At 48.7% G+C, this 260,283-nt stretch overlaps 16 protein-coding genes, 2 long non-coding RNA genes and 2 pseudogenes across 31 annotated transcripts; 9 read left to right on the top strand and 11 right to left on the bottom strand.

Moving 5' to 3' along the window:
* The first annotated feature begins 41,979 nt into the window (after positions 1 to 41,979).
* LOC109460832 (pre-mRNA-splicing regulator WTAP-like) lies at positions 41,980 to 42,718 on the top strand (annotated as a pseudogene).
* A 3,274-nt stretch (positions 42,719 to 45,992) lies between these two features.
* LYPD3 (LY6/PLAUR domain containing 3) lies at positions 45,993 to 51,907 on the bottom strand. Its single transcript, XM_019756604.3, has 5 exons — positions 49,977 to 51,907; positions 49,218 to 49,349; positions 48,366 to 48,536; positions 47,881 to 48,042; positions 45,993 to 47,038 (listed from the first exon to the last, which is right to left on the bottom strand). Exons 1-5 carry the CDS (start codon positions 50,065 to 50,067, stop codon positions 46,521 to 46,523), a joined length of 1,074 nt encoding a protein of 357 aa, XP_019612163.3. The 5' UTR covers positions 50,068 to 51,907; the 3' UTR covers positions 45,993 to 46,520.
* A 2,807-nt stretch (positions 51,908 to 54,714) lies between these two features.
* On the bottom strand, positions 54,715 to 74,432 carry PHLDB3 (pleckstrin homology like domain family B member 3). Of its 2 annotated transcripts, XM_019756602.3 has the most exons (16): positions 74,274 to 74,432; positions 73,410 to 73,777; positions 72,369 to 72,551; positions 72,006 to 72,143; positions 69,682 to 69,810; positions 69,332 to 69,493; positions 68,238 to 68,348; positions 68,004 to 68,087; positions 67,282 to 67,392; positions 61,149 to 61,248; positions 60,924 to 61,014; positions 60,751 to 60,838; positions 60,042 to 60,098; positions 56,894 to 57,119; positions 56,071 to 56,156; positions 54,715 to 55,087 (listed from the first exon to the last, which is right to left on the bottom strand). In XM_019756602.3, exons 2-16 carry the CDS (start codon positions 73,638 to 73,640, stop codon positions 54,953 to 54,955), a joined length of 1,932 nt encoding a protein of 643 aa, XP_019612161.3. In that variant the 5' UTR covers positions 73,641 to 73,777; positions 74,274 to 74,432; the 3' UTR covers positions 54,715 to 54,952. The 2 variants fall into 2 exon arrangements, with proteins under 2 accessions (XP_019612161.3, XP_074170326.2); XM_074314225.2 differs by lacking the exons at positions 54,715 to 55,087; positions 56,071 to 56,156; positions 56,894 to 57,119 and adding an exon at positions 57,126 to 57,939.
* Positions 74,433 to 75,519: 1,087 nt separating this feature from the next.
* On the bottom strand, positions 75,520 to 90,338 carry ETHE1 (ETHE1 persulfide dioxygenase). Its single transcript, XM_019756597.3, has 7 exons — positions 90,179 to 90,338; positions 89,672 to 89,816; positions 89,417 to 89,565; positions 78,227 to 78,356; positions 76,397 to 76,486; positions 75,891 to 76,007; positions 75,520 to 75,720 (listed from the first exon to the last, which is right to left on the bottom strand). Exons 1-7 carry the CDS (start codon positions 90,257 to 90,259, stop codon positions 75,668 to 75,670), a joined length of 765 nt encoding a protein of 254 aa, XP_019612156.3. The 5' UTR covers positions 90,260 to 90,338; the 3' UTR covers positions 75,520 to 75,667.
* A 3,870-nt stretch (positions 90,339 to 94,208) lies between these two features.
* On the top strand, positions 94,209 to 96,528 carry ZNF575 (zinc finger protein 575). Of its 4 annotated transcripts, none has more exons than XM_019756614.3 (4): positions 94,209 to 94,378; positions 94,646 to 94,755; positions 95,250 to 95,348; positions 95,800 to 96,528. In XM_019756614.3, the coding sequence occupies exons 3-4, from the start codon at positions 95,267 to 95,269 to the stop codon at positions 96,456 to 96,458; spliced, it is 741 nt and encodes a 246-aa protein (XP_019612173.3). In that variant the 5' UTR covers positions 94,209 to 94,378; positions 94,646 to 94,755; positions 95,250 to 95,266; the 3' UTR covers positions 96,459 to 96,528. The 4 variants fall into 4 exon arrangements, with proteins under 4 accessions (XP_019612173.3, XP_019612172.3, XP_074170324.2 ...); XM_019756613.3 differs by having other exon boundaries at positions 95,235 to 95,348; XM_074314223.2 differs by lacking the exon at positions 94,209 to 94,378 and adding an exon at positions 94,391 to 94,525.
* A 4,355-nt stretch (positions 96,529 to 100,883) lies between these two features.
* XRCC1 (X-ray repair cross complementing 1) lies at positions 100,884 to 127,524 on the bottom strand. Of its 3 annotated transcripts, none has more exons than XM_019756605.3 (17): positions 127,373 to 127,524; positions 126,834 to 126,926; positions 119,127 to 119,237; positions 109,059 to 109,217; positions 108,205 to 108,279; positions 108,004 to 108,109; positions 107,585 to 107,694; positions 107,398 to 107,509; positions 107,005 to 107,263; positions 106,570 to 106,686; positions 104,050 to 104,143; positions 103,757 to 103,889; positions 103,095 to 103,149; positions 102,870 to 103,009; positions 101,656 to 101,746; positions 101,164 to 101,239; positions 100,884 to 101,072 (listed from the first exon to the last, which is right to left on the bottom strand). In XM_019756605.3, exons 1-17 carry the CDS (start codon positions 127,421 to 127,423, stop codon positions 100,959 to 100,961), a joined length of 1,896 nt encoding a protein of 631 aa, XP_019612164.2. In that variant the 5' UTR covers positions 127,424 to 127,524; the 3' UTR covers positions 100,884 to 100,958. The 3 variants fall into 3 exon arrangements, with proteins under 3 accessions (XP_019612164.2, XP_074170323.2, XP_074170322.2); XM_074314222.2 differs by lacking the exon at positions 127,373 to 127,524 and adding an exon at positions 127,106 to 127,287; XM_074314221.2 differs by lacking the exons at positions 126,834 to 126,926; positions 127,373 to 127,524 and adding an exon at positions 120,264 to 120,593.
* A 943-nt stretch (positions 127,525 to 128,467) lies between these two features.
* Positions 128,468 to 132,519, top strand: PINLYP (phospholipase A2 inhibitor and LY6/PLAUR domain containing). Its single transcript, XM_019756577.3, has 5 exons — positions 128,468 to 128,831; positions 129,824 to 129,940; positions 131,550 to 131,702; positions 131,952 to 132,095; positions 132,267 to 132,519. The coding sequence occupies exons 1-5, from the start codon at positions 128,762 to 128,764 to the stop codon at positions 132,419 to 132,421; spliced, it is 639 nt and encodes a 212-aa protein (XP_019612136.2). The 5' UTR covers positions 128,468 to 128,761; the 3' UTR covers positions 132,422 to 132,519.
* A 2,235-nt stretch (positions 132,520 to 134,754) lies between these two features.
* On the bottom strand, positions 134,755 to 151,913 carry IRGQ (immunity related GTPase Q). Its single transcript, XM_019756582.3, has 4 exons — positions 151,786 to 151,913; positions 149,698 to 149,829; positions 140,728 to 141,259; positions 134,755 to 139,456 (listed from the first exon to the last, which is right to left on the bottom strand). The coding sequence occupies exons 3-4, from the start codon at positions 141,255 to 141,257 to the stop codon at positions 138,121 to 138,123; spliced, it is 1,866 nt and encodes a 621-aa protein (XP_019612141.1). The 5' UTR covers positions 141,258 to 141,259; positions 149,698 to 149,829; positions 151,786 to 151,913; the 3' UTR covers positions 134,755 to 138,120.
* Positions 141,837 to 146,361, top strand: ZNF576 (zinc finger protein 576). 3 transcript variants are annotated; one of them, XM_019756588.3, is made up of 3 exons: positions 141,837 to 142,067; positions 142,677 to 142,774; positions 144,407 to 146,361. In XM_019756588.3, exons 2-3 carry the CDS (start codon positions 142,693 to 142,695, stop codon positions 144,832 to 144,834), a joined length of 510 nt encoding a protein of 169 aa, XP_019612147.3. In that variant the 5' UTR covers positions 141,837 to 142,067; positions 142,677 to 142,692; the 3' UTR covers positions 144,835 to 146,361. The 3 variants fall into 3 exon arrangements, with proteins under 3 accessions (XP_019612147.3, XP_019612145.3, XP_019612146.3); XM_019756586.3 differs by lacking the exon at positions 141,837 to 142,067 and adding an exon at positions 142,074 to 142,314; XM_019756587.3 differs by lacking the exon at positions 141,837 to 142,067 and adding an exon at positions 142,074 to 142,340.
* ZNF428 (zinc finger protein 428) lies at positions 151,243 to 157,736 on the bottom strand. The gene is made up of 2 exons (XM_088800136.1): positions 157,604 to 157,736; positions 151,243 to 151,907 (listed from the first exon to the last, which is right to left on the bottom strand). The coding sequence occupies exons 1-2, from the start codon at positions 157,677 to 157,679 to the stop codon at positions 151,408 to 151,410; spliced, it is 576 nt and encodes a 191-aa protein (XP_088656262.1). The 5' UTR covers positions 157,680 to 157,736; the 3' UTR covers positions 151,243 to 151,407.
* LOC109460825 (small ribosomal subunit protein uS14 pseudogene) lies at positions 151,932 to 154,868 on the bottom strand (annotated as a pseudogene).
* Positions 155,151 to 157,644, top strand: SRRM5 (serine/arginine repetitive matrix 5). The gene has a single exon (XM_088800135.1). The coding sequence runs from the start codon at positions 155,503 to 155,505 to the stop codon at positions 157,642 to 157,644; it is 2,142 nt and encodes a 713-aa protein (XP_088656261.1). The 5' UTR covers positions 155,151 to 155,502.
* Positions 157,737 to 162,540: 4,804 nt separating the features above from the next.
* CADM4 (cell adhesion molecule 4) lies at positions 162,541 to 176,216 on the bottom strand. Its single transcript, XM_074314216.2, has 9 exons — positions 176,057 to 176,216; positions 167,238 to 167,384; positions 166,720 to 166,872; positions 166,312 to 166,446; positions 165,747 to 165,911; positions 165,527 to 165,617; positions 165,206 to 165,378; positions 164,087 to 164,215; positions 162,541 to 163,580 (listed from the first exon to the last, which is right to left on the bottom strand). Exons 1-9 carry the CDS (start codon positions 176,118 to 176,120, stop codon positions 163,471 to 163,473), a joined length of 1,167 nt encoding a protein of 388 aa, XP_074170317.1. The 5' UTR covers positions 176,121 to 176,216; the 3' UTR covers positions 162,541 to 163,470.
* Positions 166,343 to 168,532, top strand: LOC148757554 (uncharacterized). The gene is made up of 2 exons (XR_016021999.1): positions 166,343 to 166,466; positions 167,952 to 168,532. It is a non-coding gene; the product is annotated as an uncharacterized LOC148757554 (long non-coding RNA).
* Positions 176,217 to 182,185: 5,969 nt separating the features above from the next.
* PLAUR (plasminogen activator, urokinase receptor) lies at positions 182,186 to 200,492 on the bottom strand. Of its 3 annotated transcripts, none has more exons than XM_019756622.3 (10): positions 200,350 to 200,492; positions 200,074 to 200,282; positions 198,683 to 198,772; positions 195,992 to 196,381; positions 194,326 to 194,436; positions 192,549 to 192,692; positions 186,992 to 187,144; positions 186,283 to 186,417; positions 184,648 to 184,794; positions 182,186 to 183,798 (listed from the first exon to the last, which is right to left on the bottom strand). In XM_019756622.3, the coding sequence occupies exons 4-10, from the start codon at positions 196,041 to 196,043 to the stop codon at positions 183,542 to 183,544; spliced, it is 999 nt and encodes a 332-aa protein (XP_019612181.3). In that variant the 5' UTR covers positions 196,044 to 196,381; positions 198,683 to 198,772; positions 200,074 to 200,282; positions 200,350 to 200,492; the 3' UTR covers positions 182,186 to 183,541. The 3 variants fall into 3 exon arrangements, with proteins under 3 accessions (XP_019612181.3, XP_019612177.3, XP_074170316.2); XM_019756618.3 differs by having other exon boundaries at positions 195,992 to 196,127; positions 196,269 to 196,381; positions 200,074 to 200,466; XM_074314215.2 differs by lacking the exon at positions 198,683 to 198,772 and having other exon boundaries at positions 195,992 to 196,127; positions 196,269 to 196,381; positions 200,074 to 200,466.
* Positions 200,493 to 218,968: 18,476 nt separating this feature from the next.
* On the bottom strand, positions 218,969 to 222,972 carry LOC109460817 (uncharacterized). The gene is made up of 3 exons (XR_002139572.3): positions 222,455 to 222,972; positions 221,977 to 222,159; positions 218,969 to 220,685 (listed from the first exon to the last, which is right to left on the bottom strand). It is a non-coding gene; the product is annotated as an uncharacterized LOC109460817 (long non-coding RNA).
* A 5,658-nt stretch (positions 222,973 to 228,630) lies between these two features.
* LOC109460819 (interferon-inducible GTPase 5) lies at positions 228,631 to 230,439 on the top strand. Its single transcript, XM_019756578.3, has one exon. It carries the CDS (start codon positions 228,818 to 228,820, stop codon positions 230,195 to 230,197), a length of 1,380 nt encoding a protein of 459 aa, XP_019612137.1. The 5' UTR covers positions 228,631 to 228,817; the 3' UTR covers positions 230,198 to 230,439.
* Positions 230,440 to 233,384: 2,945 nt separating this feature from the next.
* Positions 233,385 to 234,292, top strand: LOC148757553 (interferon-inducible GTPase 5-like). The gene has a single exon (XM_088800708.1). It carries the CDS (start codon positions 233,440 to 233,442, stop codon positions 234,109 to 234,111), a length of 672 nt encoding a protein of 223 aa, XP_088656834.1. The 5' UTR covers positions 233,385 to 233,439; the 3' UTR covers positions 234,112 to 234,292.
* A 735-nt stretch (positions 234,293 to 235,027) lies between these two features.
* On the top strand, positions 235,028 to 235,777 carry LOC109460804 (interferon-inducible GTPase 5-like). Its single transcript, XM_088800742.1, has 2 exons — positions 235,028 to 235,034; positions 235,134 to 235,777. The coding sequence occupies exons 1-2, from the start codon at positions 235,028 to 235,030 to the stop codon at positions 235,775 to 235,777; spliced, it is 651 nt and encodes a 216-aa protein (XP_088656868.1).
* Positions 235,778 to 237,287: 1,510 nt separating this feature from the next.
* On the bottom strand, positions 237,288 to 256,842 carry SMG9 (SMG9 nonsense mediated mRNA decay factor). 4 transcript variants are annotated; one of them, XM_019756595.3, is made up of 14 exons: positions 256,794 to 256,842; positions 253,758 to 253,913; positions 251,303 to 251,377; positions 250,951 to 251,215; positions 250,763 to 250,860; positions 248,475 to 248,587; positions 246,003 to 246,114; positions 244,019 to 244,114; positions 243,534 to 243,619; positions 241,071 to 241,177; positions 240,269 to 240,376; positions 239,969 to 240,097; positions 239,523 to 239,667; positions 237,288 to 237,806 (listed from the first exon to the last, which is right to left on the bottom strand). In XM_019756595.3, the coding sequence occupies exons 2-14, from the start codon at positions 253,905 to 253,907 to the stop codon at positions 237,728 to 237,730; spliced, it is 1,563 nt and encodes a 520-aa protein (XP_019612154.2). In that variant the 5' UTR covers positions 253,908 to 253,913; positions 256,794 to 256,842; the 3' UTR covers positions 237,288 to 237,727. The 4 variants fall into 4 exon arrangements, with proteins under 4 accessions (XP_019612154.2, XP_019612153.2, XP_019612152.2 ...); XM_019756594.3 differs by lacking the exon at positions 256,794 to 256,842 and adding an exon at positions 256,650 to 256,787; XM_019756593.3 differs by lacking the exon at positions 256,794 to 256,842 and adding an exon at positions 256,540 to 256,750.
* Positions 256,843 to 260,283: the final 3,441 nt, after the last annotated feature.

The following is a 260,283-nucleotide window of genomic DNA, read 5'->3' as shown; positions in this document are numbered from 1 at the left end:
TATCCAGACTTTAAATCCATCCCCCAATTCATACAAAACTCCACCAGCATGTGGAAGAAGATATACGGATTCAAGATATGTAAACACAACCTCTGACCAATCATTGGCTCACCACTAAGTGCTGCTGAAACACAGTGACTCCTGAGAAGCCAGGTTTAAAAACAAACACACAAGAACTTAAAAAGAACAACTAAGCGGGGATACCAGCAATCTCTGCAGGGTAAGCAGACTCCACAGAATTAGTCGAGGCAAGTGACTAGATAAGCCAACAGCAACATAAATGACCCTGGGTTGGGGAGGGGGTCAAAATCCAGAGTTGTGACAATCTAGTATCTAAAATGTCCAATTTTTGACAGAAACTTACGAGATATCTAAAGAAACAGAAAGGTACTCTAAACAGGAAAAAAGCAATTAACAGAAACTGTCTCTGAGGGGTGCTGATGGTGGACTTACCAGACAAAGACTCCAAAGCTTATATTATGAATATGTTCAAAGAACTTTAAAAAAGCCATGTTACAGAATTTTTAAAAAGTATCATAATACTGATCCATCAAATAGAGAGTTGGAAATTATTTTTAGGTCAACAAACAATTGTAAATTGGTGCAGCCACTATGGAAAACAGTATGGAGATTCCTCAAAAAATTAAAAACAGAACTACCACGTGACCCAGGGATTCCACTTTTGGGTATTTATCTGAAGAAAATGAAAACACTAATTCAAAAAGATATATGAACTCCTATGTTTATTGCAGCATTATTTACAATAGTCAAGATATGGAAACAACCTGTGTGCACATCAACAGACAAAAGGATAAAGATGTGGTACATATATACAATGGAATATTACTCAACCATAAAAAAGAATGAAATCTCACCACTTGCAACAACATGGATGGACCTAGAAGATATTATGCTAAGTGAAATAAGTCAGACAGAAAAAATACAAATACCATATCATTTCACTTATATGTGGAATGTAAAAAAAAAACAAAAAAAACACACACACAAGAAAACAAAACAAAAATAGAACAAACTGATGATTGCCAGAGGGGAGGTGTGGGGAAATAGGTGAAAAAGAATTAAAAATTTATTTTTTTTGACAAAACACCAGTTGGAAATTCTAGAGTTTAAAAGTATAATAATGAGTGTGGCCGGTTAGCTCAGCTGGTTAGAGCGTGGTACCAGCAGGTTCAATCTCCACATGGGCCACTGTGAGCTGCGCCCTCCTTTAAAAAAAAAAAAAAAAAGTATATTAATGAAAATCAAAAATGTACTAGAGGGGCTCAAAAGCAGATGAACTAGCAAAAAAAAAACACAGCAAACTTGATGATAGATGAACAATTATCCAATCTGAGGAAAAAGAATGAGAAAAATAAACAGAACCTCAAAGACCTGTGCGATACCATCAGATAGGGCAACATACACATAATAGGAGTACCGGAAGGAGAAGAGAGGAAAGGGCAGAAATAATAACATCAGTTTGGGGAGTGCTGCCATCTTAACAATATTAAGTCTCCCCATATGAACACAGGATGTCTTCCCATTCATTTCAGTCTTCTTCGATTTCGTTCTGCAATGTTTTGTGTACATCAAACACGTGAAACTTATGGTACTCAAATGATACTTCAATAAAGCTCTTTTTAAAAACAGGAGTAAGGGGAAGTGTCTTGGATGCTTACACTGGCTCCCATGACCTGGATCATTATTCAATCAGCGGAAGAGATGAACACTGAGTTTTTCTCTTCCAGGGATTGAATGTTCTTGATACGAATCAGAAAGTCCTAGACATCTCTCCAGGGACTAATCTATACACATATGCACCCCCTGCATCAACCTCATGAATTCTCATCATTAGATTTTCCATCGAACTAAGAGAACCAGGGGACACCTCCTTCTCTTGTTACTTTAAGCCTGCCTCCTGCATCCCCTGCTTACTTGCTCTGCTCCTGAGTGTAACCCCTGGGTGGACCTGCGTGGGGTGCAATGTCCTCCTCCCCCTGTGAATATATGTGATTAGATACTGCGGTCAATCAATGTCATCTGTGCAGTGTTGGGTGCTGTGTTGGTCATTGCATAAGGTGGGGTATCCCTCCTTCACCAATGGGGTGAACAGGAGGTGTTTAGAACAACATGGCTATTTCCCTCCTAATCCTACCAGGACTACTGAAGGAGTGGGATCAATAGCCCATTTCTTTGCAGCCTGCAGATCTCCACCCTCCTCCTGGTATTGGGAGTCTGCTAAGATTCTCACCATGTCTGCTCCCATACCCTACACTGAAAAAGGAAAAAGGAAAAAAACTGCCTTCTCTCTCCTTTCTCTCTCTCCTCCCTCCTGCCTCCATCTCTATCTCTATACATATCCATTTCTATCTCTCAGACCTGACATACATTTCTCAGTGATTCCAGGCTTTCACAAAATACAAGAGGTTATTTTTAACACTCAACGATGCCAGGTAAAGATTCAGTGAGAATTTTGGCTTAATGGAGTTTCTACTTATTTATTTATTTTTTTTTTGGTTTGTAAAAACACAACCAATTTCTGAATATTCTATTTGATTTTTTTAGGAGGGGAATATAGTAAAAAATTTCTAGTGTGACATCCAAATATTATGGGCTGATGGAAGTTTAAAAACTGAATTATCAAAGTTTACTGTGTTTATTGTGCGCTTTCCACATTACTCTTAATATAAGAGTAAAAACCCACTCCTATAAGAGAAAGTGATAAAGACAAAATATGCAAAACTGGAAACCTAATTCTATAGTATTAACCCGTTTCCTTTTTGCCAGTTTCCCTTGGCAAATACACATGATCCTGAAACATTCCTATCTTCAAGGAAAAGCCTTGTTTGTTTGTTTGTTTGTTACTTATTATCCCATCCTTTCACAAGAAATGAGATGTTGGGGCAGCCGTTTGGCTCAGTGGTTAGAGCGCAGTGCTCATAACACCAAGGTCACCGGTTCGAGTCCCACATGGGCCAGTGAGCTGCGCCCCCCGCAACTAGATTGAAAACAACAACTTAACACGGAGCTGATGGGTCCTGGAAAGGCACACTGTTCCCCAATATTCCCCAATTTAAAAAAAGACAAGAAATGAGATGTCTCTGTTGCTTGCGTAACTTGAGTCAATCACATCACTGATACTTTCGGTGGATGTCCTGTCTGGTCCAGCTGATCATTATCTCTTCTTTGCACCACCATTCCTCCTTTCTACTCAACACCACCACACTTAATCCTCCCAGGGATGCACCTCTTAGTTATTTCTATTTGAGGAAGGTAGCAACTTCATAAAATAAAAGAAGTGAAAAGGGGAGGGGGTAGTTCAGAGGAATGGGAGAAAAAGAGGCGGTGATGGGGAGGACCTTGGGAAGGAGGGAGAAGAGAGGAGATGGAAGGGGAAGGAGGGTGACAGTGAGCAAGGCAGGGAGATGGAGGAAAGCGGAAAGAGGAGAGGTGGGTGGTCAACAGGAAGGGAACGGGAGAGAGTGAGCTGTAATATTAACACAGTGCCCGACATGTGATAAGAACTTGACCTCATAGAGTCTCACCACATTCCTAGTGGAAGCGCTAACAATATCATCATTTTATACATAAGATAGCAAGAGCTCAGAAAAAGTTAAGTAAATTGCCCAGGATGGAGGAGCTAATAAAAGGTGGGGATGAAAATCAGACATGGGTGTATCAGTACCTGGCACACAGAAGCCACTCAATAAATACTGCTGAGCGAAAAAACGAAAAAACATATATGGCATACACAGTCATCTCAATGGTTATTAAAATATATTGATACATTTTAAATCACTCCCCTTTATTAACAACTATCCTCAAAACAGAAACAAAATAGTTCTTTAACTTGCAAAGAAACATCTTTTCCAAATCAATGACCAACATCGTAATTAATGGTGAAACACAAGAGATGTCATTATTAAAGCAAAATCAACGGAAAATCAAGCTCCTAAAACAGAGGCACCACCTTTAGGAAATTTCACATCATTCACTAGGACAGAAGACAGAAGCGTGATACATAAACATTTAAAAGGAAGATAAAATATCAAGAATATGTTTTGTTAGTTGAGTTTTTAACTTTTAACACTATGTTAATATTATTTTAACTTTAATACAATGTTCTGTTCAGAGCGGAGTGATTTCATCATCCTGACATCTTTTTCCTTCTAACTTCTAATTTTAATCTACATTAAGTATATCTTTAATATACTTACCTGTCTAGTGTTTTGCTAGTTGGCTATGGGCTCCTGAAAAGCAAAGCATGCTGGTTGCTTGCTTTGTGGGCATTGCTATGTATACTCAGTAGTAGGGAAATTTATGCCTAATAAACAAATGAATGAGTGCTTTATTTTGGGGTGCTGGGGAGACAATAAACACCATAGGGGACCATTCTCATAGATGATAACTTTAAGTTCTCAAGGTTTTCCTTTCCTATTACTAAACAATGGGTGAAGGGCTGTTCTCACTCCAACCCCCACCCGGAGGCCTGGGGCATGTCAGTCACCATTACATACAATCAGAGGGTGTATGGTTTTCACACGTGCTCATCTCAGAAATGGAGATTGGTCAATCCAGTCAAAACTCTGCTCACCCTCTGAGAGTCCATCAAGTCCTCAAGGGTTCTAAACAGTTTGCTGTTTTTTCCCCTAAATTTTTTTAACAGACTTTATTTTTCTTAGAGAAGTGTTAGGCTCACAGCAAAATTGAGAGAAGGGACGGAGATTTCCCAGACGCCCTCTGCCCCCACATATGCACAACCTCCCCCAAGAACATCCTGCTCCGGGAGGGAACAATTGTTCCAACTGATGAACCTACATTAACACCATTATCACCCAGAGTCCATAGTTCACATCAGCGTTCACTCTTGGTGTTGTGCATTCTAGGGTTTGGACAAACGTAAATGGCATGTATCCATCCCTTTACATTTTAATGGCATTTTTCCTTTCTATTCTCCATCTCCAAAATTTGTATTAAAAATTTTTTATACACATAGAAAAATTTAATGACCAAAACAACACACCCCCACATAGTCTCTGCTCAAACCCAACAATTTTAATTTTTTGCCATATTTGCTTCCTCTCTCTCCCTACCCACCCCCACTCAGTTGTTGTTGAACCTTTTGAAACTAAGTGTCAGACATCATGACTTTTCGCCCCTGAGCATTTCAACATGCATCTTCCAAGAATAAGGGCAATCTTCTATACAGCTGCAATACTATTATCATATATAAGAAAATTAAGTCTCTGGAAATCCAAGTCACTATACATGTTTCATTAAAATGAGTGTCTCACTTTCATTATTTTAGGAACAATATGGTTGGTATTTGTGTGAAAATTACTAAAAAGAACACGCATTTAAAAAGGAGTGTGTGTGTGGGGGGGGCCTCATGCACTGCTGCTCCAGTCCAATTATAAACCCCAACAGGAACAATTAGCAATTACTGACCTGAACAGGAAGAAACACAAGTTGATACTATTTTACAGCTCCAGCAGGAGGAAGGAAGACTTTCTTCCTTGCCCAGCAACTCAGCCAATGAGAAACCATCACCAGCCTGCACTCTCGCTTTCCTCCACTGGATTTTCATTTAAAACAACCCCTCCCACTGTCCACCTTTTTCTCTATAAAGTAGCTTTCCTTTCTTTTGCTTGCTGGACTTGCTTATGGTTTTTGCTATAGCTTGTTTGTCCCAAGTTGCAATTCCTCTGCTATTCCTGAATAAACCCATTTTGCTGGTAAAATAAGTGACTGTTTTATTTTTTAGGTTGACACTTGACAATTAGTTTTCCACTCTTGGTAACAAAAGCCATTTTCAATAAGCATTGCAAAAAATAAAATGACAAGAGAAGGCAAAATTATCATAATCATCAAATTAAAATAACAAAAAGTTAATAATAGTTCCATAATATCATTGAATATCTATTTGTATTCAAGTATCCTCAATTGTTCCACCAATATCTTTTGAAGCTTTTTTTTCTTTCTTTCTTTTTTTTTTTTACTAAAAGGCAAGCTAGGTCCACATGGACCTAGAGACCTAACATCTGGTTATGTCTCTTTAGCTTCTTTAATTTACAATAGCACTCAATTTTCTTGGGCAAGACTTAGGCAGGAGGGCACATTTTAGCATCCCACACATCTCACACACACAGTTAATTAAGATCCCATGAGGGTGTCTATCACTCACGACTTGCCACTCAACACTGGTACAGTATGTGAACGGAGGTTGCCGAGGCGATCATTTATGTCATTTATGTCAAGAGAACAAAAATGAGCCCAGCGGCCATGAAGAAGTTTGTCTTACACATGTTTCACTCCGCCTATTTATCCACAAACTTTTGAACCTCTCAGCCATGCCTGGACCTTACTTTCTTTCCTATCATGGCAGCCAGACCATCTGCTTTCTTTACTTTGAAAGAAGCCAACCCATCTTGCCAACCAGCCTCCTTTGCTTGCATGTTGGACTCAACCAATCCTCCCTAATTTAGCTAGAATCTTCCATTTACATAAAGCTGGTTGGATTGAGGACAACACACGCAGCCTGAGCCTTTATAAACCCTGCCTTTCTTTGTTCCTTTTGGACCACTATTTGGGTTTCTACGTGAACCAGTGCTTCCTGAATAGCCATTCTTCTGGATCTCAAATAAACACTTGGTGCCTCTCACCATGGCCTTTTATTTTTAGGTTAACAAGTATACTTCCTAACCATAAACATCCACTCTTGGGTCTAACACCAATCAGGCCTCAGAGGAATGCTTCTCCACAGGCCTTGCCCTATGTCCTTGAGACAAACACCATAAAGCCTTGTGAGCTGGACCATGATCAAAGTCCGAGATGAACACTTGGTCAAGCTGTGTAGGGTGGGAGGGGTGTGCATGGCAGACGCACGTAGGTAAGAGAAAAAAGACATTTTCCTCTCAGGTGAAAGAACACCAAAGGATGTTGCATAATGAAATCTCATTTCCCTGCAGTGAAAAGCACTTTCTTTTTTTCAATAGTCCAAATTGGGGTTCTGGAAGGATTCATACATGAGTCCAATATTTGCAACAGTTGCTCAAGGTAGCTGTCGTGGTGTGTATAGTGTCCCCCCCCCCAAATTCATGTCCACACTGAACCTCAAAAGATGATCTTATTTGGAAATATGGTCTTTGAATACATAATCAGTTAGGATAAGGTCATTGGCTAGATTAGGCTGGGCCCTAAATCCAATGACTGGTGTTCTTATAAGGAAAGGAGAGGACACACAGAAACACTCAGAGAAAAGCCACGTGAAGATGGAAGCAGAGATTGGAGGGATGTAGCTACAAGCCAAGGAATGCCAGGAGCATTCTTCTTTTCAGCAGTGTTTTGTAGTTTTCATGGTACAAGTCTTTCCTAAATATTTTATTCTTTCAATGCTATTGTAAATAAGGGTTTTTTTAAATTTCCTTTTCAGATTGTTCATGTATAGAAATGCAACTGATCTTTGACTTTATATCCTGCTACTTTGCTGAATTCAATTAATAGTTCTAAAAGATTTTTTGGTGGAATCTTTAGGGTTTTCAACATCAGATTCTCCCCCTTTCCCAGGGTTTGCTTTTTCGGTTTTTTGTGTGTTTTTTTAAATTTTTTATTGGGTAACAGTGTGTTTTCTCCAGGACCCATCAGCTCCAAGTCAAGTCGTTGTCCTCCAACCTAGCTGTGGAGGGCGCAGCTCAGCTCCAAGTCCTGCTGCCTTTTCAATCTAGTTGTGGGGTGAGGGGGGACCCCCTTCAGACCCCTGCAGCCTACACAACCTTGTTGTTAAGAGCCCCACACTCTAACCAACTGAGCTAACAGGCTGCCCCCCTCCCCTTTTTTTTAAATTGTTGTGTACTATCTTTGCTGAGGACCAACCTGAAGTGTAAACTTCAAGTCTTCTCGTTTTTCCTGAGCCTTTTCCTTGGTCATGTGCGGTCACTTACTAATTTTCCGCATATATATAATAGCTTTTTTTTAATGTTCTTGTCTTTAATATCTGGCTCCCAATAGGGGAAGAAGCAAAAATGAAGGGGAAAGAAAAGGCAGCAGCCCTTTAAATCCTCTGGAGTCACTTCCGCTGGAGGGGGAGGGGCTCCCAACAACGTGGGGAGAAGAAACAATAACGTGTCTGTGTCTGTACCTCTGTGGTCCCATGCAGCAATCAGAACACAGACTCCTGATATTTGGGGGACAGGGTCCTTATTGCCCACCTTGATTCCCACAAGCTGCATGCAACATACATGCACACAGCTGCCTGCCACGTGACTGGCGGTGAGAGATGGGCAGCGGCATTATGGCTGTGCTAAGAGCTGCAACGGACCAAAATTAACAGCAATTTAGTGTCCAAGTCCCCCCTGGAAGTTGCACGCCTCCAATAGACTCCAGAGTTCCAATATAATCACATCAGACAGATTCTGCCAGTGCAATTGCTCTGTAGGTGGGAGACAGATTCTGGTGCTTTCTAGTCTGCCATCTTCCCACTCTCTGCTGGAAGTGTAAGCTGAGGTGCTTAGATCAGGAGTTCCAACTACCAAGTTAAAGGGAACTCATGGGGTAAAGGAGCATGTTAAATGACACCATGGGGATACAGTCAGCAAAATCCAGACTGTGGCTTTGTCAAAAATCATTTTTAGAGAAAAAAGAGGGGAATCTATCATTTAAGAGACTTAAACACACAAAATCAAGTGCAATGTGTGGACCTAACATGGATCCTGACTTGAAAATCCAGGAAAAATATTTGTATGAGACAGGTAAGGAAACCTATTACTTGAGTAGCTATTTAACCATATTAGATATTTTATTGTTATGAGACAGGTAAGGAATGGCTATTTAACCATTTTAAATTCTATTAGATATGAAAACCAAGACCATGTATTTCAACATGATTTAAGGATTTGTTTCAAAAAAGTCTTGCTTAGACGGCTACGTGTGTAAAACCAATAAAGAACTCATTATTTGTTCCAGGAAATTCCTGCAAACCGATTTATCTGGGCAAACAGCTCTCCTGTCAGGATAACAGACTGCTCACCCGGGCAAAAAGCTCACTTAACAGACAACGACAACAGTTTGCGTATCAAGACTTGTTTCAAGACCCCTATTTTGTCATGTTCACTAATCCTAAATTATTGTGTCATAATCCTTGCCCAGTCTTAGCCTGTTTCTTGCTTTGAAAAACCCATCTCAAACAGCCTTATTACATTTTCCCCTTTGTCTGCAGAGATTCTGGTGGTCTTTGTGGGAGCCAACCGTTAACAGGTATAATAACAGTTTTTGCGGCATGTTTATTAAAAGGGGGGCTTATCTTTTTGAAAAAAATATGATAAAGGATTTACATATTAGATGAAATAAAGTCTGAGATTTGCTTCAATAAAATATGGGAAGGAGAGTGGGTGGGGGTATAGAAGACATGAAATTGACCATGACGTGGTCATTGTTGGGGTTCATTGGTTTCCTACACTGTTTTTGTCTACTTATGTATCTGTTCAAAATTGTTCATAATCAAAGGGTTTTTTCAAGTGTGCTCCTCAGACCACAACAATGGAATCATACTGGATCTTCATTTCTTCCTTTCCTATCCTGTCTCCAATCCATTGGTATATCCTACCTTCAAACTTCCTCTGAATCTGACCGTTTCTCATTACCTCCTCTGCTACTTCCCTGGTCCAACTCCTCCATTTCCCATCTTGATTATTGCAAAAGCCAAATATCTCTATGCTTCAACCTTGGCCCTCCTTCAATCCCATTCTATTTTCAACACAACTGCCAGGGTGATACTTTTTAAAAATAAGTCTAGGGGCCGGCCCGGTGGCTCAAGTGGTTGGAGCTCCATGCTCCTAACTCCGAAGGCTGCCAGTTCGATTCCCACATGGGCCAGTGGGCTCTCAACCACAAGGTTGCCAGTTCGACTCCTTGAGTCCTGCAAGGGAGGGTGGGCTGCGCCCCCTGTATCTAGCAACGACAACTGGACCTGGAGCTGAGCTGCGCCCTCCACAACTAAGACTGAAAGGACAACTTGAAACTGAACGGCACCCTCCATAACTAAGATTGAAAGGACAACTTGACTTGGAAAAAAGTCCTGGAAGTACACACTGTTTCCCAATAAAGTCCTGTTCCCCTTCCCCAATAAAATCTTTTAAAAAAATAAATAAATAAAAGTAAGTCTAAACCTTCTTCTCAGAACCCTGCAATGGCTCTCCATCTCACTCAGAGTCAAACTTCTTACAGTGGCCTACAAGGTGCTATACTCTTTGTACCATCCCCTCCTTTCTCTGACCTCATCTCCTAAGACACATCCCTTGGGTCACGCTACTCCAGCCACACTGGCCTCCTTCCTGTTCCACCAATGCACCAGGCCCGCTCCCACCTCAGGACCTTTGCACTTGCTGTTCCCTCTGGGCCATGGTGCCACCTCCTTCAGGTCTTTACACAAATGTCCCCTTCTCTGACTACCCTCCTTAAAAGAGCAACCATCCTCCCCAACCCAGGCACTCCCTCTTCCCCACCTTTTTTCTTTCCTTTGTGCTTGTCACCCTCATGTATCCTACTTGTTTATAGTATTTCTTGTCTCCCTCTTCAGAAAATAAGCTCCACAAGAGTAGGGATTTCTGTCTGTTCTGTTCCCTGCTGTAGCCCCAGTGACTAGAACAGTGCCTAGGACAGAATGGGTGCTCAGTAGACAGTTAATCGGAAGTGACTTCAGTCACTATCATCTTCCTTATGGTCTCCTTGGCCACTGCATTATTTATTCCTCCAGCGCCCAAATTTAGGTTCTAGGTCCAGATAGGATAAGTAGGAAGGAAGGTCTAGATTCTTTTATTATTATTATTATTATCTCAAGGGAAAGAGAGGCAGGGACCTACGAAGTACAGCAGTCTCCAGTGGTCTATATAAATGATGGCCCGAGGAACAGAATTCTGTGAAGGGTGCATCTGGGGTGGTGCCCCCACTGGACTCGGGCCTTCAGACAATGGCATTATCCATAAATGATCTAGTGTGTTAGGAGATTGGAAAATATGTTCAATTTCCCACCCTAGGAACCCAGAAAATGCAAACTAAAAGAAACAAGTTACCTTGGCAGCTCTACAAACAAGGGAAGAATATAGCCAGAAATGAGCAAACTTTATTTAAGAGAAGCTTTCAATACAGTGTTTGATATCTGGGCGTGTCTCCAGACAAATGACTCAGATTTCTCACTCTTTTTACAATACAGAAATAATTATGTCATGGAATCAAAAATATCAGTACGCACTCTGAAAAAAATGTTTGGCAGTACCTACCTACTAAGACGAAACAGAAGTGTGCCCTATGACCTAGCAATTCCACATCCGGGTGTACTCCCCAGAGTAATGAACTGCTTATGTCCATGTAAAAGAATGCCATCGGCAGCTCTAGTCATAAGACCTGAAAACTGGAAACATCCCAAATACCCGACAACAGCAGACTTGGGTGAATAAATCAGTGTATTCATAAAATGAAATGCTTCATAGCCATTTCAAAACGAGAAAAACAATACCGCTACATGCAACAACATGGTTGAATCTCATGGCATAACACTGAGTGAAAGAAGCCAGAGACAAATAGTACATAATTATATGATTCCTTTTATATAAATATCAGAAATGGGCAAATCTAACTCATAGTGAAAGAAATCGGAAAGTGGTTAACCTTGGCGGTACTGACTAGAAGGGGACACAAGGAAACCTTCTGGAATGACTAGAATATTCTATATCCTGACATAGGTGGCGGTTACATGGATGTATACATATATAAATGCATCAAGCTGCACACGTCAGTTTTGCGCTCTAAGTTATACCCCAATTAAAAAGTTAAGCTTTTCATAACTTTAAATAAAATAGAATAAATGACTACTGTGTGAGTATTTTCAAGACACGAAATACCAGAATGCGAGACTGGCCGGGTAGAGTGTACACGTGGAGATCTGGGCCCAGGGTCTCAGGTTCCCTCTCCGCCACAAGGTGGCTCTCTCCCCTCCCTCAGGTCTCTGACCAAGTCCTCTGGGAAAACCAGCTGAAGATGGCAATGCCCACTCAGAAATGTCACTGGAGGAGGACGGTTGTGTGCTCTGGAAACAAACAGCACGGGCCTGAGGTGTGAGTGCTGTGCAATGACGCCGGCCTCAGAAGAGTGTAGCCCTGTTAAGGCAAAGGCTTGAATCCCAGCTCTGCCATTTCCTAGCTGTGTGACCTTGAGAATGTCCCTTAACTTCTCTGTGCCTCAGTGTCCTCACTGGTACAGGGGAAATAACAATAGTACATACCTTGTGGTGTAGTTGGTGGTGGTGGTGGTGCTGTTATTGTTAGTGTGAAATGAGTTAATCCTCACGAAGCTCTTAGACTTCACCCGGCGCACGAGAAGAGCTAAAAGTCATTACCTGAATAATAATAAGAGATGAAATCTCAGTAACCGATAGAGGAAGACTTCTTCAGGAGCCAGCGGGGTATGGGGAGCCTGGCTGAGCTGGAGATAAAAGATCCCACTGTGGCTTCTGTGTTCAGAACCCGATAACCCACTCACAGCCACCGCAGCCAGTCCTGGTCCAGATTTGTCACCCAGAGGCTTTCATGGGTCTCTCTGTAATGTACCTCAATGTGGGAGATAGAACAATGCCCCCCCAAAAAAAGATTTCCAAATCCTAGTCCCAGGACCTGTGAATATGTTATCTTACTGTGGCAACAGGAACCTCACAGATGTGATTAAATTAAGGATTTTGAGATGAAGAGATTATCCTGGATTATCTGGAAGGGTCCAATGTAATCACCTGGGTCCTTATAAGAGGGAAGCAGAAGGCTCAGTGTCAGAGAATATGTGACAACAGAAGCAGAAGTCAGAATGCTGCGGCTGGGAGCCAAGGAATGCAGGCAGCCTCTGGAAGCTGGAAAAGGCCAGGACCAGTTTCTTCCCTAGAGGCTCAACAAGGATGTTAGCCCTGTAAGACTTATTTAAATTTCTGACCTACAGGACTATAAAATAATAAAACTGTGTTGCTTTAAGCCACTAAGTTTCTAGTAATTTGTTTTTTTGGGGTTTTGTTTTTGTTTTTGTTTTTTAACATTTTTTGTTTAAGTGTATTTTTCCAGGACCCATCAGCTCCGAGTCAAGTAGTTGTTTCAATCTAGTTGTGGAGGGCGCAGCTCACAGTGGCCCACGTGGGGATCAAATCGGCCACGTTGTTAAGAGCACCACACTAACCAACAGAGCTAACCGGCTGTCTGTTTGTGGTAGTTTGTTATAACAGCAACTGGAAATTAATACACTCAACCTCAAGCAATGTCTGTGCAACTTGGTGGCGTTTATAGTAGTACATCTTAATTTTCTTTATTTATTTCAATAGGAAATACCATCTCATGGTTCAAAATTCAGTACGTATATACAACCACTTTGGGAAATTCAGTATTTATGAACACATACATACCCAGAGACCCTGCACTGCCGGTTCTTCCTACGCACTCAACAGAAATGCAAGGTGTCTGGTCCGCCAAAGGTTCTCTCCAAGAATGTTCCGAGCAGCACTATTTGTAACTGCCCCCAAACGGGAAGCAGTCCAAATGCCTGTCAACAGTAGAATGGATAAATAAATATACTCATCATCTCACATACAGCCCTCTAGGCCCCCCCTCCCAATCCTTTCCCTTCTGTGTTCACAGTGGGGAGGGCTGAGTATCCATAGTCCCAGGAAGAGTAGGACCCCTCCTCAATAATTACACTATCAATAGTCAGTATTTATGGAGCACTTACCAGTACAATAGGGTTACAGCTCTTTACTGTGTCAACTCACCTGCATCCTCAGAACACTATGATCTTAGTGCTTCTATTATCTCCACGTTACAGATGAGGAAACCGAGGCACAGAAAGTCTAAATAAGATGCCAAAGCATGCTTACTAGCACAGAACGAGCAGTCTGGCTCCGCTATGAGAATGGGAGACACGGAAAGCCAGGAGTGGAATGTAGCCTGGGATTGGCAAGCGTGCCCCCTTATAGCTGGGACGTGTAGACCCCTCAGGACCCAAGCTGCAGGCCAGTGGCCTCAATGTCTTGTTTGGAAGTCGTTGCTAATCCTTGCACTGTCCCTACACACGGGCAGCCTCCCCAGGAGGTGGGTGGGCACAGGCTGAGGCTGCCGGCACTGATTATGTCCTTGCCAGCACCAAGCTGGGGAATAGGACTTTGTTCCTGGTGCGATGGTCAGTGCTGGGGAAGCCCTTAGGGACGCAGCCATGGGCATAGGGGGAGCTGGGAGTAAATTCAATATTGCAAAAGCCCAACACTTGATCCGGCTTCTGGGACAGAATAATATCTCGGAGTGGCTGGGACATACTGGTGTCTCCCACTGCTCAGAGATGAAGGACCAGAAAAATTGAGTTCTGACTGCTAAACCACCAGGAAGTCGACCCTCCAAATCACCACGAGGAACGCTAAGTCTTCCAGATGAGGAAGATTGGGCTTGGGTTTGCCAGATTAGCTGCAAAAGCATCCCTGTTATTACAGACGTGAGCCTCTCTAAGCCTGTGAGCCCTGAGGATGGAGGGCCACGCCAGGAGACCAGGAACCAGGAAAAACCCACGCCCACAGTTACTGTAAGAATGACAGTTACAGATGAGACCGGTCCCTCCATCCTACATCTGTGGTTCTGGGGAGATGGGCGTGCGCCTGGATCCAGCCTCAGGCTCCTCTGCCAGGACAGAGATCTCTGCTCTGCTGGTGATGGCCCAGCCAGCATCACCATACCCAGGGAAGTTCTAAAATCATCCAGGTCTGCTTATTTTTACAAGCAGCAAAAGTCCTTGTGCAAACCACTAAATTGCTCTCATTTGTAAAATGGAGAAAATCGTATTTCTGGCTTTACGGAGCAGTTGTGATCATTGGCAGCTTCTGCATGGAGCCAGGATGAAAGGCAGGTGTGTGAGGCTGAAGCTTTCACAAGAACTACGAGAAAAGACTTGAACTCAAAAGACCTTGGGATGCATGGAACCCTCCTCTGCACTTTTACTTACAAACCAATGCTTAATTGAACTAAAGGCAAAAATTAAGAGAAACATAGATCAATGTATGATAGATAGATAGATAGATAGATAGATAGATAGATAGATAGATAGATAGATAATCATGTTTCCCCGAAAATAAGACCGGGTCTTATACTAAGGTTTGCTCCAAAAGACACATTAGGGCTTATGTTCAGGGGATGTCATCCTGAAAAATCATGCTAGGGTTTATTTTCCGGTTAGGTTTTATTTTCGGGGAAACACGGTAGATAGATAGAGATCTAAATTAGCCTATTTAGATTAAAAAGCCCAAAACAGACCTTTGAGCCTCTGAACCGTGTCGCTCCTAACACTTTGGAGTGTACTTTTTCTTCTAATAAACTGCTCTTTCACTAAAAAAAAAAAAAAAAAAAGCCCAAAACAGGTAATTCAGTGACTATGATGAAATAATGTCAGGGCATTCACCTCACGGGCCAGCAAATGTGGGTGCTGTCAAATGTGGGTGCTGTCAAACGTCAGAGCTTCCTGCTGCTTCCTGTAGACAACCACACCCAAGCGAGAAATGCAGACAGGACAACTTCTTTGCTGCACCACCCTCTCCTACTTTGTTCCCATCCCCCACACAAATCCTGTCAACCCTGCGCCTGTGAGTTTCCTTCAAAGAAGCCCTGCATGGAAGCTCCCTGCGTCCTCCTCCAAATGGCCTCTGACCTCTCCTGCCTGGGAGCAGAGCCCAGGAACTTTGAACTGGTGGGAACCGTGGTACATTGTACTGTTGGTTGCCACTCTTCACCCCTCCCTGTAGCCGTGTGCTTTACCACGTAACTTCGTAGTTATGTGACTCTGGCTTGACTGCGTGACTTACTTTCACCAACAGAATGAGGGGGAAGTGACAGAGTGGCAGTTTCAAGCCTTGGTCTCAATTGAGGGGCCTTGCACATTTCCACCTGTACTTTTGCACCTCCACAAGGACAAGCACGAGCTAGCCTACTGGAAAGTGACACACATGGAGCAAAACCAAGTGTCCCAGGCATCCCAGCCAAAAGCAAGCTAGACCAGCTAACACGTGACTAGACATATGAGCAAGCACAGCTGAGCCTAGGAAAGCCATCCAGCCAAGCCCACCCTAAACGGCCCACCTACAAACCCACTAGCTAAATACTTGCTTCTGAGCGTTGGTTGGGGTGGTTTGTTACACAGTGTTATTGTAGCAAAACCTAAATGATACTGACACCTGCAGGCCCCTGGTCAGATCTTTGAGCTGGACTGTGAGGATTTGAATCCCACCTCCACCATTTGTAAGCTGAGTGACTTTACCTCCCTGTGCCCTAGATTCCTCATCTGTAAAATGGGATGAGAGCAGCTCTAACCCAACAGGGCTGTTTCATCATTCAGGAGTCTAATGTTTACTGAGCTCCTACTGCTCTGTGTGAGGAGGAAACAACAGTGAGACAAAGTTCCTGGCCTCATGGAGCTGACGTTCAAGGGGGCAGCTGCAGAAGAAACAAATAGATCTACGGCAGAATGCCAGGTAGAGAAAATTGCTCTGAAGAGAAGTAAAGCAGAGGAAAGGGATAGAGGACTGGGGGTGCAGGAGACAAGATGCTGCTGCTTCTGATAAGGTGCCCAGGGAGCCCACTTAGAGGAGGTGACAATCCAGCAGACACAGGACTGAAAAGGGAGAGGAAGTCACACACAGATAGAGAGAGAGAGCTTTCCCAGCAGAGGTGAGGCCCGTGCAAAGGCCCGGGGGCAGACATGAAGTCATCCTGTATGAACAATGGAAAGAAGGCTGGAGTGAAGAAGACAGGGAGTAGAGTGACAGGCGGTGATGTCTGAGAGGCAAATGAGTAAGGAGTTTGCATTTTATTGTTGTGACACTGAAGTGAGTTAATATGTGGAAAGCCCTCTAGACAGTGCCTGGATCATGGTGAGTGTTCAGTAAGCGTCAGCTTTCAGTCTACTGTCGGCATTTTTACCCACAAAGTGCTGTGTCTCCCTGTTCCAGGGTCCCAGGAGGAAAATTCCCATGGGATGGCTGTCCCTCCAGAAACTAAGGAGAAAGAGATTCATGGGGGAATCTTGACAAGGGGAATTTTCACTTTTGACTCTACCTGAGTTTGTGTGATTTGAATTTCTACAGCAAGATTGAGTCCATGTGTGATTTATGTAATTTAAAAAAAGACACAAAACAACCCAAATGCCCATCACCAGATAAGTGGATAAATAAAATGTGGTATATCTATCCAATGAGGTATAGCCCTAAAACGGAATGAAGCACTGACACATGCTATAACGTACATAAACCTTGAAAACACTATGCTGAGTGAAAGAAGCCAGACACACAGGCCACATGTTATAAGATTCCATTTATATGAAACGCCCAGAACAGAAAAATCCACAGAGACAGAAAGCAGATTGGGGGTTTCTAGGGGCTGGGGGTGTGGGGTGGGGAGTGACTGCTTAATGGAAATGGACTTTCCTTTGGAGAGATGAAAATGTGTTGGAACTAGATAGAGGTGGTGACTCTAAAACATGGTGAATGCACTAAATGTACCCTTTCAAATGGTTAATTTTATGTTATGGGAATTTTATTTCAATTTTTTCAAAACACAAAAACAATTGGAAGTAAAGTCTTCTGGGGAAAATCACTCCTGCCTTTTATAAACTGACATGAAGTCTAAAACCCCACTTGGTCCCTAAAACACTCCCTTTAGGAAGCATGTTAATTCCTCCCAGAGACCATTTATGGAGAGAAAAAGAGCCAGGCGGACCCTACATCACCTCTCAGAGACTGGGTACTCCCCGGGCACCCACCACGTGTCCTGCCCCAGCCCGAGCACTTGCACGTGTTGTTCCATTACTGAAATGCCCTCCCTGCTCCATTTTCCCCTCAACAAGTGCAGCCACATCTCAGTGTTTAAAACCCAGTTCCGCTCGGGAGCCAGATGGCCCAATTTTGTATCAAAGCTCTGCTTCAACTGTGCATCCTCAGGAAAGAGACTTCACCTCTGAGAACCTCCATTTCCCCATCTGTCGAATAGGCTCGATAATAAGACCCTCCACTTGATAGAACAGATGTGAGGATTAAATTAGATGATCCGGGAGGTACTCAGAACTCAGGGACTCCATAAACTCCTTCCACAGATATTCACAGAGAACCTACTGTGTGCCAATACTGTTCTAGGCACTGGGAATACAAGTGACCAAGGCAGACAAAAATCTCCACCCTCAATAAACTTACATTTTAGTCAGGGGTGGGGATAAGATAAGAGACAAGGGAAAGCTCAACACATACAGGCAGGCCTCGGAGATGTCGCGGGCTTGGTACCAGACGACCGCAAAAAGTGAGGATCACAACAGAGCAAGTTTACACACACATTTTTTTATTTCCTAGTGCATAAAAGTTATGTTTACCCTATACTGTAGTCTATTAAATGTGCAATACTATTATGTCTTTAAAAAACGTACATACCTAAAATAAAAAGTACATACCTTAAGTAGAAAATAATTAATTGCTAAAAAATGCTAACCATCATCTAAGCCTATTAGAAAAATAGCGCCAACAGAATTGCATGATGCAGGGTTGCTACAAACCTTCAATTTGGGAGCGGGGGAGTAATATCTGCGAAGCATAATAAAATAAAGAGCAATAAAACGAGGTGTGCCTGTACTATGGTAGTTGTAGATCCGTGTTTAAAAAATTAAATGTGGAGGGAGAATAGTGTTCAAGGGGTATGTTGTGTGGGGGTGAGGGGTGTTTAAACAGGATGGCCTGGGAAGACCTCACGGAGAAAGTATCATTCGCACCATGACCTGAAACAGGAAGTGAAGAAGTGATTCATGAGGTTGTTTATAAAGTGCTTAGCGCTGTCTTTGGCACCGGGTAAGTGTTGGCACACTGCATAAGTGTTGGTGACATCACTGTGGATAACTGGGGGATGGGCATTCTGGACAGAGGGCACAGCAGGTGCAAAGGCTCTGTGGTAGGACCGGGCCGTTGTTGTTGGGGACCACCCGGAGGCCAGCACAGCCGGAGTGGCATAAATAATTGGCAGTGTACTTGAGGGAGGTCAGGCAGGCATCAAGGGCCAGACTTGTACGGCTCTGTGGGCCACAGCGAGGGTGCCGGCCTCCCCCTAATTGAGGAGGGAAGCCATTGGAGTGTTTCAGGAGTTGCCATCATTAGTAAGGCTCATTTCTCTCATGCCCCCCTTTGTAGAAAGCCTTCTCCCTCTCTTTCTTTCCACCGCTGGAGTCCTCCTGCCCCACTGGGCTGTGTCTTTCCCATTTTGCCTCCTCCCCCCATATCTTGCAATATTTCTTAAAGAACATTTGATCAGCTATTTTAGTATACTGCATGTGGCATTTACAGGAAATGGTAATTGCCAGATATGGGGAATTGCGTGACTGAGAGTTTACTTTGTTCTGGATTTTGATAACTGTTAGATTAAACTTGAGACTTTGATATGCATGTGCTATCAAACAAGTTACTCCAGTGCAAAAGAATTCCTAAAAAGTCAATGATGACGTCACAGGGGGAAAAAAAGAAAAGAAAGGGACGGCCCAGTGGCTCAGGCAGTTAGAACTTCGTGCTCCTAACTCCGAAGGCTGCCGGTTTGATTCCCACATGGGCCAGTGGGCTCTCAACCACAAGGCTGCCAGTTCGACTCCCACAAGGCAACTAACAATAGCAATTGGACCTGGAACTGAGCTGTGCCCTCCACAACCAAGATTGACAACAACTTGACTTGGAAAAAGTCCTGGAAGTACATACACTGTCCACCAATAAAGTCTTGTTTCCCTTCCCCAATGAAATCTTTAAAAAAGAAAAACAAGAAAAAGCATTGCCTTAGAAGAAACATGAAATTCTAGAAAAAGGTAATTTAAATAATAGAGAAAAATGGTTAAGAGCCTGGGCCAATCTGCCTGGATTCAACTCCTGACTTTACAATTCACCAGCTGAAGGGCCTTGAGCAAGTTACTTCCCCTCTCTCTTGTTCTGTTCCCTGGGAAGGAGGTCACCAAGGTCACCTGAGAAGGCACAAAAGCTTTGTATCCCAATACATACTCGTACAGAAACATTTGCATAATGTTTTTTCCAGAATTGGGTATTTCTGTTATATGATCCCCACCCAAAATCCCCAGAATATAGGAAATACCCATATTAAAGATGACGTTTTTAAAAATTAATAATAATAGAGTGAAAACTTCCAACTCTATTCCCTTCTATCTCCAAACTCATGTACAGCCCCACTCACCTCGACCTCATTACCAGCAGTTCATTCCTGCATTGACCTTGCCCTAGCAATTATCTTTAATTTCTCTCATTCCTTCTAGTAGGGGCTTTCCATGAGTCTGGACTTTGAGGGTACCACGGTGGACAAAACAGTCTCAGCCCCTGCCCCAGAACACTCCCCAACACACAATAGGTGCTCAAGAAAAGCTTTTAGAATGAATCAAAATGGTCTCTTCTTTTTTGTTTTTAAGTCCATACTGGCAGAATAAAAAGTTGACAACCCTACGTCTGACTCTCCAATTTTGTCTTTGAAATTTGCTGGTTCACAAGTTCCAAACTGGGTAACAGGACATAGTGCCAAGTCCAAGGTTCTTTCCCAAATGGGCCCCAACATATTTCCCCAGCCTCATCTCCCGACTTCCTCCCATACAAAACTGCACCCTCTTCCCAGAAGGAGGCGGGTTCTCTCAGGCCTTTGCCACTTGTCCTTTAAGGCTTTGCTCCAAGGTCACCTCCACCAAGGACATCCTGGAACCTAGGCAGAGTCCATTTGTCAGTGTCTCCAGAGCAGGATTTAGTTGAATGTTGTACCCACATAGCTAAATAGTAGAAGTATTCAGCCAAGTCGACGCTAATTTAGCTGACATTGCTCCTCCCAGCCACCAGAGGGCGCTTTCAAAACACCACCTGACTTGGCTTCAAACCCTGACAATAGCTGCCAGTTACTGTTATGATTAACAGTTAAAATGCCTACTGGGTTAAAATCCTGGATGGGCCACTTATTCAACCTGAAGCTCGGACCTAGTGACATCACCTCTCCAAACCTCTATTTCTACATAAGGTCATCAGGTGGATTAAGCAGATTGTTTCCTACAAAGCGCTTGGAACAGTGTCACTTGGGACATTCTTAATACATGTTTAGGGGCAGCAGCACTGAGAGTCTCAGCAGGAAACAGCAAATTCAGAGTGATAGGGGAGAGTTTAATGAAGAGATTAGTAACAAGGGTGGAGGCTGTAAGTAGGGAAACCACAAAGGGTGGTGCAGCATCCCTGGTCTGGAAATGATATGGGCCAACGAGAGTAGCCCCCCGCCCCCGGGAAAAACTTTTAAGTTTTCTTTCCTATAGAAATTTTAAGTTTCCTTCTCAAGTTTCCTTTCCCCCAGTTTTTTGGCTCCTACCCCTGCTTTCGATTAAAGCTTGTGATTCATACTTGTTGATTGTAATCATTGAAGCCTAATGTTCTCTCCTACCCGTTCTGGGCCCAGCTCCTGGACAATTAACGACACCTGAGTGACTGATTGACTGGCCACAGGCTCTACAGAGCTAACGGATTTATTAATTAAAATCTATTTTTCCTTATTTAGGGGCCTTGGGGACACAGAGGATGCCCCAGCAAGATTGCCAGTCGCAACCAAAGAAGCCAACAGCCTTCAGGCAGATCTCGGGACCCCTTCCTCTCATCTAAGATCAGATAGGATGAGAGTTCCTTGAATCCCCCAATAGGTAGGAACAGCTTTACGCCCTTGCCCAGCAGGAAGCAGATACAGAAGAACAGACCTCCTGTCCCTCAACTTCCCATAGAGATTTTATGGGGATCACGTCTCTCAAGGGGAAAATAAGGCAGGCAGTTAGAGCTAGGCATCAGGTCTCTGCATTTCTGCACAGAATGCGACCGCCCAAAAGACCTCCCCTCTCTGCCCAAAACTTCCCCTTTTCATTGTAATTATCTACCCCTATGAGGAACCAATGGGTACAAAATACCCAACTATATTAAACTGGCCACTCACACCTGCACAGTAAAGGCCACAATGAACTTCATTTCACCTGGGCGTCATTATACTCTCATTATAATATCATACATATGCCTGGAAGTTCATTGATATCATTATAACAGACTGAATTCTGGGCAGGAACATGCACAGTCTAAAAAGATGAGGTTATAGCCTCTTGTCAATCAAGTGGTCCCATGCCCAGAAAGGAAGAGCCTATTCTAGAGAAAAAAAGGATAAAAACTCCAAGTGCTCGCCAGTCTGGGCCCTTTGAGCCTCTTGAGCTTTGCCTTTGCTCAGGGCCCACTCCAAACCCTTTGGAGTGTAGTTTTTCCTCCTAATAATGCCACCTTGGGCCCTTGAGCCATTCACTGCTGCTCGTGTCCACTATTTCTTTGGAGTGTACTGTAGCTTCTAATAAACTACTCTTTCACCACTTTATTTGTGTGTCTTGTTTAATTGTTTGCTCGAGACGCCAAGAACCTGGACACCGCGCCGAGAAGAGTCCACTCTCCAGAAACAGAAAGATGGGAGCATTCATTACCCCCAGGCCTGAAAGGCAGCCATTACCCAGATGCGTGTGGAGAGGACCTCCTGATAGGAGCTGTGGCCTTGGGTGGAAAGGCAACCTCTACATCAGGGAGGGAGCTGGGAAAGAAATACTCCTCCTTCCAATCTCTTGCCGGTGTTCCCCACTGGCCAAACTGAACAGGAAGCTAGAGGTCAAGAAAGCCCATTATAGTCCATACAGATCAGCCTCCCAAGGTAGGACCATATTCCCAAGAGTATGACAGGGAAAGCTGGAGTGGACCTGAAGCAAACAAAAAATATCCAGTATACTATTATTATTATTGATCTTATTCTTAATAAGATAATAATATGATCAATAGTACTATTGATCATATTATTGATCAATATTATTACTACTATTGATCATATTATTAAATTCCTCATCACAGTTTAAGGGGTCCTTCCCACCCCCTTTCCACCCCATTACTCCTACCTCCCCTACTCTTGTCTGAAACCTAAAGACTGACTGGGAAGGGGTGGGAGAGAACCTTCTGGAGTGGTGGTATTGCTCTGATTCATGACAGGGATTTGGCTGGCGCAGGTCTACATATTGTTAGGTAGAAGTTAGAAAATGTAGGAGGAGGAGGAGGGGTGGGAGGGGATCCATAGTGCCTACAGAAAAAGCTCATAACTTTGATTAACTGCCTCCAGCCACATATCTGTTTTTATAGCAACAGATGACACGAGGTGGTCTGGAGCAAGATAAGGATCTGAGTCAACAGACCTCCACCCATCTTAGGAGGTCACACCCTCCCATGGAACAGCCTGCACCACCTTTTCCCACCAAATCCATATGTAACTCCCTCACCCCACCCAGAAAACTATAAGTCCTCGGGGATGGGAACAAGGGATTTCTCTTTCTCTGGCCCTCAGTGCTCTCTCTCCCAGCTCGGCGAGGCCCTGTTCTCTTCCCTGAGAACGTATCACTAATAAACCTGCCTGCATATTAATCAGCTTGTTGACCTTTGATTCTTCACTGTGTCGGCAAGAAGAACCGAGACTCCCATAACAATATCATAACTCTTTTAGCAGTGCACTTAAGATTTGTGTATCTCAGTGAATGTAAACTTTACCTGAAAAGGAAAAACTAAATAAATAAGAATGAACTGTAAGTAAATACTAAACTCTTGTTAATTTTACACATGTGATAGTTTTGAGAGGGAAATGTACTGGTGACAGCAACTTGCTTTGAAATGGATCAGAAAAATTAGAGGGAGTGATGGACAGGACAGTAAGATGGGTGGATGTCTGACAAAGCAAGTAGAGTCAAATGTTAATTGTAGAATCTAGGTGATGGGTACATGAGCGTGCACTATAAAATCATTTCAACTTTTCCGTATGTTTGAAATTTTTCATTTAAAATGTTTGGGAAAATGTAAAAATAAAAGTTGGTGAGGGTGTGGAGTCAGCAAATAAATTTGGATTGAATTGGTTAAAGGAGCCAAGAAAAAGAATTTCTCTGGGACTTTCCACAGAAACCACAGCCACTTCCCTGTAGCACTCAGGAACGAATGATGACAATTGTAAAGTCTCAGCACTGAAGGAAGCCTGTCAGAAAAGTGCAGAGAAGTGAGAGGCAGAGACAGTACCTCCACTTTTCAGAAATCCTGTGATGAAGAGATCTATTTAATATCTGAACTCATTTGTTATGCATTCAACAAACATTTTCTTGATACCCTCTTCTGTGCCTGGCCTTGAACTGAGCAGGGCTGAAAACATAGCCCCAGCCCTGACCTCAGGAGACTCAAAGTCCAGTGGCGGAGAGAGACTTGTTCCTCAGCTAGAGATGATCTACAGTAATCAGAACAATTATGGGGGGGAAGCCCAGGGATGGTGGGAGCCCCAAAGGAGGCACATTACTAAGACTGGAGGTCAGAGAGGTCTTCCTACTGGAGAGGATTATCTGAGCTGAGTCTTGAAGAAGGAGTAGGTGTCAGCCAGATAAAGAAGGCAGGACAAGGGAAAAGCCTTCTGTGCAGAAGGGAGGGCACATGGAAAGGCTGGGAAGTGAGCAGAAGAGTGTGATGCTTACAGTAAACTGTAATACAAATGTCAATCAAGGACAGGGAGAGGCTGAAGGTAAGCCGGAAGCAGTCAGCATGATCCGTAAGGGCAGGTATGGCCTAGAAAGCCACAGTAGTGCATTTGGACCTTATCCTGACAGTTCTGGGGAGTCAGGAAAGGGTTCTAGATGGTAGGAGGACTTGACCAGATTTGCAAAGGATGCCCTCAGTCGTGACCAGGCTAAGGTATGTTGTGGTGACAACTGCAGAATTCTGTGGCTCGAAAAAAACAAGGTTTTTTCCTTACTTATTGACATTTGTCACGGATCTCTTAGGACCTTCCTCCACATCGTCCTTACTCTATGACCCTGGCTAACAAAAGCTCTGCCATTTGCAAGGTTGGTTGTCACATCAACAGGGCAGAGAACACCTGAAAGCACCCCTTGTCACTTCTGCTCTTATTTCTTTGGCCACAACAAGTCACATGGCCATGTTGTCTTTCAGGCATGGGAAAGGATGATCCTCCCAGGTGTCTAGAAGTAGAAGAGGACTGGCTATTGGTGACCAGGAGCAATGGCCAACACGGGCCATAAGCGTGGAAGCAGCCAGAACCACAGGGAGCAAGCAAGACATGAGATAGCCTGGACTCAGGTGGTAGAAATGGAAGAAATGAATTTATTTGAGAAACATTCAGGAATCACACAGAATTCTGAATCTGTCCCAATTTCTTATTCTAATAAAAAAAAGAAAGAAAGAAAGGAAAAGAAAACAAAAACCAAAAATACAAAGTAAAATTCATGTGCGCAGCACTTTTCTAGACCAGCCCCATCCTATGGAAATGCACTTTGAGCCACATGTGTGACTTTTAATATTTTAGGAACCACATTAGAAAAAGCAAAAAGCAACAGGTAAGATTATTGTATTTTAACCCAACCTAACCAAAGTATTATCATTTTAGAATGTGATCCATATAAAAATGATCAATGAAGTATTTTACCTTCTTTTATTTTTTCCTCACTACGTCTTCAAAATGCAGGGTGTACCTTACATTCACAGCACTCCTCTGTTCATACCAGTCACATTTCACGGGCTCAACAGCCATGTGTGACCAGTGGCTACTGTACTGGACAGGACAGATATAGACATATTAGCTAATTAACATGTCTTCACAACAACCCTATGAAGTAGGTACTAGTATTGCTTCTATTTTCATAGATGAGGAAACTGAGGCACAGAAAGATGAGGGGACTTGCCCAAAGTTACAAATCGTAGGAGAAGCAGGGCTTTGGAACCAGGAAGTGCAGCTCCTTGCTCATAGAACTGAGATGGGCTCCTACAGAGGTCACATACTATGCTGGGTGAGTGAGAACCCATGGGGGCCACTCCTGCCCTCAGGGGAGGTCACGGCAGAAAGACAATGATGATGATTCTTGAGAATCCTGAAGGGGAAACCCGCAGTTGGACCCAAGCAAGAGTGTGTGGGTGAGATGAAGAGATATGGGAAAGGACTGAATTATGTTCCTTCTTACCCACCACAGATTGCCAAGGAGTTGGGAAAATCCCCGAGGGTATCTGGCTGCAGACTGGTGGCTGCAAATGCTGACTCTATGGTTAGATGAAACCCAAAGTTGGAGTGAGTTCCTGGTGAAGTCCCAAGAGAGGGAGGTAGGAATGACCCCTCTTTAATGGCCTCCCTGGTGTGCCAGCTCTGGACTGAAACTCCAGTCTCTCATTTAATGACCCTCCCTTTCCAAATGGGGAAACTGAGGCTCAGAGAAGACACGTGGCTTATCCAAGATCACACAGGAAGTGTGGAAAAATCCCCTTCCACCCCCATTCAGGGGCCATCCAATATCCTTTCCAGAGGCAAGAGCATTTACTGCCTTGTGGGAATTTCCGGAAATACGTTAGGCATCTACAAGCTCGCACACACAGATCAGCGTTTAACACAATGGTGGCGAACTGGCCTGCATCTTGCTTTTTTTTCACTTAATATTATCTTCAAGTTCTCTCCAGACGAATGAATACATACAGATGTGCCTCGTGTTTTTTTTTAATGCCCATAAAGCATCCAACTGTCTGAAGTACCAGAATTAACTTAACTAGCTCCCTCTTAATAAACACTTAGGTTATTCCTAGTTTATTGCCATTACCAACACAACTGCAATTAATAGTATTTGGGCAGACCTTGTGCCAGCCATGAGTCCATGCCTCCAAGATAAATTCCTCGGAGGAAAACTGCCAAGTCGGAAGTAATGCGCATTTGTCATTTTGAAACACATTTCCAAATTGTGTTCAAATTCCCCCCTCTGCCACTGGTTGACTGTCCATTTCTCAAAAGGGCTTTCTGCTCTCTCTCTGTGTTGTTTGAATGTTTTACAGCAGCAAGGTATTCATGTATTTCTTATGTCATTAAAATGAAATAAGCCCTTCATTAAAAACACTAACCCAGGAAGAAGAAAAACCAGCAAGGCCAGTTCAGGCAGAACCTCCCGCCCTGTCCCCTGTCACACCTGCCTTGTCCCCAGCAAGCCCTGCCTGATGTTGAAATCCATTTCTCAAGCACAAACATGGACCTCAAAGATCAAACTTAGGAAAAAATATGGGGACCAGATGAGGTCATTTCCCTCTCTGCTGCTTTTCATCTGACTAGATTCTCCTGCCCTTCATGCACGTCCTTCATCTCCTCCTTTCTCTTCCATTGGTGAGCGCCGTACTGACTATTTTAAAGCTCTGTCCAGTTCAATAAAAGAACATTTAATATATGCAGAATCTGGCATGTTTAACAAGAGAGAGAAAAGGAAAGGAAAACCCAGCTAGGAGCTTAGAAGTAGAAACTGAAAGCGCAAAATAGTACTCGATTTTAAACAAATTAAGCACTTCCTTTCTTGTCCTTTCCTTTCCCTTCCTGAACACAAGCAAGTAGGTGTGTGGAAGAGGGGTTGCAGTGGGGGGGGAGGGGGCTCAGGACTCAGAATAGGGTGACAAAGTGGGGTGAGCAGGGTGTCCACTCCAGGGGCCATAGCGCTGTGGTAGTCATAAGAGATTGGCTACTTTCAGAGGGAATCGAGCAAATAAATAAATATATTAAGGACATTGGGAGACAGAGTTCTCACTGATGAAGAAATGGGTACAATTATGCAAGGGAAAGAATTAGAATGAACGCTGTCATGTGGGGTAAAGATTGCAGATATCAGGGTAAACTCATGATTTTCAACATATACAGACATTGAAATAGATGTGTGTGTATGTGTGTGTGTGCGTGTGTACACATATTCCCTACCTCTGTCCACTAAGACAGCCTGGATGCAGTCAGAGCCCAAGAGCAATGACCATATGCAGCTTCCAAGTTTTGGTTTCTAAGTGTCATTCTCCAGTGAAATACACCAGGGCTTCCTGGTGTAAAGGCTAATTCTAGGACTGGGATAGGAAAGTACAAGCAGAGCCTGGCACGTCTTGTGCCGAGAAGCAAAGAAATGCTCAAAGAATGATGGAGACAAGTTGAAAGGACAGAGAAGCCAGCTCTAAAAGGCTCCCACAGGTCAAACTGGAGACATTTTGAACATTGGAATAAACAATGATTGCAATAGATTATAATTCATCAATGCTATGAGTCTACTCTGATATGACTAAATAAATAAACTAAAAGTTTGATGAGGAATGGGGTATTCGCATAGCCGCAAAATATTAATATATCCCCAGAAAACACATTAATTACAAAAGGGAAAAGAGTAACTTTACAGTGGAGAAGCCTGGAAGATGCCACCTCACCGAAGTGATCAAAGTAAACTTCCTGATGAGATGTAAGGAGAGCCTAACATCTCTTCTGTGACCCTCCTGCCAAAGACGCATCTGATCATGAGAAGATATCAGATGAATGCAAATTGATGGGAACCCTATCTAACAACTAGCCTATAATGTTCACAAGAGTCATGAAGGTCAAGGAAAGAATGAAGAAATTTTCCAGACTAAAGGAAGCTAAGGAGACAGGACAAGTAAATATAACGCTCGAGTCTAGACTGGAACCTTTGTTATTGTTAAAAAGAAACAACAGACCTAAAATGGAGTCACTGTGCTAACTCCCACCACAACTTAATACCTAACCTAACTGCAGTTTCACTCTCTCCCAGGAGGGGAATTAAACCAATCAGGCTGGAATTTGCTGATCAATCTAGTGAGGTGATCTGCCTGATAAGACCCGCTACCTTCCCCTAAAGGATCATGTCCTGGCCTAAAATAACCCATTGTTTTAACCTTCTTGTCCCCCTCTCCTTCTGCCTATAAAAACCTTCCATTTTGTGCAACTCCTCTCAGCTTCCTTCTATTTGACAGATGGGATGTTGCTCGATTTATGAATCATTCAATAAAGCTAATCAGATATTTAAATTTACTCAGTTGAGGTGGGTGTCCAGTTGGCTCAGTCGGTTAGAGTGCACTGCTCATAACACCAAGGTCGCCAGTGCGATTCCCACATGGGCCAGTGATCTGAGCCCTCCCCAACTAGATTGAAAATAATGACTTGACTTGGAGCTGATAGGTCCTGGAAAAACACACTGTTCCCCAATAAAAAAAAATTTGTTTTAATTTACTCGGTTGAATTTTTGTTCTTTAGTACTATGAAAGCCATTATTGGGACAACTGGTGAAACTTGAATGGAGTATGATGGTAGTAATTTATCAATGCTAGTAGTTTTTTACGTTTGAAGTTATACTTCGTTTTTGTAGAAGGTCCTTGTTCATATGAAACACACACTGAACATCGGTGGCTGATGGGGCATAACCCTGGCAACTTACTCTCGTGATTTCTTTGTACTGTACTCTCAAGTTTTCTGTAATTTTGAAATCTTTCCAATTAAAAGAGATTAAAGCAGTGCTTTTAAAACTTGTTTGAGCACCCTGGGAGTAAGAAATATATATTGACATCAAGAAGACTACAAAACATATTTGTAAAACTGGAACAAAGGCATCACAAAACAAAATATATCCTTGCTTAAAAAGATAATATCAAATGTGGTTTCATAACTCGTTAATAAAACTCAAGAAAGTAAATCCTGGAGAAACAGTAAAGAAACAAACCCGAAAAACACTGGTGGAGACTTACTAAATTGATTTCATAACTTAACGATCTTTGTCCAGTCTTTTTGCAAGGATAACAAGAGCAAACACATATATAGGTTGTGTTGTGCCCCAGGCACTGTTCTCAGTACTTTGCAGGTACTGCTTAATCCTCACAACTATTTTAGGAGGAAGGTAATGTTAATCCCCATCTTAAAGTTGCAAAACTGAGGCCCAGAAAGATTAAGTAACTTGCCCAAGGTCTCACAGGTAGAAAAAGGTGGGACTGGCTTAGAATTTTAGGCTGACTTCACAAGAGGGGTGTTATTATCCGTCATTTGACAGATTGGGTAACTAAGGCTCAGAGAAACTACATGGCCAGTCCATGGTCATGCTGACATTGGACAGCACAGACTAGCCCCCCAAACAGTCGTGCATAGGCAGGGAGATATGATCCCAAATCAGGAACCACTATGTGTTCATTGAACCCAATTATGAGAAGGTAGCACTCCAGTTTGGCCAACACTCCAGTTGTCCATCTAAAGTTTCGTTGTCCAACATGGTAGCCACAAGCCACATGCAGTTGTTTAAAATTAAGTTAATTCAAATTAAATGAAATTAAAACTTTGGTGTCTCACGCTCATCATTTGTGCCCACGTGCTCATGGCTCCCCCTGTAAAATAATTCTGTCATCACAGGAAGTTCTATTGGACAGGGCGGGATCTAGAGATAGCTTTGCAAGGGCTCAATCAATATTCTTTCTAAAGTGGGGGCTGGGATAGTTGGGATATTCTTTAATTAAATGACAAATGCAAGAGCACATTCTATCAGATTTTTTGTTAATGACCACACTTAACTGTGTTTTTATTGAAGTGACACTGTCAGATTTTCATATAAATTAACAAATCAGGAGGAAAAAAAGCCATGGTCATGACCCCTGATGGTACCTGTAAACTCTCCCCTGGAAACCCCAGATCTTTCTTCCGTATTTGGCATTCTCTGCCACACACTGTATGTATTGCCCTGAAGAACTGCAAGTGGAGAAAATGGAAAGCTAAGTGTCTTCAAATAAACAGCAGCTACCACTTACTAAATGCTTTACCCAGGTAGGGCTGATACAAACCTAATCTTCATTCCCACACTACCCCTAGGAAACACATGCAATTACACCCATTTTACAAATAAGACACAATGGTACACAGGTGAAATCATCTGCTCAAATCCACACAGGGAATAAATATAGAATATGAATGTGGACCTGTGCCACCCCCAAATTCCACGTGCAGCTCCTTCCCGTGAACGGATTTACCTAATCTAAAGCAAACCAAGGAGAGACGCAGGTCCCAGTGTAATAACAATTCTGACTCAGCCCACTGGAAAAGTTCATTACGACATTCACCAAAGCAGTCAGGCATACAGAAGCCTAACAACGGAATTTATGCTAGTGGTAGGTCAGAGGTTGGGTGAAGAGTAGGTAAGAATAACAGGCCTATGAGGACAGACGAAGGGTTTTTTTTTTTAGAAAAACAGGTTAAAGACAAGAGTGAGGGGAGGAAATGTCCAGTGGGCTAAACTTTCCCCAGTTCGTTGCTGACACTCTAACCAGGCCCCAGTGCTCACCTTCATCACCACTGCGCCCCGGATTAAAATCACAGGTCTTTTCTCTATTCCCCACTAGAGTCCCATGTTGTAATGATGGGCGTTTCTCAATCTGCAGCATCCAGACAGTGGCCACATGTGGCTATGTGAGCACTTGAAATGTGACTGAGGAACTGAATTTTAAATTGCATTTAATTTTAATGAATTTAAACTGAAATGTATGCAGCTAGGGCTAGTGCTTGCCATACTGAACAGCGCAGAACCACATGGTGAGCTGTACGTGAGGGCAGGCCCTTCCCATCTGTGTCCCCTAACACCTCACATGCAAACTAGCTGTTTGGGGGCACCCTCTAGAGTGACTCCCTAGGTCCCAATCCCAGCTGTGGGAAACTTTGAGGAGGTGACTTAATCTTGTTTGCACCTAAGTGGTTGCATCTATAAAACGAAGCATCATACGTGGGTCTTGCAAAATGTTAGTTTTGGATCTAAGTGGAAAATGAAGATCATTGCATGATGTTTCCAACTTGTCAGTCGGTGTGAGATTTTTCACGATCAACGTTAGAAAACAAAATGCTAATACTATTTTATAAGAAGGCTCTGAATATTGAATGGTGCATGGAAAGCGTTTAGCAAGCTGCCTGGCACAAGGGGTGCGCTTGGAAATTGAACAAGTGTTTACCTGGCAGACATCTATTCTCTGTAAGGTGCCAGAGATATAAAGATACAAGAAATAATAACACTTGTGAGTGAGTACTTGCTAGATGCCAAGTACTGTCCTGTTTTACACATATTAGCTCTTTTTTTTATTTTACAAAATATTATATTGAAGAGCAACAGACACACAACAAAGTACATGCATCGAGGGTGAAGTTATAGGAACTTCACATTATTTATATTTATAGTCACCTGAGTAATGACCTCATGAATCAAGATATGAAATATTTATAATGCAACAGATGACTCCCTCAGATGCTTTTGCAGTCAGTACTGTCCACCATGCAGTCCCCTGCCACAGGTAAGCTCTATTTGAAGCTAGTTTTGCTTCTTCCTGCAATTCACATAAGTGGAATCATACAGAGCGCAGTATGTGTCTTCTTCCCCTTAGTGTATCATCTTTCAGACCCACCCAAACACCATTATCTTGATATAATAAAGAATACTCTTTGTTAAGATACCATTGCTACTGGGATGATGAGCACAAAACTGATGACCAAGGTCAAAGCTCTGTTGCACTTGACATTTCCAACTAACATGTGCTGTCGGATTGTGCAATTCTTCCACCATTTTTGTCTAGTTTTGTGTTTAGATTATGACCATCGCAAAAGTACAAAAATAAATATTACATACTGTCCTGTTTTATATATATTAGCTCATTTTAATCCTCACAACTACTCTATCAGGTAGGTATGCTATTATTTACTTTGTTTTAGAATAGTATTGTTGTCTCTGTTACTTTCATTTGTTTTTAATAATTTCCTTTATTTTTCAATTACAATTGACATACAATATTATATTAGTTTCAGATGTACAACAGTGATTAGACATTTATATAACTTATGATCACCCCGACAAATCCAGTACCCATCTGACACCATACATAGTTATTACAGTACTATTGACTATATTCCCTATGCTATAATTTACATCCCCACTACTATTTTATAACTACCATTTGTAGTTCTTAATACCTCCCCCTTCTTCACCCAGACCCCCAAACTCCTTCCCATCTGGCAACCATCAGTTTGTTCTCTGCATCTATGAGTCTGTTTCCACTTTGTTTGTTCATATTTTGTTTTTTAGATTCCACATATAAGTGAAATCATACGGCATTTGTCTTTCTGTGACTTCACTCAGCACAATACCCTCTAGGCCCATGTTGTTGCAGATGGCAAAATTTCATTCTTTTCATGGCTGACTAACATTCCACTGTATATGTTACCACATCTTCTTTACCCAGTCATCTATTGATGGACATTTAGGTTGCTCCCACATCTTGGCTACTGTAAATAAGGCTGCAGTGAACATACGGATGCACATGTCTTTTCAAAGTAAGTGTTTTGGGTTTCATTACATAAATACCCAGAAGTGGGATAACTGGTCCTTCTTTGTCTCTTGTTATAGCCTTTGTTTTAAAGTCTATTTTGTATAAGTATTGTTACACCAGCTTTTTTTTCCCCATGAAGTATCTTTTCCCATTCCTTTTCTTTCAGTATATGTGTGTCTTTCAATTAGAAGGTGAGTCTTTTGTAGGCAGCATATGTAACAGTCTTGTTTTCTTTTCTTTTCTTTTTTTTTTAAGATTTTATTGGGGAAGGGGAACAGGACTTTATTGGGGAACAGTGTGTACTTCCAGGCCTTTTTTCCAAGTCAAGTTGTTGTCCTTTCAATCTTAGCTGTGGAGGATGCAGCTCAGCTCCAGGTCCAGTTGCCGTTTCTAGTTGCAGGGGCACAGCCCACCATCCTTGTGGGAGTCGAACCGGCAACCTTATGGTTGAGAGGACACACTCCAACCAACTGAGCCATCTGGGAGGCAGCTCAGCTCAAGATGCCGTGTTCAATTTTAGTTGCAGGGCGCGGAGCCCACCATCCTTTGCGGGACTCAAGGAGTTGAACCGGCAATCTTGTGGTTGAGAGCCCACTGGCCCATGTGGGAATCGAACTGGCAGCCTTCGGAGTTAGGAGCACGGAGCTCTAACCACCTGAGCCACCGGCCTGAGTCTTGTTTTCTTATCCATTCAGCCACCCCATGTCTTTTGATAGAAACATTTAATTCATTTACATTTAAAGTAACTGTTGATAGATATGTAGTTACTGCTATTTTATCATTTGTATTTTTTATCTTTTTTTTTTCCTTCATCTTAAAGAAGTCCCTTTAAAATTCTTTACAATACTGGTTTGGTGATGATGAACTCTTTTAGCTTTTTCTTGTCTGGAAAGCTCTTTATGTGTCATTCGATTCTAAATGATAGCCTCACTGGGTAAAGTAATCTTGGTTGTAGATCCTAGCTTTTCATCACTTTGAATATTTCCTGCCAATCCCTTCTGGCCTGCAAAATTTCTGTTGAGAAATCAGTTCAGTCTTATGGAAGCTCCCTTGTAGGTAACTAATTGTTTTTCTCTTGCTGCTTTTAAGACTCCTTCTTTGTCTTTAACCTGTGGCATTTTAATTATAATGTGTCTTAATGTGTGCCTCTGGGTTCATCTTGTTTGGGACTCTCTGGGCTTCCTGGGCTTGTACATCTATTTCCTTCCCCAGGTTAGGGAAGTTTTCCATCATTATTTCTTCAAATAAGTTTTCAATTCCTTGCTCTTTCTCTTCTTCTTCTGGTACCCCTAAGATGCAAATATTGGTATGCTTGATGTTGTCCCAGAGGCCCCTTAAACTCTCCTCATTTTTTTGGATTCTTTTTTCTATTTGCTGTTCTCATTGAGTGTTTTCTGCTGCCTTATCTTCCAAATCGATGATTCGGTCCTCTGCTACATCTAATCTACTGTTGATTCCCTCTAATGTAGTCTTCATTTCAGTTACTGTATTCTTTATTTCTGACTGGTTCTTTTTACATTTTCTATATTCATTTTTATGTTATGTTTCCTATCTTTTGTTGAAGTTCTCACAAGATCACTGACCATCCTTATAACCAGTGTTTTGAACTCTGCATCTGGTAGACTGCTTGTCTCCATTTTGTTTAGTTCTTTTCTGGAGTTTTGTTCTGTTCTTTCATTTGGGATATGTTTCTTTGTCTCCTCATTTTGACTGCCTCCCTGTGTTTGCTTCTATGTATTAGGTATTTTGGTCTTGATAGAGTGGCCTTATGTAGTAGGTGTCCTGTGGGGCACAGTGACACAGTCTTCCTGGTGACCTAAGCTGGGTGCTCCAGGTGTGTCCCTTGTGTGGGTTGTGTGTGCCCACCTGTTGCAGTTGAGCCTTGATTGATGTTGGCATGTCGATGAGAGGGATTGGCCCTCAAGCTGATTCATTGTGAGGACTGGCTGTGACTACAATGGAGGAGCTGTTGTGCAGGAACTGACCCTACAGAGCAGGATTCAGTTTGGTGGGACTCTGGTGCTTGCCCAGTCTGTCCTTTGGGTGTATCATTTGTGGAAGTGGTTGGGTGGGGCTCTGGTGTGGTCTGAAGCTGGCTACTGGGTGTGTTGATTCTGGGGCCTCTTGGGAGGGGCTTTGGTGCAGGCGAAGGTCAGGCACTGCCTGTTCCCTGCCTTGGGCCACTTGGTATGAGCTACAAAGTGATCTGCAGATGGTTGTCATGAACGTGCTGGGCTTGAAGGTGCCTGGGAGAGGCTAAGCTGGGAACTCAGTCTGGCTGCTGCTAGTGCCAGGCTTGTGGCTGCTTAGCAAGAGGTACGGGGCATGCTGAGGTCAGATTCTGTTTTTTTGGGGTTTTTGAACCTTTGAGAGATTTTAGGAAAATCCACAGCATGAGCCACAATAGGCCATTTATATGGAAGAGCCACTGGAAGAGGCTTGGGTAGGCCTGAAAGTTGGGTGGTGCAGGATCTCAGGGAATCACAAGGGTGGGGCAAATGGTGTTAGCCAGCTTGATGGAGACTCAGATATGGTGCTGGCCTGTGTCTGCACGCTGGGTGGAGGGTGGGATCAACAAAGAAACAATGGCCTTTGCCAGTACATTTGTCCAGGAGAAAGCCACCCCTCCAGTCCTCATTCTGAAGCCAGATAACTCAACTCCTCCCTGTATGTTCCTGGCACCCCCTGAGCCACCTCCACAGAGCTGGAGCTCAGAGCAAACGAATCCTTCAGCAAGTAAGTCCGTGTGTGGGCTCTTTAAGAGGAGTACGTGGGACTCCAACAGCCCTCCTCTCACTCAGCCACAATCTCCCCTGGTTTTCACAGCCAAAAGTTATGGGGACTTCTCTCCCCAGTACTGGAACCCGGGGCTAGAGAGCTTGGTGTGGGACTTGGACCTCTGGCTGGATCCTCAGGGGGACCTCCGCAGCCTAGATATCCTGATTTTTAACACCCACATATGGCTGTTGTACCAACCGTTCAATGTCTCTGCCCCTCCTACCAGTCTCCTCCTGGCTTCTTCTTTATGTCCTTAGTTATAGAACTTCTGTTCAGCTAGACTTCAGATGTTCCTCAATGAGGGTTGTTCTGTAGTTTAGTTGTAATTTTGATGTGGTTGTGGGAGGAGGTGAGCACAGCATTTACCTATCCCTCCATCTTGACCAGAAGCCTATTTTTCTATTTTAAATTGTTGACATATTCATAATTTCCAACTTATAAAAAATTTATAAAAATGACACAAAGAATTCCCATATACCCTTCAGCCGGATTCCCCCAAATTAATATTTTGTCACATTTATTTTATCATTTTCTCTATCTAAATATTTTTTCGTAAGCAGTTTGAGAGTAAGTGACAAATATATTACCGCTTCACCTCTAAATATACATTAGTGTGTATTTCCTAAAGACAAGGACATTCTCTCAGCTAATCATAGCACATTTATCTAAATAAGAAAATTAACATTGAATATGAATTATCTAATCTGCAACCTTTCTTGAGATTTTATCAATTGCATAAGTAACATCTCTTATAGCAAAAGAAAATCCTGGATCATTCACTGCATTTGGTTTTCAGGTCTCTTGATTCTCCCTTCCTCTGGAACAGGGTGGGCCTCCTTCATTCTTTGTGTTTCATGACATGGAAATTTTTGAAGAGTAGAGGTCAGTTATTTTGTAAAATATCTCTCAGTTTGGGCTAAGCTGATGTTTCCACATGATTAGATTCAGGTTCTGCACATTTTGCCCAACACATGGAAATGATGCTGTGCCCTTTCTCAGTGCATCACACAAGAGGCCCATGACATCTGTTTGTCCCATTACTAGTGGATTTCACTTTGATCAGTGTGTTAAAGTGGTGGCTGCCAGGTTTTTCCTATTTATGTCACTATTTCCCATGTGTAAATGATAAGTATTCTATGGGAAGATAATTTGTGACCATGTAAATATCCTGTTATTCCTCAAACATGAACCCATTAGTTCTAGCATCTAAGGGTATGTATGTTTTTTCCAACACCACCAAGCAATTAACTCAATTCTGACACTATCTTCCCTGAAACAGTGTCAAATCCCTCAGGTTAAGGGCTCAGTCCCACAAGACTGTCCCCCATCCCTTCAGATGTCCTGTCAAAGGTCCAGCAAGTCAAGGTTGTCATCTGTGCTTCTAACCGACAGGCAATAGATCAGGGGTTCCCATCACTCCCTCCCTGGGGTCGATTAACTTGTTAGAGTGGCTCACAGAACTCAGAGAAATAGTTTACTTACTAGATTACTAGCTTATTATAAAAAGACATAACTCAGGAACAGCCAGATGGAAGAGACGCATAGGGCAAGTTTTGGGGAAAGGACACTGAGCTTCCATGCCCTCTCCAGATGCACCATCTTCCCATATGTTCACCAATCCAGAAACTCTCCAAACACCGTCTTTTTTTTTTTAATGGACACTTCATTACAAAGGCATCATTAATTAAATCATTGGCAATTGGCAACTGATTCAACCTCCAGTCCCTCTCCCCTCCCCAGAGGTCAAGGCGGGTGGGACTGAAAGTTCCGACCCTCTAATCACAGGTTGATTCCCCAGGCAATAAGCCCCCAACCATAGGTGCTTTTTAAAAGTTATCTCATTAACATAAGCTCAGGTGTGGTTGACAGGGCAGTTGCTATAAATATCAAGACACCTTTATCACTCTTGCTACTTGCGAAAGTCTGAGGGTTTTAGGAGCTCTATGCCAGAAACAAGGATGAGAAACAAATATGTGTTTCTTATTATAAATCAGAACATCACCACATCCATTATTGATTCTTGCTTGAATCAGTTATTACAGAGGTTGCCAGATGGTGATTTTCTGACTCCACTATTCCTTCTACATTCATCAGTTGACTTTTGTTTTGTTTTTTGAATTTTTATGAGTTTATATGAACCAAATTAATGATATATTCATATGCCAGGGAAGAAAATCTCAAATGCTCCCCCATCAGTTCATTTTCTAGAAATAGCTTTTCCTTCTCCCCTTTTTATTTATTTTATATCAGTACATAGTCATGGGCTCTTATTTATTCAGTGGGTTATAATCCTAACTACCAAAATTTGATGCTCAACTTGTCTCACAGTTGGTCATAGGGAGCCTCTTTAAGATGTTTTCCTGTATCCTCTGACACACCACATCATTCTTTGAGTATTTCTTATTTTCTAGATCACTTCTGTTTTAAAGACAAAGAAACTGAGGCACAAAAAAGTTCAATATCTTACTCAAGTCAAGCTGATGGTAGATAGCTGCAAGACCAAAATTTGAATTCAGGTAGTGTGCTTCTAGAATCCAAACTCTTAACCACACGACAATACTGCCTCTTTTTTACGTTTATATACCTCACAAAAGTGATAACCCCAATAAGTCTATTAGTCACCTGACACTGTACATAGTTTTACAATATTATTGACTATATTCCTTAGCTTGTACTTAATATCCCTGTGACTATTTTTTTAATTATAGTTGACTTTCAATATTATCTTATACTAGTTTCAGATGTTTAGTATAATGGTTAGACATTTATATAATTTATGAAGTGATCCCCTCATAAGTCTAGCACCCACCTGACACTATACATAGTTTTCACAATATTATTGATTATATTCCCCATACTGTACTTTATATCCCCCATGACGGTTTACAAGGACAAGAACAATGGCTTCTTGTTCATATCCCCACCAGGCAACATGATGCTTGACCCATGGTACGTGTTAAATAAAAATGCATTGAATAAATGAATAAATTAATCACCCATCTGTCATATTCCTCAGGTCTTATCTTTCCTCCTTTTCAACCTTAAATTCCATTCAATGATTATAGTCACTCTTTTGCAAACACTCTCCAGTCCCTGGCTTTGTCCTAATAGCAAGGCAATCTGTCCATATTCAGCTTTCTACTCACTCAATGCCTGTACTCATATAAGTAAATGAAGCCAGAGAAAAACCACACAATCCTGCTGAGAAGTCTTACTTTAAATTCATGATTTATAACGTCCCGTGGGCCCTTAACTCTGCCTAGCACTCAGCCCAGACTTTCCCAGTCCACTTGCCTACTCACCGGTTTCATACTACCTTCTCAACCCTCCACGGAGCTCCTCTCGTTATCCCTTTGGATATCAAAACAGTGAAAACTACTCAACATGATTTCAGGGAAATGCATGTTAAAAACCGCAATTAGACACTACAACACACCTACAGAATGAATAAAATTTTAAAGACCTACTGACAACACCACAGCAATTCCACTCCTAACTATTTACACAAGAGAAATGAAAGTACAAGTTCATAAAAATAAGTGTACAAGAATATTCATAGCAGTGTTATCCATAATAGCCCTAAATGGGAAATAGCACAAGTGTCCATCAGCAGAATGAATAAACAAATTGTGATATACCACATTATGTTGAATGAAAGAAGCCTTCACAAAAGGGTACACATTGTATATTTCCATTTATACAAAATTCCAAAGCTTGAGCACTTGAAACATGGCTAGTTCAAATAGAAATGCAATATAAGTGTAAAATACACATGGAATTCAAAGACTTCATACAAAAAAACTAAATATTTCATTATTGTTTTTATGTTGATTGCATATTTAAATGATGTTTGCATATATGGGTAAATATATTATTAAAATTAATTGCACCTTTTCTTTTGTTTTTTTTTAATGTGGATCCTGAAAAGCGGTAAATTCCATATGTAACTTAAATGTGTCTTGCAATGTATTTCTGTAGAATGATGATGATCTAAAACTTAGAATTAAGACAAAAGGGGAACCATATATATTTCCAATATTTTACTGCAGCACCATCTAAGAGACCCACTCAGGGATGACCTGATTCTCAAAGGAACAGAGTTTTGTGTGTCCTACTATTTATTATTGATTAGGGCCCAGACTCTATAATGTTTAGATATTAACTTTGCAAATGATTTCTGACAATAAGAAGGTTGAAAAGTTGCAAATGATTGCTAAATTGCAAATGAGTTTTGTCTGATAAAGATGCAAATGATTTCTGATGGAAATGACTTCTACGCAGAAGACAATATAACCCCAGAGGTTAAGGTTTTATTGCCTTTTAGGACAAAAACTAGTTTTGAATCTCCCTTTGCAATCTTATTTCAGCAGCCTTTCTTTTACTGACAAAATATACGTGCATCATCTTGAATTAACTTCACCATCTTGCTGGTTCCCTATATGCTGAGCACTTACTATTAATATATGCCAGGTACTGTACTTAACTTATATTACCAAGTTTAAATCTCACAAAAGTCCTAAAGGCAGGAACTATTATTATCCCCATTTCATAGAAGAGAATACTGAGGCTTACAGAGAATTTACTAGCCCAATTACCTAGTAGTGAACTTGTAGTAGTAGTAGTACAGGGTACAGAGTAGTTAACAGCTGGGATTGAAACTTGGGTTGTCTGACACAAGTCTGGCCTCTGAACCTTCATTTGACACTGTGTCTTTATTAACTGTCCTCCCAAAAAAGATATGTTGAGGTCCTAACCCCTAATACCTGTGAATGTGACCTTATAGTCATGTGCCGCATAATAACATTTTAGTGAACAACCACTGCATATACGACGGTGGTATTTCACACAGCCTAGGTGTGTAGCAGGCTGTACCATCTAGGTGTGTGTAAGTGCCCTCTGCAATGGTCACACAACGACATCACCTAATGATGCATTTCTCAGAACATATCCCTGTGGGTAAGCAGGGCATGACTGGATTTGGGAAAAGGGTCTTTGCAGATGTAAGCAAGTTAAGATGAGGTCATTTATGTGGGCCTTTCTCTAATATGACTGATGTCCTTATGAACAGAGGGAAATTGGGACACAGACAGGGAGAACTCCATGTGAAAGAGGCAGAGATTGGAGTGATGTATCTACAAGAAAGGAACCTCTAGGGCTACCGGAAGCTGGAAGAGACCAGTAAGGACCCTCCCCTAGAAGCTTCAAAGAGAGCATGGCCCCGCCAACACCTTGACTTTGGACTTCTGGCCTCCAAAACTGTGAGACAATAAATATCTATTATTTTAAGCCACCCAGTTTGTAGGACTTTGTTATGGCAGCCCTGAAATGGACACACTGGGTGGTTGCATAGTTACGGAGGTGAGAGAGCTACCACCATCAATATACCTCACCTGGAGGGCATCTTCCCTCTGTCCCTCACCTTTACTTGCAAAATGCCCTACCCCAACTCTTCTGGCACCATGTCAGTATCGACTGTGTCTGGGCCTCCCCACCACACGGTGCTTCTAGAGGTAAAAGCTTTTGTGACGGGCAAAAAGAATTACCTGCTGTCTTGCCTAGCACACTCTTCTGGGTTATCTCCACCTTTCCTTGCCTGCCTTAAACTATGATAATAATGCTAAACTGATAGTAAACTAAGCGATGCAAAAGATTCCTGTCTGCCTGGTGGAATACAGTTGATTATTCATTTCCCTCTGGATATTGACTAGTTTGATGCCCACTTATAAATTTATTTCAGCAGGTCTCTCACGCCTCCATAGAGTCTGCTGCACACAGGGGCTGCCAGGCGTGGCCCTGGGGCCTAGCACCTTCCTTGGTGCTTGGAGGCCCCTGATTGTGTGCTCTCCTTTTGCCTTTCCTCCTGGTGGTGGGGTCCGGAGGCCGCCCAGTGGTTGTATCCCAGTCGGGAGGCCACTGGATTTAAGATGACCAGTGAGGAACCTCTTCCCAGAAAGGTTCCACTGAGTGAAACAGACTTCAAAGTTATGGCACAAGACAAATTAGTTCTAAGATGGAAACAGTATGTGAAGCATATGTGCAAGCTTTGGGGGGCAAGTACACAGATCTTAACTCTAATGATGTAACTGGCATAAGAGAGTCAGAAGAAAACCTAAAGCGACAACAGCAAGAGTCTGCATGCAGGGAAGACATCCTTGTAATGCGACTGGCAACCAAGAAGCAAGAGATGCAAGGATGTACTTCTTATGTCCAGTACCTCAAGCAAGTCCAGCAGCCTAGTGTCACCCAACTGAGATTAACAATGGTTGACCCAACGATCAACTAGTTTTTCCTAAAAATAAAAGGTGAACTGGAACCAACTCAAGACAAACTGGAACAAGCACAAAATGAACAGAGTGCCCGGAAGTTTACGCCTGACAGGTAAACAAATCATACTACCCAGTCAAGACTTCCCTGACAGTCCCACTCTGAGAAAGCTGTAGTGGGACAGACACATACTCGTTTCCACACCAAGACTCAGACTTTTTGAGCCCAAAAGAAAAAAAGCCACATCCTTACACTACCCAGCTTGCAATGGTTAATGTAAACTTACCAGATGAACCTTGTGTTTCGGCTTTTTTCTCTTCCCCTTCCCCTTGCTTCAGAGGCCTGATGGTATCGAACTATTCTGAAGAAGTAGCCACCTCCGAAAAATTCCCCTTCTAGACTACGTAGACACTTAAGAAATGTTTCTGTTTGAAGAAAATGGAGAAACAGAAGCCTTAAGTCTGTGGCACACTGTGTTTTCAGACAGTTTGGAGGAATGAAAACCTAGAGATTTAAAATCATGAATTAAACATGTAAAATTCCAGTAAAATGTAAAACTGGGATGTATAGCTCTTAACCTGGAGCATAGTGACTTAGAGACACTGTGTACAGTTGTGCCAATAAGACGGTGGACTTGTAATGGTTGTTGAACTTCTGGGTCAAAATTCAAATGAGGCGAATTTTGCCTTTCAAGGATTTATTTGCTAAGAAGCAACTTAATAGTTATGAGAGAATCAACTAATAGATGTCAGTACAAGTAGTTCATATATTTAACCATTTAGTTTGGGGCTCTATATTACTTGATTGAGCCGTAAATCAATGTGGTTTTAATCAATGGTTTATTCTTTGAATGGTTGCTAACACTGGAGATAATCTCATTGAGGACTGTACAAACGTGAAGGTGTGGTATCAAACTTCAGATCGCAACTGTTTCAAGCATTTATAAACATTCATTTCACAATTAGATTGTATAAGGTTATTGGCTGTGATGAGACTGCATTGTTTGTGGTTTTGTTTTTGTTTTTTTAGTAGTGAAATTTATTAAATCCCCGTTCCATTCAAGAGGCACATGTTGAAAGAGAACTGTCATTGGTGTTAATGGGGGAACGTGTTCCCTCATTGTATTTGGGTCTTTTGTATCACACTCTTGATATTAAATTAAATGTGCCTTGAAGAAAAAATTATTTCAGCATTTCTGAATTCTTTGAATTCTCCTTTGAAAAACAAGTTGCAACATTTTATCAGTTCCCTCATTAGTGAATGAGTTCAATAAAACCTTTGACATGTGGTCATTTTTCATCTGTGTGAGAGCCATGACTTTACCTTTTTAAACACACTATCCTTCAACACCTGTTTTAGCTCTGAGGCTGTGGCATCATCACCCACCGCGACCTCAGCAGGACACGGGGGTCAGGACATGCTGGGGAAAGGCGAGAGGAGCCTTTATGTCAGAGCCCTCGGCAGAATTACACAAGAGGGGGGATCCTAGAGTCTTTTCCCCACCTTGGAACCTCCTTCAAGGAACAGGAAGAGCCCTCATGGAGTAGAGCTGATGAGGGGGTGCCAGCCTCAACACCCTCAGGAACCTGGAAGTCCTCAGACTACACCACCAAAGTGCCAAAAACAGGCTCACAGTTACCAGGCTGTTCGTCTGAAACTGTGTAACATGCTGGTGAAGGAGAGGAAAAATAATTTTCCTTCTACCCTTTTAAGTTCTTCGGGATGCTCTAATAATCAAATCTACATGAGACAGATTAACAAGAAAAAATAACCAACTTGATCACATAGGTACATATGGGGGCTCCATAAGAATATGGGACCCAAGGACAAATTGGGCAGTTGAGGCTTATATGTCATCTTGAGCTAAGGAGAAAGGGGGGGTAGTGGTTTGGACTTCAAAGGGAAGGTAGGCAGCTTAAAATAATCAATATCCCAAAAAGGCAGATTTTGGGGTGGCAAACCACTGCTCCCCCTCACTGGTTAACAGCTAGTGCTTGTCAAAGCAGAAATTGCCCTGGACAACATGGAACACGCAAGGAAGACTTTAAAAAAAAAATTTTTTTTTTTTCAATTACAGTTGACACTCAATATTATGTTAGTTTCAGGTGAAGGAAGACTTTATTCAAGGGTATTACAATTGGGAGAGAGGCCAGAACTCAGTCTGAACTCAAATAAGCTGAAACTAAGGGTAGCTGGGTTTTTAAGAGCTGGAGTGACGGGGAGATTGTAGGTCGCCTGTGTTTGCTAACTGGCTTTACCCAAAGGAAAAGGAAACATTTTTGTATCTTCATGACAGAAGGTAGTTTTACAACTGGGAGAAAGGCACCCACTGAAGGTAGGCTCTCACTCTCCTAAAGAAACTGGGGTATAGAGGTGCTATCTCTTTTGAGGTTTACATTTCAAAGAGATGGTTCCCAGGTCCTTGAGAAAGCCATTTTCCTGGGCTGTAAAACTGGCAAGAGGCTTTTAAAGAAATTTACATACATCTCAGAGGATGACAAGTTCCCTAAAGTAAATGAAATGCTCCAAGAAAAAAAGGAGGTCTGGGGAGGTCAGAGAGAGAGAGGCAGGAAGAAGCCTGTCTAAATTTCTGTCAAGCTGAGGGAAAAGTTACAGCCCTCTCCGTCATGCTCCGTAAAGCTGTCTCCCTGGGTTCAAATCCGGGCTTTAGTGCTTATTGGGGCAAGTTTCTCAACCTCTCAGGACCTGATTTTCTCATCTTATAAAATGCAGATGATTAATACTTCATAGGATGGTTGTATAGATCAAATATGTAATCCAAGTACTACACATAAAACAGTACCTGGCACATAATAAATGTATTACTTGCTGTGGGTTAAATTACTTAACCCTTCTGTGCCTCGGTTTCTCCAATCATCCCATTTGAGAATTTATAGGGACAATTAAATGACATGATCAATGTAAAAACACCGTTAGCACAGATCTGGTATCTGATAAGACTTTTAAAAAATGACTAACATTCCTGTGACTACAGCTACCAATTGTACTTCACTCATGCTCTTATTAATTCTCTATTTGTTACTCTAATCATTATTTACTATTGTTTTGTTATTACCTCATACTACTCCCTCTTAATAGTGATATTGGCAATATTACTGCTATTCTCTTACTATTCCCTTTCATCAGGCAGTCCCAAAGCCTGCCAACCCCTCTCATTCCCAAGCCAGGCTTTTCCTCCTTGAGGCCTCTACGCCTTTATCTGATTGTAGGAGATGAGATGGGTTTTCAGGCCTCAAATCCCCAGTAGGAAGCAAAGACTGATGGCAGCACCTTCAAGCCCTTTGGACATTGCGACACAGTGGCTGAATTCACTTAATGATTCTTAAGAAACCAGATAGATGGCAAGGTTGGTGGTGCCCGGGGGCAGCATATAGCCCATTAAACAGGCTGCCTGCTGCTCCGTAGCATTGCTAAACACCCCATTCACCCTTCAGCACTGATTAATGGTTCTACCCTGTCTCCCCCTCCCCAGTGGGATCACCCACAAGCTAGCTAACTGCTAGGAGAAGAAAGGAATTCAAACCTGGCCCTCAGGGCTGTGGGAAGTTATAGTAGCTTCTCTGTCTGTTAAAGGTCTCGGCATTCCCAGCCTAGCTCAGTTTCAAGAGGGTACTCTAAGAAATGAGGTAGAAATGACTCCTTCGAAACACTGTACAAAGTAATTCAATTTTTATTGAAGCCTTTATGGCCAGAAACTGACCATGAAGAGGCATAAGGCACGGTCCCTGCCCTTGAGGAGCTCACAGTCTAGTAAGGAAGATGGACGCTGAAACAATTCCCACAAAGATGGAGGGGAAGGGCAAGCAGCCATCAGAGGAAGGAACCCTTATCCCACTCCGCCCCCCATATTCCAGGCTGGCTATGAGAAAGCGAACAGGAAGCTCCCACCGTCCCTGTGACAGCTTTTTCTTCTCTCTCTCCTGGCACCATGAGGAGACAAGTGACAGACAAAGATGAGGGAAATACATCTGCTGCCCTTAAAAAGCTAGAACACCCCAGGCAGGATATATACAACGATAACTTTATTTCCCAAAGCTGCAAACCAGTGCAGCAGAAGCTGGGGATACTGGGAGAGATTGGAAGAACAGGCACTGGGCCAGCCCAGTCCAGTGGTGGGAAAGGGAAGAGAGGGTACCCAGGACCAGGGAAGTAGGGAAAGAGGGAGGTTTCCAGGTGGAGCTCATAGTAGGGTGCCAGCAGCCACAGCCAACAGAAGAACCACCAACCCCGCCAAGGGAGCCGCAGAGCCTTTATTATGGGTCCCCCCTTTTGTGGGGTACTGCCCCATATTACTACGGTCCTGGTGGCCAGCAGCACCTTCAGCCAAGTGAGATTCCTCTTCCCGGGAGGTCTCGGGTTCTACTTCCTTTGGAAGAGTCTGGTTGGTTGGGGTGGGTTTGGTAATAGAGGTGGGTTTGGTGGTAGAGGTGGGTTTGGTGGTAGAGGCACGTGTGGTTGGGGCTGGTGTGGAAGTAGTGATGGGGGTGGTTGGTGCCAAAGTGGTGGGCTGGGGAGCGGGCAGCAGGACAAGGGGTGGGATTCCAGAGGAGAAGTAGGTCCTGTTGCGGAGGTCTGAGTTACAGCGGGACCCTTTGCAACAGGAGCCGCTGAGTGTGAATCCGGGACCTGTCACCGTATCCCGGGTGCAGAACTCGTCCTTGACACAACCCCGGACGGGCAAGGATACAGTCACATTAGCTGCAGGAGGAAGAAACAGGTAGGTTGGTGGTTGAAGGGAGTGGGGTAGGCACAGCTAGAATGAAACCTAGAGGCAAGAACCCCCAAAACAGGACAGAAGGGCTCTGCATCCATGAATCCAAAAGTCTCAACTCAGGCCCAACTTTGAGAAACACTGTCCCAGTCTTTAGCACCTGGTGGACCACATTTCCCGTAGTAGTTTGAAGAGGAAAACTGTACGCTGCACCACAAGACCCACAATGCCTTGGGAGAAAAGTTTGTACTTGGAGACACCTTTCACACGACCGAAGAACGTCCCCTACAAAGCTCCCGTCATTTCCCACATACTTCTCCCCCACACCACCAATATTTAACCTCAATCAGAACTACATCTTCCATAATACACCTGGCAGAGGATGGTGTTTGAAGAACTTCATCTCCCATCATTCTCTGAGACAGAGGTCAGGAGACTGAACTACATCTCTCCCAAATGGTTAGGTGGGCACCCTAAAACTCTTTGAGTTTTAAGGAGTCAGAACTGGGTTACCCATAATGCCCGAGCAGAAGCTTGAAGGTTTAAATACATTTCCTATTACACATCCCTCCATTCTGCACTTGGCAGGCCTCCATGGAAATCTATTTCCCAGAAAAACTCCAGGACAAAAGCATCCCTACCCTCATGCTATACTGGGGATAGGACTGAATTTTTCAGGACGCTCTAGGACAAAACTAGCACTTAGGTCTACCGCTCCCAGAATGCGTTGGAGAGGGGGAACCCTCTGAGTAAAGCGATACCTAGCTCCCAGGAGGCCTCAGAAAGGCTACGACAACTCCTGCAGCCCAGTGCTCCGGGGTTCGCTCACCTGCCATCAAGGTGACGTTGCCATCGAAACAGCCCTTGTAGAAGTGGTCGCTGGCATTGTAGCAGCTCACGACGGGTGGTGCCGTACCCTGGCACGCCTCGCGGCTCAGCCCCACGCAGCTGTAGCACTCCGCGCCGTTGGGCTGGTACGCACTCTCATTGCCTGCGAGGGTAGCGAGTTGGAAGGAAGGGGTCAGAAAAGTTCGGAAAGTACAGCTGTGCCTGAGTTCGCTCCAGCCTAAGTCTCCAACCCTCGACGGACGCTAGCTCAGCTCTAGCCCCACCCACCACGTGACCTCGCCCACTGAGCCGGCCCCTAGCTTCCAACCTCACAGGCGCCTACAGCAACGAAGTCCGGCGGGCTGAGTCTTGGCTCCGCCCCCAGCCCTTGCTACGTTCTCCGCGCCCAGCTTGGTTTGGATCACCCCTAGCCGCTCAGCCCTTGTGTGGCTCCGCCCCATGGCTTAGTGGTCCGCCCTCACCCACCTGCAGGGTTGAGAGCTTGTGTGGTGAGGTTGAGCTTGGCGTTGCAGCGGTCCTGGGCGCATTGCTGCAGCTGGATGAAGGCCAGGAGCCCGTAAAGGTCCAGTCCGCGATCATTCTTGCCCGGGAGTCCCGAGCCGCAGCCGCGCACTGCCACCGAGAATTGCCCGTGGACTACCGAAAGAAGAGGGGGCGGGATCAGAGCAGGCGGTGTCCTCAGAAAGAGCCGATCCAGAGGAAAGTACCGCAGATAGAGGAGAAGAACCTCAGAAAGCTGAGTCGGAGGCCTGCCAGGCTGACAGACACTGGACAGAATCCAAGGGGAGGGCCATAAAGGGGCGGGACCGCAGAAAGCAACGTCACAAGGAACTGAGAGACCGAAAAGGCGCGGGATCCGAGAGAGGTGGGACCTCCTGGGAGCGTGATTCCACAAAGGGTGGGTCAGGGTCGGAGCCTCAGCCTAGGGAACCTAGGATTCTACAGGAATCTCCATCACCAAGGGCCGCATTGGATAGGGGAGGCTGGGTTGGGGAGAAGATTCTGGCAGGAACAGAGGGAGTAGGGAGGTATCAGTGATGGAGTGGAAATGGATAAAGGTGTGCCCTTGAAGGGGACGGGGTCCCAGATCCCGGCTCTTCTAGTTCACCCCACCCAGTTCGCAACTCTCAGCCCCTCACCTCTCTAAGCCCTAACGGCGTGATTGTGTTGAAGGGCCCGGCCCGGCTGAAAGGGAGGGATGGGGCTGCTCGAGGGGTGTGGACAAGTTCAGAGAGAGAGGCGGGACTACAAGGAGGCGGTGCCTGGTTGGAGGAGCTTTAAGGGGTGGGTGAGCATGCTCCAGGGGGTCCCACTCACTGGTCTCCACCGCCCCCACGGCCTCTGTGCAGACTTCCACGCCCTGCGCGCACTTCACGGTCTTGGTCTTCTGCGGAGAGCAACCGTCATCTGCTTTCTGCACGCAGCTGTAGCACTCCAGGGCCTGCACTCCTGGGGGTGCAGGGCCGCGTACAATCAGTGACTCCTACTGAAGCCTTCCTCGCTCCCCCAAAAGAGAAATAGTCCTAACCACGCCCTCTGTTTCCGGAACGAGATAATTCTACTGCACACCCTTCTCCAAGGCAGGAATAAGGAAAACCTTCCCACAAATCTGGGGTCATGGGATACACTGTATCCCTTTCCTTCAAGCCCCCTATGCTTACAGTGCGAGTATTTTTCCAACAGCGCTTTATGCCCACTGCCGTGGAGCCCGGCGGGAACTCAGCCATGGATGGGGGTGGGGGACACGTTCCCCTATTTCTCTGCTCAGAATAAGAGAACTTTTCCCACATTTGGGTAGGTTCAGTGAGGGATCCCTTCCCACAAGCCCTCTCTGACCAGGGCAGGGGACTTTCCCACAGCCCCCCTCAGCTCAGGATGGAAGAAGTTTTACCACAGCCCCCCAGGGCAGGAATCCTTCCCACAGTCTCCTCTGCCCAGGGTGGGGGACCTATCCCACAGCCCTTCTGCTCAGGATGCGGAGATCTTTCCTACAGCTATCTCTGTAGAAGGTGAGGGGACCCTCCTCTCCAGAGCCCCTACTCGACGCCCTCCACCCCCTCCCGATAGCAGACCCACCTTCCCGAAGCAGCAGCGACGGCAGCAGCAGCAGCAGCCAGCCTGTAGTCCAGATCACGGCCGGGGCGCCTGCTTTCCTGGCCTGGTCCATGGTTAGATCCTACTCCCTCAGCGTCCCCCCTAGGTGTGCCGCCTCCCAACCCAGGCCCTCTTACCTGAGCCGGGGATGAGTAACTTACCCCCAGGCAACCCTGGCCTTGCCCAACCGGGCCAAATCAGCGTCCGCTGTGGGGTGGCATACCCGCCCCTGGGTGCGTCACCTCCTGCTGCCGAGGAGGAAAATGGCGGGAGTCCAGGTTCCCTGATAGTTCTCAGGGAAGTCTGTATGTTTGGGGGTCACAGGGGAGAGTACTGAGGTTCTCAGAAGGGTCTACTCAACACTGGGCACTCGCTAAATATTTAATGAGTACCTACAGTATGCCGCCTTTGGTCTGGGTGACCTGGAGATTAAGACAGAACCAGTGCCTGTCCACACAGAGCTCATAGTCTGATGGGGAGACAGATATTCATCAAACAATCATACAAATTGTTATTTATAATGAGGACAATGAAGGAAGAAGTGTAGGAAGCTACGAGGAAGTGTGGAATCTAGAAGTGAGGGCTGGTCAGTGAGGCTTCCTTGAGGATGTATTAATAATTCATTCAAGCTGTGATCTCAAAGATATGGAGGATTTAGCCAGTGAAACAAAGCAGGTCAGGGTGGGAGCAGAGTGCATTATAAAGCAGAGGGAGCAGCACATGCAGAGACCTAGAGATGCGAAGTAGCATGGACTATTCAAACTCAGAGAGGACAGCAGTGCAGGTAGAGCTCAGAGGGTGAGGGGAAAAGGGTGGAAACTGAGGCAGAAGTGCCAGGAAGGGGTCAGACCATTCAGCGCATTACAGGCCCTGAGAAGGGATTTGAATTAATTCTGAGAAAGGTGAAGAACCTTTGAGAGTCTCCGTCGGCTGGGAACATGACCAGATTTGCTTTCTAATATGATCAATCTGGGAAACAATGCAAACATTCATCAAGAAGCGAATGGAAAGAGTGGTGCCTGTGGAATATTACACAGCAATGAAAAAGAGCCAACTACTGGCCTCAACAACATGCATGAATCTCAAAAACTTCAAGTCAAGTTCAAGAAGCCTAAACAAATAAAACATACCATGTAACACCATGTATAAAGTTCTAGAAGAGACAAAACTAATCAATCAGTGGTGATAGAAATCACAGCAGGAGTTACCCTTGGCTGGGCATGGCCCCGAAGAAGTTACGGTGAGGAGCCCCCACTGTCTTCACCAGGGCGGCGGTTACATGTGTGTACAAATATCTAAATAATCAGTCAGCTGTATACTTACGCACTTCACTACAGGCACATTATTCTTTTAAAAGAAAGGGACAAATGTTACTGTGGCCTCTGTAAAAAGGAAAAGACTCTAGAAGGCTTGAAAGAGGTCAGTCCAGTAAGGGAGCTGAGCAGTCTTCCAGGTAAGAAAGGGAAAAGTAGCCCCTACAGCCAGCCAGGAGTTGGCCTGGCACTCACCGTGAGGCCGTGGTGTTCTGTAACACCAACACCAACATCAGACAGGACCACACGGTGACCAGGATGGAGCAAGACATAATCAGGACCCCTGCATCACCATGTCTGAACACAGAAACTAACAAGAGCACTGCGCAAACCACAAAATGACTAAGCATCCCCATATCGTGGCTAGTGACTATATTTATTAGTATTATATTGTATTATATAATGATGGCAAAGTTGCAGCTTTCATCTTGCTTTGTTCCTCCTGGCTCATAGATAAGATTTATCTATGGCAGGAAAAATAGCGGCTATGTTCGTGAAGATATTATCTGTTCCCCAGACCCTGTTGGTCACTCCCATTCACAATGACTAGCACCTCAGTCACATAGGTGGGACCACTTGGCATCATGCTGAGAGAGAAAGTGAATGACTGTTCGTGAGGTCATTCAGCTTTGGCTCCCCCCCCACCCCCCCCACCTTCCTGCCTCCTAGCTTTGGAATCCCAACACCACGTATGGTTTGCCATGTGTCCCTGCATTAAGTGTCACCTCTCCAAGCCTCTAAGGTGTGTGTTTTATAATAAAGGAAGGAGTGACTTTCATGGTGCAATGAGGCAGTGGGCAAAGTATCAAGTTTGGAATTTTAATCCCGCCTCTGCCATCCTCTTGCTGTGTGACCTCAAACAACTGTGTCTCCCTCTCTGAACTTCAGCTGCCTCCTTTGCCAAATGGGTCTGAAAACCCCTATTTCCTGAGGGACGGAGTGTGGCCGGGTAATAATACTATTATTACCGTGTGCTCAGAAGCTGGAGGCCCTGCAGGCCCCAGCCGCGTGGGAGAGTTTCAGGGAGGAACCCCAACTAGCTAGACCAGAAGAACTAGCGTCTTGGGAGGGAATGGGACCCAGGGTGGGGAGTCTCCTCTTGCTCAGGCCTGCCCGGATTCTGGGCGCTGACCCCCACCTGGCCTCAGACCAAACAGCAGAGGGAGGTTTGAATGTGGGGCCTCATTTGAATCAGGCTTACACCTGATCAGTATCTCTTCCCAGCTCCTCTCTGCAGGTCACTGCAAATAGATTTAGAATCTAGTTCCCCAGAGAGATGAGCAGAGGGGTCAGTGCAGAGGCGGTCCCCAGCCCTAAAGGTCACTCCAGGGCCTCAGACAAGCCTAGGGCCATATCCACTGTGGGTTTCCTGTCCCCTGGGCCAGGGCAGGCTCTTAGCCCCGTGATGTTCCCAGCCTATCTCAGATCCACACCTTCTGGGATATGCTGTCTAGGATGTGTCAGAGAAGGGGTGGGGTCAGGAGCCGTGCCAGCTACACAATTTGCAGGGCTCAGTGCAAAATGAAAATTATGGGAACCCAGTTCAAAATGCAGGAAAGAGTGCCGTTAAAGTACTAAAATAGAACTGCATGTTTTCTTCCGCCATCTCTCTCAACCCCACATGGTGTTTAATGCCACATTCCCTTGGGCAGAGGGATACTCATGGGGTGATCACAGACCCTCACAGGTGTCTAGAGACCTTGCCCCACAACTAAAGCAACCTGGTTTCTGGGTTCCCCTTCCACCAGCTGTCCACTGCCATGCCCTACCCAGAGATACCATGAGGTAGTAAGTGCCTGACCCTGAGCTTCCTGTGGGCACCCAGGGCCTGCCACAGCTAGAGGTTGGTAGTGGTCACAGGGCGGGTTGGGGAGGGGAAGCAGACAGAACCTGTCCCAGGGATGTGGGAACTTGCGTAAGGTACCCCCAGCTCATGTTCCACGTCCCTTCAGACTTTACTTACAAAACACAAATTCAAATACAAAACTAAGAATTTCCAGATGGTGACACAGAGCATTACATCCAGAGGGCTCTTCTGAGCACAGGGACCTGTCAACTACACTGGTCACATGCCACAAAGGTGGCCCCAGTAAGAGCTCAGTTTGCAGAGGGGCTGGGGAAATTGATCCAAAAAGGCAGATGTCTCACACCTGGAGGTAGAGGTCAGGGGACACCTGGGGTCCCTGAGGGCCTGGGGATTAGTGTCTGCAATCCCAGGACTCAGGAGCAGCACATCTGGATCTTCAAGGAATCCTGGGACAAGACAGACAGGACACCTAGGACTTGAGGAGATGGAAACCAGAGGAACTGAGTGTCCCGTTCCAGAGGTTTGAGGCGAGAAGAAAAGACATGTCTCCACAGTGACAGCCTAGAGTCAGGGCGGTAGTAGGGGAACCCAGGGCACTGCAGAATCCCCAAATAGGCACCTGACCCAGCCTACAGAGCAGGGAGAGCTTCTTGAAGGAGGGGACACCTTGGGTGAAAAGTTCTATGTCTGCCTTTGTCACCACTGTCCCGTCCTCAACATCTTTTCCTCCTCAATTTATTGAACCATCAGACTTCCCCTCAACACCCAGTTTGCACTAGGCCCTTTGCTGCGAGTCAAGGACTCAGTAGTGACAGAGACAGCCCCAGTTCCTATCTCCAAGACACTCATCAGCAGTGATGAGCAGTCAATCCCGGGATGGGATGGGAAGCCCAGACAAAGCATCAGACTGAGCCAGGAGAATCAGGGAAGGCTTCCTGGGGAAGGAAACACCTAAGACCTAAATGATGAGTAGGAGTTGGTGAAGTAGGGAAAGGTACCTATGCAAAGGGAACAGTATGTACAAAAACTGAGAGGTGAAAGGGAAGCCTTTTTTTTATTTTCCACTTTTATGGAATGAAGTGTCCTGTGGTGCTGGAGACAGCAGTGACCAGGACAGCCCTGGCTCTGCCCTCATGAAGCTTCCAGTCTATAAGGGCAGATCCATCACCAGTGATGACCCAGGGTGTGCAGGGATTGGACATGGGAGCTCAACGGTGGGTGCCTGACTCAGTCACGGGAGTCAGGAAGGGCTTCCCAACTAAAGAATGAGGGGCTAGCTGCTTAAGGGCAGGACAGAGGGAATAACATGTGCCAAGGCCTGGAAAGCAGGAGCCTAGGAACTCCTAGAAATTGCCAAGAGCCCAGTCAAATCAAAAAGGATGGAAGCAGGTGGGCCCACAAACTGAAAAAACAAAATTGCCAAAGGTTAAGGACACACGCCTCCCTCCACCCCTCCCAGCTGTGACCTTAGAGTCGAAGGCCTCCATTAAGAAGGGAAGAATCAGCTGGGGGAAGCTTGGCTCTCTGCGTTACCCATGACTCGGATGTCCTGCCTAAGAGCAAAGGGGCCCGGGCCTCCTGGGATGGCAACCACAGCAACCAGTTTTTCCTCCATGTTTAATTCGGTATCACAGGAGCACCAATAAATAGTTCCTTCCCGCCCCCGCAATCTTCCTCCTGAGTAGGGCGCCTGGGGCTGGCTTCCAGTCAGAGGGAGGCACCTGCAGCGCTGAACGCGGCTCAGACCAGCCGAGCCGCAGCTCCTGCAGAATTTCAAAGTTCCAAAGGGGCGGGCCCAGGCTTTCCGGCAGTGGGTGGGGCCATACGGGTGGGGCCACTCAGGAGGCGTGGTTTTCGTCAGCCGCGGTCACGATGACGACCATCCAAATTCTCATGGCTTCCGGGCTCGGTGCCACCATGTAGAAAAGGCGTTCATAGGTTTTGACGCAGAACGTCAGGCGAGGACTGGGGCTCTGGAATAAGTAAGTGGTGGAGTAAACGTGGTTACGGGAACATACGGGTTCGAATCCCAGCCTTGCTTCTGATACAGGCTGTGTGGCATTGGGCAAGTTACACTCTCTGAATGTCTCATCTGTCTACCTAAATTATGCTACCTACCTCATTGGGTTATGAGGGTTAAATGAATTAACACAAGGGTCTTAGGCTTTGGGAAGCAAGAGGAATTTTAAAGGAGGACCCCTGTTCCCTTCCCCCAGCCTACCTTCTCCTATATTAGAAATCTAAGCATTCCAATTTCCCCTTTGCAAAATGTAGCTCTCCCCAGTTTGTAACTGGAGAACATTAGAGTCTACAGCACATTTACTGAGTACTTACTTGCCAAGCCCAAATTCAGTAAATCCCTTACACCCATTATGTCTTTAACCTTCTGAACTCAGGAAATTGGTTGGAGTGCCAATTTTGCAGGTGAGAAAACTAAGGCTGGCGAAAGGAAGTCACTTTCCCGATGTCCCTACTGGTTGCTCTCCACAGCTCTTACTAAACACTGTACCAGTTGCCAACATTTAAATGTCTGGCACTGCACTGTTATAGAAAAGTTCCAATTCGAGTCCTCTAGGGAAAGCTAAGTATGAAGTGGCTTGGGGCCCACTCCCATTTGGTGACTACAGGCGGAAGCTGGAACCATCGTCTCCTCTAGATGCTCCCAGGATGGCACAGCCCTCATCCTGCCCTCTTCATTCGTTTATTCCCAGTTTGGTATCAGTTTGCCAAATTTTTGCTGTAAATCTTTTGCTGCAAAAGTAGTAACAGTGGCTGAGAGCCAGAGACTGAGCTCTTAATATTTTGGTCCATGCAGTTAAATGACCTGTTGGTCCCCTGTGCTGGATGGAGTGGCCTGACAACAGGGGCTGTGGGTGGCCTTTCCTGGGGAGAAGCTAAAGCTTCACTGTGGGGGCTCCAACCAGGATGACAGGGCAGCACCAAGCAGGGGCTTCACCTTGAAGGCACAGCGTAGGTGGTCGTAATAGACTTCCTCAATAGCCTGGAAGTAGATGACGCCTTTGAGCTTGGTCTCTTCTTTGTCTGATGGAGGGAGGTGAAGGAGAAACAGAGTCAGTGAGAGGTGTAGTCTCTCAGGGCAGGGCTGGGGGCACTGGACCCTAGTCCTGAGACTGCGGCTGGGGTGAGGAACACGGTGAGAGTCTGAAGGTCCCTAAAGTAGGTAATACGGTTGGGAGGTGAGTAGTGTTGATGCAACAAGGCTGGGGTTGGGGTTGGAATCCCAGGTTCCCACATGTCTTGGTCTTTGAGAAGGGAAGGGACTCAAGGAGAGGTCAGAATCATTGATTCCCCTAGAGAAAAAGCACGAGGGGCCTGGACTTGGGGATGGTAGAGGGCGCTGAGAATGCTGGTTCTGACTCCTGGTATTATAGGAAAAAGGTGTCTGGGGAATTGTACAAAACTGTTATCCACGTTACTGAGGCAGGCTGAGGGTTTAAGACTTTGGATTTCTAGAGAAGGAACAGGACAGGGATCTGGACTCCTGGGTCCTAGGGGAAGAAGGATTTGGGAGCCCAGAATGCTGGGTTGTGGGGGGGAAGGAAAGATCTAGGGGACCAAACTCCTGGACGCGGGGGGGGGGGGGGGGGGGGGGTAGTAGGGTCTAGACTCCTGAGTCCTGAGGGAGGAAGGGGCTGAGATCCAGACCCCTGGCCTAAGACAGAGAAAGAGGGGCGGGGACAACTAGGTGTTTGCAGGGAAGGCCTCTGCAGTACTCCTCCAGGCTCCCCGGGTGCCCACAGCAGCCAGGCTGGGCTTACCCGCATAGTAGGCCAGGCGGCGCGCCTGGCGGTCAAAGCAGAACCACCGCTTCCTCCAGGTCTTGATGCGGCCGCCCATCTTCACTAGGGGCCCGCGGCAGCAGACACCGGACACCTGGACGTGCGGGCAGTTTTCCGGGTTGTGGCCCCAGCGTTCCAGGTGCTGCCTGAGATCCAGGACCCGAGGGCCAGGAGGGCGGGGTGGGGGCACGGGTGTGGGCGGGGCCTGGGAGGGGAGAGGAGGGGGAAGCTGACTCCCTAGGGTTCAGAGGGTGTCCTGTAGCCTGGAGCCCCCAGGGGAGCAGGTAACAGCAGCTCACATTGGAAGGCCTGCCACAGCCTTTAAACACATGAGCAAACAGGTACGGAGAGAGGAAGTAACCTACCCGAGGTCACCCAGAGCTTCTAGGTGGCAGAACTGGGACTCCAACCCAGGGCTACCTGACCCTAGACCTCACCTCAGAGAAGTGAGGGACCCCTGGGTAAGGGTCCCCAAAGTGGGACCCTCAAATACTGCTTCTGTAAAACAGGGACCAAATAGTACCGTCTCCATTATTATTGTTGTGATGAAATCAGTGACTATTACCTGTTAGTCACTATTGTGGGTATAATCCCTCTGGCCCCTCAAACTCTCTTACGGGCATATCACCATTTTACAGATATGGAAGTCAAGGCTCAGAGTGGTTAAGTCACTAGGTCCAAGTCACACAGCCAGAGCTGATCAAGCCAGAAGCCAGGACTCACCAGGCAGAGTGGTCATCTCAGGTGGCCATAAAGGGGAGAAGAGCTAAGGCCATGAAAGTGTGTACTGTTAGGAGGCCCAGCCTGACCGTACCTATTCTTACCGTATGATTCTTGCTAAGAATGGTATGACCCGTGGTCAGAGGCTCAGAGCAGCACGCCTCAGATTTCAGAGTACACGAGGAGCCCCTGGGGATTCAGTCATTCTGGGTGGGGTTTGGGGTGTGGGTGACATGCTGCAGGTCTAACAAGCTCCCGAGCACACCACTTCTGTTGGTCCACGGACCACACTTTGAGAATGGAGGCTGAGAAGCGAGGCCAGAGCAGTAAGAGATGAGAAACAGAGATGTGATTCATTGGATGGAGACAGAAGAGCAAGGAGAAAGGGGTGGGGAGGATGAGGATGAGCAGGGGGAATGCACAGGAGGGCAGGGACAGTTTAAAGGACACCCACTGGGACCTGGAATCATGGGTCATCTCGCCAAATCCATACTGTAACACTACTGATCACCAACGGGTAAGGAAGGCACTGTGCCAAGTGATTACAGAGAGCACCTCGTTTCCTTTCCCAAACCACCCCATTTGACAGATGAGGAAACTGAGGCTTCTAGAGGAAGTGACTCACCAAGGTTACCCAGGTACAGTAGACCATGGTGGAGCTGGGCCCCGATCCAGGAGAGCAGGGGTGGGCTCAGGATTCTCGACTCCACCCCTGCCCACCTGTCACCCCCATGGAACCCTTGCCCCTCTTGGAACCTGTTTTCCTGCGCTAAACCTCGGGGTTATCACAGTACCCTCCTCACGGGGCTATTTCAAAGATGAGCTCACTGCTGTCAGGCTCTCCAACCTGGCCTCCAACCCAGCGATTCTATTTCTGGTGCAAACCCAGAGACACATTTGCTTGTGTGCACAAGAAGGCAGCTTGGGGTCTAAGCTGGGAGGGACACTGCACATGACAGGCACCGTTTAATAAATGATGATGCTACAAAGCAGGAGTGCTTCATTTTTAATGAGCTAGAGCTTATGCCTGACAACCCAAACCACCCATCCTGCTTTAGTTTACTCCCTGGCTCTTATCAGCACCTGACATGCACCTTATTTTACTTATTGATGCTGCTTTTTGCCTCTCTGCCCTGCTAAATGCCAGCTCCCCCGAGGGCAGGGAGGGTAGGGATTGTCGTTTTGGTCACTGCTGTAACCCAGGACCCATTGTAGGCACCTTGTAAATATAGGTTGAAATGAATACAGAAAGGACAAGTGGTTGGGAAAACAAAAAGTAGGTTGGGAATGGTGTGCTCATTTCCAGGAAAAATAAATGTACAAACTATGGTTTGATCAGTGTATGTCGAAAAGTATAAAAAGATTCGAAGGCTTCTTAACAACAAAAACACCTGCACCTCCGGAGGTGTGATGGGGAAAAGGGCTCAAGGGTGACCTTCACTTTCTCCACACTGTCGTGTTCTTTATAATAAAAGTGTGTCTTTTTTTAAATAATAATTCATGTTATTAGCGGGGGTAAAAATAACATTTAGATAAGAAGCTAAGTCCAGAAGGTGAGGAACTCTACAGGATAAATGACTTGATTTTTTTTCAGGAAAAAAATTGCATAAAAAAAGAAAGAAAAAGTGAAGAGGAAGGACTCTTCATCTCCAAAATTTAAGAGACATTTTAACCAAATACATTGTGAGCACTTTGTTTGGATCCAGATTCAAATAACCTACTATAGAGAGATATTAGGGGAATGTGAATATGCATCATGTATTAAGATGTTACAGAATTATTAATAGTCTGATAAGGTGTGACAGTGGGATTTTTATGTTAAAAAATACTTATCTATCAGAGATACATCATAGTGAGGTATGGATGAAATGATACAATATCTGGAATTTGCTTTAAAATATTCCACTTCAGCGTCACAAGTAGGTGTAGGATCAGTAAAACAAAGCTGACAATAACAAGATTCAATATTGATAATCACTGAAGCTGTGTGGTGGGTACTTCGGGGAGGGGGGTTATTAATCTATTCTCTACTGTTGCATATGCTTGAATATTTCTATGCTAAAAAGACTTTTTAAAAGAAACAAAAATAAAACAAATTTTTAAATGATTTTTAAAATCCCCAGGATGTAGTTGCTCTCATTTTGCGGTAACTGCTGACATTGTCACCACTTACAGAAGAGGAAACTGAGGCACAGAGATATGTGGCTTGTTGCCAGGGGACATGATGTGGGTATACACAATCACAGTGGGAATGGAAACTAAGTCTTTTTAGTTCCCCTTCCCTTGGCAAGCTCAGGACGCTTTTCTGTGACACTGGAGGAGAGGAAAGGATGAGACAAGAAGGGCAGAGGCCAGGGAGCAAAACAGAGCAGGAGAGAGGTGGGGTGAGGGCAGGGGCAGAACTGACCATGATGGCAGGAACAGTGGGGCCTGAGGAACCTTCTATGCTCCTTCTCGTCCCTTCCTGTGGGTTCAGGATGAAGGAGTCAGTGAGGATAGCAATGAATAAGATGTGGGGGAAAACTGTACTGGGTTCCTAGGTCTGAGGGAGGAGGGGTGGGGGCCTGGACTCCTGGGTCTGAGGGAGGAGGGGCTGGGGGCCTGGGCTCCTGGGTCTGAGGGAGGAGGGGCTGGGGGCCTGGGCTCCTGGGTCTGAGGGAGGAGGGGCTGGGGGCCTGGGCTCCTGGGTCTGAGGGAGGAGGGGCTGGGGGCCTGGGCTCCTGGGTCTGAGGGAGGAGGGGCTGGGGGCCTGGACTCCTGGGTCTGAGGGAGGAGGGGCTGGGGGCCTGGGCTCCTGGGTCTGAGGGAGGAGGGGCTGGGGGCCTGGACTCCTGGGTCTGAGGGAGGAGGGGCTGGGGGCCTGGGCTCCTGGGTCTGAGGGAGGAGGGGCTGGGGGCCTGGACTCCTGGGTCTGAGGGAGGAGGGGCTGGGGGCCTGGGCTCCTGGGTCTGAGGGAGGAGGGGCTGGGGGCCTGGGCTCCTGGGTCTGAGGGAGGAGGGGCTGGGGGCCTGGGCTCCTGGGTCTGAGGGAGGAGGGGCTGGAGGCCTGGACTCCTGGGTCTGAGGGAGGAGGGGGCTAGATCTTCTGACCCTAAGGAGGAGGGTCTGGGGTCTCACCCTGGCCTTGAGAAGCCTCTCCCGCTCCGCCATGGCTTGCTGCAGGAGCCGCTCCATGCGTGCGATATCTGGGTGGAGGACTCCACAGCTAGGAGGAGGGAACAGAGACCAGGGTGGGTTACAGTAGCCTGGCCTCCTCCCCCCATCTTCCCACCTTCTCCCTGATGTCTCACCTATTCCCAGAGCCACAGTTCAGCAGCTGATAGAGAGGGTGTCTCCCAGAGTCTCCAGCTGCTGGTGGCAGGGCAGAGGCCTCCAGGGGTCCTGGGAGAGAAGGGGTGAGGCAAGGGGGCGGGACTCTCCCTTGTTCAAGCCCCTCCACTTTTCCCCCACAGGTCTCCATGCTGTGCCACAGAAAGGGTGGCGAAGGGGGAGATGGGGGATGGGAGGGTCCTCACCAGTACAATGGAGGGACAGAGGTCGGGGAGATCCCCTCTGGCTCAATCTCTCTCCCCTTTTCCGGGACAGGCTTCCAGTCCTCTGGAGGCCGATGGAGCCCTGAAAACACACAAGATATTCAATCTCAACCGAAAGTCAGAGAACTGTCAAGTAAAACCACCATCTAATTGGTGCAAATCAAAAAGTTACTATCAATACGATGCTGAGTGAGAGCAGCCAGTCATAGAGGACCTCACCGTGTAATGTTCAGAACCAGCAAATCTGGACATGGGAATAGATTGGCAATTGCCAGGGGCTGGGGGAAGAGGGAGAATTGAGGGGTGATGGCTAAAGGAAACAGGGTGGGTTTTCTTTTGGGGGGGTAATGAATATGCTCTAAAATTGTGGTGATGGTTGCACAACTCTATGAATAACTAAAAGCCACTGAATTGCACACTTTAAATGGGTGAACTGGATGGTATATAAATTACAAACTTTTTTTTTTTTTTAAGCACAGTGTATGGTAGGGATGTGGGAAACCCAGACACTCTTTCATAAAACTGGGGGGTGGTTCTATTAGAACAACTTTCATAGAGGCCAATTTGGCTTTTTTTGTTTAATGACAAATGCAGAAACTTTTGAGCCCTGATTCCACCTGTAGGACTGTATCCTATAAATACACTCCTACCTGTGCAAAATGACCTGAGTTCAAGGTTATTCCTTGCAGAAGCCTGGAGACCATCTAAGTGCCCATCAGAAGGGAGCAGAGTAAATAAACCAGAGATCATCCACACCGTGGAAAGTTCTACAGCATATACAGTAGAAGAGGGAGGATGTGCTCTATAACCAGAGAGAAAATGATCTCTAAGATAAAAGCAAACACAGAGCAGTGTGAAGATGATATATCTATGCATAAAAAGAAGGGAGAGTATATACATGACAGAATGTTTAAATACAGAGTATGTCCAGAAAGACACAAGAAATTGGTCACCCCGGCCACTCCCAGCAGATGAACTGAATGGGTGGAAATAATGGTGGAAGAGTCTTTTCTATGAACATCCTCTCATGCCCTTTGAACTTTGAATGAGGGGAACGTTAGCTTTTTAAAAAATAAACATGACAATTAAATGCAACCTGTGTTCCTGAACCAGCAATTTTCTGTTTTTGTTTTTGCTAGAAAAAACATTAGTGGAACAACTGACAAAATATAAAGAAGATCTGTGGATTTTAACAGTATCGTCTCAATGTTAGTTTCCTGAATTTGATCACTGTACTGTGGTTATGTAAGAGAATGGCCTTGACCTTAGGTAATAAATGTAGAAGTGTTTAGGAGTAAAGGGGAATTATGCTTCAGAAAAGAATAATAAATTGTGTGTGTGTGTACAGAGACAGAGAGAGAAAGAATAAAGCAAAAGTCAAATGAGGTAAAATGTTAATATAGAATCTGATTGACAGCTATACAGGAATTCTTTCTACTATTTCTACATTTTTTCTGTAAGTCTTAAATTATTTCAAAATAAAAATTTGCCAAAAATAAAAATAAACTTATTTGAAAGTAATAGAGAAATAAAACTGAAGTCATTTTTAAAAGACAAACAGCAACAGCTCTGCATGGATCATGCAAAATAATTTTTACAATGTTGCATAATTTGAGCACCAATAAGGATTCTCACTGCCATATAACTCATCAAATATATTTAGTCCATGAGTTAATAATAACAGTACAGGAAAAATCGACTTGGTTACCTTGGGAGGATGCAATAGAACCAACTTGATTTTGAAGGCAGATAAACAAAGTGAAACCAACAAGCATTTTCCCTGCATTTCTTACAAAAACTATACCCCTGGGTAACAAAATAGTAAATGAAGGCAAGTCCCTCTTTATAGAAATATTTCAAACAGTAAATGAAGAAGGAATGACAGATTGGAATTCTACCACTTGCGACCTCTAATGCATCTACAGATCTAGGCACTGATGCCACTAAAAGAGACACAGACAGTGCCCCAGGAAGACATGCAAAATGTCAAACCTGCACATGCTCAGGCCCCCACATCCAGCATTACAGGAAATAAAGAGGCCAAGCAAGATGACAATGACCCCTATGATGCAATCAGCAAACCCTGCCTGGGAAACTACAGAACCACCATCTGCTTTCTTCGCCAAATAAATTGCAAGGGGGACAAAAAAAAGAAATGGAGGGGAAGTCTTTAGACTAACGGAGACTTAAAACATATAGCCACACACACAACTAAACTGTAGTGTTTATGGATAGATACTTAACTGACAGGCTAGGGGTTATTCTCGGGAGCTGGGGCAGATCGGGTGGTCACTGAGGGGGGCAGGTGGTGGGCTTCTGGAGTGGCTGCCCGTTCTATCTCCTAACACAGGTGGCAGTTACTAGAGTGTTCCCATGTAATCAGTAAGTTGTGCACATGTTTGATGTTATTTTCGATACTTGTGATTTTTAATGTAAGTTTTAAAAAATAATAACCAATATTTATTAAGAGCTCATCACGTGCCTAACAGTGTACCTGGCACTCTGCAGACCCATTTAAGCTTCTGACCATACTGGGAATCAGGAAAGATTTACTGCCCCTCACAGGGAGGAAACCAAGTCCTGAGTTCCTGTTCTTTCCTTCCTTCAGCCGATATTCCCAGCACTTCCTACTGAGAGACCTTAGATACTTGGCACTGAGGAAATAAGTGGGCAAGATGGACTCAAGCATGGTCTGCATGGTGCTTACATTGCAGGAACTGAATACGCCATCATACAAATAAATGTTACCAGAAATTGCTGGGAGCGAAGAGAATAGGGTGATATAAAAGAAGATCACCTTCCAACTGGAAGACCAGGGTTAGCCTTCTGGACACTGACCCTAAGGCCCAAGGGTAAGAGCTGGCCAGGGAAGATCGAGGTAAAGAATGCTCCAGGAAGAAGGACTGGCAAGTGCAAAAGCCCTGAGGAAGGAACAAGTGTGGGGTGTTGGTCGGTCCGTGCTCCTGTAGCTGAGCAGAGTGAATATGGGGGGAGTGCTGAGAAGTGGGCAGGGCCCAGACCGTGCAGGGGCTGGTGTCATGGGGGGAGGCCCAGGACCACTGAAGGCTTTTGGTGGGGACGACTGAAGTACGAGGGATCAACATCACTCTGGCTGTTGTGTGGGGAACAGATTGTTGGAAGACAAAAAATAAGACGGGGCAACAGAGAGGAAGCTGGTATAGGGTCACAGAAAGCAGAGATGTGGGTGGGAGTAGATGGAAAAAGGATAATTCTGATAATACTAATAATTGTAATTATAATCAGAGTACCAGCAGCCCACATTCACTGAGCACCTACTATGTGCCAGGTGCCACGTTAAGCACCTTAACTATTAACCAGTGGGTACTGTTATTATTCCCATTTTGCAGCTAAGTAAACTGAGGCACAGAGACACGTCCAAGTCCAACCAGCTGGGAAGTGGCAGGACAAGGATCTGAACCCAAGCAGAGTCAGTACTCAGGCATCACATGATCCTGGAAAGGAGTGGCATTTGAGGACTTAATAGGACTTGGAGGGAGAGAGACGAGGTAAGGAGGAGCAATTTGTTGATTCATGCATTCATTTATCCACTTGTATATGTTTATCTGGCTGAGTAAATAAATACTCCCCGGACTGACTCTCCTGTGCCCTGCAGTCCCCCGTCGCTCCCTCTGAACCAGTGCTAACCACAGTGCCCATGTGGATTCTGAAGGATTCCTAGAAACCCTCATCTCCTGAAAGGCACAGGCCGTGGAAACAGGCAGACTTCATTCAAACCTAGTTCTGCCACTTACTGGGTGTGTGACTTTGGCAGGTCATTTTCTCTTCTCAGGCTAGACTTCCCTTCTGAAAGTGGGCAACGGTCACCACCCTGCCGTGGATGATGCAAGGATTAAATGAGTGACCTCGTGCAAAGCACACAGAAGAGTGCCTGGCCCAGCCCCCAGGTGACACCAGGTGCAAGGTGGATGTGAGATCCACATCGGTGGGTACAGGGTCCACCTGGCCTTAGAAGCTCCGTGTCCACAGGAGCCAATAACTCAGGTAACAACTCCATAGGAATGGACCCGGCTTCCTAACAAATATTTATAGATATGCAACTTACTTATAAGAGTCATATTTACTGAAGGCCGGGTTGCCTGGCAACCCAGCTGACAGTGCACCTTTATCAGGCTTCCAGGGGAACAAGCTAGAAAGTTAATTTCCCAGACAGAAGATCTGCTCACCCTTTACCCAGATCATAATAAGACCTATTTTGGGGTGTTCTTCTGAGCAAAAAAATGAAATGCTGTATTTTCATTATATATTCATAAATTATACAATATATAATTTCATGAACATGTATACATGAATGTATATAAAATTTCATGAATTATATATATATTATATATTAGGCTGAACCATGTCAAGTTGCCAATATTTGACTCTTTCTCACTTCCAAGTAATAGCAATTCCATATGGTTCACAGTGATAAAAAGCTTCACGCAGACACTGGCCTACATGAAGCCCTCAAAAATGATGATTATTATTATTAATATTAATAAGAAAGACTAAAATACATTGCATATTATATTACATATTATGTGATATATATATTAGACAACATGATATTAATTAATATTAATTAATGTTATTATTGTGTGTACAAAGGCATAAACATGCACACACATGGATCTTCATAACAGCATTGCCTAAACTGCAAAAAACTCTAATCACCACTCTGAGAGGGTGGGCTGGCTCAAGGCCCCCATGCAGACCTGTGTCCACAAAGAAGCCCAGAGTGGTTGAGAGCGTAGGCTCTGAAGAGAGAGGGGTTCAAATCCCAGCTCCACCACATACAAGCTAGTTAAATAACTTTTCCTCTGTCTCAGTCTCTTCACCTATAAAATGGAGATAAGAATCTACTTCATAGAGTTGTTGCAAGACTAAATGAGTGAATTAAGCACAGCATTTAAAACAGTGCCTGAGCCCGGCCCGGTGGCCCAGGCGGTTGGAGCTCCGTGCTCCTAACGCCAAAGGCTGCCGGTTCGATTCCCACATGGGCAGTGGGCTCTCAACCACAAGGTTGCCAGGTTCGATTTCCCACAAGGGATGGTGGGCAGCACCCCCTGCAACTAATGATTGAACACAGCACCTTGAGCTGAGCTGCCGCTGAGCTCTCGGATGGCTCAGTTGGTTGGAGCGCGTCCTCTCAACCACAATTTTGCTGGTTCGACTCCCACAGGGAGGATGGTGGGCTGCGCCCCCTACAACTAGCAACAGCAACTGGACCTGGAGCTGAGCTGCGCCCTCCACAACTAAGACTGAAAGGACAACAACTTGGAAAAAATCCTGGAAAAATACACACTTCCCCAATAAAGTCCTGTTAAAAAAACAAAAACAAAAACAGTGCCTGGCACACTATAAAGACTCAGTAAATATTAGTTGTCATTAATATTACTGTTGTTGTTTATATTGTTATTATTACAGAGTTCTTGACAATGAGGCAGCTCCAAATGTATCAGTAGAAAATAATCTCCATGATAGATTGTTAGAAAATAAAAGCCAACTCAGAGCTAAGATGCACATTTTTGCAAAAAGCGTTTCCATGACCTAACAAGAGCTACCAATTTCTAAGCACTACCCCATATCCACACGACTGAAACAAAACTTTTTTCATCTAATATGAAATAGAGTAGACAATGGCAGAGTGCTTCATGCACAGTACTGTGCCACTGTCTACTCTATTTCATTAAAAAAATTAGTAGCAACCCATTCAATGAGATCTTTTAACCCATGAATCATTTGGGACCCCCCGGTTTTAAGATCTGGAAGGAAGGGTACCCAAGAAACAAGAAGTTGTGCTGTTTCTGGGGAGGTGGCTGTGGACCAGTGAGGTGGGGAGAGGAGGCCTTCTGATCAATATGCCCTGTTTGGCCGCTTTTAAAATTTACTCCTGGGTGCACACGATCCCATTTCTCAAGGGGAGCGGTAGGGTATCAGGCAGATGAAAGGAAAAAAATAATAAAGCTGGAGCCTGCTAAAAATAAAAATACCCCTTGATCAACATTCCCTCACCCCCACACCCCCCATGGCAGGGAAAGCCACAGTGGAAGTTCTGGAAACACAGTGATCAGTGAGACAGTGGGGGAGGCACCTGCAGGGAGCTGTGAACCGAGAAGAGGCAGGACGAGGTGGAGGCGGCAGTGTGGGCGGTGGGGTCCTGGAGCACCAGCAACTGGCGGTCTGTCTTCTGGGTGAACAGGAGCTGCGGGAGACGAGTGAAGGTTCATGGGAGCTGGAGGGATCGCACAGGACCCACCAGGTCCTTGATGCCCTGGCCCAGGTCTCTAGGGCTAGCCCATTTCTCAGATGGAAAAACAAAGGCTCCAGAGAGAGACCTAGAATGTGGTCTTGGTGTTCAGTCTCCCAACACGAGCGAAGACTGTGGACAGACTGCTGGTTCTCAGAAGAGGTGGAGCTAGGGGACTGAACTCCTGGGTCCCAAGGGTTAAAGGGATTAGAGGCTGAGAAACCTGGATCCCAAGTGAAAAGTGGTCTGGGGCCAGGACTCCTGGGTCTGAGGGAGGAGGGGCTGGGGGCCGGGACTCCTGGGTCTGAGGGAGGAGGGGCTGGGGGCCAGGACTCCTGGGTCTGAGGGAGGAGGGGCTGGGGGCTGGGACTCCTGGGTCTGAGGGAAGAGGGGCTGGGGGCCTAGACTCCTGGGTCTGAAGGAGGAAGGGCTGGGGGCCTGGGCTCCTGGGTCTGAGGGAGGAAGGGCTGGGGGCCAGGACTCCTGGGTCTGAGGGAGGAGGGGCTGGGGGCTGGGACTGCTGGTCGGAGAGAGGAGGGGCTGACAGGTGCATGAACTCCCCATACCTTAGTGAGGGCCTGGTTGGGCTCAGAGAAGTCTCCATCAGAGCTTCCCTCAAGGCAATTAAGCTCGAGCAGTCGGCTACGTTCCTAGGGGGAGGTAAGACATCACGGAGTGTCATACCTCAGCGGTGGAGTGGGCCATCATGGCAGCTTTCCCTGATTCCAGGAGACATCTGGGCAGTGGGGAGGCAATGGGATGCCCCAGGGAAAGGAAGACAGTAGGACACGGGAACTTACCTGCGTCAGGGCCTGAAGGGCCTCCTCCTTCTTCCGGCTCAGCCCCCGGCTCTCAGCTGCCATCTGTTCCCCCAGCGACTTAAGCTGTTCTTCCAAGACCTGGATCCGGCGCTGCAGGGCAACCCAGTGTCCTGGTTACTCAGCTGCCCCAGGAGCCCCAGCTGGCTCCCACAGAACCAGCTTGGTGTTTGCTCCACCCCATAACAGAGATCCTGGGACCTGGGTGCCTGGGGAGGGGTTTGGAGGACCCAGAATTAAGCTTCCTGGTACCTGCTTCCCTTCTGGGGGTCCAGAAGAAGCCTGGGGTGGGTTGAAGGGGATGGAGGGTTCGATATGTAGACAGAGACCAAGGGAGACAAGAGACCCAGAGAAAGTCACCGAGAACAGAGAAAGGGACAGACAGAAAGACAAACCAGAACAGATACAGGAAAGAAGGACCTAGACAAACTCCCAAGAGACAGAGATGCAGAGAAAGGGGACAAGGCAGAAAAAGAGCAGAGATGGACAGAAGCTGTGTGAGACAGAGGAAAGGAAAAGAGAGAGTGACAGGAAAAAGATCCAGAAATAGAGGTGGAGAAAGAAAACTCACATCAGAACTTTCCAATCCAAAACTTTGGAAAACTTTGTGTTACATACAAACAAACATGTCGCTCTTTCCAGCAGCCTTTGCCGGTCCCTTGAATGTGAAGCTCCCACAAAGGACTGATGGGAGTATCTTTTTGGACAAGAGTTTGAGAGGCATAGAGTGTACTGGCGAAGACCGAGTTGGTTCAAATCCCAGCTCTATCTTTTACAAACTAAGTGACCTTGGAAAAGATCACATGAGCTCCTTGACCTTCACTTTCTTCATTTACAAAATGGAAAAAAATAATAAGACTTGCCTCCTAGGATTGTTGAAAGGATTCAATGACTAAACACCCATGAAATGTTTAGGGCTGTGCCTGGCACATAGTAAATGCTCAATAATCGTCAGCTATTGATACTATTCTGAAGAACATGACACAGATAGGAAATAAGGACAGAGAGAGAGCCAGACATGGAGTGGAAAAGACAGAGGGCGATGCCAGGGAGGCATGCAGCCGGGTCCGACTCACCCTGTGCTGTGCCACACTGGCCTGAAGCTCTTGGACCTTGGCGTCCAGCGCCCGAGCCCCTCGGCTGTCCCGATCCTCCTCCTCCCGCCGGCTCTCTCGCTCCAGTTGCTGGAACTCCAGGTCCTCATAGGAACGCTGGGCCACATCCAGCTGTTCCTTCATCTACAGTGGAAATGCAAAAGGGCTTCAGGCCTGGACCCCTAGGGCTCAGGGGAGTAAGGAACTGGGCCCAGGACCCCTAGTCAACGAGAGAAGAGGTGCTGAGGACCTAGACTTGAGTCCTAGGCAGTTAGGGGACTAAAAGTCTGGACTAGGGTCCTCAGGGGGGAGAGTGTCCGCAGGGCCCTCACCTCTTGCACCCCCTGCAGAAGCCGCTCATGCTGGTCCTCTGGCTGTGAGTTGAGCTGTCCCTGGGCCTCCTGGAGTCTCTGGCGAAGACGCTCCACGCGATCCCGCTCCTGGCTCAGCCGCCTCTGCTCCTGAAAGAACAGCCAGGCTCTTAGCTTCCGCCTGAGCATAGGGACGGACACAGAGGCCAGCAAGAGCCAGGCTGGCTGCACCTCAGACTCCTCCCTGCCTGGGGTGTTGGCTCCAGAAGAACAGGGACCCCGTGTATCTTGTTCAGTCTTGTACTGGCCTGCCCAGAGTAGGTGTTCTGTAAACAGTTGTTCAAGAAATGAATGAATGCAAAACATATCCATGCTGGGTGATTGACGCTGGGGACTCAGAGAGGGTCAGACCTGCGCCCTAGGCTCCAGGTGGGGACACAGCCAGTTATAGCCTGGGACAATCAGGGCAGTGAAACAGAGACTATAGAAACCCAGAGACATTTCCTGGATGTCAGGATTTTAATGTGAGTCTCAAAAATCAGAGTGCATTTAGACCTAGGGAGAGAGAGGGGACTTGAGGGCATTTTGGGCAGAGGGAAAAACAGCATGTTACAAATGCAGCCTGAAGTTATTAAGTACAGGAAGTTTAGGGGGCAAACTCTGGTCAGGGAGGAAGAAGAGGTAGTGGAGGGAAGAGATGGGGAGCACAGCGAGAAATGGCAGTGGAAAGGCAGGCACAGCTTGTGTCGGGTTTGGTCAGTCAGGCTGAGGAGCCCTTATCCTACGGCAATAGGGAGCCATGGAAGGATTGACACGAGGGAGTAGGATCTCCCTCTGGGAGATGGATTTAAGGGGTTGAGACCAGCTCCTTCATGAGCCCTCCAAGCAATAAGAATGAGACCTAAACTAGGGCCTGGGCCGTGGGGATGCAAAGGAGATGGACCACAGACAGGATCAGGGAGCAGAAAGGACAAGACATGTTGACTGATAAGCAAGGGCGTGAGAAAAAGGGATGTGTACAGAGCAAGAGCCAGGGTTCTGGCCTGGTGACCAAAGGGAGGGTGAGATTGGGCCAATGTAGAAAAGGGAATTGCTGAGGTCAGCTTTGGTTATGGTAAATGAGAAGGGCCCAGATTCCTGGGTCTGAGGGAGGAGAGGGCTGAGGGCCTTTACATCTGGGTCTGAGGGAGGAGGGGCTGGGGGCCTGGACTCCTGGGTCTCAGGGAGGAGGGGCTGGGGGCCTGGACTCCTGGGTCCTGGGGGAGGAACCAGTGTCCTATGAAGCAGGACACAGAGGTCTAGATTACAGGAGAGAAATCTGGGCTGAGAGTAATATAGGCTCTTGAGGGTAAATGAGGACCCAGGACCCAGTCTGAGGAAATTCCAACATACACAATAAGGGCAAAGAGAAAAACGAACAGCATTACAAAGGTATCATTTTCTAACCAATAACGTTAACTGCTCCAAGCACTGATCACCAATGGATATTAAAGCCTTTAGGTAAACGACTATCATGAAGGGATCAGAGGTTCTCATTGGGGTCTGGACAACCAGACACAACGCCCCCCTAGCGTGGCACACAGGACGCACTAAGCACATCTGAGTCTGATCCGGCCTGTACATCTAACCCACCACCTGCTTGCAGGAAGAGGAACAAGACCACATCCTGACCATGGGACAGAAGACTTCGTTTCTCCAACAAATAGTATGGGAAAACAACAGTAGGCGGGGACTATTAGAAGTGAAAGAACACACACAAGGCATTTCAACCAATGAAAATATACTGGCCTTTGGGACCTGTTAGCCAACTGTTAACTGGCATTTTTGAGACAATCTTGGAAACATGAAAATTGGAAATAAGACAATATTAATAAGAACTTATTAATTCTTAAGGTGTGATAACGTTTTAAAAAAGGAGTAGTTATCTATGAGATAAAAACCAAAGTATTTAAAAGCAATATATCTGGGATGGGCTTTTAAAACAAGGGATAGGGAAGCAAATTGGGGGATATGAAACAGGAATTGATTAATCACTGCCGAAGCTAGGGAGCACACCACATAGCAGCCAACGGACTCTTCTATTTTTGTTGACATTTTTTACAATAACATTAAAAGAGCAGAGAGGGATCAAAGGAAGAGGCCCCAGTGAGGCAAGCCCCAAAATCACAGTCAGGAAGGAAGGAGGAAAATAAGGAGAGGCATCTGCCCATCACTGCCCCCATCCCAGCCCAAGCATCCCCATTTGGGGAATAGGGATAATAGGGTTCCAGGGGCCCAGGAACCCCACCAGGAATATCCCTTAGACAAGGAAGGAAACTGACGAAGACCTGTCAGGACAAACAGACCTGTTCCCGCTGCTCACGGCCCCCCTGCTCTGTGTCCACCTGCCGCTTCAGCAGCTCCCGAAGTTGTTCCTCCTCCCGCCGGGCGGCCACTCGCTCCCCAGCCAGTTCACCCCTCAGCAGGGCCACCTCCACCTCCATCTGCCGAGAGAATGCAAGAGCTGGGTCCCAGAGGCCGGGCTCTGGGGAAGGAGGGCTCAGACGCCTGGGTCTGAGGGAGGGGCCTGAGAGCCCGAATTCCTGCATCTGAGGGAGGAGGGGGCTGGAGGCCTAAAGTTGGATCCAGAAGAAGAAAGGACTGGGAGCCTGGCCTTGCGGGTTCCCCGTAAGTTGGGTCCAGACTTCCCAAGAGGTCTGCAGTCTCACCTCGATCCGCAGCTCCTTCCTCTGGCGCTGTAGCTCCTTCACTCGCTGCTCCATTAGGGCCACCCGAGTCAGTGCCTCCAGCTGCTGCCCTCGAAGCCGCTGCGCCGCTCCTCTCACCCCATCCCTAGACTGCGTGGGTGTGGGGGGCGTGGCTGGGATCTGTTCGGGAGGCGGGGCCTCCCCCTGAGATCGGAGAGGGCGTGGTCAAGTGGAGAGGCCTAGCCCCCAGCAGTCACTAAATATATCTTTTTCCTTCCCCATACCCCCTCAGGGATCTACATCTGCCTAACTCAACCACTACGCTTTTATTCATGTGCAGGGAGTGGCCTAACTCAACCACCAGGCTCTTTTATTCAAGTTCAGGGAGGGTGCAGGTCCCGTGACAACCCAGCCTTTAGAGGAGGAGGGACTCAGGAGAAGATCATTCCAAACGATAGTAACCGTGATAGTTAACACCGATAGGAGCTCTGCCAAGCATGCAGTATGCCAAGCACCTCACACATATGGACTCACTAGATCGTCACAACACCCCGTAAGGGGTACTGAACCAACTCGAGAAAGTTGTTTCTTTTTCTCTAACCAGGTCCCATTCTCTGGGCATCATGTCCTGTAGGCCCTGGATCTGTCTCCCTCTTTCTCCCCAGGTCTCTCTGAGTTTCCCTCCGTTTCTCTGGGATTCGTCTCTCCCACTCAGTATCTGTCTTCTGTCTCTGAACTGCTACTCCTCTTTCTCCCTCGGAGTAGCTCCCTCTCTCAAGGTTTCTCTGTCTTAATTTCTGTTTCTCTGAGCATCTCTGCCGTTTCTGGGTTTCTGTTTGTATCTCTAGCCATATCTCTCTGAGTCTCTCTGAGTCTCTGTCTGTCACTCCGTCAGTCTTTCTGGCTCGGTGTCAGGGTGTCTGTCTCTCAGGAGTCTCCGTATCTCTGAGGCTCTCTCCCTGCTCCGGGTCTCTGTCTAGCTGGTCTCTCCATACCTGTCTCTCGATGTCTCTGTCACCTGCTCTGGGTCCCCCCGTGGCTCCCGCCCTCCAGGTTCCTCACCGTGTCGCGGCTGCTCTCGGTGCTGCTGCCTTCTCCCACTTCTTCCTCTTCTTCCGCCTGCTGCTCAGCTCCTCCGCCGCTCGGAAGCTCTGCCGGGGCCTCGGGCGCCTTCTGCCCGCGGTCTTCGGTGTGCTCCCGGGGCTGGGCAGCCCCTTGGGGCTGAACCTCCGCGTCACACTCTGGGACTGGCGGCGGTGGGATCCCCTCGTCGGGGCAGCTAGGTGTCCCCATGTCGGCGACGCGCTCCTGCAGGGTGGGCGGGCCCTGGAGTTCCTGAGGCGTGGACTGACAGCGTGGGGGCGTGGCCCAGGAGGCCCGAGCGCTCCGTCGGAACGCTCAGCTGCGAGGACAGCTCCAGGAGGCGGGCCCTAAGAGTTCAAAGGCTGGCACTGAACATTCGGGGGCAGGGTGGCCTGGAGTTTGGAGTTTGTAGGGCGCCACGCCCCCGGAGGCGGGACCGAAATTTGAGTTCGGGGTCCTAGCACGCCCCCTACTGACTTCTCCCTCCTATCCAAGTGTGGAGCCTTGTACCCTCCCATCATCCCCCCCACAATCCGTGGACCACCTTAGAAACACCTCTTCGCCTTCTCCCTCAGGGTCTCACGAGTCCGGGCTCCCGCCCTCTGCTCTCCCGAGCCCCGTAGAATTGGCTCCAACCCCAATGTAGGGAGCAGCGCCCATGCCCCCTCACCCAGGGACCGAAGAGTCGGGGCTCCTAGTCTCTCGCTCTCTGGACAAACCAGGAGTCTGAGTCCTCTGCTCCTCCCCGGAGCTAGATTCCTGAACTCCAGCCTCCTCCTCCCCGCGGGACCCAAGAAGCCAAGTCTCCATCCCCCTCCACCTGCGCAGCCCGGGCCCCCTCACCCGCTCAGGCTGTGGCTCGCTTCCCTCTGAGCTCAGGGCGCTGTCGTTTCTGCCTCCGAGACAGGTGGCTGGAAAAAGGGAGGAGAGAGGCTGTTCTCTCCCCCTCCCCAGCAGCCCGGAAGTAGAGGGGGGGCACAACAGGTCCAACAGCTCCCAGGGGAGGAGGGAGCGACCAACTTGCCCCGCCCGCGGCATCTGGCCATCCCGGCCCCACCCTCGGAAAACCCAGCATCGCAACTACCCACTCTGGCCCCATTCCTGTCCCTTGAAGGGTCAGGTGTCTTGGTCACCTATATATAAGTGCCTCCCTAATGTCCAGGCCCTGGGAATCTGAAAGGAAGAGGGGAATGGAGATAGGGGCCTCTCCCCTCTAATGAGCCCTTTAGGCTCATTAGACCGGTTTGGGGAGCTGGGCAAGGGGAGGGGGTGCCCTGAGCTGAGTCAGAGACCCGCCCAGAAACGAGGGGAAGTGTGTCCCCTCCTCCCCACTTTCCCATGGGGTGGAGGGCAGAGGTTAAAGGTGTTAGCCAGACCCTTTCCTCTCTGGGCAAAAACAGGAAAATAACTAGTATGTGAGAAAGGATTATTGGATGTTAGGCGCTGTGCTAAACACTTTATACACATTAATTTAATTTCATCCTCAACAGTTTTGCAAAAAAGGGATTTCTATCTCCATTTTATAATTGGGGTAACAGGCTGAGAGGGACAAGTTTGTCTAAAGTCTACCCATGTTGTTAATATTAATGCCAGATTTGTTCTCTGTAACGTCCATGTTACAGAGGGTACCATTAGGCACACTTTCACTCCAAGCCAGCAAGTACTTGGAAGATCATTCCAAATGGTAGCAATGATAATAGTTAACACTGATAGAAGTCTGCCATGCATGCGGTGTGCCAATCACCTCACAAATATGGACTCACTAGATAGTCACATTACCTTATTATTATTATTATTATTATTATTATTATTATTTTCATTTTACAGATAAGGAAACTAGGACTGGAGAAGTGAATTACCTTATCCTGGGTCTCACAGGGGGAAGTGGCTCAAATTCAACATGGTGTTCTAATCCAAGGAGCCAAGAAGGCCCTGCCAGCTATCTGTTTGCTTCTGCTCTTGTGACTTAGAATATCTCCTATTTTGGGCTTCCTGGATCTCACCTGGCCTTTCCAGGGACCAGAACTAACCCCAGGCACCTCAGCTCAGAAGCCCAACTGGTTCCCCCAGAAAACAGACAGAAGTCAGATTCAGAACAAAAAAAAACAAAGATTTTTATTTAAGAAGCTCGAGGAGCTGGTGCGGGAAGGACAGAGGAGAGAGGCTCCAGGGATGGCACCTCTCCCCTCACCCCACCTAGTGCATTTTCAATGGATATGAGCACCTGACAGAGGATGTCAGGAAAGGGGAGTCTGGACCCCACAGCGCATGTTAGCTGGAACAGCAACGTCTAAAAGGAAGAAACCAAGGGTGAAACTAAGGGACCCTGGCAGACATTCCCCTCCCCCAGGCCCAAGTGGGGACCCAGAAATCCTAAGAGCCCTTCTTTGGGAAACTGAATTTCTGGCCTTAAGCCTCCTCCTCCCTCAGACCCAGGAGTCCAGGCTCCCATCAGCTCACCTATCTGCTTAGGCTTGGGCAAGTTCAGGTTGTCCATAACCTTGACAAATTCCTCACAGCTGAGGGTGAGCCGAGGGTTCAAAGTCCGCTCCTCCTCCACAGTGGACACTGTGAGCCCTGGTAGAGAGGGAGAGGAATGTCCACCGGTCCAGTCCTTGGGCCGCCCAGAACTACATTTCCCAGGATGCTTTGGAGTGCCTCTCTGGCCTGGGATTAACAGGCTTTTCCCAGGATGGTCCTGAGATTGCTTTCCCTCGTTGATGGGCACTGTGGGAAATGTAGTTTCACATAGCTCCCTATGCTCTATAAGGAAGGCCCAGGAAAACCCATGCTCTCTGGTATTCTAAGAGTCATAGTTTCTACATCTATACTCAGTACTTGATCTTTTTGGCCAGAGGAATTTCTGGGAATTGTAATCCCATGCACCATGAGGATTTTTTTTGTTTTTATAAATAGTATTAACAGTAAGTTTTCTAAGTGCCACACTTCCTCTAGGAAGCCCTCACCATGATAATCATGAGCAGGGTAGACCAGACAGTCTCCTGGAAGCGTGAAGATCTTTTCATGGACTGAGCGATATAAGGTCTTAGCACAGCCTGGGGAGAGAAAGGTCAGAGGTCAGTGGATCGAGAGGACAAGAGCCATCCCTTTAACCCCTTCCCTTAGGAAAAGGGTGGTAGGATAAAATCACTATAGGCAAACCCTCTCCTTCATGTCCTGCCAGTACCTCTTTATCTAGGTAGAGAAGGAGAGGGAAGGGCATCCTAGGCAGGTGGAACAGCATGTACAAAGAATTGGGGAATGGTTAAGAAATTCAGCATGGCTGTAAATTAGGTTGGGATGAGACGTTGAAGCACCAAGGAGTTGGTCCTCACTCTGGGGATGGGGAAAGGGTTCTGGGCAGGGAAGGTGGACTATAATAGAAGATAAGAAACTGAAGATGTGAGGCCAAGGAAGAGAATGGAGACATGGTTCCAACAAGAAGCCCCAAGTCCTCAATTGGTGCAGGGGCAAACCTCACTGCAATGTTTTTCCATCTTTCATTTCAGCCTAAATCCTTACATTTCGTGACTGTTGACTGTTGGGAGTGGAGAAAGGGGAGATTAGAAGCCTCAGAGAAAAAAAGACAGACCAAGATGGACAGATAAGGAGAGAGAGGGAAGAGGAAGCAAGAGGCAGCCTGGGGATCTGGTTACCCACTGCCAGCTCATCGTGGCTCTGCCTTCCCTCTCTCATCCAGTCTTGCCCTCCTGAAAGGCAGCTAAATCCTTCCAATCTAGTGTCAATCACACACACACACACATATACACTCACACTCAAAAACCTGAGATTCTGAAATCCCTTCCCACAGAGAAATTCCTGAATCTGACTGCTCCCAGCAGTTAAACCCCGATGTAACACAGCCCCCTAGCAATGAAATCACTGACTCTAACAACTTCCTAGCAGCTAAATCCTCATATCTAACTGCCCCCTAGCAGCTACACGCCTAAATCGGACTCAACACACACACACACACACACACACACACACACACACACACACACCTGCCCCTACCACATCTCCAGCAGCTAAACCCGTTATGGGATTTTAAAATATGTCCACAAACACTTTGACACTCTTCTCTTCAAAATGTTGGCACTTAATTCCCATTATTTTGACTTAATGGCCTGGGCTAAGTAACTTGCATCTAATAAATCAGATATGGCAGAAATGACCAAGTTTAATTTCAGAGAAAGGTCATTTTAAAAAATTAGGGCCTCTCTCTCTCTCTCTCTGATCCTTCCCTCTGGGAGAACCCAGCTGCCATGTCGTGAAGACATTCAAGCAGCCCCATGGAGAGGTCCACATGGAGAGGAACTGAGGCCTCCTGCCCACAGCCAGTGCCACCTTGCCAGCTATGCTAGTGAGCCACCTTGGAAGCAGATCCTCTCACCCCAGGCAAACCTTCAGATGACCGCAGCCCAGGCTGACAGCTCGACTGCACCCTCATGGAAGACCCTGAGCCAGAACCTCCCAGCTAAGCTGCTCCTGGAGTCCAAGCTCTCAGAAACTGTAGATAATAAATGTTAATCATTATTTTAAGCCATTCGGTTCTGGGGTAATTTCTTTCACAGCAATAGATAATTATGAGCTAAACCCCTCAATCTAACTGTTCCCTCATCAGCTAAGCCATAAATCCAACTTTTCCCCCACACTAGCAGCTCAAATGCCTTGAGTTTAATCCTGACCCCTTGAAAGTTTAACATTTCATTCATTCATTCTTGCAACTGATACTTAAAACCGTGGCACACACATAACTATACTAAGATCTCAGGCTGCAGGCAGGGGCCTGTGACCTTGCTGGAAGTCCGTCCGCCCACACCCTCGGATGAGCAGGGCATCTCCAGTGAAGGCCATGCTGTGGTCATTCAGGACGAAGGTGACACAGCCCGGGGTGTGCCCAGGGCTGGCCCGGGTCTCCAAGGCCTGGTGGGGAGGGAGAATACAGATAGTCACCCAGAAGCCAATGGCTTTGCCCTCGTGGTGAAACTGGTTCCAGGAGCCCCCACCCCACCCCCAGGTCACCTCTAGATAACCTTTCTTTTGTAAAAAATTAAGTTAGATTTCCAGGCTCAAACCTCACACCAGAATAAATTGCAAATGAATTAAAGGCAATAAGATAAAACCATAAAACTGTGATAGCAACAAAAGTACAAATGAATATATGACCCCTGGTTAGGGAAGAATACTAAATGTGAACCCTAAAGTCACAAGTCATTAAGGAAAAGATCAATGGTTTGACTTTAAATCATTTTGAAGTTTTGGAATGACAAAAACATCATAAACAAAACTTAAAGGGAACAAATAAGCTGGGGAATACATTTGTAACACATATACCACACGGTGGTCAGTATACTTCACATACCAACAGATCTCGCAAATCAACAGGACAAAGAGAAGCATATGGAAGACTAAACAGTCATTAAAATTATCACTAAAATAAAATATAATGGTAATATACACAAATATTTAATGACATGAAAAAATGTTTAATATCCAGTAAGGGCAAAAGCAGGTTACAAAGCCTTTTGTACAGTGTTATCTTTTTTAAAAATGTATTCATTAAATATATATTGTTCTTTAGGCTTTTCCTATATTACCCTTTTTTATAAACAGTGAACATGTAACTTTAAAATTAAAAATAAAATACAAAATTCAGAATACACTAAAGATCTAAACATAAAAAAACAAAAAATCTAGAAGGAAATATATAAATATATATATATATATATATATATATATATATATATATAAAATATATATTAATATATACAATCTTGAGTTAGGGAAGGTTTTTCTAAGCGTAAGAGGAATTCAGGTGCTTTAAGGAAAAATGGTGTCAGATGTGACCACATATTAGGTTGGTGCAAAAGTAATTGCGGTTTAAAATGTTAAAAATAATTGCAGCAAAAACTGCAATTACTTATGCACCAACCTAATACTTTCACTTCATTACAGAAAAGAACAAAATCAGAGTTAAAAGATAAAAAAATTCAGAGATAATATTAGCAACATGTATAAAAAAGTATAAAGTGTGAATATCCATATTATATAAACAGCTGCTAAGCATCAATAAAAAACCCCCCAAAAGAAAAAACTAAGCTATTCATAGAAGGGGAAACAAATCATCAAAAAACATCTGAAAAGATGTTTGATCTCCCTTCAAAGAAAGGAAGGGAAGGAGAAAGTTCAATTTAAAAACTCTTATTTTTCACCTACCAGATTGGCAGCTATCAGAGTAGCTTAGGGTGTTTGAGGCAACCCCTTACATTTTCTGGGATGTGGGTACAACTCAGTACAGCCATTTTAATGGGCAACTTAGCAGTGTCTATCAATATCTCAAATGTGCACACTTTCTGACCCCTCAAAGCCACTTGTAAGACTGCCATTAAGAACCCCTGACCCAAATGGATGCAATAATGCCCACCCCGGGAGTTCTCATACTCTAAATCCCTACACTTAGTTCAGGGAAGCAATTGTCAGGAAAAATTATTACCCTAATGATCTACCAACCACTTGTAAGCTTAGTTCCCACTCCCACATCACTCCTCCAATCTTAATAGAGACCCCTCTTACCAATTAGCGTCCTTGTCCAGGTCAGTCATCTGCTGATTATTGAAGGATACCATGTGCAGACCCTGTTTCTCCACCCAATATCCTCTCACAGATCTCCAATTTGGTTGGGGGCATCACTGTGCCCAGCAAAGAACTTCCCCAGCCTCCCTGCCAGCTTGGGTGGCCTGGGACACAGTTCTCTGGCCAACGAGATCTCAGTAAGTCTCCTAAAGATTTCTGGGAAAGCTTTTCCCTCCTTGATAACAGGGACTGTCACCTCCCCTTTCCATTTCATCTGGCTCTGAACACAAGGTGTGATGGCTGCAGCTGCAGCAGCCACCTTGCAACCATGAAGGAAAAGCCAAGAGAATCCCACAAATGATAGTGCTGTCAAATCAGAGACAGCTGACTCCTTCCAGATTTTCTGTTACAGCAGATAATTAAATTCCTATTTTTTTAAGCTACTGTATCGGTTTTTCAGTTAATTTCAGTCAAACACTTTTGTAACTCATACTCAAAAGGATATATGTGCAATGCAAAACAATTACAAAGCAAAATCACAAATCTTGTGGGAAAAATCGCACCCTCCCAAAATGAATATTACCTTTTGGTGATAGAGGAGTGATCTTTCACTTTTTATTTTGTGTGTTTCCATACTCTCTTATTTTAAAAAACAAAACAAAAAAACTTGGGTGTCTTTTGAACTGAAAATATAAATAGATATTCAGGAATAATGTTCAAAATACTTAACCATACTTATGGTACTGTATTGGCCACTCAGAAGCACAACAGCTGTAAATAACTAGTACAGTTAGAGTACATATAAGGTGTGTGTGTGTGTGTGTGTGTGTGTGTAAACTGAACAAAATTTTAATATCAATTCAGCAAAATCCCGCTTGCCACATGGATTAAGATTCCTTAGGCCCTTTGGACTGAGTTTATGTCGCGAGTGGCTTTGCCTCCCTGTGTAGCTGACCTTTCCCTTCTCTGAAATATCTGCCCCCATAATCCTGCGCATCTCCCGCCTCATCACGTCCAGCTTGCACCAACCACCAGCCTCCTCCCTGGCCTCCCAGCCTCCAATCCATCTCCCACATGAAGCCAACCCCTCAGGTGTTCCTATTCCTATCCTCTCTGCTCAAAACCCTCCTCGGCCTGACTTTAGAGGGGCTCCTCAGCCCCTGCTCTGGTGCCTGCCCACCTTTCCTGCCCAGTGGCCGATAAAATCCTCCTTTCTGCAACACAGTCCGCTACTCTGAACCCCAGGGTCATTTCCAGAAAGTACCAGGCTTTTCCACACCTCTTTGCCCATGCAATTCTCTCTGCCAGGTACATCTTCTCCCATCATTTGGGTCTACCTATTCTTCAAGAGCCCTGACATTGACTGACCCCTTCTCCTGTACCAACCTGTCTCTAAATGATTGACACAGCTATATTCATTCAGTCCACATACATCCTTATGAGGTAGGTAGCCATCCTGTCCTCATTCTACAGATGAGGAAACTGAGGCACAAAGTGAGAATGAGAATGAACAAACTATAACTATATGTGACAATATGAATGAATCCCAGAAATATAATGATGAGCCTAAAAAGTGGGCTAGACACAAAAAAGTGGAGTGGAGTGGAATAAAACAGAATGGAGTAGAATGGAATGACATAGGAAATCTCAAAGTGCCTGATTGTAAGAGTAAGTGTTATTTCATGAAGCTGAGGATTCAGTTCTAAATCCAGATGTAAAATATTTATCTCTTGGCGGGGGCACATGGACTAGTGGTTATGAGCAGTGTCTGGAGCCAGATGACATGGGCTCTAAATTTGGCTCTATTACCACTAGCTGTGTGACCTTGGACAAGTTACCTCACTGCTCTGGGCTTCTCTGCTCATTTGTAAAACGGGGATAATTGCCCCCATCTCTTAGGGCTATTATAAAGATTAAATAATTTTGTCTATGTAAAGCATTTAGAAAAATACCCAGCACACAATTGCTATATAATAAAAATAACAAATAATGTTTTCAAATTTGAAAAACACTGATCTAGTGGCACCAACCACATGGCTTCTTGGGTTCAAATCCTGGCTCAGCCACTTTCTCAGTATAATTTTTGGGCAAGTCACTTTCACTCTCTCTGCACTTCCTTCTCTGTAAAATGGGAAAAATATTTTTTATCTCACTATGTGGTTATGAGGTTTAATGAGACCTATTTGTCAGAAAAGAGCTAATGAAGGCCTAGTGGTCAGGTTCAGCCATAGAAGTGCTTTGTGTGGACTGCTCAGTAGTTATTAGAAATCTGAATTTGTTGTTTACTCTTAAAAAGTGGAAAACGTCTCAAAAATGTATACCTGCAGCTTCTATTTAAAAACAAACAAACAAACAAACAAGAAGGCTTGGCTGTGGATAGGTTACATTCCTAAACATGAATAATCAATTTGAATTATGCAGTGGGTGTCCCCTATAAATAGGGCATGTACCCTAATATTTGCCACACGCTCTACTGCTCCCTGCTGCCTGCAGCAAGCAATATTTGATTATGAAAATCCTTCTAGATAAATGCTGCAAAAACGCACTTACAGAACTTAGCAAAATGCCTGGCGAGATGCAAACACTCAGCAGTTGTTAACTATTATTAAATTATTATTAACTAATACAAAAATATCTACAATCTACTTCAGTTGATAACAAGAAGTTTTAGAAAAGCAAGTTAAATGACACCTTGAAGAAACAATCAGACACATCCAGAATGTGGGACATTCTATAAGACAACAGGCTGGACGCTTCTAAGGTCAATATTATGGGGCAGCAAGGATATGAAACTTCTAGATTTAATAGAGAGTAAATAGACATATGAGGTCTGACACTTAAGTTTGTGAACTCATCCTAGAAAAAGTGCTACATACCTCATTGCTGAATATCACTATGGTCACCTTCCAAGTACTCCCCTTGGGAAGCTCTGCACCAACACCAGCGCCTAGTCCACCCTTCAAAGCATTTTTGGAACTTTTTTTCTGGAATGGTCATCAGAGCTGTCATCGTATTACCCTTGATGTCCTGAATGTCATCAAAATATCTTCCTTTCAATATTTCCTTTATCTTCAGGTAAAGAAAGAAGTCATTAGGGGCCAGATCAGGTGAGTAGGGAGGGTGTTCCAATACAGTTATTTGTTTACTGTCTAAAAACTCCCTCACAGACAGTGCCGTGTGAGCTGGTGCATTGTCATTACTCAAGAGCCATGAATTGTTGGCCAAAAGTTCAGGTCATCTAACTTTTTCATGCAGCCTTTTCAGCACTTCCAAATAATAAACTGGATTCACATTTGTCCAGTTGGTACAAATTTATAATGAATAATCCTTCTGATATCAAAAAAGGTTAGCAACATCATTTTGACTCTTGATTTGGACTGATGGAACTTTTTTGGTGGTGGAGAATTGGCTGACTTCCATTGTGTACTTTGACGCATTGTTTCAGGGTCATATTGGTCACCCATGTCTCATCACCAGTGATAACATGGCCCTAAACATCGTCGTCTTGCCTCTCTAAAGGGTCTTGGCAAACTTTGACTCTCCTTTGCTTTTGTTCATCGGTGAGCTCCTTTGGGACTATTTTTGCACACATCTTTTTCCTGACAAGTTAAGATTTTCCTAACTGCTTTTCTATCAATGTTTACTTGGTCTGTTATGCTTCTAATAGTCAACTGACTGTTTTGACACACAATTCAACAAATTTATGCAATGTTTTTGTCAGTTCTGCTCGTTACTGGCCACCCTGACCTCTCTTCATCAGTGACATGTTCTCTCCTCTCAGAAAAACATTGAATCCATTTGTTCACTGCTGTTTTCTTCATGGCATTATCCCCATAAACTTGGACTAACATATCTCTGATTTCTCTTCCACTCTTGCCAAGTTTAACAAGACATTTAATGTTTATTCGTTGCTCTAATTCAAGCTTAGACATTCTCGTAATAGCACACAAAAACACCCAACAATAATGAATGCCACTCAGCAAGACACCGCCACATATCAACACGAACACAGCTGTGAGACACTGATATACCAAGGCTATGAAACCTTACTGAGTTATTTGTACAGCGCTGCCAATGTAAGTGCATGGTGGTAAGCTCACGAACTTAATTGTCAGACCTCATAGCAGCCAAGTGCCATGTGTGGACTTTGAGTGGGCCCTGGTTCCTAAACACAGCTGTAAAAAATGAGTCCTAGGGCAACTGGAGAAAGTTCAACATGGCTGGATTTAAGAATTGTCTGTTTTGTTAGGTGTGACAAGATTTTGTAAAAGAATGGTTAGCAAAGTGTAGTCAAGGGAACCCTGAGGGTCTCCAAGATCAAAACTACTTTTACAATAGTATTAAGATGTCTTTTGCCCTTTTTCACTCTCACTCTCCCATGAGAGTTCAGTGGAGTTTTCCAGAAGCTCTATGACCTGTGATAATGTCATTGTTCTGACAGCTGAAAGGATGTATGTTTTTATAGTCTTGTGTCCTAAAAAAAAGTCTCAGGCCAGTTGGCTCAATTGGTTAGAGCGCAGTGCTCATAACACCAAGGTTGCCAGTTCGATTCCCACATGGGTCAGTGAACTGCAGCCTCCACAACTATAGTGAAAACCACAACTTGACTGGGAGCTGAACTGCATCCTCCACGACTAGATTGAAAACAATGACTTGACTTGGAACTGATGGGAACACACTGTTCCCCAATATTCCCCAATAAAAATTTTAAAGAAAAGTATCAGCTTTTACTTCCAATACAGTAAATATTGCTAGATAGAACCCACATAAACAAAAGCTTTGTAAGGTCCTCCAGAATTTTTAAGAGGTTTAAGGAGTCATGAGACCAGAAAGGTTGAGTGTGCGAAGTACTGATATAGGAGAGAACACCATTATTCTTAGCAGCTTTTAGGGGTGAAATGTCTGCAAGTTAGCTTTTGCATGCGAAGGGGGAAAAGTATATACAGAGAGAAAAACAAGGCAAATCTGCTAGAAAATATCAGCAACTGGTCAACATTAGGTGAAGAGTAATGAGGATGTTATCGGTACTATTATTTCGATGTACTAGAGATGTGAAAATATTAAAAATAGAAAGTTGTACTAATATACTACTGTATGTCAACTATAATTGAAAAATAAATTTCTAAAAACACAAAAATAAATACATAAAAAGTTGTGAGTGGCAGACACCTAACACCTTGACCTAAAGCAGCCTCAACTGTTCCTGAAACTTGAGTGATCTCAGCTGCAGAATATTCCAGCTGGCCCTGCCTAGCCCCCATTCTTTCAACACATTCATTCTTCTCTTCCATGATGCATCAAACACGGGACACAACTCCCCAACCGTTCTTTTCCGGTTTCCCGCAGCAGCGATATGTTCTGAAACTACCCCCATCAACTAAACCCCACTAAAGGGATCACATTGCAAGCCCTCAGCTCTCTCCCCCTTTCAGTTCCCACGGCCCATACTGCCCCCTGGTGGCAAGTAAACTCTCGGCTTCTTTCCCCTTCAATCCCCAGGTTTATTCTTTTGCTCCATTCTTCAAAAGTACTTAATCTTGGTATAATCATGCATTGTTTCTATGCCCTCTAAACTCGAACACCCCAAATGTCATTTTCTATTGTAGCTAAATACTCAGAACCTCCATCATCCAAGACTTCTTCCTTGTTTTGTGGAAATAAAATAAGATGGAGTGATGGATAGATAGATGTGTATGCTGTAAATTTATTTTTTCCATTTGTATGCTTGAAATTTTTCATAAAATATAAGGGTGAGGAAAAGATTTGTTCCACAATTCAAATATTTAATTCCAAATAGAATGAAGCACTGAAATCCTTATGTGGGCCACTGGTGATCACCTGATTTCCTGTGTCTGCCAGAAACAATTAAATCAGACTCTCCAAAGTAGGACCTGGAAAATGTCTTGAGCAGCACCCCTCTCAATCAGCATATTTAACAGGAAAGACTAACTTTCTGAATCTACCACCCCTCAAGGGAGGTAAAATGTCCAAGACTCTATCACTGCCTATTAAAACAAAAAATTCATTCTACAATGAAACCATCCAAATTTGGCCCACTGTGAGTGTAAAATGTACAGCCAGTTCAAAAAACTGAAGTCGAACATGTCAGTTATGTGATCTGGCAATTGCACTCCTTGGAACTGAGGGTAATGTTGACCAAGAGATTTGTACAAGAATCTTCATAACAACGCTATTCATAATAGCTCCAAACTGGAATCAGCCACCAAAAGGAGAATGGATAGGTTGTCATAACTTCACACAATGAAATACTCTATGCCAGAAGTTGGTAAGCTATGGCCAATGCACCAGATTTGTAAGGCCTGAAAACTAAGAATCATTTGTATACTTTGTCATGGTTGAAAACGAAATCAAAATAAGGATATTTCATGACATGTGAAAATTATTGAAATTAAAATTTCAGTGGCCACAAATAAAACTTCATTGGAGCACAGCCATGCTTATTCATTTATGCATCGTCTGTGGCTGCTTTTACACCAACAGAACTGAATAGGTACAACAAACACCATATGGTCTGCAAACCAAAGGTATTTACTATCTGGTTCTTTACAGAAAAAGTTTGTCAACCCTATATATTGCAATAGAAGGAAAGAATTACAACTGTATACAACATATGGACAGTGAAAGAAGCCAGACACAAAAAAGTACACACTATATGATTCCTGTTTAGAACGTCCAGAACAGACAGACTAATCTATGGTTAAGACAGAAGAATGGTCCCTTGGCAGAGTGTCAATGGCCAGGAAAAGGGACAAGGAAGCCTTCTGGGGTGAAGGGGTAAGTTCTGGATCTGCATCTGGGTAGTGGATACTCCAATGTTTATCAAGCTGCACATGTAAAATATGTGCACTTTGTACTATATTATACTCGTATGTACGAGGTGTGATCAAAAAATACAGTGAATGTTTAAATTTTTTAAAAAATTTTTACAGTAAAAGACACATTGCCATCAATCCCCCTCAAAATACTCCCCTTCACTTCGAACACACTTATCCCATCATTCTTGCCACTTTCTGAGGCCGTTCTGGAAGTCCTCTTTCGCGAGTGTCTTTAGTTGCACTATTGTGGCGGCTTCAATATCCTGAATCGATTCAAAACGTTTTCCTTATATGGTCATTTTGACTTTGGGGAAGAGCCATAAGTCTCACGGTGCCAGACCTGGTGAATAACGTAGATAAGGACACACCATAATGTTTGTATTTGACAGAAATTGCCATATCAGAAGCAATGTGTAACATGGAGCATTGTCATGACAAAAGATGAAGTAAAGACACTCATGAAAGAGGACTTCCAGAACTGCTTCAGAAAATGGATATAGGGTAAGTGTGTTTGAAGCAAGGAGAAGTATTGTGAGGGGGATTAACGGCAATGTGTCTTTTACTGTAATACATTTTTTAATGTAAACATTCACTGTATTTTTCGATCACACCTCATACGTTACAATTTAACTTTTTTAACGTGTGAGGAGGAAAAGGGGGAGAAAGAAATGTGCCCATCTCTGAAGGTTTATAAAGAACTCAGGTGAAAACCAAAAAAATATACATTGAATAATCATAATGACAGATAATAACAAGTGGTGGCAAGGATGTGGAGGAACTAGAACCCTCATCCACTGCTGGTGGGAACATTAAACGGTACAGCCACTTTGGATAATAGTCTGGCAGTTCCTCAACCTGCTAAACATAGAGTTATCATATGACCCAGTAATTCCATCCTAGGTATATACCCAAGAGAAATGAAAATACATGTGTACACAAAAACTTGTATGTGAATATTCATAGCAGCAGTATTCATAATAGCCAAAAAGTGGAAACAACTCAATTGTCTATAGACTGATGAATGAATAAATAAAATGTGGTCTATCTATACAGTGGAATTATTATCCAGCAAGAAAAAGAAATGAAGTACTGATCCACACGACAACATGGATGAACCTTAAAAACATTATGGTCAGTGACAGAAGCCAGTCACAAAAGGCCGCATATTGTATGATTCCATTTCTATGAAATGTCCAGAATAGCTAAATCCATAAAGACAGAAAGTAGGTTAGTGGTTGCCTAAGCATGCAGGGGTGAAAGGGGGAGGGGCTGGGGTGATAGCTAAGGGCTGTGGGGTTTCTTTCTGGAGTTATGAAAATATTCAAAAATTGTAGTGATGGATGCACAACGCGGTGAATACACTAAGTCACTGAATTGTAGCCTTTAATGGGTGAATTTGATGGTTTGTGAGTTATGTCAATAACACTGTTTTAAAAAGCAAACACTGAAGCTAAATCTACCAATGCTAAAACCTTCAACATTCATTCATTGAAAACATCACTCATTCAGTTTAACAACGGGCTCATTTTGACACAAAATCCAACCATTTCTAACTCTTCTAAGGCTTTTCAACCCAAGAAATGCTTATGAGCACCTGACTGTTGAGTGCAGTTTACATAAACGTACAATGAAATTTTTTTACCTGCTTCCAGAAAAAGGCTTGAAATAAAGAGGGTGTAACCACTGTAGCTGAATCCTCTGACCCCATCCCCACCCCAGCCCTCATTTCAGCTAAATACTCTGACTCACATCAGCCATCCCCATTTAGCAAAACCTTCTAACCTGGAGGCTGAGTCTTCACCCTGTCACCTGACATTCTGTCCCCAAAATCAGCCAAACTCTCTACATCTTGAGCAACTCTGATCAGAGAAAAGTCCTGCCAGCTGTTTCCCTTCCCTCTGAGGACAACTCCCTCCCCACCACCCCAACCCCCGCCCCAGGGCCCTCCCCACCTCTCCATGTTGCCCCGGGTTGAAATTCTGGCCGGAAACGTGTGGATTATGCCTGCAGCAAAGAAAGGAGGAAAGGTAGGAACCTTTCCGGTGTGAGGCAATAGCAGGGCTGGGGCCAGACTGCTGGGTGAGGCAACACTGTACCCAGAGGGCAACATTTAAGGAGGCAAGTCACTGGAAGGTACCCACCCTGAGAGTGACCACCTCCTTAAATGTTGCACCCCAAGCACCTCGCTGGCCTCAACCCAGTCCTGCCCCTGGGCAACAGGATGCTACTTTCGCCAACAGTGGCTCTCAGAAGACAAGGTTGGGTCTCTTTCTCAGTCCTGGCCAAGGCATTCCAGCCCCCAGTCCACTTTTATGGAGATGCCAGGCCAAAGGAGCTGCTCCAAAGCCATAGGAAACTCTGGAAGTGCTATTGACTTAAGGGGATGGGCCAGAAACACACCCACCCAGAGCCTCTTGCCCCAGTGCCGCACCTGGGTTAATGGCTCCCTCCTCCCAGAGACAGAAACCTGGGTCAGGAACCCAGGCCACCAGCCCCCTCTTCCCTTAAGTCCAAGAAGTCCGGCCACCACCCTCTGGGGGACCCAGCATCCAACTCACGAAGCATCCAACTCACAAAGCGCCCGAAGTGGATGGACTGTCCATCCTCTATGTGCAGGTCGGCCTGGGCCCCGCTAAGGCGGGAGATGACAGACTGGCAGCCGGGGAGTAGGGACCGGAGCAACCCCGAGCCCGTAACGTGGTCCGCGTGGCAGTGGGTGTTCACTAGGAGAGAGAGGAGCGCCAGGTCGAGGAGGGCAGAGGGGACGCAGGATTCCCAGCCCCCCACCCCGGCCTCCCTTAGATCTAGGAGTCTGGTCCCCAGACTGACCAGCATACAGCAGCCGCAGCCCCAGTTCTCTGACCAGCTGGGCATCCCGAGGCGCAGTCTCCAGAACCGGGTCGATAAGAATGGCCTCTCGGGACGCTCTGTCACCCAGGAGGTACGTGTAGGTGCAGCTCTTGGGCTCAAACATCTGGGAAGGGATTGAGGGGCTGGTGAGAGCGCAGAACCAGACCCCCACTCACTGGGGACTCGGGGAGTCCAGGCCTCGACTCGATTCCCTTCCTAAGATCCAGAAGCAGAAACCCCAGACACTTCCTTCCCCCAGAGTCAGGAGTCTGGGGCCCCAGCAACTTGCTCCATCAGAACCGATCAGTCCCCACTTTCTAATACCTTCAAATCAGGGTCCTCAGCACCCTCTTCTGTAAAGGACCCAGGAACCAGCCCGGAGCCCAGGGGCTCCCAGATCTCTCCCGACTTAAAAGACCCAGGAGTTCCATCCCTGCCGCCGCCCAAGGCCCAGTGATCCGGCTCTGCCGTCCCGCCAGCTCTCACCTGCCGTAGGAGGATGGGGGCTCCAGCCCCGCTGTGTTGGCTGAGCTGCCGCCCTGCGACTCTCAGTGCTGCCGCCGCCATCGCGCCTGTGGCCGGATGGGGACTGAGCCAAGGCCAGCAACCTCTGAAGCAGGGTACACCCAGCTGACTCGGAGAGACGGGGAGGGGGCGGGGCCCGCGGAAGTGAGGGCGGGGCCCGCCTTAAAGGAGACGCAGGCCCGGAGGTGGGAGCAGGACCCGGCCCGGTGGAGCTGGGCTGAGAGTGGTGGGGAGAGGTCAGAGTCCGAGATGACAGTGAGACCCAGAGAAACAGGGCGAGGGAGAGATTCTGGGAGAAGCACAGACAGGGAGAGAAGTATTATAGAAACCCAACAGGCGGCCCAGTACACTCAGAACCCTGGGGACATTTTATAGGAAAATAGGGTGGTTGACTCCTCATTATTAGAAAGAAAAAGATGTTTGGTTCCAGGTCACTTCACTAACTACAGAGTGGGTGCCTGGCTCCCAGAACAACATTCGACCCCATTAAAGTTTATTTTAAAATTGCTTATTTTATCAGGAATGCTTATTTCTTCCCAGGAAGAAATCATTTTCAAAAATAATTTTGCATTATATCTTGCAAAATCAGGTTGGGGGTTCATTCGGCTTCTGTTGGGATGTGAACCTCCAAAAATGGCGTTTGTTCACTTACACCAAAGACCTAAATTTGAGAAACTGCATTGTCTAGTCATAGACTGTCAAAAGTTCCTCTTTGGAAGTATATCAGTAGTGAGAATGGGACACCCCACAGTTGCTTGGGGTCTAAGGCACTTTGCCACAGAGACATAGACATGGTTTCCAACCCAGGTGCAGGGCTTCAGAGGAAGAGTTTCTGGCAACTACAGTCGATCTTTGAACAACGCGGGTCTGGACTGCACTGGTCCACTTATACACAGATTTTTTTCCAATAAATATACTGGAAATTTTTTTGGAGATTGTGACAATTTGACAACATGTGCAGTTGAACCACGTAGTCTAGAAATATGAAAGAATTAGGAAAAAGTTAGGTATCTCATGAGTGCATAAAATTATGTACGTATTTTCTTCCTTATGATTTTCTTAATAACATTTTCTTTCCTTTAGCTGACTTTATTGTAAGAATACAGTATTTAATACATATAACATACAACATTGTATGTGTTAACCGACTATTTATGTTATTGGTAAGATTTCTGGTCAACAGTAGACTATAAGTAGTTCAGTTGTGAGGGAGTGAAAAGCAAATTACTGGGATTCCAGGGCCAACCTACAGGGTTTCAAATCCTGGCCTTGCTACTTCCTGGCTGTGTGACCTTGGATAAATGACCTCACCACTCTGTGCCTCATTTTCCTCTTCTGTACAATGAGGATAATAGCAGTGTTTCTTCTTAAAAAGTTGCTGTAGGGTTAAATGAATGAATGCATATAAATCACTCGGGACAGTGATATAAATCACCGTGGTATATAATAAGTCTAAATAAATGCTGGTAATTAATATTATAACATATATAACAGCTGCCTCATTGGGCTTCTGGCTCCCATTCTGCCTCCCTACAACCTGTTTTCCGTGCAGCAACCAGAGTGAGCCTTTTAAAATATCAATGAAAAAGAAACCAAAGAATCACACCACATATATACAATGTGTGGATCGTGTTTAGCTCTTGATTCAAACAAACCAAGTGTAATAAAAAATGTATTTATGGGGTTTGATGTCTGTCATATAGCTTCAAATTCACCTAGGAGGGGTGGGTGGGGGAAAATAAAACAACATGGATCATGACTGGATAATTGTTGACAGTGACCAATTCTATTATTAATGCAGAGAACAATTCTATTATTCTCTTGACTTTTCTGTATGTTTAAAATAAAGTAAAACATTGTGCTTAGGAAGGAAAAAGAAAAGATTACATTTGACCCTTGAACAATGTGGATTAGAAATACAGGTTCCCCTTATACACAGATTTTTTTCAATTGACCCACTCAAAGTTCAAACCCACACTGTTCAAGGGTCAACTGTACACGGGGGCAATAAGGGCAATTTGAACACTATGGGATATGTGATAACGTGAAGAAACCACTCTAAATTTGAAAGATGTGATAGCAATATTGTGGTTACATTTAAAAGAGAGTTCTTATTTTTTAGAGGCACAGACTGAAGTGTTTCTGAGCAAAATGTCTGGAATTTGCTTCAAAATAATTCAGTGGAGTTAAGGAGGGGTGTTGAGGGGATGATGAAGCAAGATTGGACATGTTGAATTTGGGTGATGGGTATATGGGGGTTAGTTACACTCTTCCCCTCCTTCTCCTTTTGTGTAAGTTTGAAATTTTCCATAATGTAAAAATATGATTTTTAAAAAGTATATGAAAATCCAAACTAATCCATGTCACTTCCTGTGTTTAAAACCCTCCCTTGGTTTCCCATTCGGCTTAGGCCTCTTGCCAATTCCTTGCCCTCAAATTCTGCATTTCCCCCATCATTCTACCTTCCCATCACAGAGGGCTCCTGGATGTTAATTCTTTCAAGCATTAATTTGAAACATGATTTATTGAACACCTAATATGTGCCAAGCCTTGTAGTGGATGCTGGGGACAGAGAGATGAACAAGATAGAAAAGTTGTCCATCTTAACAGAGCATGCATTCTAGAAGACAGGTATATATTATTAAGTGCACACGAGGGGGATAGGGCAACAGAGTAATGGAGAGAAGGGGACTCCATGAGCTAGGGTGGGCAGGGGAAGCTTTCTGCAGTAGTAGTATTTGGGGTGAGAACTGAGGGGGCAATCAGCAAGCAAATTGATGGAGGAAGGGCCTTGGGGACGGAGGGCACAGCTAGTACAAAGGCCCTGAAGTAGGACTGACCAGGGCACGTACAAGAACTGGAAGGTCAGTAAAGGTGGAGCATGGCATGACGCCATGGGAGATATACCCTGAACATAGCACCCTCCTTCCCACCTTGAGGTCTGTGCACTTGCTGTTCCTGGGACAAACTTGACCCTGTCATGACCTAGTTTAATGCACAATAAACCCCCAAAGCAGTATTGGTAACATTTATTGGGTACTGGAGGCACTGTTCCAAACACTTTCCATTGGTTACGGAACTTAATTCTAACAACCCTCAACTGTATAGAGGAGGAAACTGAGGCCCAGAAAGATGAAGTGCCTTGCCCAAGACTGCAGTTAGAAAGTGGCAGAGCCAAGATTCCAAACCAGTTACCCAGGCAATCTGGCTCCAGAGCCCAAATAACCCCTCCGTATAACTAACTCCCGGAGCTCCCAAGGTTCACCAGCCTTTGTGGATTATCAGGCTGAAGGCCCAGCCATGCAGGGGATTTTTATGGGCACTTCACGGTCATTTCAGTACTGCGCGGGAATGTGCACTGTCACTGCCGGGGGAAGGTTGCCAAGCATGCGACCCCGGGCGTGGCACCAGGAGCTCCAACCCTTTCGGGAACACGGGCCTGAGCACCTCGAGACTCTGCCCCCGACCCCTTCCCCTGGACCGTAGCATTGGGGTGTGAGGGGCTGAGAATCTTGAATCACCCAATGGCGAAGGGTGCTGGGGCGCTATGCAAATAACGTGCCTTTTATTGGGCGTCAGCTCGGTCTGGAGCCCCGTTCCGCCCTTACTCCAGGAATTAGCCAGACTCTTTTGCAAACAAACGCCTTGAGGGGTGGAATGGGCAGCCAGCTTTTAAAACTGCTTCGGCAGACAGAATTCAGGCTCCCCGCGGAATGCAGGGGCCTGTGATGCGTGGTCTCAGTGACAGGTCTAAGCGCAGCTTCTCCTTGTTAGCTCCTGCATGTGCTTGACTCCAGTCAGCCACCGTAGGCCCCGCAAGCTGCTGCACATTTTCCTACGGTCCTTTGGCCGGTGGTTCCGCGCTTGCTCACCAACTTGTCCGCCTTGCGCACCCACCCTCCCCTATTCGGTCTCCCCCGCCGCAGCCTCCACTGGCCGCGACTGCGCACGCGTACTGACGCCCCCACCGGCCGAGCGTGGGAGGAGGGAATGGAAATGAGGTTGGGCCGAGCAGCTCTCGCGCGCTCCCTACCCTCCCCTACCTTCGCTGGGCGCGCGGCAGGCGGTGCAACTCCGCCGCGTCGGAGGGCAGCGCGGCTGCGGCCGCGGCCGCCGCGGGAGGGGCCCGGAGCCCCGCCCCCGGGGAGGGGCAGTCTGCAGGTGAGAGTGCAGGGGTCGGGATCCAGACGCCTGGGTCTTCGGGAAATGGATTAGGGGCAGGACGTTAGGAACTCCCGGCGAAGGATCCGTTAGGGTCCTCATGCATAGGTTCCGGAGGGACTGCATCAGTGACTGAGTCTTGGGGAGGTGCATTGGTGCCCGAATGCCCATGATCCCAAGGGGTGCATTGAGGCCTGACGCTTGGGTCCGTTGGGAGGGTTCTCTGGATCGCAACGCACTCCACGTTGCTTCTGTGTCTTCCTCCAGGTCTCCCCTCTACCCTCCACGCCTAACTCCACCGGGGGATGAAATTTAGCAGCAAGGAAGAAATTTAGCCGTCCAGGCGGCGTCAATGGACTGAGACAACCAAAAGCCGGGTAAAACTACCCCTTCGACGTGAAATCCCGCCCACTGAGCTCTTAGGCCCCTCCCCTGGGTCTGGGCTGCAAAGCAGCCGACTTGGGATCTTATTTGTGTAGCTCCACCCATTCCCGTCGGAGGTACCTCGGCTGGGAGGTTCTGGTGGGGAAGTTCCACTCACTCTGGACATAGGGGCCCCTCCCTCCCCGCGCTCAGGAGTTCGAATTAAGTTGTAGAGGCCCAGCTACTCCACTCCGAGGCTCCAACCTTCGGTCTAAGTTGCAAAGGGGAATGCCTCTAGGTCAGATTTGTATGGCCCCGCCCATTGTGCTTCAGGCTCCCCTTTCCACAATTGTCGCCCTAGCTTTACGCTCCGATTTAAATAGACCCCGCTTCTAAACAAATGGACCCCTGATTTTAGGCCCACCGCTATCCCCATCTAGCTCTATCCCCATCAGCCTGATAATCACAAGCATCGCCCCCTCCCCTGCCTTAGGCTCTCCTCTTTTAGGTTCTTGGACGAGCAAGATGCTGGAGCGAGAGTCAGAGTCCGCGGCCGAGGCCACAGATCCTACTCCTACTGGCAAGGAACCGGTAACCAAAGGAGGAGGTGAGAGCGGCCACGCCTGGGGGAAAGAGGGGCATTCTCCAGGAACTGGGGTTAAGAGAATCACATTGTGAGGGACTCTCAGTGAAAGTTTGAGGGCCCAGGGTGATGACCATTTGGGATACCCCCAATTGGGGAATCTTCCTGGTTGACTTTGCAAGCCCCTCAGTGATCATTTCTAGGGCTCAGGAAATGAGAAGGGCAGGAAGGATAACATGGGGTCTTTCAGGGTGATCATTTGGGAAGAGCTTTGGAGAAGACTTAGCTTTGGGGATTCAGGTAGGTAACCCTTTGGAGCCCCTTAGAATAATGGATGCCGTTTGAGGGATCTCAGTATGATACTTGAGGTGCCCAGATACACTCGAATATCAAAGCACGTGTGGGCGGGGGCAGCCTGGCCTACCCTCAGGGCATTGGCTGCTACCTGGAACCTACCAGCCTTTCTGTCCCCTAGCTCCCCACCAGGGTTCGCCAAAGAAGCCCCGCCAGTTGGCTCCTGGGCCCGACGCATCTGCGGGGGAGCCTTCTCGACCCCGCCGGAGGCCCCCGCCCCAGCGCCCGCACCGTTGCCCCGATTGTGACAAAGCCTTCTCCTACCCGTCCAAGCTGGCCACGCACCGGTTAGCACACGGTGGCGCCCGCCCCCACCCATGCCCTGACTGCCCCAAGGCCTTCTCCTATCCCTCCAAGCTTGCAGCCCACCGCCTCACACACAGTGGCGCCCGCCCGCACCCATGCCCCCACTGCCCAAAGGCCTTCGGCCACCGCTCCAAGCTGGCAGCCCACCTCTGGACCCATGCGCCTTCCCGCCCCTACCCATGCCCTGACTGCTCCAAGTCTTTCTGCTATCCCTCCAAGCTGGCAGCTCACCGCCACACGCACCATGCCACAGATGCCCGCCCCTATCCTTGCCCGCACTGCCCCAAGGCTTTTTCATTCCCCTCCAAACTGGCCGCCCATCGCCTATGTCACGACCCCCCCACGGCGCCAGGCAGCCAGGCCACAACGCGGCATCGCTGCTCCAGCTGCGGTCAGGCCTTTGGCCAGAAACGTCTCCTGCTCCTTCACCAACGCAGCCACCACCAGGTTGAAAACCAGGGAGAACGGGAGTGAGCCCTCCCCTTGGTTCACTGCCCCCTCTGCAGCCAGCCCCGGTCAATAAAAAGGTGGCATTTCCAAACCAGGCTGTATGGACTTGCCTCTTCTAGCTGGCAGGGATGTTGGCCCCTCATACTGGTCTCAAACTTAAGAGGCAGAGGAACTCTTTGCTCACCCGTTTCGGGGGAAGGGAAGGCTTCACCCAGAGTTAACGCTGGGTCCCAAACCATGGACCTGAAGCTGTGGTTTGAAAGCCCTGGCTCTGGTTTTTCTCACCTATTCATTTGGCAGAGGTAAAAAGTTTGCTAGCATTATGGGTTGGTGAGGAATGTGGGGAAACAAGGTCTCTTCTTATTGTTATAAGTTAAACTGATGCCTCCATTTTATCCATTTGACCGTATCTATAAAATACGTAAAATATACACATGCTCCTGTCAACTATTCCACTTTTAGGAATTTATCCTATAAACTCAAAGCACGTTGAAAGGCATAAGGGCAAGGGTATTCACGGCAGCATGATGGTTGTGCCCAAAGATGGTAAACAACCCATCTCTGATATTGCCCATCAATAGGGGACCAGCTAATAAATTATAACGCAGCCATAGGATGGAAGATTTAGCTGTAGGAAAAAGTCAGCTCTATATGTAATGATGCAGATTCCCAAGATATGCTAAATGATAAAAGTAAGAACAAAGCTTATATTACTGATAGTATAAAAATTTCTTAAAGCCCAAGCTTTGGAGCCAGCCCTGACCCACTATGTACAAGCTACAGAACCTTGGACAAGCCTTGTCACCTCTCTGGACTCAGATGCCTTATCTATAAAATGGGCGTGTTATAAGGCCCTTGGGTGCACGCATCATCTCAGGCAGGCAGTTCCTTTCTTGGAGCAAGTTTCTCCCGCTAGAAGATGATCAAGCTAACATTGAACTGCTCTTCATTCTACGTACATGTATTAAGCACCTACTGTGTGCTAGGACCTGCACACGGTGTTGGGAACATAGCAGTAAAGAAGAGCTGGTCTAGTGAGGGAAGTGGGCACTAGTCAAGTTGTGGCAAAAAATAATAAGTCCATCTTGAAGAACAAGTAAGGAAGCCCTGGTCCTAACATGGAACAACCCCACCTGTAGAGCAGGGCTTGCAAACTTCTTCTGTAAAGGGCCAGATGGTATATATTTTTAGGTTCTGCAGGCCACACAGCATCTGCCACAACTACCCAACTCTGCTATGGTATTATAGTGCAAAAGCTGCCACACACATTATGATACATAAATGAATGTGACTGTGTTCTAATAAAACTAAAAAATAGCAGGTGGGCTGGATTTTGCCTATGGACTGTAGTTTGCCAACCCCTTGCTGTAGATGAATGGGAAAAAGAAAGGCTAATCTATGAGTGAGCTGAGATGGAAAAAAAATAAATGGGACCCTGTGGTAGGCAGAATAATGGTCTCCCAAAGATGGCCACACCCTAATCCCCCGAACCAGGTGTTAGCTTACACATGGCAGAAAGGACTTTGCAGATGTGATTAAGGATCTAATCTTGAGATGGGGAGATTATCCTGATTCCAGTGGGCCCGATGTAATCACAAGAGTTCTTATATGGGAAAGAGGGAAACAGGAGTCTGAGGAGATGTGCTAGAAGCAGAGACCGGAATGATGTGGAGCCATGAGTCAAGGAATTCAGCAGCCTCTAGAGGCTAGAAAAGCAAGGAATTGATTCTCCTTTAGAGCCTCTAGAAGGAACCCACGCCTGCTGACACCATGATTTTGGCTCACTGAGGCTGATTTTTGGACTGCTAACCTCCAGAACTATAAGAAAATGTGGTAATTTGTTACAGCAGCATTTGGAAACTAATGCAGATCCCTACCTCACACCATACACAAGTAAGTTTCTAGAGATTTAAGATCTAAATTTGAAACACAAAACTCGAAAACACTTAGAAGGAAATAAAGGAGTATATCTTAGTAACCTCAGAGGTAGAGAATCTTTAAGACACAAAAAGTGCCAATTATAGAGGAAAAGACTGGTAAGTTTGATTGTTAGCATTATGATACAATATGAGAGTGAATACCTAGCACATACTATTATACAGAGGTTAGGAAAGGCCTTCTTGAAGAAGTAATGAGCTGAGGTCAGAAAGGTATGGCGGATGGACTGAGAGATGGTTCGTGGAGTCGCAGGCAAATGGAAATGAGCGTGCTGCTGCCTGAAGGCCACACAGCAAGGCCTTGAGAGAGGATGCAAGTCCTTCCTCCGCACCTGGCAGCACAGTTGTACCCACGTTTACATACAGAGCTGCCCACGGGAGATTTCCTCCAAAGCAACCATACCACCATTTAAGCTTCAAGGGCACAAACTCATCTGAGAGATGTTGCTCTGGTCCAGCTTTACCTTGTACAGATGGAGAAACGGAGGCCATGAGATGGGACTGGCCTACAACCAAACGATAGGGTGATGCTGAGTCAGGGTGGATCCTGGGTCTCTGGACTCCCTGACGCCCTGCTGCTCCTCATACATGTCCTGGCCAAGGGCCTTTGCACTTGCTTTTCCTCTGCCTGCGCCGGTTTCCTGAGACACTCCCTTCTCCCAAGTCCCTGCAGAGGGGTAAGTCCTCGGAGACGCCTTCCCCTATGACCCGATCCACCCTGCCGTTACTCTCATCACTGTAACACAGCCCTGCTTCATCTGCTCTCACAGCATTTATCACTGCCCAGCGCTGCAACACACTCACCGTCTCGTCTCTCCCCACCGCACACCCTCCCCAGCAGAATGTCAGCCCCACAGGAGCACGGACAGCTGTCTGTTTTCACCCTGCAGCCCGTGTCTCACTCATGGAGGGTGTGGTAGGCAGAACAGCCTCCCACAGATGCCCACATCCCTGGAACCTAGGAATAGGCTATGTGGCAAAGAACTAAGGTAGCAGAAGGAATTAAGGCTACTCATTAGCCGCCTGTATAACAGGGAGATGATCTCAGGTAACCCAGGTGCTCCATGTAATCACAAGGCTTTAAACGCGGAAGAAGATAGAAGATTCAGTCAGTGATGAACTGTGAGACTCGCTGGCCTTTGCTGCCTTTGACTACGGAAGGGGAACGGAAAGTGGGCAGCTGCTAGAAGCTGGAAAAGCCAAGAAAGCAGATTCTCCCCTACAGCCATCAAAAGAAACTCAGGCCAGCCTACCACGTGACGTTTGGCCCAGTGAGACCCAATTCTGATTTCAGACCTCCAGACCTCGATTAAGACACTAAGTTTGTGGTGATTTGTTACAGCATTCATAGGAAACTAACACAGTGAGTGATCAGTACATGTGTGAATGAATGAATGCAGTCTAATACCACCTTCAAAGAAAGGTCAAGAAAGGGAAAGGATTGAGATTAGTGGCCCTTGGTTAGCTAATGAGGCAAAAGTTGGAAAGAAAAGGTTACCCAAAGGACAGGTCCCAAACCCAAAGGGCAGGTCCGCCCTTTGTGCTGCTCAAACCCCTTCCTAACTCCCCCAGCCCCAGGAGAAGTGCAAGGTTCTGGGCCTGGCGTTGACAGCCCTTCAGGACAGCCCTGTGCCTGCTTTCTAGTGATGGAAATGGTCTGTGCTGTCCAGTACAGTGGCCGCTGAGCACTTGAAATGTGGCCTGTGTGACTGAGGAAGTGAATTCTTCCTTTCATTTCATTGTAGTTCATTTAAATAGCCACCCATGTCCGTGGCTACCAGCTGCAAGGACTATGCCCACCTTTCCCGCCAGATCTGCCCCTCAAGCCTCTTCACCAAAGGTGACAATGCTCTTTCAATTGCTCCCAGGCACGAGGCTAGTTCCCATTTCCTGGCCTTTGAACCAGGCCATGGACTCCTGCCTAAACTGCCATCCCATCGTCTGCCGATTCTCTAACAGCCAGCTCAGCTCCTACCTTAAATGAGGTAGAGCCTTGAAGGGGTTCAGGATTTGGGTGGGTTGATTAAAATGTTCCTTCCCCCCATTTTACCTCCCAAGTGAGGTGAGGTAAAACCGTGCTGGTGATAGTTACAGAGCTACTTCTAAAAGCCCTGAAGAAAGGGAGACATCCCTGGCCAGGGGGGCTGAGACTTTAAGAGAGAGGCACACCTCATAAGCACCCAGGCCTCCAGCCCAGAACCCACAGAGGGAGGACCAAGACCCGAGAACGGGCTCAGAGGGTCAGAACCGGCTGAGTGTCAGATTCCCAATTCCCTGCCAGCTGCTACCATAGGGCTGAAGGGCCAGGGAGGAGTGACAGGGCTTCTTCCCTACCAGCCCCATGATAAGACAGCCTCAATAAAGAGCCCCTCATTCTTTCCAGGACCCCAGGACAGGAGTCTTCAGGCAGCCCAGAGACCTGGCCCTCAGAGGGGAAGCAAAAACCAAACATAAGACAGAAAGATGGAGCCTCTGGGAGATTCTGGGAGACTCCCAAGTGAGGGGCAGCAGCTCCAAACCAAATCACTTTTATTGAACTTGCGTGTGCACATTGTGTGCATGTGTGCGTGCGTGTGCCTGTGTGTGTTCAGGCCTGGGGTACCACCCCATAGAGCTGGTGAGGAAGTAACTTCTGCTTCTCGTTGCAACTGTAGATCCATCTTGGGCGGACGAACACCAGGGAGGGGTTGTCCACCAGGGCCTGGGGAGGGGGGTGCACGTGTGAGCGAGGAGGGGATGGAGGTGATACAAGGGCAGTCTGGGTCTCCCTTTCCCTGCCCCTCTGGACTCACCTCCTCAAAGCTGGGGTCCCATTCCTGTGCCGTGATCACAAACTGGACCTGATCACTCATATAGTCCTCGAGCTCCCTGGCGGGAAAAGAAAAGAGGCCGAGACTCGGTGTCCCCTCTGCTAATACCCCACTCCCCAACCATTCTCAAAGGCCGTCCTCGCCTATCCCCACCTGTGTGCCCTAGAGGTTGCCTGCGGATCCCCCATTCTCCCATGTGCCAGCTTTGCCACAGCCACAATACCAACAGTTCCCACTGTCACTAAACCTTTCGGAAGGGTGGTGGGGAACCCCACTTTAGAGAAGAGGAAGCGGAGGTGAAGGTATGCAGCAGAGCTACCCAGCACAGGGGACAGGGCTGGCACTGAACTCCATGGCCGGTGCCCATCCTGCAAGGTACACCCCTTCTCCACCCTCCCGATCACCTTCCTTCCCAAACTTAACACATCCCCTCCCCTGGACCCAGCTCCCCCTTTGCACCCCCTAGAGACTGACCCATTGAAGGCTGTGACATATCGGCTGAGCTTCCGCCGCTCGTCCCCAGGGAACTCCCCGTACAGGAAGAAGTGTTTGCCCTGGAAGAAGTCTGTGGGGAGACAGTGGAAGAGCCAAGGTGAGGGCCCTGCAGTTCCAAGCAGCAGCCAGGAGCCACGGAACACTTGGAGGCAAGACCGGAGGGCCAGCCGGGCCAGTGGCTGGACAGGGTGTTCATGCACAGCCGGCGGGGTGATGAGCAGCGGTACCTGGCCAGGCCCAGCAGAGCCTTGTAAAATCTTTAAACTTCATGGGGAGCTTTGCTTTGCCTTTTTTTTTTTTTTTTTTTCTTAAATGGTAGACCCAATTCCAAAGACTACAACGTGCTTCTTACCGAGGAAAATCACAGAGGGGCTGGTGCCACTTAATGAGCTTGGCCGGTTGGAAACTTCTCTAGCTGGCCACTTCCTCACCGAGGCTGTCTCACTCCTTTTCCACTAGTGCCTTCTCTGGCCCTTACCCTCAGGTTGGCTCTTCGTTCCATTTCAACCTGGCTTTCCAGGCTATCAACTCGCTGGTGCCACTTTTGGGGCTTTGCAGGATCAAAGTACTTTCCTGCCCATCACCCACAAGGAACCAGTGGCAACAGCTTCTTCTAGCGGCCACTGCACCTCACCTCCACTCAGCCCTCGGGCTGCCTGGCTTCTCCCTCCATTCTCCACCGGCAGAGGCTCTGATGCCTGACCCCCACTCCACGCCCCCTGCATTCATGTCTGGGGTGACAAACAACAATGCCAACACCACCCAGGTCCCAACAGAAATCAGTGCCCACATCTGTGTGCCAGGCCCCACCCCATACTGACAGAACTGAACCTGGAGGGTGAGGCCTGGGCACCTGAAGATTTTAAAAGGCCCCCAGGTGATCCTGAAGAGAGGGAGGTTGAAACCTGGAGTGAGGGAGGGGCCGTTAACACCTGGAGTGGAGCCAAAGGGGGTCAGGCCTGACCAGGGGTATGATGGAGGTGGCCACAGCACGAAGTAAAGAGGGGGACAGAGGAAGTGACAAGAGGATGTAAAATGGAAGGGAATAGGCCTAAGGAAACAAGGAGGGGCAGAGGCAATGGAGAGACAAGTCACAGGCAGGCAGCAGCGATCCCATGGCTGGCTAGGGCAAATCATGGCTGAGAACTGAGAGAGACAGAGCCCACTTCAGGAGCGAGGGAGCGATTTCCTACCAGGGAGCTCAGGAACTGGAAGGTTGGGAGACTCCGGGGGCCCCTCGTTGTCTGTGTTCTCATCCGTGGAACCCGCGTATGGGTCCTCGCCATTCTCCCCCTGGCCAGCGGGCTGCTTTTGTTCCTTCTGCTCAGCCACCCTGGGGAAGCCAAGAGGGGTGGGGGAAGAGTATGCAGACCAGATCCCTTCCACCCAAGGCCAGGGTCCCCCAGCCCCAACCCTACCTTCTCAGCTCATCATCAGTGTCCCCAGAATCTTCCGCCCCATTGTCCTGTCCTTCTGCGAGTGGAAGCTTTGTCAATGTGAGGCGTCTGCCTTATCTTCTGGAAAGGCTGGTAACCCTCCCGCCCAGTTTCACGCGGGCATCCCAAACCCCAACCTCAATTGCTCTCCAGATCCAGTTATTGGGGTCCCCAAACTCCTCCTCCCCCCACATCCATCTGACTGGTATCCAGCCCCTCCTCCCTCAGACCCAGGTCTCCAGGCCCCCAGCCCCTCCTCCCTCAGACCCAGGAGTCCTGGCCCCCAGCCCCTCCTCCCTCAGACCCAGGAGCCCAGGCCCCCAGCCCCTCCTCCCTCAGACCCAGGAGCCCAGGCCCCCAGCCCCTCCTCCCTCAGACCCAGGAGTCCTGGCCCCCAGCCCCTCCTCCCTCAGACCCAGGAGCCCAGGCCCCCAGCCCCTCCTCCCTCAGACCCAGGAGCCCAGGCCCCCAGCCCCTCCTCCCTCAGACCCAGGAGCCCAGGCCCCCAGCCCCTCCTCCCTCAGACCCAGGAGTCCTGGCCCCCAGCCCCTCCCCCCTCAGACCCAGGAGCCCAGGCCCCCAGCCCCTCCTCCCTCAGACCCAGGAGCCCAGGCCCCCAGCCCCCTCCTCCCTCAGGCTCTGACCTGACTGCTGTCCTTCAATGTCTGTATCTTCCTGGGGCCCTGGTGAGGCGGGTTTGGTCTCTTCTGGGGTTGGGGGTCTCTGGGGTGAGCTGGGTCCTGCTGCCTGAGGGGGCTTGGTTTTGGTCTGGGGGCGCTGAAGAGGGAGGGTGAGTCAACGAGGAGGGAAGAGGCAGGGTGAGTGTGAGTATGTGTGGAGCTGTGTGCCCGCAGAAGAGTGGAGAGTTTGGGGATCACAACCGACCCATGTACTCCTCCCACTACACCCTCCCCCACCAGCGCAGGGGGCATCGGACCTTTCGGGGAAGCTTGGGGGCTTCATCCCCGCTGCTGCCGCTGTGAGGGCCCCCCTCGTCCTCGCTGCTGGAGCCTGGCCCTGCCATGAGGTACCTAGGAGAGGCATCGGGCCTCAGACAAACAGCATAGAGTTTCCTCTGGGGCAGGTGGGAAGGGTGCTTGGGAAGCAACAGCCACTGGCATTTACTGAATACCCAGGGTCGCAACCATGGCCACTCTCAGCCTGCCCCTCCTCCCAGCTGCAGAAGGCCCCACTGACACCCAGTCACCCCAGCCTCCCACACAGAAGACCTGAGCACTCCCTGGCTGCCCCTCCCTCTCGGGGAAGAAATGCCCCATTTCAGAAAGGAAAAAAATAAAAAATAATTTTCCCCTTTGAGAATCAAAGTCAGTTTCTCCTTGGGAGAATGCCTACCAATTAAGGGAAAATTCCCAAAAGCAAATAACATTTTTTAAAGACCTTGATACTATCTATATTCATGGTTCCTTAAACTGCTGAAACTCCAAGAAAAGAATTCTCCTAGTTCTAATAATAACAACAGCTAACACTTATATGAGATTTCCTATGTGCCCAGCACTGTTCTAAACACTTTACAAATATGGAGTCACTGAATCCTCAGGTAGGTGCTATTTTTAGCCCCAGTTTATAGGGGAGGAAACAAAGGAACAGAGATTAATTAATTTGCCCCAAATCACAGGGCAATGTATGCAGCAGAAGCAAATGAACGTGTTGGCTTTAGTTTTCTGGTATGCACATAAGACCCTTCTGCTCATGATTTGGTTATTTCAAAGCTGGTGAAACACTGTTCAGGCCCGTCACACTCAGTGTAAAGCAGTAGCTCATGGGAAATTCAGAGGATTTAAAGTGTAGCCGTTGATTGAAGAATCCATGGTAGGTTTACTAAGCTTCTTTAAAGATTCTTTAAATCTTTAATGAAAAGAATCTTAAAACTCAATTTGTAATTATTGTGGAGAAAGCCATCTCCCTGGAGTGTCCCTTCCATCATCGAGTTTTTAAAAATATAATTTATTTTAAAATAAATTTATTTTTTTGGTCAAAACCCTGATGCAAATACTCGTTGCCTTGTCTTCCACGCAATCTTCCTCCCCTCCCACGCAGACAAAATCCAAACCCTGGTCCTCTGTCCTTAAATATATATCCCCCACTCATCCCGCTTCTGTCTCCAAGGCCCCAGCCTTCTCCAGGGTCCCTGCCTTCAGCCTCCCCTCAACACTCTACTCCCCACAACAGAGCCGGCCCCCGCCCCTCTCAAACCTTCCGTGGCTCCCCATTGTTCATGGAGAGCCCCTTGGGGCCTGATGGGTTTCAGAATTTTGAATTTTTCAGATTTTAGAGAGGCAAATGGTGGTGTACAGATTGTTATATAACACCTTCCGGGGGCGGGGGAGGTGGGAGGAAAGAGTGGCCTGTAAATCAAAACCATGCATATTTCTGTAATAAATATGACAAACTCAATGGGATAAATAAAGTCCATAAATAGCCTCACATGAGCTCAGGATAATAATGCAGCCAAGTGAGTTTGTGCTAAACCTAGGAAAACACTGTTGGCTCGGAGATGTTTGGATTCCCGACCTAAGGAAGAGGCCTGTGGACCTGGACAGCCCGGCGCCTCTGCCAGGCTCCAAGAGCCCTTTCTGCGCTGATCGCACCTACCTCCCAGCCTCCGCCTCCACCTTCGCCTCTCCCCAAACAAACACAAACACAGAACGTCTCTCAAATACACCAGGTGCAGCCTTGATTCTGAACATCCTCAGGTGGATCTGTCTGCCTTCCTAGGAGTGCGACTCAAGTCTACCTTCCAATCCACAGGTCTCAGATCTCAGCCCGCCCTTCTCCAGCTCCAAAGCCTACCATGGCTCCTGCTGCCCAGGCTCATTTTCCTGCCACTTCCTCCTCCCACTGGAAGCTGAGCCCCACCTGCAACCTCTCCAGGCTGACCCCAGACTGACTCCTCCACCCAGCATGCTCTCCGCCTCTGTTCAGTCTGGTAAACCTCGTCTTGTCCTTGAAGACACCCCTCACCCCACCTCGCTCTTTGGGGTCTTCCCTTGGGCCTTCCTCCATACTGTTTTGTAACATCTGGCTCCTCATCAAAGTAAGAGGCCTTCAAAGTCAGGACCTGATATCTGGGTGCCCAGCACTGCACAGTCCTGCCTGACACCAAGCTGGGTCTTCTAGAATGAATCTAAAAAGGCCCCAACACTGTGTTTTGCAGCCTGAGCCTCTGCATGCTGTTTTTCCAGCCTGCAATGTTTTTTTCCCTCTCCGAAGCACACTGCATAGAGCCCTCTGTGAACCCCCAGGCAAGTCGTCCTTCCCTCCTGTGTGTCTCCCAGCCCTGCCCTCCCTCCCCCCATCCCCCACAGAAGTCAGCCGACTCTGGGCTCGGCCGCCTGTGTTCCCCACTGGCAAGCCCCAGAGCCCTAGCACTGCCCAACAGGGATGAGGGGTAGGTGTGTGCACATGTGTATGTCACACACATGCCATGAGGCCTCACCTCCGGGACGGCAGGCGCCGACGCATGCGGTGACAGTCCAGCACCCACTCCTTACGCACAATGCGGCCTCCAAGTCCTAGGACCTGGCTGTACTTGGGGGTGTTGGCAAACGCACAGCTGATGGGAGCAGAATGGAGGGTGTCAGTCAGGTGTGATCTGAGGCGCGAAGGAGAAGAAGGAAATAACGGGGACAGAGAGAGGGAGAAGGAGAGAGAGAAAGAGACAGATATGGGAGAAACAGAAAAAGACACAGAGACTGAGGGAAATATGTAAGAATCAGAGAGGAAACAGGCAGAGGGTACATACGGGGAGCTGAAGAGACAGAGAGAGTGGAGGAGGAGGCAAACAGGGAGAGAGAAAGAAAGCAAGATGGAGGGGACAGGGAGACGGAGGAGAAGCAGCAGGAAGGTGGGGAGGAGGAGGGCACAGGCCTACATGAGGTGGGTGCTGTCTGGAGTCCAGTCCGGCCGATACTTGGCCCCCAGCTCTAGGGCCTTGTCTCGGAGCTCTGAGCGGAAAGGATTCTGGAAGCCACTCAGCACCACCACCACACCCTCAAGGATCTTTCCCAGCTCCTGCGGGCCAGCTCGGGGTCCCCTGGGCTCGGTGCCTTCTCCTCGGGGCTTCCCTGGCACTGCCCCGCGTGCTGGGGCAACGACTGAGGCGGTGGCTGGGGTACGGGTGGGTGCTGACACTGGGGAGCCAAAGAGTAGATTCAGTTAGCGCGACTGGGATTAAACCCCACCCCCTCTGCCCTCTGATTCCGAGCCCGCCCCTAGGACACAGGAGCACAGGCTCCTATGGGAACAAGAAATCCAGTTTGCTCACGTTTGGGTTTCTTAAGAGCAGATGGTGAGGGCTGAGATGACTGTTTGCTGGGGGTCTTCCTTTCTTCTTGGTTCAAATCCAACTTCCTCTTCCCTTTGGGGGACTCATGAGGCTGAGGGGGTGAGATGAGTTGAGGCCTCTAGATTCTCTCCTCCTTCTCCACCCCACCAGGGCCTAATGATCTCACCTTGGAGGTGCTGCCTACGGCCTTGGAGGCCGGAGAGGCTGAGGAGGTGGCACTAGACGCCTGCAGTGTAGCAGCTGCATAGCTGGGTCCTGCCGGGTCACTCGCTGTGGCTACAGAGGGAAGAAGTGGATCCAGGATGAGAGGGCTGGGCCCTCAGACCCTTCAGCTCCTATCCATGGGACAAAGAGTGTTGTTCCCAAAACCCAGCAGTGATCCAGGAGCCCAGCCCCCAGCCCCGCCTCCCTCAGACCCAGGAGTCCAGGCCCCCAGCCAACTCCTCCCTCAAACCCAGGGGTCCAGGCCCCCAGGCCCCTCTTCTCCCAGACCCAGGGGTCCAGCCTCCAGTCCCTCCTCCCTCAGATCCAGGAGTGTAGGTGCCAACCCGGTACTCACTCAGGACTCAAGTTTTCCATACTTACCAGTAGATATCTTATTGATCCGGCTAAAGAAGAGGGCCCCTGGTCTCAGGGAGCTGGCACCTTCATCCTCCTCCTTCACGCGGAACTGGCCGAGCTTGGTCACCTTCTAAGGTCCCACAAGGTCAGTGCAGTGGGTGGGCTGTTGGAGGGTGGGGGTGAAGAGGCAGGGAGAGGGCTCTTGGGAGTGGTGGGCAGGCTTACCTGGGGTGAGGCCTCTGCCTCATCTTTGTCTGGGGGGCTGTGAAACCGTACAAAACTCAGGCCATAGGGGGAGTCCTGGGAAAGGAGGGTGGGAGTCAGGGAGTCTGGCCAAAGACCAAGGCCTGGCCTCAAGCCCCTTTCACTTAGGGAAACCGCTCTCTGGCTCTTTTCCTCATCTATGGAGGTGCCCAGATGATAATGTTGACAATATAACATCAAGCTGCACGGCGCCGTAACTCTGGGTCAGCACGGCTCTACCTAAGCCCTTTACGTGCATTAGCTCTCTCCCCTTCTGCCAGCTGGGGAGATAGAGCCACAGGAAGAGAGGAGTCCGGTCCCTGGGTGACCATCCAAACATCCCCCCAGGACAGTTCCATGGGTAAGGATACCTACACTGCGTGGTGTCATTTCCATTTGGGCCTTGTTACCACAGCTTAGCATCCTAGCTCACGGCAACCCTGTAAGGGTCAAGACGCTGAGGCCGGAAAGGTGAAGTCACTTGCCCAAGGTCACACAGCTAAGAAATGGTGTAGCCAGGTTTTGAACCCAGCATCTGACTCCACTCTTGATGTTAACTCCTAGGCCCACGCTCCTAGCCCAGCCCCCTAACAAGTCAGTTGCCCCTCCGCCAACTCCCCGGAGGTCCTGCAGTTCACCTGGCCTGGGCTCCCTCCAGGAAACAAAGCCTCACGTAAGGGGAGGCTCTCAAACCCATTTCAGAGAAGGCAGGAAACCAGCCTCCTATGGTCCCAGCCGTCCTGCCCTCCCAGCACTCTGCGACTCAGTATCGGCCCCTGAGCTCTCTCTTCGGCCAGGACCAAGGACTCTGCAGCCCCAGCTCCCCCTTTAGGTACCTTGCTGTAGGGTTGGCTGCAAACAATTTTGATGCGGTCCCAGCGCTTCTCGGCTGCTCCCCGGACCAACTTGTCAGGCCCGAAAATGCGAACGCGGTTGGGGTTTGAGCCACTGCGGCTCTCAGAAGGGGACATGAAGGACGAGGTGACCAGAAGGACCTGAGGGAAGGGACAGTGAATGAGAACCAGGCTGGCTGCTTTAAATGACGCATCCTAGGGGCTGGGAAGAGGGCAGGTGGCCCGAGGAGAGGTTGAGGGAGTAACCAGATCCAGCTCACGCTGCGACCTGCCTTGAGCTCTCTAGACTCTTCTCTTATTTCTGGGCCTCTGGTCAATCCCTCCCTGCCAGACCCCAGAGGGATCCTTCTACTTCCAGATCTCAATGATCCTTCTCTAAATTCTTCCACATCTGCTCATATGGACAGTTACATGGCCTAAGGAACCCTCCCGCAGAGAAGACTCACAATATTCAAACACCTTTTGGAAACACACGGCTGAGTCAGAAGCAAAGCAAGGGGAATTATCAGAGGCCAGAAATGAGAGGGCAGAGTCCAAAGAGATGGGGGGTTGTGCCAATTATTAAGTGATTCTCTTAGCTCAAACCCACTCTTCTACGCTCAGCTCTGGGATGCTGGGCCAGGCCCAACATTTCTGTTTCTCCAGCTGCTCCTGATCGGCTGCCAACAGGGGGGGCTAGAGAGAGGCTGCAAGGCTGGAGGAGGAAGGCGGGATCTGCTCCTTTTTGCAGGGCTAGTGAGCACCACCCCAGGCTCGCCTCTGCTTCCGCTTCTGCAGCAGTGCTTCACTGTGGCAGCCAATCTGTCCAGGCTGCAGCTTCCTAATACTTGCAGAACCGGCCTCATCCAGCCTCGCTCAGGGACACCAGCATCAGCTGATGAGCGCCCCTCCTCAGGGTCTGATTTTCAGCTCTATGGGAACCCCATCTCCAAGTTTCTAAACATCTGCGTTTCAGTCATTCCAACCTTTTCCTGTTGCTCCCCCAACCCCAGAGGCGGCAGCTGCCCCCTGCACTCAGTTCTTCATCAGACCTTAGTCTTCTTGCCTCTTCAGTTCAATACCCAGTTACTAATTCTTTCTGTTAAATTCTCTGGTGTGGTTTCAGTCTCCTGGCAGGACCCTGACTGGTACAGTGGTTGGCACTGATGTGGTGTGTACCCTGGTGCTGACCCTGGGCGGCACAGAGATTGATTTTAAAGGCCCTAAGGGGTGGTGGCAGAGGGGAACAGAAGACCACTCCTTGGGCTCCAAGCAAGAACAGTATCTGAGGCCATCACCACATCACATAGAGCTGGGCCCCTCCTCTGTGGGTAAATTAGGGGAAAATGTGACTTGGGGAGAGAGTCAGTGGGAGACCTTAGCTCGGAGGACAGCAGAGAAAAACTGAAAAATTCTCTCTGGAGAACTCCAAATCACGAGTTTGTACTCTCGAAGACTTGATTCTCGAGCAAAAATTCATACTAGCTATCCGGACAGAAAAACCCAAGCTGAACATTTTAAGTGGTCCCATGTATACAGTGTCACCTGACACCAGGACAAATCCTCTTTGGAGGAACGTACTTCAAACCAAGTCCTCTAAGATTTCTCACAGATACGTATTCTCAAAGCACAGAAGTTAACAATAAGAAACACACACACACACACACACACACGCCATGAGGCATGAGGAAACAGGCGACCATACTTAGGGGCAGCAGAAACCACAAGCTGCATACTCAGACCCACAAAGGCTTCATATATTGAAAATATCGGGGCGGCTGGATGGCTCAGTTGGTTAGAGCACGAGCTCTGAGCAACAAGGTTGCTGGTTTGACTCCCACATGGGATGGTGGGCTGGGCTGTGCCTCCTGTAACTAGACTGAAAACGGCGACTGGACTTGGAGCTGAGCTGTGCCCTCCACAACTAAATTGAAGGGCAACTTGACTTGGAGCTGATGGGTTCTGGGAAAAATACACTATTCCCCAATAAAGTCCTGGAAAAACACACTGTTCCCCTTCCCCAATAAAATCTTTAAAAACAAACAAACAAAAAACACTCTTTAAAAAATATATCAAACACACAAAATAAAAGTATTTTTAATAGTTTAAAGAAGTAAATGGAGATGCTGAAAGTATGATGAAGGAACAAATGACAATCAAAACTGACCAGGTAGTTTTGAACAAGAGTGGAAGAGCTGTGCATCCAACACTAAGGGATGAACCATGATTGGTCTAAGTGATCCAATTCCCTCTGCCAATGGCTGCTCCAAGGACATGTGCATGACCCAGTTCTGGCCAATGCGATATTCAGAGGGAGGCAGCTGGGGGCCTCTGGGAAAGATTTGCCTTCCTCATTAAAGAGAAACAGAGGATAAGCATTATTTACAATAGCCAGGATATGGAAGCAACCTAAGTGCCCATCAGTAGGCAGATGCATAAAGAAGATGTGGTACATATATACAATGGAATATTACTAGGCCATGAAAAGAATGAAATCTTACCATCTGCGACAACATGGGCGGACCTAGAGGGTATTATGCTAAGAGAAATAAGTCACACAGAGAAAGACAAATACCATATGATCTCATTTATAAGTGGAATCTAAACAAAATAAATAAACTAACAAACAAAACAGAAACAGACTCATAGATAGAGAACAAAGTGATGGTTGCCAGGTGGGAGGGGAGTTAGTGGCACCAGTGAAAAGGTGGAGGGATTAAGAAGTACAAATTGGTAGTTACAGAACAGTCACGAGGATGTAAAGTACAGCATAGGGAATAGAGTCAATAACAGGAGGTCTGACAATTAAGTTTGCGAATTTGTTGCAATGATGTTGCTAACCTTTTTTTGATACCAGAGGGATTATTCATTATGAATTTGTACCAACTGGACAAACAGTTAACCAAGTTTACTATTTGGAAGTGCTGAAAAGGCTGCGTGAGAAAGTTAGACGACTTGAACTTTTGGCCAACAATTCATGGCTCTTGCATCACAATACACCAGCTCACATGGCACTGCCTGTGAGGGAGTTTTTAGCCAGGAAACAAGTAACTGTATTGGAACACCTGCCCTACTCACCTGATCTGGCCCCCGATGACTCCTTTCTTTACCCAAAGATAAAGGAAATATTGAAAGGAAGATATTTTGATGATATTCAGGACATCAAGGGTAATACGATGACAGCTCTGATGGCCATTACAGAAAAAAGAGTTCCAAAATTGCTTGGAAGGGTGGACTAGACTCTGGCCTCATTGTATAGCTTCCCAAGGGGGATACTTTGAAGGTGACGGTAGTGATATTCAGCAGTGAGTTATGTAACACTTCTTCTAGGATGAGTTCGCAAACTTAATTGTCCGACCTCCTATTGTAGTAACTATGTATAGTGCCAGGTGGGTGCTAGACTAGTCAGGGAGATCACTTCGTAAATCATATAAATGTCTAACCACTATGCTGTATACCTGAAACTAATATAAAATAATGTTGGATGCCAACTATAATTGAAAAATAAAAAAGAGAAACAGAGGATGGAAGAGTGCCACTGAATTTCTGCCATTCCGTTTTCTCCAAGTCCTGCTTTGGATGCTACTACGTGATGGATGGAGCAGCAGCAATCATCTTGTAGCTGCAAGGACAAGTCCAAAGAATCACGAGGTGCCAACCAAGCACCCTGACTTTGTTAAGCTTCCAGATCAACTCTGGGTCTACCTAATGCTAGACTTTCTTCCTAAGTAAACAATAGTCTTATGTGGTGAGCCAATTTTAGTTGCATATATTGTTACTTACTTAGTTCTTTCTAACTAACATGCTGTAAAATTTGTGAAATTAGAAATCAAAAGCCTTTTGTTGAGAAAACCATAGACTATAACTATATGTCTCTTTGTGCTGAGCTCTGATTATGAAAAGGAAACAGCGAAGACAAAGAAATTTATACAGAAAGGAAGCCATCTCTATGTCCTCAACTATAATGGTTTATAAAAGGCCTGATTTTGAGCTGATAGAAGAACTGCATTTATCTACTGACTAAAATGAAGGGGCAATGCAAACTGTGTTTGGCAGCTGCTACGGATACTAAGAGGTTGATTTCCTCTGACTGTACTCTCTACCCATTCGCTGTAAAGAGAAACAACTCTAGTTATCAGGCTGTTTTTATTATCCAACACCATCTGTAAGATTCCGGGATTAAACCTTTACTCTCCAGAATGTGTTAACCTCAAAAGCTTATGAATCTCCTTTGTAGAATTGGAAGGGGAAGAAAAAGAACAGGTTGATTTTGTAGAAAATGGTATTACCTATTACACTATGTGCCTTGTACTTGATCTGTACAGCAGGTCCTCGAATAATGTTTCTCTATAACACTGATGAGAGGCCTTAGGAACTCAACTCTTGTCGATATCAATTAGCCTGTGGTAGAATTGGTTTCACTGTAATGTCATTTCACTTGAAGTTGCAGAACCTACTGGCTATGGTAAGTGAGGCCTTACTGTATAGGTGACATCAACGTTGACCAGCCCTACTCTATCCTTTTTCCTTTTCTTTCTTGGTTCTTCCAGCCTCACCTAGTCTCTGCGTGGAAGCCAAACATTATAAACTCCAGAGCCTTTAATTCAGTCTTGGCTAAAAATTATAACAAAAATCTGAGACTCCAGCAGAAGTTTAATTAAAAACCTTAAAAGAATGGGAGATTATTGCCATAGGCGTTTTCAGACTTTGAAAAGATAAAGCCCTGAGCTAGCCATTCCATCTTACTGGATAGAGAAGAGGGTAAATAATGAACATTCACCTACCAGACATGATAAAATTTTGGCTAAAAACACACTTATTCTGTTTTCATCATTATAAAGTAGAATTTTGATCTAAATCTGTTTGCCAAAAAAAGAGAACTGTTGACTTTGTTAAAATAGTTAAACAAGGAGGCCACTAGAAACTGGGTGACTCTAGTGGTTAGGTAGCCTATGTAAACAAACTATAAGCCAGAGTTAGTGCACTCAAATCTCAGAAAATTAAATGCAAGAACTAATCATAAACAGCCAATTAAATTTCTTGAATCTAAGAAAATGAAACTCAAGAACAACTACCATAACAGTTGTTCAGCTAAATAACTAGATTTCCCAAATAAGGTAACCATGTAAGCTACAGCCAATTGAATAATTGCTTTGCTTTGCTTCTGTGTCCTCTATAAAAAAAAAAGAAAAACCTCTGCCCTAGACCACCCACAGTGTGCCCCTAATCATTTCCAGTTTTGGCTGCCCAATTCAAATCATTTGCTCATAGCAACTCTTCAAAATTTAATGTGCCTCAGTTTACCTTTTTACAACTTACATAACCTTGAGAATAAGAATGTTTGTTAAAGGAAAACCTCATTTGTTAAAATGTACTTTGTAAAGCAGAAAAAGCATTCAATAAAATTCAACACACATTCATGAAAAAAAACTCAAAGTAGGTTTAGAAAAGAATGTCCTCAGCCTGACAAAGGACATCTATAAACAAATCTACAGCTGACACTGTACTTAATGGTGGCAGACTCAACACTTTCCCCCTAAGATCAGGAACAAGACCAGGATGTCCACTCTCATCACTTCTATTCAACATTGTATTAGAGACAGTAGTCAGTGTGATGAGAAAAAGAAGAAAAAAGTATAAAGACTGTAAAGGATGAAAACTGTCTTTATTCACAGCAATACGATTTTGTATGTAGAAAATCTCAAGGGCTCTACACAAATCCCAAGGGATTCTCCAACAAAAATTAGTAAGTGACTTTAGCAAGGTCGCAAGATACAAGGCCAATATACAAAAGTGAATTGTATTTTTTTATGCTATTAACAACTAAAAAATGAAATTTTTGAAAATATCATTAAAATAACATCAGTAATTTAGGCGAGAATCAATAGATGCTAAAGCTAGTGAATGCAAGTGTGAGATGTAACCAGATATTTACATAGTCTTAAAGTATTTCCCCACCTGATACTTATTAATTACAAGGGCAAAACTGTAACAGTACAGTGGAGACACCTGGACCATGCAACCTTAACCACATGCTCCGAGTTAACACCATTGGTAATGAAGCAAGTCAACAGCAAGTGCCTCATGATCTGATGCACTGAGAACAACACATCACTTCGGTGGTATTCTGGCCCAAAGCGTATAACCTAAATTTAATCATGAAGAAACATCAGACATTTTGTACAGAGTGATATTTACAAAATCCCCTGACCTCTAGTCTTCAAAAATGTCCCTAGCATGAAATACAAAGATAGTCACAGGAATTGTTCCCATTAAAAGGAAACCAAGGAGATGTGACTAGGCAATGCAATGCATGATTTTAAAGTTCCTTTTGCTATAAAGAACATTATTGGGACAATGATGGAATAAGGTCTGAGGTCAGAAAACAGAATACATCAATTCCTAATTTTGATAACTATACTGAGATGTCGTGTGGGAGACCCTGCTCGCTGCACCATTTGTCGTGCGGGGCGGCCTGCGGGGCCTCTGGTCCCACTCCCCACATAAGAACACAGGATATGGTGAGGCCAAAAAGGAACACCCACGGAGCCATAGATAGGGGAGTCATACCACTATATTCTCTCTGGGGGTTGGTCAAGACACACACAGTAGTAGCCACATGATCCGCAGTCCGCCATTCACTTCGCTGCCTGCCAACCAACCAACCAATCAACACAGCCCCGCAGTTACATCAGTAACCAATTGGCTAACCAGTTACAGCTGATGGCCAACCAATCACAGTTGATGGTCATTCACTACCCGAGCCAGCACCTCCCCACGCGAGGTTGAGAGCCTGGAAACTGCTCTCTGGGACTCTGCCCCACAGAAATTAAGGAGGAAAATGTGTTGGTTTTTAGGAAATATCTACTGGAGTGGGATAAAGAGATACAGGGACATCATGTATGCAACTTATGCAATTTTTTCAGTTCAGTAAAAAATAGTCACAGTAGTCCCCCCCTTATCTGTGGGGGACACATTCCAAAACCCCCAGTGGGTGCCTGAAAACTTGGATAGTACCTTAGCCACAGTAAGAGGTTAACAATAACTAATAATAAAATAGAACATTATAATAATACACTGTAATAAAATTTATGTGAATGGTTTTGGCGCCAATATTAAGTAAAATAAAGGTTACCTGAACATAGCACTGCGATACCGTGACAACTGATAACTAAGACGGCTACTAAATGACTAATGGGCAGGCAGCGTATTCAGTGTGGAGATGCTGGACAGCGGGACGACTCATGTTCCCTGCAGGACGTCTCGCGATTTCATCAAGCTACTCAGAATGGCTCAAAATTTAAAACTTACAAATTGTTTGGAATTTTCCATTTAATATTTTTGGACTGCAGTTGATTGTGGGTAACTGGAACCTTGGAAAGTGAAACAAGAGGATAAGTGGTGACTACTGTACCTATATGTTAACACTCAGGGAAACTGCAGACATATGGGCATTGTCTTCTGTAGGTCTGAAAGTTATTGACAAGCTGGTTTTATAATTCATATGGAAATAAATGCAAAGGATCTAGAATAGATCTTTAAGACAAAAGCTGGAAGTCCAACACAATCTGTTTTCAGTATTTACTGTTAAGACAGGGTGGTATGGCATAAGGACAAACATACGTATTAATGGAACAGAACAGAGGACAGAAAGAAATTCACACATATGTATATGGTCAATTAATTTTTAACACAAGAGTCAAAACAATTCAATGGGAAAAGGAAAGCCTTTTTTCAGAAAAAGAGTATTTTCAACGAACATATAAAAAACAAACAGGAAAAAATGAACCTGTCCCCTACTTCACACAATATACAACAATTCATTTGCAACGGATCAGAGATTTAAGTGTAAAAGCTTAAAATATAAAGGTTCTAGAAGAAAACACAGGAGATGACAGAAGGCAGAATAATCCTGCCCCACAAAGATGGCCACATTATAATCCCTGGACCCTGTGAACATAAAAGGGACTTTGCAGATGCAATTAAGTTAAGGATTTTGAAAATAGGGAGATTACTCTGGATTATCCAGGGGGGTCCAGAATAATTACAAGGGACTTTTTAAGAAAGAGGGAGGCAGAAGAGTCAGAATCAGAGAAGAGATGGGGAAGTAGACATCACAGTAACGTGATCACTGGCTTTGAAGATGGAGGAAGGGGCCGCGTGCCAAGAAATACAGGCAGCCTCTGAAAGCTGAAATAGGTAAGGACAAGGGTTCTCCCCTGGAGCCCCCAGAAGGAAGGCAGCCCTGCCAACACTGTGATGTTGGCCCAGGGAGAGTGATTTTAGATTTCTGACCTCCAAAACTGTAAGAGAATGTATTTGTGCTGGCTGTTTCAAGCCATTAAGTGTCTGATAATTTGTTACAGCAGCGACAGCAAATATGGGGACTCTCATTACTTTGGGACAAATATCTTTTACAGGACACAAAAGGGACTAAGCGTTTAAAAAAAAATAAACCCTTGATAGATTGAACTTTATCAGCTTCTGCGCATCAAGAGGCAGTGTTACGATAATGAAAAGGCAAGTCACAGACTGGGGAAAATCTGCAACACACATAGCTGAAAAAAGAGACTGAAAAATATACATTGTTAATGCCCAAGACAAAAAGACAAACAACCTAATAAAAAAATAAGCAAAAGACTCAAATAGACACTTCATAAAATAAAATAAATGAAGGGCTAATAAGTACATCAAAGGTTACACGATGTCAGAACTTGTTGGGAAAATGCATATTAAAGCCAAAATAAAATACCACAACATGCCTCTGAATAGCTGAAATTTCAAAAATTAAAAAGGCTGTATCAAATATAGGTAAGGATGTGACGCAACAAGAACTCTCATATACTGCTAAAGGGAATATAAAATGGTACAACCACTGTAGAAAACTGTCAATTTCTAATAAGGTTAATAAAACATATCTAACCTAAGCCCCTACAGTTCCACTCTGAGGTATTTACCCAAAACAAATCTCCACACAGAAGTTTGTATAAGAATGTTCCAGCAGCTGTATTCATAATAGTCAAAAAGTGGCAATAGCCCAGACACCCATCAACAAAATAGAAAAACAAATTGTGGTCTGTGCGTACAGTGGAAACGACTGAGCAATGAAGCGGAACAGACCACTGACACAGTCACAGGAAGAATCTCAGAAAAACAGAACGCTGAGTGAAAGAAACCAGACACAAAAAAAGGACATACTGTAAGATTCCATTTACACTAAATTGTAAGACAGGCAAAACTAGTCTATAATGACAGAAGGGGTCAGAGGGTGCCTGAACTGGGAGGGAGGAGTGACTGCAAAGGGACAGGAAGGGACTTTCAGGGATGCTGGCAATGCTCTAATGTCTTGATTTGGGGGACGGTGGCACAGGTGTACACATTTGTCAAAGACGCTTTGACCTGTACATTAAGATCTGTGCATTTTATTATATGCAAAATATACCTCAATTTAAAACAATTTGTCACTACAAGCAAAAAAAAAATGTATCTTGTAGAAAACTGGTCTATTCACTTAAAAGTGTAAACTTTGTCACAGCAGATTTATTTTTACCCAAAGACAGTGTTTTGATTAACTAGCTGGCCAACTATGATCTCACTAATCCAGATCTAATTAATTCAACCAGTAAAAAAATGGATTGTGCCGACTTTTTAAACATTCATAATAGAGCAAAAGGCATTTCTTCTCGTAAACATTTGTCGAAAATAGAGCATCTAACAGAGGCATCCCACATAATGCGGAATCTCAATTTGCCAGGACATCTGTGAGAGCTTCTGGGACAAATATCTCTTAAAAAGCGGTTTTAATCTCAAGCAGTGAGTGAATCTTAAAACATGCTCACAGTGGAATACGATTCAGCAATAAAAGGGTTGTTTATGCAACAACAAGGTAAACTCGGTCTCTTCCCGGCCATGCAGTTTTTCACCTGTCTCCTCCGTACACTGAGCTCCTCCAAAGGGCAGCGGTCAGTGTGACTCATCTCCACCCCGCCTGGCACCCAGGAGGCCGGGGAGAAGTGGTGATGGGGCATCTGGGGCAGATCAGCCTGGGGCCCATCACAAGGTCCTGCTTACCTCATAGTCTTGCTCCCCGGCCCCTCCGGCCGAGCTGCCCACCAGCACCTCCACGAAGGCCGAGCCGTCGTTCCCGATGTCCACGCTGTGTATCTGCTCCTCCTTCTCCAACTGCAGGAGAGGGAAAGCCCGCTGTCAGTGCCTGCTCTGCCCCTGGGCTCACTATGGGACCTAGGGAGTGGAGTGACCCCCATCTGAGCTGCCATGTCTCCTTGCAATACCAAGCCTGTGACAGCAGGGGCAGGGGCTGAGTGGTGCCACTGTGTCCACTGTACACTGCACAGGGCATGGCACACAGTCGCAGCTCAGAAAATACTCACTGAATGTACAAACCCCCACACCGCTTCCCCGACTCCTCCAGACTCTGCCAGATCAGCTTATAACCCGCTGCCATGCAGCTCTCCTTGGTAGCACCTGCCAGAGTGTTCCACCCCCAATCACACAGGACTCAGAGGAAATTCCCTGAGGGTAGGGGCCTGGACTGGTTTTGCTCCCCACTGCTTCCTGGGTTCAAATCCCAGCTCTGCCACACACTAGCGATATGACCTCTAACCTCTTGGTCAGTTTCCTCATCTGTAAAATGGGGATGACCTTTGTATCTAGGATGATACACACAAATACTGTGGCCACAGAGCTGGCATGTAATAGGCACTCTACTGCGGTCAGTCATGATGCCGGAGGCATTATTAGTCGATGCTCGATAATTGTGTCAATAGAAGGAAAGAGCTACCTGTAGGAAGGCTTCCCCCAAAGGACTTGTCATCCCGCCACCCCCTTCTGACAGTTAAGGATGCAGAAAGCCATGTGGGGGTAGAAGGCAGTTAGGAATGGCCGAGGCAAGTCTCCTGCTTGCTAGTTTGGGGATCCTGTTTTTATCCTAGAATGACAAGTTATTCCAATCCTCAAAGGTACCTAGTCCACCTCCTACACTGGCCTCACCCCTGGGATCATCTGATGCTCCCATCTGCCCTATCACCTCCCAGGTGATGTTGGAGGTCCCCCCAATATCGCCTGCACACGGCTGCACACCGGAGCACCCCTACATGGGAGGAAGAAGCCTGGACTTGGGGTGAGGCAAGCCTGGGTTCAAATCCAGTCCTGTCATTTCCAAGGGTGCAACCCTGGGGGACGTACAACCTCTCTGAGCAGCAGCTTCCTCACGTGTGAGAGGCGAGAGTCGTCATAATAACCCTTCTTCTGAAGGGAGTTCAGACGATACAGATAATAACAACCAGAGCAGTGGCAGCAAACATCTACTTGCTCACGATGTGCCAGACACGGAACGCACGCATCTTCTCCCTCACAGCGGCTCTGCAAGGCAGAGGCTATTATTATCTCCTTCTTACACGTGAGCAAAGGAGGCAGGAAGTGGTTATGTAACTTGTCTAAGGTCACACAGCTGGTGAGCCGCAGAGCTGGGACTGGAGCCCAGGCAGGCTGGCTCAGGTCCATGCGTGTTCCTCCTCCACCTCACGGGTGCTGGAGAGAGAAGCAGTGCTGAGGGCCGTCCCAAGGCTGAGTGAGCTGGCCTCCTGACCACTCTGCCTGTCTCCACCGCTGCCCCCAGCTCTCCACCGCTGAGTCCTGCATAGGGAGCTGCCCAGCTACACAAGAAGCCCCCGTGTAACTTCTCAGCTTCCTCCCCGCCACATTCGATGGCTCTCCTCCAGCCACTCCAGCCTTCCTTCTGTCTTGAGAACAGGCTAGCTCATTCCTACCTCAGGGCCTTTGCACCTGTCATCCCCCAGCCTAGACACTCCTCCCCACACCTTCCCGCGGCTGGCTCCTTCCATCCTCCAGGTCTCTATTCAGACGTCACCTCATCAAGTCAACCAAAGTAGCCCCCCTCACCTCCCACCAGGTGTTACTCTATTCCCTAACCCTGCTTTTTTCTCCTTCATCATGACCACTTGATATCATCCAGTTATTAGTTTTAATTGGTGTTCGTCCAGCATCTGTCTCCCGCACCAGACTTTTACACTCCATGAAGGCAGGGACAATATCTGAGTCACTCCCTCCTGTGCCCCTGACACCAAGAACAGCGTCTAGTCCTTCCCAGCTCTGCTTACTGACTGCTGTGTGATCCTGGAGCAAACGGTTTCATTTCGCCCCTTGAGCCTAAGTTTACTAACCTATAAAATGGGGACAGTAACAACTTCTACCTCACAGCGTCGCTGTGACGATTCAAACGAGGAAGACCTACGAAGACCTGTGAATAGTGCCTCCGTAAACGTGAGCTGATACTATCACCACAGGAGGCCTTCAGTACATTCCTGATGGACAGATGGACAGGAAGCCCCCAGTGACCATTTACCGAAGGAACAAATACGCAGTTACAATTCTGAGCCTGCCCTCCCTGACCAACTGGCTTTGATGAGTCACTTGCCTCAGTGTCCCCATCTATCACAAAAGGATCATCAAAGCTAAGGTTTTCAGCGTCTCACTGTGTGCCAGGTGCTTGGTAGACTCCTGCTGCTGCTGGAGCAAATTACCGCAAACTTCCTCGCTAAAAACAACATACCTCACAGATCTGGAGGTCAGAGGTCTGCAATTTGGTCTCACGGAGCTAAAGTCAAGGTATCAGCAGGGCTGCATTCCTTCTGGAGGTTCCAGGGGAGAAGCTGTTTCCTTGCCTTGCTTCCAGCTTCTAGAGGCCGCCAGCATTCCTTGGCTTGTAGTTCCTCCCTCCATCTTCAAAGCCAGCGATGGCATCATGCCACCCTCTGCTTCCATCTCCACATCTCCTCCTTTGACCTTGGTTCTCCTGCCTACCTCTTTCCTTATAAGGACCCTTATGATTACATTGGGCCCCCCTAAATAACCCAGGCTAATCTCACCATCTCAAGATTCGTAACTTTATCATAACTGTAAAGTCCCTTTTGCCGTGTAAAGTGACATATTCACAGGTTCTGGGGATTAGTATATGGCCAACTTTTAGGCCATTATTCTGCCTACCACACAGAGAAGCTCCTCCTGGGCAAGCATCACCGAATCCACACAACCACCTTAGGGGGAAGGGTCTGTTACTGTCCCAGTTGTACAGATAGGAAAACTGAGGCCCAGACAGGCTCATATGTCACACACAGCTAATGACTGGCAGAGAAATTTGGACCCAACTGCCTGACTATAAACCAGCAACACTCCTTTTCCATGCCCCTATTTCAATCCTTGAGGTAAAAACTCAGTAACTTTACCTCTCCCACAATACGAAACACAGGGCCCCATAACTAGCGGGATGTATATATTTCGATTTTAAATGAATGATTCTCATCACATACATAACTACGTCTACTTTAAACACACAATAGACTCCCTTGTATTTCTTCTTTTTGATAAATAAAACATTTCTGATAGAAACGTGTATACATGGACACAACCCAAACGTCCATCAACTTATGAATGGATACCATTGTATAGTATCTCCGCATGATGAAATATTATTCAGCTGTAAAAAAGAATGAAGCACTGATACATGCCACAACATGGAGGAACCTCAAAAACATTATGCTGAGTGAAAGAAGCCAGACACAATGGCTACATATTATACCATCCTATTTGAAGAAAACGTCCAGAACAGGCCAATCCATAGACAGAAAGTAGGTCAGTGGTTGTCAGGGGCCACCCGGGGAAGGGGAATGGGGAGTGACTGTTCACGGTTATGATGCTTCTCTTTGGGGGACAGAAACGCCCTGAATTAGACAGTGTGATGGTTGCAGAACATTGCCAGTACACTAAACACCACTGACCTGTACACTTTAAGTGGTTAAAATGGTGAATTTTATCTCAGCAAAGGAGTGTTCAGCTGCTAGGAGAAGGGCTTCCACACAAGATGACTGTCATCTGTGGCCCGGGTTTGTGTGCACCTTTCTCAGAGAGACACAATTCATGACAGTGAAATGAATGAAACGTGGAAGGTTTGCAGAGTTCCTCAGAGACATCCTGTTAAAAAAATTGTTCCGCATCCATGAAAGGCAATGTCATGAAGCATTTAAAAGAATAAGGTAGCACTTGATGCAAGGACAGTGGAACTCCAAAACACATTTTTATTTGAGAAAAACCCAGGGGATAACAGTGTATATACTATGTACTTTTAAAAAGGGGTGGAGGAGATGGATGTATATGTTTATATGTGCACAGAGTGACCCAGGAGGGCCCCACAAGAAACTGCTAACAGTGGTTGCCTCAGGAGGGAAAAACTGGATAGCATGAGTCAGGGGAGGGGGCAGGAGGGCATGGAAGCAGGTGGGGAAGGGGACTTTTCCAGTGTACGTGCTTTGGAATTTTGCACCAAATGCATATAATACCCATTCAAAAAGTACAGTTGACAAAACCACAATGCTTATCTCCAACAATGGAATCCTATACAGAAATGAGAACGAACCATCCAATGCTACACTCAACAACAGGGATGAAACTAACAAACATAATGTAGGGTGAGAATTGCCAGACACAAAAGTACATATACTGTACGAGTCCATTTATATAAAATTCAACACCAGACAAAACGAATCAATGCTGTTAAAAATCAGGATCGTGGTTATGTTTATGGGGGTAGTGACAGCAAGGGGACGGGGGAGCTGGGCATGTCCTATTACTTGATCTGGGTGTAGAGCACACAGGCTGCAGGCTGTGAGGATTCACGGAACTGAGCGCTTTGCTGTAAGCATGTTACATACACATCAAAAGAAGGTAAAAACTAACTCGAAATGCCACGATGGCAAACCAAATGATTAGAAAACCACTGAAAAACAAAACAGAAACCTGTGCCACCTTGCTATTGAACGTTTCTTCTAAAGAACGCACCTCCGGTGGAGCACCAGAGTTACACGGGGATTGTGCCCAGCCAGCCATCCCCTCTGGCCCAGAAGTTAGCAAAGAGGTGGGAAGGCCCCTCCTGGGAGCAGGTGATGGGTTGGCCACAGAGCCTCCGGTGGCCAACGCAAACAAAAAGGGTGTGTGCGGCTGTCACAAGCAGAGACGGCTGAACCCAGTGTGATAATATCCAGATGTTGTATAATATAGCTGGGAGGAAAAACTACAGGTAGTAGAAAAACCCACGGAGTAGTCAACGAGTCTCGGTGTCCAGAAATTTCTGCCTCATCACTTGCTTGAAAAAGAACCAAAATTAACATTCGGTGAATTTGGAGTCACCCTGCATATTGGCAACTGCCAAATGCACTTAGATTTCCCACAGGGTCTCTGACATGGGATAAGCTACGCACCGCAATGATGCTTGCTCTGCAGTTGCCCCTGCAGTATTCTCAACACAGAAACCAGGAGTCTGTGAGAACCTAAGTCAGATTGTGTTCCTCCTTGGCTCAGAGCCCTTCAGTGGCTCCTGCCTGACCCAGAGCAAAAGCTTAAGTCCTTACAATGGCTTTCAGGCTGTCAGTGTGTTGGGGCGCTCCACCCCCACCCCATTAGCTCATCTCCTACCTCTCCCCACCCCCGGCTAACTTTACTCCACCCACACGGGCCTCCTGGCTGTTCCTCCAGCACGCCAGGCTCCAGCCCGCCTAGGCTGCCTGTGCTTCTTCCCCAGATACCTGCAGAGCTCACTCTGCTCAAATGCCACCTTCTCAGGGAGGCCTTCCCTGACTCCCTATTTAAATAAAAACCTCTTGCCACTGCCTCCTCCCCAGCTGAGGCATTCCCCATTCCTCTTAACTGTTTAATTTTCCTCCACAACACTCATCAGCTGACTTATGTTTCAGTTGTGACTTTCACCTCTAACATGAAAGCTCCATAGGACTGACATATGTTTGTCTTGTGCCATCCACTACTACATGGCCCCGGTATCTAAAACAGCTTGGCCTACAGAGGTGCTTCATAAATAATTATTCAATCAATAAATGAACAAATGAATCGATCCACTGCTGAGTCTACAGGTCCTGTCCCTGTGCTGACAACTTCCACATCTCTGTCTCCTTTCCAAGACCGATCCCTAACTGCCTCCTGCGTGCCACCCCTAGGATGTCTCAAAGTCACATCATACCTGGACATGCCAACTGAACCTATCACCTTCTTAAGCTACCCTTTCTCCGGGTTTCCCATTTCAGTGACAGCGGCAGTATCTCCCTCAGTGTCCCAGGGCAGAGGACCCAGTGCCTCACTCTGGCTCCCTCACCCCTATGTCCTGTCTCTTCTGCCTCTAGTCTCTCTGTTCCCACTGTAACTGGGGTACATAATGGGATGTGATTCTCCTGGGGCAACCTGATCGTAAGAGAGCCAGCAGAATCATCACTCAGTAATAAAAACATGAATACCTCCCTTTACACAAACACCTACATGTTGTCAGAGCACTTTTGCAGACATTATGTCACCCAATTGTCACAATAACCCTGGGCTTGGATCTCATTATTCCCACTGAACAGATAAGAAAACAGGTTCAGAGAAATGAGACAATTTGCCTGAGGTCACAGAGTGAGTTAGAGAGAGAACTGGGGGTTTGAATCCAGGTCCCAAGACTAAACCACCAGCAAACTGTCATCTCCCTCAATTTAAAACACTGGCTCCAGGCAAGTTGTATAACCTCTCTGGGCCTCAGTCCCCTCATCTGTAAAATGGGGATAATAATAAACTCTAGGTCATGGGGTATTTATTGAGGATTCAATGAGTTGAGGTGTTTTAAACAATGACTGGCAGTTGTTAACATTGAATATATGTTAGCTGCCATTATTATTACTATGTTAGGGACTTATGAGATGTTTAAATTCCTAAAATCATTCAGAAAAACCTTATAGGACTGTGTATTTTTTCTGGAAAAAGATTCCTCAGATTCTCACAAGGCTTTGCCTAGAACTTTTTCAGAGGCACTGGGCAAGAGACAGACCAAGACTACATTCAGTATCAAACAGAATCACGTAAGCCTTGCCCCCGACATCCCTCCCCAAATACCTCCACATTCAGAAGTAAGAAATATGGCCAAAATCAAGAAAGCCAGTGTGTGAACACAAAGCAGTACGACAAAGCAGTTAAGAGCACCAACATTCAGTTGTGGGTTCAAGTCTCAGCACTGCCATTTATTACTGGTGACAATGGCCCCTACATCACACCACTCTTGTGAAGAGCAAGATCACGTAGGTAAAACACCCAGGCCGGCACCAGGCAAAGAGCAGATGCTTAAAACACACTTAGCTCTCTTCTCCCACTAGTTTTTTATCCCTGACGGGAATAGCCTATTTGGAATTCTGGAACCATCTCAGGTCAAACCACCCTTTTCTGTTTGCCTCCCTCCAACTTCACAGGGGTGTGATACAGATAAGGTAAGAGCTTACTCAAAATGAACGTGGCCAGCATTCCAGAAACGATAGCTTAGACTGGCCACTTCACTTCTCCCCTCCCTCTGCTTCAGTTTTCCCATCTTTAAAATGGGGTTTATTGGCTTAGATGACCTCCTGAGATACCTTGCAGCCCTGAGCCCACTGACTTTAGAAGGCAAGATACATGGCAGTGATTCATTTACTTCCAGCTGAGGAAAGTGAGGCCCAGAAGGAACCTAACTGGCCACATGTGATTCCTATGATCATCCCTGGCCTAGTCCTTAGATCACCTTCTTCCTCTGCTAAGGGGCAATCGTGATGCCCATTTTCCTGGTAAGGAAGCTGAGGCCCGGAAGGGAAAGTGCCTCAACTGCCACCTGGCTCAAGAGTCTGGACCCTGGGTCTCCAGACGCGCAGGAAGGCGATGGGGGTGGGGCAGCATCACCTGGAGCACCACCGAGATGGTCTTCTCGCCTGCCTTGGCTGCCCGCCATTTTCGGTAAGTGTCCGCCTTTAGAAGGTTTTCTGCACAGTGGGTCTGGAGATAGGAAAGGGAATGAGAAAGTTAGGGTACAGAGAGGAAAGCTGGGGCCCCAGTTCTCAGATTATTCCTTGGAGTCCTCCCAAGCCCTCTGCGATCCCCCACATTTAAGTGTCTGCGTTAACCCCCCACACTCTGCCTTGAGCCCCTTACAACACTTCCGCCTAGAAGTTCACCTATGGACTTTCCAAGGAAGCGCTCCTAGTCCTCCTTTTCTCTTCAGAACTTCCACAGACGCCCGGAAGTCCACCTATTCCACATCTCTCCCAGAATTCCTTTATAGCCTCCTGGAAATCCTCCCATGACCCTCCTTAGAGTTCCATGAAGTTCCCATTTACACTCCAAAAGTTCTTGCGGAGCCCCTTTACGTCTTGTGGGATTCTGTGGGGAATTCTTGTGGCATTCCCTTACGTCTTTCAACTTTCCCCACGCCAATCCCTCACCGAGTCCTGGCTACTGCAGGAAACCACATGGCGGAGGCGGATCTCCGGCATGTCAACGTAGTGGGCTCCGTCTGACACGAAGGAAAAGGAGGATCCGAGTTAGGGGCGGGAAGCGGGGGGGTGCTCCCTGCGCGCGTTTAAGTGCGCAAGCGCGCAAGGCTCGGGCCTTTCAAACCGCGGCGCGCCGGCGCGCACGTCAACCCCGCGCAAGCCCAGTCGCGCCTCTCCAGAGAGAGGCGCTGAGTTCCCTAGCAACGAGCTTTCCTTCTAGCCCCGCCTCTCTCTGGCCCCACCACTCTCTAGCCCCTTCTCCTGGTGATGGTCACGGCCAGCTTTCTGGGCGCCTAGCAACAGGAGCGGCCTCCGGGATTGGTCCTTAGAAGAAATTCGCCATTCTCCTTGGACGACACAGTCACCGCCCAAACTGAAGCCTAGAAAGCTAGAGGACAGCAAACCCGAGTGGATTTTCGCGGGGAGCCTGAAACTTACAGCAACAGGATTCCCGCCACCGGTTCCTGCGGCTACACTCTTCCCCCGCTAGCTTCCCACTGCGCGCGCGCACGCACGCACGCGCGCGCGCGCACACACACACACACACACACACACACACACAATCTCGGATCTCTCCCAGGGTTATGCCTGAGGCCAAGAGAGAGTGGGTCAAGAACTTAAGTAAAACACAAAGCATAAGCCCGAACCAGACACACACACCCTGCCTAGAGGACTTCCACACATGCCTCAGTTTTCCAATGTAAACTGTGGGCATCTGTCTCCTACCACGCCTGTCCCGGCCCGTTGACAGGCACCCTTCTGTTCAGTCCCCGCGAGACCCAGAGGTGCAGCCTCAGGCAAGGTCGGAGCTGGAGACAGCCCGAACACAAAACAGAGAGTATGAGCCAAGCCCACGAAGAAGGGAAGGGAGACGAGACAAGGCCCCCCAGGCGCCCGCAGAACGAGCATAGACATGCTGGGTGCTCCCAAGAAGAGCTCCACCCACGCAGGGGTACATCTTTGGAAAGAGAGAGAAGGGAGAGGAGAATCTCAGCTTTTGTAGCTGCCCTTACACCTACAAGGAATCAAGTGACCTGACTCTGACCTGCGGCTTCAGGCCAGAAAAAAAGGAGGAGGAGGGCAGTGGGAATGTGAAAAAACAGGAAAGTGAACTTCTGGGTCCTGATGGAAGCCAGACTCCCGGGGTCCCCGTGGAAGAGGGGACTGAGCCCATGTCCCTTTTGGATTCTGGTTCCATTCACCCAACCCAGAGCGGCAGAGGCCTGCCCTGAGATCTTACCTCAGCTATTTCTCACCCCAGGGTGAAGGTGGGTCCAGACCCGCCCCTCCTCAGCTTCCTATAAGGGCTGGGAACCAGGGACTGCTGGGTCACACACCATGAGGCCCTCCACGAAACCTGGGATGTTCCTGCTGGCCTTCATGCTGCTCTGTACCCTGCTGGGTCTGGGTAAGTGACCAGGGGCCTGGACTCCTGGGAACCTCAGGAAAGAGAGGATTCGGAGAAAGCATTCAGCAAGGTCCTCCAGGGAGAAAGAGCAGGTGTCGGGAATTCACGTTCTTGGTGAAGGCAGAGGTTAAAGGAAAAGAAAGCCTGGGGCCCCGAGGGAGGAAATGCTCAAAGGCTCATGTGATTGGATCTTTGAGAAACGAGGGAGCTTGGTGGGCTCTGAATTGACGGTCCCCAGACAAGATCTCAAAATAAGACATCTGAATTCTAGAAAATCAGATGACAGCATGACTAGAAAGGGAAAGATTAAAAAAATAATAATAAAACTGGGAGAAGGGGAGATTTCCTTTCTCCATGGACTTGAGGGAGTTCAAGCCCCTAGCCCCTTCCCCTTCTCCCTTCGATGCCGGAGTTCAGGCCACTCCTTCCCCAGGACCCAGGGGTCTGGGCCCCCAGGTGCCTTCTCTCTCAGGACCAAGGAGTCTATGTCCTCAGACCTCCTGGTCCTCCCTCTGCTTTCTTGACCCTAGCCTCAGGCACCCCTGCCTGAGCTCCTACTGTTTACAGGACCTACATACAGTACCTACAAGGAGAAGTGTTCCCCGTCCAAAAAGCTGGACCTGAAGCTTCACAAAAGTCCATGAAAACCTTCACCAGGACCCCTCCCTGTCCCTGAGCTTTCTCAGAGGACCCTGGCGTCCAAAGTTCCCAGCCTTGTAATTAAGTAAACAGGCTCCGTGGTGGAGTCGCTTCCCGCCCCAAGAAGCAGCTTTGCTGGCATCACGAGCGCGTCCTTGTCAGAGCCCTGGACAGTTCCCCAGACAGCGGTCAGTGCCCCACCCATGAACAATCAGGAAGACACCAGTTCCTACCGCCCTCAGACCCCAGAGTCCGCTCCTTCCCCCACCCCCATCTCCCTTGAATGCTGAAATGGAAGTCGTGGTCCCAAGACCACACCACCCAGGACTACAACCCCGCCCTCTACATTGCAGGGTGCCCGTTAAGCTGCGAAGTGTGCAGGGGCTCCGGGACCACGTGCAGCGGAAAAATGAAGACTTGTGAGGCGGGCAAGGACGCCTGCGTGGTCATCGTGGGGGAGTCGAGCACCAGTACGTGCGTGCGCTTGGCGTCAGACCCTGGGGAGCCACTAGTGCGACGGAGGTGGGCGGGCAGAGCGGAGGGAAAGACTATTTCGAGGTGGATGAAGGAAAGTGAATTGAATGGGGCTATAGAAACCGTTGTCAGGGATTTTTGAAAATGAGACCCTCCCAAAGAGAAGATGGGGAGGGGCAAATATAGGGACTTTTTAGGCAAGAAGGGGTGAGAAAAAGACACGGGGAACAGAGTAGTGAGAGGGAAGGAATCTAATAGGCAAAAGGTGGGGGGGGGGGTAGAGGAGAGGGAAGAAGCTAAGGTGGGTTGGGAGGAATGTGACCAGGCAGGACATTTGGGGAGGGAGGAAGGTACAGACTATCCCAGGGATTGTGGGCGGGTAGTGCAGGCTGGAAGAGACAATTCCTCAGACAAGAAGTGATATTGGGGTAGGAGGGAGACACAAAAGGGACCATATGAGACAGGAGAGGGAAGATAATCCTGAAGTATGGAGAAATAGAGATGGGGCAGGGGGGAGGCCAGTGAGTAAAATGGGAGAGGATGGGATGTCTTAAATGAAAGAGACCATCCCCGACCTGAGAAAGGATGGGGGAGGTGGGGAGCAGTGGAAGGGGGGGTGGATTATTCATTCAAAGCTGAAATGGATCATTAGTCACGGGAGGAGAGATGGTGGGGCATGGTGTGGGAATGAAGGCTGCCACAGCAGAGGAAGGGCTACCGTGAGTGTGGGAAGGAGCCATCCTGACAAGAGGGGGTGTGTAAGGAGGGTGGGATGGAAGATGCATGAAGTCCTACTCACCTTGCCAGTGTTGGTGGATGGGGAAAGGACTCGAAAGTCTTGAAGACACACACACACACACACACACACACACACACACACACACACACACAGCCATTTAGCCTCCTGGGGTGGAAGGAGAGGGAGCTGGTGTGGAAAACACCTTTTGGTGGGGGCAAGACGGGAAATCCTTGGATTGGGTTGGAAGAGACCACCACTCGGTGGGGAGGGGGAAGTCTGTGGAGACTAGAAGCGATCACTTAAGGCAAGAGCTAGAGGAGGTAGCCGAGGAGGGCGGCTACAGGCCATGTGTGGGAGGTCGGAGGGAGTGGCCATGGGGAACCCTGGAAGAGACCCCCTTAGAGAGGAATATGGGTGTTGCAGTGTGATGGGTGGAGGGTCCTGCATCCCAGGATTTGTTGGAAGTGACTGGTGGGAGAAAGCATCTCACCCAGGCATGGGGGTAGCCATAGGCGACCTGTGAAAGACTGCTGCCTGCAGGACCTAAAGGATGGCTGTGGAGTGGGGTGGCGTGGAAGGGACCATGTCAGGTAGACACTCGAGCTTGACAATGGGGAACTGCAAGAGACCCCCAAAGGCCTGACTAGGAGCTATGGCAAAGAGGTGGGGGGGCAGGGAGAGCTACCTGCTAAACCATTCCAGGCCTTTCCTCAGGCAGCTAGGGATATGGCTGGGGGGTGGGGTGGGGAGTGGGGCTGCAAGAGACCATCCTAGACAGTCAGAGGGTGAGGAAGCTGTAGGGTTGGGAGAGACCCCTGGCGGGAGTCCATGCCAGCCCTGCCCTCCCTCCTGTCCCCCTCCCGCAGAGGGCCGCCACTCAGTGAACACCTACAAGGCCTGCATGAAGTTCAGTGACTGCTACTCGGGTTTTGTATCCACCACCATGGGCCCCAAGGACTACATGGTATCCAACACTCACTGCTGCCAGAGTGATGGCTGCAACCACGGCTCGGTGCCCCGTAAGTCCCAGCTCAGCCCTGCATGAGGCAGTCCCTTCCAGCCTGCCCCAAGGGCCCACTGTGTGTGTTCTGGCCCACTACTGATCTGTGTGCTGTAACATTGGGCGAGCACCTTGCTTGCTCTGAGCCTCCGTTTCCTCAACTGTAAATGCAGTGTCCATTAGCAACCGCTGTTCCCAGGGTTATTTGTGAGGATGCAGGAAGGGTCTAAATGTCCCTTTGTACCTTATACTCCACCCTCATCCCCAGCTCCCCAGAACAATCGTACTGAGAATGGCCTCCAGTGCCCCGCCTGCATCGTACCCTTCCAGGAGACATGCCCCGGGACCAAGGCAGCCCACTGTGTCGGCCAGGAAACCCACTGCATCTACTTCGCTGGCAATGTGCAAACTGGTGAGGGGCACCTGGATCTCTGGAGGAGGGGACAGGTGCCCCAGAACTGGAAGCCCATGCTTCCAGGTTCTATGGAAGATGGTGGCCCCAGAGAACTGGGCGAGGAGGTGGCAGGGGCCAAGAGGAAGGAGAGGTTGGGGCCCTGACTCCATTCTGAAATCCCTTTCTCAGGTATCATTAACGCCAGGTTTGCCACTCGGGGCTGTGCTACAGAGAGTGCCTGCTACACCAAGCCTGGAGCCCAGGTGCCCTCAGCCTCCTATCTTTACTTCCTCCGCCGAGCAGACTGCCTTCCAGCCCCCCAGCCCCCTGGCAGGGCTGAGTGAAGAACTGAGGAATGTGTGGTTTGAGGTCTCCATTTGTCCTCAGCCTGCAGCTCCTCATGTGCCTATAAATTAAAGAGATTAACCCAAGCAAGCATGAATCCTTGTGACGTGATGCATCTTGGGAAGGTGGGTTGCAGAATGCAGGGGACTTAACCCTTGGAAACCCCCTCTTTGCAAGGAAAAGAGGGAAAACCCACCTTTTATCAAAGGGATTACTCCCTGCTGGGCCCCGTGCTAAGTGTTTTCCGTGCTGTATCTCATTTCATAAGCACAACTACTCTATGAAGTTGATATTATCTCCATTTTACAGATGAACAACTGAGGCACAGATTCTGGTGTCACTTGCTTTGAGTCAAGCCACTCTGGTGGGTCAGTCTCCAGAGACCATGATCACCTCTCCTGATTAACCTCCTCCTCTTTTTGCCTCGGTTTTCAAGTCTGCAAAATGTGGATATTAATAGTTATATCCTCATAAGGTTGTTGTAAGAAATGAAAGAAAATTTAAAAAGCACTTAGTGCTGTGCCTGGCACCTTGAAGACAATGTTGCTTCTAGAGATAATATGTCAGAGAGTAAACAGTAATCATCGTAATAGCTGCCACTTACTGAGTGGCCATTACTTGGCAGGTGCCAAACACTGGCATCAATCAGGACAGACGAGATTATGCTACGATAACAAAGAAGTCCCTAATCTCAGTGGTTTCAAACAACAAAGTTGTATTAGTCAACTAATATGCAGTAATGCCGTGTAACAAACCATCCCCAAATTGAGACTTATTACAACAAGCATTCTTTCTAAGGGTTTGTGGGTGGCTGGGGTGGCTCTGCTTCTGGCTGTTTGGCTCTAGTTTTGGGAGGCAGATTCAGTCTCCTCCTTGGGGTTCCACAATCTTCTGGGATCAGTGCCTCCCTGGCAGATCACAGGAGCACAGAAGTGAAGTGCATTTAAGGCCCCTGCTGAGGTCAGGTCTGCTGACATTCCATTGAGTAAAGCAAATCACAAGGTCAAAGCCAAAATCAGTGGAGTAGGGAAGTTGGGAGGGAGAGGAATGGTATTTGCCAAACAAGTATCCATTCACAAAAGGTTGATTCTTCCTTCATCCTACATGGCTAGCACCGTCCACAGGTGTTCTACTCTTCATTATAGAGCAGCTGCCAACTCAAACATTGCCCATTTCTGTGCATAGTAAAGAACCCAGGCAAGTATCACCTGGATGCTTAAATGCTGCGATCCCGAAGTGACCTGATACAACTCATTGGATGGAGCTAGTCACATGGCCCCACCAAACCCCACGGGGACCAGGAAGTAGTCCTGTCCCGTGACAAGGACATGTTTCATAAACAGCATGAATGGCCACCTTGGCCTCTTGGGTGCTGTTTCTCATTTTATCGTCACAGAAACTCCAGGTGATAGGGACTATTAGTCTCATCCCTGTTTTCAGGAGAAGAATCTGAGGCTCAGAAAATGGATGTCATATTGGAGGTCGCGCAGCTAAAAAGTGGCAGAGCTTAAGATTTTATTTATTGGGTCATATTGAGACGAGACCATATCGCAGAGAGAGGGAATGAAACTGTAGTTATCTTCTGCTATATAACAAACCTCTCTAAATTCCTTGGCTCAGAACAAACACCTTTTATTTAGCTCATGATTCTATGGGTCAGCAATTTGGTCTGGGATCAGCTGGGTGGTTCTTCTGCTAGTCCCTGCTGAGTTCAGCTGCTGGGTTCAGCCCAGGCAGCTGTTTCAGAGGGTTGGTTGGCTGTGAGTTGGGGTGTCAAGGTTGATTGGGCCACATCTCGCTTTATCACCCAGCAGATGAGCCAGGGTTTCTTGATGTGGCACTAGTGGCAGAGATCCTGAGGGCAGCAAGAGAGGAAGCCCCACCCAGTGCATGAGCATGGTCCAAACCTCTGTTTGCATCGTGTTTCCTGTTGTCCCAGTGGCCAAGCAAATCACATGGCCAGGTCGAGTCAGGATGAGAAGAGCTTGGCTACAGAGAAGCTGAACAAATTGGGAGCGTTAATGGGTCAAGCTGGCTCTGGAGCTAAGATGCTTTATCATCACAAGCCCCCCAAGGTTGAAAGTCACTGGTCCTCCCCACCTCCAGGCAAAACTGAGATACAATCTCTTGACTCCAGCCCAAGGGAGTCTTTCCTGTATAGACCCCCACCATTCCTCCTCTCCCAGGACCCAGGAGTCCCCATACTTGGCTGCCTCCTCCTAACCCCAGTCACTTCCTCCCTCAGATCTAGAAATCCAGGCTTCCAGCTCCAGTTAAAATCCCAAGTATCTTCTTTTCCCCCTTCATATCCCAAAAGAACAGACACACAATGGCATGTCTACTTACTTTTTATTCACTCCTCCAAAAAGCACCACAGGCCAACCACACCCTTGATTTGCCCTTCAGGGTTCCCCACACCAACGGACACAAGTCCTTCCATCATTATCCAGAAATGTAGGAAACTCAGCTAAGGATGAGATTGTCTCATCCACTCACGTTCTTTGTGCCTATTCTGTTTCTGGCCATGGAAATGCCAAGATTCATCATACATTTCCTTGAATTCTTGCCTTTGAGGGTCTTCTAGCCTGGAGGTGTCAGGTATACACATCCTGATGGCACCAGCAATCCTTCCAAAGGGAGGCTCAGTCTTTTCTTCTTGGATGTTCCCAGAGACAGATGCCTCACTAGCAACCTTGTACCTCCACAAAGCCTAAAATTCAATGCCATCAAAAGTCATGATTTAAAAGGCAACCACTCCAAAAGTGCCGATATACAATTATATACAGTAACACAATCAGCATTCCCCAACAGAGAGACACACACAAACACAACTCGGTCTTTGCTTTCTCAGATATGATCTCTGGCATGAGGGCAGAGGGAATTTGGAGCAGAGAGCAGAGATGTCAGACAGGACCAAATCAGAGATGGTGTCAAAGTGGCAGAAAAACAGATGGGCACTCTGTGAACAAAGGCATGGAGGTGAGGCAGGAGGTGCCCAGACTACAGTTGTCTTGGTGCTGCCCAGGGCTGAGGGCATGTAGGTAAGGGCATCCAGACTGCCACTTGAGCTCCCAGTGTGCCAGGCTTCTCGGGAGGAACTACAGTATGTTGACTTGTGAGAGAGAGAATGCATATAGCTATGTACACACTGAATTCTCACAACAACCCTGTGAGGTAGATACCATTTGCTAAGTGACTTGCCCAAGGTCACCCCCAAAGTCAAGAGGATTGTCTGACCCTAGAGCTATGCTAATAGAATTTCACTTCCCCTAAGGCTTTGAGTGAGCTTTGAGGATAATGCCTCAAATTCAGTATAAAGCCAAATGCTTTTTCGCATCTTGCCCATCTCAACTTTGATGGGACAAATTGTGCCAGGTGGGAATTCAAGATAGAGATGGGGGAGCCATCCCTCAAGTACTTGCCCCTCAGATCAATTACCCTTGCCTTCAGTTGTCAAAGGAAATAGGACTTTGGAAGGAGTTATGGTTCTCGTCCAGCCATTTCACAAATGGGAAAACAGGCAGTGGCCAAAGTCACCTGGAGTGACAGTGGCAAAGCCAAGCTTGCTTTCCAGGTTCCCTGACCTCAGACAGGCACTTCCTCTCCATTATATGCTTATGTTTCCCCCCATCTCATTCCTTTCCCAGTCTTGTGGCAAGAGGCCGACAATCTACATTCCAGCCTTAGTTCTGCCACTGACTAATGAATTAAAATAATATTTACTAAGCACCTACTGTGTGTCAAGCACGATTCTAGGTGCTGGGGGTACAGTGGAAAACAAGATGGACAAAGGGATAATAGCCAACAAACAGGTAAATAAATAGATAAATAAGGTAATTTTCTACAGTAATAACTGCTACAAAGAAAATTAACCGGCTGAAATGAATAATGGGGTGGGGGTGAGCTACTTCAGTTAAAGTGGTCAGGAAAGGCCTTTCTGCGGGGGCATTTGAGCTGAGACCTGATTGACAGAAGGAGCCAGTCATAGAAATCTCAGGGCAGAGCATTCTAAGCAGAATGAACAGCAAGTGCAAATGTTCTAAGGCAGGACCCAAGGTGGCCCATTCAAGCATCGAAGGAAGACCTAGCAAGCTGGTTGAGGGATAAGGTAGGGCAGAGAATGAAAAGCGGCAGGGGCCAGACCATGTAGGGCCTAGAGCCTGCCCTCTCTGGGCTTTGCTCTCCCCATTAATCATAAAAGAGATTCTGCGGGGTGGTCTCTCAGGTTCCCCGCTCCCCCGTCCCTGTTTTTGACACTGAAGAATTCTGTGACTCGTGGCTGCTCCTTTACATGTAGGTGGCAGCCCAGAACATTCCAGGCACTGTGGTTTCTGCCTTTGCCTCAGTTGCAGCACATTCCCACGGGCTAGAACATCTGCCCAGCTGTTCTGTGGGTCGCTTGCTCACTGCAGCACTCTCTGTGTACACCAGAAGGCAGAGCCTCTTGAGGATGCCTGAGGGAACCAACACAGAAACATCTGGGTTAGTACAGCAGTATAGCTGCTTCTCTAAAAAGGCAGGTGTACAAAATACCAAGGCCAGAAAGGGTTCAGGCTTGACGACAGAAGAAACCAAGGCCAAAAGAAGACAGAAACCACTAGAGAGAGGGACAGAATAATTTCCCCAGAGAGGCCTCGAATCACTCAGCACCTATGAAATGGGGGCAGTCTTATCCTTTCCGAAAGTCACAGAGAGGGGGTCAGTCTCCAGGACCCATATTCATTAGGGATTTGCAGAAGAGACCTCCGAGGTATGGGTTCTTGCCCTTCCATACCCAGAAGACCTCATTCCTGGTCTCCGACTACCCAGAGCCCACAACGCCCCTCTTACCTCCTCCCTTCATTTTCGTGGGGGCCATTCTCCCCACAACAGCTAGGAAAGGAGTCTAGGTCACCAGGCCCCCCCACCCCCGATGAGCAAATATGAAATATCCCTCTACTAACCAAGAAAGGCCAATGTTTCTAGCTCTGTAACACAGCCCGTTCCCTCTAGATGCAGACCTCCCATTATCCAGGAATTAGGAACCAAGGTCCATAGCCCACTTGGGATCCAGGAGTCTGAGGACCCATACTGTTCCTCCCCTCTCCCCCATGATGATTCAAAGCCCACTGCCTCTTGAGGAACTGGGAGCCTGTGTGCAGGCCTATTCTAAGGAAACATAGACCTATGTCTCTTTGTGGCTCAAAGTCCAAGGGTTCCAGCTCCCTGGAGTTCCCAGACCCAGTCCTCCATACTGGAATCCCTAGTACATGGAGAGCCCCTTATCAGAAATCAGGGCTTCCTCTCCCCCTCCCCCTGGAGGACTACACATCCAATAATAGATCGTTTCTACTTCCTTGAAGACCAAGATATACCCTCTTCTAGGAGTTCAACCCCTCAACTCCCCTCAGAACACAAGTCTGGGGGTCCTGCCCAGTGATCCCCAGAATAATCAGGAGTCCTGACCTCCAGATTCTATTCTCCTTCAAGACTCAGGAACCCAGGTAACTGGAAGCCACATACCCCAACCAGTAGTCAGAGCCTCATCCCATTCAAACACCCAGGATTTGAAGTGGCCGGCCGGGTGCTGTTAGCTCAGAGGCTCAGATATCCCATGCCAGAGTCTGGACCCCCAACCCCCCTCACTCTAAACGGGACTTGGAGTTCTCAGCCCCTGGAAGCAGAGCACTCAGAAAGTCCCAACTGTGATCCCCACCCCTCACTGTGCAGGCGCATGGGGTGCCAGCACTGCCTCGGCGTCTGCCAGCATCTCGTCCAGTGCCTGCAGTAGGACACCGTGCGCTGCACGGTAACCCAAGCCGCCAGTGGCTGCTGCGCCACCCGCGGGCCACAGGAAGGAAAGCGCCCCCAGCGCTGCGCCCCCAGCAGTGCCCTCGCCTGCCCAGGCACCCAGCCTCGCCTCCACTTCAGCACGTGTTACCGGGCCCGGGAAGTGCGTCCGCTCTGCCAGCTCCCCAGGTGCCATTCCCAGCATGCGTTCGCGTCGGGCCAGCGCCGCTGGTTCGAGCCCTAGTGCCCTCCGCCACTCTGCCAGCTGACCGCGCAGAAGCGCCACGTCACAGGCCCAGCCGAGCCCGGGTACTGGGGCGGCCGCTGCCGCCAGGCTGGCCAGCAGAGCCGGCCGCCACGCCCCAGCCCGCAGCGCAGCAACCTTGGTTCGGGCTGCGCGCGGAGACATTGGTGGCAGCGCCAGTAGCAACGCCCCAGCCTGGGCCGGGGCAAGTGCGCGTCGCAGCCACTCACAGAGCCCGGGGAGTCCGCCCCGCCGCAGGGGGAACACCGGCGGTGGCGCCTCCTCCAGCACCTCCCATGTATCGTCCTCCGGGCTCCCGGTGGCCACACGCTCGGAGTCCCCGCTGCCTGATTGCTTCGAGCCACCAACCTGCTGCAAACTCTCAATGCCTGCTTTCGCTGAACCTTCCCCACTGCCTGCTTTCTGTGATCCAGTGCCCCGTGTCTCCCTTCCCTCGCTGCATGCCTCCTCCAACCCCCCTACGTCTGCGTTCTCTAGGCTCTCGCCCCCGCTGGGTTTCTCTGCCTTTTCCTCCTCTTCCAGAGGCTCCGGATCCTTGCCCTGGCCGTCTGTTCGCACGCACACCAGCGGTGCATCCGGTAGCACCAAAGGCCTGACCTGGGCCCAGTCCTCCTCAGTGGGGGCCCCAGGAGTAACGAGGATGAGAACGTCATAATGGGTAGGGTGGGGGGCAGCAGCAGTGCCCGCGGAACCAAGAGGTACGGTCCAGAGCACCACATTGGAGCGCTCTGGGGCTGGGTAGGGCGTGGGTTCCGCGGGCACTGAAGCAGGCACGGCCCCTGGGTCCCCAGGATCCAACCCAAGCAGCATGTTCAGCACAAGGCCCACGTCAGCCATGCCAGCCACAGCCAGGTCCAGCCGCGCGCTGCCCAGTCGCTCCAGGCTACCACGAACCCAAGACAGTGCCGCCTCCAGACCACCGGTCTCAAAGGCTTCGCGCACAGCCTCCAGCTCTGCTGCGCCCAGCACCTCGAAGCCATCCTGAGCAGGTGGCAGGAGCCTACGGGGACAGGAAAGGATGGAGTCAAGGGCAAACGGGACTAAACGCGGGAGAACTAGACTAGGGGGACAGGACTGGGCTATGATGACAAGGGTGGAGCTTTCTGAATAATCCCCGAGTGAGGCAAGAGCAGGAAAGGGAGGGAGGGGGTCAAATAATGGCACAGCCGATAGAAACCCGGGCTATAAAGAAAAGGATAGGGGCTTAAAGCAGGAATGGGGCGTCTTGTTGAGGTCAGGTTTCTCAGAGCCTAAAACCAGGACCCCGCCTAAATCTTCCCCGAGAGAGAGTACTTGGGGGCGGGGCTTCTCCAAGGGACCTTCAAGGTTAACAAAAGGCCATGCTGGGCCAGGCAAAACACACAAAGTGGGGCTTGGAGCAAAGACAGAATCGCAACTGTATTGTGGGCTAAATGAAAGTCGAGCACTATTCACTATTCGACATGGGCAAAGTCACCAAGCACACTTTTTCCTGAGACCGGGTGTAAGGAAAGGAATAAAGACCAGGGGAGAAGCCTCATCTACTAGTTCCTACCAAGGAGGTGTGGCTAAGGAAAAAAGAGGAGCAGTGGGCCTGGAGGAGAGGTGGCCCCTCTCTCACCCTCATTTTGACATCTATGAAATGAGGGGACTGCGTGTTGTGGGAGAAAATTCAGGAGGTAGCTAGCAAGAAGGCACAGAAACAAGAGGGATTAGAAAAAGGAAGTGGGGGAGGGCACCCAGAAATAACGAGGCTCACTGAGGGTGTGGCTTTGGGCGACTGGGATAGCTTGAGAGCCAAGCTGACAGGGAAGGCAAGGAAGAGTTGACAGTGTACAAGTCCTTAGGTAAAATCCTCACGAGGGTCACAAGCTTGTGTGGGAGGGAGAGCTCTCCTTCAAACTTTTGCCTGGGGATAGCATTTGGGCCGTAGGTCCTGGTGTCTCCTAGAATACTCATTAGGAAGTGGGGCTTGTGACAGAGCGCTCACAGGAGGTGGGTCCTGGATAACAAGTCCGGACCTCCAGCTGGCCTTTGGCTAGGGCCGGGCCTAGATGACAGAAGAGTTAAGCACAGAGCGCTTGCTTGGGTGGAGCCTCCCTGACCTCAAAACCTGCGCTGAGGGGCGGGACCTGGATGCCGGAGCAGGGCCTCCAGCAGGTATCCCGTCAAGCTTAGTCCCAAACTCGCTGGGGGCGGGGCCTCGCAGACCTCAAAGATCACTTCAGGGGGCTGGGGCCTAGACTGTATAGGACCAGGTCCCCCCAACCCACACTGAAAGGCCGCGCTCACCTCTGCAACGCCTCCGCCTGGCTCCGCAATGCTCCCCGCAGGCGCTCCAGCTCCTCGCAGCTGTTGCTGCTGCCGCAGTCCGTCTGCAGCACGAAGAGAGGCGCGGCTCCCAACCCCGTGCTGTCCAGCAGGGCCGCTGTCTGATCCCGGGCCTGGGCTTCATTCTGTGAATCCCCAGGACCGAGGTTCCGCACAGCCAGCAGAGGGGTCCCTCGGGCCATGGCAGCCCGCGCTGCTTCCCCCAGTGCTGGAGCCAAGGGTTCGCCGTTTCCCTCGGGGCCGGGCAGCACCAGTACCAGCACGTTAGCCTCCGCGGCCCAGGGCCCCGGCGCTGCGGGGGGGCAGCTCAGCTCGCCCAGGAAGAGGCCTGGGCCCGCAGCTCGCAGACTGGGGACCCCGGGATCCGGCCGTCCATCGGGGATATCTACCATCTCCACATCCTTGTTGCACAGCGCTGCGATCAGCGCGGACTTTCCCGAACCCGGAGGCCCCAGGAACAAGGCGGTCACGTCACCCCGCGGCGGAGGCATAGCTGGGAAGCAAGGGGTGAGGAAGACCCAGGTCAAGAAGACCCAGCCATTTTCTTTCCTAGTCCTCCACCCTGCCCCCTTCTTCCATTCTCGGTTGTCACTCCCAAGGATCTAGAAACCCGGCGCCCAGACCCTATTCCCCAGGGACCCCGAGTCCTAGCCAGCCCTTTTCCTGTATGTTTCCCCTTCTGTTTCAAAAACTCAGAAATCCGGCCTCCAGCCCCGTCCTCCCTCAGGGACAGATTTTTTTTTTTTTTAGTCCCCCTCGCCTCCCAAATCACCAACCGAGCAAACAGCCTTCACACGGAAGAGCGCAGTTGCCGGCAGTGGGTCAGCGGCTGAGAAGCCCGCCCCTGGGTCGGGCGGACAGAGGCCGAAGAGGGTGGAGCACAAGAATTTGGGGATGTCTAGACAGGATCCAGGCTCTATCTAACCTTACGTCACTCCTTTTAGGAGGTGTGTCTTGGAAGCGTGATCTCAGGGACACAGCCTTTCCCAGCGCCTGCGCAGAACAGCCGAAGCGCACTCGCTCCCGAACTCCGGCTGCCGCAGTGACGGAAACAATGAGGGAGCCAGAGCGCCTGCGCGCCAGGAGCGCCTAGCACCCTTGCGCAATAAACTTAGATCTGTACGGCACGGGGGTCTCGTAACGTCATCATAATGCACCCCAGTGCAGAGAAGGACCCCTCCCGTTATTTTTGAGGCCTGAGTAGGCGTGACTTCATCACTGCCGGTTGGCAATCCGAGATCTCAGTTTCGAGAAGCTCACCAGGCGAAAGGGAGTGGAAACCACCAGGACCTTACGACTCGGTGGGCCCTATCCCGCTTCCCTCCGGGTGGCGGCGCTGTGACAACATACTGACAGGCACAACGAAAGGCAGCCCTCTGCTGTCTGGAGAAAAGCCTGAGCTACCAACCTGGGGAGGGAACCGAGGGCAGTGCTTGAAGCAGCGGGACACAGCGGCTGAAATCGCGCGTGGGAGGCGGGGGCTCTGGGTGGAACAAGAGTTACAGGATGTCAGAGAAAGATGTCTCCCGGGAAGAGGCGGGCTAAAGCGTGGGTACCACTACCTGTCTCGACAGGTAGGAGATGGGGAGGAGGATGGTGTCAAAGATCAAGGGTTCCGCGCTCTGAATTCAGGGAGCTGGTTTGATGTAGGTCTTAGGTCTCACACAGGTGAGATGGCGCTCAGGGGAGTCACAAGCTTTTGGGAGAGTTGAAGCTTCTCTAGTGAGAGCTCCATCAGGTCAGAGTTCAAGGAAATGGTATCTCGCGGGGGGAGGGAGGGGGTGTCAAAAGCTGGCAAGGAGATCCTCTACATTAAAGGTCATCGAATTAGCAGGCTCTCTAAGGCTGGGGACAGATGAGCTACTTCATTTGATTTACTATTTTATCGTGTGTACTACTCTCTTGACCAGAGGGGTCCTAGTCACCATGGAGGACCCACCCCCTGAAGAGACCATGGAGCAGCAGGATTTGTCCAAGAGGAGTCCCCGCAGTACAAAAGGCAACATCTGTGAGTACAGCTGGCCAGAGGAGGGTGGGGTGCAGAAGCTGATGCTAAAAGGATTTCTACAGTATTTCAATGTCCAAGGCGCTGCAGGCACTTGTTGGGGAGCTGCCTTACCAGAAACTGACACTCCCATCCTTACCCATATGCTCAGATGTACCCACCCTGCTTTGTCCACCTAAATATGAATGGGATGCAGTTCAGAGGGACAAAGTGGCATCCAGAGAGGCTTGGGGTGGGAGATGTGGCACGGAAAGAGCAGAGACTGTGAGAAGAGCCCCAAGGTTCCAGTCCCAACTCTGCCTCAGACTTTCAGTGCAACAGGGGCCTTGGTTTCCCAATGTGTCAAAAGGGGTTCCACTACTCACCTCATGGGGTTGTTACCGGGATTAGCAGCAGAACAGAGGAAAGCTTGAGGCTAACGAAGGTAGCCGGTTTGACATGGCAACAGCTTCTACTGAATGTTTGCTCTGTGCTAGGCAATTATCACTCCTTACCTCATTCAGTCCTCCTAACGGGACTCTATGAAATTGGTTATTACCACTTTCAGATGAGGGAACTGCGGCAGACAGGTTAAGTATTTATAACAATGAGAGCCAGTGTCGATGCCCTCCAGCCAAAGACCCCCTTCCCCCGCAGGGGCACACCTGTAGTGGGACAAGTTGGGTTTATTGCTTGCTCACTGCACAGAGGAAGCACAGACCATGGGGGCACTGGGGCATCTCACTCAGTAACAGTTACAAAGGACTGATTATAGGATTTGGGTTTGTGGTAGGTGACTTTGCGGAGAATTCAAAGAAGCGTTTTGCTCTGGATTGGATAGTGACAGGAAGCAGGGGCAATTGAACGGTCAGCTATCTTAAAAAACCTAGAAGGCAGAGGAACAAAGCAAGGCACAAGCTGTGATTGGTAAAGCAGCAGAAATCACTCATATATTAGCCAGGACGGAGGGTATTTGGTCATTTTTGTGGCTTGGAAAATGTTCCCATTTTGTGTTCAGATGCTATTATGGCATGGTCTTGTCCGGATTCATGTCAGTCACAGAGTAGCCTTTCTGAGGATGTTCTGTGACATTGTGTATGTTCAACAGGAGCCTATCTGTGAGTGCCAGGCCGGCTCCCGGCTGTGGGGCTGCTTTTCTCTTTCTCAATAGTAAGAATTGCAAACCATCATGTATGACTATTCTAAGCACTTTCCATAAATTCATTCATTTATTCCTTACAACAACCCTATGAAGTAGATGCTGATACGGTTTAACCCCATTTTCCAGATGAGGAAACTGTTGAACCTGCCTAGGAAGTAGTAGAGCCAGGATTCAATTCCAGGCAGTCTGGCTCCAGAGGCTGTGCTGTAAATAACACAGCTCTGAGGGAAGGGCAGACTCCCTGGGTTCCAGTCCTGACTCCATTTCATTTCCTAGCCTCATGATTGTGGACAAGTTGCCCAACCTTTTGGAGCCTCGGCCTGATCATCTGTAAAACAGGTCCAATAATAATTTGCCGGTACCACTATCCAGCCCTGGCATACAGCCTGGCACATAGTAAGCACTGAATGTTAATTGTTGGCATGATTCTGGGGTTTGGGAGAGGTCCTGGAGACTCCTGCTGGCCTCCCCCGACCTCTCCCCACATCCCTCAGGCCATCTGGGGGCCCTGCAGTGCACCCGCTGCCTCATCACCTTCGCCAATTCCAAGTTCCAGGAGCGTCACATGAAGCGGGAGCACCCAGCGGACTTCGTGGCCCAGAAGCTGCAGGGGGCCCTCTTCATCTGCTTCACCTGCGCCCGCTCCTTCCTCTCCTCCAAGGCCCTGATCGCCCACCAGCGCAGCCACGGTCCAGCCACCAGGCCCTCCCTGCCTGTTGCACCCAGCACTGCCCAGCCCACCTTCCCCTGTCCTGACTGTGACAAGACCTTTGGGCAGGCCGCTTCTCTGAGGCAGCACCGCCTGGCGCACAAGACCCGCGACCCTCCTGGCCCCTTCGCCTGCACTGAGTGTGGTCAGGACTTTGCCCAGGAAGCTGGGCTGCATCAACACTACATCCGGCATGCCCGGGGGGAGCTCTGAGTGCAGCCTCAGCCCTCCCCAGGGCAATGGAGGCTCTGCAGCCCGTGGGACCCACCTCTGATATGGGACAGGTCCTTCGAGGGACTTGCTTCCCTCCTGGGAAAGGCAAAGGGCTCCTGGTAAATAGGACCCGGAAGATGCTCATTTAGAGTTTCAGTCTTTGGAGGACACAAAGACCTTCAGAGTAATAGGAAAATCAGACAATAGGGAGATCTTTTGTTTAAGAAAAAAAAAATGAGCAAGAGGGAAAATTGTTATTTGTATTTCCCTCATTCCCAATTAAATAGTTTGAAATCACAAGTAGCTGCAGATTGTGTAATGACCTTTAATTCTGCCCAGATGAATGCCATGGGCTGTAGAAGCAAAGTGCCCTGGGTTTGTGCCTGAATGGGGACAGGGAAGGTGAGGTGTTGCTGGCCTGTCAGGCCACCAGATGGGTCCCAGATGGAGCAGCTCAGGCCTCTGGAATAGGGCGGCAAAGTTGGATGCTGTGCTGAGCCATGCGGGGGTTGCACTTCGAGTCCTCGTCTCCCCACCCCCTGCCAGCCCTGCCCACTCAAGGAGGGGCCGTGGCACTGAATGGCCCCCCACCTCAGATCATCTATTGCCCATTTAAATAATTTTATGTACCATTCTGGTACATTTTGTATATGGGTAGGTAAGATGGCATGAATAAACTAACAGAAACAGTACCTAAAAACAGAAAAAGTCTACATTAAGATATTTAAACAAGGAACTCGGGCTTTTTAGCAGGAATTCCCAGAGAACATACGAAAGGCATGAGGAGTGGGGAGCTCAGGGCAGAGCTGGCCTGGCCTGTGAAGAAACTGGTTTGGAATCAAACAGAGATACCTTCTGTTTCCTGTCGTATTTGGCCAACATTGGAAGATTTCCCATTAGACCCGATTTTCAGCTCTTAAAGGCCCAACCCGGGCTGCGTCCCACAGGGCCAGTTTTTCTCCCTGCTGCTAGAGACAATGGTTGATGCCCTGCATATAATAATCCGACTCATTTGAATCGACGGATGTTTTTAAAGCCCACAGGTGGGATGGATGTGGTAAAGACTGGTATCTGTCTCCCAATTTCTTGTTAGGCACATGATGGTTGCAAAGATTACATTCCCCAGACTTCCTTGCAGCTAGATATGGCCATGCCACAGTTCTGGCTAAATTTCTGGGTGGTCCTCAAGCTTTAGAAAGGGACATGCCTTCCCTCCACCTTCCTACCTGTAATGTGGACACGGTATCCGGGCATCTTGGACCACGAGAACAACACGTGGGGTGGCAGAGCAACAAAATAGCAGGAGCCTAGGTCCCTGGTTGACTTCATGGAGCAGAGCCGTCATACCTGCCCTGGAACGTCCACTTCCCTACTGTCATATAACAGAAATAAGCCTCTATCTTGTTTAAGCCACCACTGTTTGGGTCTGTCACATGCAGCGTAATTTATAGCCTAAGGCAGCAGTCTGCAAACTATGGCCAAATCCAGCTTGCCTCCTGGTTTTGCGAATAAAGTTTTATCAGAACAGTCATGTTCATTCACTTATGTATTATCTATGGCTGTTTTCACACAGAACAGTAGTTTTGAGTAGTTGTAATAGAGATCATATGGCCCACAAAGCCTAAAATAGTTACCATCTTGCCCTTTACAGTAAAACTTTGCTGACCCCTTCTCTAAGTGACAGATATACTACCTACTCTGAGCCTGGAAGCAGGAGTCCCAGCCTGGGAAATACTACCTCTAGCGGGGTGTGTGTGTGTGTGTGTGTGTGTGTGTGTGTGTGTGTGATTTGGGGCAGGGCTAGCTAGCCTGAATCTCTGCTGAGGTGACTTATAGAGAAACTGGCTTGGAGTCAGTTGGCTATCACTTTTTCCCAAGATATCAATTTCACCAAAGCCAAATATTTCCTTTGACACCTGGTGAAAACCCAGAAGTTTCACACCACCCTCTCAGTGGCTCCCCTAACCCCAAACCTAAGGCTCTAACCCCACATGCTCTCCCAAGATAGACAGCCACCTGCTCAAGTCTGCTTTTGGCATCCTATTCTCTGTACACTCTCCAGATGTCATAGAGTCCCAAGATTTAAATAGCATCACTGGTAACTCCCAAATCTTTATCCTTCCCCCAGACTTCCCCCATGAGATACAGACACCTGGATGACAAATGGGAGTCGCAAACTTAAAATGGGTTATCACGACTCTTACAGCCCCCTATCTCCACAACTGCCATCAGATTAGTAAACAGTGCACTCTACTTCTAAATTCCTGAAGAGTCTACTTCTCACCCAGCCCTACTCTCACTACTACCCCTGCTATGACTGCCCCGCCCCCGTCTCTACCACAGACCACTCTGTATGTAAATCAGCTTATGTCACTCATTTAAAACCCTCCAATGGAATCCCATAAATAACACCCAAAGACCTCACCCAAGCCCACAAAACCCAACAGTGCTGGCCCCAGCCCACTAAGCAATCTCCACTCCCTCCTTGCTCTGTTTTCTTCACTGCACTCTAGCCATACGTACCAGGCTGGCTTCTGCCTCAGGGCCTTTGCACTTGCAGTTCCTTCTGCCCGGAGTGCTCTTACCCAGAACTTTGCAAGGCCATCTCCTCAGAGAGGCCTTCCTTGCGTGCTTGGCTAAAGTAGCCCCTCCAACTCTTACCCTGATTTAATTTCTTCCCAGCACTTCAACACCTGGAATTATCAGACTTTTATTTCATTATCTGTGTCCTTATGCTGGAAACCATGCTCCTGAGGACAAGTGTCATGTTTTTCTCACTGCTTCATCCAAAGCACCTAGGACAGCGCTTACCATGGAGGCTCAAAAAATATTCCTTGACCGTGTGTTTACCTGTGTCTCTTGGCCTCCAGCCTGCCTTAGAGAGAAGGCTTCTGTTAAGTCCTGCCCATGAGCGGTATGGGCAGAGGAAGGTAAGAAGGGAAAGGGCCTCACCTTGCTTTAGGCTCCAGAGGGAACCCCTCCAGCACCTTTCTATACTCTCACACAAGGCACTGCGCCCCTCCGGAGGTTTAAGCTCCAGCAGCATGGCACCTCGTCACTGATCCTACACTAGCCACACGTGGCCTGCCCTCTAGGCACATGTGGTTTCTCATAATCTTGCTTCTCTTTCTGTATCCCTGTCCTAGAGGTGAAAGCTTCTTGCAGACACTAATTTCTCGATTACCTCACTTTTCCATGCTTATTCTTCAGGCTTCAAACACCTGTGTGACCAGTTCCCTGTATTAAATCAGCTCTTTGTAAAGGGGATCAAATATATGGTGATGAAGGAGAACTGACTCTGGGTGGTGAATACACAATGGGATTTATAGATGATGTAATACAGAATTGTACACCTGAAATCTATGTAATTTTACTAACAATTGTCACCCCAATAAATTAAAACAAACAAACAAACAAAACCAAACAAACAAACACAAAAAATCAGCTCTTTGGAATTTCTAGCTCCATTTCCATATCCTGACTGGGTCCTGACTGAATGACCCCACTGGCAGCAGGCCGGGACTCCTGATGACCCGTTTCTCATGATCCTTAAGAATTGTTGCTGATGAATGGATAATTCTGTACATCTGTGCTTAGAAAGCAAGCCTTGTCTAGGGCAGAAGAGGGCTTAAGCATGCTGTCCCAAGAAACCAAATCCATCCGTACTGTTTCAATGAGCTCTGCATTTCAGCTCTGAAGATTGTGAGATTCAGAGATGCTCTGCTATAATGGGTATTCAAGTATCAGTTCAGAGTGGATAAATGTCAGGGTCTGAGCTTCTAGGATGGAAAGTGTAGGTTTTGAAAGATGCTTTGGTCTAAGATACTGTAACAGATGTCAAATGCAAATGCTCTTTGAGGTCAAGCAGGTACCATCAATCACTGAAGCAGGCAGGTTTGGAGGTCCAGATGCCTGACAGTGGGGCCTGGGCACACAGCAGGGAATACCCCATTAGCATGAGGTGACCCCAGCTCAGCTGCAGCAAACTACTGCCCCATGGGATTATGGGTTCAGTAATCTAGATCTCATTTATTTTGCAAGAGAAGCCAGAAACCCATTTCTATGTGAAATCTGCACATTTTAAATGTTGGTAACTAAGATGATTAAAAAACTCAGTAACTCTGTGGAGACCAAATACATTCCTGCAAATCAGATGGTGGCTCCAGACAGCCACTGCCATTTCTGGTGTGTGGCTTAATGACTAAGAATGTGTGGAATCAAATCTGGGCTCTGCTAGTTACTAGCTGTGACTTTTAGAAGATAACTCAATGTCTATATGCCCTAGGTGTAGCAGCTGTAAAACGGTCATGATAGCAGCCCCTGTGCCTCTAAGGATTATGACGATGACTCAGACTCAGAGAGAAAGCCAAAGTCGGTATAAGGGTTTACATGGCCTGGCCCTCTGCCCCTCCCACCAGTCTTCAGCCTGCCGTCCTCAGCAACAGCCTTGAGGCCCCATGTGCTCTACCACAAACATCCCAAGCAGACTCCAACCTCAGGGCCTTTGCACTTGCTATTCCTGCAGACAGCAGTCATATGGCTCATTTCCTCCTCTCTAACGCTCTGCTTTGATGAGAAGGCTCAGTGAGGCCTTCCTGACCACCCTATGTGAAACTGCATCACACCTACACAAGCCTCCCCATCCTCCTTCCCTTTCCTCCACAGCATGTATTACCTTCTAACAGTCTATACATTGTGTGTTTCACTTCAATATCTAAGTGTCTGTCTGTCTTCCCCATCCACAAAGGCAGTGTCTTTATCATGTTCACTGCTCGATTCCAAGCGCCCCAAGTAGTGGCTGCCTCTTGCAGATGCTCAATAAATCACTGTTGAATAAATGAGTAAATAAATAACAGCCCCTACCTCATAAGGTTCCAAGGCGATTGTCCATATAAAGCTCTTAGCCCAGGGCCTGGTCCGCTGTGAGCGCTGACTTAATGATGGTCATTACGGTAATTCAGGTTCTATTCTTGAAGGTTCTTAGTTGCCAAGCTTCTATGAGTTAACACATGTAAAGCGCCTTAGAATAGGGCTTGGCACACAGTAAATGCTCAGTAAATGGTAACTATCATTATAATTAGGCTTCTATTTTCAAAGCAGTTTCGGTGCCAAGCTTCTGTAAATTAGTACTTCCCGTCTCAGAGCGAGAGCCAAAGTTTGGACAAGGCTGTAAGAAGCTGGCCCTCTGCTCCCCTCCGGCCTCATCCCTCCAGCTCTGCCCTCCCTCCCTCTGCTCCAGCCACTCTGGCCTTCCTGATACGGGCAGGCTCCTGCCTCCTCCCACCCAGAACTTTCTTCCCACAGATGTGCATCATTCCCTCCTTCCCTCCTGCAGGTCTGTCACCTCCTTAGGGAGGACTACACTATTTAAAATTGTAACCCCCTTCCAGAACTCTTCTCCCTTCTCTGCTTTGTTTTTCTCCACAGCAGTTACCACTATCCAGCACACACTACATCTCTCACTTGTTTACTGTCTGTCCCCACCAGTGTTTCCTTCCCCACTCCATGTAAGCTCCATAAGGACAAGGGTGTATTCCCGGGTGTATTCCCAATGCTTAGCACACACAGCAGGTACTCAAAAGATGTCTGCTAAATGAATTCATGGATCACAGGCCTTACCTCACAGAGTTATTCTAAGGACCTGATAAACTCATGCAAATAAAACGCAGAACTCTGTCAGTGCTGGGAAAATGGCAGCTGTGATTATGATTAAGGTTCTATTTTTGTAAGTTCCTAGATGCACAACTTGGATGAGTCAACATATATAAAGCTCTCAGAGTGGCACTTGGCACCCAGGAAGCGCTCATGAAGCACAGCTATGATTATAATGAACGTCCTCTTTGTGAAGGTTCTTAGGCGAAGTGGCAGAGAACACGAGCTATCCTCCACAAGCTGTTTTCTGCATTCTGGGCAGTTGGCTAGACTGCCTTTCCCAGACTCCCTTGCAGTGAGCTGTGGCCATGTGACTAACTTCTTGGCAAAGGAACATAAATGAAAGCAGTATGTACCACTCCTGGGCTGGTGCCTAGGAGAAAATATGTGTGTCTCCCCAGGCTCCCAGACCATGGCCACCCGTCGTCACCACGTCGATGACAACGGGCTTAAGGGATGGTCTGGGCCCCCAAATCACCATTTGGAGAAGGGCTGCCTGCCTACCTGAAACACCCACCCTGCACTATTATATGAGCAAAACAAAATTCTGTTGTATTTGAGTCTGTACATCATGGGGACCTTGTTCAAACCACATTGAACATAAACACTTAGTAAATATTGTCAACGATCCTGAAGTTCTCCCAAGAAGAAGCCCGGGTGGGGGGTATAAATGCCCCCACACACTAGAGTGTACGTACACACACACACACACACACACACACACACACACACACTCTCCCCAAACACACGGGACTAACACACACAGAATTTGGCGTTTATTCTGGCCTTCACACATCTACTGCTAAGACAACACAGATCGGCGGTGCCCGTCCCCCATGACCACTCCAATCTCCTCGGCCCCTTCCTCCCAGCCCACCCCTTCTGCGAAGCTCCCTGCTTTGGGGTGGGGGGGGTCTCTGCCTACACCTCACCCCGGGCGTGCAGCATGAAGTGCCCATGCAGCTCCCCGAGGTTGTCGAAGGAATCCTCACACTCCGTGCAGTGATAGGTCCCCTCCTCGTCCTCGTCCTCCTCGTCCTCCCTCCCAGCTGGGCGGCCCTCCCCAGCCCGAGGCGGCTCCTCCTCTTCCTCCCCGAGGACCCTGCCTTCGGGGGCTGGCGCTTCCTGGGGGGCTGTAGCAGGGCAGCAGAGCCGGCAGGGTGGGGTGCCTGGAGGGGCCTCCCCAAGAGGTGAGCGGCCACAGAGCTGGCAGGGCTGAGCTGGGGGGCCCGGGGCCTGAGCTGCACGGGGGGCCCGGCGGGAAGGGCCACCCCGGCCCCCGCCCAGGCGCTGCTTCACCTTGTAGCCAGGGTCATATTCGGGGTCGTCAGTGGTCTCCTCTTCCTCCTCCTCCTCATCTTCTTCCTCTTCGGAGTCTGGCTCTGAGAGTGTGTACTCGGAGTCAGAGGAATGCTCGGGACCTGGAGGGCGACAGGTGGGGAAAGACAGAGGCATCAGAGGACAGGGCTGTGCCCGGCTGTCCCCTCCCTGGGCCCCATTCAGGCTTGCACTGTATGGAGAGGGGTAGCCTGGGCACAATCCTGCTCTTCCCCACAGATGTTCCCCGTCGCATAGAACAGGGTTTGGCACACAGTAGGTGCTCAAACAAATGAATGTCTTGTAAGAACTACATTTTTTTTTAAATCGAAGCCTTTTTATTTTACGTACAAAGAGCTGACATTGTTTCTGCTATAAGATAGTTAGCTTGCATGATTCATTCATGGAAGTTCACTTAGTCCAACTTAACGAAGCCTATATCCTTCGCGTACTGACGGAAACACTGGCGACACATATTGAGGCCGTATTTCCGGATCAGACCGTGCAGGTTTGAGCAGACACGGCAAGAACGAGAACCCTGACCGAATTTTCTTGGATGGCTCCAGTAGAGCTGCCGGTGACTCATCTTGCTCCCTCAGGCGCAACGAGGTAAACGGACAAGAACTACATCTTAAGGGGTTACTAAGGACAAAATAGGGCTAAAAGTAGGAATAGCAAAAAAAAATAACAGTCCCAGCAGCATCCATTGCTATTGGAAGAGGCCTATTCTTTTTTTTTTTTTAAGATTTTATTGGGGAAGGGGAACAGGACTTTATTGGGGAACAGTGTGTACTTCCAGGCCTTTTTTTTCCCCAAGTCAAGTTGTTGTCCTTTCAATCTTGGTTGTGGAGGGTGCCGTTCAGCTTCAAGTTGTTGTCCTTTCAGTTTTAGTTGGAGGGCGCAGCTCAGCTCCAGGTCCAGTTGCCGTTTCTAGTTGCCGTTTCTAGTTGCAGGGGGCACAGCCCACTGTCCCTTGCGGGAGTCGAGGTATTGAACTGGCAACCCTGTGGTTGGGAGGACACGCTCCAACCAACTGAGCCATCCGGGAGCTCAGCAGCAGCTCAACTCAAGGTGCCGTGTTCAATCTTAGTTGCAGGGGGCGGAGCCCACCATCCCTTGCGGGACTCGAGGTATTGAATTGGCAACCTTGTGGTTGAGAGCCCACTGGCCCATGTGGGAATCGAACCGGCAGCCTTCGGAGTTAGGAGCATGGAGCTCTAACCGCCTGAGCCACCGGGCCGGCCTAAGAGGCCTATTCTTGTGTATTAACTCACCTAATCCTTACAGCAACCCTGTGAGGGAGGTACTGCTATTATCCCTAAGTGACAAATGGGGAAACTGAGGCACAGAGCAGTGAGGCGTCCAGTTACACAGCTCTAACCGGGAAAGCTAAATATGGGTGATGGCCTACATTGGATCATTTTAGGGAGGCAAACATTTGAACAGGTATTTCAGCAAATTAAAACACACAGTATCTATGTACTTTGATACACTCATATATGTGGTTTTACATACAGTCATGTGCCGCTTAACGACCAGGATACATTCTGAGAAATGTGCTGTTAGGCAGTTTCGTGGTTGTGAGATGTTGTGGTTGTGCAAACACCACAGAGCGCACTTACACAAACCTAGACAGTCTAGCCTACTACACACCTAGGCTATTGCTCTGTGGGGAGGAAAATTAATTTGCCCTCTACCCTTCTGGGTTCTTGGCTGAGACATCCCTGCAATAAAAGACAAACAGAAGACAAAAGTCTAATGACATGTATACCTCCTGTGTACATGGGACAGACCCAGGAACACTGAGTAATTCCCCCAAAGGCTGAAGCCCCCACCTTAATTAAATTCCATCTCCAGTTGAAGACAAAGAGGTTGGGCGTGGGGTGACCAGGAAAAGCACAGTAACCAGGGGCAAGGTTGTATGCAGATTTAAATCCTTGTCTTTTGCATGGATAAGAGTTTTCTAGAGATAAAGTCATTTCCATCTTCCAGGTACAGTGAGAGACACCCCTTACAAATGGAGACTTCCCTTACAAATGTAAATGTCTTTTACAAACGGTAACTTCTTAGTTTTCAGAGCTTCTCCCAAATCTGCCTTTCCTTGAAAATAACCAGCCTAAAATAATCCTTATGCCTAACAGCCCTCCAGTTGACCCTTGAACAATGCAGGGGGTGTGTGTGTGTGTGGGGGGGCGGTTAGGGGCCCGGATCACCAACACAGTAGAAAATCCGAATGTAACATAAGTCGCCCACATGCAGACTCACAACCACCAGTTGACCCTCTAACACCGAGGGTCAACTGAAAAATCCCAGCATGAGTGGGCCTGCGCAGTTCAAACCTGTGTTGTTCAAGGGTTAAATGTATTTTGGGGTGACAAATTCTGTTCCCCTATGGCTCCCAGGCTACAACCTGTACAGCAGATTACTGTAGTGAATACTGTAGGCACCGGAAGCACAATGGTATTAGTGTAACGTATTATGCTACAACATTAAGATGGCTATGACGTCATCAGGCAGTAGGAATTTTTTCAGCTCCAGTATAGGCTTACGGGACCCCGTCATACATATGGTCACCGAAATGTCATTAAGTGGCACATGACTGTATATATAAATATCTAGTGAAGTGAATTAAAATATTTATAAGTATAGATATATTACTGTGATTTCATAGGTATGAAGGACATGCCTAGGACAAACTTAGGTTAAAAAAAGGAAAAACATGTAAAGTCCGTGCACAGGAAAGGGTGATATCAGCAGTTGCTATGGGGGGTCTGCACACAAACACTGGTCTGGGAGGGGGGAGTCTCCACTTTGGCAGCAGTGCAGGAAATACTGGCTTCTTTCGGTGCAGTGGCAGGAGCCTGCCAAAAGCACCTCCTAGGACTGCAGCAGCCTTGCCCTGCATCCATCAGCCCCCCTTCCTCAGTTTCCTCTGGCAGCCCTAACTCAGGAGCCCGTTACACCTGAGCCAGCCACACCGGGCTCCTGTGCCTCCACACCCCAGGCGTGCACCCGCCTCAGGGCCTTGCCACCCTTTCTGGAGGTGGACTAAGGCTTGCTCCTGCCCCTCCGCCAATTCTCTGCTCAAGTGTCACCTTCTCAGGGGCACCCTGGTCACGCTGTCTAACCAGCAATCCCTCCCCAGCATTCCCTATGGCCCTAACTTTGCTTTATTTTTCTCCTCTACTTATTTTACACAACATCTGCTTGTGTGTTTACTGCCTGCCCCAAAAAGCAGAGACTCTGCCTGGTTCATTGCTTGGGTGGCCCCGAGTCCTCATCTCCCACGTCCAGGCCGTTGCCTCCGCTCTCCTCTGGCCTGGGGTGACCTTTCCTTCACTACCAGCAAACTCCTGCTCTTCTTTAAGGCCCCAGCTCCCATGTCACCTCCTCTTTGAGGTCCTCCCTGACTCCCCAGGGGTTAGTGTCTCCTCTGGGTCCCCTAACAACCTGACCATCTGAGCAGTGAATGTCTGGGTCTAGAGACTAGCGACTCCTGGGAAAGCAGGACCTGGCTGGCAGTCTTCGTGTCGCCAGCAATGCTGAGCCCGAGTCAGCAGGAGGACACATTCGCTGAATAGCTGCAAACCACAGAGGAAACATCTCTGCCCTTGGGATGGGGCCCCACCCCTCTTTATCCTCCCACCTCTGACTTCACACCACCTACCCTCCAGGGCCTTCCATGCCCACTATGACTTCATGCAGTTGGCCTGTGAAAGGCAGCACTCAGGTCGTCCCCCATGGCTAGCTACCAGGTCTTTCACGTCCCCCGTGGCTTCCAGGACCACAAGCCCTTTTGCGCCCACCATGTCTTCTCCACCTACAAGATCCTCAAAGCCCAGTGTGTCTCCGGCGTCCACTGGACCCTCGATGCCCACAGCATCTCCCAAGCCTCATGCCTCCGTGAAGACCACTAAATCCGCAAGGCCCACCAAGCCATCGACAGCACCCAACTTAGTCAGGAGCCCCAGCAGTTCCAAGTCTACCAGATCGGCAAGTACAAAGACAGCCCCTTCTAAGCAGCCCAGCAGCCGGTCCCAAGGCCGCAGCAGGGCGAGAACACCCAGCAAGGCCAGCACTGATACCAGGGCCAGCACTGACACCAGGGCCAGCAAAGCCAGCAAGGCTGGCAGGGTAAGACACCACCAGCAGAAGGGCACACACAGCCGGGGCAGAACTCCCAGTCGGAAGAGACCTCAGGGTGCAAAACAAGGTATGCCCAGCAGGGAAAGAACTCCTACTTCCCAGCAAAAACAGAGTGGGGGGAAGAGTTACAGCCAGCCTAGAACCAACAACCAGGAAAGGAGTGAGAGCCAGCCTAGGAATAAGAGCAGAGAGAAGAGTTATAGCCCCCCAGGAGCCTCGGGTATGGGGAAGAGTTTGAGGCTGGTTGTAACCCGCGGTAGAACAAAGAGTTACAGCCCCACCAGAATTCTCTTCAAGGAAATAGGTTACAGCCAGTCTCCATCATCATCGAGGAGGGTAAAGAGTTACAGTCAGATGGTTACCCTCAGCAGGGAATGGAGTTACAGCCCAACTGAAATGTCCAGCAGGGTCAAGTGTTACAGCCAGGGTAGTGTACCCAGCAGGACCCGAAGTCACAGCCGATCTAGCACCCCCAGCAGGACTCAAAGTCACAGCCGGTCTAGAACACCCAGAAGGGCAAGAAGTCGCAGTCGGAAGAGGACCCACAGCAGGGTGAGAAGTCACAGTTGGAAGAGAAATCACAGTAGGGCAAGAAGTCGTACCCGGAAGGGAACTCCCAGCCAGATGAGAAGACATAGCCAGTCTAGAACCCCCAGCAAAGAGAGAGGTCACAGACGATCTAGAATCCCCAGCAAGGAGAAAGATCAGAGAGAATCTAGAAGCCCCAGCAAGGACAGAGATCATAGCCGATCTGAAACCTCCAGCAAGGAAAGAAATCACAGCCGAGCTAGAACCCCCAGAAAAGAGAGCTATCACAGCCAATCTAGAACCTCCAGCAAGGCAAGAGGTCATAGCCGATCTAGAAGCTCCAGTAAGGAAAGAGATTATAGCCAATCTAGAAGCTTCAGCAAAGAAAGAAGAGATCATAGCCGATCTAGAAGCTCCAGTAAGGAAAGAGATTCTAGTCGATCTAGAAGCTTCAGCAAGGAAAGAAGAGATCATAGCCAATCTAGAAGCACCAGTAAGGAAAGAGTTTATAGCCAATCTAGAAGCTTCAGCAAGGAAAGAGATAACAGCCTATCTAGAAGCTCCAGTAAGGAAAGCGATCACAGCCGAACTAGAACCCCCAGAAAACAGAGCGATCACAGCAGAACTAGAACTCCTAGAAAGGAGAGAGATCATAGCCAATCTAGAAGCTCCAGCAAGGAAAGAGATCACAGCCAGTCTAGAAGCTCCAGCAAGGAAAGAGATCACAGCCGATCTAGAAGCTTCAGCAAGGAAAGAGATGACAGCCGATCTAGAATCTCTGGCAAGGAAAGAAGAGATCACAGCCGAACAAGAACCCTCAGAAAAGAAAGAGATTACAGTGGAACTAGAGCTTCCAGAAAGGAGAGAGACTACAGTCGTTCTAGAACCTTCAGCAAGAGAGAGGACAGCCAATCTAGAACCCCCAGCAAGGAGAGCATTCACAGCCAATCTACAACCCCCAGAAGTCTCAGCTGGAAAGGATCCTTTAGCAGGACACAGAGTCCCAGTCAGAACAGAACACCCACTGAGACAGGAAGCCAACCCCCCTCAAGATTTCTCAGCAGAGCCCCAATCCCAAGCCAGGATCATATTCAAGTCAACACCACCACCTCTAAGGCCATCTCACCTGGAGAGAGGTCCTCATCATCTTCTTCCAAACTGGCGTAGCCCCCAGTCTCAGCTGGCTCACGGGTCTCTGTCATGGCCAGGGGACGGGGACAGAAGACAGGAGCAGAGCAGCAGCTGGGCAGTGTCCCTCCCCGGCCAGCTCTCCACAGCCACACCTCGGCCACAAGTTCTCTAATGCAAGATGTCAGCAGGTAGAGGGATGCTGGACAGGGGAAGGAAAGGCCTGTGGTGACTCAATAAATTTTTACATAGCATCTGCCTCCCCAGGCTTAGCTGTGTGCTCAGTGCTGGGGGCAAGGCAAAGATGGCCCCAGCTCTGTCCCTGACTGCCTCCAAGGCCTTGACTGTAGTCCCTGCCCCTCTGTAGGCCTTAATTTACCCACCTGAGTAACAAAGCTGTCTGTGGTTCTTATTCAATGGGGTGGGGAAGGGTAAGATTCCAAATATTTAAAGGTGGGAACAAGCCTGGGCACCAATCAGAACTGAGGGTAAAACATGGTCCTATGCCCAATATTAATCCTTTTGTTGCTAGAATGTGGGAAAGCCTGGAGTTCGGGGAGGATCCAAACTAGCAGTTGGGCGTACGGATTACTTGGCATAGTGGTGATATACCAACCAGTCTAGAAGTATTTAAATATTTAAACAATGGTATGGTTGCACTAGTCTGTGAATGTCAGTCCTAGTTCTATATCCATTAATACCTTGGCAAGATAGTGTCTAAGTTTGAGTCCTAAATCTGCCACATTCTAGCTGTGTATCTTCAAGCAAAGGACCTAACTTCTCCAGTCTGTCTCCTTCTAGATGCAAAAAGGGCTTCCAGGATTTCACTCGTGTATTCCTCATCATCATGTCCAGACAGATTCTCTCCTTTGTATAGATGAAGAAATGGAGGTAGAGAGGATTAACAAGTAGCCCAAGGTCACACCAACTGGGAGAAACATGAACTAGGATTTGAAGCCATGTCATCCTATATCTCATAAAATGAATCCTCGGCTGAAAATATTTTTCGAGGATTCAGTAGGTTCATTCATATAAATTGCTCATATGTGGCAGGTCCTCCATTAACAGGCTGTTACTACTCCCACTTCTGCCTCTCTATAAACCATTCCAGATTTCTCACCTGTTCCTGTGCACACCAGGGCTTTTCACATCTGTGGATCTTAGCAAATCCTGCTGTTCTTGTCTAGAATGTCCTCCTTCCCCTTTGTCACGCCTCCTCACCCTACAAGTCTCACCTCAAACACAAGAACTTCTGTACTTCTTCCCAACCCAAATACCATGTCTGCCTCTACCAAGAAGCCTTCTCTCAACTCCTCTCCTTTCTCTCCCTCTTCACCAATACTTCCCTACACACACACATACCCACTTCGTCTCCCAGTGCACTACCTAACAGGGAGAGCTGCAGAACAAGTTAGTGAAGGAAGATGGCAGCCTCAGCTGCACCTCTTATATGTCAAGATCTGTGCTGGGCACTAAGTATACAATGGTGGAAAATACATGGTTCCTTCAAAGCCTGGAGGTGATGTTTAATGCTGGGGCTAAAGAGAAAAAGATTAGGTTTGAAGTCTAAAGGAGGCTGGCGCAGGGGAGCTTTCTAAAGATACCTGGATATGGGCTTTAAGGACAGGGAAGATTCACAACTGGCAGAGGATACTGCTTGTAATACCTGTTGCCTGTAGGGCCCCATTTAATTTGGGAATTCTACTTTATGTCAGGATAAAGTTGCTAGATTTAGTAAATAAAAACAGACAATGCTCAGTTATATTTGATTTCAGATAAACAACAAATTATTACTTAGTATGCATATGTTCCATGCAATACTTAGGATGTACATTTGTTTATCTGACATCAAATTTAACTGGGCGTTCTATATTTCAACTGGCAACCAGGCACTATTGGGACTTCAGGAGAAATTGCTCACCAGTCTAGCCACCCTTCCCCAAACCCACATCACACAAGGCCCCTTCCAGAGTGATCCATATATCAGATGGAGGAATTCCTTGGTGAACAAGTCCCATTCCTACGATGATGGCAGCCAGACTGGCTCCCATGATCTTAAGAGGGGCATAAATGAGGCTCCCTTATACCTTGTGGGCAAGACCCCACAATGTCTTGAGCCTGTATCAAGCAACTCCCAAGATGCCCTGCGCGAGCATAATAGGCACCCCTTTCCACAATACTGAGGTAAAGAAGCCAGTGCAAAACGTTATACGAGACAATAAGGACCAGTCCCCACAATGGCCCGCGGCAATTCTTCCCAGGATGCCTCCGGCCTATAATGACCACCTTCCAAGGTGCTCTGTGTCCAAGCATCCAAATTTCCAAAATGCTCAGCGGAGGGTGTGTGACAAAAGGGACCGGTTCCCCACAAGGAGCTAGGATAATCCTTCCTAGAATGCACCAGTCCTATAACGACTAGCGGATAGATTCCAACAACGTTTAGGGGCGGGCGCCCCCTTTCCCAGGATGCCCCAGGACGGCACGGAGCCGAGTGGGGGGAGAAAAGGGAGCCCAGGTCTCGCCCTCAGACTATCACCGCCGAAGACTGCTGCCGGCTCTTCGGTGACGGGAGCCGTCACTCCCATCATGCAGCGGTGCCCGAGAGCCCGCTTCCCAGCATGCCCCGCGCACCTTGATCCCGGACACTCACCGGCTAGGGCGGCCCCCGCTCCGGCTCGGCGGCGGCGGCGGCTGCACGCCCGGGCTCGGCGCCTGCGCTGCAAGTGGGGTAGGAGGGAGCGCGAGGGGCGTGAAGAGCCTAGGGCGCTTGCGCGGCGAGATGGACCATTCCTGGCTCACAGTGTGATTGAGGGGCTATCCGAGTCGTGCCATGGATGAGGCCCGGGCAGGGGGTTCCGGGCTTTGCCCCTCGCTGTCCGGGTTCCCTTGGTACAGTCCGCAGCTGGACTGAACAAGAAACTGCGGGACTCGCGCGTGCGTGAGCGCAGCAGGAACGCGCCTTAAGGAAGATGGGATGCCCCGGGGGTGGGGGTCGCCAGCTCGGCCGGGATCCTGGACCTAAAGCCTACTCATTTGCATAATCTTAGCGCGGGACAATGGGAGGCCTCCAGCGCTGAAAGGGGTTATTTGCATATTCCCCAGAGGCCGTACTCCCGAGCGCAGTGATTAGCATATGTGAGGCGGGGGGCGCGCCTGAGCAAAGCGCGTGCGCAGAGGGGCTACGGACTAGCGCTAAACTGTTAGCCTTGGTTGGGTCGGGATCAGTTTGCATCCGGTGAGGGGGCGCAAGGACCAGGACCCTTACCAACCCTCTCATCCCTCCACCCCCAACCAGGATAAATAATTACTACTCTCCGCAGTGAACAAGACAAACCTGACCCCTAGCCTCCTGGCGCCCCAAAGGAAGGAGGTCCACACGTAATCAGAACTACAACCCCGGGGGGGGGTTAGACTTGGGATGAGTGGAGCATAGGAAGCTGTGGGGGCCAGAGGCGCCCGCCCCACCCTGGAAAGGATTCCAGGAGATGGTGATCTTTAAGCCAAGAATGAATAGAAGCCAACTGGAATGGGAGTCTTTCTGGCAGAAAGAACAGTAAGGGCAAAGAAAGCCATAGAGGCAAAAAAAAAAAAAAGTACATGGTACATGATTTGATTGAAGAAGTGAAAGGAGATAGTATGCCTAGAACCCAGAATTAGAGAGGGGAAAGGCTCCCACATCCTGGAAGTGACTCACTTTTCGGCGTAAAACTCTCCAATGGGATCCCCTTACCCTTAGAACAAATCCAAACTCTTTATTATGGTCCAGGGGCTAGACACATGGTCTGGTCCTGTTTATCTCTGAACTTACCCACCTCTCCCCTTTTTATTCATTCCTGATTAACTCCACTTCCCATTAAACGTCCCAGTCTCTTTATCATTTCAGGCCTTTGCCCTTGCTGTTCCCTTTGCCTGAAAATGCTTTTCCCTCTGATCTTTGAATAGCTGCTTTTGTGCTCACCACTCATATCTTGGCACAGATATCAATCTGAGGGGCTTTCCATGTTCTAAGATAGCACATGGAGATTTGCTTTAGAGAAGCGAATGGGATTGTGGACAAAACAGGATTGATTGGCAGTGAGTTGGTGGTTATTTAAGCTCGGATGAAGGGTGCATGGGACTTCATTGTCCTGTTCTGTCTCCTTCTGTGTGTTCGAAGTTTTCCAAAATAACACGTTAAAATAAAATTGTGCTCTACATCCCCTTCCTCTGCATTTTATCTTAATGGCAACCTGAAATTAAGTTCCTTTTTCCTTCCTTGCTGATTGATAGTCTGTTTCCTCATGAAAGCTTCATGAAAGTAAACATGGAGAGTAAACATGGAGTCACCCTTTTCCACTTTGGGACCTCAGTACTTAGAACAGAACCACATTTCAGATTAGTGCTAAGGGGTCTGAACACCTAACATTTGCCTGTTTTATTCAACAATGGCATCTCTAGACCTTTGAGCCGCACCTGGCACAAAGTAAGAGGTCAATATATTTTTAAATCTAAAATTAGAATCACTTATTTGAAATTTAGATGAATGAAAGAGGAGCCCCAGAATGCCCCAAAGCTAAGGAACTTTGACTTGATCTAGAGATGATGGGGAGGGAGGAAAGTTTTGAGACGGGCAGGCACAGGGCAAGATGTAATTGAAAGCTCCCAGGAGACTGTTGTCAGGGGTGGGGGTAAGCCAGGGGAAGGGTCCAGGCCATGGGGTGGGGATGGGATAGCTGCTGAAGAGGTAAGATTCTGTGACTGGCTGAAGGAGTGTCCAGGAAAAACAACCCAGGTTTCTTGGGAGGTTTAAAGAGCCATTGGTGAGGTAAGGACCCTCTCCTGGCCTATACTGTCCGCCAGCAACCATCGCACTCTTCCTCCCTTCCCTTAGTTCAGTTCCCCTCCCAACATGGTGCAGGTCTAGGGAGAGGGACAGACACACAGCCACACCAAACGCGTGTTCTCTCCTCAGTTTAATGGTGGTTAGTGGGATTGCCAAACCCCCTCCCCATTCCCCTCCCGTCCCATACAAAATGTGTGTGTGGTTTTTTTTTTAAACAAGAAAAGGGAGCAAAAGCCAGGAATGGGGGAGGGGGGCACAATCTGATATTTTCATACAGATTTTTTATTTTTTTAATATATTATATATAAAACCATAGAGACCAACGTACCCCCTAAAATCCTTTTCCTATCCCTGGGAGGGCCTGGAGGAGAGATGGGAAAGGCCCCCCCAGGGGAGAGTAGACAGGGAGACAAATATGGGTGGGACACATGTGGGAGAAGGAGGTGAAGGGAAGGGGAGCCCAGGAACCTGGGAAAGGAGGATTGAAGAAAAGGGTTGAGGCTATCTCCCTCACCACCCCCATCAAAGTTATGACACAAAGACACAGAATCCCTGTTTCCACACCCTCCCCCCCATCCCCACCGTGCAAACATGGCTTTGCAAAGAGGTGCCCAGAGCTCTGTGGAACTCCTACAATGGCTGGCATGGGGTCTGAGACCCCCAAAGAAATCTGTGCTCCCCTTCCCCTGCCCACCCCCCCCTTCCCAGAATCTGATCCCTTCCCTACAAGACCTGGTTCTGCAGCCTAGGGGCCCTGGCCTTCCCCCAGTTAGCTTTCCCCAACCCAATCCCTACTGCCCTCCCTGGACTTGGGGGATCTGGACCTTTGGCCCCTGCCCCCTGGGGGACCCAGGCCTCTGGGACCTTGCTTCTGGCCATTGCAGAGACCTAGGCATCCAACACCCCCATCCCTGCCCAAACGTCTGAGGTGTTAGTGGTGGGGGGAGATGCCCACCATCCCAGACTCTGGTAAATGTCTTTGCAGCTGGCAGTGGGGTGGACCCCAGCCCAAGCCCAGGCCCAGGCCCGGGGTGGAAGTGGGATCAGATGAAGAATTCTTCTTTTCTCTTGTGTCCATCACTGCCATTGAGGAAGGCTTCTCTCGCTTCTCCCTGCTCATCCAAGCCACTGGCCTCATGGGTCAGATAGGAACCTGAGGGGTGACAGACCCGGGGGGCAGAGGAGACACACATGTGGACCCAGGAGTTGGGACAGAAATGTTTGAGAAGAGGGAGACAGAAAGATATCAGACGAAGGAAGAAGGAGAAACGGAACACACAGGGAGAGGGAATCAAGTCCAGGGAATAGCAAAACAAGCAGAGAAAGAGGTAAAGCTGAATTAGGAAGACTCCAAAAGTTCCTGGAAAGATCAGCCCTTATCCTTCTCTTGGTGATATCCCCTTGCTCTGCTCCCAACGAATCCAGTAATTAGGAAGATAATTTTTTTTTTCCAAACCCACGGGGCCTTAATTCAGCTTCAACATCTCACCCTTTAGTCCTGGGCAAAAGACCTGCCCCTTTTGGAATCTTGGCCTCAGGTCCCCCCCACTTATGAATCCTGGGTCTAGGCTCCGCCCTCTTTCGTATCCGGGTTATAAGCCACGCCCCTTCCCCAATCAACCACACCCCTCGCTGAATTCAGGCCCTGCCCCCACTCACCCTTCTGCCGCACTGAGCACCAGACCATGCCCACCAGCACACATATAATCAGAAACACCAATAGCGCCAGGATGCCGCCCACAATGGCATAGGGCACCGACGTCTGAGCCTCTACCACCGCACCGGGGTCTGCCAGAAGAAAAGGATGGGGTGCAGGACCAGTTAGTTCATCAGAGAATGGTCCCAGCCTGGCCCCATCGCTGCCAATCTGTTAAACCATTCCACCCACCACATCTAATAGCGCCCCTTAACATGCCACCTTGTAAACCCTTCTCAGGACCTCGCTCTTTCTTGATGCTCTATTTCCTCAAGGAATGAGTGTTGGTTTATACAAGGCCGCTGAGTCTTTTGCTAATACCTGCCCTGCCTTCCCTCAGCCCACCTCCCAGAAAACAGAAACAGCACATCTGTTTCTTTCCCCACGGAACCTCGGGTCCAAGTTCCTTCTCATCTTATCTAAAACGCTCCAGGTATTTAAAATGCTGAGCTAGGGCCAAACCACTTCCAAAATTCCTACCCCACCATCATAAGCGCTAAACACATAAGGCTTATTTTGTGCTAGGGGCCATTACAACTGCTTTATATACCGAGGGTGTCAAAAAAATGTATACAAGTGGACAAATTGGTCAACGTTGCTCAAGCAGTAGTTCGCCGTAATCAGAAGTGTCTGGACACCAATGGTAACCACTTTGAGCACCTCTTGTAATTGCAGGAAGTCAAACATGACTTGTATTCACCTTTTGTTATCTGTATATATTGAGTATTACAATTTTAATAGTTTCTTCCTTTCTTAAAATATGTATACATTTTTTTGGTACCCTCTCTTTTTAGCTCATATGTCTTCACATCAACCCTATGGGATAGGCGCTGTTCTTTACTTCCCGTTTACCGATAAGGATACTAAGGCACAGACAGACTAAATTACTTGCAATTTAATATTGCAGTATCCTGAACCCAAACGGTCAGTCTGACCCCAGAACTATAAGAACTCTGTGAGCTGTTGACCCCTTGGAATCACTTTGCACAGGCCCTGCCCCACGCAGGACAAGCAAGACGCCCTCAAGGGGCCTCGCCTCTTCTCTGAACCCCGCCCCCAAGCGCGCCTCAGCCAGCTCTCACCATAGACCACTAGCACGTAGAGTGCCCTGGCATGGCCATGCTTGTTCGATGCCTCGCAAGTGTAGGTGCCATTATCTGCTGATACTAGGCCTGGCAGCGTAAGCGTCTCACCGACCGCCTCGGCCCGCTCCGGCAAAGACTCATTCCCGCGATTCCAGCGGATCTGATTTGGCCTGGACCGGGTTAGAGTATAGTGAGAGTTAAGGACTCAGGTGCCAGCACCCAATTCTAACTTCTCAGGAATCTACATATGCAGCATCTCCAAATAAGAGGGTCCGTATTAGCTCTTTCGTTTCAGGGTTCTCCGGCGCCAGAGCTCACCTGGGGTTTCCCGTTACCGCACATGTCAACACCAGTGTGTCTCCCTCCCTCACCACAGCTTGGGAGGCATGGATCCGGGCTGTGGGGGAGTCTGTGGGCGAAGTGAGATGGGAGAGTGGTTATCAGGGTCATCACACCAGGCGAGTAACCCTCCTGGGGGCAGGCGGCTGGCGTTGGGAACCCCACACATCCACCGGGTCCCTGACCACCGAGCACTTACACTGCACGTCCAGCACGTACTGAGTCTGCTTGCTGTGTCCCGAGGGCAGCGCCTGGTTCTGCGCCTCGCAGATGATGATACCACCATCGTCCTTGCGGTCCACACGAAACCGCACTGTGCTCGCCACACTCCAGACCTTGCCATTTTCTTGGCTGCTGCTCACACCTGCCCCGCCCCAAGGAGACACCATCAGGCCAGGATTCCGGCTCCCCCGCCCCTATGTATTTCTCCCCAGCCAATCCCAAAGCAGGTTTTGTCAAGCTCCGCCCCTAACCACAGGCCTCACTTCTTGTCCTCCAAATCTCTCCTCTCCGAACCAAGACCACAACCCTACGTGCCTCTTCCCAACGCCCCTCTCTTTCATACCCACATCTCTCATCTATCAATTAATTCAATAGCTGCATATTGAGTGGCTGGTGTCTGCCAGAATCGGGCGCTCTTCTCCAAGCCCCGCGCACACACAAAGCAGCTTTTCCTAAGCCCGATCTCCAGCAACTTGCCATCTCTCAAGTCCCGCCCCTCACTGGCACCTCTCCCACACCTCTCACCCCACTTCCGGGAATACCTTTCAGCTCCTTGCGGTCCCGGTACCAGCGCAGGACCGCAACTGGGCGAGACCGTGGAACCAGGCAGCTGAGCTCCACCTCGCCGCCCTCCACCGCCTGCTCCTGGACCTCCACAACGGGATTCTCTGGGGCCACTGACACAGGGAGAAAATGGGTAAGGAGGGAGGTTAAGGGAGGCGCCGAGGTGGGCTCAAAGTGACAAGACTGCGGGATCCCAGGGATCAAAGGAAACAAGAGTCCCAGGTGGCAAGGGTGAAAACACAGAGGCCAGAGGTCAGGAAGGCTGGCCATTTTTAGTAAGGCCGGATGTTCAGGAGGTTAAAAACAGCCAGGGTCAGGTCTCAGGATAAGGGATAAGCAGAAGAGAAAGGAGGAGGGCATGGGTCCCAGGAGTGGAAAGTGGTTACCCAGTACAGTGAGCGTGGCAATCTGATGGTGGGTATCCTCCGTGTAGAGCTGGCAGAAGTAGCCCCCCTCGTCTTCCAGGCGGGCATCTGAGAGCCGGATCCGCACCCTGCGTGGGGAGAACTCCTCAAGCTGGAAACGCTCATCCTTCAGGGCTAGAGAGAGTGAATGGGAAGGCATCAACTTGGGGAATCCTGGCCTCAAGAGTCCCACCCTTCCCCCAGGAGCTTAGAGTTCAGCCCTCTGCCTCTTTTCTCCAGCCACATCTATGCGTCTAAGGTGCCCACCTAGTTATCCCCTTGGGGACTCAGAATGATTCAGGCCCTCCCACCCACAGGACTAGGATTCCAGACCCCCAGCTCCAGGCTTCTTGAGGACACAGGAGTCCAGGCCTCCAGTCCCGTCTTCCCTCAGACCCAGGGGTCCACAGAGTCTCAGCTCTGTCTTGTTTCAAGTCACAGGAATCAGGCCCCAGCCCTCCCCTCCTTCAAGACTCAGGATTTTGGGCCCCAGCACTCACCGCGGGTGCCATTGAAGAAGAGAGTCTGCCGGGCTGGGTTCTGAATGACAACTATGGAGCCATCATACTGGTGCAGACGGCAGGTTATCTCGGCAACCCCACCCTCGGCCACTGTCACATTTTCTGTCTGTACTTCCTGTCCTGTCCCTGGACCAGTAGACAGAGAGACAGGATGGGAGACTCTTTGAGGGCTGCAATTCAATCTTTCTCCTTCTGTTCCTCTCCAATCCAAACCTCCAACTCCTCTCCCTTCCCTGTCATTCAGTTCATCACACCCAACATTTCCTGCAGGTTGGAGTCCAGGAGATGGACTCTAATGGGGCAGCACAGGGCACACTAGGAACCCAGATTGAAGGGATACCACTGCCTACAGAGGTGGGTGATCAGAGAAGGTTCTGGAAGTACTGCCTACAGAGGTGGGTGATTAGAGAAGGTTCTGGAAGTAAGCGCCATTGAATTCACATCTTGAGTAAACAGGAGTTCACCAAGTGTGGGAAACTCTTATGTGTTCACCAAACCCCATCTTTCACACCTGGGCACAATTAGTGTACAGAGATGGCCTCAACAGTCTTCCCATCCATGTGCATGCCCTTTGTAAGGTGACTTTGCGATTCCCCCCATTAAGAAGCCACTCTGCCCCTTGACTCTGGACAGGACTTGTGACTTCTTTGACCAACAGAATTTGCTGGACGTGATATTATATGAATTCTTCAGCCTAGGCCTCAAGAGACCTTGCTTCCCTGAAGCTGTGGGGGGAAGATGCCCAAACTAGTTGAGGATGAGGGACCACATGGAAAGAGAAGCCCAGCCAACAGCCAGCACCAGTTGCCAGCCATGTGAGTGAGGCCATCCTTGACCATCCAGCCCCAGTGAGACCACCAGGACTGCAGTCACAGGAGTGACCCCAGTTGGGAAAAGAGAAGAACTGCCCAACTGATCCAGACCAAACTGCTGGCCCCCAGAGTCAAGAGCAAATAACATGTTTGTTTAAAGCCACTAAATTTTGGACGATCTGTTACACCACTAAAGTTAACTGGTACGACACACGATTAGGCTACTTTTCCCAGGATTCCTTGTACTTGGGGAGGGGGGCACATGACTGCTTTCTGGCCAATGGGGTGTTGGTGGAAAAGAGAAACACATCTTCCAGCCTGGCTCCCCTCACATCTTTCTTGCTGGCTGAATGGAGAGGACAGGATCACAAGTTGAACAGAATCCAGGGCCCTGACTGACTGCCCCCGTGTTCTGCCTGCCCAGGACTGTAACATGAGTGAGAAATACACTTTTTGGTTAAACCATTGAGCTTTCAGGGATGTTTGTTATAGCAGTTAAGCTACCCTGATTAATTCATCAGAGGAACAATTAGTAAGAGGGTGTTCCCAGCATAGGAAACAGCCTAGAATAAAGCTCAAAGCTGAGATTAATCATCAGCATCACCATCATCATTGTCACCGTCATCTGCAAAACAATAATCACCACAGTAACTGCTTATTAGGCACTTGCTGTACCAATCACGCTCAGTGCTAAGAGCATTACCTATATAATTTCCATTTAATCATTATAATATCCAAATGAGGTAGGTACTATTATCAATCCCCAATTTTTTCCCAATTCCTATTTTATAGATGAGAAAATTGGTCCAGAAAGAGAAAATGACTTGCCTAAGGTCACACACAGCCTGAGAGTGGCAGAGCCAGGATCTGTATCCAGACCTGATTCTGTATCCTGCATTCACATCCACTCCTGTCTGTGGGTACAAAGTGTGCAGCACTGGTGAGGGGTTGTGGAATGTGCTAGCAGAGGGCCTCAAATGCCAAGGTAGGAGATTAGCTTTTATCCTGAAGGCCAGTGGAGGTTTTGAAGCACATAAGAGCCATGTTCAGATCTGGTTATTTACCTTTAAATGTGGGATAACTATTGCTTCATGTCTCTTACAGTTTCTCATTCATTCATTTGAGTATTTCCTGAGCAGTAGGTATGTTTTCTGGGACTGGGTGCCTAGAGATGAGTCAGATGAGATCCCTGTCCTGGAAAACCTTCAAGATTTATGGGGAGGTAGACACAAATCACTGTAATATCCCATCAAAAGTGTTACGTTCCCTATAAGAACGATGGGTAACCTGGGGCTGAGGGGTGGAAAAGATTAATTCTGGGGGATGGAGGCAGAGACAGCTAGCTTCCTACCCTGACATCCGTGCTTCCCTTTCTCATTAGCAAAAGAACCCTGATTGAGTTTTATGGTTGCCCTATGTCTAGCAGAAAGAGATATTTCCCAAACTTTCTTGCAACTGAGTGAGGCCATGTGATAAAGTTTTGACCAATTAGACATAAGGAAAAGTGTCATATAGTAATTTAGGGAGAACTTCCTAAAAAGGGGGGACAAGTCCCTTGTCTACCAGGTCACCTTTGTGCTGCCTGGAACTAGGATGTGATGCCTAGAGTTCTGGCAGCCATGTTGGACCATGAGGACAAGGGCAGTATGGATGGTGGAACCAAGAACTGGAAGACGCCTGGGTTTCAGGCAATGATGGAGAGCTGCCATAAAAGCCCTAAATGCATACTTCTGGATTCTTTTGTGTTTGAGTATAACTCTTTGTGTTTTTAAGCCACTATTAGGGGTTTATCTGGCACCTCCTGGAATATCAAGCTTAATATGTCCAATCCTTGCCCCAAATATTTTCCTCTCCATGTTTTCTCAATCTCAGTAAATGTCACAACCATCTACCCAGTTGCTCAGGCCAAAAACCTAGAAATCAAGTTCTCACTCTTTCCCTCACTTCTGACATCTATTCCATAAGCAAGATCTATCCATTCTACCTCCAAAATATATCCCAAATCTATTCACCTTTGTCTATCTGTTCTATCATCACCCTCATCCAATGACACCATCTCTTACCTGGACCTTCAAGAGCTACTCATGGGTCTCCTTGCTTCCAGGCCTGCCTTCCCCCCAGGCCATTCCCCACACAGCAGCCAGACAGATTTTCCAAAAAGGGAAATCAGATTAAGTCACCTCTCTGCTTAAAGCCCCCCGAAGGCTGCCCATTACATTTTGAATACAATCTAGACTCCTTCTCTGGACTTCGAAGGTGCCCTGGCCCCTCTGGCTGCAGTGCCAACCCCCCTCACTTCACTCCACCTCATTGGCTTTGATATCCCTCAAACACCTGATCTTGTTCCCACCTCAGGGCCTTTGCACTTGTTCTTCCCCCTTGGTCATCCCAGGACTGCATCCTGTTCTCACTCAGATCTCTGCTCATATCAACACCTTTTAGGAGTGACTTTCTCTCCCCATCCCTTCACCTCCAGAACATTTCCATTTCATCACCTTTGTTTTATTTCCCCAATGGAAATTTCATGGAAATCATTTTATTAATTTGCTCACTTCTTTATTATCTGTCCCCCATGAAGCAGGGAGATAAGCCACTGGGCTTACTGCTATACCCCTAGTGCCTAGAAGTGTGTCTGCTAATTCATAAATGTCTGGGAGATGGATGAATGAATAGCATGTGTGAGGCAGGATCTCATTTCAGCCTCACAACGACTTTGTGACATCACTGTTCTCAAACTCCTGGGTTGATCCCAGGTACACAACCTGCCATCTGTGTGACCTTGGGCAAGTGCCTAACCTTTCCCAGCCTCAGATGTCCCACCTATAAAATAGGGATGATGCCAGTGCCTGCCTCATAGAAATTCAAGACCCCAACCCCCTCCCAGCCCAGTGCCTGCAGCTCAGGGAGCCCTCTCTGCAATGCTGCTGGTATTACAACCTCCAGAAACACACCCCTGAACACTGAAAACTGGCCTGCTGCGCATTCTGGCACTTTTAAAAAACATCTTGAAGCCTATCCATGGATCCTGGACCTCAGGGCTAGCCCCCCATTTTACAGATGTGGAGAATGAGGCTCAGGTAAGTCAGTGGCAAAAATGCAACATCTCCAGAGAGCCACCAGGACCTCTGGATCTGCCCTCGCAAATTTATCCCCTGCCCTCTGCTTGTGGGTGCACATGGGGTGAGGGTGGGGGCTTTTGTCTTATTCCCTCCCCCTCCTGAGGAGTCAGTAACCAACAGTGTCTGTGCCTGGAATATTAATGTCCCAGGAGCTTTTGTTTCGGGGTTGGGGGGTGGTGAGGAGGGACTTTCTGGTCAGAGAGGGGTTGAGCTTTTGGGACTAGGGCACTGGCCCTTTAAACTGTGTTGACAGTCTGGAGTCATCACAGGATGGTGCCTGGAAAAAGGGACAGGGGAGGGTTTGGGAAAGTGTGCCTGAGCAGGTGATGCGTTGAGACCCAGAATCCGGCCCTCTCCTCCTAGATTCTGGGATCCAGCCCCGACTACCTCCTCTGCCGGGATCCAGGAGGCCAGGCTCCTAGAGCCCTCCTTCATCAAGACTCAGGAATCTGGTTCTCAGCATCCTCCTCCCTCAAACCCAGGAGTCTGGGCCTTCAGCTCCCTCCTTCTTCAGGACCCAGGAGCCAGGGGTCTAGAGCAACAGCTGGTGGATGTTTCCACGGAGACTAAGCGGGATGGGAGAGCACTTCCTGGGTCCTGAGTCAGCGAATACCCAAGGGAGTCTCAAGGTCACAGTTCCGGGAAGGTCACAACCACCCCCTCTGTATCCGCTCCCCAGGGAGCTCATGGCATCATGCTTCCTTCCCCCACTTCCTCCCCTAGGGAGGTGGTACATCCCTGTGTTCTAACTGAACCCCCCCTTAGCCCCCCATCAATGGCGGAGTCCGAACATCCTTGCACAAAGCATCAATTCTTCCCCAGCTCAGCCTTGTGAAGGCGCCTGTATTCAGGACCTAGGCATCAGGGTCCCAGCCCCTCCTCCCTCAGAAACCTGGAGTGGGACCCCCGGCTCCTTCTCTCAGGACTCAGGAGTCTGTATCCCCATCCCTCCCTCCCTCACGACCTAGGAGTATGGACCTCCAGCCCCCTTCTATCTCAGAATCCATGAGTCCAAGCCCCCAGCCCCTCTTCCCTCAGACCCAGGAGCCCAGGCCCCCAGCCCTTCCTCCCTCAGACCCAGGAGTCCAGCCCCCAGCCCCTCCTCTCCCAGGACCCAGGAATCCAGACCCCCAGCCCTTCCTCCCTCAGACCCAGGAATCCAAGACCCCAGCCCCTTCCTCCCTCAGACCCAGGAATCCAAGACCCCAGCCCCTTCCTTCCTCTGACACTCATGTCCAGGACCCCTCACCTTCTCCTACCTCAGACTCAGGAGTCGAGGACCCCAGCCCCTTCCTCTCTTGGAAACTGTTGACTCCAGGTCCACAGTCCTCAACCCCCAGAGCAACAGTCCTGCCTTCCCCCAGCCCTCCATCCCCTACTATCTGGGGACCAAGCATCAGGTGGGGGCATAGGGGAGAGTCAGCAGCCTCACACACAAAGTCTCCCCTGTGGCCCCCACGTTCCTGGGATATTCAGAACTCCCTGGATTCCGGGCCTCAGGCCCAGCCAGGGGGTGGGGGTTCCCCCTGGGTATGGGGTCAGGGGAGGAATTCCTGCTCCAGGAAGGGTGCAAGCCTGCACTGAGTGCTTACTGTCCTATCCTCCACCCCCAGTGCCCTCTATTCACCTCCCTCCCAGAAGAGCCCAGGCTCTGCTGCTGCCCTCTTGCCCCGCTGGATGCCTGCGGAGGAGCCTTGGTGCCTGGTTCCAAGAGGCCCTAGGGACCTGGGGTCTGCACAGGCAGGAACCAGTGGGAGCTTGGGTCCTGGTGCCACAGGCCATTGGGCACTGGCAAGTCTGACTGTCTCCAAGTCCCCCCCCACCCCACCCAGACAGAGAAAGCTGCCTTTGTGTTCCCCAAGACGGGGACAGGCCAGGCTCGCACGACATTAACCCACCCAGGCCCCAGTCCGGCTGTATCTAAGGTCTTGCAATCATTGCAGAATCTGACCCCAGCTCTGGAGACTCAGGCATCTAGCTCATGGGTGGGTGGGGGTCAGTGACAGAAGCCTCCAAAGACCTGGACCCTGGGGTGACTCACACTGGAGAGAAGGCCCCCCTGTTCTCAGAGTGGCAGGTCAGAAATTTAGCAGGAAAAAGTGAGTCACTTGGGAGGAAAACATTATTTGGGATGAACAAGCTCCCCTGACACAAGGCACCCCCAACTCCAACAGCCTCTATCTTTTCTTTGTATCTGGATATCTGTTTCCTCAGCCCCTTTCTGTTCCATCCAATTCATGGCCTGTGCATCTCTGTGTCCGCCTGTATGCATCTCTGGGCAGGCAACCCATCTCTCTTTCTCTCTTCCTCTCGCCTGCCCACCCTGGACACAATTCTTTCTTTGGCATAAATCTCAACATCATCTTCTGCTATTCATGGCAGATGAGTGAGCCAGGAAAGAGAGACTATGTTTTTCAAAGGAAACAAATGGACGCCATCTCCCATCTCCACTCCTGCTAGCTGAGCAAGGTGAGAGGAAGGAGGCTGACCAAGAGAGAAATGTGGGGACTATGGACACCCCCTGAAATCTGGCAGCCAAGGCCATTCAGAAATATCCAATGAAAAGGAAAGCGGGCAGGGCCCTCTGAGATCATGTACTGCAGCTCCCTTACCCCATGCTTTGCAGCAGGGGAAAGCGCGGTTCCGAGAGGGACAGAGGCTGACACAAAATTACACCAGACAGGTCTGGTTCTTCAGCTCCCAGTCCAGAGCGCTTGCCAGGACATCAGCTCTCTCCCAACTTATAAAGCCCAATGCTTGGCTATTTAATTTAGAGAAAGTTTATAGAAGGGATTAGGATACCAGGAAGTAGTAACTTTAAATTAGGGACAAACATGTAAAGCTACCTCCCAGAAGTGCTGGAGAAAAGATTCTTGAACTGGGTAGGGGATCATCTTCGGGCTGTCTTCTGATTCTGACACTCCAGCGCCCGCAATTCTAAGCTGTCAAGATGCAGGATCTCCAAGAGGCCAAGATTTCAGAATTTTGAAGTTGTTAAGAAGCTAGAGTGCTAATGGCATCAAGGTTCTAGAATTTTAAAGGCATTAAGATTCTAAAGACTGGGATTCTAGGCTCCTAAAGCGGTCAAAATAGCCTCAGATTCTTTGTTTACTGGAATCATTAGTTCTAGGATTCTATGAGGTTGGGTTTTAGGGCCTAAAAAATGGAGAAAGGAAAATAAAATTGGATGGAAATGTATCCAAAGCGCTCATCTGGGAAATGGTGACATGTTTGTCGCAAAGAAAGGAGGTAAGGGTCTGAAGCGATGGCAGAAGACTATGGAAGAAAGCAAGGTAGAGGGTGAAAGGTCAGCTTTACCTCTCGCCTTGTCCCAAGGAGAGGGAGGCTCTGCCTCAAACCCTGGGATAGGGAAGGATAAACAGCACCCAACTTGTCAGAAGTCTTTTCGGGGGTTCGAGCTGGAGTTCCTTCCCTTTCAGATCATTGAATTCAACATCCTCTCTTTACAGAAGGTGAAACTGAGCCCCAGAGAGAGAAGGGCACTTGCCATCAGCTGCTGTGGCAAATGGCAAGAGCCAGGATTTACATCTAGGCCCCCATCCTGTGCCATCTGGTTTTGTACTCCTCTCCCAAATCTCCACAGAACATCCAGCCCTCCTGCCCGGCCACCTCCCAGTCCTCTGTTCCTCCCAAGAGTGGCTTTACCCACTCAGGGAGGAGGTGACCTGTGGCAGGTTTGAGGCACACACAGTCTGAGAGTGTGTGTGGGTGACATTTCCTGACCTTGTCCCCAGTCTCAGGGTCACCCTATCTTGGAGGTCTCCAGCTTTTCAGTGTGTGATAAGGGTATGTGGATGGCTCCCTGGCTGTTGCTGTTCTGGACGGGGGCTTCTCTGTAAGTCATGGCCTGGGTGTGCGAATGGGTGGGGAGGGGCAGCGTTTGGGAGGCATTTGATGAATCCACGTGTGTGCCTACATGCTGAGGTTTGCCACACTACCCCCCGCCTACACATACACATTTCCCTCCAGGGCCCTTTAGGATGCCCTGCCTGACTCAGTTCCTCTCCAGGGGCACATAGGGATAGAGAGATGCAGGAATGTAGGATGGAGATGGGGATCCCAGGATGGAGGTTGTAATGGTAGAGAGGGGAGGCAGAGAGACAGGGGACAGGGAGACAGTGGGACAGAGAGAGGAGGATAGACAGAGGAATGAGATAGATAGGTGACAGAGGGGGGCTAGAGAAACAGGGATGACAGAAAGATAGGGGACAGGCAAACAAGGGATGGGACAGAGAAAAAGGGACAGAGAAACAAGGGTGACAGCGAGACAGGCAGAGAGGGAGGGCAGAAATACAGAGGGACAGAGAAGGGGGAATACAGAGGATGATGGGGGACAGAGTGACCCACTAAACAGGGACAGAGTCCAAGGGACAGAGGTGGGGGACAAAGACAGGATATAGAGGTGGGGGACAGGAAGGCAAGGAGAAAGGGGGACAGAGAGAGAGAGACAGGACTTCGAGTCTGAGGGACAGAGGACAAGGGTAGGGGGACAAGGAGAAACACTGACGGACTCAGAGACCAGCAGACAGAGGGATGCAGAGAGCGGACAGAAGGACAGCAGGACCGGCCCGGAGAAGGCGGGCTGGGGGCGGGGGTCTCGGGCCCTTTGTCCCCGCCGGGATCCGGGCCTGTGCAGGGTGGGGGAGCTGCGGCAGGGCGGCTGGGGCCCGCGCCCCCTCCCCCGCTCGCGGTTCCCTGCTCCCGGCCCGCGCTGCGCTTTGTCCCGGGGAGGGGGCCCGGCCCGGCCCCGCGCGCATTGTTCGGCCTCTGCGGCCCCGCGGCGCCGGGGCTGTCACCGCGGCCCGCCCCCCGCCCCAGCCCAGCCGACCCCGGCACCCGACCCTACCTGGCCCAGCCGCGGCCGCCCACAGCAGCAGCAGCGGCCACTGGAAGCGCCGGGCCCGGCCCATGGTACCGCCACCGCCGCCGCCGCCGCCGCCACCGCTCGCTCCAGGCCCGGCACCTGCACAGCCCGCGCCGCCCGCCCCGCCCCCTGCGCCCCGCCCCCTGCCCGCCCGGGGGCGGGGCTCCAGGGCCGGGGCGGGGCCAGGCTGGGGAGGGAGGGGGAGACGGCGAAGGACAGGCCACAAGACCCCGGGGAAGGGAGAGGCACCCGCCGGGAGGAGGCGGGGTGGGGGGGTGCGGCGCCCAGAGGTGGGGGAGATGCGGGCAGGCGGGGCGTCCAGGGGTGTGTGTGAGCGGGACAGGGCTGGGGAAAATATGAGGTGCCGGTGAGGGCAGAGGTTGTGGTTGTTGAGCCAAGAAATGAGAGTGTGATGTGAGAGGGTAAGAACATTGCGTGAGGGTGAGTGTGCATGTTCAAGGTGAGGGTGTGAGGGTGTTGTTGGAAGGCTGTGCGAAGGTGCAGATGTTGTGTGGGGGTGAGGGGCAGCTAATTCTGTGTGAAGGTTTGGATGTGTGTGCGGGTGTATGCGGGTGTGTGGAGTGGAAGTGTTGTGTGAGGAGAGTGTGTGAGGGTGTGAGCATTGAGGGAGAGTGTTTCATGGCAAAGGGGTGTGAGAAGTGTTCTGTGGAAAGGTGAGTGAGGTGAGTGAAAATGAAGCTGTCACAGGAGAGGGAAGGCAGCAGCCTCCTGTTTGGGCAGGTCCAGGACGTCCCAGGGCAGGGCTGGGCTGGACTGGAATCAGGTCCCACCCTCCCTCCTCTCTTGATTTGTAAACCCCGTGTCTCGGCAACATTACCCATGAGGGGCCCCCAGAAAGTGAACCAACTGGAAGAAAGCCTGAGTCCTGAGCCCCAGGAAGGGAGAGGCTACTGTGGACTCCTCCTGGGCCCTTAGCGTCCAGCTACCCCACCCCGCTTCCCTGCTTTTCCTGCCCCACTCTCTTTGTGTCATCTCTGTATGCCCTTCCCACTTCTCACCCATCATTTGCGCTGACTCACCCCTCCAGACTTGGGTCCCTTCTCCTTCCTGGGAGTGGGTTTCCCTGAGCCCATTTCTGTGGGACCTTGTAGATGTGCTGCAAGATAATCACCCTTTGGACCCAGGAAGAGTAGGAACCATGGAAGGTAGGAAACCTCAGCCTCTCCCATGCCTGTTTGACAGTCAGGTAAATTGAAGTATGCCAACTTTGAAAATCCTTGCTCTTTTTCTCTGTCACTACCAGAATATTTTACATCCACTAAGGGACTTCAGTTCCAGAAACCCTTTCTACCCTCAGTGCCCAGCTCCCAGCATCCTCTCTGTCCTCAGGACCCAAGCTCCTATCAACCCCTGTATCCCCAGAACCACAGCTCTGAGAGACTCCTTTTCCATTCTCAGCTTACCTTTCTGTAAATTGGGGAAAGAGGTGGTCAGGCTGGATCACCTCTAATCCTTCCAGGGCTCACATTCTCTGTGTTAGGATAGGTAGAATAGAAGTGTCCAACCTGGATTTGGGATATTGGGTTGGAGGTAGCTAAAAGTTGTCTTTGCCCCATGGGTCCATTTGCCCATGGCTCTAATTGTCTCTTGTTCCAGGTGCAAGGCACCCTGGGAGATATTTTGTTTCCCATCTGTCTTGTTTGGGTCCCACCATTTATTTCATCTGAGGACATCGTGAAAGTGGTGGTCCTGCCCCCATCCTACTCCAGGGTACTTTACCTGTTAGGGTCTTCATGCAAGTGACAGCAAATCCAATCCAACTGGCTTAAGAGAAAGAGGATAGTTTCACTTATAAAACAGTCTTGGGGTTGGGGGTGGTAGCACAGAGTAAAGGGAGTATGGTGATGGAAGGAGAACTGACTCTGGGTGGTGAGCACACAATGTGATATATAGATGATGTATGATAGAAATGTATACCTGAAACCTATGTAATTTTACTAACCATTGTCGCCCCAATAAGTTTAATTAAAAAAGAAAAAAGTCTCACATATGGCTGGCTTCAGCATGGTCTGTTCAGCTATCTGTCCTCAGGATAAATGGCTCTCCTCACCTTACATGATGGCTGACAAATAGCCTTGGGGCCACACTCTTCCTCACATTTGGGAGGAACACAAAGAGAAATAGACAAGACAAATAGACTGAGAGAGCCAGACTGAGGGAGACTGAGGGGGAAGAGACAAAGGGAGAGAAGAGACTTTAAGAAGCTCTTCAGGAGAGAAGGAAAATATTTACCCACAGAAGCCCCTAGAAAAACCTTCAATTGTGTCTCATTGGTCCAGATGATGCCACCTGCCCATCACTGAACCAATATCAATGGCCAGGGGATGAGATTACACTGATTAAAGTAGACATAAGCCAAAGGCTCACCCCACCCCCAGGCCAGAGGTGAAATCAGCTTTCCCAAACAGAAATGATATTAGGGAGACAGCTGCTGTGCCTGCAACTTGAGGGGAGGGGAAGGGAATGGTCTGCATACCATGAGTTGACCATTCTAGAGTTTTTGAAGTCATGGGATGGTGCAGGGTTTGTTAGTTTCTCACTCAGTGTCATTCTGTGAGCTAATAGGAATACATATTTGGTCTTTGCCCCCAGTTCCTGGCACAGAGCTCCTGAAACCCCTGTAATTTCTTGGGTGATAGGAGTGTCTTTTGTTTTAATGAGGTGACTCTGGGTGGGCTCTTGGATGGCTCCTGGATAACGGCTGGTCATCTGGAAGACCAAGCCATGGTTAGAAGCTTGGAATTTTCAGCTCTGTCCTCTTGAGAAGGAAGAAAGGGAGTTAATGACCTATCATGCCTATGTGATGAAGCTTCCATAAAAACCCCAAAAGTATGGTGTTTGGAGAGCTTCCTGATTGGTGAACACATACAGGTACTGGGGAGAGTGATGTGCCAGAGGAGGCATGGAAGCTCTGTGTTCCTTCCCACATACCCTGCCTTACACATCTCTTCCATCTGGATGTTCATCCGTATCCTTTATCATATTCTTTTATAATAAACTGGTAAACATAATTGTTTCCTGAGATCTGTGGGTCACTCTAGCAAATTAATCAAACCTGAAGAGGGGGTCATGGGAACCTCTAATTTATAGCCGATTGGTCAGAAGTACAGGCAACAACCTGAATTTGCCATTGGCATCTGTAGCGGGGAGTGGTCTTGTGGGACTGAGCCCTTAACCTGTGGGATCTGATGCTATCTCCAGGTAGATAGTATCAGAATTGAGTTAAATTGTAGGACATCCAGACGGGGTCACAGAGAATTGCTTGGTGTGGAGAAACTCCCCTACACACACACACACACACACACACACACACACACACACACACAAATTGGTGACCAGAAATGTGAGTATGGTAGTACTGTGAAAATAAAGGTGACACTCAGGAGAAAGACACAGTAGGGAAGAACTGTTTTTTTGTTTTTTGTTTTTTCCTATACAGGAGGAAGACTGGGTGTTTTTCCCTAATACACATTCCCTCTGCCTTTGTTCCTTAAGAAAATCCTCATTTTGGTCAGGCATCTACCATTCTTTAAAGGCCAGATGATGTGCGGAAGCCCTAGAAATGGGGTCTGAATATACTTTGCCAAATATTGTGGTTCCATGCCCCCTTTCCAGTGATTGTCATAGGCATGGGTGTATGAAACAAGTCAGGCGAATAAAACATGAGAGTAAGTCAGCCTGGAAGTTTTGGGATAATTTTTCTTTGATTTGAAAAAGAGACCCAAGTAGAGATGGATGGCCCTTTGTTATTGCCTCTGAATGTGGGTGTGACGTCTGGAACTGCAGCGGCCATGTTGAGGCCAGGAGGTGGACAAGCCTGAATGGATCCTTTGGGACATAGTGGAAACATTGAACTAGTCAACCCAGGGCCTGCCCCAACTCATGATCTCTTGTTCTGTGAGGTAATCAATTTCTTCTTTGTTTCAACTATTTTGAGTTGGGTGTCCTGTTACATAAAACCCTGGCCACCATATTGCCTGTGAGTCACACAGAATACATCGAGGCAGCCCTGCATGCAGATGAAAACATTCTATGTGACAGTTTTCTTTTCCAGTTGCTCCCCCATCCTGTGGTAGGATGTCTCTCACAGAGGTTGTTTTCCCAGCTCTGGCAGAGTGGGTGCATACCATGAGCACTGCAGTTCTCATGGATGCCTCTTTACAACCTGAACAACTGTACACGGTCGCTTTGAGGTGAACTTCTCTGGCTATAGCAGTGGGGGTCATAGGCAGGGCCCTGCCCCAAACGGGACCCCATCAGAGTCTGTCCGCTAAAATTTTAGAACCAGGACTCAGTAGTTCTTGGTATTTGACGTTTTAAAGGCACCTTTTGGCTACTATGTGTGAATCAGGAGAAAGAAATCTGTGGAGAGACGGAAAAATAAAGTGGAAGTTCGCAAGGGAAGCCATACATTCAGAGACAGAGAGATTTTGCAAAAGGAAGACAACCTTGATTTAAATTCTGTTTCCTGTCCCTGGTGAGGCCTGGAGACCTAGCTCTTGCTTGGATTCTAAACTTTCAATAACGTTGTCATTTTTGCTTAAGTCAGCTTAAATAGATTTTACTTCTTGCAGCCGAGATTCCTGAACAAAAACTTGGGAGCCATTAATGATGAGGTCCTGATTACAAGCTCTGGTGTAGAACATTAGAGAAATTTAGCGCTAGCCTCAATATCTGCTGTAGGGCATCATGGGACATGTATTTCTATCTTCTGATTCTATGTAGGGCATCCTGGGAAATGTGGTCCTAGCCACCAATCTCTGCTGTAGGGCACCATGGACTCCAATTTCTGTTGTAGGGAATCATGGCAAAGGTGAAACTATCCTCAGTTTTAATTATGGAGCATCTCAGAAAATGTTATCTTGGCCTCGTCAATGTTGTAGTGCAATGGGAGATGGAGTCCTCGCCCAGTGTTTGTTGTAAGCTATACCATAGAAGATGCAGTCTTTCCTTCCTTTCTTCATCACTTGCCATGTCCCAGGCACTATTCTAGGTACTGGGGAGACAGTTATGAGCAAATAAAAGGCCTTGCCCTTTATGGTGATTTAGCAAAAACGCAACAACATCAAAAAACCCCCCCAAAAAATTAACAAATTGACTGTTCCAGTTAACCATTGCAACACAACAAAATAACCCAAAACCAAGTGGTGTAAAACCACAACCTTTTTATTTTATGGGGTCTGTGGGTCAGGAATTTCAGCAAGGCTCAGCAGGATCAATATATATCTGGACTGGGGCCAAAACGGGCTGTCTCGAACAGCTGGAGATGGACAGGATGGTTCATCGGGGACCATATATATGAAAACTTGGTTCTGACTGTTGACTGGTGTTGTGGGTTGAATTGTGTCACCTCAAAATGTATGTTGAAGGTCGGCCCAGTGGCTCAGGCAGTTGGAGCTCCGTGCTCCTAATGCCGAAGGCTGCTGGTTCGATTCCCACATGGGCCAGTGGGCTCTCAACCACAAGGTTTCCAGTTCAACTCCCGCAAGGGATGGTGGGCTGCGCCCCCTGCAACTAACAACGGCAACTGGACCTGGAGCTGAGCTGTGCCCTCCACAACTAAGATTGAAAGGACAACAACTTGACTTGGAAAAAATCCTGGAAGTACACACTGTTCCCCGATAAAGTCCTGTTCCCTTTCCCCAATAAAAATCTTTTTTAAAAAAAGTGGAAATCACAAGTTTATCTTATTTAAAAAAATGTATGTTGAAGTCCTAACCCTCAGGATCTATGAAAATAACCTTACTTGGAAATAGGGTCTTTGCAGATGTGATTAAGTTACGATGAGGTCAGACTGGATTAGAGTGGGACCCTAAATCTGTGACTGGTTTCCTTATACAGAAAGATTTGGAGATGCACAGTCGCATTCACAGAGAAGAAGGCTAATGTGACAACAGAGGCAGAGATTGGAATGATGTAGCTGTAAGCCAAGGAACACCGATTGTCAGCCACCACCAGAAGCTAGGAGAGGCCAAGAAGGATGTTTTCCCAGAGACTTTAGAAGGAGCATGGCTCTGCCAACACCTTCATTTGGGACTTCTAGCATTCAAAACTCTATGAGAGAATAAGTTTCTGTTGTTTGAAGCCTCCTAGTTTGTCAGTTTGTAGTCATTTATTACAGTAGCCTTAGAAAATGAAAACAGCTGGGTCTCCCGGTTCTCCTGAGGTTACAATATCCAGGTAATTCCTTTGCCCACTTGTCTGGTGCCTGGGCTGAGATAGCTGGACTGTCTGTGGCTCTCTCTCCATGTGGCATCCATTCATGAGTAGATTGGCTGTCCTCATAGCATGACAGTCTCAATGCAGGACTTTTATGTGGCAACTGGCTTCCTCAGAACCAGACAGTTCCAGAAAGCCTGCCACCACATTCTATTGATCAAGGCAGTCACAAACCCCCCATGTTCAAGAGGTGGAGCCAAAGACCCCACCTCTTTAAGCCACCACAATGACAGTTGATGATATGTGACTTGAAAAGTTCCTAAAAAGAAACCCTGTCCCTCACCTGCCCCAGATACCATAGAAGATGTCTTATCTTTTCATTCGCCTACAGCCTCATGGGGAATGTAATTTTGTCTCTCTGAGTTTGCCTCAGTGAATCATGGGAAACATGAATTCTTCAATATTGTGCTCCAAGAACGCCACTGAAATGGCAGTTCTGTTTTTCTTCTGGTCAGTCTGAGGGCATCCTAGGAAATACAGCCCAGCCTTTATCTCCTGTGCCCAGGGCATCAGGAGAAATGCAGTCCTGTCCTTATTCCTCACTGTAGTGCATTAAGGGAATTCCTGTCTCCCAGAAATGCAGACATGTCTCCTTAGAATGACAAAACAGTCTTGATCTTTGGAGTTTGGGAGAAGACACTGGAAGATCATTGCTTGGGTGGGTGAGTTAGAAGGTTGTATTTGGAGCCCAAAAATAGATCTGCAGGCAGCATAGGGCAGAAGCCTACATGAGACTGCTCCCAAGGTGGGGGTCTTCAATGCCTGTATCCTACTAGATGACCCTTAGTTACAGGAGCCTGAGGAAGGGTGCCCCCCCATCCCTCCTCCCAAAGAGACGCTATGGAGAAGGGCAGATCTGGCCTTGTTCTCTGGTACAAAAATCTTTATATAAGTATAAAATATTATATATTTTATATATTATAAAATATATAAAATTTTATATAAGTATAAAATATTAAATAAAACAAATATTAATTAACAATAACAACAACAGCAGTAACAATATTAATAGTAAGAAGAGATCTCCTGATGGCCCATAGCCTTTCTCCAGCATTTCTCCTCAGGTTCTCACAATTCAAAACAAAGATAGGTATTTTCACAGCTAGGAAAACAGGTCCGGAGAAGGCAGCACACCAGTCTGAAGTCACACAGAAGTCTGCAGGGCTGGGAACTGAGGGAAGAGCAAAGGGATCCCTGGATCCAGCCAGGGCAGGGAGAATGTGGGGTTCAGGTACAAAGGAGAGTGCCTCCCCATAGTCTGGCAGTCATAAGTAGGACGCCGATGGTGAAGCTGAGATGGTCAGGGCCAGGCCGAGGAGCGCCCCCTCTGCGGGGCTGAACATCCTGCATTGGGTCATTACACCTATTTCCAATACAGCATGAGACGTTGAAATGGGTCAGTCTGAAGGCTTCAGCCACGTGTAGGCCTTGGCACCATGAGGGCGTCGCACAGCCCCTTACTATGTAGCTTGGGTATCCCAGCTCTGAGGAGAGAGAAAACTATGTGAGACTCCCAGGTCTGGGGCCTGAGCGCCTCACTGGGTGACATGCCACCTTGTGGTAGATGCCACCTGGGAAAAACAGAAGTTCTAAGTGTGGTCCAGGGCACCTGTGAAGTCGAAATTATTCTCATAATAATGCTAAAACATCATTTGGCTTTTTCACTCTCAGAAGTGTACAGTGGGGTTTTCCAGAAACACCAGGACACGTGATCTTGCAACAGATTGAATGCAGAAGCAGATATGAGAATCCAGCTGTCTTCTATTAAGCCAGACATTAAAGAGATTTGCAAAACTGTAGAACAATGCCAGTCTTCTCATTAAATTTTTTCATTTTAGAAAATACAGTTGTTTTTTCCATAAAAATGTGTTCACATGTAATGAGTTTTTAACTGTTATTTTAAAATGAATTAATAAATACATCTTAAATAAATTTCTCAGTTTTAATTCCTAATACAGTAAGTATCTATAGATATAACTGACATGAACAATAATTTTTAAGAGTGTGAAGGGATCTTAAAATCAAAAGGTTTGAGAACCACTGGAACAGAGATCTTTCCAGGACGTCACAGGATAGAAATCAGGGATGTCTACAGTAAGTCCCACCCACCTAAGGAATTCCCACCCCCAAAGAAGTCCACGTTTCTATGGCCAAAATATCCATTTCCTAAGGGACAAGTCCTAATTCCTTACTACAATTTGCACCCTCCTGAAGAAAGTCCTACCTTTTCCACAGAAAGATCCACCTCAGTTAAGTCCAGCTAAACTGGAAGTTGACCTCTTCAAGAATCCCCCTCATTAAACATCCCCTCCCACCTTCCCCAAGGGCCTCACCATTAGTGCCTGTGGCTTCCAGACATTGACTCATAGGGCCTCGGCAGTCGGTGAGGGAGGTCTCTTCAGAGGAGCATCCATGGGTGCTGTTCCCCTCACAGCTGTAACACTGGAGGCCATTCAGTGGCAGGTTTTCAAGTTCCAGGACTTGAGAGAAGTGACACAGAAACCAACAAAATGAGCATGGAGTAGGGGTCTAGGGAGGGATGTCCTTCCTTGCACTGACTCCTGATAAAGAGGAACTGGAACTTTTAAGGAAACGTAGTCAAGCATGAGGGTCTATGGTAGGAGCTAGGGCTTATGGAAGCTCACTCAAGAATCCTACAGGAGGAACTCTATGGTTCTAATTTCCTTTATAACAAAACTATGGTTCTTTTTCCCCTTCCTTAAATACCCCTCCATCTTGGCACGCAGGCCAGAATGTGCACGTAGCTTGCCATCTCTGCATGTGCTGGGTTGCAACCCTTTTCTTTTTTTTCTTTCTCCAGAATAAATCCTTTTTGGTAACGAAGTACCTAGTCAATATTATTTTTCAGTCGACACTCCCAACTCTCAGCCTGAGATGTCATGGAGCCCCCTTGTGGTCAGACATTGGAATGACACTCTCTGTTAGCGGGGTTCTATAGGGCATGTGAAAGAAAATCGGAATCCAGGCTCCCCACGAGTCTCTATCTGACCAGGCACTGGGTAAGCAGCTGTGTAAGATGAAACAGTCCCTGCGCTGACAGAACTTACAATTTAGAGTGACATTGTCCCATATAGTAGCCACAAACCACATGTAGTTGTACCTACATTGAAATTAATATTAAATAAAATTCAAAATTCAGTTAACATTTCAAGGGCTCCATAGCCATTTGTGGTAGTGGCTACCATATTGCACAGTAAAGATATGGCACATTTCCATTACTGTGAAAGGTTCTGTCGGACAGTACCGGTTTATAGAGACAGAATAACACAGAGGATCTAGATTATATTGAAGGGGAGGGACAGGGAAAGTTTCACTGAGGACGATACTTTAAAATGGAGACGAAATGAGAAGTAGTCAGCTAGGTGAACTCTTGGGGAAAACGTGTTCATGGTGGAGGGTACTGCATGCGCAAAGGCCATGAGGCAGGCAGAGTTTGGCAGCTGCAGAAACTAAATGAAGACCATGAGGCAGATGGGTGACGAATTACAGAGGGCATAGTATAGCCTTTGGATTTTACTCTACAAGCAATGGGAAGTCCTTACAGTGCTTGAGGAAGGAGAATGACATGATCTGATTTACATCTAAAAAAAAATTTCTTTTGCTGCTGTGTTGACCACTGTCTGTTGGGTGGCAGGAGTGGAAACAGGGGGACCAGTGAGGAAGTTATTGCAACAGTCTAAGCGAGAAGTCATGGTGGCTTGGACCAGGGTGATGAGCAATGAAAGGATTCAAGAGGATGTAGGAAGCATCACATGTGGGTCTTGGTGAAGGTTTGGTAGACACTGAATTCCCACAAAATCCTGCTTTGAGGAAGGGCTTGCTATGTCCATCTTTCAGAGGAGGAAACAGAGACCTAGAGAGGAGGGGTTTGCCTTTGAGCAGCAGTGAGCCCGAGGGCACGGCCCTGCCCTGATCTCAGGCCTCACACCAGGTCCCCTGCCCCTTACCTGGGCCCGCATTGCATTTGGTGGTGTTGCAGCACCGCAGGAAGTGGAAGGTATGGTTGTTGTGGAAGCCGGTGGGGCCTGGGCAGCCAGGAAGGTTGCCACAGCCGCGGGAATGGCGCTCATCACCTGGGCTTCCTGTCGGGGGAGGAGGAGAGCAGTCAGATTGTTGATGAGGGGCTGAGACTGGATTTCCCCACCGCAGCAGTCACCTGCCCATTGTCTGCTTCACCCTTCATTATAGGACTCTCGTTTTTGGGGGGGTAGTCATATATCTAGCCAAAAGACACATTTTCTAGTCTCTGTGGGTATAGTCATGTGGCTGAGTTCTGGCCAATGTTCTACAAGTAGAAAGGTTTTATGAGACTTCCAGAAAGAGGAACTCTTACAAAAGGAGAGGTACCCCTTTTTTGCCTTTTTTTCCCTTCCTCCTTCCTGGAACTTGGACATGAGGCCTGGAACTCTGGCAGCCATCTTGGACTACAAGGCAACATTGAGAATGGAAGCAATATATAAGAAATGAGAAGGCATCTGGGTTCCTGGTGACTGTGGAACTCTCCTGGTGGCCCTGGACTTCCTATCACTGGACGTTTTGTGTTTGAGAGAAGTAACTTTCTACCTTGCTTAAATCCCTGTTATTTGGGGGTCATCATTAAGTGCAGGCTTGGGGAGGAACAAAACTGGGAGGAGTTGCTGGCAGGTTGGGGCTCACCTTCCAGGCTGTGGTGGGTCACCACGTCCAGGCACTCTTCTCCAGGGCTGCGGCATTGTAAGCTTCGGTCCAAGCCCCTCTCACAGCTCAGGTCTGAAGAGGCGCAGGAAACACATTCGAGGTAACGGCTTCGGGGAAAGGTGGGAACTCGACCTGTTGGGGAGGGGCAGGAGAGTGAGACCCCATGGGGAGGGTCCTGGAGATCCAGCCCCCTTGAGGACCCGCCTCAGCATCAATGCCTCCTTATCCCACCCTTCAGCCAATCATCAAGCTTTGGCCATTCTGAATGTTTCTACAACTCATTCCCTCCTTTCTAGCCCCACGACCAGGTCCAGCTCAGACCTCCTTCAATACCAGCTTCCTCCCTGGCCTCCTGGTTTCCATTCTTGCCACCCCCCACCCCAGCTCCAATACATCCCCACATGGCCCTAGAAGGATGGCTCTAATACTCAAATCTGACCCTGTCTCTCCTCTGCTCAAAAATCCCTCCATGGCTTCTCAGAATAAATGCCCTCAGAATAAAATCCAAGATTCTCAGTGTGGCATTCAAGGCCCCTCAAAGACTAGGTCCTGGCCACCTCTCCTGCCTCATCTCCCTCCACGAGCCTCTCAGACTCTGCTCCACACGACTTCCCACAGTCCCAATATACATGCTTTCTACCTTGCTTAAATCCCTGTTATTTGGGGGTCATCATTAAGTGCAGGCTTGGGATCCAGCCTCTGCACCCGCTGTTCCCTCATTCCCTACTTTCCCTACCTCCTACTCATTCTTCAGGCGTCATCTCCAATTTCACCTCTTCCAAGAAGCCCTCCCTGACCTCCCAGGTTGGATCAGGTTCCCCTCTGGGGTCCTGAATGCCAGCCCTGCTCACTCTGGGTCATCCCTGTCTGGTGACAGGTTTGTTTCTCTCAGTGGACTCTGAACCCTAGGAGAGTAAAACCCAGGCTGTCTTGGTCATCTCTGTGCCCAACACCACGCAGCGGAAGGCCTGGGCCAGAGAAAATGTTGAATAAATATTTATTAAATGACAGAAAGAAGGAATGAATGAACAATGACTTCAAGCCCTTCCGTTGCTCCCTGTGGCAGCCAGTCTCCAAGACGGCCACAGTGATCTCTGCTTCCTGGTATTCATGCCTCTGTGTAGTCCTTTCCCTTAAAGAAGAGGGCTGACCCGTGTAACCAATAGGATAATGTAGAAATGACGGTGTGTGACTTCTGTGCTAGATTGTAAAAGACACTGCAGCTTTTTCCTGGCTTTCTCTTGGATCGCTTGCTCTGGGGGAAGCCAGCTGCCATGTTGTAAGGACACTCACGCGGCCCCATGGTGAGGTCTGTATGGCAAGGGACTGAGGCCTTTGCCAAAGCCACGGGAGAGGATCATCCACGTGACTGAAGCCTTCAGATGACTGTAGCCCAGTTGTCATCTTGACTACAACCACATAAAAGATCCAGAACCAACTAGCTAAGCCACTCCCAGATTCCTGACCTTCAGGAACTTTGTGAAATAATACAGGCTTATTTTTGTTTTAATTTGTAATGTAGCAATAGCTAATTAATATGCTGCCCAATTGTGTCAGGGATCAAAGCCTCACCTGACTGATCTATGATAACTGCCTTTCACACAAACTTTCTAGTTCAGGCCAAGTGGATGGGTTCCTTTTCCCTGGATTCACCCGTTGTTCCTCTGCCCAGGCCTTGGCTCACACCATTGCCAAGCCTGGCATGCCCCCTCCCTTTCTGATCCCAGATATCTGAGCTGAGTTTCAGCCAAGTCTTACAGAAGTGAGAGAGCTGTCTCAGCCAAGGCTGTCAACAGGCAGGCCATTAGCTGTAATTAGGTGAATCAATTACATCAAAGGCCAAATCCCCACCCCCAGAGAAAAATAATGAAAAGGCCAACAACCTATGTTTTCTCACATGAACTTCCACGGAAATGAAAACACAAATTGTCATCATTGCCAAAATATCTGTCTCATACCACCCACAGGTGTCTTGGGGAACTCTTCTTATGTTGCTCTTCTACACGTGGGTGATCCTCAGGGCTCTCTGTCGTAGGCCCTTTTCATTTCTCACGGTACACACTCTCTCCCACGGGGATGTTACCTATTGACATGCCTTCATTTCCACCCATCTGCTGGGAACTCACAAGTTTCTCTCCAGGCAAGACTTCTCTCTGAGCTGCACACCTATACATGCAAATGCCTCCTGGAGCCCCTAGTTATCCCTCAAACACCTGAATCTCTACATGCCCCAAATGAAACTCTCCATATTCTCCCCAGACCTGGTCCTTCTCTTGAATTCCACATGTCTGAGGTGGCCCCATCCAGGTCCCAGAGCAGAAACCTCGGAGACTCCTTAAGCCTCCACATCTAGGCATCAATCTGGTTACTTCTACTACCTTGTTTTCTAGTTCTTTAATCCCTTTTCTCTGCTATTTCTGGTCACTATTAAGCATATCTATTGAGTTTTTAATTGTAGCCATTCTTCTATATTTCCTGTTTGACTTTTAAAAAATAGATTCCAGATTTCTGCTAAAACTTATCTTTTCCTCTACTTTCTTGAATATGTCAATCATAGCTATTCTAAAGCTCCCTGTCTAATAACTCCAATATCTGAATCATTATGAATCTGTGTCTACTGTTAAATCTTCTCTTGGTCTCTGGTCAATGGGTCCTTTTTGTTTTCCTTAGGCTGTCTTGTAAGTTTTGATTAGATGCCAGACATTACAGGTGAAAATTCGTAAAGGCTCTAAATAACATTATCTTCTTCCAACAAGGGTTAGGTTTTCTTCCCATCGAGGATTGGAATTAAGCATTTTGGGGCTAGTCTATTTCAGTTTTGTCCTTACTCCTATGGTGTGGCCTCAGAGGAAAGCCTGACATGGTACCAATGCCTCTGTCGCCAACTTGGCAACTTCAGTCTCCCCAGCATCCTATCCATGCTGGAATCCTAGCTCAGTTCTGTAGCTTCCCAGATGCTATTTTCTGCTGAGTTTCTTGGAGTCACACCCTATGCATGTACAGCTTGCCAATGACTTGAAGTAAGTAATTTGCAGATTTCGGGACTCCCTTTTCTGTGGTTCCATGCATTCCAGGATTTTAACTCATTTTCCAGACACTCTGGCAGCCCTAGACTCCAACCTCTGTTTTCCCGGTCTAGCAACAATGGCTTTCTGTTTGGGTTCTATTTGCCCCTCAACAGCAGCAAATTGGACAGTGCACTCAAGGAAACCCCCAGCTTGTCTGTGGAACTCAACTCCTGTGCTTCCCTTATTTCAAAGATTGTAGCAGCGAAAGTTCTTCTCTTCATCTGCTGTGCTCTAGTAACTTCAAATAACTTTATAATCTGTCCAGCTTTTCTAGCTGTTGTTGGTGGGGGACTTAGTCTGATACAAGCGACTCCATCATGACCAGAATGGCAAACCCACTGTCATGTCTAATCCATCACTAACTCTCGCTCATTTGCCTGGTAAATGTTCTTAAATCCATCCACTTCTCTCCATCTGCAGGGCTGACACTCTAATCCGGCCACCTTCTTCTTCACCTGGACTATCTCACCCACCTCCAAATTGGTCTCCCCTCTTCTATCTTCCCTCTATCATTGCTTCCCTCCAATCTCTCCTCCACTCTGAGGTCAGACTATATTTAAAAAATACAAATTTGACTGTGACACTCTTTGCTTAAAACCCTTTCATGACCTCCCACTGTTCCCCGGATGAAGTCTACACTCCTCACCACAGCCTAGAAGGCCCTGTGTAATATGTCCCTTCCAATTTCACCAGCTCCCCTCACCCCATTTTTCCCTTTCTCCAGCCATATTAACCACCACTAAGGCTTTTTATCTATGGTTCCCTTTGCCTGGAAAACCCTTTCCACTGTCTTTTCAACAGTCTGATGCCTATACATCCCTTGAGATCCAGCTCAGCTGTTGCTTCCTCTGGGAAACTTTGCCTGACTGAGTCAAGTATCTCTAGGGTCCCACAGTACCTACTCTTCACTCATCCCAGCCCTGATCACTCTGGCCTCTGTTTCCCCCAACTCAGCCCTGACAATTCTGGACTGTGCTTCTCTGTGACAGCTCTGACCCCTCTGGTCTCTGTTTCCCTTATTATGGTTCTGCCTGTGCTTCTCCTATCCCAGTTCTGATTAATCCTGGCAGTCACTGTCTGATGATGGGTCTGTCACCCCCCTCCCTCCACTGGACTCTGAGCCCCATGGGGGCAGGGCTCAAGGCTGCCCTTGAGGACATGGTTTAACCAACTATTCTAGTCACCACAAGCAGGGTAAGATGGCATTAGAAATGCTGCCTCAAGCTCCCTGGTGGGCCCATGACCACTCCCAACTCTTTCTTTAGAATCCTCATGTCCCTGAGATCTATCAGCTAAAGGGTAACACTAGACTCAGTATGGGGCTTCCAAGGGTCTATTCCCATCGATCAAAACCTTCTGCATTGACCACTATTGTCAGATACTTTGAATATTATCTCTTATTATAAGTATTACTTAGACTCAATTATTAGTGTTTTCCTTATGCACATCTAACCAAGAGAGGAAGCTGGCATTCTCTCTCATCACTTCCTTGAAAATGAACATTTGATTCAGTTTCCACCAATAGATAAAAGTTTGAGGTCAGGATGGTTGAAGAACAAGGAAAAAAAACCAGTGCAAATGCAGTCTCTCTGCTTACTGACGACATTGTGGCTGGTTTGGCCTTAACCAATTTCCTTCCTCACCAGGGCCAGAAAGAGGAATCTCTGACTGACCATGCAACATGGATCCAATCCTTCCCATCTTTCCTCTCCTGTGGGAACTTGGGGAATTGGAGGCTTTCTAAGTCCTTTGCTTAAACTGACCAGAGCCTGAAACCATGAAACTCAACAAAAGGGCTGTGGAAGTTTTTTCACATTCTCTTTCACTGCTCAAGTCAAAGACCATCTATTCTGGGAAATTTCTGAGCCCAGTGCAGCCTGTGAACCCATCATTTTTGACTTCCCTTAAGAATTTAAAGTCTCTGGTGTCCTTGGTCTTTTATCTTATAGCATCTATTGCCTGAACCATCTCCTGTCCCATGGAAAGAAGTAGACAGCAAAACATCAGTAAGGTACCTCATCTACCTCTGGAGTGGGAGTATGTGTGCATAGTTTTTTAAGGACAGATGTTGCATCTTATACCTAACAACCATAAAAACAAACACATATGGGATGGGACAGGGTTAGGGATGGGGACGAGTTTATAGTCGGGGTTGGGACTGGCAACAGTTTGAGATGAAATGCAGTTGATTTGGGGATGGGGTTAGAGATGTGTTTGGAATAAGGATGGGTTTGAGTTGGAGGGCGCTGGGGTGAAACGAATTTGGGGATGGGACTGGAGGTGAGTTTGAGTTGGGATTGGGGGTGGGGCTGGGCTGGAGATATGTTTGGGATAAGGAAAGGTTTGAGTTGGGTTGGTCCTGGGGTAAGGCGTGGACTTGGGGTTGGGGTGGCATAGGATTGGGGATGACGATGAGGTTGAATTGGGGATGGTTTAGGGTTGGGCGTGGAGAGGGCTGCCCTACTCACCAGGTTTGGGCTTGTTGCACAAGTCTGACTCACATACGGCCTCTATCAGGGTAATGATCTTCATGCCTGTTCGATAGCTCATGGTCCTGTTGGTCTTCTCTGGGTGGGCACAGCCTCTCACTGCCACCTCCAGATCTTCATTTTCTGTGAGAAATATATCTTTGTCACCCCAGAGGCTCCCCTGGGCCCAACCAGCCCCTGACACTTCTGGTCTTAAGGTCACTCACTCCTGCGGCTGACCTCTGCCAGGCCTCTAGTGTTGTTTGGGTCCAACTCTGTCTTTTCTAGAGTTACACCCCCCTGCTGCCCCTGTCTCTGGGAGCCTACTTGGTAACAACACTACCACTGGAACCTCCTAGATCCATCTACTTCTCCCTCCCAGCTTAGTGATCTTAGCAGGGAGATGCTTCTAATAGAAATTTTAAAAGGAAAATTCTTCCAGCTTACCCAAAAGTATAAGACAATAAAATAATAAATACTGTGTATTCATCACCTAACTTGATTAAAATTTTAGCATTTTTGCTATATTTAATCAGATGTTTTTTAAAATAAACTAAACTTAGGGCCGGCCCGGTGGCTCAGGCGGTTAGAGCTCCATGCTCCTAACTCCAAAGGCTGCCGGTTCAATTCCCACATGGGCCAGTGGGCTCTCAACCACAAGGTTGCCAGTTCAATTACTTGACTCCCGCAAGGGATGGTGGGCTCCGCCCCCTGCAACTAAAATTGAACATGGCACCTTGAGCTGAGCTGCCGCTGAGCTCTCAGATGGCTCAGTTGGTTGGAGCACATCCTCTCAACCACAAGGTTGCCAGTTCAATTCCTTGACTCCCGCAAGGGATGGTGGGCTGTGCCCCCTGCAACTAGCAACGGCAACTGGACCTGGAGCTGAGCTGCACCCTCCACAACTAAGACTGAAAGGACAACAACTTGAAGCTGAACAGCACCCTCTACAACTAAGATTGAAAGGATAACAACTTGACTTGGAAAAAAGCCCTGGAAGCACACACTGTTCCCCAATAAAGTCATAAAGTCCTGTTCCCCTTCCCCAATACAATCTTAAAATGTATATATATAAGAATTGTTAAATAGGGGATAGGATAAATATTTAATAAAAATAATAAAAAAGTAAACTAAACTTAAAAGACACAGTGAAAGCCTCCTTCCCCATGCGCTCTTCAGAAGCAACCACTGGTGTAGGTACTACTCACACTTTGTACGCATAACAACATATACTATGGTTTTACTTATTTCATAGGTAATGTGGGTTTTTTCTCTCCACCTTACGTTTTTGAGATGTATCCACATAATACCTGCAGCTCTACTTTTTTTCATATAAACTGCTGTGTCGTATTCCATTATGTAATTATACCTTAATTTTCTTCTCTGCTGCTGACTGACTGTAGGGTCCAATTTTCCATATCACATTACTACTAAAAACATTCTTATACATGTGTCCCTGGGCACATGTGGCCAAGGTGCTTTGGTATTTCTATATTCCTAGGAGTTGTACCGCTGGCTGGAGGGCACGCTAACCTTCATCTATGCCACATGTTGCCAAATCGCTCTGTGACGTGGATGCACCGACTGTCCCCTCAAAGCAGGGTCTGCAGCTCCTCATGCTCAGCCACCCCAGTATTGTCAGATTTTTAAATGTTTGTCAATCTGATGGGTGTGAAACAGGGTCTCCTTGTGTTTCGTCTGCATTTCCCTGATAGCTGGCAAGATAAGGTTTCTTGGTCACCCATATTCTCTGTCGCGCTGGAGTGGGGAAGCTCACCTTGCCACGTGTGCATGATGGTGGTCCTGCAGAGGTTCTGGTCAGGGGGACACTCTTTCTCCTGGCAATTCCCCGTGACCTCACACAGCATGCACCGCAGGCCCCAGGAGGCTGGGCAGAGAAGGAGAGGACAGAAGTTGTTATAGCTCCGTGCCACAATCCCCCTTTCGCCCACTCACGTCTCAATACCAGGACCAAGTCTCCAGGCTCTGTTCACCCAGGTTTGTGCTCTACGCTCTGCCAGTCTCTGGGTTCCAACGCTGGGTTGGGGCCATCTAGCTGCACTTCTAGTCTACCTTTTAGCTCGATGTTCTATCCCTGCCCACAAGTCATTCGCTACAGTTCTGCCCTCGCTCCTTTCCCTTGAAATCTATCCGCGCAGGGCCGAGCCTGAAAGTCCTGTCCCCACCCTCTCTGTCGATCTAGCCCTGCTTCCATTTAGGGCCTTTTCTCTACTCCGCCTCGCCAGCCCTTCTAAGGGCGTTCCGTCCTCATCCGACTCGGGTCATCTTTACATTCTACCAGTGTCCCCCAGCCCCCTACTAACTTCCCCAGGTTCTACCCCCAGCTGTAGCCTCTCCCCAAAGCCCTCTCCCCGCCCCTCAGTCCATTCCGGAGTTCTAACCCTGCCCATCAGCCCTCAGTAGATTGTAACCTCAAGTGTACTGTAGCACGCACTGAAGCCTCCCGGGGGTTCTCTCCCCGCCCACTAGCTCCTCCCCGAGGTTCTAGCACCACCCACTAATTACTCTCCACTCTTTTCTCTCCCTACTTCTTGCTCCTTCCCGAAGTTCTAGCACCTCCTACTGGCTCCTCCTCGAGGTTACAGCTCTGCCCGCTAGCCCTCCTCCAAGGCTTATCCCCGCCCACCCGACCTCCCCTGTGGGCCCCTTCCCCACCCCAGAGTCATTACTCATTCTGGTCTTCCAACGGTCCGGAGAACTTTCCGGCTTATTCATTGCCGAAATACTCCCCAACCCCAAACACCACCACCCCCAACCGCCCCGCCTTGACTCGGTTACTTCTCAATTTCCTTTTGTTTTGTCAATCTTTCCCCCTGCATTTTCCCGGGAAAGGAGATGATGATAAGGTCTCGTTGGCTAGGGGGTAGTGAAAGGTAAGGGTCCTCAAGGGACAAGCCCTGGGTCCCCAGCCCCTAGCTCTGCAACACTCCGCCTGACTCTCTTTAGATCTTGCGTAGAATGAGGCACTGTCCTCCCTGTCTTTCAAGGGAGTGGGGGATCCGGTAGAGTGGAGCCAGAATCCCACTTATTCAAGGACCGGCTGTGTGACCTCGGACTAGTTACTCTGTGCCTCAGAGTTCTTCTCTGTGAAACGGAGTTAAAATAGTTCCGCCCGCCCAGTTTGAAATTACGAGGCAGTTGCTTAGAGGAGCGCTGGAATAAAGAGCACACTCACTAAACGGTGGCTGTTGTTAAATGCCTTCGCTCAACTAATACTTCCTGAGTACCTACTGTGTGTCAGGTTCTGTGCCATATGGGGCTGCAGATAGCAGCGGAATTATCGTTTGAGTAGCGGCACTGGGAACTGAGCTCCCCTCCTCCTCCAACTCATCAGACTCCCGAGTCCCTCTCCTCTCCCGTCGCTTCCCGTCCCCGCCATCAGACCCAGTTCCCAGCTCAGGGGTTGGGGACCCAGCACCTACCTGATATGCAGGTTTGAACCAGAAGCAGCTGCAGCAGCAGCGAGAATCCCATGTCCGGCAGCGTCTCCTGTTCGCCGCCTCCCTGCACCTCTGAGTTTAGCCCCGGGAGGGAGAAGTTTTGTGGCCCCAGGGGCTCCTCCCAGAAGGTTTGCGAAAGAGCGAGTCAGTCCCAGATGCGTGGGCGCTCCCCCGCTTCCCCCACGTCCCCCCACCAAACTTCCTTTACCAGGGCGTGACCAGCTAGCTGGGACTGGGGGCTGGCTCTGCTCTGACTCACATGGCCATGGTCACTGCTCTGTCCTCAGACTCCCGGGGTGCAAATTCCAGTTCTTCCTCTTCTTGTTATGGGACCTTGGGTGAAGGAACTCACCCCTCTGATTAAAACTTGTCCTGATGGGAAATTTGTGGCTGATTATTAGCTAATACAGGATTTTTGCTAGTTTTGTTTTGGAGGGATGGTGACAGTGTCGTGGTTATGTGGGAAAATGTATCATTTAGAGATGAACGCTGAAATATTTGGGGGTGAAATAATATAATGTCTCTAATTTACCTTAAAACACTTAAGCCAAAAAGTAGATAGTGCTGTTATGACAATGGTTTTTTGGTTATGTGGGAAAATTGTTCTAATTTTTTTACAGCTCACCGAACTATTTAGAGGTGAATGCCACTGATGTCTGCATTTACTTTGACATACTTTACTTTAAGAAAAAAGAAAGGCAAAACGGCAAAATTTTTGTATCAATTAGATCAAGGTAAGTTACATGCCATTTTGCCTCCATTTCTGTGTGTTTGTAAAGATTCATAATAAAATTATTTAAAGTAAAATAAAACGCAAAAGATAAATAGTGTCTTCATCTCAGGATGCTTCTGACCAATCAGAACAATTTAATGCAGGTGAAATGCCTGAACAATTTAATGCAGTGAAATAGAGAGAGGGCTCAACAAATTCCTTCAGCATTTACTGAGTAAGGGTCACACTGGTCCAGGAACTGGGGACACAGCAGGAAACAAAGCAAAGGACCTGCCCTTGTGACAGTGGGGAGTAGATACGTGTTATCTAACCTGTGGCTGTCAGGCAATGACAAGTAAAATGGAACAAAAACAAACCAGGTTGAAGGAGGTGCAAGTTATAAGTGAAAGTGTGGTCTGTTTACGTGGGGGTGATTCTGGAGAGCTTCCTGAGCAGGTGGCATTTGAGCAGAGGCTGAATGTGGTGAGAGAAGAAGTCAGGCAAATGGTGCAGGAAGAGTTCTAGGGAGAGGAAACAGCCAGTGCAAAGCCCTGAGGTGGAAGCATGCGTGATGATCGAGGAACAGCTGTGTAGCTGGAACAGAAAGAGGAAGGGCGAGAGTAGCAGGCAATGAGTAAGTAGTAGTTACCTATACCACTATACTAACAATGATACTATTGTTATTCTTACTCATTCATTGAAGCCTTAAGCTAATAATTTAAAGATCAGGTAAGAAAAATCCCAAAGAAATCCCCTGGCCTAAATGGCAGTATAGCCTAGTGGTTAAGAGTGTGGGAGCTGGCACCAGGCTCTGAGGGTTCAAATTCCAGCTACTCACTAGCTGTGTGGCCTTGGGCAGGTTACTTAACCTCCCTGAGTCTCAAGCTCCTTATCTGAAAAGCAGAGATAACAAGTGCTTCCCTCCCAGCGCTGGTCTGCTAGGGACTTAAAAGAATGCACCCAAGGCGCTTGCCACAGTGCCTGGCACATAGTAGGTGCTCAAAAAGAAACTGTAACTGCCCTTAGTATTGTTGTTGTCCCCAACTCTAGACTCTGGCCCTAGTTCCTCTCCGTGGGGTGAGAAGGGAGGTGGAGACATGTCATCTATCTGAGGTCAGTGGTTGTCATGCTGCCCATTCCGTAGCTGGGTCACCCTGGGCCAACAGACAGCCTCATTTCCAAGCCTGTTTCCTGGTGTGGAAAATGGGACCCCTCTTGGGGCTGGGCACGAAGACTGGATGAGATATTAATGTGTATGAGGCAGAGAAATTGAAACCTGGGGTGCTGGTCTAAGAGGGCTTGGGATTCAGCTCAGCCACCTGGTCCTGGTGGCCTTGGGCAGGTGGCTTTACCCCACTGATGCTTGCTTTTCCCAGTTGTGGAATGGGTCTGGGGAGGGTGGGAGGCATCTCTCAGTGAAAGGAAAGCTCAGGTTTGGGGGGTCACATGGAGCTGTGTGGTCTGGCATTGCTACTTCCTGGGTGGATGACCTCACCCGTCTCGGCCACAATTTCCTCTTTTATTTAAAGAATGAGGGAAATATCTTGGATGCCACATATCCCTAACTGATACTGCTCTGGTCTCCCCAAATCTCGGTCTGTCTCTCTTCTTCTGTGTCTCTCTGTCTCTTTTTCTATCTTTCTGTTTCAGTCTTTTCATCTGTATCTCTCCATCCTTGTCTCTCTCTGACTCTGCCACTCTATTTCTCTCTGTACCTCTCTCTCTCTCTCTATCTCTGCTTCTCTCTATCTGTGTTTAGTCTCTCTCCATGCCTGTCTTTCTTTGTCTCTCTGTCTCTGTTTCTCTGTCTTTTTCTCTGACTTATTCTCCCTGTCTCTCCCTCAAGTGACCCACTACAGTGAGGTCCAGTGACGTGTTATGGGAGAGATGAGGCAGTGGGCTGGGCCCATGCACAATCCCAGAAAACTGGCAGGAATGCCAGCTACTTCCTCGTGACTCACCTGGGACTCTCCCTCTCCTGCCTGCTTGCTGGGTCCTGGGTGAGGCCACAGGTTTCGGGGACTTCCCCGGACTGAGGAGAGGAGAATCTCCTGCAGAGACAGGGAGGGAGAGAGATCAAGAGACACAGAGACACAGAGAGGGAGAGACAGACAAGGAAGAAGAGATAGTGAAAGAGATAACAGTTAGAGATGGGAGTAGGGGAGAGAAGAGAGGAGAGGCCACAGACAGACTGACTCGGGAAATCAGAGGGGGGGGGGAGACAGAGATAAGAAAACAGCACATGAGAGACAAGGACAGAGACAGTGAGAAATAGACAGAGAGAGATACACACCGGGAGAGAAGGGGACAGGTGAGGGGTGTGAGAGACAGACTGACAGTGGGAGTTCGATTGAATGACATCTAATTGCCTTCAAAGAGAGACAAGTAGAGACACAGAGAGACAGACGTTGTGCATGAGTACACACGTGCATGTGAGTGTACGTCTGGGACCCCCTCAGCCTCTTGCCACCTGCTTGAGGAAGTGACTGCCTCTGGCCTGAGCTGATGGTGGGGGTGGGCTGTGGCCATTTCCTCCCTAACTCTAGGAGGCCTAACAGGCAACACTGATGTGGCTTTGCCATCCTGACCTGGTCACCTCCTAGATGCGGGGATGTCTCCTCTCAGGGCCTCAACTTTCTTTCTGTAAAAATGGGGGCCAGAAGAGGAACACACTAGGAAGTGAAAGAGCTGAGAACCCCCTGGAGTCCACACACCTCTTCCCCCATTTTCCAGGCAGAGAAACTGAGGCTCCCCCCTCTTAATTTTGTTGAGTGCTTGAGTGTGCCTTGTCTATAAGACTTGGTGAATCCTCACAGTGTCCTATTTTACAGTTGAGAAAACTGAGGTTTAGAGAGGTGGGTCAGCTGAATGGTGTCCCCCAAAGATATCCACGTCCTCAGCCCTGGGACTTGTGAATATTACCTTATGTGAAAGAAGGGTCTTTTGCAGATGTGATTAAGGATCTTACAATGTGGACATTAGCCTGGTGATCTAGGGGGGCCCTACATGTAATCACAAGTGTCCTTATAGAGGGAGGCAGGTGGACATTTGACTACAGTCGGAAGTGGAGGAAAACAGGGTCGGAGAGAGAAGCTGCTGGCTTTGAAGATGGAGGAAGGGCTCAAGAATAAAGGAATACAAAGGGTACAGTTCTAGCAGCTGAAAAAAACCCAGCATCTCCCGAGGCAGCGCGACCCTACCACCACATTGATTTTGGCCCCTTAAGGCTCATTTCAGATTTCTGAACTCCAGTGCTACAAGAGAATACATTTCTGTTGTTTGAAGCCTCTAAGTTTGTGGTCATTTGTTACAGCCGCCATAGGAAACTAATACAAGCGGTTAAGTCACTCACCTAGGATGACGGAGAGCCAGGATTTGGACCCAAGTCTGGCCCTGTCACCCATGCTCATAGCTGCCAGGCTGAGGGTTGCTGTTCCTGGGGGGGTTGGGGACAGGTGGGACAGGTACCAGGAGCTAGAAGTCCCCAGCCTCTTTCCATTCCCATCCTCCATCAGTCCTCTTTGCCACGCTTCTCTCTGGCTTCACGGGGCTACGGGTGACCTGGGGAGAAGAGATGATCCAGAGAAGAAATCACAGAGTTTGTAACGAAGAGAAGAAGTTTCCTTACCTTTAGCACTGTGCAGCTCAAGTTCCACCATTTCCCTGCCAGTACAGAAATGATCATGGCAATTCAAGGGCTGTGTTGCTAAGATAGAAATGCACCTCTTAGGGGTTGAACTGTGCCCTTCCCTACCACCAAAAAAAAAAAGAAAGAAAAGAAAGAAAGGTTGAAGTCCTAACTTCCAGCACTCAGAACGTGGCCTTATTTGGAAATAGGGTTGTTGCCAATGTAATTAGTTAAGATGAGCTCATAGTGGGGTAGGGAGGGCCGTCATCCAGTGGTACTGGTATTTTTCTAAGAAGACACGATGTGAAGATAGAGAAATGGGGAGAAGCCAAGGTGGTGATGAAAGCAGAGACTGGAGTAATGCAGCTACAAGCCAAGGAATGCCAAAGATTGCCAGCAAACCACTAGAAGCTGGCAAGAGTCAAGGCAGGATTCCCCCACATGGTTTCAGAGAGAGCACAGTCCTGCTAATACCTCAATTTTGGACATCCAGCCTCCAGATTGTGAGGCTGTTGTTTGAAGCCACCCAGCTTGTGATACTTTGTTATTATGGCATCCCCAGGAAACTCATACAGCTGCTGTGAATCAATAGGAAAATTAGCAAAGGACAGAAGAGGAAGCACACATGACTCGTATAAAAGTGGCACAAAAATACCATGTGCATCCGTTAGCTTTTGCTGCGTTGCATCACCCCAACGTTTAGTGGCTAAAAATGACAAACACTGTGCCTCAAGATCCTGTGGCTTGGCGGGGCCCAGCTGTTCTAGGCTGACTGGGCTGGGCCTGGTGGGTCTTGGATGGCCTCACTCAAAGGTCCTCTGCTGGGCTGGCTGGGATGCCCGGAGCCTCTCTCCGGATGCTTCATCCTATAGGGCAAAACACACAGAGGCAAAAGTGTTCCCAGCAGCAAGAAATTTAGAACAGAAGCTGCAGATTTCCCTGAATCCGAGGCTCAGGACATACACACAACCACACTTCTGCTGAATTCTATTGGTCAAAGCAAATTCTGAGACTGACTCAGAGTTGAGGAGAGGGAACTGGACCCTATCTCTTGATGGAAGAATCTGCACAGAATTCGTGGCCATTTGCATACTCCCACACCCCTTTCACCTATGGATTGGCAAAAATAAAACAGTTTGATGAGACACAGGGTTGGTGAGTCTGTTGGTAAAAAGGCACTCCCCTATACCGCTGCTGTGAGTATCAGTTGGTCCAACCCCATGGAGGGTCATTTTGCAATTAATTGCTCTCAAAATCACAAATGTAGAAAAACCTTTTGCCATCACAAAACCACTTACCACTTGGGGGAACTTGGTACTGTGTGAAATGGATAGGGACCCAAAGTCCTTCATTGCAACATAGTTTGTAATACCTAGTTAGGAAAATACGTCACTGTACAAAGAGACACATTTGTCCAACGGAATAAGGAAAGAGGAAACTATGTAATTCAGGTTACCTTACTGTCAAGTGGAAAACTCTAGGGGCACAACAGTGTGGAGGTCCACTGTGGTTTGTGCATAAAAGCGGGGTGTGGATGCCCATATTTGCTTACACATGCAAGAAATAATGCTGTTGATGTCCCCTTACCTCCAGGTTTCAAATTAAGGGCAGGGAAATGTCCCTTGGCTGTCTCTCTGCCCTTTACACTCTTTACCCCGCAAGCCTCGTGTTTGTGCAGTTCGTGGCCTGTTTACCCAGCATGAGTTATTAGCTAACTTTTCAGGAGACTGGAGTCTTCTGGTCATGAAGCACCAAGGGCTACCCACTCCTCCATGACTCCAGACTCCAGACTGGGGGGCCTGCTCTTCCTTCCTCTGACTCCTCCTGGACTAAGCGGCTCTGAGTCCACGCGGTAGGAGGTGGGTCTCCTGCTCAAGCTTCTCCCTGCTGCAGCCTGCCACCAGGAAAAGCCGCCACCAGGATCCTATCTTTCTCCTTTATAGTTGGCACCTTCCAAAGCAAGCTCCTTGATTGTACTTACTGATTGGGGGACGCGCCCTGGAGTCTGGGCAGCTAGATAGACCTGTCTAGTGACCTTGGACTGCTCCTTTCTCTTGCTTGGGATCTCTCCTCTGAGCCAAGGGGAGAGGCCCACACCAGCCTTGCCAGGACCTACACTAGATAATGAGATGATACAGAGCACCTACTGTTCTCAGCAGTCTACATACATCAACTCATTTCATCCTCACAGCAGCCCTTAGACATAGGGCCTCCTAATTGCCCTGTTTGACTACCGAGGAAACTGAGGCTCAGGGGGGTACAATGACCTGCCCCACACCACCCAGCTTGAAGTGGCAGACCTGGAACTTGAAGCCAGACCACCTGGCTCTGAAGTGCTCAGTCCCTCTGGATGCGTGCGTGGTGTCCTTGAAGCCTGAGTATCATTAGTACAAATCCCCCCAACATTAAGGTAGCCGCCATTTGTCAAGCACTCACCGTTGGCTCTGGGGTACGCCAGTTTAGTGGATGAACACACTGAGGGCCCAAACAGGGGAAGGGACAGCCTCAGAGTTATAGCTCAGAAAAGAGGTGGGTGGGACTCAAAGCTCATGAAGACGACTCGGACAGAGACAGAGCATCCAGGCTGGAAAGCCCCTTGTAGGGTGGTGGGGGTCGGCCTTACTCCCACTGAACAAGGCGGGAGCAGGAGGGCAGTGCAGGCTTCATGGGGGCAGGGAGTTTGGGGACTGTCTTCCCTCTTCCTTTTTGGTGATACCCAGTGGTCAAGTCAGAGAGGTGGAGGTTCAAATCCTGGCTATGCCCACATTCCCACTTTGTGGCTTTGGACAAGAGCCTTGAGGGCTCTGAGCCTTAGTTTCCTTTTCCCCCCTTTCTTCTGCCTAACGCCCCCCCCCCCCCCCCCACACACACACACACACTCCAGTTCAAGCCTTTGTTCCTCAGTCTAGTTGCGCAGGACACAGCTCCCTGGCCCATGCTGGTATTTTGAGCCTTGTGCTCCCCCCCACCCTGGCTGAGGCAGTCGGTTGCTCACAGCAGGTCACGTCCGCTCTCACAGGCTGCTGCCACTCACGATGGCTGCCGGACACTCCTGGCAGCACACGGTAGCCCAGCTCCAGGGAGAGCCGTTGTTCATAATCTTAGCTGTAGAGGGTGCAGCTCACTGGCCCATGTGGGAATCGAACCCAGGACGGTGGCGTCAGGAGTCCGGCGCTCCAACAACCTGAGCCACCCCTGGCCCAAGCCTTAGCTTCTTTCTCTGTAAAATGGGGAAACTCAGGACTGATTTCAACTGTACCAGTTGTTAAAACATTGGGCTACTTCCAGATTTGGTTGGTAAAAATCCACTACCCAAGGCCCTGAGTGCCCCTATGGCATGTCTGGGTCCTCCCAGACACCCCATGTTCCAGCAACTGAAAGGGGAACTCCAGGTGAGTGGAGGCCATCTGGATGGGCAGAGTTGTTACCGCCGCATGGCCTGGCCCATACTGACTGATGGGCAAATATTTTGAATATTCCTCCTAGGGTTAATGATAATGGCTTATAAGACTATTGTGAGGATTCAGTGAGTTAACATCTTTATGGAATGAGCAGGCAACTTATTAATAGCAGTAATAAAAACAGCAACATGCCCGTTGTCCTGGGAGAATCACATCTGTCTAGTCAGCCTTCTTCTTGACCCCCACAGAGACCCCCTCGCGCCTGTCCCTGAGACATGCCTCTGAGGACTCAGTCTCCCCATCTTCATGCTCCCTGAGCCCTCTCCTCTTCCAGGTGTCCCCATGGGCCAGGATGGTGAGTGAGGCTGCTATCTCTCCAACCGATTTGCTTTCCCTCTTCCGGGCTGCCTCTGTCGCCAAGGACCTTGAATAAAAGGCCAGGGCACCTGTGTTTTGCTTCCACCTCTCCAGCCTGGATCGTGCTTGGGCTCCTCCCTGCTCTGGCACTCCTGGGAGTGCTGGCCACTCCCGCAGGTAGGTGTACTGTGTGTGGTCCCTGGGAGAGAGCAAGAGAGTCAGCCCACCACCCCATGGGAATTAGGCTTCAGCGTCTAAGCCCAATCTCCTTCCACCTGGACATTTTGTCTCATAGGCAGGTGAAGGGAGTGTTTGAGAGCACGGTTGGAGCCAAGCTGCCTCGGCTCAAATCCTGGCTCTGCCACTTCTTAGCTATGTGCCTTGGGCAAGCTACTTCGCCTGTCTGTACCTCAGTTTCCCCATCTGTGAAATGAGGATGATGGTGACCCTGCCACAGAGGGCTGTTGGGGCATTCATTGAATTGTTTATGTTCGAGGAGCTTTTTAAGAGCTTAGGATAGTATTGGGCTATAAGTAGGCCTGTCTGAAAGGGAGCTCTTATTGACAGTCAGGAGTAATTATTATTATTCCTTTACCTTGTCTGCCTAGCTCCCCGTTAGTTCTAATGCTGCCACTGCTGGCCCAGGTTGGGAATTAAGTAGCCTAGAACCTAGCCAGGATGTCACTATGTGATCTTGGGTGAGACTCTAAGTCTGCCTGGCTTCTGTTTCCTCGTCTCTGAGAGGAAGGTATGAGACAAGGTCAGCAGTTTTCAGACTGTGCTTCTGAGAGCCTGGCTTCTTGGAAGAGACTGGGGGCCTCCCCGGAGGTCAAGAAGAAGGCTGACTAGATAGAGGTGATTCTCCCAGCCCAGACTAAGAAGGGAAGTTCCACTTATATCTGTTCCCTTCTAAGCTTGTGAGAAAAGTGTTGTTCAGAGAAAGCTCTACTGCGAGACCTGTTGAATTAGATGGAGACTGCCAGCAGCTCGAGCTCAGAGATGCCAGTCCCCATCTCCAAACCTTTGCCCACGCTGTTTCACCCACCAGAAGCCACTTGCACACCTTCCGGAAAATGTTCCTCGATCTTCTCCCAACAGCCTTCCCACCCCCAACTCCTAGTCTCTCTCTCTCTCTCTCTCTCTCTCTCTCTCTCTCTCTCTCTCTCTCTCTCTCTCTCTCCCTCGCTCTTCTTTCTCCTCCCTCGCCAACTCAAATTGCAGGGTGTGATCACTCCTTTCTCCTCACAGGGACCTCCAGGACGTGTCCAGACTGCTCTTTGCTGGGAAACTGCACAGAGATAACCTGTCCTCCTGCCCAGGACTCCTGCTTGTTCAGCCAGATGCAGCTGGGTAGGGACTGGACAGGGCTGTGCAGAGACGGTGGACAAAGTGGCTGGGCAGGGGTTAGAAGGAGAAGCGTGAATGAGCCACCCTGGGACTGGAGGCTCCTGACTTTGCCTCATAGCTCAGCTTGGTGCCTTTGAGGTGCGGAGCGGGGGTGGTCTCAATGCCAGCTGAGGTCCCAGGTTGACCTCTGGGGATTGTTACAGAGGAGCAAAGGTCTGGGAGGGTTGGGGAGGGGGATGTCTCTAATCTCCCCTCTTCAACCTCTATCTCCAGAAAATGGGACTCTCATCAAGAACGGGTCATGTGTGCCCCTCGGGAATGCCGTGAAGGTGTTTATGCCTTGACCTATGGCCCCCACTCAAGTTTCTGGGTCATCATGGCCTGTTGCGACAACTGCAGCCAGGTTACCCAACCACGTTTGTTATACACCCCGGTGGGGTGTCATGGGAAGTTGGCCTCGGTTTCCAGCTCTGCCTGTCTGATGGGGACAAGGAGAACCTCTGTCTTCTCATCTGGAAAATGGGTGTGAACAAAGTTTTGCAGAGGATGCATCCAGCACGAGGCTGGCAGGTAGTAAGCACTCCCTAAATTGTAGCTGTGCTTATTGGAGGCCTGCAGAAAAGCCCCAGATTCTCATTTCTCCTGAGGAGAGGGGCTCCCCTGAACGTGAGTTAAGCAGAACAAAAAATGGTATGGGTGGCCACAGACCCAGGTAGGGCAAGGCCAGCAAGGCCCCTGTGGTGGTACACAACTGAAGGAAGCTCTGACTCCACGTGCTGACTCTACTCGGACAACCTTGACAGTGAGTGCCGCCCCACTGACCTCACTCTAGACGGGGCTCTGAGTGGTGATAAAGGTCACTTTTTGTGGCTTGGTCATTTCTCCAGAAAGGAACTTGTATTTGGCAGGTGTAGCAATGGGGGAGACCCGAGACAGCTCCACACTCGGTTCTACTAGCCATCCTTTCAAACTATTGTGGTGTCCCTTCTCCTAAACTGTGCCCCTCGATCAAATAAAACAGCCAGGTCCAAACTGAGAGGTGGGTGTGCTATTCAGAATATAAAACGTCAGGGTGAGGAAAGATCGAAGGGACTACCTTGAAATACCTGGAGTCATTGTCTTTTGGTCAAGGATTGATAGCAGCACCGTGCATTAGAAATATAATGTGAGATCAAATATATGGTGATGGAAGGAGAACTGACTCTGGGTGGTGAACACACAATGGGATTTATAGATGATGTAATACAGAATTGTACACCTGAAATCTATGTAATTTTACTAACAATTGTCACCGCAATAAATTAAAAAGAAAAAAAGAAATATAATGTGAGCCAGATATGTAATGAAAGCTTTTCCAGTAGCCACGTGAAAAAGTTACAAAGAAGCAGGTGAAATTAATTTTAATCCTATATTTAAGGTAACCTAAAATATTATCTCAACATGTATGTAATAATATAATATCATAAGTGAGCTATTTTACATTCTTTGTTCAAACCAAGCCTCTGAAATTGAGGTGCATCTTATATTCGCAGCACGTCGCTAAAGGAACCAGCCACACTTCCAGTGCCCAATAGCCACAGGGGGACACATATTAGCCAGCATAGTTCTACAGTTATGTTTTCTTTAGTCTGCTTTTCTGTATCTGCCAATGTTTTGATATAAACCCACATTAAAATGCTTTGTGGCTCAGTTCTGACTCAGGAAAAATATGCTTGAACACCTTCCTCTTAAGTGTTCCAGCTCTCTAAGAAAATTAATCAGCTAATGGGGAACCCGGAAGTCACAGTCCCACTCTTTTGCGACCACCACAATATCTTAAAACCTAAAATAACAGTGTCATGCGGGGATTCAGGTCACGCTCCCTGCATAAGAATGCAGGACATGGTGAAGCCAAAAAGGAACACCCACGGAGCCATAGGTAAGGGGTTCATACCACTATGGTCTTGCCGGCGGCTGGGTTGGAGATAAAGGAAGCAGGAACCACACGATGCAATCTGCCATCCGCTTCTCTGCCAACCAACCAACCCCCCCAATGCAGCCACGGCAATTATATCAGTGGCTAATGACTAACAGGTAAGAGCTGATGGCCAACTAGTCACCGCTGATGGCCATCTACTACCTGAGCCAGCACCTTTCCATGTGAGGCCGAGAGCCTGGAAACTGCTCTCTGGGGCTCTGTCCCCACAAACAGGATCACTATTGAATCTCTTTTGGAATTCAAGGTCTTTAAGGGAAGGCTTTTGTCTGTGTGGTCAGTGCTGTGTCTCCAGAACAGGGCCTAGTACACAGTAGGCACTTCACAAGTGTTTGTGGAACGAATAAAAAACCCTTACGATCCATGTCAAAGGTTCCTTTAGGACAAATGAACAGTGTGGGGCCAGCCTCACCTTTGGCTCTGTTCACTGTTCCTCAGAACAGGTCTTCAGGAACCAAAGGAGGGGACTGAGACCAGACTGGTGCCACTGGAGGAAAATGCTCCAGATTGTGGCGGGTGGAGGCAGTGAGCACAGAGGGTTGGAGGGGGAAGGAGGGCTGAGAGGGGGTGTTCCTCAGCCCCCATCCCACCTAACTACACCCACTCCCACCAGAGGCAGGACCCGAAGCCCAGCCCAATGGGGTGAAGTGTCATTACTGCTCTGGGGATAAGTCAGCTCCGTGTGACTCCACTGGAGTCATGAACTGCACGGGAGACCAGACTGTGTGTGTCACTCTCAACGGGACATGGAGCGGAGGTAAGGGCTCCATTCAGGTCATTTGCATGGTGGGCCTCCCTCTCACCTGCACAAATGTGTCAAGTACATTTGCATGTGTGTTCTGGTTATCTGTTGCTACCTAACAAATCATTCATACACATAGTGGCTTAAGACAACAACAACTATATTATTAACTCTTATGGTTTCTGTGGATTGGGAATTCATTAAGAGCTCAGCTGGACAGTCCTTTAAGGGTCTTCCTGCCACAAACAGTGGCATACTGGGCAGGTGGGGAGGGAGAGCCCGAGTGGTGGGTGTGGCCCACCCTGGCAGAGAGGAGTATTTTATCACTGTCATTATTTAGAAATGCTGGTACATGGTGACAATAAAAAGCAGATTGACTTTTCATTGGCATTATTATTGTTTTTAAATGCTTTGTGGACACTGTATCTCCTTATAACCTGCTTCCAGGACAGATTGCTCCCACTACCCATCTCCCTTGGTATGCCGCTGTTTACAGATAAACTAGATGCTCTACAAAAATATTTTCACATGCTTGTTGGGGCTTACAGGAAGTTAGGGACATTTCCAAGTGTCCCCAACAAAATTATAATGTGAGCAAAAATCAGAATGAGAGCAGTGAGCAAATATGAAAGGCACAGTGGCCCTGACAGCGAGTGCTGATAACAGCCTGCTTTGGGTGACTAAGTCTCGGGTCAGCAGTGTGGTTGGGAGCTGACCCTTAGACTCCCATATATGCCAGGGGCCTTGGGAGGAGGCTGAAATGATCCCAGATTGGTAACACCTCCTGGTTCTCAGTATAAGCCAAGGCAAATCCTCTCCAAGGAAAAGCTGCCAGGACTCCCACAGATCAACACCAACCAACATTAGCTCACAATCAGAGTGCATAAAATGCACAAGGAAATAAGCCACCATGAGTGACAGAAGAAGCAACGAACAACAGATGTAGACCCATGAAGAACCCAGCTATTTTAGTTATCAGCTCCAGAACATAATTATAGGTGATATATTTGGAAGAATAAAGTTAGAATCACAAAAATGAGCAGGCAGCAAGAGGTTGTAAGAAATGACCAGGTAGACTGGAAAATGAATCGTGCAGAACTATTGAAAGAGACGGAGAAAGACAAACATCAAGACTCTGAGCCTCCCCCTACAGCTTCCCCCTCTTTCTCCAGGGGCTCCCCAAATCCTGAAGGGATGTGCTACACCCAATTTCTGCAGCCTGCAAGTGAACACCACCCTGGGCCTGGAAGCATCTGGATTTCATCTCACCACCTGGCCTGAATGCGACTACGGGGCTCCATCCACTCAGCCAGGTGCTTTGAACCCTGACCTCCTGAGACTCTACCCTCTCTGCCCTCCCTGGATCCCACTTGTCCTTCCCAGTGCTGTGTGTTCCCAGGGTATCCCCTCCCCCCTACCACAATGTTCCTCCCAGGGAGTGCAGTTACTCATCTTCATGTACACGTGCGTGAACACACACATACACACACATACACACAGGCACACACACACCGCCTGATATATCCAGGAGCAGAAAATCCCACTGGCACATACCCACACAGCTACAAACATCCACATTTATATCCTGGCACCCAAAACACACCTATAGAAAAGCACCCATCTCTAAACACGAACATCCTGTTGTGTAAGAGAGATTAGAGATTTCAATTCGGCTTAAATGAGAAACCTGACGGTCTTTCCTTTCTTGTCTTCACTTCCCTGCTTGTGAAAGAAGACAGATTTGCCAACGGTCTTCTTCTTCTTCTTCTTCTTTTTTTTTTTTTTTTAGATTTCATTGGATATTGGTTTGTTTTTCTTTTAATAAATTTTATTGGGGAATATTGGGGGACAGTGTGTTTCTCCAGGGCCCATCAGCTCCAAGTCATTGTCCTTCAATCTAGCTCAGCTCCAAGTTCAGTCGCCGTTTTCAATCTTTAGTTGGAAGGGGGAGGGGGGCGCAGCCCCCCCCCCCATCCCATGCGGGAATTGAACTGGCAACCTTGTTGTTGAGAGCTCACACTCTAACCAACTGAGCCATCCGGCCACCCCCCAACAGTCTTCTTTTGGCTTAACAAAGAACACTGACAATCGTTTTTGACTTCCAAAAAAGAGAGGTGCTAATTGGAATAGTACTTCCCAGGGCAGCAGCTTTCTAAGTGAGACAACTGGATCGAATTACAGATGTTTCAGAGGTAAGAAGGGTAATTTTCAAACCTGCGTAGAGCAGCATTTCCTCAAGACTGGGGACATGGAAGACGTTTTGGCTGGAAACCACAGGCAAGGACAGTTCTGTGGAACGGAAGAGGATCTGTTTGCTGAATCTGCAGGCAAAGCGGGAACATTCTCACCTTTGTGTCCTTCAATTACTAGCTGCTAGGAGTTTTACTTTTCAAAACTAAGCAGTGGAATAAATTAATGTTCACAATGAGGAAAAAAAAGGCAGACCTGGGAGCTCAGAATTCACAACATGGAAAGGAAAAAGGGCAAAATGGGATTACTAACAACTGGAACATGGGACGTGGAACTTTTTCATCTACAGTTGCTATGGACACATAACATACTTGTGCAGGGTCACATTGGTTGTCAGATCCATACAGGTGGACTGGGAAAGAGACAGGTACGAATGCACAAAGGTACAATAGCACCAAATACCACAGGCACGCACACACACATTACTAACATCTACAAACGTTCACATCTGTACACCAGTGTATACATTCAAGAACCCCGAGACTTGCTGGAAACACAGACACAAGCAGACACAGAAACACACATAGACCCACAAAACCACCCTTACACACATACACATAAACACGTGCTCTCTTCACACAGATATACACATAGACTCCTACTCGCACAGCCGCCCACAGAGGTGCACACACAGACATCCCTATCCTCCCGCAGACAGTTCCAGAACACACAGAGTTCAACATTGGCATGTACAGCTATGTGTGCACAGAGAGAAACAGGCCCACATGCTCATACATACAAACTATATCATGGCAGAAGTGCACACACGTGGTATATTTGCACACCCACAGGCACATACCAAGGTACCCAGAAATGTACACACACACACACACACACACACACACACACACACACACACACAGGTCATCCAGCCAATTCATCTTCCTCTCTCCCCAGGTCCCCAAGCAACTTTGACCCACACCAAGGCCAAGGTCACCACCACCTGTTTCACCTGCTCAGACCTCCATTGTGACCCTCTCTTCTGCCCGGCAGATAGGAACTACTGCCTTCAGACGGCGGGCATCCTGGGTGAGTGCCCCTGGGATGCGATCAGGTGAGGGAGGCAGAAACAGGTGTGGCTGGAGGCACAGCAAGGCCTCTCCTTGCCCTCCCATGTTTGCAGCCTTAACTCCAGCCACGGTAGCCTTTTGCCACCCAAGGAGGACAGGTAGATACAAAATAGTCACGGGGATGTAAAGTACAGCATAGGGAATATAGTCAATAATGTAATAACTGTATATGGGGTCAGATGGGTACTGGACTTATCAGGGGGATCACTTCGTAAGGTATATAAATATCTAGTCACTATGTTGTACCCCGGAAACTAACTTAATGTTGTATACCAACTGTAATTGAAAACTAAATGTAAAAAAATGTAGTAGCTTAACTAGTCACAAAAGGACAAATATATTGCATGATTCCACTTATATGAGGAAATAAAATAGTCAAAATCATGGAAAAAGAAAGTAGAATGGTGGTTTCCAGGGGCTGGGGGGAGGGGGAAATGGGGAGTTGTTATTTGAAGGATATAGAGTTTTAGTTTTTCCAAATGAAAATATTGTAGAGATCTGTTTCACAAGAATATGAATATAACGCTTGAACTGTACACTTAAAAATGGTTATGAGGGTAAATTTTATATTATGTGCGTTGTTTTTTTTACAATTAAAAAAAAATTCATGGCTTAAAACAACAATGATTTATTATTTCCCATCATTCTGTGGGTTGACTGGGCTCAGCTAGGCAGTTCTTCTGCTCCAAGAAGTGAAAGCTGAGGTCACATATATGGCTGCAATCAGCTGGGAATTCTGCTGGGGCTGGGAGGTTCACTACAGCCTCTCACCTTCCGGAACCTCTCGCCACGTAGTCTCTCATCTGTCTGTGGCCTAGTTGAGCTTCTTTACAGTATGCTGGCTGGCTTCCAACAAGGAAGAAGTGGAAACCAGCGGCTTCTTAAGAGTTAAGCCCAGAACCAGCGCAGTGTCACTTCTGCCACAGTCTATTGATCAGAGTAAGTGATGAGGCCCACTCAGAGTTGAGGGGTGAGGAAATAGATACCACCACTTGACGTGGAAGTAGTAAGGTCGTGTTGCGAAAAAGCATGTGCGGATGGGAGACAAAGTGGGGCCGTCTTGGTATCTATTGCAAAATTCTGGGCAGGAAGCTCCTTAAGTCCCCATCTGTCTGCCCCTAAGGGAAAAACTGGACTTTTCTGTAAATGGGAAGCGGAGTTGAACTAGACACCAGACTTTGTCTGCTATAAATCCTAAGATGCACGGAAATAGTATAAATAGGAATTCCAGCCATAAAAATAGTAAGGATAGGGTATGAGGCCCAGTGCTGGGCACCTGTGAGATCCTAGAGAAATTTCTGGCTAAGAGCATGAGGTGCCCATAGGTTAGGGCCACGCTGCTCATCGGAAACCTAAAGGAGAAGGCAGGGGAAGGGAGGCTTTCTGAACTATGTCTTGATGAACAACGACAGACTTTGAGTGTATTAGGGATGATCTCAGGCAGAGTGAATGCCAGTAAGGACACCCAGAGGGATTTGGGGGCTCAGTTAAGTGGTGGCTTACAATTGTGCTTCCTCACAAGTCGGCCTCCCACGTCTCTCCAGCTTTAGGCGAAGGTGACTCTGTTGCCTGGAGAAATGGTTCCTGCGTGGCCTCTGAGGACTGCAAATTTGACAAGTCCATTTCTGCCCTGACCTAAAGTATTGGTTTTGGCTTCTGGGTCAACACCATCTGTTGCCAAGGCAACTGCCAGGAACCCACTCCTCTTGGTATGCTGCCACCAGAAAGCAGTCAGATGGGTGGCCAAGGAGGTGGTGGGCTGACTGGAGGAGCGTTTGTCCTGGGGGAGGGGAAGAAGGCAGGCAGGTGGGAACATCATTTAATTCCCATTTCCCAATCAGGCTGCCCTAAGACACCTTGACCCCAGCTCGGTGGAAAAGCCCATTAAGGCCATTCCCCTGTGCACAGGGAGGTCCCGAGAGTCCTTTCGACTGACTGTCACCTTCCCTATATAGCAACTCTTCCAGCCTCACGCACCCTGAGCAAGTTTCTGTGTCCTATGTATGCCGAGGGCTGGCTGGGGCTCTACAATTCCTCCTTCTACATGCAGTGTCCCAGTGGGGAGACCGAGTGTGTGCAGCTGGACCTGGTGTCTGAAGAAGGTAACGTGTGTGTGCACATGTGCATGAGGGAGCCTGAGCACACTGCTTTAGGATACAGGCAAGCCTGAGTTTGGGGTCCACCTCTATCATTTACTCTGTGTGGCCCAAGATAAGTGACTCCATGTCTTTGAGCCTCAGTTTTCTCTTCTGGTAAATGGGGGTGGTGGAAGCACACCTCACAGGATTTTGGGAGGATGAAGTAAGTTCACGAGAGAGGGCATAAAGCAGGACTCTAGGGCCAAGTTTCCTGAGGTCAAATCCTGAATCTACCACTTATGAGCTGGATGATCTTGGGCAAGTGACTTTGCTTCTCTGTGCCTCAATTTCCCCATCTGAGAAAGGGGATAATTAGTCTCTAACTCATAAGACTGTTGTGAGAATTAAGTAAGATAATTCTTGAAACTTCTAGATAAGTGCTACCCAAAAGAAATATAATGTGAGCCACATGCATAATTTAAATTTTTCTGGTAGCCTCATTAAAAAAGTACTAAGTAACAGATGAATTTAATTTAATAATATATTTTATTTAACCAATATATCCAACAGTTATCATTTCAACATGCAACCAATATAAAAAATTATAAATGAAATATCTCTTACATTCATTTTTTTCCTATTAAGCCTTTGAAACTTGGTGTGGATTTTATACGCACACCACCTCTCCATTCAAACCAGCCACATCCCAAGTGCTCAACACCTCATGTCGCCAGTGGCTATTGTATTGAACATCATAATTCTAGACATAGGAAGTGCTATGTGTGGCATTTCAGCGAATCTAGGATTATACCAACGGGGAGACAGGAAGACAACTCTATTCAGAAATGTCGAAATGTGTGTGGGGTGGGAGGGGGGATGTGCGTCTTGGAACTGATGGAATTCAGTGACAGTGATTGCGACTCTCACGTCCGGGTAAGGCTTACATGAACCGGACAGGCCTTCAATCAACGGTGTCCAGGGACCGGATGTGCCAGGGAACTTGGGTTTGTAAGCACATTGTTATGTGTGTTCAGGGCTGTGTTTCCTGAGGAGAGGTGACAGGTCAGTGGACAGGGTGTGTGGGTGTGTTGATATTGTGTGCAGACCTCAGGGGAACTGCATAGGATTGATATGTGTGGGCATGTGTGGGCAGATAGGACTGAGGGTGGGTGTGGGACAGTGACTCACAAATGTGGCTTTTCGAGGAAGTATATTCCAGTTCAGGGCAAAATGAGATGAATAAAGACCATGCTGTGAGGCTTACATTTCTCCTTAACCTTTGTATTATGGAAAAGTTCAAAGAGAAATAAAAGGGACCAATTTACCCCCATGGACCCTTCACCCAACTCCAATAATTATCCACTAATGGCCATTCCTGTGGCATCTCCACCAGCCCAGTATTATTCTGAACGCAAAGTCAGATATCTTGTCATTTCAATAATAAGGATTTCCGCTCATATCTCTAAAAAGTAAAGACTTAAAAATAACCTACAATTATGATGAGGAGTTTTCCTTGGTAAATAAGGCTATTTCACGGTTATATCCCCCATTAAGTCCTCAATAAACTGGTTACATTTGTATATTTTTATTTATATATAAATATAACACATATTTCATTCCATTCCATTCCAAATATATGGCTCTGAAAAAACATAGGAAATCGTTGGGAAAGCTGTGCATGACACAGGTTAGGGAGGTGTGTGAAATAGAGTGGCCTCAGGGTGTGAGGAAATGAACACCTGTCAACACATGTAAGGTGTAAAGCATAACAATGGAAGGGCAGCTGTGGCCAGGCCCCATTTCAAGGGTCAGAGCACTCCTGGTGAGCCTTCCCAAAGGGCCCTATTTGAGGGCCTGCCTTTTCCCTCCCATGTTTCCTTTTCGATGTGACAAAGTCTTTCCTCAGGAAAGCGCTCGAGTGCATACGCGAGGCTGGCAGGTCCCAAGGCCCTGGAACTTGCGAAACAGGGACTTTGTGGGGCTGGAGGGAGTTTCAGAGGAACTGGCTTCTCAGAGAAACCCTGAAGTCTAGGGACGGGGAAGCGGGGCTGGGGACAGTAGTGACGCGCACATGCCCTTGAGAGCGCTTGAGTAGGTGACACCTGCCTGCGCATGTCCTTACATCCCTGTTCCCACCCCATCTCCACAGACGGTCGGAACAAGAGCCTGTACGGCTGCGGCTCCCGCGACCTGTGCAGCGCCCCGGGGATCGAGGGGCTCCTGGCGCTCCCTGGCCACCGGCTGGCAGGCCGGCCCGACTGCAGCTCCAGTCAACGTGCTGTCATCGACCCCACGTGCCACTCGGACGCGGCACCTGGCCTCCCCATCGCCCTGCCGGTGCTGGGGGCTGCCCTGGTCACCGCAACACTCTTCTGAGCAATCACGCTTCACCCACCCTCTCCGGGGAGACTCCTCTTGTTCCGAAGGTCTCCAGATGGCGCCCTGGCTCCCCTCTACTAGAGCACTTGTAAGGGGCCTGGAAGCTTCTGGTGAGAAAGTCAGGAACCAGGGGGGAGCCTCCTCCCTCAGATTAGGGCTTCCCCAAGCCTTGTCCCTCTTTCCTCACACCAGGGCCCCAGAGGCGATACCTCCTTCCTCAGACTAGAGACACCTTCATGGTTACACATTCTTCTCCAGATTGGGAGTCCCAAAGATTGAGCCTAAGCATCCTTCCTCAAACTAGGCTGTCCCCAACACCAGGCTACTCCCTCAGAGTAGGACTGTGTCTCTTCTTCAGAACATCGGGAAACAACTCCTTTCTCCCTCTTTAGGGTCTAGCAAAGTCCTCGGCAGCCAAGGTGGGGCTTGAGGATCAAATACACCCCCTTCCCAGGCTTTTAGAGTGCCCGTTGCACCCCCACCAGTGCCACCCTTCTGCCTGGGCTCAGTGTTCCTGCTGTCACTAAATCTGAATGAATTGCATCCCATAGCCCAGTGGTTTGGGTTTCCTTTTTCGGTGGTTGCAGCCTCAAACAGGGCTCTGATGTGGTCTACTCTCTCCTCTGGGGCCAAGGGAAGCCTGGCCTATCTTGGGCTGGGGATGCTGGGACCAGAGACCTGCAGATGACAATGTCTGGGAGCAGGGTGGCATGAGGTCAAATGCTTAGTCTGGCGTGAGCATCATTTTAGCGTAAGCATTGGACCCAAAGTATTGAGCAGAGAGGTAAAAACGGGGAGCTCACAAGAGGCAGAATGCCAGGAACCATTTCACTCACAGTAATAGAAAGTCCAACTAAAAGAGCCGAAACAATTCACTCAACACTCATTTGACAAATATTTACTGATTATCTTTATTGATCAAGCACTGTTCCAGACACTGGGGGTACATAGTAAAAAAAAGAAAAAAATGCCCTGCTCTCGGGAAGTTATGTTTTAGTGGGGAGAAAGATAATAAATATCACATAATATGCCAGATGGTTATAAGTGCTGTGGAGAAAACACAGGGCACAGAAGAGGAATGGAGAGTGCTGTGACAGGGATGCACTTTTATATGGGGTGGGTTAAGAGGCCCCCCCCCCCCCTGCAAGGTGACATCTGAGTAAAGACCTGAAAGGGGTGGGAGAGGGCATGCAGATGTCTGGGGTGGGGGTGGGGCCATTCCAGGCAGAGGGAACTGCATACAAAGGACTGAGGCAGAAGCAGTGAGTAGCTAGTATTATACAGCAAAACAGAAAGAATGGCAGCAGGGGCCACCCAGGGGTCATTAACTCAGCAATTCAAAGGAGTCATAGAGAAGCTACCTGGCTGCTCAGCCCTCTCAGCGTGTTGGTGTTTGCAAGATGATGGCTGCAGCTCCAGCATCATGCCTCCTAAAATCATATCCAAAGCTGGAAGAGGCCGCTTCCTGTCCTTGTCTTTTCAGAAAGCTCATCCCCTAGCTGACTTCTCTCATGTCCCTCTGTCCAGAATTGAGCTGGTCAAGCCCTGGCAAGGTAATGGATTATCCTGATAACTTCTAATCAAGATTCAGTCCCTGGGGTTGAGAAAGGCCCAGCCTCTCAGAAGGTACAAGGCTGTCCCCAGATTCTGGACAAAACAGGGTTCTATTAGCAAAGAAGACGTGGGGATGGATCAACAGGAATCAGTAAGGAAAAGAAAAAGCATCTCAGGTGTTTCAACAGAAGGAATTTCCTACAGGGAACGGCTTACACTGTGTTGGAGAGGCTGGGACAGCAAACGAGGGAAGGAGGGGAACTGGTGAGCAGACAGAAAGGAAGGGAGCATTCCAGTTACGGGGGCCTTGTAGCAAATCGCCCCAACATCTAGCAGCATAAAACAATCCAGGAGTAAGAACTTGGCTTGTGCTTGTAGGGTTGATGTGAGGGCTGAAAGAGTTAGGCTGGAAGGGTCGACACGAGCCCAGGAATCAGGACAGTACGCGTGGGCAAAGTTCAGCACCGGTAAAGAGGAGCCTTTACTATTATCACTGGGGTAGAGGAACAAACACACTTAGAGTCACAGTCAGGATATGTATTCCACTCCAAAAGCCTCTTTCTGCACCCAACGTGGCCTCTGTCTGGAAGATGCCTGCCCTAAGGTGGGGGTGCAGGGTGTAAGGCTTGCGGCGAGATAATGAGGCTAAGAGAGTCAGGCAGGTTGAGAAAGGTGAGTGCTTTATTCTGCGCCGCCAGGCAAGGTTCACCGGTCAGCAGACAGGGCCGGTGAAGTCGCGCCCAGGGCAGAGCGAGGGAGGCATATATGTGATTTTTGGGGTGGGGGTTGGCTGAGTGAGGTGGCAGTTGAGCAGACCCCAGTGCAGATCAGGCATGGGCAGCTGCATCCAGGAGTTGTTTATCGCACCAGCGGTCTGCTGTCTCTTTGGGGAAATACCAAGGGCCCCAGTTTCCATCATGTGAGGAGGGGTCTGACTTGGCAGAGGGGTCTGACTTGGCAGAGGGGTCTGACTTGGCTCCTGGCCGCTTTGACCATGCCCGTAGCTGACCTAACACAGGGGAGCTTGGGGTGGCCATGGAGGGCTCGAGGAAGGAAGAAGCTGTTTCTGTGAGACTGGAGGCCAGGATATGATTCATCCCCACTGAGCAGGCATGTGCTCAGGAAATGCTCCAGTCGGAAGCAATGACTTAATGAACAGGACCCTGGAGTCTGCAGGGGGAGAAAGGGACTTTGAGGGGCAGGGAGGGGCTAACCTGGGCAGGGAATTTAATTTTATTGTACATTTCAAATATTCCACAAGGGCATACATGTGGGCATATTTTTCAAGTTAAAAAACTTAAATTATTGAAAACATACACAAACAAAGAATAAGCAATGCCTCTCACGGCTCAGCTGAAAGACAGAAAACATCAGAACAGTTGAAATCCCTAGCGTCCTCTTGATACCGTGCTAAGGGTCTGGCTGCATGCCACTTGAGAAAGTTAAAAATCGAGAGACAAGGTTGGTGGAAAGCAAAGCAGGTTTATTCAGAATGCCGGCATTCTGGGAGAGCGGTGGACTCGTGTCCAAAGGCCATCTCCTTCGTCCTAGACCGGGCAGAAGGTTTTACAGGGACACAAGAAGAACAAACGAAAGGGGGAGTCGGTCAAATAGGTCCAGGCTGACATCACTTCCTTGGCTCTTTTTAAAGATAATGTTATCTCCGCACTCTGGACTCCTGACTCGGTCTCGGCCATCACTCCTGGGGCCTTATGTGTCACCAGTAAAAATTGCAAGGGAGTTGCAAATTGGATTCCAGTGTCCGGGCGCCTGAGGATTAAGAAATTGCCCTTTCCAGGTTAGGATTCTGCTGATCAAATAGATTAACCAGGTATGTGTAGATTTAGGAAAGGGAACAAAACAGTTTTTTAAGTCAATTAGTGAGGGGAGAAACAAAGAGAAAACAGCTGAATATCAGGGTAGATCTACCTGCAAACTAGCTAAGTCTAATGGATTTACCAAATTTCACCCTTACACTCTTGCCTGGCCGCACCTCCTTTCCTCTCTCCTGGCTTGAGATAACCTCTGCCCTGAATGTCAGATTTGTCATTTTTCTACATCCACATGCGCTTTGAATTTTTAAAGTCAAGTCCTTTCCCTTTTCCTCTTTTCTTCTCTCTCTCTTTTCTTTCCCAATGACTCCCCACAGTGACCTTCGTCCCAGGAATGCCATATTAGCAACCTCCTAAATCTCCTCCTGTTATTTCCCAAACTCAAATAATCCCATATAGACATTTGATACATGTGTACTGTAGCTATACATATATACAGGGTGCCAAAAAAATGTATGCATATTTTAAGAAAGAAAAACTGTATTGAAATTGTAATACTCAATATATACCGATTCCAAAAGATGAATACAAGTCACGTTTGACTTCTGGAATTACAAGAGGTGCTCAAAGCGGTTACCATTCATGTCCAGACATTTCTGATTATGGCGAACTACTGCTTGAGCGACATTGACCAAAGTATCCACTTGTATACATTCTTTTTGCATCCCCGGTAGATGTATTGATATCAATATATGTAGATATACATATCTGTGGCATATCTATAGCATGCAGACATATCTAAGTCATGTCTCTGTCATAGAGGTACACAGGGGTGTTTTTCGTCTTCTACAAATAAGATATTAGCCACAGCTCTCTGCATCTTGCTTTTCTCAAGAGCACCTCATGGGAATCTTCCAAGTCATTTGATCCACCCCTTTTGATGGCTGCATGGTGTGGTTCTGATGGCCTTATGGCGGGGATGTACCAACATCTACTCAGTCATTTATCCAGTTGTGGTCCTGTGAGGGAATTCGCGTTGTTTCTTTTCTTCCCCTCCCGCTAGGAGCAAGTCAGCAGGCATCCCAATGACAGGAGTGTCCATTATTTATGTTTCACATATCCCACAATGTTTCTAATACACTTTAAAAGCTTGGATGATACATCCCTTTCATGTATTTAAAGAGAATTCTAAAAGGTATAATGAAATGGGATCGAAAGTGACAGTTATAAATTAAAAGTAAGAAATAGTGAGTCAGGGGTTCAAGGAGCGCCTTCCCTGCGCTTCACCCGGTGTCATCTTCACCCAGGGGAGGCCCCCTGGATAGCCCTTCTCCCTTGCAGACTCAAGGGAGAAGCCAATCCATTCCTTCAGTCCTTAAACGTCAGTTTCTTGAAGCCAATATGGCATCACCTGTTAATGAATTAAATGCACACATACAACTCTCCCTCCTAAGAGGGAGGTTTCAGGAAAAGCTTAGCCAATTTACTTCCCTAGTTAGAGACACACATACATACGAGTGATATACGATAATCTGTGTCCTCTGAGTTAAGTCTACGAAGAGCTCTTTCCGTATTGGCTTCAAGTGTTTCTTCCTGAGCCCCAGCTTCTGCCTGGGGGCACCTGTTTTTCTCTGCAGGCTGAACCTGACTCCCCAGCCCACCCCCTCTGCCTAATTCCTTCAGGAAACTGAAGGAAGTATATATATTATATATATATTTTAATAGGCATTAACTATATATATATTTTAATATATATTTCAACACATATATATATTTTTTGATGCCTATTTTTCTCCAGAACACTAAAGTAGTTGAAAAAATATTGAGAAATTATCAAAAGGGTATATTAAAACTCATATTAGTTTGAGTTAAAATATTTCATTTATATCAAAACAGAATTTATTATAATTTTATTTCAGTGTAAGTTAAGTAAAAATGATTTAACATCATCATTTGGTCAAGAGAAACTGTCAAGCATGAAAGAAAATTCTCTCGACTGAAAATGCAAAAATGCAAGAAGTTGATTTTGAAAATATTATTGATGAGTTTGTTTCCATCAAAGCCAGGGGTGCACGTTTTGCCTTTTTCTTCAGGTACCAACATGGCTTAGCAGGTATTTGGTCTTTATTTAAAATTTCAATATTTTGTTCATTGAAATATCATGGATTTTTACATTAATTTTTATTTTAAAAAGTATTGCATTAAACTATCATTTGTCTTGATAACGGAGTTTTTTGGCACCCCCTTAAATTTTGTCCCCAAGGCCAGTGTCTCACTTGTTGGCTCTAGTCCTGGCCATCATTCTGACCAAACTGTATCACTGAATGAAGAGGGATCCCCACCTCATTCCTGACTCACTCTCATGACACTCCCCGAAAGGCCTTTGATTCCCTCCCAGGTGACAGGTATATAAATCCTCCTAAAACTCACTCCCTCGTCACTCTCCTCCAGCCACACCAGTCACCATGATGCCCCCCCATATATATCAGACTTGCTTCTGCCTCAGGACCTTTGCACTTCCATGCCCTCTGCCTAGAATGCTTTCCCTCCTGTTGTCCACACAGCTTATTTCCTTACTTCATTCAGATCTCTGCTCAAATAGAATGTCACTTTCTCAGATAGACCTTCCCAGAACACTATAAAATAGTACACTTCCTCTCCAAAATCATTTGGCTATTTAGTGACCTAAAACAATGACTTACTGTTTCTCACAAGTCCGTGGGTTGGTTGGATGATTTTTCTACTCCCAGGTGGTGTCAGCTGAGGTCACTCTTGTGGCTGCATTCAGCTGGACTCGCTGGGACTGGAATGTTCTAGACGGCCTCTGTCTCTCCACGGGTTTTCTCCAGCAGGGTAATGGGACCTCTACATGGTAGCTTGGGGCTCTGAGAAGGAGAAATCAAACCTCTTAAGGCCTGGGCTTAGAAGTCCCAGAATGTCACTTGCGCTACCTTCTGCTGACCAAAGCACGTCACAGGGTCAGCTCAGACTCCAGAGGAGAAGACAGAGACTCCCCCTTTTGATGGGAAGAGTGGCCTGTGCCTACAGAGTTATAGGCAACCAACCCCCACCCCATCCCTTACCCTTGCTTTCTTGTTTTTCTTTTTTCTTATCGCTACTTGACACTATCTTATTTTTATCTTTCAAAAAATATGAGGGCAAGTGCCATCTGTGTCTCACCACTGCATCTGTTTCTAGAACTGACCACAGCACAGAATCCGTATTTCAGTGAGTGAATGATTGAATCCTAGGGGGCTAACTTCAGGTTTCCCCAGGATTATGGAGAACAGAGAGAAGGTGAAAGACATACTGTGTAGATATTGCTAGGGAAGTGCTTTAGGATCGTTAATAGACACAGAGAAAAGGACAGGGAGGAAAGGAGGATCAGGAGTGCGCAGGAGGAAGAGGAGGCAGAGGACCAGGGCTGTCTTGGTCCCAGTTATATCTCTATGAGGTCGGACAATTAAGTTCACAAACTCATCCTAGAGAACATACCTCATTGCTGAGTATCATACCTATTCAGGTATGAACATACCTAGGTGATACACACCTCATTGCTGAGTATCACTACAGTCACCTTCCAAGTACTCCCCTTGGGACGCTCTGCACAAACACCAGCACCTACTCCACCCTTCAAAGCAATTTTGGAATTCTTTCTGGAATGGCCATCAGAGCTGTCGTATTACCCTTGATGTCCTGAATGACATCAAAATGTCTTCCTTTCAGTATTTCCTTTATCTTCAGGTAAAGAAAGAAGTCACTGGGGGCCAGATCAGGTGAATAGGGAGGGTGTTGCAATACAGTTATTTGTTTCCTGGCTAAAAACTCCCTCACAGACAGTGTCACGTGAGCTGGTGCTTTGTCGTGATGCAAGAGCCATGAATTGTTGGCCAAAAGTTCAGGACATCTAACTTTTTCACGCAGCTTTTTCAGCACTTCCAAATAGAAACTTGGTTAACTGTCCAGTTGGTACAAATTCATAATGAATAATCCCCCTGATTAAAAAAAAAAAGTTAGCAACATCGTTGCAACAAGTTCCTGAAGTTGTCAGACCTCCCTAGCTTCAGCCAACACAGGGCCTGGCACAAAGCAGGTGTTTAGAAAGTGTGTGTTGAATGAATGAACTTTCTCTAAAAAGCCTTTGCTGACTCCACCTCCCCCCTCCCCGAGGTCCTGCTGGGTCAGGCACCCCCTTGGCTCTTGCACCCCTCTGGGCAACTCCATCTCTACCTAACCCACCGTGGTTCATCACTGTCAAGGGGTGAGTCCGTGTCTCCCACTGGACTCTGAGTCCTCTAAGGGCATGGCTGGGGCTGTCTTGATCACTGCCAGCTCATGAACATTAACCAACAGGCCCTTGGCACAGAAAAGACTGTCTCCATCCTTGCTGTATTCCCAGCCTGGCAGACACAGTGTGGACACTCAGGAAACACCTTCACTCATTCTAAGATGCACTTTCCCACATTTTAGCAATGCTGAAATCAGGAAGTCACAGTTGATGGCGCCTTACAATTATTGTCAGCCTGGCAGGCGTGATGAAACTGTCACTACCTGGATGTGATAATGGAGCTGCTTTTAATAGCATCATGGTTACTCCCCAGGGCACAAAGGATGAGTGTGTGGGAAAGCACGGTCGTCACGGCTCGGAGGCAGAAGTGACTCCACAGTCAGATTGTGTGGTTTCAGGAAAAGCTTAGCCAATTTATTTCCCTAGTTAGAGACACACATACGAGTGATATATGATAATTTGTGTCCTCTAAGTTAACTCTACGAAGAGCTCTTTCAGAAAATGTGAATAAAAAAATTTAAGCGATAAGGAAATAACGTGTCATAGTTTTATTGGCAGCATCGTTTTCCTTTATTAGTGGGACAGAAAACGATGCATCTGACAAGTGGTACCTCTGATTTCATTATATGGAGACTCTGTGGAAGAAATGGGTAAATAAATTTGTCTCATTTGTCTCATTCCTCTCTATTCCAGTCCCAGCTCCTGGGTTTCATGTCTGTCTTAGGATGACACGTGGGAGAGCAGAATTTTGTCCCGGTCAAGAGAGTGACTCCATCCATCTGATGGGCTCACAGAGCAGCTGGCTCATGGTGAACGCATGGTAAGTGAACACTGCCTCTGTGGCTGATCATGTCAGATGTCCCACCAGCCCATGAGGTCTGTAAGAGTAGGGACAAGTGGGACTCACACCTCAGGGCCAGTGCAGGGACTCACACCTCAGGTCTAAACAAATATTTGTGGAACGACCAAATAATTGACTAAATTATTGGGCAAACGAGAGCTCTCTCTCAACTCAGGGTCTTTGCACAGGCTGGACCCCTGGCTTCGGAGGCAACTCCCTAGTGGGCTGTGAGGCTCACTCCTGCTCAGATCTCAGCTCAGCTGCCCCCTCCTCCAAGAAGCCCTCCCTGAGCCCCAGGCTGGGTCATGTGCCCCCTTTGTGCTCCCATGGTCCTTTGGGGTGCCCCCACTCCTGTCCTGCTCGCTCTGAGTCATTACTGTCTAGGGATGGGTCTGACTCCCCCATTGGATTCTGAGTCCTGTGGGATCAGAGCCTGGGGCTGGCTGTCTTGGTCATTGCTTTGTTCCCAGCACCCAGCCCAGGATGTGGCCCTAGAAAGGTGCTGAATGTTCTATTAATGAAGAGAGCAAAGGAGGTTTGACAGACTGGCAAATGTGCAGCCTCTCTAGGGCTGGAGCACCAGGAGCTGGGAAAAGTGCCCCTGGCAGCATGCCAGCCTGCATCAGATGCATTTGTGCAGGTGCCCTGCAGCTGTCACCCTGGTGCCACCATCTCCCTTTCCTCAGACCTGGAGCCCTCGAGGGCAGGATCCAATGTACTTCTGGGACCCTGGCTCTTGTCTGGGCACATGGGATCAGGAACCAGAGCAGAATGAATGACAGTCATGAATAAATGCAGTGGGTTTCAGGGGACACAGTCTGTGTGTGTTGTCTGCATGTAATTGTGTCTCTTCTGGTCTGTAAATCTGTCTGTGCCTGAATGTGTGTGGTGTGCGAGGTGTATGTTTGACTTTTGCTTTTCTGTAGTGACTCTGTATTTGAGGGTCTTCCTTCTTGGGCCAGGTGTGCATGTCTGTGGATTTGGGGGAAGAGTCTTGGTCTGTGTGTTTGGTGTCTGGAAATGTCTGAGAATATTTTTTAATCTCCCGGTCTCTGTACGTTTATGTCAGTCAATGAGGGTGTGAATGAGTGTGTGTGGCTGATGGTTTGTATTTCTCTCTGCCTGTGGTTTAAGAATTTTGAGCTATGCGGTCAGCAGACCACGCTTCCCCAACTCTTGATGTGACTTTGGGTTGGTCTATCCTCTTTCTAGGCCTCTAGCTCCTCAGTTGTTTTCAGAGGTTCCTTTGCTGAAGCGAACTTTGGATTTAGGAAAATCCTGGGAAGGAGTAGCAGGGCCCTCTGGCTCCATCTCAGGAGATGGAATGGAGAGACCTCGGGGCAACTGGCCTGGGCAGAGAGGGGTCCAGGAGGGAAGGCAGGGTGGAGACAGCTACGAAAGGACTGGAGGGTCGAGGGGAGGCTTGGAAGCTGCAGAGGCAGAGGCTGGACTTGCGGGTAGAGGGGTGTCCCCGGTGGGCGAGGGGTCCTGAGTCTTGGCCTCTAGACCTTCAGCTCCCTCTCTGCATGTGTCATGTCGCCCCTCCCAACCCCCGCGCACACACATTGATCCCCATCTCTCAGACTCTGTGTCTTGCCATTCTCTCTGTAACTGTGCCTCTGATGCTCTTTCTGGTTCTTTCTGACATGGTCTCTCGTCCTTTGTGTCTTCCTGCCTGTTTCTCCCTCTGTTTTTATCTTGGGGAGTCTCTTTCCCCACCCTAATTCCCCCATTTCTTGGGGGGCATTTGCCTCCTCCTTTTCTCATTCATACCTCTCCCTACTTCCATCTCCCTCTTTATCACATGGATGCCATTTTAAATGGTCATGAGGAAGCAGAGGAGGGAGAGAGCAGAATGGAGAAAGGCGTCACCAAGAGTCGAAGAGTCAGCACCTGAGCTGGGATTTATTTGGAGGATGGGCTGGGTTGAGGAGGGTAGGAAAGGATGTTAAAACTCCTGGGAAGGAGGAGGCCAGAGTTAGCAAACTGGATAGTAGATGCTGCATTGAGGTGTGGGTGCTGCCCTGTTGCCACCACAGGCCCTGAGTCCTTGCCAGAAACAGGCAGGGTCGAGCTGGCAGTGACCACATTGGCCTCTCCCCAGCGTTTCCTCTCAGCCCACCCTCACTGGCTAAACTAAGTCATGACCTTCAGCGCAGGTGGGTAGGCAAGTAGATGTTGCAGAGAAATGAAAGACTTGTTTGGGGTTCATGGATGGAGGAGAAATGAAGGGTGGGTGGCCAGGCCCTCAGACGCTGGGACTTTGTCCTGGGCGTGGTGGGGACCACGGACGGGTTTTGAACAAGTCTTGGTGTTAGAAAGGTCTCTCTCTAGGTCCCTTGTGGGGGACTGAGGGCCCAGTGGGACTGAGTGGTGGCTCCATGAGCAGCTGGGGGGCGGGGTCCCTACCCACTGTGGGGCCCCGCCCCCTGACATCACTGTCACATTATTGCACTGGGCCTGGCTGACCAATAAGCTGCTGCTTGCTGTTATAATGGGTCTTAGCAACAGGGTCTGACCTTGGGCTAACAGGAGAGGAGACTAACAGGAGAGGAGACGCCACGGTGGGGAGAGTGTGAAGGGAGAGGGAGAGTCTGCAGGGCAGGTGAGTCCCCAGGGTGGGGCTCTCCCCTGGGTCCTGGGGGCGGGGCTTCCATTCCCAATCCCAGCTCCCTTGGCCCCAATTCCACCCCAGGGCCACTGACCTGCCTGCCGCTTGCTGCTGGCACCTGTCCCAGGTACTCAGTCTCCATACCCTGAGATGGGTGAGGGGATGGCACAGGAGGGAAGGGGCACAGCATGGGGGAATGGCCGCACTAGGGATGGGGGTCAGACCAGGCAGGAGCAATGTAGTACTGACAAACTTCTGTGGGATTGGGCGGTGGAGGTGGGACAGGGACAGCCAAGGAGACAAGGGGAAGGCAGAGACATGTGGCTGAAGGTAGAGCAGCTCTTCAGAGGGCGAAGGAGCCAGGGACCCGGTTTGGAGTCCTGGCGGGGGCTCTGAGCAGAGACATCATGTGTCTGGTCTGAGCCTCAGTCCCTCTGCATCTGATGGGGACAGTGACCCCAGGTGTGGTTGTCTTTCAAGATTCTCTGAAGAGTCTTAGTCAGTGAGGAAGTAAATTTTAGAGGCGAAGGACCAGAAGAGTGTGTGACTGGAAAGAGGGAGTGTGTGACTGGTGAGGAGGGCAGGATCCGAGGACAGACCATACGACCGGCTTCGGGGGGTGGGAGGGTGGGAAGGGGACTTGGCCTGGCAAGGCCAGCCACGGCAGCACTGGGTGTTGAATGAGGAGGACCCCAGTGTCTGGGAACACCCCCATTCTTGCTTTCTTCCACCAACTGAACCCAAAATGCCCTCAAAGTTGGCTCAGGGATAGACAGATGGGGCTCACAAATGTCACAGCAGCCCTGCGAGGTGGGCAGGGTTCTCTTCCATGATGCAGCGAGGCTCAGAGAGGGCAGGGACTTGCTCAAAGTCACACAGCTTCCTCATGGAGCTGCTAATATTCATAATGGTGCCACTGCTGCTAACACAACCACTTGCTCTGTGCCAGGCACTATTTTAAGTGCTTTATATGTATTAAGTCATTTAATTCTCAACAATCCAAGAAGGTGTTTTGCTGTTACTATAGTTATCCTCATCTTGCAGATGAGAAAAGTGAGGCAGAGTTAAGTAACTTGCCCCAATCACTCAGCGAGTGTGTGGCCGCGCCAAGATCGATCCCAGGGTAGGGTCCCCTTCCCCTTCATTTCACACTGCTCCCAGTAACAGGGGTGGCAGGGGCAAAGCCACTATCCTTGATTGGGTCCAGGAGCTGGGCTTACGCCATTTCCTTGGCAGGCCTGGCTGCATAATTGGCGGGCCCAGTACACAAGAAAAATTCAGGGCCCCTGGTTCAAATATTATTAAGCATTTCAATCAGTGTCAGCAGATGAGCATTAAGCCAAGAACTGGGCCTTCTAAGTGCAAGGGCTGTGTGACTGCATGGGTCACAAGCTGCCCACCAAACCGTCCCATTCCTAGATTATCCCAAAAACTCCTTAGCACCTCAGGAGGCAGGTCAGACACGATGACTGTTACTCAGAGAAGCAAACAGGTTCAGAGAGGTGCCTCATTTTGTCTCAGGCCACACAGCAAGTTAGTGGCAGGGATGCGATGGGAACCTGGGCCTGCCACACTCCAAAGCCTCCTAACTCAAAACGTGTCCTGGGTGTTTGAGAAGGAGAGAGCTGTGGGGTTCCAGAGGGACTTCCTTCAGTCCTTGGTGTGTCTCCCTCCCTGCCCCTTGCAAAGCCCAGGAGGCGTGACTGGCTCCCTTTTAACCCCCCTTCCCCCCAGACACGGGAAGGACCACGCGTCTTTCCTGTGACTCTCCCATCCCCAGCACCCTCTGAACCGCTGGTCACCATGGCTACTTCGAAGTCGACGGGGGAGGAGGAGACCACCATCCTCATGGCCAAAGAGGAGCTGGAGGCCCTGCGCACCGCGTTTGAGTCAGGGGACATCGCCCAGGCCACCTCTCGCCTCCGGGAGCTGCTGGCGTCCTCAGAGAGCACCCACCTGGAGGTGGGTGTCACAGGCGAGTCGGGCGCTGGCAAGTCGTCCCTCATCAATGCCCTTCGTGGCCTGGGGGCCGAGGACCCAGGCGCGGCTCTCACTGGCGTCATCGAGACCACTATGCACCCCGCATCCTACCCTCACCCGCAGTTTCCTCATGTGACCCTGTGGGACCTGCCCGGAGCTGGGTGTCTGGGCTGCCCTGCTGACAAGTACCTGAAGGAAGTGGACTTCGGCCGGTACGACTTCTTCCTGCTGGTGTCCCCCCGCCGCTGCGGGGCCGTGGAGACCCGCCTGGCCTCTGAGATCCTGCGCCAGGGCAAGAAGTTCTACTTTGTGCGCACCAAGGTGGATGAGGACCTGGCGGCCACGCGTACCCAGCGGCCCTCGGGCTTCATTGAGGCCATGGTCCTGCAGGAGATCCGTGACCACTGTGCCGAGCGGCTACGGGCGGTCGGGGTGACAGACCCCCGCGTGTTCCTCGTGTCTAACCTCTCACCGACCCGCTATGACTTCCCGCTGCTCATGTCCACCTGGGAGCATGACCTGCCCGCCCACCAGCGCCACGCCGGCCTGCTGTCGCTGCCCGATATCTCGCTGGAAGTCCTGCAGAAGAAGAAAGACATGCTCCAGGAGCAAGTGCTCAAGACGGCCCTGGTGTCGGGCGTCATCCAGGCCCTGCCTGTGCCGGGACTGGCGGCCGCCTATGACGACGCTCTGCTCCTCCGCTCGCTGCGTGGCTACCACCGCAGCTTTGGTCTGGATGACGACTCGCTGGCCAAGCTGGCCGAGCAGGTGGGCAAACAGGCAGGTGACCTGCGTGCAGTCATCCGCTCCCCGCTGGCCAATGAGTTCTCACCTGAGACTGTCCTGAGGCTCTACTCACAGTCATCTGATGGTGCCATGCGGGTGGCCCGGGCTTTTGAGAAGGGCATCCCTGTGTTTGGTACACTGGTAGCCGGTGGCATCAGCTTCGGCACCGTCTACACCATGCTCCAGGGCTGCCTCAATGAGATGGCCGAAGATGCCCAGCGGGTCCGCATCAAGGCCCTGGAGGATGAGCCCCAGACTGAGGTCAGCTTGGACGCAGCTGGTGACAATGGCGTGGAAACGTGGGGATCCGGGGAGGGAGGTGGCGAGAAAGCCCCACTCACGACCCGCCAAAAGCTTGGCTTCCTACTCAAGTACATTCTCGACAGCTGGAAGAAGCGTGACTTGGAAGAGAAATAAAAGTACAACCCCCACCCCCCTGCCTCACCCACAAACCAAGCTTTAACAAAGCCAACCATCCAAACAAACAAAAAGGTCAATGTGGTGAAAATGAGAGTGGCAGTTGCTGAGGGGTGGGGTGTGGAGAGGTCTGAGTGAGTGACAAAGGCATGCCATGTTGGTGGAGCTGGGGAAAGGGGGTGTGCAGGGGAGGCAGGTGGGCCCAAGTCAAAGAGGGATACACTGAACTGGGATAGGAATTGACCCTGGAGGGAGCAAAGTTCAAGGTATGGATGGTGGGCCAAGTACTCTTTGGTGGTAGCTCTCTCCCTGGTCCCTAAGTGGCCAAGGGGCATTTGGGTGTTGACAGGGTAGTCCAGCCTAAATCCAAGAAAGAAACCCCTGTCAACCTGTGTGGGTGGGGATTTATTTTAGTTGCAATTGTCATATCCCTTTCTGAGAACCCCAGTTTCCCAAAGGCCTCCTCTGAAGGGGGGAGGGGCAGCCAATCGGTGCCCAGGATCAGCACAATGGTGCCTAGCAACTGGGTTAAATGGGGGAAGACAGGGCATCCTGGACCAGCCCTGCTGCCTGTGAGTGATGGTGGGGCTGGGTGGCAGGGACAGGGGAGGCCACATGGCCCCTGGGCTGGCCTCCGTGTGGAGCCTGTGGAAGACAGAGTGAGAGTGGAGGTGGTGAGGGAGTGGGTGGGCAGTTTCTCTGGGTATCAAAGGACAGAGGGGGCAGAGGGCCAAGTCCACCACCTAGAATAGGTGGTCTCAGAAAGATGGAGGGCGTGCCTGCATGTGAATGTGTGGTGGTGAGCTTGCTGGTGTGTCTGATTGGGGGGAATCCTGGTAAGTCCCCGTGATTTTGATGCTATGGGTGTAAGGTTCATAGTAGTTTGCTGAGACTGGCGTTACCTATCTGTCTCCACATGGTTGTGTGTGTGTGTGTGTGTGCACGTGCAAATGCAGGCGCATGAAACTGGGATTGTGCTGAAAGGCTCTGGGTCTGACAGTGAAGGCGACCCTGTTGGGATCTGAAAGCTGCACGTGGCTGCAAGTGACAGAGGGAACATGCAACACACTAGGCGAGGGTATCTGTGTCTGGCCCAGGCGGCTCAGTGAAACCAAGCTCATTGGCTAAGTCTAAGGTCATGCGTGTTTAAAAAAAATTCAAGAAATACCAGATTGGGGGGTTGCACATGATGGGTTGCCCCAAGTGCTTCTGTGGGATTGAACAGGGGTCAGAGAAGGGTCGGATGTAGGTGTGGAGAAGAAGGGTGAGTTCCCAGGAGTGCACAGAAGGCTCTGGAGGTGTGTGGGCCGCTGGCAAACCGGGGACGGTGGTGCAGGTGCCTCACCCACAGGTGCTCACAAATGTTCACGTGCATGTCCTAGGATCTGCTGAGGGTTCTTGCGCCATCCAGGGGCCTCAAATGACCCCTGACCCTAGGAAACAGTTCCAGACTCAGGATCCATTTTTACCTGGCAATTGAAGAGGGTGCTGAGTCTATTGGCTGAAGAGCTCTCTGCTTTGCAAAAAGATTCCTCTCTTCCCCAAGTCCGCCCCATTCACTGGCTCTGCCAGGACCATTTGGGGTTCACACAGGCCCTTCTGCACCAAAAGGGGTGCTGGGGATCATGGTAGGGAAATCTCAGGCCCCCCAATGCACAGGACAGATGGTCCCTTCCAAAACCATTCTCAAACCACAACCCACGTCCCTATACATGTGGGCCCTGAGGCATCATCCGAAACACAGGACTTGTCCTGAGTGGCGTGAAAAACACGTGCTCTCACCACACTGGGCCTAAGAGGCAGAATGGGTTATTTTTGTCTTTGACTGGTTGCCATGTCCTGTCCCTTCTACCTCCATCTCTCCGGAGATTCTCTGTCCCCCATCTTGACCTTATCTGCTATTCAAGCTCAGGCCTCGCCTTCTCCACCCAGTTCCTGCCCCAGCACCTTGCCTCCTCTGGTCTCATTCCCCATGAGGCCACAGAGGGCTCATTCTAATGTCCACAGTGGACATGTCCCTCCCCTGCTCAAGCCTCTTCCACGGCTACCCACACATAAAGATCAATCTCAGCCTGATATTCCAAGCCCTTCCCAAGCTGGTCCCAGCCTGAACCTCGTCAACAGTAAGACCCCGAGTCTTCCTAAAACAGCAGAGCTGGGAGAGCTCTGAGGAGTCATTTCTCCATGTGATAGGTGAAGAAGTTGACACCTCCCCATCCCTCACAGATGGGGGAAAGAAAAGCTGCAGAAAGGACATGAATTGCCCAGTGTCACCAGGCAAGTCCCTGGCATGGCAGGGACTAGACGCAGTCATACATTCCCAGATGTCAGCGCTGGCAGCCCCCGCCCATCATACCAGTGACGGCCTCGAGGCTCTGCGGCAGGAGGGGGCTGGCCTGGGTGGGCCCTGTGGTTCCTCAGCAGACGCGGGTCCTCAGAAGCCAGGCAGCGAGGGTGGGCGATGTTTCCACAAATGCATCAGACCCTTTGGGTCTCTTTTCCTGGCATTGGAACTGTAGCACCCAAAGAGGTCCTGGCACATAGTGGGTGCTGAATTGTGCAAGGACCGGGGGGAGGGAAGGGTTGTGTGGCAACGGGATCAGAGGGAGCTGGCTCTGGCCCATGTACTGGCTGTGGTGCAGGCGGTAAGACATCTGGCAAGTGACTTTTACCTCCCAGAGCCTCAGCTTCCTACTCTGTAAAATGACTTTAATGGAATTATGCCTGTGGTTAGAACAGTGGCTGGCTCAGAGTAAACGTCAAAGTCGGCGATGATGAGGGCTCCAGCTCTTAATCAATGCCCTGCGTTGATGGTTGCAGTGCCTGGAACATGGTATATGCCCTCCAAGTTATTTAAGAACTGGAATTCTAGGATCAGAAGACCTCAGCTCCATTCCCACCCCCCATGCACTAGCTGGAGGCCTTGGGCCTCCAGGGATTTATTCTCTCACTGCCAAATGTGGAGAGTAAGGGGATCGATTTCCTTCTCTGGCAGTGGAGGATTTTATGAGCTACTCCAGAAGGAGAACCTGGCAGTGATGAGTGTTAACTAAAATAAAACCATTGAGCACTGGGGCTGGCATATTGTTAGCCTCTCAGTACTATTACTGGTGATGCCTCAAATGCCTTGGGCCTGTTGAGGGCCATAGAGAAGACAGAGAAACTCAGTAAAAACACTCCCTTACCTGTCTTGCCAAAGGTCATCAAGTCCTGAAGACGGAGCACTGGGGATCAGGTAGCCCATGGCAAGCAAAATCTCCCAGTCAGACCTTAGCCTGAAGGAGGCCTGTGAGGCGGGAAACCTGCCAGCAGTGGCCGCCAAGCTGCAGGCCACACTTCATTCGCTAGAGAATGTCAGGCTGGACATTGGCATTACCGGGGGGACAGGCTCAGGCAAGTCAACCTTTGTCAATGCCATCCGGGGGCTGGGAGATGAGGACCCCAACTCGGCTTGCACGGGAGTGGTGGAAATGACCATGGACCCCATGCCGTACCCGCACCCCAAGTACCCCAACGTCATCGTCTGGGACCTGCCAGGCATAGGCACACCCGCCTTCCCGGCTGACAAATACCTCGAGCGGGTGCTGCTGGGCCGTTTCGACTTCCTCATCATCGTCAGCTCCGAGCGCTTCACTGCCAACCTCGCCCGGCTGGCCCGCGGGGTCCTCCAGCAGGGCAAGCGCTTCTACTTCACTCGCTCCAAGGTGGATGTGGACATGGCCGCCTCACGCAGCCGCCGCCCCAGGACCTTCTCTGAGGAGGGGGTGCTCAGCCAGATCCGAGACGACTGTCGGCAGCGGCTGGAGGGTGAGGTGGAGGCTCCGGGGTCTGGGGTGGGTGGACTCTGGAGGATTGCCCGCTCTTTCCCCTTCCTCTTCCAGCGGAGGTCCAGAGTGGGAAAAGGGGTCACCTAAGGTCACACTGCAACTGAAGGAGGCCTCACAGTGAAATGCTTACAGCTGTGTTGTGTGTTGCTGTCAGCCATTAACAATCAGCATTGTGGCTGGACTAGCCCTCCAGGTTCTTACTATGATGGCAGGATGCCCTCAGCAATAACCTGCAGGAGACTTTGAAAAGATTCCGGTCCATTACTCACAGGACCTGGAAATGATGCCCCACATCTGGGTGAGAGAGAGCACCGGCCTGGGGTGATGCTTTTATTGAGGTCGAGGATGGGGCCTAGGGTTCTACTGGCTCACTCTCTATTGGTGAATTTAAAACATCAGAGTAGAAACTTACAAACATAGGAAAACCAAACAAGTTGCCCAATGGTCAGATATTGAAATCAACCAAGTTCTCCAAAACAAGGAGCCTTGGTGGGGGAAGGCAGCTGGCTCTTTACCTGGTCCTGTCGCTGCCAAAGTGTTTCCCTGAGACGGCCTTCCTCGAAGCAGATCCTCGTTGAAAAGGGTGCCTCGCGGTCAAAGCTTCAGTCAGGCACTTGCAAAAAGAAAAGCCAAAAGTCAGGTCTTACTCTATAAGCTGCCATTTGCTGAGAGTTGGCACTTCTCGGTCACAGGTGACAGAGACCTGACACTTGCATTGTATTGGCTTGTGTATGTACCAAGTTAGAGCAGTGCAAACGCTCTGTGCCCATGCAGATGCTGGCACTTGTCGCTGACGGCACCTAACACTTAGAGGGCTCCCCACAGGCCGGGCACCATTTTCACGAACTCAGTTCACTGCCACCACATCCCTAGGAGGTAGGTACAATGATCACCGTATTTTACAGGCCAGAGAAGTTTAGTAACTTGCCCAAGGCCACTCAGGTGGTAAGTAGGAAGGCTTGTACCTGAACTTGGGCAGCTCCGGGGCCGACACGCTTAAACCATGTGCTGTGCAGAGTCAGGGGAAGTGCTTGAGCCCAGGCAGCTGTCAGGACACCAGAGCTGCTCCGGTGTAGAGACCATTTGAACAGTGCTCTTGTCTCCTGCAGCGGAGGGCCTGAAGGACCCCAAGGTCTACCTGCTCTCCATGTTTGAGCTGGGCAAGTACGACTTCTGCCTGCTGGAGGAGTCGATGGTGAAGGAAGTAGAGAGCCACAAGCGGCACGCGCTTCTGGCGGCCCTGCCCAATATCTCGAGGCCCATCCTGGACAAGAAGGCGGACTCACTGCGGCAGCACATCTGGCTGGTGGCCACCGTGGCCTGTGGCGTCAACCCCAGTCCAGTGCCGGGAGTACAGGATGTGGCGTGCGACCTCTACAGGCTCATCCGCTCCATGGAAGGCTACCGCCGCAGCTTCGGCCTGGACGAGGACTCCCTCGTCAAGCTGGCGGAGCAGACAGGCCAGCCCCTGTACAACATCCTGGGGGCAGTACAGGGCCCGATGACCAACGTGACCAAGGCGCTGGTGGTGGACCTGCTGGGCCAGGCCTCCAGGAATGCCTACGCTTTCACCCAGGAGCTCCTCAATGTGCCCGTCCTGGGCGCCCTGGCCACCTGTGGCATCTCCTTTGCCGCCGTCTATCAAGTGCTCCGCTCATCCCTGGACGTGGCCATCAAGGATGCCCAGAGCGTGCTGGCCCAGGCCTTCCTTGACAACTCTGACTACGAGCTCCTAGAGAGTCCCAATCAATAATCCCAGCCCAGCTTAGGCCGGCTGGAGATGGCAGCGAAGGGCTGGGAGGACACAGGCTCCACTGGTCTCCAGGCTGGGTGTGGGGATGGGAAGACACTCAAGGTCTGACTCCTGGACTGAGCCCGCGTGCTGTCTCGTGCTTTTGTGCCCTGGGTCTTATGCCCTCTGGCCATTGCCCCACCTTCTCTACTCTGGTGACCCCCACCCCTACCCTCACCCCCGGCAACGTCAACCAGCAGTCCCCCTGGGAAGCAGGTGGAGGGAATGGAGCAAGAGACAGGTTAAGTTTGACAGGGCAGGAAAGAGCTCAGCTGTCTAGCTGGAGGGCAGTTAGGGTGTCTGCACAGGTTGGGGCAGGCAATGGTGCAAAGCATTCAGAAGCATTTCTGTAAGAGGAATGGGGCTGTCACAGCTCTGAAGGGCCCTGAGAATCACTAAGAGAGGTTCCTAAGGTCTCAGCGAGTGGCAGGGCCAGAGTCTGCCCTGGGTCTCGTACCTCCCAGACTTTAGCCCTCTCTTTAGATCTGCAGACGCCCCACTTCTGGCCAGACCACATGTCCTGAGTGCCGCCCTCAGTGCCCTCACCCCTTCAGTTGTGCTTTTCTTGACAGCCCCTGGATTCCCACGACAGGACATCAGGACTCTGTGGGTCCACCTGAGGTCAGGGAAGGCCAGGAAGACAAACAGGTGGCATGGGGGGGTGGGTGGACAGATGTGACTGAGCCGGATGGACGGGAACCACTGCTTTACTAAAGGGGGTGGTGGGGTGGTGGCACCTTTTGACAGTCAGGACTCATTTAGGATGAGGGTGGGGTGGCCAGACCAATTTGGAGAAATACTTTGGGAAACGCTAAGATTCTGTGCCATATTTAACTGAGCAGATGAGCGAGGGCACTAATTGAAGTGTATGGCCTATTTAACTGAGGGTAGGTTTTGGATGTAAATGAAAGGTAAGGACCATTTTTTAAACCAGAGTAGATGAGGTTTATAGGGGAAGGAAGCCACCACTTAACCAACAGTCGGCATCACGTGCTACGGGTCAGGGTCAGATACGAATATTTGAACAGGGGTAGAACCTGTTTCAGCCAAGGGGAAGTACTACATTTAACCAACTGTACTTAACCTGGGACATGGTCTAGTTTTAACCACGTATTAAATTAGGCATTATTGCACTTAGGCATTTCACCACAGGCAGGCACTGTCTTCAAGTGAGAGCAGACCACACAAGGGGAGTCACTGCATTTAGCTGAAGGGCACTATATTTTCCATTACAGAGATGGGGGGCTTGATGTCACCCCAGGAATAGAACACCACTTTCTAGGGGCTTCCTCCTCAGCACAGACTGGTATTCATCCGCTCCCGACACCTCTATGACCAATACTGAATGGGTCCCCATGCAAGTTCATTCAGGCCCCAATGGGTAGGCAAGGATAACTGCCCGCAGGGGCTGGGACCCAAATTTGCCCTGCTTTCAGGAGAGCACGCCGGGGAGAGAAGAGCAGCACCAGAGCAGCTTGCACAGTTTCTTTTATTTGAACCACCAGATCTGGCCCCATAAAGAGCTCCCCAGACCAGGCCTCACCCTTATAGGTGAGGGCTGGGAGTCAGGGAAGTGGGACCTCTTGCTCCTGTCCCTGCAGAGGGAGGTCAAGATGGAGCCTGTGCTTCCTGGTGACCATTCAGACTCCTCCCACCACCTAGCCCTGTGGGGGACTGAGGATGGGCTGCCCCATCAAGTTGGGGGTGGGATCTCAAAGTCACCCCCTGAACAATGCTCCACTGAGATGTCCACTGGCCCTGAACACCTCATGTCTCCGGGCGAGGAAGTCACGGTCCCTCGTCCATCAGGCCTGCTGCCACTCTCCACCCTGCCGTGGGGGAGGACGTCCGTGATCCATCACCATCCACTGGGGATCCAGAAGGGTGTTCCCTGCATGACACTCCTCGGCCTCAGGCCAGCAGGCGGCTGTACTCTGCCAGGGCAGAGGACTTTTTCACCCCGTCCCAGATCCGGGCAGCGTAGTGGAACCTGTGAGGAGGTCGACAGTCAAAGAGTTGCCCTGCTAGGGCCCCACCCAGCGTTGGGCCCGTGCATGACCTGTGGTGTGAGCCTCCTCAACCGGGCTACAGGGGAGATGCCAGCGCTGATTCCCCAACCTCCCCCAGGTAAGCCAAGCTGAAGGTGCTGGGCCTGGACTAAGACCTCAAGCCCCCACCTCCAAGTCCAAGCTTCCTCCCACTCCGCTCAGTGCTGGCCTGTGGGGAGCATTCAATCTCCACTTCCCTCCAGAGTCTTGTGACGCTCAGTGCCACAACGCTTCCACCTCCCAAACTCTCCCCTCCCCACTGGGCCCTGCTTTAGACCGACAGGCGGGAGCAGAGCTCCAGCCCTCGTCCTGCGCTCTCCTCCGGAGCGGCTTCCCGCTGCTGTGTGCGCACCCTGCCCCTCCCAGCCACAAGGGACTGCAAACAGACCCAGGGAACCACGTGAGAAGCTGCACCAAGCCTTTCCTTGTTCAGATTGGTTTCTCTTGGAAATGAGAGAAGGCCGGCCTGGATCTGTGGCAGACCTGCTGTGGGCGCTGGACATCGAAAGTCATGTAAAGTGGGGCTGGGGAGGGGTGCAGGGCTTGTGAAAGCAGGGTGAGCCAGCTGACAGGAGGGGGACAGTGAGAGTGCATCCAGGGAGAGCTGGGAAACACAGCTCCTGTGGTTCCTGATGGCCTCCCAGTTTCTTCTCCCGTGAGGCTACACTTTCTCCACTCAAGGCCTTAGAAGAATCTTTGAGTTTGACTGGCCTTACTGGTCCCAATCAAATGACACCTAAGCACAGGTGGGTGACCTCGTTATATGACACTTCTCTTGGAGCCAAAATTTCCCCACTAGTAGAACTGAGACGAAACACACACTCCACTAGCTAATTAGGACGATTCAAAATTACATGGAAAATGTGGGATAGATAACAGAGCATTAGACCAACAACAAAAACTCATACACACAGGCAACAGGATGGTGGTTACCAGAGTGGAAGGGGGGTAGGGGAGGACGAAGAGGTTAAAGGGAGTCAAACACATGAGCACTTTCGTGGTGAGCACACAATCAAAACGCAGATGACGTGTTATACACTAGTACACCTGAAACATGTTATTAACCAATGTAAGCCCAATACATTTAATTAAAAAAATAAACCTAACTCTAACCCAACTTCATAATCGTAACCCTAACCTTAACCTTAACTTTCAAATCTTAACCCTAACCTTACTGTACCCTAGACCCTAACGCTCTCACCCTAACTCTCTAACACTAACCATCTAACACCCTACCCGTCCAACACTAAACCTAACATTAACCCTCTAACCACAGCTGCCTAACCCTGACACTAAACCCTAACCCTATACAAAACCCTAACCCTAAATCCTCAACGATAACCGTACTGCGATCTCTAGACTACTCTAACCTAACTGCTCATCCTAACCCAAAACTCCACCCTAAACCCTAATCCTGACCTGGACCCTAATTTTAACTTTAACCCTGGGGAAAAAGAAAACAAATCACATGAAACAGTATGTTGCCTGGCATGGAACAGGCGCTTACAAAATGATAGCAATCACCAATATTCCAGAAAAAGGGAACTGAATGTATAGAGATCTTAGAGAACCTCCTTCTGTATGGACGGGGGTGGGGGGCCGGACGGGACAATGATGACACACACCTCACACTGACCCCCTCCACCAAGAGCTCTTACCAGTTCTTCTCGGTGAGGATAGTGTGTGACAGCTGTGGCCGGGCCATGGACATCACTTGGCTCCGGAGCTTGCTCACCAAGGACTGGAAACTGGGGTGGCCACGGTACCCAGGGAGCAGGGAGAAGAGTGGGCTGGAACCGGGTCCTGGAAAGTTGAGGTGGGAGCTAAGGGGCCTTTTTCCCAGCCCCCAGCACCCGGGGCTTCCAGGAGCACCTCAGTTCAGCCCAAGCCCGGCCCTGCCTGTACTTCTACAACTCCGAAACGTGCTCCTGAGAAAGGGTCCAAGCACCTCAGCGACAGGCTGGTCTGCCCTCACACCAGGCTGGGTCCATCCCCCCCGACACCAGGGAGCCTGCTCGCCCCCTAACCGAGGTGGACCCATGTGTGTCCAGACCAAGGAAGCAGCAGTCTCCCTGTGGCCCGATTCTCTGGAGGGGGACCTCACCTGCTCGGGGTGGGTTTTCACTTTCCGCTTCGCTGTCCATGAAGGGCACCAGGAACAGGTTGACCTCAGAGTCCAGGAAGTCGGGGGGGAGCCCAGGGAAGATGTTGCACTGTAACATGGACAGAGTACCTGGAGGAGAGAACCCATCAGCCTGCAGGTACGAGGCTGCCAGGGGAGGGGACGCGGTAGGAGTATGACGGTCAAGCTGGGCTCAGGAGCCCAGTCTGCAGGTGTGGGCTGCAGGGGTGGCTCAGGAGTTTAGGCCATTGGCCAGCGTGGGGCTGGCTCGGGGACCCTCACCCTTGTAACGCAAGTGGGAGTGCGCCATGAGCTGGTCGATCACCAGGTGCATCTGCCGCAACTTCCGAGGACAGAAGTCCTCCCTGCGAGCTTTGTTCTGCAGGAAGACTGGGGGCGGGGACACGGGCCCCGTGAGGCTTGGCCACGTAGACTCCCCGTTCTCACCCCAAAGATCTGCCCTCCCCCGAGCTCAGATCACTTGTAAACATTTATGTGACTTCACTTAGTGCCAGGCCCTATGCTGAGGGATGCTAGGGACCCAGAGATGAGCCAGATCTATTGTCTGCCAGCAAAGATGAAAAAGACAGAAGAAGGTCCCATCAGGAGTATGACAGGAAGTGGCACCAGGGCCTTGCAAGGCCACTGAGTAGGCAAGACCCTGCCTGGGCTGTCACAAAAGAACCAATCTTTGCAGAATAGCAGGGTGTCAGTAGAGCAGAGCAAGGACAGAGCAGGCAATGAGGGTCACACAGGCCACAGGAGAGGGCACAAGGCATAGGGCCACTCGGGCCAAGTCAACACTCACTCCCTGAGCCCCACACTGGGAGATGCCAGCGCCCCAGAAACAAGTGGACGTGTCTTGTCCCCAAGAGGCTCCCATTGTGATCAAGGAGCCAGACCCAGACTTGGGGTCATGCCCTCAGTGGCCAGGGTGCGATGGAAGCAGAGGGACCTCTACAAGCAGTAATGGCTAATCCTTTGTGACTTCCCTCCTCCCAGCTCCCCACTTCCCCAGAGTGCCCCTGGTTTTTGCCCCTTTCTTCCCCCTGCCCATCCCTTCGGTCCCCAGCAAGCCTCTCACCCAGGTGGGGGTAGTACTCAGTGCCCTCATCAGAGCCTGCCAAGCTGCTGGACTCGTGGCTGGGGGACGGGGTGGAGGGCTTCACCATCTCTGCTGTCTGGAGGAACCTTGGGGTTTGGGGTGAGAGGTCAGGTGATGCTCTGGCACTGGCTCCCATATCCCACAGCCTGTGGGGGGGCTCACTTTGCAGATCTGATGAAAGCTACAGCCACACCCAAAAAAATGCCATAGATACACCAAATTTCTCACACAATTTTAGGAGATTCAGAGATAACCTTCTTAGACACTAATCCATGAACTCCTGTCAATTGTACATGCATTTTTTATGAGTTTGTGCTACTTAGAAAATATATTTTTTAGAGTTTAAATTCACAGCAAAATTGAGTGGAAAGTACAGGCATTTCCCACAGAACCCCCGCTCCATTTCTCAGCTCCCTCCACCGTCAACATTCCGATGACCCTACACGACCCGTCATTATCACCCGAAGTCCATGGTTTACATCAGGGTTCACGCTCGGTGTTGTTTATTCTATGGGTTTTGATAAACATGACATGTACCCACCTTGTATCACGGAATAGTTTCACTACCTAAAAATCTTGTGCTCTGCCTACTTATCCCATCCTCCCCCTAACCCCTGGCAACCACTGATCTTTTTACTGTTTCCATAGTTTTGTCTTTTCCAGAATGTTACACAGTTGGGATCATACAGTATGCAGCCTTTTCAGATTGGCTTCCTTCACTTAGTAACATGTACTCAAGATTCCTCCCTGTCGTTTCATGGTTTGACGGCTCATTTCTAATTCGCCCTCAATAATATCCTGTTGTCTGGATGGACCAGTTTATTTATCCATCACCTCCTGAAGGACGTCTTGGTTGCTTCTAAGTTTTGACAATTACGAATAAAGCTGCTATAAACATCTGTGTGCAGGTTTTTGTGTGGACATAAGTGTTCAGTTTATACTACTTTTAGATAATTTTTCCAAACACGTAAAATACTACTAACCTGTTAACCGAGGTAAGGGATAAAGGGATCTGATGAAAGTGATGCCATTTTCCTCATAAAGACACACATACAAGCATGTCCGCAATTTCAAGGGGCTCGTCTACTCTGAGAAGCCCACCTATAGACACTGGCTTAAAAACAAGGCTCTGCCACCTGCCAGCCCCACCAGAACGCAAACTACAGGGCTATATGTTTTGTTTTGTTCACACCTGTATCCCCAGTTCTCTAAACAGCGATGGGCACACAAATGTTCGATGTATCTGTCATGTGACTGAACTCCAGTGGACAATGGTGGTAGGAGGGGAGGTTTCAGAATTGTCACTTAGAGCTGGTCACAACCAAGGGATCCCCAGCAAGTCTTTCCTGACTGTTGGCCAGACTCACAGCTCACCCCCACGCCCAGGGTTACTAACACAAACAGTGAGCTCCCATCTATCAGTTGCTCACTATGTACCAGGCACGATGCTGAATGCTTTACATGTTTAACTCATTTAATCTGCATAAAACATTTAGCCTCTGTGGCTGTGGAAAAAGCCGGTGCGAGCTGGGAGTCAAACCTGGGGCTGTCTGACTTTGGAGACATCTGTTTCCTTCAGCTCAGCTCTCCCTCCCCATGAGCTCCCGTTCCTTCCTTCTGCCCGGGCCTGTGCCCAAGGCTGCTGGCCTCCACACAGCTAGCTCCCGGCACTGAGGCCAAGAGGAAGCCTTCTGGACATAGGTTCTGTGCCAGTCCGGTCTGGGGGCATTTCTGGACCCTCCAGCAGCTTCAGGCAGGACTCCTGCCAGATCCCGACTCCCTCCCGTTTCCTGCCTGTCAGGGTGCCAACAGGATGGTACACTTGCCTGGAGATGGACAAGGCTGAGGCCCACACAAGCCAGCTCCTTATGCTATTCATTCATTCAGCAAATGTGTATTAAACATCTACCCAGCGCCAGGCAGTGTGTGCAGCGCCGGGGACTCTGTCCTCCTGGGGCTTACTTGCTACTGGGGGAGAGGACACCATCAGGGAGGGATAAGTGCAAAGAAGGAAATACAGCAGGCGGAGGGGAGAGGGGGAGGGCTGTTAGGTGAGGAGCTCAGGCAAGGTCTGAGCTTGACGTGAAGGCCATGAGGGGGGCATCTGAGAGGATGTGCAGAAGTTTCCGGCTGAGGAGTGCAGAGGCCACAGGCTGCATGAAGAACAGACTTGAGGCCACTACGGCTTTGATGGAGTGAGGGAAAGCAGTGGAGAGAAGGTTGGCGAGGTGCCTGGGGCCGTATTGTGTAGGAGCCTGTAAGCCACGCACGGGTAGGACTTGGGCTTTTATTCTGAGTGATGTGTAAAGGCGTGGAGGGCTGTAAGTGTGTATGTGTGTACTGCGGGAGGGTGACATGGCGGTGAGCCACTCCAACTTGCTGCTGTGGGGAACCTGTGAGACCTGGGCAAGTGGCTGGGTCCTCTCCCCACCAACCGCTCACCTGTACAGACTGAGGTCTGTGAACCAGTCCTGGACGACGATCACCACGTGGCAGACCGTGAAGAGGAAGGCGGCAATCTGAAGTGACTGAAGGCAGCAGAAGGCACAATAAAGCTGAAGGTCCCCTCTACCCGGACAGGGGTCCCTCATCCCAGAACTCAGCAGAGAAGGCAGCAGAGTAAGGGCCTCAGAGCCTTTAAGCACCTACTGTGTGCCCAGCCTGTGCTGGCACTTCCCTCACGGGCCACGCAGGAACAACCAGCCCCGTGTTACACTGCCAGTACTGAGGCCTGGAGGGGAAGGGGCGGAAAATGACTCTCCCGAGGGGCAGAGCCAGATCGGACCTCTACGTCGTCCTCTCCCTCTAGCTCTTGTGGCGGCCAGGGCTCTGACGAAGCACAAACTCGGACAACCCACATCCGGCTGCCATCACACACCTTGCAGGGAGGGTAAGGCCTCACCCCTGGACCTGGCTCAGCCCCTCACCTGCATCTCAACGTAGGTGTGGGGAAGGTTGTACTCTGGAGGCAGCTTGCGGTCATTGTTGATGAGGTGGTCTAAGATGGAGGGGCTCAGGATGGGCTGCAGCAAGGAAGAGAAGGCGGTGTCAGGAAAGGGGTTGGCGACTGGGTCCCAGGGGTCATGGCTACCTGCGTCCCACACACTGAAGGCCATGCACCAGCTTTCGGGACAAAATAAGGTCAGACACACAAGCAGGCAGATTCTAATTAGTATATTGCTAGTCAGCAAAAGGTGGAGAAAAGTTTCAAAGGCAACACAGTTTCCCCAGCTCTTTTACAAATCATCCCTGAGGCTCTCAAGTGCCTCACGCCTGAAGAGACAAAATCTCCTAGTGCTAATAAATTTAACACTTACTTGAATGTGCCAAGTCTCTTCAAGACCCTTTTTATTGTTAGTCGTTTCAAATGCTTTCAAAACTTTGCTAGATAATTACTTAGGTCAAGGAAAGTTTAGTGTGTGAAAATTGATGAGAATTTAAAAACTGCATCAGGGGGTATAAAAGAAACAGTGGTGAGCTCATCCAACTTTTCTTAAAGGAACGTCCCACTAAAAAACTTTAAAAGCTAAATAAGTTTGATAGTCTATTTCCTTCTTATTGGAATTAAGAAAGAGGCTCTTCCAAACACTCACTTTCTAAAACTCCAAACACTGCAGTGCTCTGTTCTAACTTCTGTTCTGCTCCACATGGGCCTCTGACCCAGCTGGCACAGTTCATTTCTAGGTCCCCATGATCCTTGCACAGGGCCTGGGACACAGGTCTCAGGCCACATTTGTAGGTTTTCCACTCTCCATGTCACCAATGCCCACAGTGACCACAACTTTGTTGCACTAATATTCGGTGAGCACCACTATGCGACAGGGGCCCTCCCAGAAAAGCTCCAGGCAGGTGGGGAGGGGGAGCAGTACACAAGAACCAGAGTGATCCTTCGTGCTGAGATGGGAGGTGCACACAGGCACTAGTGGGCGCTCAAAGGACGGGAAGGCTTCCAGGAGGAGGCAACCCCAAAGCGGAGTCTTCAGTGAGGAGAAGGCATTAGTCAAGCAAAAACAAGGGTAGAGAGAGGGCTCTACTGCTAAGGATACTGACAGCTAAGGGTACCAAGTACCTGCTTCCTGTCAGGTGCACTTTACTTGTGTTATCTCAGTGAAACCTCACAAAAACCCTATGAGGTAGACAATATTATTTTCCCACTTAAGAAAAGTGAAGAATGGAAATGTTAACTAACTTGGCCAAGGTCACACAGCTCGTAGGTGGTTTCAGATAAAGGGAACAGGATATGGAAAGCCCAGAGGGGAGAGGGACCATGGCAAGGCCTGTGGTGTGTGTGGCAGGGCTGGTGACTACACCAGGGAGGGGAGGCTAGAGGGCCTGAAGGAGGCAAGCCGCACAAGCCCTGAATGCCAGGCTAAAGAACAGGGGCTTTGCTTAAGAGCAAGGGAGAAGCTGAGGAAAGCTGCCAGTCAAACACATGACAGGTCACTCCTAATGAGTGACAAGCCTGAGTGTTAACCACATGGCAGGTCCTGTGCCAAGCACTGTGCCTGGATGGTTCCACTGAATGCCTGCAAGAATCCTTTGAGGCTAAGTACACTTACCCCCACTGACGAAGAAACTGAGGTTTGCGGGGTTAAAATTTACTTAGTCACTCAGGTAGTAAGGATTAAAGACAGGATCTGGACACAGACAGACCAAGTCCAGGGCCCACACTTTTACCTGCAATGCTAGAAGATTCTTTAGGCTACTGTATACACAATGGATGGGAGGGGAGGAGGACAAAATCTGACAAGAAGAGACTAAGGGCCAAGAAGACACAACTGGCCTAAGGGCACCTAGTAAGTCCATGGATTGGCTGGAACCACATGGAATCCAAGCAGCCTTCCGGCTTAAAAATATTCGGGGATGGAGCTAAATGTGGTATGCGGGGGTGGGGGGAGTGGAGGTTGGCACCTGGGTGTCCAGGAAAACTATCCGCTCTTGGGTAATAAAGAAGTCGATGCCACTGGTCTGGTTGCCTCCTCGTTCTTTCATTTCGGCGCTCTGGGCCCGGAAAACATATGCCCTGCGGAGGAGCAAGGAGGGTGCATTAGAGTCTGCTTCTCAGCCTCCGACACCTCCAGTGCAACCTGGGAAACAGGCATGTGAGGAGTGGTCCCCTGCCTGCCAACGAAGCCGTCAATCCGTGGCCCCTGCTACCAGCGGGGTGGGGAGGGAGGCTAGGTTTTACACGACTTCACCCCCACCCAGAAGTAGACGTGCTAACTCATTTAACGAAGTCAACAGCCTGAGGTGTTTAAGAGCAGGGACTCAGCCTGACTGCTGGGCTTCAAATCCTAGCTCTGCCTCTTCCTGGCTGTGGCTTTAAGCAGGTTCCTTGATCTCTTTCACCTTGGTTTCTTCATCTGTAAAATGGGGACAAAGATAGTCTCAAACCTCTTAGAATTACTATAAGGCTAATATATGTAAAGCCCTTGGAAGAGTGCCTGATGTACAGTGATATATAATCGTTAGCTACAAACTACCAAGTGTACCTGCTACCTGCCAGGCACTGGAGACACAGCACTGAGTACTCTCCACCCCAGTGAGAGGGTGTTTGGTATCTTCGTTCCCAGCTCTCCCCATTTCTACCTGTGCTGAATGCTGCCAAGCAGGCAGAGCTGGGCCTTGCCCTAAACCACTGAGATCAACTGGGTCACTCTGTGACTTGGACAAAGTGATTTTATCTTTTAATCTGTAAAATCAGGACAATACGGTGTTTCCCCGAAAATAAGACTGGGTTTTATATTAATTTTTGCTCCAAAATACGCATTAGGGCTTACGTTCAGGGGATGTCATCCTGAAAAATCATGCTAGGGCTTATTTTCCGGTTAGGTCTTATTTAGGGGAAACACAATAGTACCTACCTCTCAAAGGGTAATTCCCACCTCCCTGAGCTGCTTAGTATGCCGTCTGACACAGAGCAGGCGTCCTCCCGCTGAACAAACACTGTACTGAAGACCTCCTGTGTGCCAGATACCACGACGTAGCAATGAACAAAGCCAGGCACAGAGTCAGCACTCACTAAGTACTTCCTGAATTGAACTAAAGCAGGGAGACCCGTTAGGAGACTCTTGGCATTCTCCACGGGAGACATTACTAGCTTAGACCATGGAAGTGGGTGTGGAGGAGGAGAAGCAGATGAATTCTAGAGATAATTAGGAGGCAAAACTTACAAGAGCTGGTCCCAAAGTCCACCATGCCACAGGCTGACATGGCTCAAAAAGGTAAGTTAGGCCTAGGATTCTGGCTCAGGAATCTGAACTGAGCGCCATGGGGAAATTTTGCCAGTTGCAGATGGCAGCTGAGATGGAAAGAATGCTCTGAGAGCTGGAGCTGTCCTAGATTAAAGTCAAGTTGAGCTGCAGTCATGAGTAAACAGAGAAGAGGGAGCAGACTAGGAGGCAGACAAAGCTCACAGCTTTCGTTCTGGTAGACGTACGTTCTCACAACAGTGGTTCTTAACCTGTTCTGGGTCTGTCAGGCCCCATGCCCTCATCGAGATCTGGTGGAAACTACGGACCCCTTCCCTGGAAGAAATGACTGACTACAGATGTATAATTCTGCGTATACTGTTAGGGAGTTCATGGACCCCAGATGCCCATCTGTAGAGTCCAGGGTGATACTATCTGCTTTATAAAAAAACAAACCCCTATTTTTTTGAGAAGACCCCAAGTGGTTACTACCCGTTCTCCTGCCTCATTCTGAGATTTCCTTACTTAGACTATGACGTCCCCTACTCCCGACCTTTCTCCCTTTTCCGCCGTTTTGGACCCTAGTTCTTAAGCTTCCTCCTCCCCCAAATCCTCCTGGGGCTTCACCCTTTATCTTCATGATAACATGCCATCCTTACTCAGGAACGCCGGAATGAGGCTGGTCTAGAACCCAGGGCCTACGTCGAGCTCTTTCCCCACTGTCTCCCAGGCCGTACCAGCCACATCCTGCGAGCATTTGTTGTGCCAGGATCTCCTTAGTTTCTGCCTTCCTGATCTTACTTCATGCTCCAAAAACCCACTTTACAGACGAGGAAGCGAGATACTGGGAGGTAATGTGACCTGCCCAAGGTCAACCAGAGCTGAGACTGAAGTGGGCCTCAGTCCAAAGACCAGATGCGTACATCATCCCAGTTCCTGGCTGGGCTCTGTACCATTTCCTGGGGCAAGGCAGGCAGGGAGGAAGGAACAGGACCGGTTACCCTGGAGCTACACGCAGATTCAGTCCAGCCCCGAATCGTCCTCATCTGACGAAGGCGTTGAGGCCAAGGGCGGGGAAATAACACCCCAAAGTCCTTCGGTAACACCACTCGCAACCCTCAGGCTTACCCTTCCCATCAGCCAGGTGCCCACCTCCCTCCTGGCCTCCGACACCCCGACCTGATGGCCTCACCTCTGGTCTTCCTCAGGAGTGTTGGCTGACAACAGTGACATGACCATGGACTTGCCTGTCCCTTGGAGGCCCAGGACACCAACCACCAACACATCGGTCTGATCCAGCAGGTACTGTGGGAAGATGTAGGAAAGCAGCCCTCATGAAATGGGCCAGGTGCTTGAGTGGGAATGACACGAGGGAGCCCCAGACTCCTGTGGCTTGCCCACCTGCCTTGTCAGGTATGAGAAACATTCTTGCTCTCAACTGGGAACAGGACCTCTGTGTGTGTGTGTGTTGGCAGGGTATGTGGAATGTTCCGGACACAAAGAATAGTATTTGTGCAAGTTCCAAAGTAGAAAAGAGCTTGGCATGGTCAAGAAGCTAACAGAAAGTCGGTGCAGCTGAAACAAGTTGGGAAAAGGGGAAGCTTGACGTTGGGGAAAAGAAGAGAGGCACAGGAATGAAAGGACAGGTTGAAGACACGACTTGGTGACCGACGGCTACGGGAACTGACTCCTGGGAGGCTCTCGGCTTTCTCAGGCAGGCTGGGAAAACTTGGAAAAGCATGAGAAAGGGAGCAGTGTGCAGGAAGGGACATCAGTCCATCCTGGCTCTTTTCTGTGGGATTTAAGAGTCCTGGAAATTCCTGAGACCTTCACCCCTGGCCACCAGCTCTGCTAACTTTCACCACTAGGGGGCATAAGAGACATTCCTCAAGGAAATACAGACACAGATACGGACACAGCGGGTCCCTGAAAAAAAAACGTGGTTTTGTTATCAGGTTGATGAGAAAAACAAAAAAGACTTGATTCCCAGCTGGGGCGATTGTCTGTGTGAAGTCTGCATGTTCTCCACATGTCTGGGTGGGTTTTCTCCAGGGACTCCAGTTTCTTCCCACATCCCAAAGATGTGCATGTGAGGTGAACTGGGTTTCTAAAGTGTCCCAGTCTGACTGAGTGGCCCTGTGATGGAAGGATATCCTGTCCAGGGTGGGTTCCCACATTGGCCCTGAGCTTCAGGAATAGGCTCCAGGCACCTGTCACCCTGAACTGAAATAAGTGGGTTGGAAAATAATTATCTGACTTGTTTTTATTAATCTTAGATATATGTATAGCTCACATTTGTTTCAATGTTTAATATTAGGAGTGTTTTGGGTCTTTATTTAGAAGTTTGGAGATGTTATTGCGACCAGAAATATGCTGGAGGAACTTAACTCTTATTTATATCAATTAGCCAGTGGGAAAATTGGTTTCATTGTATGTTGTTTCGCTTCAAGTCAGTTTCCAAGAACCTATCCATGATGTTAAGTGAGGACTTACTGCTGTCTTCAACTGGGGCTGCTCCTTAGAATCACCTGGAGAGCTTTAAAAAAAACAAAGCTAATCGTCAGCCTAACTCTAGACATTTTGAAGCAGAACATCTAGGGCTAGCCCTGTTCAATATGATCGACACTGACTGTATGTGGCTATTTACAACAAAATGAAACCAAATAAAAAATGCAGTGGCTCGGTTGCACTGGCCACACAGTGGGATATGTGGGTACGTGCTCAACAGCCACGTCCGGGGAGAGTGGCTACCACACCGATGACACAAACACTGCATCGTCACTGCAGACTTCTACTTGTCTGTGCTCAAGGGCCTGCACCCCGGCTCCTTTTGTTTTAAAGCTCCCCAGTTGATGCCAGTGTGAGAGGACAGAGAGGCGGCAGGGCCAGGTAATGGATGGGCCTGGCATGTTGTCCTAACACATCAAAGCTACTGGGGAAAGCGGGGACATAGCAGGGTGAATTAGAGTAGGAGTGATCTGACAGGTCTGGGGGTGAGTGGCAGCAGGAGAGGGGAACACTGGAGGTGGATATGACAGTCCAGGAATGGGAGGTCTGAACTAGAGCAGGGGCCGCTAGGATGGAAGGGGGACATCCGGGGAGTGACATTCAAACCAGTTAACACTGGTAGAGCACGGGTTTCCACCAATTTGGAGGGGGACTGAAGCAGGACCCAGGAGGCCGCCCTGCTGTGGGATGGTACAGGAGACCCACCGGGCATCTAGGTGGTAGTGGGAGTACCTCTTGGCCAATCGCTACCAAAGTAGTTCTGTACTTTAGCAACCGGTACTGCTGAGCTAGTGAAGGCTACTGCAACTCAGCTCTGGCCAGTGAGAGCTTTCGGATCCATTCCCTCTCACTGCTGCACTTGCCTGAAAGCTGTCTGGTCTGGTCTGCCTACCCGAGGCTGGAGGGAGGGGCAGCAGAGGGGAGGGTGTGGGACCTGCAGAAGCTCATGTAGGAGGAGACCCCCTCTCGTACCTCAATGGCACTGTCGCACCAATTCATCTGGTCGTCCACCAACTTAATGCTGTGCTTCATGCGCTCTGGGGGCAGGAGTTTGGCCTGGCCCACGACAGCTGGAAACACAAAGCAGGAGACAGAGTGTGGTGAGGGTCTGTGAGATGGGGCTCCGAGTCCCAACAGGTGTCTGTTCAGCCCCAACTCACGGTCCATGACTGCCGGCGCAGCAGTGCCCATGCCCCGGTTCTGGATCTGGTACACAGGTTGTGTGGGTCTCTGCCCCTCCTTCTCCCCCTTGGGTGGTGCAGGGGCTGCAGGGGGTGGTGGGGCGGTGCCCTCGGGACTTGAGGCATTTGTTGGGGCCGTAGGCCCTTTCCCCTCCTCCCGTGGTTTCATGAGGACGATGGGCTTCTCGAGAGGGGCTGGGGCAGGTGGGGCAGCAGGGGCTGCAGGAGGTGGTGGCTGCTTTGACTACGGGAGTGAGAAGGTTCCAGTCAGTGAGAGATCCATGGCCTAGTTGTTCCCAGCCTCCCCTTCCGAAGATTCTTCCCTGCTCACCCGCTCTGCTGGAGGTTTTGAGAGGATGATGGGGGTTTTCTGGATGACCGACGCACTTGTCTCTTCGCTGCCATCCTGTGGTGAGGGAGGGCAGTTACTCAGGAAGGGCTCCCCTGGCCGCTCCAGAGGCCTTTATGCACCACGCACTAATCTAAATGCCTTCAGGTATTAACACGTTGCATACGGCGGGGTTTAAATCCCTCATAAAGATTCTCGTGATCCGTACGCAACGTGTTAACTCCCTCAGTCCTACCAACAACCCTGCGAGACAGATACTATCATCTCCACTTTACAGATGAAGACATTGAGGCGCAGAGAGGTTAACTGTCTAGTCCAAGGTCACACAGCCAACAAGCAATGGGACCAGAATTTGAACCCAGACAGCCTGGCTCCAGAACTATGCTGTCAGCCGCTCTGTGCAGCTGCCTCTGCTAGATGACAAGCCCAGGTGGAAGGAGCAAGGGCTCGGGAGCTAGAAAGATCTTGGTTCAGACCTGGCTCTGCCTCTTACTGTATGAATTTGGATGAGGAACTACCGTCAACCTGGACCTGTTTCCTCATCTGGTGAGTGGGGATAGGAATTCCTTCCTCACAGGACTATTATGGGTCTGAAAGAAGACACAACTCATCAACTGTCCATGTGGCATCTGACACATGGCAAGTGCTCACTATCTGAGAGCTGCTGACAGCACCTGCTATCCTGACCCTCTTCTCCTCAGCTCTGCTCCTGCACTGGCCAAGCCCGTGGACTGATTCCCACAGCTTGCCCTCTTCACGCCTCTTCTGACTCACCCCCAAGCTGCTTGAGAAGAGGGAGAGACCTGGGTTTGAGTCCTGTTCCTTCTCGGATTCCTTGATTAACTTGCGAGTCTTGACCCCTCACTGGTCTATTTCGTCACCCATATACTGAAGATTCTTATTTAAATCCCGCTCATTCCACTGGCCTCTGGTGAAGAACAAACAAAAGGATACGAAAGTGCTTTGGAAAGGACAGTTCCTGAAAGAGGAAAGGCTGTGGGCTTCCAGGTGGCCAGGGCGGGAGAGAGGGGAGAAGGTCCCGAGAGGACTCGATGACAGCTGGGATGAGGCCGTGAGGGCGGAGACGATGGATAGGAGATACACTTGGGAGGCACCATGTGCAGCCCCGGTGCCTGAATGGTGTGGGGTTGGGGGACGGGGAGGTGTTCAGGGTGAGACCCAATGGGCTGCCGTTGACACTGGGAGGACAAATGGTAGAAGACACTGAGGTCAGCAGGGGACATGGAGGATGTGAGGAGTCCACTGGCCAGTTAGGAGGCTGCGAGGGCTCAGTGGCCAAGTCAGATAAAATTGGGATTTGGGAGTTGCTTGTTCAGGGACTGAAGCTGAAGGTGTAGGAAGACGGTGACATTCCCCAGGAAGATGCGTGTGGAAGAGTCTGTGTTCTCAATGATGTGCCACCCAAGGGAAGGGACAAGCAAGAGCCCAGCTCACTGTGAATAAACTGTTCTTCATGTTCGCAGTTTTATGACTCAAAAACTGGTACCAACTGTTAACTTTTTCCACGCCACCAAACAGCTCTGAGGTGGGAAGGGCCCAGGAAAAAGAACCCAAGGGGCATATTCTGGCGATAGGTCACCTAGCACAGAAGAGTGAGGCGGGATCTGGGCGCACACCTCGGCTCTGACTCCCAGGCCAGGACCCTCTGCAGCAGGCAGATGGTGCTGTACTTGAGGCTGGATTTGGGTTCAAGTCCTGGCCCCAAAGTTTACTGAATGGGTAAGTCCCTTCCCCTCTGAGGCTCATTTTCCTCAATAGTGAAAATCAGATCTAGCACAGATTCTACTTCCTGGGGGTAGCTGTAAGGGTTTGGGAAGACCCGAAGGACGTAAAGCACTTTGCAGGGCCAGCACTCTGCATGCTGCACAACTAGAAAGTTCTTGGCACTAGCACATACTCTTTATAAAACGAGCTTATGGCACCTCTCAGCTCAAACACTCCAATGCCACCTTTATTCAGTGGAATCCAAAGTCCTTTCCAAGGCCTACCAGGTGCTACATGAGCTGGCCCCGTTGCCTCTCTGACCTCATCCTTCTATCACTTTCCCTCCTTCTGCATCCACTGCAGCCATACTGGCCTCCTGGCTACTCCTTGAACACACCAGATACAAGCCAGGGCTTTTGCATTTGTTGTTTTCTGTCTAGAATGCTCTTCACTCAGATTTTGCCATGGCTTGTTCCCTCACCTCAATCACATCTCTGCTCAAAAGTCACCTCTTCAGAGAGGCTTCTCTTTCTAACCACCTCATCTAAGATGGCCCCGTGTCACTCTCTACCCTCTGACTCCATGAGGGCAGTCGGTTTTGTTCAGATATACTCTCAGCACCTAGATTAGTGCCTGGCACGTGGTAGGTACTCAATAAATATTTGCGGAATGAGTGGATACACGAATGCTGCCCAGGGGACTAGAAACTCACCCGTCTCTCTCTTTCCCAGGGTGCAATATAGTCCCTCTCCCGGCCACCAGGCCCAGAGAGATTCTGGGGTCCGCCAGGGCCAGGCTCCTTCCACCGTCGCCGCCTTTCTAGCCCATAGAGCCCAGGCTGACTGTGACCAGACTCAGACATGGTCGCCTACAGAGAGAAAGAGGTCAATTCTGGGGCGAAGAGAGTTTTCCCCACTCTATATGGTTCATCCCAGACTGTAAGTGAGCAGTTCCTTTCAAAAGAGCTCCGTTTGTAGCTGTGGCAGTGACTGCCAGCTGCTCCCAATATCCAAAAAAATAAAACCCCAAGTTCTAAGCTGGGTACGTGACTATCCAGAATAAAATGCTCAGCCTAATTTGCAGTGAGGTGTGCCCATGTGACTAAGTTCTTTCTGGCCAACGGTATGACACCAGAAGTGTTCTGGCAGCTTTCAGAAACTTTCCTTCATAGATGCTGGCACATGCCTTTTGCCCCTTCCTCCTCCTGGCTGGAAGGAATGTGGGTGTGGAGGCTGGAGCACAAACAGCCATCTTGAACTGTGAGGCAACTTAATGGAAGGCATGGTAGAACAAGAGACAAGGTTTGGGGTTCCCTATTAACCTTGAATTGCCTACCTCTGGATGCAGTGAGAAATAAGTAACTTCTACTTGCAGCCAAAACTACTGCCAACTATTAATTACTTTGTCCCAACATAAATATAATTCATAGGGGCTGGGTCACAAAGATGAGACATTCTTTCTCAAATTGCAGCAAGGTTTTTTTGTGTGTTTTTTTACAAATCAGTAACATTATCTCTAGTGAGACAACTCCGTTTTGATTACCCATTACTGGCATATGGGGGTGGGGGAGCTCCAGGATTCAATGGCCTATTTTCATCTGGTGTCCCTCTACATTTCAGTGTCTGTTTACTTTCCAATGATGTTTACCATCCATTATACTCCAAAGTCTCCCCAGTGTTTAAATTAGTTGAAGATGTTATAAAATGTATGGCTACCTACACGACCCACTCCTTACCATTTAAGTATCTGTTTGCAGGTCCCCAGACGTTTATACATCATTCTAGGGAAGTCTGAGTACTTAACTCTGTATGCAGGACTATAAGGCCATCTGCTATAGCTCAAGGGTCAAGTTGGCAAACTGCAGCCTATAGACCAAATTTGGTCTGCCTTGTTTTTGTAAATAAAGTTTTATTGGAACACAGCCATCAATTTACATTGTCCATGGCTTTGATTCAGCGGCCAGTTGAGTAATTGAGACAGGGACAGTATGGCCTGCAGAATCTAAAACAGTTACTCCCTGGCCCTTTACAGAATAAGTTTGTTGACTCTTGCTTAGCTAGCTCTCAAAAGCCTCTTAAATCATTCGATGAATCCCCTCTAATCCTATCCCAGTACATAGTGACATTAATAGATCCCTGTGAGACTCTTTCTGGAACTGAAGTATACGTTTACAGAATGCAGGAGTCATCTCGCTAGCCAGGCCAGGGCTTGTCTAGCTCCCCTCTCACAGCTCTGACCCCTTCCGGAGCCACAAACTGGGATGGAAACTGCCTATTGAGACAAGAGGAGGGCAAGTTATTTACAGACACTTATGGAAATGATTCATTCAGCACTTAAATGACTGTTTACAGTCTCCGTTGGAGATTCCCCTCAGAACTTGGAACTCCCTCCTTCCTCCCTTGCAATTAAGTGTCCGTTTACACATTATTCTGAACACCTTACAGTGCTCAAGTGTCTGTTTTCACGTCTCCATGGGGATTCTGAATGGGGAATCTCCATGGGGAGTCCAGCACTAAGCTGTCTGTTTACATGCCTATGGAGACCCCCTTCCCATGCAAACAAGTGTTTCCACGTTATTCTAGAAACTTCCACGGGTTTTGAGTCTCTTTAACAGACCCTATGAGGAGCTCCCCAGAACGCGAGTCCACCTACATGCAATTTGGGGACTCCCAATGTTGTTTTATGCTTCTTTGGGGGTTCCCCCAAAATATATAAAGCTAGTCTATTTAAATGTCTATTTATGGGACTCTCACGGTGACCGCCCAGAAACTGAGCCTAATTACACATTTCTTTTTTTCTTTTGTCAGGGGAGGCTCCTCAGTTCTTAAGCATCTCTTCGCACACCCCTTTTTGGGATCTCCGAGAATCTAACTGTCTACTTGCAAACTATTTGGGGAGACTCCCAATTCCTAACTCCATATTTATGCCCACCCAAATGACGCAGGCCCCCACTCAGAACTCAAGCGTTTATTTACACATTTTTCTAAGAACTCTCTATCACTTACACACGTATTTACAGGCTCCTCTATGCGGCCTCCCCTAGAACTGATGAGTCTATATATTACTCAGGGGAATTCTCCATAATTAGGTATCCATACCTCCTATGGGGAACCCCACAACTTAAGTTTCTATTTACACAGTATTTGGAGTACCTCCCCAGTATTTAATGGTCTGTTTGTAGGCACTTCTGTGAGAGTATTTCCAGAACTGAAGTTTCTCTGATACGTTATTGGATGGACCTTCGCAGTACTTTATGGCCAGTTTCTAGGTCCTCTCTATTAGGGTCTCCCAGAACCGAAGTTCCTATTTACAGGTCAACGTCTCTTCCCCACCCCACTCCCGCCAACCCGGCATTTAACGGACTACCCTTGGCTGTCTATTCAATTCCGCACCCCCACCAGCGTCCGCGCGCCCGTTTAACGGTCGAGAAGGGGGCGGACCCTGGAACGCGCCCCGCACCCCGTGGGTGCGCGTGCCTCGCGCGGGCCCCTTACCTAAGGCGGTTGCTGATTGGTTTCTGGGGCGCGGCGCGCGCTCTCCGTGACGGGGGTGGGGCGGGGTGGGGTGGGGTGGAGGCGGGGAGGTTCCACCACCAGCTACCTGCCTGCAAATGGCGTCTGGGGGGCCAGGAGGCCCGAAGAGGTGGGGAGAAAACCGGCACCGGTCACTCCGGAACCGGCCTGGGCATCCCGGAAGCGGCACCCAGGGAAGGCCCGCCCGAAGGAGGAAGAGGTATCGCGGGGCCAACCTGAGCTCAGGTCCCGCGAGCGTGAACACCCAGCTGAGCATGCGTTGTTGGAGGTGGTTGGCCTCAGCACGCATGCGGATACCAGGGGGGGAGGGGTGAGGGCGCTGCGGCTCCGCCTCAGTGCGCGTGCGCGTCGGTGGGAGCCGGCGTGGGTGTGCAGAGACTACAGAGAGGGCGGCTCCGGAGATATCAGGTTCGAGTCCCGCCTCGTCAGTGGTTTTGGCGGGATGCGGTGGGGTTGGGAGGCAGGGAGGAATTTCAATGTGCTGGACTGAGTGAGAGCTGAAAACTCAGGGATGATTCATACCTGGCGTGTCCGCTGGAAGAGTGTGCGCCTCTGTGGAGGGAGGCAGGGATTCAAACCACGTAGGAAAGGGCGCAGGTCCGGTGGGACCCTGAAGGGTGGGCAAGGGCACTCAGGCAGAGTGAGAACCAGGGAGAAGTAACCCTGGCTTGGACTCGAGAGTTCCCCCAGGTGGGAGGTGAGACAGCAGGAATGGTCAGGACGGGCCCTATGGGGCGCCAGTATCAGGCTTTATTCTGAAGCCATGAGAGGCGGACTGGTGGGACTGGTGGGATCAGGACCACGTATTAAATCCTCGGGGGCCTGGTGGAGGGGGGAATTTAGTCAAGGGTCCAAAATTCAGATGCCTGCTGGTGGAGCCCTGTGCACCCCAAAAAGGATTACCCAGCCGAGAACGCGGCCAGGCGCAGTCCATAGGGCTCGGGCCTTACGGCCTGTGGTCACCAACCGGAATGAAAGCTTGTTTAAGGGGAAAGTTATCTAAGGTCTATTCATAGCTGTATAGGTGAGTGGGAGAATTTACCCTTTTTCATTTGAAATCTTATTTAAAAAAAAATTTTTTTTTAAAGATTTTATTGGGGAAGGGGAATAGGACTTTATTGGGGAACAGTGTGTACTTCCAGGCCTTTTTTCCAAGTCAAGTTGTTGTCCTTTAAATCTTAGTTGTGGAGGGTGCAGCTCAGCTCCAGGTCCAGTTGCCGTTTTCTAGTTGCAGGGAGCACAGCCCACCATCCCTTGCGGGAGTTGAACCAGCAACCTTGTGGTTGAGAGGATGCGCTCCAACCAACTGAGCCATCTGGGAGCTCAGTAGCAGCTCAGCTCAAGGTGCCGTGTTCAATCTTAGTTGCAGGGGGCAGAGCCCACCATCCCTGTGGGAGTCGAGGAATTGAACTGGCAACCTTGTGGTTGAGAGCCCACTGGCCCATGTGGAAATCGAACCGGCAGCCTTCGAAGTTAGGAGCATGGAGCTCTAACCGCCTGAGCCTGAGCCACCGGGCCAGCCTAAATAAATTTTAAATTATATTTGAACAGGGAATACACCGTACATTCTGACAGAATACAGGAAGCCAACAGGGTACACAGTAAAAACAAATCTACTTTCGTTTCCATATTCCATTCCTAAAGCACCAGTTCCCAGTTTCTTTCTGGAGCCACTGTTACAGGAAAGCACTGTAGTTACTTAAGAGCTTGAGCCTGAAACCAGAGACCAAACAAGTTCGCTCAGCCAACAGACCCACACAGGGGTTGGGTTATAGAATAAGTGTTTATTAACAGCAGGGGTGATCTGAGAAGGCAGCGGGTTAACACCTCCAAAAACTGCCTTAATTTTCTCAGTCTGGCTTGCGGTATTTAAAGGAAAATCTGGGCGTTCCTCCAGAAGCTACAGGACGGTTCTGGGGGTCTGCATAGAGCCTTCCCTCTGGCAATAGCTCTTGGGTCATCTATTCAGGAACAATGATGGGAGTAGCCTGACAGACCATTGAGATTGTGATCAATAAGCCTAAAGGTATCAATTGTAAGTCTCAAGGTGATTTTCTAAAACAGAGCACAGGGTGGGACAAGAGACAGTCCAAGCTCAAACCTCAGGCGGATGATCTATTGTTAAGCTATATAGGTCGGTCAAGGAAAGGAGAAGCCGCTGACCCAGCGAAGCCTCTACTATGGGGGTGCCAACCGGGCCGTTTCAAGCTGAGGTTCACATGTTAAGGCACTGACCTTGGCCAAGTTCCTTAACCTTCTGCCTCTATCTTCCCATTTGTAAATGGGAAGGTGACAGCACCTTATGATGTAACTGGCAGTGTTAAGTGGGTGAAAGTGCCCAGAACAGTACCTGGTGCATTGTAGCATTACATGTTGTCCTCATTTTGTGATTTACGATGATAATGACAGTGATTGACTCTGAGCTTCCCCCTCTCCTCCGAGCCTCATCCCTGCTGCCATTTTTTCAGCGCTGGTGCCAGGCGGCACCATTTCTCCAGGTTGCCACAGGCTGGGTGAAAACACCCATCACACAGACTGAGTTGAGAGTCCTGTTGTTTATGGATTCTCCAGAAGATTGTGGGTATTTAGAAGAGATACACATGGCAGGCCATCTTTGTATTATGTCTGTCAGTGTCCCTTTTTTGCATCTTCATTTCAGGTCATATTTTTGGGGGGGGAAATATTGGGGAGCTGCGTTTTTCCAGGGCCCATCAGCTCCATGTCGTTTTCAGTCTAATGTGTATGTGTGGGAGGCGCAGCTCACTGGCCCATGTGGGAATCAAACCGGTGACCTTGGTGTTATGAGCACTGCGCTCTAACCACTGAGCCAACCCGACGCCCAGGTCATATCTTTTTCTTACCTGAATTTCTCAACCCCAGCTCACTCTCTATGACACTTTCACATCTGAGCAACTGTCAGAGGTAGAAATGACTTAAAAAGGGAAAATAAGGAGCCTGGCATTGCCCACAGGCCCACTGTGTACCAGGCTCTGTTTTACATAAATCACTACAACCTTCCCTCCTCCCTGTTTAACAGATGTAGAAAGTGAGTCTGAAAGAGAAGGCCCTTACTGATGGCCCCACAGGCGGGATGCAGCAGGGCAGAGATTCAAACCAAAGACTGTCTCCAGGGCAAGCCCACGTTTTTTCACTGGCACCGGGCAGCCTGCCTAGTGGTGAGTCAGTCAAGCACCAGAGAGGGCTTGTAGTCTTTTGCTCTTACAAACGTTTGCCGCAGTTAATATCCTTGTACATCTGATTGCATGTATCTGATAGTATTATGAGTGGAATATTTTGTTTGAAGTAGAATTGCTGGGTGAAAGGATACACGCATTGCGAATCTTGAGAGCCATTGCCAAATGATCTACCCATGTTTTAATTCATTTCATTTATTCATTCATATAATGAATGAATTAGGGAACTCAAGTCATCCACCAGGCGTGGCTGTAGGTAGGAGATCCTATAGTGAATGGGCCAGGGCACTGGCCCTCTGCGAGCAGACATTCTAATGGGGTAGATGACGTCAGGTAAAAGATGCTTGGAAGAAAAGGTCAGGATAAGGGAATTGAGAGTGACAGAGATCACAGGGAGTGACAGGTGGTCAGAGAAGGCTGCTCTGAGGAGGTAACATTGGAGCAGAGGCCTGGAAGAAGGACATGAGCCATGTGGAGAGGTTGAAGACCAGGAAGTGGAAAGACCCCGGAG

This window comes from Rhinolophus sinicus, chromosome 8, assembly GCF_057876585.1.
Source record: "Rhinolophus sinicus isolate RSI-liver-muscle chromosome 8, RSI-T2T, whole genome shotgun sequence".
Lineage (NCBI taxonomy): Eukaryota > Metazoa > Chordata > Mammalia > Chiroptera > Rhinolophidae > Rhinolophus > Rhinolophus sinicus.
Note: the sequence above shows the minus strand (reverse complement) of the source record. Positions and strands in the feature narration are given on the sequence as shown.

What these genes read in the sequence shown, in the direction of transcription:
- CADM4 (XM_074314216.2), bottom strand. Translation starts at nt 176,120, where the DNA reads ATGGGCCGGGCCCGGCGCTTCCAGTGGCCGCTGCTGCTGCTGTGGGCG. An exon ending in GGCGGCCGCGGCTGGGCCAG is followed by an intron (nt 167,385 to 176,056) that starts GTAGGGTCGGGT and finishes CTACTGGTCCAG; the next exon opens with GGACAGGACAGGAAGTACAG. An exon ending in CTTCTTCAATGGCACCCGCG is followed by an intron (nt 166,873 to 167,237) that starts GTGAGTGCTGGG and finishes CACTCTCTCTAG; the next exon opens with CCCTGAAGGATGAGCGTTTC.
- ETHE1 (XM_019756597.3), bottom strand. Translation starts at nt 90,259, where the DNA reads ATGGCGGCGGCAGCACTGAGAGTCGCAGGGCGGCAGCTCAGCCAACAC. An exon ending in CCATCCACTTCGGGCGCTTT is followed by an intron (nt 78,357 to 89,416) that starts GTGAGTTGGATG and finishes CCTCCCCACCAG; the next exon opens with GCCTTGGAGACCCGGGCCAG. An exon ending in GCGGACGGACTTCCAGCAAG is followed by an intron (nt 76,487 to 78,226) that starts GTCACAGGCCCC and finishes TTCTCTCCCCAG; the next exon opens with GCTGTGCTAAGACCTTATAT.
- LOC148757553 (XM_088800708.1), top strand. Translation starts at nt 233,440, where the DNA reads ATGGCAAGCAAAATCTCCCAGTCAGACCTTAGCCTGAAGGAGGCCTGT.
- PLAUR (XM_019756622.3), bottom strand. Translation starts at nt 196,043, where the DNA reads ATGGGATTCTCGCTGCTGCTGCAGCTGCTTCTGGTTCAAACCTGCATA. An exon ending in GGTTCAAACCTGCATATCAG is followed by an intron (nt 194,437 to 195,991) that starts GTAGGTGCTGGG and finishes TTCTCTGCCCAG; the next exon opens with CCTCCTGGGGCCTGCGGTGC. An exon ending in CATCATGCACACGTGGCAAG is followed by an intron (nt 192,693 to 194,325) that starts GTGAGCTTCCCC and finishes TATTTCTCACAG; the next exon opens with AAAATGAAGATCTGGAGGTG.
- SRRM5 (XM_088800135.1), top strand. Translation starts at nt 155,503, where the DNA reads ATGCAGTTGGCCTGTGAAAGGCAGCACTCAGGTCGTCCCCCATGGCTA.
- IRGQ (XM_019756582.3), bottom strand. Translation starts at nt 141,257, where the DNA reads ATGCCTCCGCCGCGGGGTGACGTGACCGCCTTGTTCCTGGGGCCTCCG. An exon ending in CAGGCGGAGGCGTTGCAGAG is followed by an intron (nt 139,457 to 140,727) that starts GTGAGCGCGGCC and finishes CTGTCCCCGTAG; the next exon opens with GCTCCTGCCACCTGCTCAGG.
- ZNF428 (XM_088800136.1), bottom strand. Translation starts at nt 157,679, where the DNA reads ATGACAGAGACCCGTGAGCCAGCTGAGACTGGGGGCTACGCCAGTTTG. An exon ending in TGATGAGGACCTCTCTCCAG is followed by an intron (nt 151,908 to 157,603) that starts GTGAGATGGCCT and finishes GTCGCCCTCCAG; the next exon opens with GTCCCGAGCATTCCTCTGAC.
- PHLDB3 (XM_019756602.3), bottom strand. Translation starts at nt 73,640, where the DNA reads ATGGGGACACCTAGCTGCCCCGACGAGGGGATCCCACCGCCGCCAGTC. An exon ending in TCTGTCCCTCCATTGTACTG is followed by an intron (nt 61,015 to 61,148) that starts GTGAGGACCCTC and finishes CTTCTCTCCCAG; the next exon opens with GACCCCTGGAGGCCTCTGCC. An exon ending in CCACTGTTCCTGCCATCATG is followed by an intron (nt 57,120 to 60,041) that starts GTCAGTTCTGCC and finishes CTCCCCTCCCAG; the next exon opens with GCCCCGCCCACACCCGTGCC.
- ZNF576 (XM_019756586.3), top strand. Translation starts at nt 142,286, where the DNA reads ATGTCTCCCGGGAAGAGGCGGGCTAAAGC. An exon ending in GGGAAGAGGCGGGCTAAAGC is followed by an intron (nt 142,315 to 142,676) that starts GTGGGTACCACT and finishes TCTCTTGACCAG; the next exon opens with AGGGGTCCTAGTCACCATGG. An exon ending in CAGTACAAAAGGCAACATCT is followed by an intron (nt 142,775 to 144,406) that starts GTGAGTACAGCT and finishes CACATCCCTCAG; the next exon opens with GCCATCTGGGGGCCCTGCAG.
- ZNF575 (XM_019756614.3), top strand. Translation starts at nt 95,267, where the DNA reads ATGCTGGAGCGAGAGTCAGAGTCCGCGGCCGAGGCCACAGATCCTACT. An exon ending in ACCGGTAACCAAAGGAGGAG is followed by an intron (nt 95,349 to 95,799) that starts GTGAGAGCGGCC and finishes TCTGTCCCCTAG; the next exon opens with CTCCCCACCAGGGTTCGCCA.
- XRCC1 (XM_074314221.2), bottom strand. Translation starts at nt 120,578, where the DNA reads ATGGACCTGAGCCAGCCTGCCTGGGCTCCAGTCCCAGCTCTGCGGCTC. An exon ending in TATGTCACAGCCTTCAATGG is followed by an intron (nt 101,240 to 101,655) that starts GTCAGTCTCTAG and finishes TTTTCCCGCCAG; the next exon opens with GGAGCTCGAGGACTATATGA. An exon ending in GGGACCCCAGCTTTGAGGAG is followed by an intron (nt 101,073 to 101,163) that starts GTGAGTCCAGAG and finishes CCCCCTCCCCAG; the next exon opens with GCCCTGGTGGACAACCCCTC.
- LYPD3 (XM_019756604.3), bottom strand. Translation starts at nt 50,067, where the DNA reads ATGGACCAGGCCAGGAAAGCAGGCGCCCCGGCCGTGATCTGGACTACA. An exon ending in CGTGGGGGCGGTGGAGACCA is followed by an intron (nt 48,537 to 49,217) that starts GTGAGTGGGACC and finishes TTCTTTCGGTAG; the next exon opens with TCCACGGGCAATTCTCGGTG. An exon ending in ACAAGCTCTCAACCCTGCAG is followed by an intron (nt 48,043 to 48,365) that starts GTGGGTGAGGGC and finishes CTACCCTCGCAG; the next exon opens with GCAATGAGAGTGCGTACCAG.
- LOC109460819 (XM_019756578.3), top strand. Translation starts at nt 228,818, where the DNA reads ATGGCTACTTCGAAGTCGACGGGGGAGGAGGAGACCACCATCCTCATG.
- SMG9 (XM_019756595.3), bottom strand. Translation starts at nt 253,907, where the DNA reads ATGTCTGAGTCTGGTCACAGTCAGCCTGGGCTCTATGGGCTAGAAAGG. An exon ending in CTCCCACTTGCGTTACAAGG is followed by an intron (nt 240,098 to 240,268) that starts GTGAGGGTCCCC and finishes TCTCTCCTCCAG; the next exon opens with GTACTCTGTCCATGTTACAG. An exon ending in TGAAAACCCACCCCGAGCAG is followed by an intron (nt 239,668 to 239,968) that starts GTGAGGTCCCCC and finishes TCAACTTTCCAG; the next exon opens with GACCCGGTTCCAGCCCACTC.
- PINLYP (XM_019756577.3), top strand. Translation starts at nt 128,762, where the DNA reads ATGAGGCCCTCCACGAAACCTGGGATGTTCCTGCTGGCCTTCATGCTG. An exon ending in CGTGGGGGAGTCGAGCACCA is followed by an intron (nt 129,941 to 131,549) that starts GTACGTGCGTGC and finishes CCCCTCCCGCAG; the next exon opens with AGGGCCGCCACTCAGTGAAC. An exon ending in CAACCACGGCTCGGTGCCCC is followed by an intron (nt 131,703 to 131,951) that starts GTAAGTCCCAGC and finishes CCTCATCCCCAG; the next exon opens with CTCCCCAGAACAATCGTACT.